This window comes from Ahaetulla prasina, chromosome 2, assembly GCF_028640845.1.
Source record: "Ahaetulla prasina isolate Xishuangbanna chromosome 2, ASM2864084v1, whole genome shotgun sequence".
Classification (NCBI taxonomy): Eukaryota; Metazoa; Chordata; class Lepidosauria; order Squamata; family Colubridae; genus Ahaetulla; species Ahaetulla prasina.
In genome coordinates, this window is record NC_080540.1 from 150144217 (window position 1) to 150432574 (window position 288358).

Here is a 288358-nt window from a genome sequence, read left to right on the forward strand (position 1 = left end):
AACAAACGTTAGAGTTCAAAATTATTTCGGGTGGGTGGGTAGGAGGAAGTTCAATACCGATAGCCTTGTTGATGTGAAGGTATAACCGTTATGGTCATAAATCACGATGGGTATAAAGTGAGTGACTGATCCAGTTTTACTTTTTTTTTTCTTTGCGTGGTCATTAAGCGAATCACGGGCACTAAGCAAACCTATTGTTCGCTATGGGGCGTTCTTGCTGAAAACCAGAGATAAACTTTGTTTTGAAGCAAAAATGTTAATCAGGGTCACGTAACCACAAGACACCGCAAACAGTTGTAAATGTGGTCACGTGACCAGTGAGGGGGAGAGGCCTTTGTAGGCCCCAAGTACTTTTTGGAGGGGCGCACATCATAATCTTGGTAATTAAGGGACCAGTTGCAGGTTAAGGACTACTGTATTAGATGGAGAATGCAGCATGGCCTGGGAGCAGGCAAGAATATAGTGGGAAACTGCCATTAGGCCTCAATTGGAGAGATGGTCAATTGGTCGGCAGCCTCCCTTTCTTACAGGCCTGACCTCCCCAGGGGAGTCAGGAAAGTCAAGATGGGAGTTGCAGCGTAACTGAAATTCCCAGACCTCCAGAAAGCAAATCAAAATACAAACCAAGCGCGATTAAAACAATTCAAAGCTCCTTTTAACGTTTGTTTTTTTAAATTGTATTCTTTTATTTGAAGTCAAAATGAAAAATAAAGGTTTGTTAAGGAAAAGCGACATTTTACGTGGGAAAGGACAACACATCTGAATAAGAAAACAGGAAAAAAAAAAGCAAACCGTTGCTGCTATCTGAAGAGCAAGTCACAAACATGCTGTTAAGAAGCTGGTCCGTTGCACAGCTGCTTTTTTCTTCTTCTCCTCTGCTTGGTTTTAAAACATTTTGGTGTACAACACGAGAGGCAGTTATAAAAACGACACACAGTCCTTCCTTTACAACGAGGCGTGACTCTTTGGAGCGCGTTTTACAGAAACTGTAAATGCTCACCTTGATTCTGTCTGGTGCAAAGAGGAACTCTGGTAAGCATAAACAACCAACCAAGCGAATCCCAGAGAATACATTGTGGTCCATGCAGAAATGCCCCAATTCCACAAAAGACACATGCACACATACTAGGTTTTCTTTTAGTGGCACGGCTTTGGAGGGGACGGTGTCATGTATGTCACTTCGATTGTGACAACTGAGAGCGTTTTCATGGTTTATTTACTTATTTACTTAGGCTGGTGCATGCAACAAAACTGTCATCTTTGGAAACCCGAAAAAGGAAGGACACATGATAGTAGAAGACATTTGGCTTTTGTGCGAACCTCCTCGGCTGCTCTTTTTTTGTACAACCCTGTCTGCGGATATTGAATCAGACCAATGAATTTGAAATGTTCTCAATGATAGTTTGAAGCCTACAGAGTACATTTCTTTCGTCCTAAGAGTGTGCAAAGTGACTTCAGTAAAAAAATCTGTTACCATATATACCAACGTGCAAAGACTCATTTTGGAAAGGACAAGGAAGCAGCATTATGTAGATGCGCCAATTTCATTTCATGGCTCACTGTTCTTCCATATGGGTTCTATTATATTCTGTGGGTTCCGTAATAATTGAGGCTCCACAGATGTTCACACATAGCGTTTATTTTTAACTCACAGAGACCCGCAACAACACAAGAACAGCGCGCCTGCTTTGACAGCCCTTTTATACTCGGCTGTCAAAGCGGGAGCCAATCAGAACAGAACAAGAAACCGTCTCCACCGCTAGGGGCCGCCACTGCCGGTGCAGGACATAACAGGTTCCCTGAATCTCCCAGTCTGTGACCGAGGAGTGTTGATGGGGCTCGATCAGTACTCGGCTGATCACGAGCATACAACTATTATCACAGTTCTCTGCAGAGACACTATTACGCATCCTACTATTTACTTCCAGGGTTGACAACATGTTGTGAAACTCATGGAAAAGGAGTGAGAACTAGTAAACAAACAACTTCAAGGCAGACAATAAGAAAGCAAACTGCCACAACTTTATGCCAAGTCTCTCCAGATTTTTCTGCCTTTGCCTTTCACCACTTCATATCCTACTTTTTTCTTCTTTGAAATTTTTCAACTCTCAAAGTGAGGTTATTATCACCTCTATCCAACTATGATTTTTTTTTTAGTCTTTTCTATTCTCTAAACCTTATTGCTCTTTTTTTCAAGCAATATCCTGGAGAATCCTTTTTTCTCCTGATCAACTCAGTGGGATACGTGGGTGCTTTATTTTTACATTACATGTTTGAACCAGATGAGGTTGAGATACAGAAAAAAACCCCTTCCCTTTTTATGACCCTGTAGTCCCTATTTAGGGTAGAGTCCGGATGACTAGATGGAGATGAGCGTTTATTGGCCGGATGCCCTTCCTGATGCCTATGTGAAGTTCACAGCAGATATTTTCTCTGCCCCTACCTAGGATTGAACTCTCAACTTCCAAGTGGGAGGCAAGCATCTTCACCACTAGGCTGCCACACTGCTTGAGGTTGGCATACAAAGATTAGTCTAAAATCATCTACAGTAGTAACCTCATAATGGTGTGGGATTTTGCTCAGCCCAACAATCTAACAGCTGCACAACACTCCTGCTTGGAGAAGTATGAAGGCATCCAGAAATGTATAATCAGTGATGGGTGGAGTAAACTGCTAATTTATGCCACTGTGTCATGTAGGATAGTGCTGAGTGTATTTTCTGAGCAGCTGCAATGACACACATCCATGATGACAGTACGGCATGTTGTCACCACTCATCAAACAACTTGTAAAATGAGCATGCAGCTGAAACGCAGGGTAAACCAGCTGAAATCCATACAGGTAGTCCTCGACTTACGATCACAACAGGGACCAAAATTTCTGTCGCTAAGCAAGGCTGTTGTCAAATAAGTCAATCATACAACCCTTTTTGCCATGGTTGTTAAGCGAATCGTGCAGTTGTTAAGCAAATACCCTATTTACTCTGCTTGTCGGAAGCCAGCAAATGGCGACCCTGGGATGCTGCAGCCATCGTAAGGTACATGCTAGTTGCCAAGCACTCAAAATTTGATCACATGACTGTGGGAATCCTGCAACAGTCATAAGGATAAAGACTGGCTGTAGGTCCCTTGATTGGTTGTAAGTTGAAGACTACCTGTAGTCTTTCCAGTGCTAAAGTTTTGCAGGCCCCAAATCCCAGATTCAATCATGTGGACTACTCTATCAGGGAAATAAGGCTATGTGATTACGAGAACGAGAGATCACTACTCTAGGACAGCTTCCTACAATGATATTGTAAGCCGCTCAGAGTCACCTCATGGTGAGGTTGAAGGCAAACAAATTTAATAAATAAATAAAAATAGAACTGGAACAACAGAGGCCTTTAAGGGCATTTTGTAGGATAAATGGGGGTAGACCATAACATTCTATATAATAATCTGCTTCCTGAAACCTTTAGTTCTCCTGCAAATGGGGAGACCCCATACTCACTGACAGAGCAAAAACAATTAATAAATGCTCAACTTCTTTTGAGACCATACCAATTACTACCTTTTCTTGGCTTGGCATAAAAATGTTTTGGAATCGGTCGATTTTCAAAGAATGCTGGAATCAGTTGTAATGGGGAAAGGCAGCACATGTATATATGGTAACATCTAGCTCAATTCCAAAAGCATGGACCCAAAGCAAATTGTATGGAACCGAACAAGTGATCTGAATCTAATTTTGGAGAGTAAAATCAACTGAAAACGCAATTAAAAAAAAATACTTTTTATGTTTTTAAAATTTCAAAAGGAAATCTTACCCACGATATCTTACTATACACAAAATCATACTCTTAATTAAAAACAAAAATAACTTATGGCTATGAATACCATTCACTCAAATAGATTTAGTATTTTTTAGGCTGATCAAATTTTCCATTAAAAGAGCATTTCGTACATTTCAAGTTATCAAAAATATATGTCGAAAATTAGATTCCTTTAATATTCTGTGTAAGAGCCAGTCCTCTTTTCAAAACACATGTGGAGAGGCACGCAAAATACAGCAGTATTTTAAACATTTTTTAAAGAGACATATACATGAAAATACTATTTGGGAGGCAAAATTCCCCGAGGACAATTAACACACAGTATTTATAGTATGTGCATCCATGTATGTACAGAAATTTAAAGCACACAAAATTGTGCATTTAATGTACAATTTAAAGTTTTAACATACACTCGGTTCCATGATCAGCAACAAATTACAATAAGAATCAGAACAAGGACAAGCATTCAATGGCCAAATTGCTTTATATAGACAAGGCCAGATGATATTCAACAAGATTGGTTGAAAACACGTTGCCTGCCTCCCAAGTTGCTGCACGCACACACACACACACACACACACACACACACACAAAACCAAAGGTTGTGCCCTAGCATTCCCTGCTTGAGACATTGCAAAGGATTGGGGAGGGGGGTGCATTTTTGGATCTCATGCTGGTTTAGTGGCAATCTTCAAAATATTGCCATTGCAGGTAGCCATTCCAGCTGTTTTTGTGATCAAGCTAATCCTGATGTTAATATCTTACAAATCTCATTTACATTTTTTTCCTTTCCTAAGATTTTTCTTTTCCTAAGGGAGATGAATAGGCACTATTCTGTCTAGTGGCCAAACTTTCAGACAAGAGAGTAAAAATTGGGAAATATTACCTGGTTTCCTTCCTTTAGATAGCTTTCTTTGTTACCCAAATATACCATCTTTCATAACATTCATATTGTTTCCCTGTCCAACTGAGCAAAGCAAAAAAGCAATGGTTGGTCCAGCTCACCAACCACTTGACTTAGAAGATGCCTGATGGCTTCAGAGGAATTATTCTGGAATAGCTGATTTAGGAATTTATCCCAGTTATCTTCCAGATTTTTTTAAAAAATAGGAAAACTCCCCCCACCCCAAAAAAGTGGCTTGGTAACCAAGCCTCCCATCTCTCTTTGTAAGTGTGAGATAGGTTGTTCTTTTTCACCCTCAATTATCTCTTCTTCTTGGATTTGGGGAAATGTAAGGAAAAATGGAGAATAAAGTGAAAGTGGGCCAGAACTGGGACAAATTTCCACTCTATGCATACTGTGGAGCAGAGGTCTCCAACCTTGGCAACTTTAAGACTTGTGGACTTCAACTCTCAGCTGGCTGAGGAACTCTGGGAGTTGAAGTCCACAAGTCTTAAAGTTGCCAAGGTTGGAGACCCCTGCTGTGGAGCATTTTACTTTTGTCATCAACTGTACTGAAGAAAATATGGAGATCGTAAACTGCGACACTAAGCTTCTGGCTGTTTTACTAACTCAAGGGATTAAAACAAAACATTTGTAGGACAGTAACATCAGGATCGATGTTACTGCTACATGGGGTGAGATTGCAATGGGTGAAAGAAGAGGAAACCAGATCATTTGCCACAGGAACCACATACAAATTAAAAAAAATGTGTGTGGTCTGGGTGTGTTATGTTTGTGTGTGTGTGGGGGGGGGTTGTTCCTGTTGATGGGAAAAACACACTCCTCCTGAAGAAACTCTGAATTGTGCAACATCTTTTTTCAAATATACCAGAAACCTTTCCATAAGGCAGCATATCTATATAATCTATATCTTTATATCTACATGTATATAAACCCCGGTATCTACAAAATCATCTACATATCTATGCCGTCTATCTACATCCCATAACAGTCATGAGCCAAGCATTTAAAGAGTTGACCAGCAACTGCATACATCATTTTGGTGAGCATGTATGTAAGACTTAGAATAGAAAGATGCATATATCTTTTCAAAGCATTAATATTTAAAGACTCTTGGTATTCATTTTGGGAATAAAACATTCCCTTCCCTGTATGTATGCATGTGTGTATTTATGTACACCCATACATATGGAACTCCCTTTTCTCTTCACAGCATTTCAAATTTTCATTGGCTCCACTGGAAAACAAATATTTATACTTCAACAAAGAAGTAGACATGACTTTCTGCATGCTCCCTGTAGTTTCTAAGTATTAATGAAGATGTGGGTAACTAATCCAGCAGAAAACTGAGTGCTGTTGTGTGTGTGTGTGTGTGTGTGTGTGTGTGTGTGTGTGTGCAGATTTCCTGCAAGTGAGCAGACACTAATGAATGCTAACTGCAAGTCTTGATAGTAACATGGAAAACCTGGCATTTTTCCTTTAAATTGGTAATTTGCTGCAAGTATTCACCTCTGCGCATGCAAGAGATGACCAGTTCTTCTGTTCACATCAGTGCAGTCAACAAATTCTGTAGAGGTGATTTAGTGCATTCAAATGGCTCCAGGATTTGAGTGTCTCCTGATAAGGTTGGGGTCCTGATTATTCAAAGACTTGTAAGCATGCTTGGTTCCTTCTGCTTTCCCTAGAGATCAGTAGGCAGAGAACGACAGAGGTACCCATGCTCTTGTGAATAGTGCAAGTAGATACTTTATATTCTGTGCAAAAACTTTTTGATGATGGCCACATTGACATGATGATGGCCACATTGACTTGATGATGGCCTCATTGACTTGAGTAAAATTTTCATTTTATTATCAATTAAACTTACCAGAATGGTCTATACCCTTAACAGCAAAATCATTTAATAGTACCGTCTCCTTCCCAGGTCCCGTAACGTACATTGATGATTCCCATGATACATTTCCATCTAAGAAGTGGTCCAAGGCAGTATTCACAAGGCTAACCTCCCATCAGGGGCCATCTGGAGAGGAGATCCTACATGAATATCCGTCTGCATACTGAGGAGTTGTATAAATTAAAGAGGATTCAAGTCCCAATGGTATACTTACATTCAAAATATTGAGATCAGTAGATTTCACAAGAAACAAAGATAAACTGTAATTGGGGGAATCATCTCTTCAAAATAACGAATCAGGAAACTATGATGAACCCATGTCATTACTCCTGAGCCTGCCCACAAATTTATGTGCTCATTCTGCATTTTTGGTAGGATGAACTGTCAAATCCCATTGACTGAACAACTGAAATGTAAAAGAAGGGATAAGGTGAAAGACTTCTTTCCAAATAAGATCTCCAACTGAAGTTGTCTCTAAAACCATACCTGTTTATATCACTTAGCTGGGTTTCCACCTGAAAAACATTGGGAATTACCAAACCAATAATGTTCAAAAATGATCTTGAAGTGGTCTGATTTAATGATTTAGGGTAGTTATATCCTGAAAGACATCTATTCAAATGGTATAGCTGAAAAATGCTGTAGGAGCAAAACTGCTTATACTCTTGTAGATATAAAAACCACAAAATAAAAAACAAAAATAAAACAGTTGGTGGGATTATTATTTTTTTTTGCCTCCCAGTAAAACTTTGGGATCCTTTTCAGTGATCTTTCCCACAGAAGGTTACAATGGAGAGGAAAGGGTAAAGTCAGATAATCTTCAAATTTGTTTGCAGAGACCTTTTTGGCTGTACCACTGGCATCTTGTTATTCTTCAAAATCAGCATTATTTTCTGAACAATTTTCCTTACTGATGTTGCATTGCCCAGTCTGGTGAAACACAATAAAGTCACTGATGCTCAATATATATATATATATATATATTTAAAAAATCAGCTTCTGGGGCCATGAACACTATCAATAAGCGAGGGACAAAGCTGATTATCTAGGATGGGAAAATTCCGTAGTGAAACATTTTAAGTTTCCTGAAAATTTCTTTTTCACATGAAAAAAGATAGCATTTCTTTCTGCCTTGTTAAGTATCAAATAAAGAGTCAAGAATCCTCCATCTAACTTTAGAAGTTGTAGTGCAAGTAAGCAGATATGCAAAAGTTAATTCTCCCCCCCCCCCCATGTCTTTTCTTAGAAAACTATGCAGAAAATCTGCTCTCCATTTGGTAGAGACATGAATTGGGACTTCTGAATGCAAAGTTTGTTTTGAAGAACTAGTCTTCCGTTTGCGGTGAGTGTGATTGTATTTTGAAGGCAGGGCAGAGGAGCAGCGCAACTGAGCAACGTGAACTTTTAAAGGTCACTGCTAAACACTTCGGTGATGTTAGAACAAGACTGATCTTCTGCAATCCTGCCTTGACCCAAAGGGCTGTGCAAATCTGTATGATCTCCAGACTGGTTGCTACCTTCGCTGGATAATGTGGTCTTGTAAGGCTCAACATATATTCTGCGGATGTTTGGCCTCAGTTCCTGGTATTTGTCTTTCCCTTCTTCTGGGAGACTTGAAGCGTGAGGTAAGAAAGTACTGCGGGGACAATCAATAGAAATGCTGATCTGCTCACCAGGAGTGGGCTCTTGAGAGTAGTCCATGGCTTGTGTGAGATGGGGAGTGTAGAGGCCTTCAGAAAGAGAGATAGACTGGGTTTCGCTGTGTACACGGAGCCAGCGATGGTGTCGGCTGAAATAATTGTAGTGCTGATGTTTCCCGTGTTTTTTCTTCCCTAGGAAACTCAAAGACTGCTTTGAGACGGAATTCTTTTCTGGGTTTTTGGGTGAAAGCCTTCCAATGGACAGACTCTGCATGTTGTCTGTAAACTGATCAACTTCTGTCTCTAAGACACTGCTCCCTCTTGGGTTTTGTTTTGGAGTCAAGCAAGGCTTGATGTCATGGACTTGGAGGACATCTGGGGCGCTACCACTCAAACAACTCACGGCCTGATGGGAGATATCCTGGGAGGAGGAATAAACCAAATCCAGTTCTCGTGGACTCAAAGCATCGCTAGAATCATAGTCACTGTCGGTTGGGAGGAACACCTCTGAGCAACCTTCTTCATCAGAATATGGCTGGGAATCTGCAAAGAGAATAGAAAGGGCTAACCCGGAACAGTCCGCATGTCTTAACTACCCTCTACCTAACTACCCTCTACAGAAAAATGAACCGGAAATAGATTTCTTTGTTACCGAATAAGGGAGTCCCTGAGGATTTTACTCAGATAGTTGTTGCCAACTATAGGGGGGCAGTGCGCATCTCCATTTCAAGGGCATTGAGCCAGTGCTATCCGAAGACATTTCCGCAGTCATGTGGCAGCATGACATCACAAAGTGCTGTTACCTTCCCACCTATTTATCTATTCATATCTGCATGCTTTTGAACTGCTAGTGTTGTGCCTCGCCCGCCCTCCTCTCCGCAGCCGGGCCCCTCCCATCTCCTGCTATCTCAGCCAGAGACTGATAGTGAAGAATGGCCTGGCATGCCTCCAGCCCCCAGCCCTGGCACCATGCCCGGGCAGACTGAGCAAACAAACCTTCCTCCTATAGCATGTGAGCAGGAAGCCAGCCACGAGCTAGAATTGCCGGCAGCTGAGGGGGAAGATGAAAAGTGGAAAGATCCTGGCTTCCGGAGAATGGAGAGGCGACGTCAGCAAAAGGAAGGGAGGGGCAGACCTGGGTAAGTGCTGAGTCATGGAGCCACACCCCATGGCCTATATAAAGGATCTGCTTTTTGGCATTCCTTGAGTCAGGCAAAGTCTTATCTGGTTGCTGAAGTCACACCTTGGATTCCTGCCTGCCCTGAGAACTCTGACAGGAATATGGCAAAGCTGCAGAGGCTTCATGGCCACGCTTGATACAGACTTCCCAGACCCGGCTGTCAGAGGAGGAGTGGGACACGACAGCTAGGTGGGCAGGAGCTGAAGTGAGGATGGGAGCTCACTCTGTCACATGGCGCTCGGGTCTCAAATCTGGGCTGCCGTCTTTCCAGCCAGCAAGCCCGGTTTAGTGTGATACATGAATTCAGCTGAGGTCTTACTTCTTAACCGCCGAGCCACTGCACTGCCGTTGTTACTGAATACATTTCTACAAATATGAAGAGGAGAACTTAAGGACCATTTCTGATGTTCCACTTTAGTAGAGGACATGGAGGAATGTATTACTAAAAATAGTGATGTTGATCAGGATGGGGTTGGTGAGATCATGGTCCTTTGAGGAGATAACTATAACACTGCTTGCTCAGGTATAGCAGGACCCTCTTTTGTTCTGAGAAGGAAGCTAAGCATGCTGGTCTCAAGACTGTGTGGAATTACTTGCCCATTAAGGCTCCATTGAAGAAATAACAAGAGGGGGCTTCTTCTGAAAAAAAAATCTACTCAGGAATAATCTCTACCTCTGAGTAAAAGTCTTATTCAGCCTCCTCCCCCCCCCAGTTTTTTGGGGTAAAGCCCTTTCTAAGGCTCTGCAACCCAGCCTGTTATGGAGCTCTGACAGCTCAGCTTTCTCTTCTAAATTACTATTTGCTATAAACATTGAAATTCATTCACATATTGTCCTAAATCAGAATATAGTTTCTTTAGTTTTGGCTTAATAGGACGACTAAATCCAACTGCTTTGCATTATAATTTATGGTCTGTTGCTTAGTTTTATGGGCGAATTTAGTCAATGTAGCTTATTCAACAAGCCATGATTAAAAGTATGGCTTCATGTGATACATGAATTCAGCCGACGTCTTATTTCTGATAGGGCTACCATTTCTGGATTGTGAACATTCAGATGGCTACTCAGAATTATTCTGATACTTTTCAGCCCAGAAATGCTAGTCCTATAATTTTTGAGTTACCTGTTTAGTGAAATCTTGGTTTTTGATTCTTGGACCATGTCCTGCATCTGTTTTTGATCTCTTGATTTTGTTTGATGCTTCATCTCTTGTTTGGTATGGATTTCAGATAGGTTGATGACCTCACCATGAATTATTGGCTTTATGTATCATTGACTTCTCTATCAGTCTTTATATCCAATTGTCCAGTCCCAGGACAATAAGAGCTATTATACATTTAGGCTTGCTTAAAAATATATTTATTTATTTATTTATTTATTTATTTATTTTATTTTATTTATTTATTTATTTATTTATTTTTTGTCGAATACATATTAAATAATATATATATAAGCATGAATTGAATACATAAAATGAATACAATTAAAGGGAACATTAGGATAGGGACGATAAGCACGCTGGTGCTCTTATGCACGCCCCTTACAGATCTCTTAGGAATGGGGGGAGGTCAACAGAAGACAGTCTTAGGTTAAAATTTTGGGGGTTTTGGGAAGAGACCACGGAGTCAGGTAGTGCATTCCAGGCACTAACAACTCTGTTACTGAAGTCATATTTTCTAGAATCAAGATTGGAGTGGTTCACTTTAAGTTTGAATCTATTGTGAGCTCGTGTATTGTTGTGGTTGAAGCTGAAGTAGTCATTGACAAGAAGGACCTCTTATATACCTCTTATTTGTATGCTTTAAAACTGATAACATATGAGGAAACAAGGAATCCGTTAGAAGAATGCCAAATGAATGGCTCTTGTGCTAGATGTATTTTCAGAGCAAAAATAGGTCATAAACAGTGCCTACTTCTGCAGTGCTTTTAGTCTGAATGGAATTCTATATAAGCTGTATTCTGAAATTTGTTTATGATAACAAACAAAAGCTATGTTTAATCACTATGATTACTCATTTATACCCTGGATGCTAAATTCCACTAATATTAAGACAGCCTCTGTGGCTGTTGCTATCATGGGACTCTAACCTGCTCAACCGGTCTCCAACTTTCGCTTCGCGGCGAAGGTTGTAGAGAGTATGGTGGCATATCAGTTTCCCCTGCACCTGGATGAAACTGTCTATCTAGACCCGTTCCAGTCCGGTTTCCGGCCCGGTTACAGCACTGAGACGGCTTTGGTCGCGTTGGTGGATGATCTCTGGAGGGCCAGGGATAGGGGTTGTTCCTCTGCCCTGGTCCTATTAGACCTCTCAGCGGCTTTTGATACCATCGACCATGGTATCCTGCTGCACCGGTTGGAGGGATTGGGAGTGGGAGGCACCGTTTATCGGTGGTTCTCCTCCTATCTCTCCGACCGGTCGCAGACGGTGTTGACAGGGGGGCAGAGGTCGACCCCGAGGCGCCTCACTTGTGGGGTGCCGCCGGGGGCGGTTCTCGCCCTTCTGTTCAACATCTATATGAGGCCGCTGGGTGAGATCATCAGTGGCTTCGGTGTGAGGTACCAGCTGTACGCTGATGACACCCAGCTGTACTTTTCGGGCCTGTACGGGCCCACCCCAACGAAGCTATCGAAGTGCTGTCCCGGTGTTTGGAAGCCGTACGGGTCTGGATGGGGAGAAACAGGCTCAAGCTCAATCCCTCCAAGACAGAGTGGCTGTGGATGCCGGCATCCCGGTACAGTCAGCTGAGTCCACGGCTGACTGTTGGGGGCGAGTCATTGGCCCCGATGGAGAGGGTGCGCAACTTAGGCGTCCTCCTGGATGAACGGCTGTCTTTTGAAGATCATTTGGCGGCCGTCTCCAGGAGAGCTTTCCACCAGGTTCGCCTGGTGCGCCAGTTGCGCCCCTTTCTAGACCGGGATGCCTTATGCACGGTCACTCACGCCCTCGTGACGTCTCGTCTGGATTACTGCAATGCTCTCTACATGGGGCTCCCCTTGAGGGGCATCCGGAGGCTTCAGTTAGTTCAGAATGCGGCTGCGCGGGTGATAGAGGGAGCCCCTCGTGGCTCCCGTGTGACACCTATCCTGCGCAGACTGCACTGGCTACCTGTGGCCTTCCGGGTGCGCTTCAAGGTTCTGGTGACCATCTTTAAAGCGCTCCATGGCATAGGGCCGGGCTACTTACGGGACCGCCTACTGCTACCGAATACCTCTCACCGACCCGTGCGCTCTCACAGAGAGGGACTCCTCAGGGTGCCGTCAGCTAGGCAGTGCCGTCTGGCGACACCCAGGGGAAGGGCCTTCTCTGTGGGGGCTCCCACCCTCTGGAACGAACTCCCCCCAGGACTCCGTCAACTTCCGGACCTCCGAACCTTCCGTCGCGAGCTTAAAACACACTTATTCATCTGCGCAGGACTGGATTAGTTTTTAAATTTATATTGGTTTTAAATGGTTTTTATTATTTATATTGCTTTTTAATTCGGCTTGGTAGAATAAGTTTTTTAACTGTGGTTTTAGCCTGTATTTATATGTCTTTTACTTGCCTGTGAACCGCCCTGAGTCCGTCGGGAGATAGGGCGGTATATAAATGTGATTAATAAATAAATAAATAAATAAAAGACTTGATTATATTACTGCTGATAACAGCAGTTGCCTGCAATTACTGCAGGTTCTAGTCCCACCAGGCCCAAGGTTGACTCAGCCTTCCATCCTTTATAAGGTAGGTAAAATGAGGACCCAGATTGTTGGGGGCAATAAGTTGACTTTGTATATAATATACAAATGGATGAAGACTATTGCTTGACATAGTGTAAGCCGCCCTGAGTCTTCGGAGAAGGGCGGGATATAAATGCAAATAAAAAAAAAATAGGTTAACCGATTTTTTCCCCCTCTTCCATTCAAACAGAATTGCATTAGAAAAATGCAATGATGTTGCTTGAAATCTGAATGATTTGCATAACATCCTGTGCACAGTTTTAACTCCACTAAATGAGACTATAACTGTGATGGCTAACCTTTTTTTCCTCGGGTGCCAAAAGTGCGCACGTGCCCACACCCCTAATGCAATGCCCCCATGCCCACCCCACCCCCCACGCATGCATGTGCAATCCTCCTGCACTGCCCCCCCGCGCAGGCACATGTGACCCCTTGCGCTCCCCCACGACCTCCCCATGCCCCATTTTGGGCCTAGCAGGCCTCCCTGAAGCTTCCGGAGGCCGGAAATAGCCCATTCCAGACTTCCAGTAGGCCTGTTTTTCACCCTCCCAGAGCCTCCGCCCGAGCCCTGTACTTACCTGGCATCCAAAATGGGCCGCCTGGAGACTCCTGGGAGGGGAGGGCCAGCATGGGCATACGCGCGCATCTCCTGCATGCGCGGCAGAGACCCCAAAATCAGCTGGTGGGTGGGAGGCACGTGCGCATGCGTGGTAGAGCTGACCTAGGGCGAGGGTTTGCGTGCCCACAGAAATGGCTCCACGTGCCACTTGTGGCACGCGTGCCGTAGGTTTGCTATCATGGGACTCTAACCTGCTCAAAGACTTGATTATATTACTGCTGGTGGGTGGTGGGTGGGACAAGTGTGTTAGACTGGACAGAATTGAAAGTGTACTCTTTCTGATCTGTACTCTGCCAGATCTGGGTTCCACTGTACAATGGACCTGCTTGCGCAGTGCCAAAAGGGAGTTGTTTATATCAGAGTTCCCCAACCTTTCCATCTTGGCGGATTGGCCGAGGTGGCGGTGGGGGGCAGGAGAGAGGGGATGGTTTTGCATGCTTGTGCTGCTTCCATGAACACAGCTTTGTGCACATGTGCCAGCTTGTTTGCCACTTCCACAGCTCGGTTTTGAACAGGCTGTGGCCCAGTGCTGGGTTGCGGATTGGGGGTTGGGGACCCCCTGGTTTACATGGAATAAGGGATCCAAGCACTAACCCTGCTTCTGGAGCCATTCTAGTGATGTGAGCTGTGGGTGCCACTAAAAGAGAACAGAGAAAGGGATAGATGGGTGGAGGCACATAGGTAAGACTCAGACCCTGATGGGAAAAATCGGCCATTGGAATGATTTTTCCAATACTGGCTCTCCAAGAAAATTGAGGCTGGAACTTACCACACTTGGAAGCTAAAAGGGATTATGACAAGGTTTGGGAGAGGCTTCCTTAGAGCCTCAGTGGTGCAGTGCTTAGAGTGCAGTACTGCAGGCTACTTCTGCTGACTGCCGGCTGCCTGCAATTTGGCAGTTCAAATCCCAGCAGGCTCAAGGTTGATTCAGCCTTCCATCCTTCCGAGGTGGTTAAAATGAGGACCTAGATTGTTGGGGGCAATAGGCTGATTCTGTAAACCACTTACACAGGGCTGTAAAGCACTGTGAAGTGCTATATAAGTCTAAGTGCTATTGCTATTCCTCTCCCCCATTCCCATGTTTTGGATGCATCATAAAATGTAGCTCAATCTTTGGACCAATCAAATAAAACCCATGTTGTTACTCAGAAGGCAATTAACTTTTTCTTACTAAAGGGGGAAAGCACAGAAAAGTTTGCTGCTTGTTTTTTTCCTGCATTTTCTGGACTGCCTGACTCTAGACAGCCGGTCTAACCTTTGGGGACTTTTGCCAGCCGCGAGAGCTTGGATTCTTTGGAAAGTCTCAGGCTGGTACGTGATGCCACTCATCTGTTCCCAACACAAAACAGAGAGACCAGACAAGCGCCGAAAAAAAAGGCTCCCAAACCAAACCAAAATAAAAACAAGCCTTCAATCTCAGAATGCAAACATCAGCTGCATGGGCTTCCTACAGTAGATTTATTCTGATGCTAGGCTGAGCTTTTGTGCTCATGTTAATGGGCTTATTGAGCAGAGGATCAGCTCTAAAAACCACATAAACAAACACACAGGGAAAGTGACTGAGGAAAAAAAAAGGCCAATAATTGGATGATTATGTACCACTTGTCAGCAAAAGTAGCACCGGTTAGCTCATGCGGGGCAATGCAGAGATTTGTGGTGCAGCATAAAAAAGTTTTCGAGGGTTGAATATGATGTGACATATCCAGAGATGCTCAAGCAGAACAGTTTTAATACTGATTAGAATATAGCATGTGAGTTGTGCTTATGCTACATTAATCAAATTGAATTTAGGGGAATTTAGGAGCCAAGGTTGTGAATGATGCCAAATTAGAGAAGGGAACTCTTCAGAATAGCAACAGCACTTAGACTTATATGCTTCTTCACAGTACTCTAAGCGGTTTACAACAATTTAGGTCCTCATTTTACCGACTGCGGAAGGATAGAAGGCTGTGTCAACCTTGAGCCAGTGAGGTATAGATATATCCATGTTTTCTGGAAAATAAGACCCTGTCTTATATTTTTTTGCTATCAAAAAAGACACCAGATTTTTTTTCCCGGGGGTGGGGGATGTTATCCACTGACTCATCTCACTAGTGCATGTCAGAGGCCTTCAGGGACTTCTTCGGCAGGCAAGGCCAACAAGTCTTTCTTGAAGGCCTCTGCAGCTGATAACAGAGCTCCAGATCAATCCGGAGCTCTGTAATTGGCTGTAGAGGCCTTCAGGAAAGTCCTTTAGGAAAGGCCTCTGCAGCCGGTAACAGAGCTCTGGATCGATCCGGAGCTCTATTATCAGCTACAGAGGCCTTTAGGAAAGCCTTGCCGGCTGCAGAAGAAATGAGCCGAGGTGTGCAAGTCCTTGCTGCAACTGTGTGAAGGAAGTAGTAGGACAGCTCCACTCCCCATTCCCACCCTAGCTTAACTTTTACTCGTGCACCCTGGAATGGGAGGAGTCTTAATTAGGGCTTATTTTTGGGGGAGGTAGGGCTTATATTGGGCACATATGTAAAAAGCAAGCGAGGACTTACTTTTGGAGTAGGTCATATTTTTGTGGAAACACGGTAGCAATAGCAATAGCAAGTAGACTTATATATCGCTTCACGGTGCTTTACAGCGCTCTCTAAGCGGTTTACAGAGTCAGCATATTGCCCCCAACAATCTGGGTCCTCATTTTACCAACCTCAGAAGGATGGAAGTCTGAGTCAACCTTGAGCCGGTGAGACCTGAACTGTCAAACTGCTGGCAGCCGGTGATGAGCAGAAGTAGCCTGCAGTACTGCATTCTAACCACTGCACCACCACGGCTCTTAGATGGATAGAAGGATAATGCTTCCCTGGTTAATTTGACTGAATAATATGTCTGGAATGGAGACCTACCATAGAGATGCCAAATCCAGTGGGAAATGTAACACAGCCATTTTGAGTTCTTTAGGCAGCTCTACCTTACAATGGTGACTAAGTAATACTGAATCAGAAACAGTGGAAAACCTTGTGCCTTGATGAAAGAGACAATATTTCCCACTTACCAGCTTTTCTTCTGGGCTTCTCCATCTCGGGGGAAGGAGGTGGGGATGGAAGACAGTCAAGATGAGAGGAGGTGGAGCTTATTTTTTTCTGCAGGGGTTCCTCTGAGAGATCCAGAATTTTCACGAGAGGCAAGCCAGAGGTTGTCGGTCTGTACCGTGCATACTGCAATGCTTCATTGATCCACCTCATTTCACGCCAGATCTCATCAATTTGCTGCGTGAGAAAGTAATACAGACATATACTCACAAGCAACTCGTTTTGTTTTGACAACTTTAATCGATTTCTGTTAACTGCGAGAGAAAGATAATCCTAGTAGAATTTGATAATGATCTTCAAGATGAACTGCCTTCTCAATGCACGCAAGATTTTTTACACTATACCTTCTCCTTCCAATTTCCCAGAACATTTGCATTTTATTTGCATGATTAATTCTGGCCTAGTTAGGAAACCAGAGCAACCCCCAAAATTTCTATGCGTTCTGACTTTCTGAGGTTTTTTTTGGAGAGACAATAGGTTTTTTTAAATATCTGTTGAAAAAAATGTCAGAAGTAATTATGTTTCATAACTTTTTCTTCTTCTCTTGTTTATTTTCTGGCACATCTTTTTCTTTTTTCTTTTTTTTTCCTTTAGATTTGTTTTTTACTCTATGCAAAATCTTCAAAATAACTAATTAATTAAAATTGATTCTCAGACCCTGGATATAATTTAAGGTATTAATTATATTCTTTGCCTACATTTGCCTATCATATCCTACATTTCTTGACAACTACCATAAAGGTCTAGTGCAATTCCTTAAAAACAAGGAACATGTGCACATTGTCACCTGTGATCTAGTGTCCATGGGTATATACTAACTAAGCTGTGCCTTGATAGATGGAGACACAACTCTTTCATGTGGGCATTTCCCAGATGTGTTGGGTAGGGGGGATGTTAAAACATATGTGAGAAGATATCACCACACGTGGCGATGTTCCAGTTTGTTACAAGTTCAGCTATATTCATAACTCTTTATTATCTCCTTTTTACAGGTAAATTAATATTGCCTATAAATGAAATAGGGAAATAAATTAAAATCTTCTAAACCAAAACTTACGAGAGGAAACATGGAAAGCAAAACTCAAAATTTGTAAATAAACAATGGAACATTGCCTTATTTTTAAAAACCTTTGAACAACTATTAATTGGAATAGTATTCACAATAACTTCCACGTTTGTTATACGGTGCCATGCTTTTCTGTTTGCATTTTGTAAAATTTTGCTGGTTTTAATACTGATTAGAATATAGCATGTGAGTTGTGCTTATGCTACATTAATCACATTGAATTTAGGGGAATTTAGGAGCCAAGGTTGTGAATGATGCCAAATTAGAGAAGGGAACTCTTCAGAATAGCAACAGCACTTAGATTTATATGCTTCTTCACAGTACTCTAAGCGGTTTACAGAGTCAGCATATTGACAACAATTTAGGTCCTCATTTTACTGACTGCAGAAGGATAGAAGGCTGTGTCAACCTTGAGCCAGTGAGGTATAGATATATCCATGTTTTCTGAAAAATAAGACCCTGTCTTATATTTTTTTGCTACCAAAAAAGACACCAGATTTTTTTTTCCGGGGGTGGGGGATGTTATCCATTGACTCATCTCACTAGTGCATGTCAGAGGCCTTCAGGGACTTCTTCGGCAGGCAAGGCCAACAAGTCTTTCTTGAAGGCCTCTGCAGCTGATAACAGAGCTCCAGATCAGTCTGGAGCTCTGTAATTGGCTGTAGAGGCCTTCAGGAAAGTCCTTTAGGAAAGGCCTCTGCAGCCGGTAACAGAGCTCTGGATCGATCCGGAGCTCTATTATCAGCTACAGAGGCCTTTAGGAAAGCCTTGCCGGCTGCAGAAGAAATGAGCCGAGGTGTGCAAGTCCTTGCTGCAACTGTGTGAAGGAAGTAGTAGGACAGCTCCACTCCCCATTCCCACCCTAGCTTAACTTTTACTCGTGCACCCTGGAATGGGAGGAGTCTTAATTAGGGCTTATTTTTGGGGGAGGTAGGGCTTATATTGGGCAAAAAGGGCTTATATTGTGTAAAAAGCAAGCGAGGACTTACTTTTGGAGTAGGTCATATTTTTGTGGAAACACGGTAGCAATAGCAATAGCAAGTAGACTTATATATCGCTTCACGGTGCTTTACAGCGCTCTCTAAGCGGTTTACAGAGTTAGCATATTGCCCCCAACAATCTGGGTCCTCATTTTACCAACCTCAGAAGGATGGAAGTCTGAGTCAACCTTGAGCCGGTGAGACCTGAACTGTCAAACTGCTGGCAGCCGGTGATGAGCAGAAGTAGCCTGCAGTACTGCATTCTAACCACTGCACCACCACGGCTCTTAGATGGATAGAAGGATAACGCTTCCCTAGTTAATTTGACTGAATAATATGTCTGGAATGGAGACCTACCATAGAGATGCCAAATCCAGTGGGAAATGTAACACAGCCATTTTGAGTTCTTTAGGCAGCTCTACCTTACAATGGTGACTAAGTAATACTGAATCAGAAACAGTGGAAAACCTTGTGCCTTGATGAAAGAGACAATATTTCCCACTTACCAGCTTTTCTTCTGGGCTTCTCCATCTCGGGGGAAGGAGGTGGGGATGGAAGACAGTCAAGATGAGAGGAGGTGGAGCTTATTTTTTTCTGCAGGGGTTCCTCTGAGAGATCCAGAATTTTCACGAGAGGCAAGCCAGAGGTTGTCGGTCTGTACCGTGCATACTGCAATGCTTCATTGATCCACCTCATTTCACGCCAGATCTCATCAATTTGCTGCGTGAGAAAGTAATACAGACATATATTCACAAGCAACTCGTTTTGTTTTGACAACTTTAATCGATTTCTGTTAACTGCGAGAGAAAGATAATCCTAGTAGAATTTGATAATGATCTTCAAGATGAACTGCCTTCTCAATGCACACAAGATTTTTTACACTATACCTTCTCCTTCCAATTTCCCAGAACATTTGCATTTTATTTGCATGATTAATTCTGGCCTAGTTAGGAAACCAGAGCAACCCCCAAAATTTCTATGCGTTCTGACTTTCTGAGTTTTTTTTTGGAGAGACAATAGGTTTTTTTAAATATCTGTTGAAAAAAATGTCAGAAGTAATTATGTTTCATAACTTTTTCTTCTTCTCTTGTTTATTTTCTGGCACATCTTTTTCTTTTTTCTTTTTTTTTCTTTAGATTTGTTTTTTACTCTATGCAAAATCTTCAAAATAACTAATTAATTAAAATTGATTCTCAGACCCTGGATATAATTTAAGGTATTAATTATATTCTTTGCCTACATTTGCCTATCATATCCTACATTTCTTGACAACTACCATAAAGGTCTAGTGCAATTCCTTAAAAACAAGGAACATGTGCACATTGTCACCTGTGATCTAGTGTCCATGGGTATATACTAACTAAGCTGTGCCTTGATAGATGGAGACACAACTCTTTCATGTGGGCATTTCCCAGATGTGTTGGGGAGGGGGGATGTTAAAACATATGTGAGAAGATATCACCACACGTGGCGATGTTCCAGTTTGTTACAAGTTCAGCTATATTCATAACTCTTTATTATCTCCTTTTTACAGGTAAATTAATATTGCCTATAAATGAAATAGGGAAATAAATTAAAATCTTCTAAACCAAAACTTACGAGAGGAAACATGGAAAGCAAAACTCAAATTTGTAAATAAACAATGGAACATTGCCTTATTTTTAAAAAACCTTTGAACAACTATTAATTGGAATAGTATTCACAATAATTTCCACGTTTGTTATACGGTGCCATGCTTTTCTGTTTGCATTTTGTAAAATTTTGCTGGTTTTTTAATACTTGTTTTTTCTTTTGCAAACTAGCTATTTGCCATCCAGAGTCATGGGCAGTCATATGGATTTTCTAAATGAACAAACAACCAAATAAATCGTTATCTCTTGTGTGATGTTATCCAATTTATTTTGATGCATTTAATAGAACAAAAGTACGGCTGCTTGATTCTGACTATGTCTTTAAGATGCCTGATATATAATACCTCACAGTTAAATGAAGATTTATTTTTAAATTCAGCTTCAGATATTTGTTTTATCTTAGTCAATCCTGAAAACAAGTTCTTTTCTCACAATTCCATAGCTTAGTTTGCTACAACGTACTCATTGCCTATATATAATTTTTACTATCTAGTTTCTCACCAGTTCCCATTTCTGAATACTGTTTATGGGCTCCTTGATTCTTTACAGTGTTTGGATTGTATAGTGACTGACTTTAGATCTAGAATCATACAAATGTTCTTGTGGTTTTGCGGTTGCGGCTGAAGATTGTGGTATGTGGTAGAGTGAATTAGTGTTTCTTTCCCCCCCTTTTCTGTTGCCAGTAGGAGGAATACAGCTGGTTTTCATTTGAGAAGGAACCTGACAGGTCCAATATGCTGTCACAGTAATTTGGTACAAACATGGTGGTTTTAAAAATGGCCACATTTTCATCAATCATAAACAATCATGCAACCCAGGACGTAAATTTCTGTCTTCTCTATGAAATGTTTGTCAGGAGCAGAACAGACCTCCTCACTTGTTAGAATCTTTAGCATTCGGTATGTTATTTTTTTAAAAAAAGTCTTAAAACAATTAACAGTGTGTTAATGTATATAATAATTTATGTCTTCTACTTTTTTTTAGCATATACTGTATACAAGGTTTCATTGTCTTCATTTATCAAGTTTTTGACTGCAGTTTGTTTTTAAAAATATAGAAATGAAAAGATTGCCAACAATTATTTACATCTCTCTCTTAAACCACACTGTACTCACTACAGCACCAAGAAGGAACAAATCATCGGTGCAACGATTGACATAAAATAAAATATTTTTGTGAGGTGATGGGAATGTAGAGTTATTAGTTGGGGTGGTTGGGGGAATAGATAACCTATAAAGTGACCTATCTGGATGGAGAGAATTAGTGAACAGGTGGATGTGGGTAAAATTAGATTAATACAACTAAATTTAAATATGGTTAAAAGCTTTCTTTATATTAAGTGGTGTGGAAAAGAAAGCATTTGTTTCAGAGTTTTAAACCAAGGCCTATTTAATAAAGCTAATAATTTATTTACAGAATGTAAATAACGTGACAGTAATATCACAGAAGAGAAATGGATTGCATCCTGGATTCAAATTTAAGATTACTTGAAACTATCAGAAGTGGCTAGAGAAATCGGCCAATATAAACTATTTTTTTAAAAAATGGATTGAATTGCTATCATCAAACTGGGGTTGACTCATAGCAACCACATTAATAGATTTTTCTCTAGGATGATCTATTTCCAACATGGTCCTTCAGATCTTCCAATGGTGGAGTCATTGCTGAGGTAATTAAGGCTATCTACCTTGCTCTTTTTTCCCAACCTTCCAGTTCTTGTAGCCTTTTGACTGGGTAACTCCCCGACTTCCGGGCCTTCAAACGTGAACTGAAGACTTTATTATTTTACCGAGCGGGCCTAGCCTAAGACATATTTTAGCGAAATTTTAATGGGTTTTAATCGGTCTCTGACCGTTTTAGTGATTCGGCCAATAAATATTTGTTTTTAATTGTTTTTAAATATTGTTATTTATTATATTTATATTGTATTGGTGTGTGTATTTTAATATTGGCTGTAAACTGCCCTGAGTCCTCCAGGAGATGGTGCGGTATAGAAATGTAATTATAAATAAATAAATTATAAAAATAATGACTGGAATGCTGATTTATCTTCATCTTCTAATATTAGAGGTTCTTGTAAGTAGAGAATATCTTCCAAATTATTATGGTTCATTGCACAGTCAATCAGATGTTCTGACTGGATTTTCTATTTTTGTCCACGTATTGAGTCCTTTCCAAGGACTTGGAATAGGCAGATGCTTTTTGGTGTTACAGATATCGTCACAGGATGTAAGCTATTCCAAGTAAAGCTGCCTTCTGTAACTGACTGATGTTGAATTTATCAATGCCAATGGTATTCAAGTGAAACTCCAATTGTTTTGGGATTATACCCAAGGCACCTATTACTATTGGTAAGTGAGCTGCTCAGAATCATTAAAAGTCAGGCATTATAAAAGTTTAATTGATACCAATACTGTAGCATCCATAAAAATCAATAACACTTCAAAGATAAAGATAAAAGATGGCAAGCATGATGACAAGAGGGGTCTCACTTTCTTTCTCCAAAAACTGGGGTGAAGAGCCAGGTGTTTACAACTCTTCTAAGGAACAGCAGAGTCGTGGGTGGTGTCAACCAGATCTTGGAGGGGAGCTTGTTCCAGATGACAGGGGTTGCTACAGAGAAGGTGCACTTCTGGGTTTGTGATAGATGACACCTTAATGGTGATACCTCTATTGTACTGAATCTGAGTATATTCTTTCTACCTTTGTCCCAAAGGTGCTTTTTCAAGAGGCAACTGGACTTTCTGATTTTTCTTTGAAGATGTTTCATTTCTAATCTAAAGAATGAGAATTTGCTTCTCATCCAAGATGAGAAGAAAAATCGTCTTCGTCTTCAGAGAAAAATCAGAAAGTCGAATTGCCTCTTGAAAAAGCACCTTTGGGACGACCATGACCTGGATCAGGGGTCTCCAACCTTGGCAACTTTAAGACTTGTTGGCAACTTTAAGCAAAGCTTGCTGAGGAATTCTGGGAGTTGAAGTCCACAACTCTTAAAGTTGCCAAGGTTGGAGACCCCTGACCTGGATGACTAAGACTCTCCATAGACACCCATCCACCTTTGCTTGATTTCTTGGACTCATTTACTGTCAGTTACTCTCGCAATGTGCAGCTTTTGCTCACACGGGAAGAGGCATGGGTTTCAGGTAGGGTAGACCTCAATTTACACCTGTAAGGAAGCCTTTCCATTATGATCGTAAGTTGTGAAAGCTGTAAGGCAGGTTATCATGTCACTGGTGTGACTTTATGCTTTGTTTATGGTGGTTATTAAGCAAATCACCATGTTGTTAAGTGAACCCATTGTTTGCTATGGGGTGTTTTTTTGCAAAAAAACTGGAAATAAAAGCTGTTGTTCAGCAAAATTGTTGTAAATCGTGGACATGTGACTGCAGGACAGTGCAAAGGGCCATAAATGCAGAATTGTTGTATGCCCGAAATACAGTAATGTGACCACAGGTTAGAGCTTGTTGTTGTTAGTTGCGAAGTCATGTCCGACCCATCGTGACCCTGTAGAAAACATTCCTCCAGGCCTTCCTGTCCTCTACCATCCTCTGGAGCAGGGGTCCCCAACCTTGGCAACTTTAAGCCTGGTGGATTTCAACTCCCAGAATTCCCCAGCCAGCTTTGTTGGCTGGGGTATTCTGGGAGTTGAAGTCCTCCAGGCTTAAAGTTGCCAAGGTTGGGGACCCCTGCTCTGGAGTCCATTTAAGCTCACGCCTACTGCTTCAGTGACTCCATCCAGCCACCTCATTCTCTGTCGTCCCCTTCTTCTTTTGCCCTCCATCTTTCCCAGCATTAGGCTCTTCTCCAGTGAGTCTGGAGGTTAGACTGGAGTCTGGTTAGGGCTGCAGCCACCCAAACTTTGGAAGCAGGTTGTAAGTATCTTGGAGGGAGGGCTCTTGTAACTTTGAATGGTTTCTAAGCAACCAGTCATAACTCAAAGACTACCTGTATAACCCCAACTGACAGATTTTTCTATAACACTTCAGTCATATAATTTCATCCCTGAGATTCACTCATAAAATAAGCAATTTGAACAAGAAGGGAGGGAAAAGTGAAACAAAATCTTCATAAAACTTAAACTATATTTTAACAGTCACCTCTTTATGCCTTGCCTCACCCAACAATTCTCTGCTTAGGTTCCCAAATGCCACTCCAGCCAGAAATTCAGCCCCGACTAGTGAGAAAACAAATCGTTACCTGTATGTAATCTAGGACTTGTTGGTGTCTTAGTTTAGCAGCAGCAACTTCACTGTCTGAAATGGCTTCCCTTAGGGACTGCTGGGTGCTCAGAAAATCTAGCTCTATGACAGCGGAAAGGCGGCAATAGAGACTAATAAATTTTTCCTTGTAACTGCAGAAATGAACTGCGGAGACAACAAAGCACAGAAGTAAGTGTATTAAAGGGGGGGACCTGCAAAGACTTACCTTTTGAAGGAGCTTAATCAAGATCAGTTGCCATAGCTTACATTATTCCCTGAAAAACAAGGGATTATGCGAAGAGCTAAAACTGCAGAAGGGTTTTACTGTTACAGTGAAGACACAAAACCATTGTGCAGGGCCTTACCATCAAACAGAATTATGTGGCTTAAGCTTTTGTGGATCAGAGACTAACACAGGTATTACAACAGATTAGCAGACTAGAAAGACAGCGGTCATATATCTCACTTACATATCTGGCTGTATTTATTGTTATGTTTTGGATGTACTGAAGATCTGCCTTGACATTTTACAAAGTGATTCCTCATCATTGTCCTTTAATTTATTCTGCTTGGTCTCAACTGCATCCTTCTGCATTGCCAATGGCCCCCGAAGCATCTCTGCATCTTACCACATTTAAAAGCTTTTGCCACACATGCTCTATCAATCAGGCCTGTCAAACTGGCGGACCGTGGGCCGGATATGTCATGTGCAGGCCATGCCCACCAGCTCCGCAAAGGCAAAAAATGTCATGGTACGTTGCGATCCGGCCTGTGACGTGATTGAGTTTGACACCCGTGCTCTTATCTATTAAATCCTTAGGGAAGGTCAAAGTGATTTTTTTTCTCTATTGGATAGTTTCCTGTTGATGTAAAGGGTATGAAAGCTTCAAATGTGCACAGAAATCTCAATCAGGCAGAATGAAAACACAAGCAAGAGTATGCTTGGACATATGGGCCTCTGTGGCTCAGACTGGTAAGACATTCTGTTATTAACAGCAGCTGCCTGCAATTACTGCAGGTTCAAGTCCCACCAGGCCCAAGGTTGACTCAGCCTTCCATCCTTTATAAGGTAGGTAAAATGAGGACCCAGATTGTTGGGGGCAATAAGTTGACTTTGTATATAAATATACAAATAGGATTAAGACTATTGCTAACATAGTGTAAGCCGCCCTGAGTCTTCAGAGAAGGGCGGGATATAAATGCAAACTAAAACAAAAAAATAGGAGTTCATCAGGCATGGAAAGCCAGATAAAGCTTTCTGCTTCAAACACTATGCTTCATAGATGGAAAAACGACCAGGGGTTATTCATGCCTCATTTGAGTAAAATCTACAAAGTTGTGTTGATGTTATCATAAGCTCATCATTGATGAGTTTATGCCAATGAATAACTGCTTAGTCTCAGTTGTGTATCAAATGAGCAGTAAAATCAGTTCTAAATTGTTCCTGACTCCTTGGGCTATGCTCCATAACTAATTCAAGGACAATATTGCTAAACAGGCCTTCCATGCTTTATTATGCTTAAAATAGTCAGCATCCATGGATAATGGAAGTCCTAGTTCATTTGAAGGGCCACAGCTTCCTATACCCATTATATTTACATCCCTTTTGTTCCTGCAGTGAAGTAGAGGTTCACATCTATCTATAAGAATTTCCTACAGATGAAGATGCTGGGCCATAATATTTTTCTGTCTCAATAAGACACACACGAGGTAGCGATAATTAAGATCTCAGTCCACCCAGAATAGCAATTATCTCATTACAAATTCATCAAGTCCTTGTACATAAGAAAAGACCGAGATATATATAAATATGTTATGAAAGAATCAGTGTTCAGCTGCATAATGGATCAAGGAAAAAACTCTAGATATTGCCATAGACCATATCAGACTCTTTGTCCACTTCTCCATGTTTTCAGTCTTGCCTAGAGCAGGAAATAAATAGAAGGTCTGTTCAATGATCAGATACCTAAATCCATGTTGTTGTTATTGTTAAGTGTGGACTGCAAGAAATTGAACCCAAGACCTTCTGCACTAAAAATATGTGGTCTACCTGTGAACTATGAACCTTCCAAACCATGCTCAAGTGTTTTAAAACAAATAAGTTAAAGTAGATTAATACTAATCTACTCACCAAATGTTTCCTATTTCTGAAACAGATGCAGTGGCAAACCCTGATCTTTGCAGTTTACAAGCTGAAACTTTGGTGGTACTGTATTTCTTTTGAATTTGAAAGTAGTAGTTTCCTTCCCCCACCCTTCAACGACATACATCCTGATGTGCCATTCCAAACCTCTGTCTGTTCTACTGGCTTTCATTTAACAGAGCATCATAGATTGAGTTTAGGAATATACCCCATTTTTCAAGAGAGAGATATTTTGAAAAATTTTGACACACCCCCCTCCCCAATTTTTTGAACATTATTGCTTTAGATCATGAATGTTCTTCCCTCTTTGGTGTCACCCAGGTGTATTAGAATAAACTCTCATAATTCCCAGATAGTACATTTGGAGAATACCAGGTTAATGGTATTAAGACTACTTCAGCTTCAATTGCAACAATACACGAGCACACAATAGATTTAAGCTTAATGTTAACTGCTCCAATCTTGATTGCAGAAAATATGACTTCAGTAACAGAGTTGTTAATGCTTGGAATGAACTACCTGACTCTGTGGTCTCTTCCCAAAATCCCCAAAGCTTCAACCAAAAACTGTCTACTATTGACCTCACCCCATTTCTAAGAGGTCTGTAAGGGGCGTGCAAAAGAGCACAAACATGCCTACTGTTCCTGTCCTACTGTTTCCTTTCGTTATATCCAATTAATATAGCTATTACATACTCATATATATGCTTATATATTGTATAATTATTTCATGCTTATGGTTATATATACTCTGTGACAAAATAAATAAATAAATAAATAAATACAATAAATATAGATTGAGATGAGACTCAGATTTGTGAAGGGTTATTGAACAATACTACCTTTGTGCTCTGCCTGATAAAGAGCTCCATGCAATTTGAAAATGCAAACTTTCATTACATCTACAGATACTGACCCAATTAAAAAAAAATCACCTTACCTAATTGTGTATATGTTTCTGTGCATGGATTTTCAATACTGGTCAATCATGGTGCTTCTCCTCCCAACCCCCTCCCCCCATAAAGCTGAAAAAGAAAATACAACAGCAATAATAAAAAATGAAGGGGTGCAAGTTTGCGTTTCTGTTCATGACTTATAAAAAAGCATATTGCCAGATTTATGTCTTAGGTGTGATAATACATTGATCGGAGAAGCTCCATCAAACATGATTTCTGTCTCCATGATAGAAAGAACCACTGCAGAGCTAAACCTGGACCACCCCCTCACTCTTTGATCATTTTCTGTTCTGAACAATTACTACAGGCAACCATGAAGCACATCCTACAGGCAATTATGTGTGTTTTATTAAAGCTTTCTCAGATAGTATCAGCTCTATACCCACTGGCTTCTTCTTACACAAACTATAACCACTGTGGGTTAATACTGAATATTTATTCACGTGCAACCAAAACCAATAATATAAGGAAAAGGCTTTCGCCACACATTGAATTCAATCTCCAAAAAGGTACTTGGTGCACACAAGAGTGCAAAGTCAGCAGCATCTCTGAGCATCTTATTAAAACAGCTTTCCCAGAAACATGTTATTCATTGTCTTTTACAGGGGCTGCAGGATCCAAGGAAAGGATTAGACTGCTTTAAGAAGTTTCAGACAGGTGTTGCCATCATGCTCTCTGGACAGCTAGGGAAGTTTCTACAAAAAGCTCCTCAGTGTCATGACAGCAGTTTATGTAAGCTGATCTAAATGTGCATTATGTGTTTTTAACAGAGCCATCTTCTCAATAAAGCTCCCCATTGACACAAAGCCTCTGATGGACTTTTCTTTTTGTATTCTCTGGATCACCGTCGTACCCTACTTACAAACTTCCATGGTCAATGCTGCTTGTTTAGGCTCAGCCCATATTTTGCCTCAAAACATCCCACATCTCCAGAAACAACTATTAAAGAACCTGTTGTGTCTGCGCCCCCCGAGCCGGGCCTCCTGCCAGAAAGTGACTTGGAAAGTGAGGGGGAAGGGCCGTCAGGACTTACCTCGGGAGCACCAGCTTCCCTGGCTCAGCTCCAGGAGCCAGAGGCAGGCCAGGTGGAAGAGATAACGAGGCCTCCATCCCCTGACTCTTCCCCCCCCAGGCCACGTCTCCAGACCCAGCTGATGGCAATCAGACCTGGCTGGACCCTAGGTTTCGTAGGCAGGAGAGGCGGGAACAACAGAAGCAGGAGTGGGGTAGGCCTAGGAAGTGCTGAGTCATGGAGCCATACCCCACAGGATATAAAGGCAGCAAGAGCTGCTGTGCCTCTTTATAGCAGGCAAATTAACTGCTTAACTAAGAGCTGAAGTACTGTTTGTTCCTGGGTGACTCATCGGCGTCGGGGGAGATAACAGAGACACTTGGCAGACGCTCGCTATTTTGCTGCCAGAGCTGATAGTGCCAGCTAATTAAGCCATCGCTCGGACGGAGGCGAGGGGGAACAGAACAGAACCCTACTTAAAATCTTGACAATCCACTTCCAATCAGCTGTGTCAAAAAGACAAGGATAATAGTAATACTATTAATACAATACAATAGTAATACAAGGATTGCAGTAATAGGAAAACTGCAATAGAGTCTTATAGTCCTGCCTCTAACCATTCTAGGTCCGGAGGCCGGATCAGGCCCTTGGGGTGCTTAGATCTGGTCTGTGGGGCCACCCTGAAAAATAGAGAAGGACCGACCCGCGGTGCCTCTGCCAGTGAAAACGGAACTGGGGAGGGTCATGGGTGGCCCTTGCTAGCTCTGTTTTCGCTGACAGAGTTGCAAGAGGCCATCACAGCCGAAAACAGAGCTTGCAAGAGCCCTGGGTGGACCTCCAAGAGCTCTGTTTTCGCTGGCAGAGGGCTGCAGGAAGCCGTCGCAGCCGAGAAGAGATCTCAGGAGTCCATTTTCACTGGCAGAATGCTCAGGCCACCACAGGCGCCCCCGACATGAGTGATGTCAAGCTGGCCATGCGCACTCTGGCCACGCCCCACTGTTCCCCACCCGGAAGTCAAACACAAGCCTGATACGGCCCTCAATGAAATTGAGCTGGACACCCCTGCTCTAACCTAACATGGGTAGTAGCCTAGTGCTAGCAACTAGTCACCTTGCAAATTCAGTGGGTGATTTGTTCAGCAGTGAATATTTGAAACATTTCAGTAATCTCCTTAATAGAATTTTAACTTCCCTCAATTGTTTTATAGGTTCAGGATGTTTTCTATTGTTTTAAAGCTATACCTGCAGTTGAATGTCACAATCTCCTTTTAACTGCTTGAATTGTTTGTTTTAACCTAGATATATATATTTTAAGATCTTCCCAAGCCCTTTACATCCCTCTCTGATCACGCCAACGTATTTTTCAGCCGTGTCTGAAAAAATGAAAAAAAGAAAAGAAAGCAGTACTGACTTTTCCTCCCCCCATCATCTTCCAACAGGGCTAATTTCTAAAGGACTCTCTGAGCATCTTGGAGGACTCACTGCTTACCCGACACAGGTGGCACTTTAGCAAAATGACAACTGTTGTTTTAGCTTCAGAACTGCATCTCCTGTACTGTGGTGTGGTTTGAAAACCGGGCCTATAATGTTGGTGTAACAAATGTTAACTTTAGCAGAGTCATCTGTGGTTTCACAGTTAAAGATCCAGTAGCCACCAACTAATAGGGAGTGGAAGTTTCCAATATTTGGGAGGTGAATCACAGCTATTTTATAGGCACTAGGGAAAAATGTGCAATAAATCAGAAAATGGCCTCTGCTTGAGGGCATGAGATCAGTTACTTTTTGTTTGGAAAGTAAAATTGAGCTGTTAGTAGAATTCTCCCCGGAGTGCTTCCTACTCCCGCATTATAAATTCACTGCATTGAGACAAATGAGAAGAGCAGCCGCAATTCTTATTGTTTACGTCAAACTGCTTTACTACCTCTGTTGTCTGCGCAGAGCTATAGCGGATATCAAATGTGCTTCTAATCCTACTGGAAACATCACGATTTCTGGATTTACTTTTTTGTACAGTAGCTTGGAGTGCACTTAAACGGCTACGGAGGATGAGGGTGGCGCCTCTGGAGGGGTGAGTTGAGCTTGACGTGCCTAACTTTCCTTCTTTTCCCCCCATGAAAAATATAAAAAAAGGAATCTCTGCATTTTGCTGCCAAACTTTAGCAGCACCTCTAGGGACTCCCTGGGTTTTACAAAAAGGAATAAGAGAAGTACAAAGTCTAACCCTAAGCCTCAATGGCCAAAGCCAATCCTTTTATACCAAGCTAAATACCGGATGCTTGGCCCTGTTGGTAGTGGAACCTGTGAATTGTCATCCCAAGGCATCTGGAGATAACCAGCTGGGAACCATTTGCTTTGAATCCTACAATATTTTATTGTGGGAATGGGCAGCATGGAGCCATGAGCAACAGGGCTATTTCTCGGCAGTCTACCAAACTCCAAGCCTTTACCGAAACATCGTTTAATTTAAGAATTAAACAGAATACTGCAATACAATGTAGGGAAATCTAGCACCATAGTGTTGACAATCACGCCTTGCAATAATGGTAAGAACATCCCTTGGGCTAGTTTGCCTTCTGGTTAATGAGCATTTTGTAGCTGGCCATGTGTACAAGCAATAGCAATAGTACTTAGACTTATATACCGCTTCACAGTGCTTTACAGCCCTCTCTAAGTGGTTTAAGAGTCACCGTATTGCCCCCAACAAACTGGGTCCTCATTTTACCGACCTTGGAAGGCTGAGTCAACCTTGAGCCAGTGAGGATCGAACTCCTGGCAGTTGGCAGAATCAGCCTGAAATACTGTGCCACCACAGCTCTTGCCAGCAGATTGTGAATCAGCAAATCACTTTGTGGAGCGTGCTAATCAGATGCTCTCAAAATTACGAATGTGTCCCTGACCCGATGGAATAAAAGTTGATCTAGTTCAGCATCTTATCTTTTCTGGTTGTATCTGGGACTCTAGACATGGAGGAAGCACCTCCCTTCCACAGTTGTTCCCCAGCCCTGGTAATCAGGGCAGCTATTCTTCCAAACAAATGAAATGGAATTATTCAAAACAACAACAACAACAGCAACAACCACTGCTCTCCTCCAGAATGACTCCTAATTATCAACATTTGTCACAGAAATGCTTTCTCTCCTATATAAAATGACCAATGCATACATAATGGATGTATTTGTCTGAGCTCCAACTATTCTGCGTAGGCAAATAGCGGCAATTATGAAGAACATCAAAATCACCGCTAAGCCAGACCGACCCACTTTGCTTTGCTGATGAGCTCATTTCAGAATGACCTGATTCTGCATGCTTTTACTACACTCAAGGGTTGTGTGTTGCGTGATATCTGGCTGGTTTCTTCAGGCCGGGAATGATGACTAGCCCTCATAACCCGGTTAGCAGGTCTCTCTCTCTCTCTGTCTCCCCCTCCCTCCCTCTTATCTGGAGTCAGAGAGAAAAAGTGAAGTTGCCAAGAAATCACATGATTTATTGACTCTCCGCTGAGGAGGGGGAGGCAGAGACTGGATGGGGGAAACAGATCCAACCTTGTGATTTTATTGTAAGGCAAGTGGGTTAATATTTCTAGGAGAACCAAGGTAGTATACCGAGTTCAAACATCTGAAGAGGGAGGTTAAGGAATCCTGTGTGCGGGGTGTAAGGGTTGTTCTGTCCTGGGGCAGTGCAGACGTCGTCTGAGGCAGGGAGCAGGAGAAGAAAGGAAACATTGTGACCCAGTTCCAACACCTCCTGTGTATACAGACGGAACAGCTTAGCCTACAGAGGGACACGCACAGAAAAGAAATGAGGGGAGGGGGGCAGAGGAGAGGAGAAAGTTATAACATGGCACTTATAGCAATACCCCTCCCTCACAATGATATAAAACATTAAACTCTCACAACATCTACCAGATAGGCATGTCTATAAAACATAGGCATTTGGATGTGGGTGAAGGCATGCAAACATGCGCACATAACACACACACACACACACACACACACCACACAACACACACCCAAACATACACTGAGGTATGGTTTTTCTTAATCCTGCTTCAGAAAAGGTAGGAACATGCTCTAATGTTCCACGTTCAAACATACATATACATAGACAACCCCAGCCTCACCCCCAAAATAACATCCATGGTACTTATTAACCAGAAAACCCACTCCATGATCTTTCCAAGATTTTCATTTGGAAATCGTTCATTTGGATTTTCATGGAAACATGAAAATCAATTTGGTTCAAATATTCAGAACTTTATTTTTTAAAAAACAAAACAAAACAAAACCCTAGAATTCTGGAGGGTGTTTTGTCTGCTCCTTTGCTCTTGTATCAGTCTGCCACAAATTGGGATAATGCACAATAGAATAAAATAAATAAAAATATGTTTTTTAAACAAACTGCACTAGAGGAAAACATGAAAGTCAAATGACTGCATTTTTTAATTAAGGATTCTTTTTACTCCAAACTGAATTATGGATTATATCTACCCTGGTCTACTCTTCCCTAAAGCATTGCTCCTGTTACAGGCTGGGATCCTTTTAGGAAAAGAGAAGAAATGCCACTAATTTCAAAATGGGATGAATGCTGTATAAATATTTCAGAAGCAGATGTCCAATACTGGCTGGTAAGAAATTCTAACTCTTGAAGTTGAGATATGCTGCCTACAATGATTCAACACAAGTCTCCATTTATCACTTTATCTTTAACTTTTTTAAAGGTTAGGCCAGATTCCACTTCCTTTCAATACAATATGCCCCATGGATAAATTGTTCCAATCAAAATGGTTATGTGTTGGGGGAGTAGTGTTCAGATTTGTTACTTAAAAGAGAGGCTAACCACAGAGAAGGTAGTGAATTTGATTATAGCTTGGAGTTCTCTATATCCTTGGTAACCTTTGTGTAGCCATAATAAAATAAGTTTATACAAAATAGCTTTATGCTAAGGGGAAAAAAAAAGACTTTGGGACTGTTTATGCAGCAGCTTTTAAGATGTATGAACTTCAGCTCCCACAATTCCCTATCCAGTGTGTGCTGTCCAAGTTTCTCCAGATTATCCAACCACCGATCCAGAATAACAAGTTCATTCTGAAACTCACAGACCTTGTAAGCAAGATGTGCATGTTGTTGTTGGACTGGAGTGCCAAAATTGGAAATATTAAGGAGCAAAAAAACCCAAAAACAAACAAACAAACAAACAAACAAACAAAAAAGTGGATTCTACCGCCTAGAAAACTAAAATGAAGCAGGAGAACAACTTGATTAATTTATGTCAATCCAATGTCAGTGATTTCTTCATGGTTTACAGTCTTCCAACAATCAAAACAAGTCCCATATATCGGATTGTTGATTGAAATAAAATCGATTATAATATTGGTATAAGCAGATGGAATACCTTGTGCTATGCTGATAACACTACATTGAAGGCTGAAAACGCAAATGATCTGCAATCTCTAATAAGGAAAGCCAAGAAGCACAGTGAAAAAAAAATGGGGCTGATGAAATATAAAGAACACTAACCAAAGGAACCATCTTCATCATAATCATTTCAAGAAACTGTGTAGAGTAGAGTGTAACAACAGATCAGAACTGAAGACAATTGTATTTGGATGCCTCACTTGGCACTTGTGAGCTGAATCTGATAGCATGGCAAAGGCATTGGTGACAGCTAGGTTGTATAACCACAAATTATTCTGTTTTAACACAGCATTGTGAGATGCACCCTGGGGCAAAGGCTTGGTATCTGGACATACAAGAAGCATTCATCCACTTGCTTCACTATATATTGGTGTTCATTCAACATCTCACCCAACTTTTGAAGGTGAAAAACCAATGGTAATGACCCTTTACTACTTCATGACTTGCTGGCCACAAGATCATCAGGGTGCAGACAGAGAGTTAAAGATTTACCCTAGGTTCCCACTCTATTTCTCAGTTCACACACTTCTTGTTTAAGAGGTTGCTAGTCTAAGGTCACTTCCTTTCCCTCTCTCTTCCCACGGACACCCATCCAGTACACATGTTCTTGGACACTCTTCCCAGGAGATGTGATTGGCTAAGTGTTAGGCATTGCCTATCCATATCATTTATTCCCTCTAAATAAATCACTTTTCCGCTACACTCATAAAACCTGCCTCACTAATCTTGCCTCGGTTAAATTCCTGCTCTCAGGAACGCTCTTTCATATATTTATACATATAGATCATTTCAATCTCCAACTCAAATCATATTTCACACACTTTCAGAGACATATAAGAGCAAGCTCTATTGCCACTTACAGCTGGCCATTTGTTTTATGGCACTGATTACTATCTTGACTTAAATTAAGTTTTATACAGGGTTTCACCATGAGCTCATTGTAGTTTAAAGCATCATTTTTGAAAGCTTGCAAAGGAAACAAGGCTATGAATTATACAGCTTTCATTAATCTGTCCTGAGGCAAGCAAAATACAACTCCATCTTTCCCTAGTGGGAGCAAAATGTACACAAATCAAATTTGATATCAAATCAACTCAGGTTCAGCGTTGTTAATCGGGATGCATGCACACAAATGCATGCACATCGGCACAAATACATACAATATGCAAATATTACCGATATTTTCCCCACCAGTAAGTTTATGAGATGGCTGAGAAGCTGCATAGCCCCATGGTGAGATAGGCAGCAAATACATTTAAGAAATAAATAATACCTGTTGTAGAGGTAGATTGATCTGTTTAAGAAGAGCTCTCATTGCCATTTGGAGCTCAAAAAACAGTCGAGTTGGACACTCTGCAGAATGATCCATATTTTCCATAGATTCTGAGCCAGAAAGTCTTTGGATCCATTCCCATTCCTCTCTGTATAGGGAGTGAAGTTAAAATTAGAAATATAACAAAAGCTCATTACACAAGGAAGAATTTACTGAATGTACGTTTGGGCTTTGTTGGGGTTTTTGCTCTCAAATAGTAAAACCTTCTAAACTTGTAACAGGCCCAATTGTTTGTGGTTAAAAAAAGGGCCAACTTTCTGATTTCATTCTGTGTCTGCATATCAAGCTGAAGACTTTCTTTGACATGCAGGCTGTTCCATATTTCTATAATTTTTAATGCGGATTCCTAGCGATCTCAGGCAGGCGGGCTCAATTTTCTCATTAACTCATTTAGTTTCTTCATTGGGTGTAGCCAGCCTGGGTTTTTATTTCTCCTCTCTTCTTAAGATGGAAGACATGAAGCTGAAACAAGGGGATTGTTGGGAGTATGTATACTTTAGTGTAGTGCTGGACGGAAGCCTCTCCAGCAGGAGGACTTCATTTTCTACATTTATCGTGATGTTGCCTAGCACCTGAAAGGGGCGGAGATTAAGGGACCTTGGTCAAGCTGTAGGTGCCACTGGAAGACCTACCTGGGCTTTAGGTAAACCCAGTAAACCCAGCATCTCTGCAACTGTGGCCTGTGTTTGATAAGTACCCATTCAACTGGATTACAGTGAAAGGGCTAATTAGTCTCTGGGTGAAGGCAAGTAAGAACTGTTTCCCTGGATCTTACTGTTGGGAGAGAGAGTTGTCTATTTCTTTCCTTACTTATCAGGTTGCATTAGCCTGGCTGATTGCTGCAAACTGTGTAGATAAATGACAGAAGAGGATAAGAAAATCTTGACATATGCCCTGATATTCGTAATAATGAAAAATGTTCTCAGAGATCACCATTCCAGTGGGGAAGCAAATTCACAGAGGGAGTGAGTGAGTAAGGGAATCCAGACCACGTCAACTCAGAAGCAAATTCTAATCGGGCGGTGTCTCTCCCCTTACCTGGACACATTGCAATTGTCTCGGATTTTAACGTGACACAGAATGTTGGGCAGCTTTTGTAGCACGAGCACTTTGATCTGATCAACGGAACTGCAGAGTTTTAAGTAGCCCAAATAAAGGCCCGGAGCCAGACGTTGTTGGCTCCTTCTGTGATAGGAAAGTGTGTCCTGTTGGAGGAAAGGAGGGGAAAAAAAAAACCAGGTTCAAACATTTCCTTGACTTTTCTTCCATATAAAAAAGTAAAGGAAGGGCTCACCAAGCAGTGGGCAATACTGTATTTTATTTATTATTATGGTTTGTTGCTCAGTCAGCCATTTGCCATTTTTAAGGTAAAGGTAAAGGTTCCCCTCGCACATATGTGCTAGTCGTTCCCGACTCTAGGGGGCGGTGCTCATCTCCCTTTCAAAGCCAAAGAGCCAGCGTTGTCCGAAGACATCTTCGTGGTCATGTGGCCGGCATGAGTCAATGCCAAAGGCGCACGGAACGCTGTTACCTTCCCACCAAAGGTGGTCCCTATTTTGTCTACTTGCATTTTTAACATGCTTTCGAACTGCTAGGTTGGCAGAAGCTGGGACAAGTAACGGGAGCTCACCCCATTACGTGGCACTAGGGATTTGAACCGCTGAACTGCCAACCTTTTGATCAACAAGCTCAGCGTCTTAGCCACTAAGCCATCGCGTCCCTTTTTTATCCATTTTTATCCACCTATCAAATCCTTCCCAGTACCCCAAAATGTTGTTTGATGGATGTTAAAGGCATTGTCACATTTATTATTATTATTATTGTGGTTCATCACACTATTACTGTTATTAGTGGTAGTTGTGGTAATAGTAGCAGCAGAAGCAGAAGAAGTATTGCTACTTTGTTTTCCAAATCCCATGCTTTCTTCTTTTATCTATACATTTTATTAAAAGTTTTAAAGAGAAAAATATAAACTAACACAAACTAATACAGAATAAAGAGGACAAAAAAAAAAAAGCAGAGAAAAGTGCAGAAAGAAACAATAAAAAATAGTACAAATATTCTGGTTTCCTTTGCAGTAACTACAAGAATAATTACAAAGTTATCTCTTATTCCATGATTCCAAAAAAAAAAAAAAAGTGGGGGGGGGGAGGAAGCTACAGGAAGTATGCATTTAATGGCCTTACTGTCCTTGGAATTCATGGAAGTAATCCTTCCAATTTATAATTGGAAGATTTTTCTTCTTCCATTTAATCATGTTCAGTTGTTGGAGACTGCCTAGATAAACCCCTATAGGTTTTTTTTGTCAAAGTTTTTCTGAAAAGATTTGCCTTTTGCCTGCTTCCAAGAGCTGAGCAAGAGTGACTGGTCCAAAGTCACCCAGTCTGCTTTCATGCCTAAGACAGGACTAGAACTCACAGTGTCCTAGTTTCTAGCCTGATGCCTTAACCGCTATTCCAAAGAGTTGGAGCCTAGGGAGGGAGCTACGGGCAGAAGCTAGTGTGCAGAAAGTGGCTTCAGTAGGTGGGTATCAGATACATGACCCCAATTCCCTATTTGTATGTTCATTTGTAGACTAAATAAATTCAGTGACAGTTTTCCAACAGTGGTTCAACTGCAACAGCAGAAGGAAAATTGGCCAAGGTATTCGGAAAGAACTCCTTACCTCCTTTTAGCCTTGCATTTGGAACTGGAAACATTCCTAATCCTAACGTGTTCTAAATGGGCGATGAAAGCATTTTAAATAATACTTGGAAGATCTAGAACCAATTAATCTCCCTTCTACATCAGGAGGCTATTACTGACAATCTCACAGTCGAATTCATTTAGCTCATTTACCAGAGTCTGAAAGTCATGATTATGAGGTCCTATTTTTTGTTCCTTTGCTAGTATTCTCTATTATCCATCATTGAGAGATGGGTTCAAACATTTAAAATGGTTAAAAAAAACAAAACAGAGGAGAAAACAGAATTAGAATTAAACCAGTGGTGAAATCCAATTTTTTTTTACTACCGGTTCTGTGGGTGTGACTAGGTGGGTGTGGCTTGGTGGTAGGGGCAGGATACTGCAAAATCTCCATTCCCACCAGATTCCAGGGGGAAGGATATTGTGAAATCTCCATTCCCACCCAACTCTGGGGCCAGCCAGAGGAGGTATTTGCCGGTTCTCCGAACTGCTCAAAATTTCCGCTTTCGGTTCTCCAGAACCTATCAGAACCTGCTGGATTTCACCCCTGAATTAAACCATATTAAAAAAAAAATCTGGGATGACTATGGAGAGGTTTCTTGAGACCAAGGAGCTGCAGGAAAGAGATATAGAGTCATTGCAGGTCAGATGGGGAGCTATATACATTTATTAAACAAACGAATAAACAAACCACAAACAAACATACAAATGTTATTAACAGATAAACGTGTGTGATCTGGAGAAAAGAGAGTTCACATGATTTTTCTAACTGTGCCTCTTTTTTTTTCTCCCGTAAGAAAAAGATTATAACATTTTTGTTGCTTCAGAATGTAACCTGAAAGTGAATTTGGCAGATTTTGCCAAGGGATTTCAAAAGACAGAGTAGGGAGCGGAGGGAGAAAATTAAAGGTGTCAGTGGCTGTCAGAACAAGCTTCCGGTGCTAAACATGGTATGCGACAGGAGTGGCTGTACTTCCCAAAGCTGACATTTGTCTCTTCTCAGAAAAAAGGGATACAGAGCAATGGTAAAATCCATTTTTTTTTTACTACCGGTCCTATGGGCATGACTTGGTGGGTGTGGCGTGGCTTGGTGGGCGTGGCAGGGGAAGGGTACTGCAAAATCTCCATCCCCACCCCACTCCTGGGGGAAGGATATTGCAAAATCCCCATTCCCATCCCACTCCTGGGGAAGGATACTGCAAAATCCCCATTCCCACCTCATTCTTGGGGAAAGGATATTGCAAAATCCCCATTCCCACCCCACTCTGGGACCAGCCACAGGTGTTATTTGCCGGTTCTCGAACTGCTCAAAATTTCCGCTTTCGGTTCTCCAGAACCTGTCAGAACCTGCTGGATTTCACCCCTGAATTAAACCATATTAAAAAAAAATCTGGGATGACTATGGAGAGGTTTCTTGAGACCAAGGAGCTGCAGGAAAGACATATAGAGTCATTGCAGGTCAGATGGGGAGCTATATACATTTATTAAACAAACGAATAAACAAACCACAAACAAACATACAAATGTTATTAACAGATAAACGTGTGTGATCTGGAGAAAAGAGAGTTCACATGATTTTTCTAACTGTGCCTCTTTTTTTTTTCTCCCGTAAGAAAAAGATTATAACATTTTTGTTGCTTCAGAATGTAACCTGAAAGTGAATTTGGCAGATTTTGCCAAGGGATTTCAAAAGACAGAGTAGGGAGCGGAGGGAGAAAATTAAAGGTGTCAGTGGCTGTCAGAACAAGCTTCCGGTGCTAAACATGGTATGCGACAGGAGTGGCTGTACTTCCCAAAGCTGACATTTGTCTCTTCTCAGAAAAAAGGGATACAGAGCAATGGTAAAATCCATTTTTTTTTTACTACCGGTCCTATGGGCATGACTTGGTGGGTGTGGCGTGGCTTGGTGGGCGTGGCAGGGGAAGGGTACTGCAAAATCTCCATCCCCACCCCACTCCTGGGGGAAGGATATTGCAAAATCCCCATTCCCATCCCACTCCTGGGGAAGGATACTGCAAAATCCCCATTCCCACCTCATTCTTGGGGAAAGGATATTGCAAAATCCCCATTCCAACCCCACTCTGGGACCAGCCACAGGTGTTATTTGCCGGTTCTCTGAACTGCTCAAAATTTCCTCTACTTGTTCTCCAGAACCTGTCAGAACCTGCTGGATTTTACCCCGATACAGAGGCTACCCTAATCAGGTTCTAAAATCCAAAGATTATTAGTAATTTTTTTCTCAGGTGGAGGAGAAAATTTGCAGCATCCCTTAACTGTTGGTCAGTGTATCAAAGGTGTAATTCTAGGGACACCTTGTGACTGACTGACCACAAGGAGGAAGTGGGAGTGTGGATGGCAAATTAAAAAAGAAAAACCAGTTTCTCTCTGTCTATTACTGCTTATTTCTTGTTTAACATACTGTTAATTTAAGGTCACTTCCTTCTGCTTTTCTTCTTTGGGCACACATCCTCAGACCCAGCTCTGGCCCTAATAGGTTGTAGTCACCCAAGTGCTAGGCTTTGTCTATCTTATCATGGGTTTAGTAGTTCTAAAACAGGAGTGTCAAGCTCGCGTGTCACAGGGTCGTCACGTGAAGTATCATGACTTCCCCCCGTTTGCTAAACTGGACGTGGCTGTGGCTAGCGTGTGACGCATCTGGCCCGTGAGCCGCTAGTTTGACAGCCCTGTTCTAAAACCTGCTGCACTGATCCTTGCTCAGGTCAGATGCCACATCTCAGCAATGGGGATTATATAAAGAACCTCAAATCAACTTCAAATCGTTTCTGAAAATACTTTTCAATTTTGAGGATCTTCCTGACTTTGAGATGGAGCATTTATAAACAGATTATGCTGAGTCTGACAAAATTTGTCAATTTTGTTGTGGGTAACATGTCCTACACATTTTGGTACCCCAGGTGAAAAGCAAATACTATCTATTTCCCCAGTTGCTGGTGCCCTCAAAAACCAGTGGATGGGGCAATTTACAAAGCAGGACTAGTTTTATTTAATTTCCTGACAGTCATTGTCTTTTGAGTGACCTTAACCGTATTGTCTTAATTACTGTTTTGCTGTATTTTTAAATCATTTTTTAAAATTTCAAGTAAGATATCATAAATATTTTAAACAAATTTCTGAGACATTTAATTGGTTTATTAGATGTAGATCTAAAAAGGGACGTGGTGGCTCGGTGGCTAAGATGCTGAGCTTGTCAACCGAAAGGTCGGCAGTTCAGCAGTTCGAATCTCTAGTGCGCGTAATGGGGTGAGCTCCCATTACTTGTCCCAGCTTCTGCCAATCTAGCAGTTTGAAAGCACGTAAAAAATGCAAGTAGAAAAATAGGGACCATCTTTGGTGGGAAGGTAACAGCATTCTGTGCGCCTTTGGCGTTTAGACATGCCGGCCACATGACCACGGAGACGTCTTCAGACAGCGCTGGCTCTTCGGCTTTGAAACGCAGATGAGCACCGCCCCCTAGAGTCGGCAACGACTAGCACATATGTGCAAGGGGAACTTTTACCTTTACCTTTAGATGTAGATCCTTCTTCCTCAAAGCAACATATATTAGGTTTCCACTTCTTATTTTCCCCAATAAGACCCTGTGAAATAGGCTGGGCTCAGATAGAGAGTATCTGGCCCCATTGAACTTCTATGGGTGAGGATGGACTTGGACTGGTATTTCCTACTTCAACTCAATAACTAATCATGATACCAGCTGGCTCTCAGAAGGATTTCATTTCATGCTTTCAAATTTAGGGACAACTATGCATGATTAACTTGGTTTGGATGCAGGATGGAGACAGTCTTTTGGGCTGGGAAGCCATAATCAATCAGTCAAATAAATAAATAAAGATTAGCTAATCACGCATTTTTAACTGAACCGATTTCCAGTATTCACACCTCCTGACTAAGGGACAGATTGGAACAAACCAACAAATATATCCTTCGAATATGTAGCATATTCAAAGGTGCATGACAAGCTGCAACTGAATCCCCAAAATCCTTATCAGAAGGAATGTTTGCTTATTTGTTGAAATTTGGAGAAAAAGAGGGTTACCTGGATTGTGATAAGCAAGATGTCTAACGCTGTTGGCTCCTCAGGTGTCGAAAGGGATTTCCTCTGGCTTTGTAGCTTAGATATCTGCATCCACTTGCCATTAAAAAAGGAATAGAGGCTCTCCACTTCTCTGATTGTCACTATGATAACATTGCCATGACGGTCTTTGATTGGTTCATAGTAGACTTGGCCCAGGTTGTGTGTACCTAACAGGTTCTGTGGTTGAAGAGGGAACAGTTGAAGACCACAAAGCACATAATTATTGACTCATTTTCACAGGTCATAATGGACATTTTTTGAGTAGCAGAATAGCTTTCAACAGCTGTTCACAGTAATAAAACAAGTGTAGCACTAGCACTAGCACTTAGACTTATATACCGCTTTACAGTGCGTTACAGCCCTCTCTAAGTGATTTACAAAGTCAGCACATTGCCCCCAACAATCTAGGTCCTCATTTTACTGACCTCGGAAGGATGGAAGGCTGAGTCAACCTTGAGCCTGGTGAGATTCGAACTGCCAAATTGCAGGCAGCAGGTAGTCAGCAGAAGTAGCCTGCAGTACTGCACTCTAACCACTGCGCCACCGAGGCTCATAATCAGCTAAGCCCTTCAAATGATCCTTAGTTTAATGTTGAGCCCTTCTTGTTTCAGTAGGGTGGTAAATCACAAGTCAGAATCACAATTATAACAACAAGGGAGACCCAACAGTTCTGTTCATTTCAAATTGATACCTATACTATCTTTATATCAACAGAATTAAGCATGTATTAACAAAATACAATATGGTGGATGGAGCACTGAGATGCACTTGTAAAAAACATAATTTTACTGTACCACCTTGCAGCAAATCTAGCCACTGATCCATTTAGCTCAGCATTACCTGGTCTGATAAGTAGCAGCAGTGCCCAGGGCAAATGCCTAATGTTTCTCCTATCTGAGATGTTTTTAACTGGAGCCTGGGAGCTTCTGTTTCTACCATTCTTTTCTATGCCATCAAATAGAAAATGATGGAAAAATTCTGTATAGCTGTATTGCTGCTAAACAATTGACAAAAAGAAGGAATTTCACAAAATGGTCTGCATAAGACTATAAAATCTTATAATGACAATGTTCCCAGGGACTTTTAATGGAATTGGACCACATCCATAGGTTTCAATCTCTTCTAACAGATGGAAACTTGAGCATTTTCTTCACAGCAAAGAGAATTAATCCAACATGGTGATCATTTGAAATTTGAAATGCCTTCTGTGCCCCTCAGTAGGATGTAGGAACATTTCTGTTGGGACAGCTGGGTAGAATATGGATGTATGGTTTATACCAATATATCTCTCTCTCAATCCAATCTTCATTTTAAAGGACATAAGCATTATGGTTGACTTTGAAAGCTACAAAGCTGATTGATGCCAAGTGTAATATGAAATGTATACAAGATATGGGAATGGGATTTCGTCGAAACATCGCCAAGACACTTCCAATTTTACGCGGGAGAAAACCCGAATAACCAAAGACCTCCATATATATATATATATATATATATATATATATATATATATATATATATATATATATATATATATATATATATATATATATACACATACACACACACACACACACATTTATACATACAGACATACATACGTACATACACATCTGTATTTCAGAAAACAACAAGACTATGTATAATTTCTAGGTCAAAACGCATTCCGGCAGAGCTCAGCAGCTTTACAACAGAATGATGAAAACTTAATAAAAAGCAATGAGACAGAATCACCTCAAAAGGAAAATTGATGCAGTTTCTGTCTGTTCTTTGAGATACCCATTGCAGTCCATCTGGGGCATATATAATTTATGCTTGCTTTTTTTGACATAAACATTGGATACAGATTTTTTTTTTTTTTTGCAGCAACAATGACCATATTTAGGATTATCTCAGCATCTTTATACAAGACGATCGTTGCATCTCATGGAGGTTTGCGCAGGACAATTTCACGACAGAACATTCAGGCCAACTCTGGAAAGAACGTGACAGCTCCCAGCACTGGGATCCAGACTTTCTAGATGATTAGATCTAGTTTAGCTTTTTTCATACTCTTTGGTAACTCACCTAGGGCTGAGGACCAGTGTTTGTCTCCTGAAGAGATGCCCAGATGTCTCAAAGAAAAATCCCTAACATTTTATATATGTCCATGATTCTGGAAGCTTTCAAAAGGTCTATAGTATGCAAGTAATGGGGGGCAGGAGGCGTGATTTAAAAGGAAAACTGAATTGACAATGTGGCACATTGTTCATTATGAAAGCAGAGGGGCTGTACATTAACCTTAATGACATTCTCATTTGATAGATAAAGCCACCCTGAGCTGACTCTATCTGCACTTAGACACTATTTACCTCTGAGCAGCATTATTAAGATTGTTTATAACCAAAGCACTCAGAACAGCCAGGCACACTGGCTGCCATTTAGAAGTGGCTTTAAGTAGCTATTTTAGCTTTAGGCATCCCCGTCCAAGGCACACAGTAGGCGTTCTGTATCCTTATGGGCCCTCTACTCTTTTGCTGCCTGTATACAGATTTGCTTAGAGTTAGATAGACTTAATTTTATTTTTATTTATTTATTTTAATCATTCGGAGATTGCAAGAACTTGATTAGCGCTCTCTCTCTCTCCCTCCCTCCCTCTCTCTCTCTCTCCCGCCCCAGGAGGGCAGGAATGCAAAGAACACAAGGCTTGTAAGTCAGACCTGTTATTGCGACTAGACATGTTCATTTATGTTACCAAGAAGCACATGAAATTTAGAACCAGGTTTCTAGGGAGTTTATTTTTCACGCACACAAAATGGAGAGCATATTTGGGATGCGGCATTTAGCTTTCGAATCTGCCTGGCAGGTTAGCAGGCACATATAGGTATGAATCTGCAAACACACCTTAGCGTTAAGGATTAAGCACTAGGAGAAAAATTGAATCATTTCAAAAATGATATACCGCCTGCTGTTACCTCATGCCTCCCACCGACCCGTACGCTCACACAGAGAGGGTCTTCTCAGGGTGCCGTCCGCCAAACAATGTCGGCTGGCGGCCCCCAGGGGCAAGGCCTTCTCTGTGGGAGCTCCTACGCTCTGGAACGAACTTCCCCCTGGATTACGCCAAGTGCCTGATCTTCGGACCTTATTTATTCAAGCGGGACTGGCTTAATAGTTTTATTAAATTTTAATTGGGGTTTTAGTACTTTGGGGTTTTGAATTTTAAATTTTAAATTTTTTAAGGTGGGCCATTTTTCTAATATGCTCTGTTTTTAGTTTGGTGTTTTAATTGTATATTTATCATGCTTTTTATCTTCTGGCTGTACACCGCCCTGAGTCCTTTGGGAGAAGGGCGGTATAAAAATTTAATAAAATAAAATAAATAAATAAATAAATAAATATACACGTAGTTCTCATATACACAGTTACGATCACAACTGTGCCCAAAATTTCCGTTGCTGAGCAAGACTTAACTGAGTTTTGCCCCATTTTAAGACCTTTCTTGCCTCAGTTATTAAGTGAGTCACTGCAGTTGTTACGTTAGTAATATTTGTTAGTGAATCTGGCCTCCCCATTGACTTTGCTTGGTGATCTCATGACCTCGGGACACTGCAGCCGTCATAAATACATGTCAGTTGCCAAGTGTCCAAATTTTGATCATGTGACCATGGGGGTGGTGCAAATGGCTGCATGAAAAATGTCCATAAGTCACTTTTTTCAGTGCTGTTGTAACTTTGAGCAGTCACTAAACGAATGATTGTAAATGGAGGATTACCTTTACTACTACATTAATTTGCTTCTAGACAACATGATCAAACCCAGTGTATACTTCCTGCCACCAACTGCCCCACGTCTTTGTCAGCTACTAGAGGAGGCAAGAAAAATGAACAGATCCACGGAGGAATAAGTAATCAAAGTATCACCAGTGTAGCTCCTCTATGGTTGGAGTAGACAGATCAGGAAGTAATGAGCGAAACTAATGAGGAAATGTTGCCAACTACATATTAATAAAGCATGCTCGCTGTTTATTTATTTATTTATTTATTTATTTATTTATTTATTTATTTATTTATTTGTTTATTTATTTATTTATTTATTTATTTATTTATTTTATTTTTTATTTATTTTATCACAACAATATATGTAGGTATCATACAAAAGATTATATAGTATATAAACACATATATGAGTAAATATAAGGAGGTATAAGCATATATATAGGAAGAAGAAAAGAAAAAACAACAACAATAGGACAGGAACGGTAGGCACGTTTGTGCGCTTATGCACGCCCCTTATGGTCCTCTTAGGAATGGGGTGAGGTCAATAGTAGAAAGTTTTTGGATAAAACTTTTAGGATTATGGGAAGAGACCACAGAGTCAGGTAAAGTATTCCAAGCACTGATGATTCCGTTACAGAAGTCATATTTTCTGCAATCTAGATTAAAGTGGTTGACATTAAGTTTAAATCTATTAGTTGCTCTAGTTTTATTGCAATTAAAGCTGAAGTAGTCTTTAACAGAAAGGACATTACAATAGATGATTCTGTGAGTTAAGCTTAGGTCATGTCGAAGACGACGGAGTTCCAAGTTTTCTAAGCCTAGGATTTCAAGTCTGGTGGGATAGGGTATTTTACTGTTTTCAGAGGAATGGAGAACTCTTCTTGTAAAATATTTCTGGACATGTTCAATTGTATTGATGTCAGAGATGTGGTGAGGGTTCCAAACAGGCGAGCTGTATTCTAGAATTGGTCTAGCAAATGCTCTGGTTAGTAGTGTGGTATTTTTGGAAAAGAAGCTACGCAAAATTAGGTTTACAACTCTTAGAGCTTTTTTTTGCTATGTAGTTGCAGTGGGCTTTGGCACTTAGATCATTTGACATGAAAACTCCAAGGTCTTTAACGGGATGGGGGTCATCTGTAAGGTAATGTCCATCTAGTATGTATTTAGTTTTTGGGTTCTTTTTTCCTATATGTAAGACTCATTTATACCAATGAGCAAGTCTGATCTGGAAGTGGGCTTGTTTGTGTTATAGGAAAAAAGAAATGGCATTTTTTGACTTACTGTTGCTCATTTCAGGTTTAACTGATTTCATAATACAGCCCTTCTTTTATTTGGTCAGCCAGTTATGAACCCTTGCCTGATCTGTCTCAGATTGAAATTAGGGGGGCAACTACTCTGTTTCCTGTGTATTACTTGTAAATGACCACTATCAAATAGAAGAAGCATTTTTACTCCCACTTACCTATCCTCAAAATACTTAGGATGTACCAGAGTATGGTTTTCTGAGTTTGGTGAAATACAGCCTCTCCCAATGGTGGCCCTCAAGTAAGCTGAAATTCAAGCTGCAATTTCTAAATTTCCTTTTAACTGATGAGTAACTTCACGTGTTGCAATTTCAAAAAAAATATACGGAGAACCACAAGTTGGAGAAGGCTGTTGCAGTTACTAATGGTGGATTTCCACAAAGATCCTTAAGGCTCAACCCTCTGAGTTTTGTCAAAGTAGGTAGAGAAGATATTTCGGCATATCGGGATAGAGACGATATTTTGTGTGACATTCCACCAGAAGCGGCCCTTCAAGGGGGAAAACAAATGAGCAGATGCCCCACGGGATCGCTATCTTGTCATCTAATTAATTATCTAGGATGCTTTTTTGTTTGATGCTGGCCTGGATTTGCTGCCTTGAATGCTGCCAACATAATAATCAAGCGTCTCCACCAGCTATGTGACCGAGCAGGCTATTTGTTTTTTCAGATTATCCTCCTGGGCAGGCGACTATTTATTTACCGTGTCACATTTAATTCTGCTCTCTCTGACTTCTTCCTATTTTAAAAGTTTATTGATGGCCTGTTAGCCCTGGCTGGGTTCTCAGACTGTGCTGCTGTTTTCCTGCCTCACAGCGTATAATTCTCCCCTTGAGACCATTCCAGAAGGAAGTGCTAAAGCAGGGGACAGCTGGCAGCTGATTCCCTTGGAGACCCTACCCTTGCCGAGATATGCCACGGGAAGCGGGCGCTACCACTCACCTGTAACTGGGCTGCTGCAGACAGCATTTTCTGCCTGGCTTGGAGCGCTGTGGAGGAGGACATAGAGACAGACATGTTCTGCCTCAGCCATCTGATCTCATCCCACATACAAGACAGCTGCAAAATACAGAGCGCAATTGGCAGGGGGGCAGGAGGTTTGGTGGGACGGGGTGGTGGGGGAGAGAAAAAGGCAAGAAGGATGAATGAATGAACAAACAAACGTTATCTTCCCCCAAAAGTAGTTGCTGTTCATGCCCTGATTCTGTGGGTGGCAGTGTGCTGACAAGAAGTTATTAGATGAGCAGAATCGGCATACACACCATTTATCTCTCTTAATGCCCCTGGGTGCCGTTCTATGAAAATGATCAGTCTGGGCTCAAAGGCAATAAGGGGAGAGAGGAGGATGTACGTTTGCATCAGCTCCTCTGACTTGTATTAAACATCCTGAGCATTCTTAAGGATCTTCCCTTCCAATTTGACTTCAGTTAATTCCAGTGCCAATACTTATCAGCATTAGTAGTTTAAGAAATCCAAGATCCAGTTTGTATCCTTACAAATTAACGGGAAGAAAGGGACTTTATTTAAATTCTGGATCAATTAAAACAGGTTTGTGGGGGCAAGAAATAAACAAGTTTGGGTATGATTTGGAATGGGTTTGAGCCAGAAATCCCAAATTCTCTTTTACACGGTAGCTTCCCCCTCCATCCCTTCCCCTCCCTTAGGACTAAATGAGATGCAACATCACTACTAAATTCACCAGTTTAAAGACAGAATTCCTTTGATTGCATGGAAAGAAAAAAAGGAATTTAAGACTATGCTGGGCTGAACACAACCTCACAATCTACTACCTGAAATGTGGAAATAAATCTTCAGTGAGAGGAAAGTGGCTGGAATGCAGGACTGCAAAGAGATATGTTCTGGATAGGGGGCAAGATTCAATCCCTCCACTTTGTCTGCATGTTTTCTTTGCTCTATAAAGTGGATGTTATCGCATAGCACTAGCACTAGCACTAGCACTAGCACTTGGACTTATATACCACTTCACAATGCTTTACAACCCTCTCTAAGCGGTTTACAGAGTCAGCATATGTCCCCCAACAATCTGGGTCCTTATTTTACCAACCTCGGAAGGATGGAAGGCTGAGTCAACCTTTTGCATGCTTTCTATACAATTGTAACACATTCAGATTTTATGAATGTGATATTTACTGTGTTCTGTAGCCATATACCATATAAGCCTTCTGATCCTTCATCAATCTTTGGCCTCTAGATTTACAAACTGTTCGATTTAGTTGGCTACCCAACTTCATCTTAATATGCAACCATGGAAAATTGACTTTGGCCATCCAGTTCAAAGTGATTGTTCAACATCTGGTCCCCCTACATGACTATTGGTCATGATTGTTGGGGCTGATTGGATCTGGAGTCCAGCCCCTGGAGGGGTCGCAGATTCTGCCCTACATCCAGCAGGGCTCACAGCGGGGTCTCCTCACACAACCCAGGCATGCATGTGGCTAAGAAGGGCTGTTTGTGTATAAAGAAAAACAGAGGGCGAGGATCAGCTCTGAAATACTCTACTACCCAGAGGAGTTCAACGAAGGGAGAAAATGGCTTACCTTTGTGAACCAGAGGAAATCTTGCATAATAGAACTGGCGTGAGAATCATCAATTTCCACTATTGGTATGTGATCTTCATTGGTTACTAACATGTTGTCTTTGTAATAAAATATCACAGCTAAATAAAGCCCTCTGGATTAAAATAAATGAGAAGAATGAAAAAGGAGAACGATTAGGTGTCTATTCCAAAAAAGAGTGATTTGCATTCTGCAAAGCAAGAAATCTTTATGATCCTCTAAACTGGCCTAGCACTTACTTACTTACTTACTTATTTATTTATATATTTATTGGTCAAGCACATATATATTTAAGTATAAACATGATTTGAATACATGAAATGAATACAAATAAAGGGAACATTAGGACAGGGACGGTAGGCATGCTGGTGCGCTTATACATACCCCTTATAGACCACTTAGGAATGGGGTGAAGCCAACAGTAGGCAGTCTTAGGTTAAAGTTTGAGGATTTGGGGATGAAACCACAGAGTCAGGTAGGGCATTCCAGGCACTGACCACTCTGTTGCTGAAGTTGTATTTTCTGCAATCGAGTTTGGACCGGTTCACTTTAAGTTTGCATCTATTGTATGCTTGTGTACTGTTGTGGTTGAAGCTGAAGTAGTCATTGACAGGTTGGACATTGTAGCAGATAATTTTATGAACTACGTTTAGGTCATACCGAAGGTGGCATAGTTCTAAATAGTCTAGGCCCAGAATTTCAAGTCTGGTGGCATAATGTTGCTGCTCGCATCTATGTTGCGAGCAGAGGAGTGGAGAACTCTTCTTGTAAAATATCTCTGGACACGCTCAATTGTATTAATGTCCGATATGCAGTGTAGGTTCCAGACAGAGCAGCTGTATTTGAGAATTGGTCTGGAAAATGTTTTGTATGCTCTGGTTAGTAGTGTAATATTACTGGAGAAGAAGCTACACAAGATTAGTCTTACAACTCTTCATGCCTTTTTGGCGATGTTGAAACAATAGAATTCAACTCATTGCTCCCAAGAAGGAGAATTTCCCAGAAATGTGATAATGTTAAACGCTAGCAAATCTGCAGAATAATTCCACAAATGCATGTGCAACGCAACTCACCCTCTCATTTTCATCTGAAATATGTTTAGACAAGTAGTAGCAAAATATTTGGATTTGGAAATGACATTAGACTCTGAGAGCTAACTAACCTTGTTTGGACTCGAAAGAGTAAAGTCTGGGTAGTATTTGGATGGGAGACTTTTAAGAATCCCAAATCTGTAGACCAATGTTTCTCAACCTTAGCAACTTGAAGAGGTATGGACTTTGATTCCTGAGCTGACTGAGGAATTTTGAGAGTTGAAGTCCACACCTCTTCAAGTTGCCAAGTTTAAGAGACTGTTGTAGATTAACTTTGAAAGCTGAAAAAAAACACACCTTATAGTATATGGATGTATTTGTAAAGTTACCAGAAGTTACATTCAGCTTGGAGAGTTTACTTTTTATTAGTCCCATGTGAAAAAAAACAAGTTATCTTCTTATGGTAGTCATTTTCTTAAGTAAAATATTCCTGAAAATTTAAAATTATTGTTATTGTTTTAAAATATTTTCAATTAAATATGAGTCAATTGTTGCATTAATTATCATTACTTGCATTAATATGAATACCTGTCTTTTTCTACTTTTAACTTTATTTTTATCACAATGGTAACAGCAATATTTTTCCAGTTGCTTTCTAGCACCCATAATTTTGTTTTTCCAGAAAATCTTGCATGTTGCTCCAGATTGTCTTAGAAAACCTGACCGCTGTCAAAAATGCAGAACTCAGAAGGATGTCAAAACAAGTTGTTACGAGAGAAGAATACAGTAATTATAGGAACTGGCAACTTAAAATCAAGTCCAGCGCTCTCAGGAAAAAAAAAATTACAGGGTTGCAAATAATTGGAAAGTAATGGAAAAATAGAACTGATAAAAGCCATTCATTTGTTGCATCTCTTGCGTCGAAATAAATGAAAGCTGAGCTAAACAGACCTGCTGGGTTCAATTTTCTTTTATTATAACTCTCTCTTTTGAATCCTTATTTTTTAAACTCCTGCTTCCAGGTGGCACTTTTTATAAATGTATTTATCTAATGGAAATGGAGGCGGGGTGTGTGTGTCTAATATAGAAACTTCTGCATTGCAGAAGGTTCTAGGATATACAGTAGTTTGGAATATACAATCTCAATTCCTCCTAGGTGCTGTCCAGTCTGTAGGGCCTTATTGTTGAACTAGTTTGATTCAGTGTGTCCAATACCACATTTAAGACATCTTTTGGTGATTTTGAGGAATACTTATCTCACATTTCTGATTTTTCCATTGTGGAATTTAGTATTTAAGACTCCTATTGATGCCCTTCTGTGGTTTACCTGGAACACCAATATAAAAACTCTAAATGGTACTACAGTATTGCTATTTATAGCAAGATGATCCATGAATCAATAGGGTTAGTCTGGATTTTATCTTGTGTAATAGCCCACCATTTGGTTCAGCACTGTTGTATTCATTGCTTACACAAAATCCAGTCCTTTAAAATATTTATATTTATAACCAGTTATATTGATTAATCAGCAGATTTGCTTAACTGGATGATTACCAGAGCCTCTCTTTGGAAAGAAATACAAAATACAAAGACGACGAAAAGAACACTGCCAGTGATGAAAGAAGATATTGTCCAGGATCAAACTTTTGAGATTCAGAAGATTAAGTAAATTACCTTGGGACAGGGGACAATTCAAAATCTCACCTTCAGTTCTGCTAACTCAGAGTTATTTAAAAAGGTTTACTAATGTATGTTTAAAGTAAATTTGGATCTGACTTCATAAAACCAGTAATCTGCATGCACACATTGTGTGCCGGTGGTTACGTTTATGTAACAGATCTAATTCGGTCTTTTTCAACCTTGGTAACTTTAAGATGCATGGACTTCAATTCCTGAGAATTGAAGTCCACCCATCTTAAAGGTGCCAAGGTTGAGAAACACTGACCTAATTGATTGGAGGAAGGGGAGAAATAACAGAATAACAGAGTTGGAAGGGACCTTGGAGGTCTTCTAGTCCAACCCTCTGCTTAGGCAGGAAACCCTACACCACTTAGGACAAATGGTTATCCAATCTCTTCTTAAAAACTTCCAGTGTTGGAGCATTCACAACTTCTGGAGGCAAGCTTTTCCACTGATGTTCTTCTGAAAGTCAGATATATTATGAACACTCCCTAATTCATACAAGTGATCCATTTAACAAACTTTGCTTTCATGCCATGAACTTGTTTACTGGACAGAGAATTAACTCTCCTCACTTCAAAGACTAGGACAATATTCTTGAGAGAACACACAAAAAGAGGCTTCACTAGAAACTCCCTTCTCTGCTTCTTCTGTAGTTTTCAATCCATCCCATGTCCACACAGGAGGGTGGGAAAAGGGGCAGAAAGGAGTGGGGAGATGGCTCCAATGTTTCCACTCCCCTGACATACAATTCATGCCTTATTAGAGGGTAAAGGGTTAAGTCAGCCTTGCCTAATCCGGGGCTCTCCAAATACTAGGACAATTCATATAAGCCTCCCAGCCAGCATGGGAGCTTACACCCAACCTCTCTGGAAGACATCAGTTGCGGAAGATTACTGTAATTGTCTACCATCTAAATAACTACTGGCCCAAATGGAATAAAATAGGGACAAATTGGCTTCACAGTGAGAAATTAGATAGCAGAGATAGCCTGCGTTTTCCTTTCTTTCTTTCTAGATGGTACAATCCTATACAGATGGTATTCAAAGGTACTTATTCCTGGTAAGCATGCCTTTGATTGGTCTTAGCGGGTGGCTGGGCTTTGTCGGAGCTCAGCAGCTCAGCAGGGTGAGCCTAGTTAGTACTTGGATGGGAGATTATCAGGGCAGTTGCTTGGACTGGGAAGTTTAAAAAAAGCACCCTGGAACGAGGCCGTGGAGAAACACTCTCACACTGGTTACTGAGAAAACAGCATGGATGTGTCCTGGTAGCCACCAAGTGTTAAGCTGGACCCAAGGTTATCTTTACCTTTTCATGCGTGTGGTTTTAGCCTGACTCAAAAGCTCCCTGAATTTATCAAGGAGACAAATTATTACCTGTGAAATTAGAGGGTCTTATGTTGCTCGTAAGGATAAAGAAGCTGTGGAAACAAAGGATCGGGCAAGTGAACTGGGTCACCAGAAAGCTTTTGAAGATTGCTCTGAAGATCGGCTGCTGTTTAGAAGGGGCTGCTTGGCTGCTAAATTTAATCCTTTTTGTCACACCCAGACAGTCCTTTCCTTTCCTTTCCTTTCCTTTCCTTTCCTTTCCTTTCCTTTCCTTTCCTTTCCTTTCCTTTCCTTTCCTTTCCTTTCCTTTCCTTTCCTTTCCTCTCCCCTCCCCTCCCTTCCCCCTTCCCTTCCCTCTTCCCCCTTCCGCCTTCCCTTTTCCTTCTTCCTTTCCATCTCCTTTCCATCTCTACCCTATTTTACCCTATTCTACGCCATTCCTCTTCCCTGCATCCAGTTCACTTTTTCATTTCTTTCCCTTTAGAGGGACTCATTAAGGTTGTGCAGAAATCTAGATCCAAGAGCAAAAAAATGTGGGGATGTACATATATCACTTTTGGGGAACATTGTAAAGCATCACAAACTTCTTCTGGCCCGGCCATATTTTGGAATCTGTTTTTTTGCAGATATACATATCCAACCATCCATAACACATGCATATTTACAAGTGTTGAATATTAATTGAATGGGAGAGGAACCTCCAAGAGTATTTTTAGCTAGAATTTTTACTTTACATTGGTAAAACCTTACATTGATAAGGTCAGAAGCTGGGTATTAGCCAGGATTTAGGTCTGTGTGCATGGGGTTTTCTCTTCTTTACCCTTTGTTTTGGGGGAGAATTGTACTGTATTGAATTAATGACCATCTTTCCAGCTAAGAGGTTTTATACTGAAGAGACATGCACTGCAATAGAAACGAAAGCTGAAATTTGAGTAAAGCTCCTTATATATCTTTGCACATTTTTCCAAATCCTGCTGTGGTTGCCGTCTCAGCTTGTAGTGTTTTCCAAAATACTAAACAATTTGAGAGTACAGAACGCAGATTATGTAAGAGAGAGATTTCTGGCAGTTTCAGATGTAAAACTGTGATTCTATTAAATCAAACAAACCTTTTCAAAGTCTTCACAAACTTGTTTGAAGAATGGAAGAGATGTTTTAGGCTTCTGGAGACAGACTGCTTGCGACCGGCATTCTGCAATTTAACATTATCTGGAATGTTTAAGGAAAGAAAACAAGAGAAAGTAAAGGAAATTGGCACAGCTCTGCAGCATTGGGTGTATTTTTCTTAAGGTGATAGTAGTAACGATAAAGCTATACATTTATGTAGAGGTAGTCCTCATGTTATGACCACAACTGAGCCCCAAATTTCTGTTGCTAAGCAAGACTTTTAAGTGAATTTTGCCCCATTTTACGAACTTTCTTGCCACAGTTGTTAAGTGAACCACAGTTGTTAAGTTCATGACATGGTTGTTAAGTGAATCTGGCTCTCCCACTGATTTTGCTTGTCAGAAGGTGATCACATGACCCTGAGACACTGCAATCATATGAGTCAGTTGCCAAGCATCTGAATTTTGATCACGTGACCGTGGGGATGCTGCAATGGTCGTAAGTGTGAAAAATGCTCTTAACTCACTTTTTTCAGCGGCGTTGTAATTTTGAATGGTCACTAAATGAACTGTTGTAATTCTACATGGGACACACATCACATCAATTAAAAACCATGATCCACAAACACCGGCTGGGAGTCAAACATTATGATCCCAACTTTTTAATCTCTACGCATACCGACACCAAACAGCACCAGTTCGATTGGAGCAACACAAAAGTCATCGGCTGTGCTACCACCCACCACGCTCGTGAGTTCATCGAAGCCTGGCACTCCGCAAGCAATTCCATCAACAGACACATTGACCTACAACCAGCCTACAAACCAGAGGTGGGTTTCAGCAGGTTCTGACCAGTTCTGGAGAACCGGTAGCAGAAATTTTGAGTAGTTCCGAGAACTGGTAGTAAAAATTCTGACTGGCCCCGTCCCCGTCTATTCTCTGCCTCCCGAGTCTCAGCTGATCCGGAGGAAATGGGGATTTTGCAGCAACCTCCCCATGGATTGGAGAAGGAATGGAGATTTTACAGTATCCTTCCCCTGCCACACCCACCACACCACACCCACAGAACCGGTAGTAAAAAGTTTTGAAACCCACCACTGCTACAAACCCCTCAGAATCCAAATCAACCACACAGCCAACCAGAAACAGCACAGAGAGACCTCAATCAACCCATCCAAGCTTCCCCCCCAACCAGCACTTCACCTCCCAATGACCCTCATCTGATGTAACCTCTCCACCACAAGACTCTCACTGATGACTCACACCTGATGATGACCTTCTACCGCTGCACCATAGAGAATATTTTAACTTACTGCACCTGTGTATGGTTTGCCAATTGCACAGTGGCAGATAGGGCAGCGCTCCAGAGGGTCAACGTCATTGCCCAGAGGATCATTGGTTGCCCTCTCCCCTCTTTGGAAGAGCTTTAAAGCTCCCGCTGCCTTAAGAAAGTTCAAAACATTCTTAAAGATCCATCTCATCCTGGGCACCCTTTTTTTGAACTCTTACCATCTGGCAGATGGTACAGGATAATAAAAACAAGGACAAATAGACTGAAAAACAGCTTCTATCGCAGGGCAATAACCATATCGAATTCTACAGTATAGTGCAATATTAATGCAATATCGGTTTTCAGTTCAATTGTATAGAATGTGAAGGATGTGTGTTTGTGTTTTATTTTTATAATTATAATGTACACTGAAGATGGCATTTAATTTTGTTGTACGAGGTACAATGACAATAAAGTAAACTAAACAATAAACTAAACCTGATCCTTCATAAGACCCATCACAAGACCTTCAGTTGACACACCTACACTTGACCCATCACAAGGACCATTACTAGACCCTCACCTGACACACCCACTTGATCCATCACAAGAGTCTCACTTGACGCACCTGTACCTGACCCATCACAAGACCTACCGACCACACGAAGCCCTTATAAACAGAAGAACACTGGCATCCTGTAAATTCTGCTGAAGATGTTACCTAGCCTGGTAATGAAATGTTTGGAAACCAACTTTTTTAAAAAATTTACATTTATATCCCGCCCTTCTCCGAAGACTCAGGGCGGCTTACAGTGTGTAAGGCAATAGTCTCATTCTATTTGTATATTTACAAAGTCAACTTATTGCCCCCCCTCAACAATCTGGGTCCTCATTTTACCTACCTTATAAAGGATGGAAGGCTGAGTCAACCTTGGGCCTGGTGGGACTAGAACCTGCAGTAATTGCAGGCAGCTGTGTTTTAATAACTCACAAGTTCATTCACTCAGAGAATGAACCTTCACCCTCATCCTACACCTGAGCTATAGATATTTGCCACTATTGCAAATGAACTGTTGTAAGTTGAGGACTACCTGAATATTCCTAATGTTTGGGGTTTTTTTAATGCTAAAGTATGGCTTTATACGATAGTGAGGAAAAGAAGGAAACTGACAGCAAGCACAAAGGGGAATCCAGAAAGAGGACAATTTCCCTCAACATCGCTTTTGGTGGAAGAAGATAATGGGAATAAATCCCACCATAATTTATGTTTCTTACTTCAAACATCTACACTACAGCTTTAACAAAAGCGAGCCTGCCATTGTTTAACTGTTGCTGAGTAGAAATAAAAATATAAAGATATTCAGGCCACACTTTAGGATTCCCAGAAAACACGTTCTGTAAAAAGTTTGCATACTGAAAAGGGAGTCTGAAATATAGTGCAATATCTGCATTTATGGCTGACTAGAAACCCCTTATAGACTTTTTGCATGAAGCAGAAAAAATACGTTTAGAATTTGTGGGTTTTGATGATTATAAAAAAAAAAAGGATAATAGAAAAAAAGGAAGGTTTTTTTGTAACGATAGAATAAGATAATATTCTAATCATATTTGCTGCAAAGGCAATTGGAAGCTTCCCCCCCTTTTATCTATTCCTTTTTATCCTTTCTTTCTGCTTTTTAGTTTTCCCTCCAATTCTTTTTCTTTGTTTTCTTTGTTTTGTATTAGTTTGTGCTAATGTTATGTTCCGTTTTAAACTTTTAATAACAGTTATAGAAAAGAAACATGCAATGTGGTGCAGGAATCTTTTAAACTCATGGAAGATAGAGAACATGGATGCGCTTGGGCAGATCAGAGCACTTTTTCCTCTAAAGCCATTCTTGCCAAATTCCAAAACATTGGGAATTTATAGCCGTCTCACTCTAGCAGAAATCATTCACGATTCACCACGGTTTAAAAGACTAGAATCCCCTGTATCCCTGCAGTTCTGGCTTGTTTGTTTGTTTGTTTGTTTATTTATTTATTTATTTATTTTGTCACAACGTCATATAAAAAGATTATATAGTATATAAACATATATATGAGTAAATATTAGGAGGTATAAGCATATATATATATATAGGAAGAAGAAAAGAAAAGCAATAGGGCAGGAACGGTAGGCACGTTTGTGCGCTTATGCACGCCCCTTAAGGTCCTCTTAGGAATGGGATGAGGTCAATAGTAGACAGTTTTTGGTTAAAGCTTTTGGGATTATGGGAAGAGACCACAGAGTCAAGTAAAGTATTCCAAGCACTGAAGATTCTGTTACAGAAGTCATATTTTCTGCAATCTAGATTAAAGCGGTTAACATTAAGTTTAAATCTGTTGGTTGCTCTTGTATTATTGCATAATAATAATAATAATAATAATAATAATAATAATAATAATAATAATAATAATAATAATAATAATAATAATAATAATTGTTTATATAATAATAATAATTATTATTATTGTTCCCACTCTCCTTTGTTAAGAAAAAATAACTAGAGACAATTAGTTCTTTTTTTTTAATTTACTCCAGCAGCTGTTTCAACTGACAAAATGACATCTGCACAAATATTCTGCTTAAATTTGAGATGACTGCTAGGCTTACTCTAGTCACTACAATCTGGCTCCCTATTTCCCTTCTGACTCTAGGCGACAAGAGAAAGATGGAGCTGAACAAGGTTCTGTAGCATTCTGGATCTGGAATATATAAAGATCTAAAGTGGTGCCGAAGAATACAGGAGGAGCCACTCCTTGGTTTAAATGCAGATGTATTTGCTCAACATCGGAACAACCAAAACACCTATTATTATTTTGTATTTTGAGGAAGGAGTTTAGAATAAAAATTGGTATCCTGGCAGGTTTTTTCATGCTTAATTTCACCTGGGAGACAAGTGACAGTTGAGTCTATTAACTTCAGGACATTGAGGAAAGACTTATGAGGAAGCTTACAATCAGAATCTCCTTCCTTGGACTTCCAGGGGAGCCATGGTGAATTGAAGACATCTCTGTGAAAGCAGAACTAATGACTTGGGCAAAGACGAAGAAACCGGGTAATAGACTAGTTCCTTGGAACCTCTCCAGATAAGGAGAAAATGGGAGATTGTCCACATGTTCTCTGGACAGTAGGTTCTCCAGAGGAAAATGCAAGGCAGGGGTTTTCTATGGGTTTTAGCACTGGGAAGTGATGGGATCAGTCATTTTGCTTGCAACCATGGAAGAGAATTTTAACAGACAGTAAGTTTCAAAAGTCCCTTTTTAATTTTTTTCAGAAATTGCTTATTAACTATATGTAAGATCTTTGGACTGTCAAGTCTGAAAATGCCAGGTGAGTCTGCCTTCAATCCTGAATGGAAAAAATAATAATCATAAGCTAAAAAAAAATTAAAGAGTCTGAAATAAGGAACAAAAAGCTAAATAAGATTTTAACAGATTCTGTTTTGGTATTTATAAGAAAAAAACAAAGATAAGAAATTTTATATTTCAAAAACTGGACACTAGAGGGGACTAAAGTTTTTAGATAAAGGGTTACCTAAACCTGCAAAATGTTGTAAAACATTCTAAGAAGGAAACTACTGAATGAGACTTTTGAAGAATGGAATCAGAAAATAGTAGCAACAGTATCAACAATGTTCGTAGTGGTGTCTGCATCTCTGAATAGACTATGTCCAGAGGAAGTCATTGAAGAAATGTCACATGTAGAAAAAAAATTAGCTGACAAGATAGAGATGGCATCGAAAGTGAATTTACAACTGAAGACCAAGAGAATTAATTAGAAAAGCGTGTTTTATGGATCTACCAAAGAAACTGGCGGAGGCCTTAAACTTTAGAAAGGAAATACAAATGACAAACCAAGAGAGTGACGCTGATAACTTTTTCTTACAGGATACCAAAGAGCTGTTCAAGTCTTAAAGAACTTTGTGTAATGGGATAGAGAAAAACAAAGAAAAATCAGATCGTACAATAATATTTGAATGAACTAAAATGATGATTGTTAGAAATAAAATGAAAGTTTTGCTTTATTTGATCAAGGTTAAAAAAAGATAAACTCTTACATCTGGCAACCTAGCTGCACCAGGACTGAGAAGATGATGCTTTAGGGATTTATTTATACACAAGAGATACACAAGGGATATGGGAGGAAGAGATAAATGTTTGTAACATTGGAGGGAATGAAGAGTCCCTCAATTTCTTTATACCTATTGTGATGCAGGTTGGAAGTAATTTCTTTCTATATTTCTTTTATCTTTATTGTCCCTACAAATGTAGTATTCCTACTTTTCTCTTTCTTGACTTTTTTTCTTTCATTTTTCTTCTACTTTGTAGTCTTCTTTTTTAAAATCTATTTTGTATTCCATCCTTCCAAGATCAGTAAAATGAGGAACCAGATCATTGGGGGGCAATATGCTGACTTTGTAAACCACTTAGAGAGGGCTGTAAAGCACTGTGAAACGGTATATAAGTCTAAGTGCTATTGCTATTAGATTTTACTATTATAATAAAAATTCATATGTATAGTATATATATTTATACCTCCCTCTCTCCTTCCCTCCCTCTTTATCATGTATTATGGAAAAAACTATGATGCAATTATATCAATATTTATTCTATTGATATAATTGCAGAGTGGAATTTTTTTTGCTGTAACGCAGGGTGCATTTACAAAGGGAAAGTACACCACTTGGTTAATCAAATGATTTGGCTTCACCCCATGAGGACCTTAATGACCATTACTAAAGAACCAAAACACTAGCACTGTCACAGCTATTCCCATACTGATGATAGGCTTTGTTTTTACAATCGTGAATAAACAGGGGCCAGAAATACTCAAGTGGGATTAAAAAATAATTTGAGATCCACAGGAAGAAACATTGAAAAGCCTACCATTTAATTAGCTAATAAATAACATAGTGTGATACTAATTGTATGACAGCAAAGCTGTATCCAAAAGCAAAGCAGCATCAATAAATGATAAGGCGAGTGAGCTATAAAGCCATAAAATGGGGGGGAAAAACCCTTCTGCAAATACTTAACATAAGAAAATAAAAAGAGCCTTGCTAGATCAAACAAAATAAATTTAAATTCTTAAATCTCATTAGATTTCAGCAATCACCTCTTCCCAATAATCATGTGTGAGATTTTCTCATATGAGATTTCATTTGAGAATGCTACAATCCTATTAATCTCAATCCATGTTTAAACGAAGGTCTAGGAGTTTTGTGGACATTCTGTAACTTCTGGGTAACATGGCTCTGTCTGTTGATCAGTGCAAAGCCTACTAATAAAACATTGGCTACCATTGACCTCACCCCATTGCTAAGAGGACTATAAGGGGCGTGCATAAGTGCACAAAAGTGCCTACCGTTCCTGTCCTATTGTTTCCTTTCAATATATGTTCCTGTATATAATGTTGTGACAAAATAAAAAAAAAACCAACCAAACAAACAACAACATGACTCCAACAGCATGTTTGGGCACATGAACCTTTGTATAGATATGAGACCTTTCCTTTCCCCACTGCTGCTGTGAAACACTCCCTCACCACCTTAGAGTTGGCAGGAAACTATACTAACATGCAGTTTGCCATTCCCATTGCCTATCTTGCCTTGATTGCTTCTGTTCCTAGCTATCTGATTTCAGAATAACGGAGTTGAAAGGGACCTCCTGCTCAAGGAGGAAACCCTATACAATTTGTCCAGCCTCTTCTTAAAAGCCTTCAGTGATGGAGCACTTACAACTTCTGAAGGCAAGCCATTTAACTGGTTAATTGTTCTCACTGTTAGGAAATTTCTCTTTAGTTCTAGGTTGCTTCTCTCTTTAATTAGTTTCCATCCATTGTTTCTTGTCTGGCTTTCTGGTGTTTTGGAAAATAGGTTTTCTCCAACGTGATGGGTGATGAGTGAGTGAAGAAATGTATCCATCTCATGCAACTGCCTGGTACATTGACTATCACTCAAAGGCAGGCAATGAGATGAAAGCAAATCTGTAAGGACATAGCGGAAAAAAGATGTTGCCAAGACATGTTTATACAGCATTGTGATTAGGTGTAAATGCGAAAACGTTAATTGAGAAGCATAGTCTTTCTGATGCTGATGATTATGTATAGTCATTCAACAGCATTATCTAAAACGGTTCTCCTCCAACAGTAAAAAATGATGATGGGATACCAGCCAGCATTTAAATTTTTATGGGAAGACACAAGGCATAAATCTGTTCTATACCGAGTAGTTAAATGGTTTGACAGATGACATTAAAACAAATCTTCATTATGTCACTAAATAAAAGCTAATATAACTGACATAGTGGATGAGGAGAGAAGAAATTAGGAAGAACTTCTAGTGGATAAAGAGGAAGTTATTATTTGCCTGCACTGTGGCTTTGATGTATCTTTCATTCAATCTACAGAAGGATGGGTCAAACACAATTGCAGCACACCTAGTAGATGGCATGCACTTTACTTTATTAGTGTTTAGGATAAACACTAAAAGAATAAAATTGTTATAGGATTATATTACAGGCCACCCAACCAAGCAGAAGAAATAAACTAACCTTTTGCTAATGTATGTAGGAAACACACCACGGTAATAATGGGAGACTTTAACTATGCTAATATCAACTGGGAGACAAACTCTGCAGCAAGTGGGAGATCGAACAGATTCCTAACCAAACTAGCTGACAACTTTGCCATCCAAAAGGTAGAGGACAGAACTAGAGGAAAAGCTATACTGGACCTAATTCTTACTAATAAAGAAAAAACGACAGAGAGAGTTGAAGAGTTGCAGAGAGTGAAGTTGAAGCTGAAATTGAAGGTGGCTCAGACTGCTAAGACAGTCTGTTATTAACACAGCTGCTTGCAATTACTGCAGGTTCAAGTCCCACCAGGCCCAAGGTTGACTCAGCCTTCCATCCTTTATAAGGTAGGTAAAATGAGGACCCAGATTGTTGGGGGGGCAATAAGTTGACTTTGTATATAATATACAAATGGATGAAGACTATTGCTTAACATAGTGTAAGCCCCCCTGAGTCTTCGGAGAAGGGCGGGATATAAATGCAAATAAATAAATAAATAAATAAATAAATAAATAAATAAATAAATAAATAAATAAATAAATAAATAAATAAATAAATAGTTGCTGTAACCTTGGGGGAGAGTGACTACATCATACTGGAATTCAATATAAAGCAAACACAAGCAGTAGAACATAATCCAACCAGTGTCTTTAACTTTAAAAGAGCTGATTGTAACAAACTCAGAGAAAGCCTAGGAAAGATTTCATGGATGAAAACCCTAAAGGGGAAAACACCTCAAGAAGCATGGGAAATTCTGAAAAATATGATCATAAAAGTGGTCCACTGGTCCAGCATAAAACCATTGAAAAAGAAAAAAAATCATGTGGTCCTTATTTACAAATCCTGGTCTAGTGTGGGGCCATCTGAAGACATTTCCAAGTATTCGTGCTTCTTTGCATTATTTGGAAAACGCAAATCACAACAAATAGATTTTCTATTAATATGCAATTAATTTCTTTACTATTTTTAAAAATATTTTTAATAATCAGTAGAAATCAAAACAGCCAGCCAACTGGTACGCTAGTTAATGCACCAGCCTAAAAACAGATATTTCAATGCATTGTCTATGCACTGTATCTTTAAGTCAGCCAGTTTGTGCAGTGGTTGAGGCTACAAGCCAGAAGACCTAGTTTCACCTTAGGCATGAAGCCAGCTGGGTGATCTTGGACCCATCAGTCTGTCTCAGCCTGAAGAAGCAGACAATAGCAAAGCATTTTTGAAATCTTTCCAAGAAAACTGCAGTGATTTGAATGTCTAAGCAGTTGCCAGGAGGCAACCATGACTCAAAGCCACAAGAACTAACAAATACTTTTTAAAAGTTATAGGTAAGTAGAGATACATTAATGAATGTTTTCATAGCTGGAAAATAAGTCGATTTCTTGCACTTAGAACAATTTAAAGCAACCCAGGTATTTCTCTTGTTCTTATCCTGGAAAGATAAAAACATTCAGTTGGAGAAGACACTAAAATGACATTACATTGTTAGATATCTGTATACAGAGGTGGGTTTCAGCAGGTTATGACCACTTCTGGAGAACCAGCAGTGGAAATTTTGAGTAGTTCGGAGAACCGGTAGTAAAAATTCTAACTGGCCCCACCCCCATCTATTCTCTGCCTCCCGAGTCCCAGCTGATTGGGAGGAAATGGGGATTTTGCAGTATCTTTACCCCGGAGTGGTATAGGAATCGAGATTTTACAGTATCCTTCCCCTGCCATGCCCACCAAGCCACGCCCACCAAGCCACGCAATGTCCACCAAGCCACACCCACAGAACCGGTAGTAAAAAATTCTGAAACCCACCACTGTCTGTATAACATAATCAACATACAAAAATTGAGGTTTCTAGAAAAACTGTTAGATTGCTTTAGGCTTAAAGATAATGGGAAAATGTGTAACTTATAGTCAAGAGCAAAAATCCCTAACCATTGGCTACTTTTAAGCAAACAGAGAAAAGATTCAGAGTTACTTTCAAATGTATAAGAGAACGTGACTGCCATGGAAGCTGGCTCTTGGCATTTCTTGAATTTCTCAATTAGACATAGCATCAGAATAATTTATATCTAGAGGGCCACATTTTAAGGTAAACATCTACATCAAGGCATTTAAAGAATGAACTTTATAGTTGAAAGTGCAAACAAGTTTGGATAGTCCAGGTATTGGAAAGCTGCAACTGGTCACAATTCCTTGTACTTGGTAGAAAATTTGGGACTGATTATAAAATTAACCACCAACATGACTGAGGAATAAAAGTTAATTGGGAATAAAAGTGCTCATGCCTTCTATTTACAGGTTCACTGAAATTCCTAACTTTTCTGAACTGGCACAGAAGTGAGAAATCTTTGTGCGATCAAAAATCTGCATTCCCACATGAGAAAGTGACTGGGCTTGCATGCTGCCCATGGAACAAGATCAAAAATCCAGAATGGGCGTACCCAAAGAAAGAACTGAATGGCAATGCCCGTTTCTTTTTTTTTCTTTTTTCCCCTTCTTTTTATTTATTCCTTGAGTTCTCGTCCATTCGTTGTCTCTGGCACATACAGCCACACGCATTCATTCCCACACAGCCTGTCTCCAAAGAGCAGCAGGGAAGAAACCATTCTGAGCAGATTCCCCTCGCTGGAAAAATTAAAGCATACGCAGCAATACCAGCTTGTTTTCCTTCTGCCATTAGTATGGCAGAAAGAGTGAACTTAGTTGCAGGGGAGGTGCGGGGAAGAGAAAACTTCCTCTAGGAATCCCAATGCAAAATATTGCCCCCATATAACAATAGCTGTGAGAGATCATAATGTTTCCTCTAATGCCCAGCTAATGATGGATCAGTGGGGAAGCAGGAAAAAATGGGCAAAGTTTCGGCAAGCCACATGCAGTCTGCAGGTTATGCTCAGTTTAAATCCTCTACGGTGGATACTGAGGGAACGGGAATCGACGAGTTGGATTTAAAGTATAGTGACCAGACGTCCCACTTTTGGCGGGACAGTCCCGCTTTTTAATAATTTGTCCCGCGTCATTTCAAAAAAGTCCTGATTTTTAAAAAAAATTGTTTTTTTAAAAAAGTCCCACCTTCAGACACAGACTCCATTAAGTCCCATTCTGAAAATGGGAGGGGGCAACGCAAGAGGAGGAGGCGGAGAAGGGGGAGTGGCGGAGAAGGCGTGAGATTGCCCGCTCTTGCGAGAGCGGGCGAAGGAGAGACGCTGCTTGACTTGGCCTGCTGGAGGCTGCCTGGAAGAGCCGAGAGGAGAGCCAAGCCTGCCTGGAAGAGCCAAGAAGCAGCAGCCACTCCTCCTCCTTCAGCCAGGTGGCGAGACTCAGCGCGCATGCGCAGCCCCCCTCCCCCCATCAATGGTGTTCTGCTTTGCCATCGCTGAAATCTGGTCACTTTAATTTAAAGGCTATTGAAAACCAAACCTGCTTCTAGGTTTGAATACAGCACTCTGCTTTACAATGAATGCTGTTCCAATATACAGTGGTACCTTGGTACTCATCGTTAATTGGTTCCGGGAGGTGTGATGAGTATCAAACATCACGTTTTGTACCCGATGAGTCCCAAACAAAATTTCCTCATAAGGAATAATATAGTGCGTTACAAGGCAGCCGATACTGACAAGTTCTAGTTGTGTGTTGAGTACCAAACAAACAATGAGTACACGTCAAAATGAGTTCACTACCAAATTCAATGAGTTTCAAAACAGTTGAGTACCAAGATACAATTGTACTTTATAGGTAAGAAACTTATTGATGTTCTACACATTATTGGTAAGTCAGCATTCAAAAGGACAATTAAAAGTGATGATGCATACTGAATAGGATCTGGGGCTATCCTCTCAGGGAAGGTCAAGGGAATAGGCCCATTTGTGCCAATTAGATGTGTCAATTATTCAGCCTTTAGCTGAATATATAAGAAGAGCTGGTTCCACTGCTCACATTGTAATTCAAATATTTTTATGTACTGACTTTGGAATTAGTGGTCCAGCATTTCACTGGATAAGGAAAACATTTCCCACTTTCTGGTTTCCTTAGCTTCTCACATTGATCCATTTAACTATAAAAAATAATTTGAAATTAATCATAAAAGTAGACGAAGGGAAATAAAAAAAACCCCCAAGGTTTTATATCCCCAAGAAATGCCAAGCAACCTGCAGTTTATCTTCGTTCTGAAGACAAATGGATGACTTTGCTGCTTGCAATCATCTATAGGTTGTTTTCTGTGTGTGTATATGTACCAAATTAAACTTAGGGGGAAAGAAAAACTGTCTAAGGCAGCGATTCTCAACCTGTGGGTCGCGACCCCGTTGGGGGTCGAATGACGATTTGCCAGGGGTCGCCTAAAACCATCCGAAATATGGGAAGTATACTTGCGAGTCGAAGAATCGCACTCCAATGGTTGACTCCACAAGCCAGCCGCAGGCTTTTCAAATCGCTAGCCGAATTCAGGCGCAATGAATTAAAAAAGAGAGAAATCTTTGCTCTGATGTCTCCCTCTCAAGCCAGCTGCAATCACTCCCAATCGCTAGCCTAATCTGGCTTTAGGCGTGATAAACTTAATAGGGGAGGAGTCTCCGCTTTAATGCCTCCGTCCTCAAGGCAATCGCAAGCAGTTCAGATCGCTAGCCAATACGGCTTCAGGCGCGATAAATTCAAAAAAACAGTTTGCCGCTTTCCCCCCCCTTCTGCGGCTGCTGAGGCGCGCTGAGATTGCTGCCTATTATCGCGATTTAGAACATTAGCAAAAGTACAGTTACTTAGGCCTATGAATGAAAATAATTTTACGGTTGGGGTCGCCACATCGTGGGGAATTGTATTAAAGGGGTCGCAGCACTATAAAGGTTGAGAACCACTGGTCTAAGGATACTAATAAATGCAGAGCAAATACAAAAGTCACACCTGAACTACAGGTAGTCCTTGACTTACAACAGTTTGTTTAGTGACTGTTAGAAGTTACAGCAGTACTGAAAAAAGTGACATGACCATTTTTCACATTTGCAATCATTGCAGCATCCCCATGGTCATTTGATCAAAATTCAGGCAACTGACTCACATTTATGACGGTTGCAGAATTCCAGGGTCACGTGATCCCTTTTTTTGCGACCTTCTGGACAAAGTCAATGGGGGAAACCAGATTCACTTAACAACCAGGTTACTAATTTAATAACCACAGTGATTCACTTAACAACTGGTGGCAAGAAAGGCCATAAAACGGGTCAAAACAACAAATGTCTCATTTAGCAACAGAAATTTTGGGCCCAATTATGACTGTAAGTCGAGGACTACCTGTATTTACAAGCACTTCTGAAAATGTGGATGTCCCAATATAGTTGTCAAGAGGTTTCTTCCCCAAAAAATTAATTTTTTAAATCAATATCTCACCAGGTCATCTTTATATCCGATTTATTCTTTTGACTTTCTGTCTGTATCTAGAAGTTATAGGTTGGCGAAGAGGCTTCTTTCTCTATTAGTGATTTCTGATTCCTCCTTGTCTGTAGTGTAGATTGCAAAAACTACAATTCCTATATACAGCACTTTTTTCCCCAGAGGACAAACAATGCTTAGAAACCTATAGTGAAAGGTCTACCATCACTAGCTGCAGAACTATATAAGAAAAAAATATATTTTTCAGCTCTATCTGTCCGTCCTTTCACCTCCCCATCTATTTATTTATTTTAAATACATTTACATTTTATTTACTAACTTTTACTAAAATTAAATAAGCCTGCTCCTAAGAACTGACAAAGAACTACACAGTTTGTATCTAAGTTATTTTAAGGCAGGAGATGAAAGGCTGTTTGCTAAAGAAAAGAGACCGGAGAGAGAGGTGTTTAAGCCTTCTGTCATCAACCAATTCTCCTGCAAATATGCTGAGATTATTTTAAAATGTTTTTTTTTTCTTCTACAGCTTGGTTTGGAGATCACTATAGAGTCTGACAGGAAGAGGGAGGGATGCGTAAGAAATTGGAAGCCTCTAAATGAAGCACCTCTTTTTTGTTTGACAATTTTCTCCTACATATCTTCTCCAGCTACGAATCAGTATTATTAGAGCAGAGATGTATCTTTGAATTGTGTATAGAAGATTTTTCTCTCTCTCTCTCACTCTGTCTCTGTGTGTATGTGTCTCTATGTCTGTCTGTCTCTCTTCTCTCTCTTTCTCTCTCTCTCTCTCTCTCTCTGCCAACTCAGTAAGCTCAAACTGCCCAAGGAGCTGCTGATTCAGTTCTACAGAGGAATTATTGAGTCTGTCATTTGTACCTCCATAACTGTCTGGTTCGGTTCTGCAACCCAACAAGAAAAACACAGACTTCAGAGGATAATTAGAACTGCAGAAAAAATAATTGCTACCAACCTGCCTTCCATTGAGGACCTGTACACGAATCAAGAAGAGGGCCGTGAAAATATTTACAGACCCCTCGCATCCTGGATATAAACTGTTTCAACTCCTACCCTCAAAACGACGCTATAGAGCACTGCACACTACAACAACTAGACACAAGAACAGTTTTTTTCCGAAGGCCATCACTCTGCTAAACAAATAATTCCATCAACATTGTCAAACTATTTACTGAATCTGCACTACTATTAATCTTCTCATAGTTCCCATCACCAATCTCTTTCCACTTATGACTGTATGACTGTAACTTGTTGCTGGCAATCCTTATGATTTATATTGATATACTGACCATCAATTGTGTTGTAAATGTTGTACCTTGATGAACGTATCTTTTCTTTTATGTACACTGAGAGCATATGCACCAAGACAAATTCCTTGTGTGTCCAATCACACTTGGGCAATAAAATTCTATTCTATTCTATTCTATTCTGTCTCTCTCTCTGTGTATGTGTCTCTATGTCTGTCTGTCTCTCTGTCTCTCTCTTTCTTTCTCTCTCTCACTCTGCCTCTCTCTCTGTCTCTCTCTTTCTTTCTCTCTCTCACTCTGCCTCTCTCTGTCTCTCTCTCTCTCTCACACACACACTGTTTCTCTCTCTCTCTCTCACTCTCTCGCTCTCTCTGTCTCTCTTTCTCTCTGTGTGTGTCTCTCTTCTCTCTCTCTCTCTCACTCTGTCTCTCTCTTTCTCTCTCTATGTCTGTCTCTCTCTCTTCCCTCTCTTTCTCTCACTGTCTCTCCCGCTCTCTCTGTCTCTCTCTTTCTTTGTCTCTCTTTATATATTTCTCTCTCTCTGTCTGTCTCTCTCTCTTCTCTCTCTTTCTCTCACTGTCTCTCCCGCTCTCTCTGTCTCTCTCTTTCTTTGTCTCTCTTTATATATTTCTCTCTCTCTTTCTCTCTCTGTTTGTCTCTGTCTCTGTCTCTCTTCTCTCTCTCTCTCTCTGTCTCTCTCTGTTTCTTACTCTATGTCTGTCTCTGTCTGTCTTCTCTCTCTCTCTCTGTGACTCTCTCTGTCTCTCTGTCTCTGTCTGTCTGTCTGTCTGTCTGTCTCTGTCTCTCTCTCTCTCACACACACACACACAACTTTGGTCATCCTGCAGATATTAAGGCACACAGGGGACCTCACTCTCTGCTTGTAAAGAATCTGGTGTAGGATTTCCATTTCTGTGTGGAACACTTATTCTACTCTGAGAAGAAAAGGATTAAGTGGGTTTTAAAAATAGTTTGCCATATACTACAAGAACTTTGAAGCTTCCTTTAGGTGACTCATGCATTACCCTTTTCAAGTGGCATCTCATGGTTACAACACCTCTGCTTCTGGAAGATAAAACTGCACGTAGTAGATCTCAGGTTTCACTTGCAATTGGGGCCGGGCCTGCCATCCTTAAGCAATATGATTGTAAAGTGCAAGGACATATCACCGCATCAGTTAATGATGACAATTCCGGTAGTCCCAGTTGCCATCGTTAACCCCAAGTTACATGGTTCATTAATTGGGAAGTGGTAGGAGTCCCAGGTAAGGAGCATGGGGGGCACCACGGAGGTGCTGCAGGGGGCTGGGAAAAACTGAAGAAGGCACTGGGAGGGCTGGCAGAGACTGAGCGTGAGTGGAGGGAGGGTTTGGGAGGCTCCGTGCAAGGCTGTGTGCGAGCACAGGAAATCCAGGTGCATGTGTACAGTGTGGTACAATGGCAGGAAGAAGAGGGGATGGATGGTGTGGCACAGTGCAAGTACAGGAAGGCCGAAGGGACACATCAAAGCAACTTGAAACCTTCCCTGCTGGCTTCCCCACTGACTTCCTGGGAAACCAGCAGGGAAAGTTATAAATGGTGTCATGGAAGGACGCTGCAACCATGCAACTGTAAGTGTGAGCACCTGAATTATGAAAATGTGACCTTTGAGGACTGATTGTTGCAACTTTGAATGGTCAATGAACAGATGGCCAGTAAACAAGGACCCTTATACTGGGTATTACTCCCTCAAGCACTGCTGCTGTTTGCTTAATGTTGTGTATGTGTTGCGTGTTTGAGAGAGATCACTACTTCCAGATGTTATATTTTGTTCCAGAAATCAGACTCTGTCTCTATATTATCCCACATATATCCACCTGTAGGAGCTACAGGTAACCTTCACTTTAACCCTGGAATTACAGTTGTAAATCAAAGCACCCACAAGACCGGAAGTAAATTTCTGGCTTTTTTTTTTTGACTGTCATTAAACAAACAATGTGACCATTAAGTGAAGGCAACAATGTGACCATTAAGCAAAACCATTCATTTAACTGGGTGTTTTTTGCAGGATCCAATATGGGTTGGTCACTGAAACCAAAGGTTTAGTCTTCCAAGCTTTTGGACTCATGCTGGAGCCCATCCTCAGGAACTTCTGTCTACCAGAATGTGCTTTTTACTGGAAATTGGCAGAGAATGCTGGAAATCAGCAAAAAACCCACCATGACCACAGAAATCAGTGATAAGGTGTAAAGCTAACCTGCCCAACATATGGTCACCTGCCCGCAGGGGGAAACACAACCATTTACGACAGCCCATGCTTTATGGCTCTAAAGCACCCATTCTGTGGCCATTGTAACTTCGAATAGTCATAACACAACCGGTGTTGTGCCTCGCCCGTCCTCCTCTCCTCAGCTGGGCCCCTCCCATCTCCTGCTATCTGAGCCAGAGACTGATAGTGAAGAAGAATGGCCTGGCATGCCTCCAGCCCCCAGCCCTGGCACCATGCCCGGACAGAATGAGCAAACAAACCTCCCTCCTACAGCGTGTGAGCAAGAAGCCAGCCACGAGCTAGAATTGCCGGCAGCTGAGCAGGAGGACAAAATGTGGACAGATCCCCGCTTCCGGAGAATGGAGAGGCAATGTCAGCAAAAGGAAGGGAGGGGCAGGCCTGGATAAGTGCTGAGTCATGGAGCCACACCCCATGGCCTATATAAAGGATCAGCTTTTTGGCATTCCTTGAGTCAGGCAAAGTCTCATCTGGTTGCTGAAGTCACACTTTGGATTTCTGCCTGCCCTGAGAACTCTGACAGGAATTTGGCAAAGCTGCAGAGGCTTCGTGGCCACGCTTGACCCGGCCGTCAGAGGAGGAGTGGGACACGACAACCGGTCAATAAGCAAGGATTACTTGTATTGTTCCACATTCCAAATGCATTATCCTGACCAGTGGTGAAATCTGAACCGGTTTACTACCGGTTCGGTGGCTGCACGCCAAACAATGTCGGCTGGCGGCCCCAGGAAGGGCCTTCTCTGTGGGGCTCCCACACTCTGGAGCAGGCTTCCCGGGTTTACGTCAAATACCTGACCTTCGGACATTCCGTCGCGAACTGAAGACACATCTTTTTATTCGCGCGGGGCTGGCTTAAATTGGATTTTCAAAGTGAAATTTTAGCAATTTTAAATGGGGTTTTAATTGACGGTAATTTTTTAACTTCAGGCTAATTTTAAATAAGTTTTTTAAATGGTATTTTAACTTGTATATTTGTATTGTTGGTTTTATCTTGCCTGTACACCGCCCTGAGTCCTTCGGGAGAAGGGCAGTATAAAAATAAAATAAAATAAATAAATAAATAAAATAAAATAAATCCCGCTTCCGGAGAATGGAGGCGACGTCAGCAAAAGGAAGGGAGGGGCGGGCCTGGATAAGTGCTGAGTCATGGAGCCACACCCCATGGCCTATATAAAGGATCTGCGTTTTGGCATTCCTTGAGTCAGGCAAAGTCTTATCTGGTTGGTGAAGTCACACTTTGGATTCCTGCCTGCCTGAGAACTCTGACAGGAATTTGGCAAAGCTGCAGAGGCTTCGTGGCCACGCTTGATACGGACTTCCCAGACCCGGCCGTCAGAGGAGGAGTGGGACACGACAACCGGTCAATAAGCAAGGATTACTTGTATTGTTCCACATTCCAAATGCATTATCCTGACCAGTGGTGAAATCTGAACGGTTTACTACTGGTTCGGTGGCTCTACCGCCAAACAATGTCGGCTGGCGGCCCCAGGAAGGGCCTTCTCTGTGGGGCTCCCACTCTGGAGCAGGCTTCCCGGGTTTACGTCAAATACCTGACCTTCGGACATTCCGTCGCGAACTGAAGACACATCTTTTTATTCGCGCGGGGCTGGCTTAAATTGGATTTTTAAAAGTGAAATTTTAGCAATTTTAAATGGGGTTTTAATTGACGGTAATTTTTAACTTCAGGCTAATTTTAAATAAGTTTTTTAAATGGTATTTTAACTTGTATATTTGTATTGTTGGTTTTATCTTGCCTGTACACCGCCCTGAGTCCTTCGGGAGAAGGGCGGTATAAAAATTAAATAAAATAAAATAATAAATAAAATAAATAAATCCCCGCTTCCGGAGAATGGAGAGGCGACGTCAGCAAAAGGAAGGGAGGGGCGGGCCTGGATAAGTGCTGAGTCATGGAGCCACACCCCATGGCCTATATAAAGGATCTGCTTTTTGGCATTCCTTGAGTCAGGCAAAGTCTTATCTGGTTGCTGAAGTCACACTTTGGATTCCTGCCTGCCCTGAGAACTCTGACAGGAATTTGGCAAAGCTGCAGAGGCTTCGTGGCCACGCTTGATACGGACTTCCCAGACCCGGCCGTCAGAGGAGGAGTGGGACACGACAACCGGTCAATAAGCAAGGATTACTTGTATTGTTCCACATTCCAAATGCATTATCCTGACCAGTGGTGAAATCTGAACCGGTTTACTACTGGTTCGGTGGCTGCACGCCAAACAAGCGCTGCACACGTGCATGCAGAGTGTGCTACATGCACCAAATGTGAAGTGCGTGCACACACAGTGCATGCTAAAAGGAGGCATGGGAAGGAAGGTAAGTAGAACAGTGTGCGCGGGGTGTGTGTGTGATCAGCTGTGGTGCGCAATCATTGGAGCCTTTTTTAAAAACTTTTTTAAAAGCAATTTTTTACTACCTATTTGGGTGAACAGGTTGTAAGAAGATGCTTTTAAAAATTAAAAAAAAAAGGCTCTGACGATCGCGCGCCGTAGCTGTGATCGTCGGAGCCTTTTTTTAACCTTTTAACAGCATTTTTCTACTACCTATTTGGGCGAATAGGTTGTAAAAAAATGCTTTAAAAGTTTTTTAAAAAAGGCTCTGACGATCGTGCGCCACAGCTGTGATCGTTGGAGCCTTTTTTTTTAACCTTTTAAAAGCATTTTTTTTACAACCTATTCCTACCATTTGGGCGGGAAAAGCGAGCGAGTTGGAAAGAAGCGGCAAGCGGGCAAACGGGTGACTGGGCAATTGGGTGAGCATGGGCGGGGGGGCCAGGGATTTTTGCTACCAGTTCTCCGAACCATCCGCCACCATCACTACCAGATCGGCTGATCTGATCCAAACCGGGAGCAGTTCACCCCGATCCAGACTATTTTCTCATTATTTAACGTTAGTCGATTTATATTGCATTTTTCTCCTAAGGCAGCAAAAATAGTTTTGTTAATTGATGACGGGATGATGATGGTAAAAACCCACTTATTCAGGCAATGTCGCCAGTCCTTTTTAAAAGGCATGTTCTTCTCGCATGGATGTTACCATAGTTACAAAAATGGGAACGTCAGATTTTTGATAGTTAGAACTGTTGCATAGCAGCCTACAAATGAATCAAGTTTTTACCCTGTGACCTTAATCTAGGAATTTATTTTATCCTTATAGTGCGTCGATAAACTGCAAGAATTTCGATTCACCTGCGGATTGTGATGGTGCAGAGGGACAATTCATGCTGAGATTGCTCAGTTTCCAATCAGCAATAATCCAAATAAGCTCTAGGAGGCAGCACCTACAAAACGGTTTCATTGAACAGACCATCGATTACGTAGAGAAAAAGGTGACGCCTATTTGAATACAACAGATGGAACAGAAAAATAGCACAGTGGGAAACAAGATAGTATTTTGAAGAGGCTCTAGCAAGCTCCTTTTTTTCTGATTTTATTGGGATTTAAAAGTGAGGGGGAAAAGCACAAGGAGGCTTGCTAAATTCTGCTCCTCCATCCTTTTCTACTAATTCAATTCTTCCACTGTTTCTTGATCTGGTCTACCTTGAAGGGCTGACATCATTTTGACAAGCTGCATTGTGCTAATTCTCTAGAGCAGAGGTGTCAAGCTCACATTGTCATGGCGACATCACATGACATATCGGGATCTTTTCTCCTTTGCTAAACTGGGTTTGGGTGCGTCCAGTGTGTAACGCATCCGTTACACACTGGACACACATTCCGGTCCATGGGCTGGGAATTTAGCAGTCTTGCTCTAGAGGTAAGCCTCAGTTAGCAATTGTGCTATTTAGACAGCACAGAATAACAATGTTGGAAGAGACCTTGGAGGTTTTCTAGTCCAACCCACTGCTCAAGCAAAATATCAGGGGTCCCCAACCTTTCAGGTTGTCCCCAATATATCAGGGGTCCCCAACCTTTCAGACCTCAGGGACCACTAATCCATAATTTTAAATCCTGTAGACCACTAATATGATCTGCCTAATGGCTGGGTGGGTGTGGCCAGGTGGTCATGTGACTGGGTGGGTGTGGCCAACTAAATGTCACTCACATCGAGGGGTACCTCGCCAGCCTCCACTTACTCCTCCCCTGCCAACCACTCCTTGCCACCCCACCCGGCCTCCTTAGGGCCCCAACAGGAAGCAGTTGCTGAAGCTAAGCAGCCACCATGAGAAAAAGTTGGCAGCTCAGTTCAGATTGGAACTGACCGAGAAGGAGGCTCAGCAGAAGCATCTCACTGAGGACGATGAGCATAGGCTTTCCAAGCAGAGGGAAGACCTGCAGGTGTGCAAGGCCAGGTACCTGGAGACTCAGCAGGCTGAGATGGTCAGCCAGTTCCAGGCCATGATGCTGTCCCACTGGAACAAGACCCTCCGGCTCTTTGCCACCAGCAGCACTTCCCTCCAGCCTTTGCCCAAAGCCCCAGCACCAAAAGGCCAAAGCAGATCCCAAGTCAGAATTTCTGCCCCCTCCGATCCACACAAAAAGACCCCAAAGGGGGAGACTTTCTTCAGCAACGCAACCATTCATTGTATGTATCTGGCCCATGGACTGTACTTTGAGGACTCCTGATTTAGTTCAATATAAAAAAATGCAAATAATTTTTCTGTGGACCACCAAAATTTTCTCGTGGACCACCAGTGGTCCACGGACCACCTGTTGGTGACCGCTGCTCTATATCATTCTAACATATGGATGTCCAACTCCAATCCCTTCTTAGAAACCTCCAGAGCACTCACAACTTTTGAAAGCAAGTTGTTCCACTGATTAATTGTTCCCACCATCAGGAAATTTTTCCTTAGTTCTAGGCTGGTTCTCTGTTTGATAATTTTCCATGTGTTACTTCTTGTCTTGTATTTGTTGTGACCTAGGTCCAAGTAGTTAGTACCAGACACAATCAGTCCTAAACAAGCATATTTTATTAGAACAGCTGAGAATTACTTCATTCTCAGCTTAGTCCAAATTAAGTCCACAACAAAGTCCTTCAGAAAAAGTCCTTTCGCCTTATCACAAACCTTTGTGTCTTCTTTGGCACCCTGCCAAAGGCTTTTCTTGGCAAGAACCCCATGAAGTTCAGAAACAAGGGACAAGAAACAATTGTAGTAACGTTGCTTTCCTACAAAGAGTCCAAGAGCCATTGCAGCACTTTTAAGCCTTTCATCTCCTGGCCTTACTCCCGAGTCATCGTTTTTTCTTCAGCTGCTCTTGCCTTCTGGCAGTTCTTCGCATGCGTGCACTAGGAACAGGCTCCTCCTGTTCCTCTGCCTCTCTGCTGTCTGCCTCTGGAGGCTCCAAAGTCCGCGCATCGCTCCCAGATGGCCCTGGCCCCATCTCTGCCTCCAACGCAGAGCCCTCGTCTGGGCCTTCCCCTGACTCCAGGACTGACCCATTGTCCTCCCCAGCCTCCTCATTGTCCGACTCAGCTGCCAGCTCCGCAGGCTGGCGGACCACAAGAGTATTGAAACTGACGACAGTGCTGAAAAAGTTTATGACCTTACATTTACGACCGCCATAGCATCTCCATAGTCACGTGACTGAGATTTCCCTCACCAAAAACTGTGAAGGGACTGCAAGAGGGGTGAAGCTTTATTTAAGCTTTTGAAGCCCATGACATAACAGTAGCAATTCTATGTGGTCACGTGGTCAGATCAAGGAACTGCTGCAGAAGTGAAGAAAACTTTTTTTGCAAAAGGCCTACTGATGCAATAAACAGGTTAAACTTTGAAAAGTTTCAACCAATGTGGAAGGCGTTCCTTTCCCATCTCATACACTTTTGTGAAAGTTAGCATGGCGCCCTTTCTATTCCTTTCCTGAAAATTGACCTAGCAATGCAGGTGTTTGAATCACCAGGATTTTTGAGGATCCGCACAACCCTATCATAGAAGTCCCATGAAATATTTGTATCCCACTAATTCCTGCTAGGTTGTGTGTGTAGATCAGTGTTTCAAACCCTGGCAGCTCTAAGATGTGTGGATCGAACTCCCAAGCAGCCTGCAGAATTCTCGGAATTGAAGTCCACACATTTTAATCTACATCAGGGTTGAGAAATCCTAGTGTAGATTATGAAGTTTGGTTCTTACTGATTCCCAAGAATCAGTTAGCATGAATGTTACACACTCATCAGAAGGGCTGATTGAAATTAAAGTCATGACTTTGGAAGGTTCTTCCCATTATTGAGAGGAGGAGGCTTGTAACAAGCAATAATGTAACAAGCGACAAGAAAAAGCTATTTTTATGTGAACCAGTTGGGCTGCCTTTTTCTTAGATTGTAGGAATTTGGTAAAAACCACTGATTTTACTCAATTGCCGAATGCAGCGATTTTGTCATTTGTTCAGGAGATGGCTAAAGCAAAGCATCATTTCCAACATTTTCTGTTATCCACTCTTGCAAACAAGCAAGCAAGGCTTTGAACACTTTAAATGGTTTTCATTTATGAGGTGGGGAGAGAGAGAGAGGAGGAGGAGAGAGGAGGAGAGGAGGAGAGAGAGAGAGGAGGGAGGAGAGAGGAGAGAGGAGGAGAGAGGAGGGAGAGAGAGGAGGGAGAGAGAGAGAGGAAGGAGGGACAGAGGAGGGAGGGAGGAGGAGAGAGAGGGGGGGAGGGACAGAGGGAGGGACAGAGGGAGGGAGAGAGAGAGAGGGATGGAGAGAGGGAGGGAGAGAGAGAGGGAGGGAGGGAGAGAGAGAAAGGGATGGAGAGAGAGAGGGAGAGAGAGAGGGAGGGAGAGAGAGAGAGGAAGGGAGGGACAGAGGGAGGGAGGGAGAGGGAGGGAGGGAGGGAGGGAGAGGGAGGGAGGGAGGGAGAGAGAGAGAGAGAGAGAGTGGAGGTGGGCAGGTTAGAAAAGGAGGAAGGAGAATACTTGGTTGGAAGCTTTTTTTTCAAATGTTTGCTATGTTGCCAATTTGGAGAAGCCAGAGCGAGATAGTCTGCTAAAGTGATTCCAGATGGGCCAATATTAATATCTCTCCTTTCCCGATGAATGGGAAGGTATAACCCAGACAGGAAACTGCTAAAATTACAAGCACCACGGAGGCCTCGCCTGGTGCCCTGCCCGATGGATATTTTACTCTTACCTCGGCAATTGTAGATCGGACGAGACGCTCTAACCTGCTGCAACAAACGTTCCAGGGCTTCAATCTGTCCCCGGTGCTTAGGCTCTCTGCCATCGAAGTCTTTCCAGTCTGGTGAACAAAAAAAACAAAGAGAATGAAAGTCGAGCAAAGGGAAGAGCGGTGGCCCTGATCCAGTGTCCGCCGAGAGAACATGAGCTCAGGGCTCAGTGTGCCTGATTTTAATGTCTGCCCTTGATCAGAACCTGGGTGTAAAATGCAAAATAGCTACCGGTCCAGCTTGCTTTGTTATCCCTTGCTAAGTTGAAATAAATTTCCTTCTCTCTCTAAAGAAGAGGGTTTGTTTTTTTTAAAATTATATTTGGGGGGGGCATCCCTTTAGCATGAACTGAGAACAGGGAAATTCCCCAGTTGTGAAGGAAGGGAGTCCCTTTAGATAAACCTCTCTTTCTCTGCCACGGTCAGAAAGCAAAAATAATCCGTCAAGGATAAAGCTCATCTGATGTATGCTACTTTGGACCAACCTCTGTGTTAAGTTCGGGAAGTAACGAGGCTGGAGACCAGAGTAGTGACAACAGCTCTTTAATATAGGGTGAACCCAGCAACAGGCTGGGGAAAAAACCTCTCCTTTTATACAGTTCTGCTGGAGGCTTCGTCCAATCAGCAACGTGCTGATTTCCCGCTCAAATATTTAAAGGCACAACTGTTAATACATAACACTCCTCCCCTCCCAGAAAACACTTGGTCTTATTTACATATTTATTTACATGTTATTTTTCGACGTAGTCACGCAAATAACCTGGGCGTCTCCTAGTTCTTTCTGACCTGCGCGGTTCAGTTCTGGGTGGTGTTTTGAGCTGGTCGGAGGGGCTGTTTTCTCCTCCCAGCTCTTTCTCTGGGCCATCGGGCTCTGGATTATTGGCCGACTCTTTTCTTGGCCATCCGCCTTGGATTAATTTTGAATTTTCCTTGCTGTTTCCCTCGGGACCTGATGGCGTCGCTGGAACTCTGGGACCTCAGCTAAGTCTTGCGCCTCCCGGTCATTGTCAGCTGTGGATTCAAAGTGGTATTGGTCATTACCTGTCTCTGTTGGTTTGGTTTGGTCAGTTATTCGTTTCCTTAACTGATCTATGTGGCGCCGCCACATTCGGTTGTCTGGTAGCTCTACCACATACGATTTTGGCCCTGTTACTTTTGTTACTTGTCCTGCGAGCCAACTAGGGCCGTCCCCATAGTTTCGGCCCACACCCGTCGCCTATGCTCATTTCCCTTGTTTTTTCTAGCTCCCCCTTGTAACCCTCGGGTGTGTAATGGGGGTTCAAACGGTCAAGTGGGCACCGGAGTTTCGTCCCATTAGCAATTCGGCTGGGCTTTTCCCAGTGGCTGTGCTTGGGGTTCTGTGCTGGACGGCTAGGAAAGTCTATTTTGTTTGCCAGTCACCTGGCTTGAGCCTGGACAATGCCTCCTTAGCGCCCGGACGGAACGCCTGCAAGGCCATTCGACGCAGGGTGGAAAGGTGCAGAGAGGGCATGTCGGATGCCTTCCTCTGCCAGGTACTCTTCAAACTGGGCTGCCGTGAATTGGGGCCCATTGTCGGACACCAGAGTGTCCGGCAACCCGTGAGTTGCGAATAGGTGGCGCAGGGTTGCGATTACTGCTTCGGCTGTGGTGGACTTCATAAGTATGATCTCTAACCATTTGGAAAATGCATCCACCACCACTAGGAACGTTTGGCCGTGAAAGGGGCCAGCAAAGTCAATGTGGATTCTTGACCAAGGCCCTTGGGGCTTTTCCCATTCTCTGACTGGGGCTGTTGGGGTAGCGGTCTGGACTCTTGGCAAGCTTGGCATTTCCCTACCCTCTCAGCAATCTCTGCGTCCATGAGTGGCCACCATACATAGCTTCTAGCTAACCCCTTCATCCTTACGATGCCTGGGTGACCTCGTGGAGGAGGTCCAATACCTTGCCCCTTAACTTAACAGGAATTATTACACGATCACCCCATAACAGGCACCCCTTGAGCCGAGAGCTCATCACGCTTTAACAAATTCTTTGAACCGTTCGCGGCGCGTGACACCTCTCTGTACCCAACCGGTACAGTCCTTAACACAATGTCGGTATGATGCCCGAGCCACTTCCTTTGATGTGACTGGGCCAGAGTCCAACGAGTCAATAAGGAGGATGGGTGTCCCGGGTGGGGTCTTGATCGCCCTGGCAGTGGGCATCGGCTCAACGCGCCTGCATGCCCCACTTCTTTTCCCGGTCGATGCTGCAGCTTGTATAGCGGCTAAAATATAGTCCATCGAGTCAAGCGTGGCGAAAGTGCCACAGGCGTTGGCGGTCGCCAGCCAGTAATCCCAGTAACGGTCTGTGGTCAGTCACGATTTCAAAATTCCGCCCAAAGACATACTCATGGAATTTTTGACCCTGATACAATGGCTAATGCTTCTTTGTCTAATTGGCTGTAGTTCCTCTCTGGGGAGGACATCGTTCTAGAGTAGAACGCTATAGGGGCTTCTGTGCCGTTTGGAAGTCTATGGCTGAGTACAGCCCCACCCCATAAGGGAGGCATCGCAAACCAGCACTAGGGGTAGTGAGTCGTGATATTGGATGAGCAGGCTATCACTTGAGAGCAGGTTCTTTACTGCTTCAAAAGCCCTATTTTCTGACTTTCCCAAGACCAAACAGTATTTTTCCCTAAGAGCCTATGCAGCGGTTCCATAGCAGTTGCTTTGTTCTTTAAAAGACCGCGTAAAATTAACCAATCCAGGAATGCCTGCAGCTCTGCTTTGTTTTTGGGCGCTGGAGCCTTCCTAATTGCCTTAACCTTGCTCTCAGTAGGGTGAATTCCTTTCTTGTCTATCCGGTAGCCCAAGAAATCGACGATTCGACCCCTATCTGACATTTATTTGTCTTGACTTTTAATCCGCTGTCCGGAAAATGCTCAAGACCTTTCTTAACCGCTCCCCAATTCCTCCATGTTTTCCCTGAAATTAGGACATCATCAAGTAGGGAACTACCCTGGGAGCCCTTGCAGTAGTCGTTCCATCAGGTTTTGGAACAGCCCTGGTGCCACACTAACCCCAAATTGCAATCGGTGCACTTGAATGCCCCCTGTGCGTCACAATCGCTTGGGCTTCGCCAGCTGTGCGGCGTCTGTTGTTGGTAGGCTTGGGCCAAGTCTAACTTTGCAAAGACTTGCCCTTGCCCCAAAGAGTGCAATAAGTGTTGCACCACGGGAACCGGTAAGCGCTTTTCTGTAAGGCTTTGTTAAGCGTCGCCTTGTAGTCAGCGCAAATTCTAATTGACCCGTCCGGTTTGATGGGGTGACGATTGGCGTCTCCCACTGCGTGATCGACTGGCACCAAAATCCCTGATTTATGAGCTTGTCCAGCTCCTTATCAATTTTGGTTTTAGGGCAAAGGACTCTCCTCGCCTTAAGCCTAATGGGGGCTACCTGGGGTCTAAGTTGAAGGAAATAGGGTCCCCTTGTACTTGCCCAGGCAGTCCTTGAAGACATCTTCGAACTCGTTAAAGAGAATGTCTTTCAAATTGCAGTCACTTCTGTAGATGCCAGTCACTCCCATGCCCAGGGCACGAAACCAGTCTAGTCCCAACAGACTGGGCAGAGTTCCTTCGACGATCGTGATGGGCAGGGTCTTTTGTGAGGGCCGACTCGACTCGGACGGAGGTGGTCCCTCGAACAGGATGCGATTCCTTGGTAGTGCAAGTAGTGGCGCTGTGCTTGCAGATGGCGCTTTGCGACGGACGGCAGCGACTTCGCAGGGTGTCCCAGGACATGATGGTGATCGCTGATCCCGTGTCTACTTCAAGCCTGCACCGTACTCCCTCGATCTTGGGCTTTGTGAAAATCTTCTTTTCCACTTTGGTTGAGGCGCGGCCTATAATGACAGTCGTTTGGTTAGACTTCGCGCCTTTCTTGTTTGAACCAATCGCGGGCCTTTCCGGTTCCAGCGTTTTGATTCGATTTGAATTTTCGGCGGAAGGTTGGGCCGCCTGCAAACCTGACCTAACTGTCCTTTCTTCCCACACCGCATGTTGCATCTTTAAACCTGCAGCGTTGGCGCTGATGCCCTCCGCAGCTACCGCTCACGATCCTCATTGTCGCTTTCTCGGTCCGGCAGACCCTTCCTCATCCTCGCCTCACCTTCGGATTCGGACTGAATCTCCTCCTGGTGTACTGGCGTTGGCTTTGCGCCGCCTTTGGATTGAAGAGGCTTTGCAGAGTCTCTGCTGCTTTAGTAGACATTTCGTGTGCTCTGGCTCGCCCAGAGCGGTGGCTAGTGTCAGGTTGCTCCTGGCTAGCAGTCGCCGCCGTAGAGGCGGATGTCCTTGACCTCGGATGAGTTGCTCGAGTAGCACTTCGCCTAAGTCTCGGTATCCGCAGTCCTTGGACGCCTTCAAAGCGGCCATGTAGTCACCGGCGGACTCGCCTCCATCTGTCTCGTTCTCCAATTCAAACCGCTGCACGATTTGGACGGCGCCGGTGCGAAATGGTTCTTCAGCAAAGTCTGCAGAGTCGGCCACGATACCGATTGTATCGGCGTTGGCTCTGCCAGGGCTTCCGCAATCTCGATTACCTCCGGCCCGCAATGGCTTAGGAAGTAAGCCCGTTATGCGGTTATCAGGGATCCCCTGTAGTTCGTTGGCTTCTAGAAAGCTTTCGAAACGGGTCATATATGTTCCCCATTTCTCCTTGCCCGGGTTGTACGGTGCGGGTGGCGTGTTTGCCATTTCCGCGTTTCTGCCCTGAGTTTGCTGGGTTCGGGACTAGCGTGCTTCAGCTCGGTTCTGGTTCTCCTTAGCCTCGAGATCCCATCCTCGTCGCCAATGTTAAGTTCGGGAAGTAACGAGGCTGGAGACCAGAGTAGTGACAACAGCTCTTTAATATAGGGTGAACCCAGCAACAGGCTGGGGAAAAAACCTCTCCTTTTATACAGTTCTGCTGGAGGCTTCGTCCAATCAGCAACGTGCTGATTTCCCGCTCAAATATTTAAAGGCACAACTGTTAATACATAACACTCTGTGTCAAGAGGGGAGCAATCCATTGCCTGTGAGTTACATGCCATCCCATCGTGGGTGGCCTCTGAATCACCCTGAGATCACACTGTTGGAAATGCAGTGAGAAAATGAACAGTTTTAGTAGTGCAATTTCTACTTCATTTTGATGTTTGAAGGAGTTTGTAGGAGTGGGAGAAAGAGCGGAAGTCTGTGCAAGAAACACTTCCATTCTCATACTCTTGCCCTACTAGCCCATCCCCAAATAGGTAATATAGACCCATTTTTTTTCACCCTTTCCTTTTTGATGACATCACTATGTTGCTGCTGGGCCTTCTCTGGCCAATCGGCATTTCAGGAGGCCAAGTGGCAGCTCCTAATTTAGAAGAATTTATCCCAATCTTTGCCAGAATGATTTCTCAAGGTGGTTTTAAAGACGAATTGACCGAAGGGAATGTTAAGTATCGAACTCCCAGTGAAAAAAGTGACATAGTTAATTTAAATAAGAAACATACAAAATACTAAAAAGGACAATCTTTTATATGCTTGTCACCAGTGGACAGCCAGTTGTCGGGAGAACGGTTGTTAACTTTCTAACTTTCTAAGCGGTTCGGAGAACTGATTGTTGGAAGAAATCTTATTTTGTTTTTTTTCCACTTTACAGGCTAATCCTGTAAGGAAGGCAGGAAGGAAACATTCTGGTATTGTTTCTAGCCTAATCCTTTTTTCCCTGCTTACAGAAACTGTCTCTCTAGTTAACCCTTATTACATTGTAACAGCTAAGGCAAATTGTCTTAGCTGGTACAAGCTTACCTTGACCACTGACGCAAGTGATGTTGAGTTTGCCACGCCCACATGGTCACATGATCACCGAGCCACGCCTACACAGCTGGTCATTAGGTCAGAGAACCGGTTGTTAAATTATTTGAATCCCACCACTGCTTGTCACTCAGATAATATTTATGGAGAAATTGGGAAACGACCTATAAATACCATGTGGGGGGGCGGGGCTGCAATCTGCTGTTGAAATTATAAGTGGTCCAGTCATCTGGATTCCCTCAAAATGCTCCTCTTCAGAACAAGGTATGTACAGGCGTATGCTTTGCTTTATTGCATTTGGTTTTGTTTTGCTTTGCAGATACTGCAATTTTTACAAGATTCTCCACAGGCAAAAAAATTACAACTCGCTGCAGGCCCAGATGATAATTAACATTTTTTTTTAAAGCAATAGAGTATTTTTTTTAATTAAGATATGTACATTGTTTTTAGTTATAATGCTATTGCACATTTAATAGAGCACCATGTTGTAAACATAATTTTTATATGCCCTGGGAAACCGAACCATTCGCGTGACTCATATTATATGATATTTGCTGTAGGATTGCTTTGCAGCAAGATGGGAGACAAACAAATTTAATCGTAATAATAGATAAACAAATAAATTGTGGTGGTCTGGAATCATACCTGCAATATCTCTGAGGTATGCCTATACTTGAACTCTGAGCGGCCTCATGGGCATCATCAGCTTGACTCAGCCTTCCATCCTTCCGAGGTGGGTAAAATGAGGACCCAGATTGTTGGGGGCAATAGGCTGACTCTGTCAAACCACTTAGAGAGGGCTGTAAAGCACACTAGTCTAGACCAAAGCAGTCAACATTAACCTCCAAGGTTATTGGGACTATCCAAAGCGTTAATGTTGTTATTATTAATAGTACAATTAGTTAAAGTAGTATTAATTTAATTATTTATCACATAATAAATGTTTGGGGGTCGATGAACAATCTGAAACTTCATGAAAGGATTGATGAGCTGAAAAGTTTGGGGATCTCTGAAGTAGACCAAACTAAAAATGATTTCATTAAATCTAAAATGAATTTGACTTGGTATATTTATTCTCCACTCCTTTAATATTTCAGTCCTTTCGCCACATTAAAAATTAAATAGCGTTGTCAACTTTTCCAAGGGCTGGGAAGGTTGCAAGTGATCCTTGGCCTTAAATTGAACATCCTTGTTCAATTCGGCTCTGTAAATTGAGCCAATCCAACACCAATTCCCCATTGCTAGTGTCCATTGAAATGCCTGGGGAATTTTGGAATTTGCAGTACTAGTAGATCTGGAAAGCAGCAAGTTGTGAAGCATGTATTAGGCAACAGATCATCCAATATAAATGAGGCTATATCCATTGTTCCAGAATCACATTATTGATTCCACAGATTAATCTTGCTTTCTCTTCTTCAGATCCAGTTCTACAGAGGAATTATTGAGTCTGTCATCTGCACCTCTATAACTGTCTGGTTTGGTTCTGCAACCCAAAAAGACAGACACAGACTTCAATGGATAATTAGAACTGCAGAAAAAACCATAGCTACCAACCTGCCTTCCATTGAGGACCTGTATACTGCACGAGCCAAAAAGAGGGCTGTGGAAATATTTACAGACCCCTCACATCCTGGACATAAACTGTTTCAACTCCTACCCTCAAAACAACGCTATAGAGCACTGCACACCAGAACAAGAAGACACACTAGACACAAGAGCAGTTTTTCCCCGAAGGCCATCACTCTGCTAAACAAATAATTCCCTCAACACTGTCAAACTTAAGACTATCATTAAGTGTTGTACCTTATGATTCTTGATGAACGTATCTTTTCTTTTATGTACACTGAGAGCATATGCACCAAGACAAATTCCTTGTGAGTTCAATCACACTTGGCCAATAAAAAATTCTATTCTATTCTATTCTATTCTATTCTATTCTATTCTATTCTATTCTATTCTATTCTATTCTATTCTGTTCTGTTCTGTTCTGTTCTGTTCTTTTCTTTTCTATTCTTCTCCATTGCTACATATGAAGCTCTTCCTAAGTTTGCCAGTTCCCAAATACTAAATACTGTAGCAGAGGTCCTGTTAGCTTGATGTGTAAACTCAGTCAGGACTTTTGAATTACCATCAAAACTACTAATCAAGATGACATAAATTTCAACTGGGCATTCACTGTAAAACATATCTGGCTTCAAATCGCATCTTTGTTGTAAACATGCAGTAATGAATTTGGCCATTTTGAACTCGAAGGTAGGAATCCAAAAACTTGCCTGAGTCACATCACCAATTTTCAATTTATTTTATTCATTTATTCAATTTATATGGCCACCCTTCTCATATTGGTGATGCTGGGCACGTAACAGCAACCAAGAGAAAAGCAAATTTGCCACAGGTCAGTAGTCTCACGGAGTCCCACTAACATTCCAACTGTTCTGTTTCCCTTCCCCCAATACTCCCAGCAAAGAGTCCGTCAGAGGCCTTCCTTTTTTCCTTTTATTTACATAGATACATGTCCTGGCCACGTCTACCCACGGGCCTGCCAAGTTTCTGGAGATAACGAGGAAATTATAGATAAGGCCAGAATTACTCACGAATATATTCTTCCCTCCATTGAAACAGTTAGCTCGCGCCAATTCATTAGCAACAATTCATTACTTTGTCCAAGACAAAAACCAGGAAGTCCGCCTCCTATTTATAGTCTCTGCAGATGTCACTGCATGACAATTATGACTTGGCTTTGTCCCAACTCTTCCGCTGCTGCGCGGCGATCACGTCGTAACCTTGCATCACTCCAAAACTGTTCTTGGGCGTTGCCAAATCAGAAGGAGGCTCCATGGAATCAGGCTTTGCCAGCCCCCTCCTCCTCCCTTTGAGAGGGTGCCAGGGAGGGAAAGGGCTCAAGAGAAGCAGGGCTGGCCAGGTCTTCTCCCTCACTTTCTGAATCATCCAAGTCCAGGGGTCCGGGTCCAGGAACCTGGGTCACAACACTATCCCTCACCGCAGGGCCCTACCCCCGGGGCTGACGATCGGGATGCGGTCGGGCTGGGTTCTGCTCATGGAAGGCCTGCACCAGGTCAGGGCATGAGCGTCGGAGGCATCTACCCAGGAGAAATCAGTCCCGTATCCCTTCCACGCGATCAAATATTGGAAACGACCCTTCAGCCAGCGGGAGTCTCGTGCGCTGTGGACTTCAGTATTCCTCCGATCCGTCCTCGGCGACAGTGGGGTGCTGTTGGGCACGAAGGACTGGTGTGGCCTCAGGAACCAGAAGGGACCGGTGAAAACGGGTGGATCCGCATGGATCGTGGCAGGGTCAGTCGGTAGGCTACCGGGTTGATGACTGCCTCGACAGGGAATGGGCCGATGAATCGGTGGTCCAACTTCTTTACCGGTCGGTCGGACGGGAGGTGTTTGGTGGAGAGCCACACCCGGTCTCCAACTGCCAGCGGGGGCGTTGCCCGTCGGGAGCGGTCGGCGTACCGTTTGTAGTCCTCCTTTGCCCGATTCAGCTGCTGACGTACCAATTGTTGGACCGCATGCAATTCCATCAGGAAGGTCTGCGTTTTGGGAACAGGAGAGTCCGGTGGTGCCAGAGGGAAGAGCCGCGGATGGTACCCCACATTGGCAAAGAATGGGGTCATCTGAGTAGAGGTGTGCTGAGAGTTGTTAAAAGCAAACTCCGCCAGGGACAGGTAGTCGGCCCAGTTGTCCTGTTGCTGGTTGATGAAGCAACGGAGATACTGTTCCAGTATACCGATGACCTTCTCTGTACCCCCGTCGGTCTCCGGATGGTGCGATGACGACAGACACACCTGCACCTCCAACGCGGCCATCAGGCTCTTCCAGAAGCGGGCTGTGAACTGAACTCCGCGGTCCGAAACCACCCTGTCCGGTAGACCATGGAGGCGGAAGATGTGCTGCAGAAAGAGAGGCGCTTTTGCGGCTGTGGGCAGTCCGCTGCATGGGATGAAGTGTGCCATCTTGGTGAGCATGTCCACCACCACCAGCACCGTGGTGAACCCAGAGGACGGCGGCAGGTCTGTCAGGAAATCCATAGAGATCGCCCCAGGGTCTGTCGGGTGTCGGCAAGGGCTGGAGGAGCCGGGAGGGCCCCGTGGCGGTCTTGGCTTGCCGGCACGGCACGCAGGATGTCACGTAGGCATGTATATCATGCCGCACTGGGCCACCAAAAGGTCCGTGTCACCAGGTGGAGGGTCTTGAAGAACCCAAAATGTCCTGCTGCAGGGTTGTCGTGGCACTGGGTCATGACGAGGGCTCGGAGTGGTCCTGTGGGCACATATAATCGCCCGAAACTTGAGTAAGTCTCCTCCAAGGTCCAAGGAGACGTGGGGCCCACCTCCGCTCTCCTTTGCTGCGACCAGGCGTCCTGGCGCTGCCCCTCTCGCACCTGGGCCTGCAAGTCCACTGGCTCCCGTCCTGCGGCCAACGCTTCTGCCGGCAGCACTGTCCGTGGAGGAAGGGGTCCTTGGCAGAGGTACTCTGGCTTGCGGGACAGGGCATCCGCCCTCCGGTTGTGACCGCTGGGAATGTAGGTCACGCGGAAGTTGAACCGGGCAAAAAACAACGACCACCGGATCTGCCGCTGGTTCAACTTCCGAGCTGTGGTGAGGTGCTCGAGATTCCGATGGTCCGTTCGGACCTCCACCTGATGTCGGGCCCCCTCCAGATGGTGTCGCCAAGCCTCGAATGCAGCCTTGATAGCCAGCAACTCTTTTTCCCAGATAGTGTAGTTGTGCTCGGAAGGATTGAGTTTCCGGGAGTAGTAAGCACAGGGAAAAAGTGTGCCACCATTCGCCATTCGTGTGCCGCCTGTAGCAGCACCGCTCCCAGAGCCACATTGGACGCGTCCGTTTCCACCACAAAAGGCCGGAGCGGGTCGGGATGCCTCAGGACGGGTTCCGTGACGAAGGCTTTCTTGAGGGCTGTGAATGCTTCTTGCTGCGGGGGACCCCACCGGAACGCAACCTTCTTCCTGAGGAGCGGGGTAAGTGGAGCTGTCAGTGTGGCGAAGCCCGGGATGAAGGTCCGGCAGTAGTTGGCGAAGCCCAGCAGGCGCTGAACATCCTTCACCCGACGAGGGGCTTCCCAGCTACACAAAGCTTCTACTTTACATGGGTCCATGGCTATGCCCTCGGGCGAGATGATATGCCCGAGGAATTCTATGGAAGTCCTGAAGAAGATGCATTTCTCCAGCTTCGCATTGAGTTGTTGCTCCATAGCGTTGCAGAACCAGACCGGCGTGTCGAAGGTGGCTTTCCTGGACCGGGAGTAAATCAGGATGTCGTCAGGTAGATAACCACGAACCGATCCAACATGTCTCGGAACACGTCGTTCATGAAGTGCTGAAAACGGCGGGAGCATTGGTCAACCCAAATGGCATGACAGTGTATTCGTAGTGTCCGTATCGGGTGCGAATGCCGTCTTCCATTCGCCTCCTTCTCGCATCCGCACCAGGTTGTAGGCCCCGGAGATCGAGCTTGGTGAAGATCGTGGCCTCCGCAACCTTTCCAGTAGCTCCGGGATGAGCGGCAGGGGTAGCGATTCCGCACCGTAATGGCGTTTAGCGGCGGTAATCACAGCATAGGCGCAAGTCCCTGTCTTCTTCTTCACAAGAGGACCGGGGCCGAGAGAGGGACTTTGAAGGCGGATGAACCCTCGGGCCAGGTTTTTGTCCAGGAAGTCCCTGAGGCGGCCAACTCGGGCTCCGACATGGAATACAGGCGTCCCACAGGCAGTGGTGCGTTGGGCAGAAGGTCCACGGGCAATCGAGGGCCGGCGCGGGTAGTCGGTCCGCCTCCTTCTCGCTGAACACGTCGGCGAAGTCCGTCAGCTCAGGAGGCAAGGTGATGGCAGCGGTGGGGACGTTCTGGCCGGCACAGGTGTGGCGGATGTGATCGACGCACTGCAGACTCGGGAAAGAGATGGCGCCGCGACCAGGCCACCTGAGGATCGTCCAAGCCAGGCCAACCCAAGGACCAAGGAAAATGAAGGTCCGCCGTGACATAAAACTGGATCGCCTCCTCATGGTCCCCAATAGCCAGGCGCAAAGGCTGGGTGGCGAATTTAATGGGGCCGGACACCAGTTCTCGCCCATCAATTGTCTCTACCGCATCGGAGGGTCCACGGAACCACGGGACCGCAAACTGGGTCACAAAGGCCTGGTCCATAAAGTTTGTTGTGGCCCTGAGTCCACCAGCGCATGCGCCTGGAGCCCGTCCGACTGGTTCCCCAACCATATCCGTGTGTCCAGAATCAGATGCCGAGGGGCCCAGAGTCTACTTCCGCAACGCCCAGTGGGGCTTAATGCGTGCCCGACCTAGGGTTTCCCGAGGTCGGGCCTGCCCGCTTCCCGATTGGTCACGCTGTGATTCGGGGACCGGCGTGCCACGCTTTCTGGGGCAAGAAGCGGGCGGCGGGCTCACAGTACAGGCACAATCCCCTTGGCGCCTCGGTTCCGCTCCTGGGCTGTCAGGCGAGGTCTGGCCGCCCCAACTCCATGGGCTCTTCCGCAGCGGTTACAAAACGTGGGCGACCCTGGGTGCTGGTGGTGCAGGAAGTGGGGTGCAGATGTCGACGGAGGGTCCCGGGGTGCGACGGACGGTCGCCGCTGCAGACGGGCATCGAGGCGGAGACAAAGGGCACCAAGTTGTCGAGGGTCCGCGGCGCCCACGCGGGCCAGCTCGTCTTGCAATTCCTCTGAGAGTCCCTCCTGAACGTCCACCAGCGCTGCATCATTCCAGTCAGAGTCCTGGCACAAAAGACGAAATTGCGATGTACTCCTGCAGGGGCGTTTCTTGACGGAGTTCCTTAAGGCGCCTGGTTGCCGTCAGCATTCGAACGGGTCCTCATACATGGTGCGAGGTGCTGCCAAAACGCTGTTGGTCCGCCAGCAGGGGCTGTCCTGGAGCAAGAGGCGTGGCCCATCGAGCAGCCGAGCCGGAAAGAAGGTTAATCACGAAGGCCACCTTAGCCCGGTCGTCTGGGAAATCCTCTGGCCTCATAGCCATGTAGAGCTGGCACTGTCCCAAGAAGGTCGGGAACATCTCAGGCTGCCCAGAAAACTTATCCGCACGGTTATCGGGCACTTGCGGCGAGGAGGAGGAGGAGGATGGGGGGCTGCAGGCACATTCCTGGCAGCAAGTTGGCCTGCCAAGTGAGCCACTTGCTGCTGGAGCTGTTGATTAGCCGCTTGTAGCTGCTCTAACTGCTGCTGTACCTGCTGCTGATCCATCTTTGGTGGAAGATGTTTTAGTCAGGTCTTGGACAAAATGTTCTGTTTCCTTCCCCAATACTCCCAGCAAAGAGTCCGTCAGAGGCCTTCCTTTTTCCTTTTATTTACATAGATACATGTCCTGGCCACGCCTACCCACGGGCCTGCCAAGTTTCTGGAGATAACGAGGAAATTATAGATAAGGCCAGAATTACTCACGAATATATTCTTCCTCCATTGAAACAGTTAGCTCCAATTCATTACTTTGTCCAAGACAAAAAACCAGGAAGTCCCGCCTCCTATTTATAGTCTCTGCAGATGTCACTGCATGACAATTATGACTTGGCTTTGTCCCAACTCTTCCGCTGCTGCGCACGGCGATCACGTCTACGTAACCTTGCATCACTCCAAAACTGTTCTTGGGGCGTTGCCAAATCAGAAGGAGGCTCCATGGAATCAGGCTGTGCTGGCCCCTCCTCTTCCCTTTGAGTGGGTGCCAGGGAGGGAAAGGGCTCAAGAGAAGCAGGGCTGGCCAGGTCTTCTCCCTCACTTTCTGAATCATCCGAGTCCAGGAGTCCGGGTCCAGGAACCTGGGTCACAACACCAACCCCTATGCTTGGCAACGCATCTAGGGCTTCAAAGCTTTGAAAAAAGCTGCCAGCTTTGGGGCCAATCCGATCTTGGGGGAATAAGGAATGGGCAGGAACTCAAGGGACATTTTTTAGATCCAGAAAACGACAGTCCTTAAACTGATGGGAGCCACAGTAGACAGACTGAACAGAGCAGGATAAAGACAATTGTGGAGAGGTTGTCCTACAAATAACCCAGCCCCATGCCTGCAAGGACTTTATAATTCAACTTTCCTCTTCTTTCTGAATGCTTGACAAGCAAATGCAAGATCTAGTGCAGCATACATAGGTGAAATGTACTCCTAACTGCCTGCATTTTATTTATTTATTTTATTTATTTATTATTCGAATTTATATACCGCCCTATCTCCCAAAGGACTCAGGGCGGTTCACAGGCATATAAAACATCAATATCAATATACAAATTAAAATAATCCTTAAAAAACTTATTCGCAAATTATTAAAATAGAAATATAAAATATAAAATATAAATATTTAAAATCAATTTAAAACCCTCTAAATTTAAAATCTAAGCCAGTCCTGCACAGATGAATAAATGTGTCTTGAGCTCATGACGGAAGGTTCAAGGTCAGGAAGTTGACGGAGTCCTGGGGAGTTCGTTCCAGAGGTGGGAGCCCCACAGAGAAGGCCCTTCCTGGGCGCCGCCAAACGACACTGCCTAGCTGACGGCACCCTGAGGAGTCCCTCTCTGTGAGAGCGCACGGTCGGTGAGAGGTATCTGGTCGCAGTAGGCGGTCCCGTGATAACCCGGCCCTATGCCATGGAGCGCTTTAAAGGTGGTCACCAAAACCTTGAAGCGCACCCAGAACCACAGGTAGCCAGTGCAGCCCGCGAGGATGGGTGTTATGGGAGCCACGAGGGCTCCCTCTATCACCCGCGCAGCCGCATTCTGAACTAACTGCAGCCTCCGGATGCCCTTCAAGGAAGCCCCATGTAGAGAGCGTTGCAGTAATCCAGGCGAGACGTCACAGGCGTGAGTGACCGTGCATAGGGCCTCCCGGTCCAGAAAGGCGCAACTGGCGCACCAGGCGAACCTGGTGAGAACGCTCTCCTGGAGACGGCCGTCAAATGATCTTCTAGAGACAGCCGTTCATCCAGGAGGACGCTTAAGTTGCGCACTCTCCATCGGGCCAATGACTCGCCACCGATGGTCAGCCATGATTTAGCTGACTGTACCGGGATGCCGGCATCCACAGCCACTCTGTCTTGGAGGGATTGAGCTTGAGCCTGTTTCTCCCCATCCAGACCCGTCGGCCTCCAGGCACCGGGACAGCACTTCGATAGCTTGTTGGGGTGGTCCGTGGAAAAGTACAGCTGGGTGTCATCCGCGACAGCTGGTACCTCACACCAACCCACTGATGATCTCACCCAGCGGTTTCATGTAGATGTTGAACAGAAGGCGAGAGGATCGATCCTGGCACCCCACAAGTGAGGCGCCTCGGGCCGACCTCTGCCCCTGTCAACACCGACTGCGACGGTCGGAGAGATAGGAGGAGAACCACCGATAAACGGTGCCTCCCACTCCCAATCCCTCCAACCGGCGCAGCAGGATACCATGGTCGATGGTATCGAAAGCCGCTGAGAGGTCTAATAGGACCAGGGCAGAGGAACAACCCCTATCCCTGGCCCTCCAGAGATCATCCACCAACGCGACCAAAGCCGTCTCCGTGCTGTAACCGGGCCGGAAACCGGACTGGAACGGGTCTAGATAGACAGTTTCATCCAGGTGTAAGGGAAACTGATATGCCACCATACTCTCAACAACCTTCGCCGCGAAGCATTGCCACATTCTGAACCAGATATAGCTTCAGGTGTTATTCAAGGGAACCTCTACATATAATGCACTGTAGTAATCCATTGCAGAGGTAATCAAGGCATGAGTTGTGATGAGCAGTGCCCCCCGGTCCAGAAAAGGGCACAATTGATGAACTAAACAAAGTTACGCCAAACCCCACCAGTCCACAATTGCCAAATGCTACTAGAACGTGAATTTAGGAGGATCCCCAAATTATTTACTGGTTCTTTTGGGGGAGTGAAACTTCATCCAGAACAAGAGATGGAAAATCCCTAGACACAAGTGACAAGTTTACAGAACCCTGTCTACTGTATCAGGACTTGACAGGATCAAATGTATCCTAGATAACGAAATTATACTAAAATGTTAGTCATCACTGTGTGACTTGTCTCAAGGCTGCCTTGGAGGTAATCAGAGTGACTTTATCTGACAGATGTTTAGAATATTCATCACAGTGACTCTACAGTGAACCTCTAGCTTCATCTTCTTCAGAAGGGCCTGGATCATCCCAAACAGGGCTGCTGGATGGGTGTCTGTGGACATATTAACGACAGAAAACAAACATTGCTGTTTTGCTGCCCTTACCTTAGGCCTTAATAGAGAGTCTAGAGATCATACTTGATCAAGACCTCTCTGTCCTACAGTGTTTTTTCGTTCTGTTTCATCTCCCTCAGCTCCTCTATGAACTAGGGAGAGCCTCAAGATCTATGAGGAGGGAAATGCTGCATAAATTTGAACTGATCCAAAGCTCTATGTAACAGACCTTCAGGAAGAAATCCAAGCTCTCTCTCCCTGGAACCCACACAGTGGTTCTCAACCTTTATAGTGCTGCGACCCCTTTAATACAATTCCCCATGATGTGGCGATCCCCAACCGTAAAATTATTTCCTTTTAATTTAGCTACTCCTACCTGTTGGTGGATCTGCATGCTTTGCCTTGGTTGGAGGCATTAAAGCGGAGACTCCTCCCCTATTAAGTTTATGGCGCCTGAAGCCAGATTAGGCTAGCGATTGGGAGTGATTGCAGCTGGCTTGAGAGGAAGACATCAGAGCAAAGATTTCTCTCTTTTTTAATTCATCGCGCCTGAAGCCGAATTCGGCTAGCGATTTGAAGAGCCTGCAGCTGGTTTGTGGAGTCAACCATTGGAGTGCGATTTTTCGACTCGCAAGTATACTTCCCATATTTCTGATGGTCTTAGGCGACTCCTGGAAAATCGTCATTCGACCCCCAATGGGGTCGCGACTGTTCTATTTGCGAACAATTCGAGGGTCCGAGGCTTGGCTTAAAAACTGCTTTATTAACGACTCTTAACAACTTCTCACTGGAGGCAATAAAAGGAACACCGCGCTTGGCTCGGCAGCTGCTTAAGTATAGCTCGCTATCAAGCTGCGGAACCAATCAAACAACCCCCTTTCCCGCTCTTTACACTAGCCGTGCTTTAACCAATCAGCGACGGCTAGCAACAGGCATTCTCTCCTCGGGTCGTATTCCCGAGGACATAACAGCGACCCACAGGTTGAGAACCGCTACATTAGGTCCTTCAAGTCTTGGGTAGACAGAACTTCAGGCAACCAGAAACTGATCAAATCATGATAGTGATTTGATAGTGACAGTGATGCTCAAACTCCAGGACTTTCCTGCCATTGTCCCAGATTTTAAACATGCTGGCAGCTCCAGGCTGTGGGTAGAGTTTGCCTGCAATACTGAAATAACCACTGCACCAGGCCCAGGTGGACATGGTGGACTTAGTTCAAAGCAAACATGGGCAAGATTGCTAGACCTGCCGGCATGTTTAAAATCTGCATAAGCTCTTGAATATTACCAACACAGAAACAGTACCTTGAAACTATTTTGGGAATCTGATGAAATAAACATAATAATTTATTATGTTATTTTTCCCCTGTAGCATTGGGAAACCAATACTTTTCTCATTTCTTCAGGAAGCTACAGCTACAGAGGAATGAAATTGTAAATTTTGGCTTTTCTTACTTTTCCAAACTTAGGTGTGTTTTTGTTTATATGTTTGGTGAAAGTTTGGTTTAAGGAATGCATGGAAATGGGTCTATTTTGTTTCTTTTTATGCATAGCTGTCTAACCTATGTACACTTGTTCATGTTCCTTTAATTAATGAATATTATTTTCACTGCTATATGCAGTTTCACATTTCCCCTCCCCCATAATATGTAGATTCTTATATTTATGATAGGAAAATACTAAATTGTAAAGAACTATAACTGTTGAAGGAAGGGATGGACCACTCAGCTTGCTGAAATTGACTCAGAAGGTTGACTCAGCCTTCCATCCTTCCGAGGTCAGCAAAATGAGGACCCAGATTGTTGGGGGCAATATGCTGAGACTGTAAACTGCTTAGGGAGGACTGTAAAGCACTGTAAAGTGGTATATAAATCTAAGTGCTATTGCTATTATGTTAGGCTATGTCACTAGCTCCATTCTGTTAACTTCAGCACTGGCCTGAGAATTTTTAAATTACACTACATTTTGGTTCATATTTATGTTAGTTTATACATTGTCCTCAAGTATTTATATTTGTATGAAATAAAGAGGCATTCAATTCTGCTTCACATGATGAAAGGTAAATCAGGGAAAGTGCAGGGGCCATCACAGATTGGGGGAACTCAAAGGGAGTCTGGTGGCTTAAGCTGAGAAGAGTATGTGGGCCTGCCCGCCTTCCTTCCTTCCTTCCTTCCTTCCTTCCTTCCTTCCTTCCTTCCTTCCTTCCTTCCTTCCTTCCTTCCTTCCTTCCTTCCTTCCTTCCTTCCTTCCTTCCTTCCCAGTACGCAGGTAAATGGTTGTTTTGGGATTAGGGAGGGAGTGAGGGATTGTGAGACTCGTTGGGAAACTGGAACTTTGAAAATGAAGATCATGTGACCACAGCAAAAGCTCAACAGCAGCCAATAGCATTGAAGTAGCCACAACTTTCCCAAATTTAATTCTCTTGGGAGTCAAGGCTCCTAGATTTTGGAAGCATTCTGTAAATTAGCCCATTTGAGGCACTTGGTTGAAAAACCATTGCCCTGCGATGCACCATTTCAACCAATTAAAGGTACAACAAGAGTTTTAATAGTATATAGATACAACTGACAAAGTTCCCAGCCAGTTTGCAGTGGAGTTATGGCCCCAAAAATCTGGAGAGTACCAGGCTGTGGGAATGTTATGGAGTTCTCATAGTAAATTAATGATTTCACACAGCTCAGTTACTTTCCCTCACATATTTGGGCCTTTTGAGATGGGCTTGGAGGCCAATATTAGAGTTTGGTGTGAATGCTCTACATTTAATTCTACAGAAATTCCTGAAACCAAGATTATTATGGAAGTTTTACATGTATGGAGATTTCTAAATTTAGATTATAGCTTTAAGCCAAAATCAGCTCTGTTATAAAAAGGATTCCTCAACATTAGTGCATGAATTTGAGAGCAGAATCCATCACCCTTTGATAAACACAACTATTTCCAAGCTCCAGTTCCAAAACGGTTCATCTAACAGGCCAGATACATTCAGTGTAATCACCTTTCTGTAATATAATAGCCACACACACACCAACAACTAAGGCCAAATAAAACCTTTCACATCAATGGAAAAATTGAATCACATCTCTTTCAAGCAATAATTTACAAACCAAGTAGACCCATTTTCTTTGGCCTGAGTTAATAAGTTTTATTTGACTGATTTGTGCATCTGTATCAGAACATTCATTCAGAACATTTATCAGAAGATATAAAATCATTAGAGAATTTGTATATATTAGCAGATCAAGTGAAGTGTAATAAGGTTAAGTATTTGTGACACATTAATTAAAATAGCAGTGTCAGGATATTTGTTTTCTCATCAACACTGCTCTGTGAATACTTGCGGTTTTCATATATTATATTTCATGCTTAAAATCCTTATTACAAAAAAAAAAATCACTGCCTTGATCTCAATATTACCATTTTTTTCTACACCCACTTGAATGGTATGTACCCTGCCAACTATGGTTAACACATCATGCACTTTATTCCAATAATGTAATTTTTCCAGCCTAGAAAAGCTTATACAGTTATTAACAGCAGTACATTTCTGATTCCTCTGAAGCCTGAGCTTGCTTGTTTATTTAACCGAGCAATTCCGTCAAGCCAGGAAGTAGAGGGTTAAAAACCTAAATGAGCAGCATAATATTAAAGATAATACCCCAAACCAAGTAACATAACATACGTATGAGGTCTACAAATAATTCTACTTCTAATTCTGAGATCAAAACTAAACTAATTAACCAATAGGGCTCATTCAATCTAGCTGTTTTTCCCAATCTTTGGGGTCAGGAGGTTGACCCCCAAAACCTGGGGGACTAGCCAGAATGCTTTGTATAAAGTCAACAGCATTAGGGCCATCTGGATTTCTGGGAGGATGCCATAGGGCACAGCTCTTGGGTTATAGAAAATGACCCTGAGTGATGTAATGGACCTGAAGAGGACAACCTTGCCATTGTTGGTGGCATAAGCGGAGGCAATCAACACACTGGCTCCTCAAATTAACTGGCTCTCTGCGTTATTTATTGGTGATGGCCCATCAGATTTATTGATAATAACAAACACTCTGTATTGCATCTAGATGCTTACAGCAAGCCATTGCAACACACACAGCATAGGTTTTATGCCAAAGTATTGTGAAATGCCACAAACTGCCCATGCCACGCATTCTGGATCAGTTGTAACTTCCAGAGACTGTTCAAGGTCTGTATGTATGGCACATTAGAGTAAACCAATTGTGAGGGAAGTAAGGCATAAATGACCATGAGTAAGGCGTCTCAATCCAAACATGGGAGCTATCGGAGCATAAGGCAAACTTGTGCAAAGGCCCTTATAGCCATGGTCTTCCATCAGAAATCATGAACCCAAACTACATACTAATTCTGGGTGAACCTGGCTCAAAGCCAGAGAGAGAAAGTCCCCAAATCTGTGTGGGGAAGGATTCAAAACTCACAGTTGCTCTATTTTGACAGGATTGAGCTAAATTTTGTTCTTCTCCATTCAGACCTCTACAGCCTCCAGGCACTGGAGAAGAACGTCAACAGCATCTCCTGGGTGGCAGAGGTAATGTTGGATATCATTACATTGATATCTTTCTGTCTTTTAGAAACCCTGAAAAGCAGGAGCCCTGGGCTCAATCTTTCTCCATTCTATCAACACCAATGTCAGCAGATCATGTTCAAAAAAACAAATCCTCTGTTTGTTTTCCAGAAAAAGAAAAGTTGAAGGTGGAACTGTTTTTGTGCATTACCTGTATGAAAAATGTTTGTTTAGGTTGCTGATATCAAACTGTTAATAGGCAAAGGCCTATCTTGGAAACAGCAATAGACAACAAACTAAGGCGAAGTCCTTGAATTGTTAACTTGGCTCAAGCCAAGAGTTAAAAAGCTAAAACGCGAACTTTGGGTTGATCCCCTGTATATTGTGGCAAATGCTTCCCAGATGGTTTTAAGTTTTCTCTGCATGCTGATACAGGTAATCCTCATTTAACAACACTAACTAGAACCGAAAACATATGGGATTATAAGTAAAAAAGAACACCACACCATGTGACTTCAGTGTCTAGTAACAGCAGCTTAAACAAGGACTGTATGGGTCTTTATGTGAGGACCTCACATGACTGTGACTTCCAACTTCTTGCTGGCTTCCCTTGCTTGACTTTGCTTGTGGAAAGCCAGCAGGGAAAGTTACAAACTGCGATCACATGACCACGGATATGCTGTAATGGTCATATGTACAAGGTCTGGTTGTAACTATCATTCATTCAGTACCATTATAATGGTCACTGTGCAAATGGTCAATAAACGAGAACCATCTGTATAACAAGAGCTTTTACAGTAATCAACTCCCTTAAGTCTAAATGCTATGGGTTTACATGCGGTACAATACTGTTATATTCGGGCAATAAAGAGGCGGAGACCAGTGAGTGACAACAGCTCTTTAGTTTATAGTGAACCCAGCAAAACACATCCGGCAAAATTCCTCCTTTTATACAGTTTTGGCTTATGCTTGAACCAATCAGCAATGTGCTTGTTCCCGCCCAAAATTCCCTCCAAAAGTTTAAAGATACATTACACTCCTCCCCTCCCAGAACGCATTGTACCTATATTTACATTTATTTAGCATATCATTTCTCAACGTAGTCACGCAGGTAGGAAGGGCGTTTCCTAACCCTTTCGGACCTGCGCAATTCATTCTCGGGGAGTGAGTCGAGCTGTTCGGAGGGACTTTTAGTTCCTCCTAGCTCCTCCTCTTGGCCGTCCGGCCCTGGATTATTAGCAGAGTCGTCCCTGCTGTCTTCCGGAGGAACCGGTTGGCGTCGCTAGACTTCATCGGACTCAGATAAGTCCCCCGTTTGCCTCGGGCTTGAGTCAGCTGTGAATTCAAACATTTGGTAGTCAGGGCCTGGCTGATTTGTTTCTGATTTGCTTGGTATTTGCTTTCTTATTTGGTCTATGTGTCGCCGCCAAACTCGGCCATCCTCCATGTCTACTACATAGGATTTTGGCCCGGTTATTCCAAGAATGGTTCCTTTTAACCATGTTGGACCCTCGCTATAGTTGTGTGCCCACACTGGGTCACCAACTGCCATTTCCCTAGTTTTTCCTTGTGTCCCCCTGTACCCGTCTGGGGTGTAGGTTGGGTTTAAACGGTCTAACGGGCACCTGAGCTTTCTGCCCATCAATAGTTCTGCCGGGCTGCGGCCAGTCGCTACACAGGGGGTTCTATGCTGGACTGCTAGGAACGTATCGATTTTTGTTTGCCAATCGCCTGGACTTATCCTAGATAGCGCTTCCTTTGCGCTCCTAACGAAACGTTCTGCAAGTCCGTTCGACGCCGGGTGGAAAGGCGCCGAGAGGGCATGTCTGATGCCCTCCTCTGCCAAGTACCCCTCAAACTGAGTTGCCGTGAATTGCGGGCCGTTGTCGGAAACCAGGGTGTCGGGTAACCCATGGGTTACAAACAGGTGCCTTAGGACTGAGATGACTGCCTCAGCCGTCATGGATCTCATGAGGATAATTTCTAACCATTTTGAGTAGGCATCTACTACAATTAAAAAGGTTTGCCCGTGGAACGGGCCGGCAAAATCAATGTGAATTCTGGACCATGGCCCCTGGGGTTTCTCCCACTCTCTAATTGGGGCTGTAGGGGGTAGTGGCCGTGACTCTTGGCAGGGTTGGCATTTCCCTACCCTGTCGCTGATTTCCTGATCCATCAAGGGCCACCAAACATAACTCCTCGCTAAACTCTTCATCCTCACGATTCCCGGGTGGCCCACATGCAATAGTTCCAATACATTTTTCCGTAGTTTTTCTGGAATGACCACTCTATCCCCCCATAACAGACACCCCCCTTGAACCGACAGTTCCCCTTGTTTTTTCGCAAAGTCTTTGAACCGCTCGCCCGGCGCAGCGGGCCATCCCCTTTGTACCCAACCGATTACAGTCCTTATTGTAATGTCCTTGTAAGATGCCCTAGCCACTTCTTTGGATGTGACTGGGCCAGAGTCCCAAGAGTCAATTAATAAGACTGGAATCCCCGGGGTTGGGTCTTCAATGGTTTCGGGTAAAGGGCATCTGCTTAGAGCGTCCGCATGCCCTAAGTCTTTTCCGGGGCGGTGGATCAATTTATAAGAGTATGCCGCTAGGAAGATAGTCCAACGGGTCAGCCTGGGTGAAAGTGCAACGGGTGTTGGGCGGTCGCCTGCCAATAGGCCTAGTAGGGGTCTATGGTCCGTGACTATCTCGAAGTCTCGTCCGAAAACGTATTCGTGGAATTTCTTCACTCCGGGGACTATTGCCAATGCCTCCCTATCTAGCTGGCTATAGTTCCTTTCGGCCTGGGACATTGTTCGTGAGTAATATGCTATAGGGGCTTCCGTTCCATTCGGCAATCTGTGGCTGAGCACAGCCCCTACCCCATAGGGAGATGCATCACAAACTAGTACTAATGGCCACGTGCCATTGTATTGAATGAGAAGGCTATCGCTTGACAACAAGTTTTTTACCCCTTCGAATGCCCTAGCTTCCGCCTTCCCCCAGGACCAAACAGCTTTCTTTGCTAGTAACTTGTGCAGCGGTTCGGCTATTGTTGCCTTATGTTTTAAGAATACCACATAGAAGTTGACAAGACCTAAGAATGCTTGTAACTCCATTTTATTTTTGGAGCTGGGGCCTTCCTGATGGCCCGTACCTTGCTTTCAGTGGGGTGAATTCCTTCCCTGTCTATGCGGTAGCCCAGGAATTCCACGGATGCTACCCCAATTTGGCATTTGTTAAGCTTAACTTTAAGCCCGGCAGACCGGAAAATGTCCAAGACCTTCCTTAGTCTTACTCCCAGTTCCCCTAAGTTCTCAGCTGATACCAATACATCATCGAAATACGGTACCACCCCAGGTAAACCCTGTAATAGTCGCTCCATTAGGTTTTGAAATAGCCCTGGGGCCACACTAACTCCGAACTGGAGTCGAGTGCATTTGAAAGCCCCCCGGTGCGTGACAATTGTCTGCGCCTCGGCTGTGCTGCTATCTACGGGTAACTGCTGGTAGGCTTGAGCCAAATCGAGTTTGGCGAAAACTTGCCCTTGTCCCAACGAGTGCAGCAAGTGTTGCACCACTGGAACGGGGTATGCACTCTTTTGCAACGCTTTGTTTAGCGTTGCCTTGTAGTCAGCACAAATCCGGACCGATCCGTCCGGTTTGACTGGGGTCACTATGGGTGTCTCCCATTTCGCATGGTCAACGGGCACTAGTATTCCCTGGCTAACTAGCTTGTCCAATTCCCTGTCAATCTTTGGCTTAAGGGCAAATGGGACCCTCCTAGCCTTTAACCTGATAGGGGCAACTTGCGGGTCTAGATTGAAAGAGATAGGGGTCCCCTCGTACTTGCCCAGGCAGTCTTTGAAAACGTCCTCGAACTCCTTCAGTAGTTCAGCCTTGAGGTCGACTTCGTTTCTGAAGACCCCGGTCACTCCCATGCCCAAAGCTCGGAACCAGTCCAGTCCTAGCAAACTCGGTAAGGTTCCATCCACTATGGTGATTGGCAGGGTCTTCTTGAACTGTCCATATTTGACTTGGACGGACGTCACCCCTCGAACAGGGATTCGATTTCCTTGGTAGTCCTGCACTCTCAGCTTCTGGGTTTGTAGTTGGCGCTTTGACGGCTGGCAAGTCTTTCACGAGGTGCCCCAAGACATAATTGTGATTGATGAGCCGGTGTCCACTTCCATCTGGCACGGCATTCCTTCAATGTATGTCTTGGTAAAAATCTTTTTTTCTAGTCGCGTCGATGCGAGGCCCACTCTCACAGTGGTCTGGTTTAACCAGCGCCCTTTTGAATTGGCCAATCCCGGGCCGCTTGCTGCTCAGCGCTCTGATTGGTCGGTTTGAATTTTTGGCGGGAAGGTTGGGGGGCTCGACAGGCCTGCGCTATGTGACCTTTCTTTTCGCACCGCCGACAAATAGCGTCCTTAAACTTGCAGTTTTGTCGTTGATGTTGGCCCCCAACTCACGCATTCGCCCCGATCCCCTCTCTCCGGCCTCGGTGTGGAAAACCTCTTCCTCTTCCTCACCTTCTGACTCAGCCTGGACTTCCTCGTTGTGGACCGGTGTTGTTTTTACCCACCCTGTGCGTTCGGCTTTTGCAATGTTTCGGCCACTTTGATAGACATCTCGTGAGCCCTGGCTTCGTCCAGGGCTATTGCCAAAGTCAGGTTGCTCTTAGACAGCAGCCGCCTTTGCAATCGGATGTCTCTGACCCCACAAATGAGCTGTTCGAGTAAGGAGTCCTCCAGATCTCTGTACTCACAGTGGTTCGCGGCTTTCCTCAACGCGCCATGTACACGCTTATCGATTCGCCTTCTCGCTGTACCCGCTGCCTCAACTCGAACCGTTGGGCCGAACTTTGAGGGTACCGGTGCGTAGTGCTCAAGTGTTGTTTGTAGTGTTTGCCACGGTACCGATTGTACCGGCGTTGGCTCTGAAAGTGACTCCGCGGTATCGAAAACCTCTGGACCGCAGTGGCTCAGGAAGTACGCTCGCTTCCTATTATCCGAAACTCCTTGTAGTTCGTTTGCTTCGAGGAAACACTCGAAGCGAGCCATGTATGACCCCCATTTCTCTTTTGCTGGGTCAAATGGCGCTGGCGGCGTGTAGCTGGACATCGCTAACTATCCGCCCTTGAACTGGCTGGGTTCGCGTCTTCTTTTGCTCCTTCAGCTCTTTTTCCTGATCTCACTGCCTCAGAATCCCACCTTCGTCGCCAATGTTATATTCGGGCAATAAAGAGGCGGAGACCAGTGAGTGACAACAGCTCTTTAGTTTATAGTGAACCCAGCAAAAAACATCCGGCAAAATTCCTCCTTTTATACAGTTTTGGCTTATGCTTGAACCAATCAGCAACGTGCTTGTTCCCGCCCAAAATTCCCTCCAAAAGTTTAAAGATACATTACAAATACCATACAGGAAGAGGTGAGTACAGAAGGAATGTAGCATCTTCATCAACCTCTTCTTTCTCCAGCTGCACTCTGACGTCTGTATTGGCATGCAGTTAGACTGACTCTTAAGTCTTAGAATTTAGAACCTGGTTATGTGTATCAAAGCTTGCTACCTGCTGTCTAGTACATTATTTCCTTATTTTACTTTTTTAAAAGTATTTCTTTGTTAAGGTCTCAGTAAAAAGAGAACATCTGCATTTTAATGAACTTTGTCTCTGAAGTCCATCCGATCCCGCAGTAGCCATCTACTCTGATTGTTTGTTATGTGATTTATCCATGGAATATCCTGGTTTTCAGTAATCATTTCAAATGGGAACTGAGAAGAGGTGTATTGTTAGATCTTAACCTGATATCATTTGGAACTAGCTACGAACAAAGGAACTGAAACCATTGCAACATCACACCTCTCATTCCCAGTCCCCTGAGTTGGGATTCAGAAAGACACTATGACTAATGATGTTAAAAGCCAATGGGCGGTCAAGAAGCCCCATTCTGAGCCAGGTGAAATTAGAAACAAGTAAAGCTATAATCAGTCTGGAACCTGACTGGAAAGAGTCTAGATATCCAGGGCCCTTTGGATGTGCAAGCAGATCACATTCTCAACGACTTCCTTAAGATTCAGAAACTGAATCTTTCTTAAGGTTTGTTAGTATTTTTTTTCCAGATTTATAGAGATATCAGTGTTACAATATTTCTATAAAAGGTGTCAGATGTTAATTGTCAGCTTTGTGATTACAGTACATCCCAGATTATCCTACTCCTTTTGAGATTAACTTTTGATTTTAAGTAGTGAATACCACTGTTGAAACACAATATGTCATTGCTTTATATTACATGAGGTGGTTTATGCTCATTTTAGACAATGCTTAGTTGTTTCAGGGCTAATCAAGGGGTTATTTATTTTTGGTCAATGAACCCTGAGTGGTACATTGATTCTCTGCAAAGATAAGTAAAGATGTCCATTCCTATTGTTTCCTCAAATCTTCACAAATGAAAATAGTCTCAAAATAGTCATTTTACTGTAGATATTTTATATCTACATATATTTTACTATAGAGCACTGCACACCAGAACAACTAGACACAAGAACAGTTTTTTTCCGAAGGCCATCACCCTGCTAAACAAATAATTCCCTCAACACTGTCAAACTATTTACTAAATCTACACTACTATTAATCTTCTCATCATTTCCATCACCAATCTCTTTCCACTTATGACTGTATGACTGTAACTTTTTGTTGCTATCATTAAGGGTTAAATTGTACCCTATGACCATCATTTGTGTTGTAAATGTTGTACCTTGATGAAGGTATTTTTTCTTTTATGTACACTGAGAGCATATGCACCAAGACAAATTCCTTGTGTGTCCAATCACACTTGGCCAATAAATTCTATAAATAAAATATATTAAGATCAGAAATCTGGATTTTCAGAAAGGCTGGTAATCTAGAAATAGTTATATTTTAGGCTGACTTTCCCATCACAAAGCTTTGGGATGAGAGTTGCTGAATGATGATCTATACTAGAGTTTAGCAGATTTTGTTGACTTTCTATTTTGCTGGCATCTCTAAAAACTGGACAGTTACTGAATGTTTGTTTTTAAAAGACAAGAAAATGTTCAGGTCCTTTCATCTTAGCTACCAGATTCTCTGTATTCCCATTTTTGCATAATTCTGGTGCCAGTTAAACAATAACAATAAACCTTCAACTCTCTCTCTCTCTCTCTCTCTCTCTCTCTCTCTGTGTGTGTGTCTATGTCAGTGTGTGTGTAGTTCTTTAGCCACCGCATCTGTCTTTCTGCAATTTTGTATGGGCATTGTATTTTATGCAAAGTGATAAAAAAGAATCCAAGAAACTAAGAAAGAGATGAAGGGAAAATAAATCATCCTTTCCGAAGTCTAAGAATCATGTTTGCTATCCTTCTGAAAATTTGCCAAGATGTTTACATCTTTTACTCAGCAATAAGATGTATCGCACCCATAATTTCCCTCCTTCTATTGCTCTTCTTTGTGCAATGTGACTTTCTTGTCAACTGAGCAAAAACCAAAAATAACGAAAAAACAAAACAGTCTTGAACTGCAGGGAAGAGTTGGTGGCTGCGGACCGTGGAATTATTGGATGCCACACGGGACACTGAGAAATAAACTAAAGCAGGACTTTCTTTGAGAAAAGATACATGTGAAGAATACACTATCAACCATGTGAAACCAGAAAAACAATATGCTAAGTGGAGAGAAACCACTTCAGGATTCTTACTCTAGGGAGTCCTGAACTAAAGTAGTTGCAGACGAACCGGAACTGTGAACAGCAATGCCGGAGAGAATATTTATGACAAAAATAAACTGTGATCATGTAGCAACCGTTCCCAACTACGATTTATTAGACTTTCAAGCATAAGAAATTATTCTAATGCCTGATTAAAAGATGATGGGAACAAAGAAAGTAGCATGGGCACAATCAGAATCATGATTTATAAACAGCAGCATGTCAGGAAGGAAAGGCGGACTGCACAAAAATACATCTCCGGGCATTTTTGTAATCCGATTTTTTTTTCTTCAAATGACAATTGGAACCTAATTACTGTTTAAAGCAGCGGTTCTCAACCTGTGGGTCGGGACCCTGTTGGGGGTTGAATGACGATTTGCCAGGGGTCACCTAAGACCATCGGAAGTATGGGAAGTATACTTGCGAGTCAAAGAATCACGCTCCAATCGTTGACTCCACAAGCCAGCTGCAGGCTCTTCAAATCGCTAGCCGAATTCGGCTTCAGGCGCAATGAATTAAAAAAGAGAGAAATCTTTGCTCTGATGTCTCCCTCTCAAGCCAGCTGCAATCACTCCCAATCGCTAGCCTAATCTGGCTTCAGGCGCGATAAATTCAAAACAAAAATAATTTTACGGTTGGGGTCGCCACATCGTGGGGGTTGCAGCACTATAAAGGGGTTGCAGCACTATAAAGATTGAGAACCACTGGTTTAAAGAATGGATTGGTAATACATAAGAGTCACCAGAGCACGTATTTTTCTGTGTATTGTAGGATTAGATTAAAACTCTACCTCTTCAGCTGACTTTGTCACGATATCAGGTTTGCTGCCCAAACTGTCCCAAATTAATCAACAGAGTGAAAACAGTCCTTCTCATCTGTCATGCAATCCCTTTGCATCACCTTTTGCATCGGCCATAACAGAATGAGAAAAATCTTCTAATACCAATACAGTATTAAGTTTGTTTCTCTCAACTACCAAATACGATCACCAGTTTCTGAAGAACTGAGGATATTAATTGAAAGTTCTGAATTGGTTTATAAATGGCATACATTTGTCGATGAAAGTTCTCGGTCATCTAGATAAGAGTTGGCTGGAAGTTGAGTCATGGCAACCGATTACTTGAATAAGCAGTGAAATGTTTCAAACCAAAGAAGAAAAGAAGTCCAGTTGCCATGAGTCAACTGCCAGACATGTATATTCCTTCATTTCTCTTTCCTCTTGCTTCTCTGTCTAACTTCTTCCCTTAATTTGGGAGAAAGGGAAGGTGGGGGGAGAGATGGAAGGAGGGAGGGAGGAGAGAGAATTAACTAAAAGCATTTAATCAGACATTTAACCCTGTAGAGATGTAGCCACTTTTAAACATTTTTTTTCTTGCTAATAGCATCATTTTACTAATTTTTTACAAGGTTGATTTTTCTTTACGAGCTACAGAATGAGTGAGTGAGTGAATGAGTGAAAAAGGGAGCGAATGGGAGAAAGAAACACACACACACATACACACGCATGCAGACACAGAACAAACACTGGTCATATAAGTGTAACATCAACACCGAAAGCTCTTAACCTACTAGAAGGAGAAGCACAGCAAGGCGAGGAAATCTGAGGCTGTCCCCAGCCTTTCATGTTATGGGCGTACACTTGGACATAATACCTTTGGCCCTGTAAATGAAAAATAAAAGACAAAATTTCAAGTTTATACACATGGCCAAGGTACATTTTCCGAAGTCACGTCATTATGCAGTAGCCAAGGTGAATGTAGTGACGAAAACACATTTTTCTCCTGAAGCTATTTATATTGGGATGTGCGTGCTTGCCAATTTGGTCAGAGCTGCAGCTCATGTTATCCAACAGAGCAAATAGCATTTGAAGCATCTTATTGTTGTTATTTAGGACAAATTCGTGTCAGACGTTAGTGCCTTGACATCAACTACTCGAGCAGATTTCCACTCCAATGGGGATTATCTAGCATGGTGGCAAATGAGGCCAAGGACAATGTGAGGAAAAGAAGAAAGAGAAGGAAAAAAAGGAGGAGGAGGATCACGCAAGAATAAAAACCCAAGAAAAGGCAGAGCAAATGCTTCCTTTTTTCCTTCTGCTCTTAATGGCCTCAGCCTCCTTTGCCTCTTACCAGAGCAATTAAAAAATATGTGACTTCTAAGTAGCTGTGGAGAAGACATTTAACCTTTTCGTCCTCTACTCTGTTACTGAGGAAAATGAGGAAAATAGTACAGTACTGGCTTTGGGGGGAAATAATCTGTGAGCATCTTCTAAGGCAAATACAACTTTGAAACAGAGTTTAGTCTGTATACCACAGGAGCAAAAGAAAAGATTAAAATCTCACTTCTGTCTGCTCTGATTCTGTTATGTATTTGGCTTCTCATCTTTTGGGACACATTAGATACAAAATGCATTTTGTATAATGTACTTTGGGCCAGAACATCTAACTATCCCTAAAAATTACCCACCTCAATTTTAATGTTGTTCAATTTTGCACCTTCCCTTTCACAAGTTTATTTCTATATATATTTCCATTAGCTTACAAACTCAGCAAAAAAAGTTCATACTTTCACAGATTGTTGAATATATTTTTTTTCCTTATATAAGCACACACATTTTCAAGTGTTAATGTACTATATATAATTTTCCCTTAAGCATATTTATTGTTGGGTCCCCTTGTTCTCACTGTTCGCATTTTGGGACATGCTACATAACACATAATTTTAAAAAAGTTTTTCAGTATGTAGGGAGTAATAATTTTGGCGAAGTGCAAATTGAAAAACCTCATATTAAAAAAAACACAAAGCAATTATTAGCATTTACTTCCATTCTAATTCCATGTATACGTTTGGTAGTGATTTGTAGTATATCCTCCCCAATCACAAATCTCTTTTTTTTCTAGTCAGTCTAGAAAAAAATTGAAATTTACTCACCCTGACCTTTATCCCTGTCAAAATTTCTTTCATCCCCAAAACAACCTCTCTCATCAACTGTTCTTTCTTTGTTTAAATACTTAACTGCTGGGCATTGGGAACATCAGTAGATCAGCTGAAGAGGGAAAATATTTTGGAAATTGAGAAATGTAGAAGTAAATCTTGAAATTTCTCCTGATTGATATTTTAAAATCTAAGCCAAAAAGACAATTAGGGAATGCCATTTTCTTTCTTATTTAGAGAGTAATGTCATAAATCCCCAAGGCTCATCTCCAAACCAGGGATATTTAATTTTGAATAAATCCAATCTTGTTTATGCAAGACTGATGTCATATTCCAGCTGCTTTAAATGAATGAATGAACGAACGAATGAATCAACCCATCCAAGGTCCATTTACAGACAGGGAAATTATTGGACTTACTTTTGAAAATGTACAGAATGGCTGGGGCTTTGTGCTTTCTCTTTCTTTTAACAACAACAAAAAAAGTCAGTCCAGGAAGTCCTACAAAGGATAAGCAGCCTCTGTGAACTCCAGACTGCTATGACACGATAGGGTGTTTCTGCTGCTAAAAGAAAAATAAAGGCCTAGATCCCTAACCACCTTGTAGATTTTCAAAAGAAAAATAGACATTTCTTGGAGGGAACAATGAACACCTGCCACACTTCATTTTAACTAGATTTTCCTATTTGGCACCAGGATATGATGAGATTCTCTGGGATCTCTGCCTGCCAGAAGGAGGCTCATCAGAGATCTGGAACCAAGGGGAGTGTTTTGAAAGCTCAGCTGCCAATGCACCTCACTCTGGCGATATAAATGACTGAACCCTCAAAGATTTAACACTCATCTTGGATACTTCACCACAGTTCTCTCACAAAAGTTCATGTTATCTCTAAGGTCTAAGGAAAAAGCTCAATGATTTGATTGGGTTACTAAATAATTTGAAGAGGACTACTTGAGGAGGACAGTACTGCAGCTGCCCAACTGTTGATTTGAAGCTGAAAACTTTTCTCTCAGAATGTCAGAACAACTAGACACAAGAACAGTTTTCCCCCCGATTACTCTGCTAAACAAATAATTCCCTCAACATTGTCAAACTAGTTACTAAGTCTGCATTATTATTAATCTTCTCATCGTCCCTATCACCCATCTCCTCCCTTTTATGACCGTATGACTGTAAACCTGTTGCTGGTATCCTTATGATTTATATTGACTGTTTTCCTATGACTATCATTAAGTGTTGTACCTTATGATTCTTGACGAATTTATCTTTTCTTTTATGTATACCGAGAGCATATGCATCAAGACAAATTCCTTGTGTGTCCAATCACACTTGGCCAATAAAGAATTCTATTCTATTCTATTCTATTCTATTCTATTCTATTCTATTCTATTCTATTCTATTCTATTCTATTCTATTCAGATTCTCAGCCATTCCACTTCACGGTTGTCTCAAAGATGCTTTTTTCAAAAGATAACTGGACTATGATTTTTTCTTGAGGAAGAAGACGTTTCGCTTCTCATTCAAGAGGCTTCATCAGTTCTGACTGGATGGTGGTGGGTAATGGAAGGATCATATTTCTTTCTGGTCATCTGGTCATTAACACTCTCTCTCTCTGAGAGCCACTGAGGCTATTTGGGGGTTTATCTGTGCTCTCAGGTTCACCTGAATCTCTTAGAAATGGTCCTAATGAATTACTCTATTACTCTAAATATTGGCCACAAAGCATAAATGGAAGCCGAACCTGGCACAAATTCAGTGTTTGAGAGCATCTTATTCAAACTTGGAATGCTAACATCAAAATAAAATTCAGTGCGGGCAGCAGCAATATAATCTAAATTCTTAGTTTGTAAGCAGTTTTAAAATCAGTAAGGCTCCTTTCCTGATTCTGGCTTCCTGGGTTTTACCATAGTTTAAAGTTTAAACCCGTTATAAATTAAATGTAATGCTGATTGGAAGTATTGTAAACATTATAGGCTTGGAGGTGATATAAACATGTGTTTATTTAGCCATTTTGTAAACAGAGAGTGTACTTTATTTATTTATTTATTGATTGATAAATTCATTTCTGTTGCTGATATTGATGCTGTTCTATTTGCTTTCTTCTATTACCAACCAAATCCACATTCAGCTGCTTAGGAAGGACCAACGTGGAGGTAAATGTGTTCACTCTCACCAGATTGTCTGTCAGGAGCTCATCGGATCGCCCATCTTCCACCCACTTTTAATCTTTATAAAAACACACCTCTCCCCTTTCAAGTTAGTGCATCCAGTGACTTTTGTTTCCCCAGTGAAGCAGTGAAGACAGAATTGTTATTTTAGCCATCAGACATGGAGTCAGGATTGAATCTCTCAAAGCCTTTGATCTGCCCTAAGATTAGCCCCTGATCCATGGCATGGCCGGCTTTCAATCCAGTCTTTTCTGATCTCTCCTCACTAATACAGCAACTCGCACAAAAAAGCGATGTGGCTTTCCTACTCTTTGGCGATTTGGGGATGCTGGATGCCAAACAGAATGTGTTTAATGACTTGCCAGAGAAATGGCACTTGGCTGCTTCTCTCCAGCAGAGATTTCTCCTAGCATTTGAGAGAGAGAGAGAGAGAGAGAGAGAGAGAGAGAAAGGGCAATCTGAATTAACAACTTTTCATTTACCATTGTGAGGCCGGTAATAGTGCATCTCAAAGACTGAAGGTTTTCCATTATGATTTCTCCGGCCAAAGGAGAAAAGTCTTCCGAACAGCTCCATTCCACTAGAAAACAAACCAAAAAAGAGGGAAGGTCAGATTGGCTTGGGTTGCTTCAGGAGGAAGTCTGTAAATGCTAAAGCACTTCAAGGCAATTTTTGCCTTCCATTTTTTTCTTAAATCATTTTACTATTTTTAATTTTAAAAATTAGACAATCTTATGCAATCTCCGATGGCCTGGGCACAGGCCTAGTTGCAGTCAGTGGGATTTATGTTTAAGATACGTATGAGATTATACTATAAGCCTAGCAAGTAAAAACAGGAATACAAATTGCAGCTGACAGATAAAATTATTAAACCAATACTTAACAGATAAAATATAAGAGAATAGGTTATATTTGTTGAACTTCCATTCTTATAATTATAGTTACTGTTTCAGCTAGCAACACTGGAAGGTGGGAAAACACGAAAATAGAATCCAAAACATTTAAAGACTGGAAAATGTTTGCTTGATACCTAATGTAGGGTTATCAGATTTGGGCTGTAAAAATTCAGATAACCACGAGATATCAGCAAAGTATTAAAGTTTTCTCTGCCATCATCTAGTAACCTCCAAATTTCTACTGCCGAAATTTGGTACCTCGTCTAAAGAAAAAAACACAAGTTAAATGTAAACACGAAGGGGAAAGGAATTCCATAAGGCATTACCACTGAGAAGGCCTCTTCTCTGAGAGATCCTTCATGTAAAGTAAGTTCTACCTTCTCTTGTATCTTGGCCAAGAGCAGTGATACATTTCTTCTAACTGAATAATGGAGTTGGAAGGGACGTCTTCTTCTCCAACCTCCTGTTCAAGCAGGAAACTCTATACCATTTCAGACAAATTATTGTCTAATCTCCTCTTTAAAATCTCCAGTGTTGGAGCACCCACAACTTCAGGAGGCAAGTCGTTCCACTGATTAATTGTTCTACATTATGCTTCATACGGGTCTTTAGCGCTAAGTCCCTCTTCAAACCTACTATGAGAAGTAATACATCCAAGTTCAATAAATCTTAGCTTTTCTCTCTTAATTTTGCATTCCCCAAAGCGTTAACAACATGAGTATCAGTGACTTTACTATCTCCAGCCAGCACTATGAAAGGCTGTTAATCAAACATCTTTTAGGGCTTCTCTCTTTCCTATGCATAGCTGCCATTCATTATAATGTGCCAGTAAGTGTCATTATATTTGATGGCCTTTCACATTTTCCATGGTAAACCACCATTTTTCTGGGCTTTATAATGTTTGCTGCATTAAATCACCTAAAAGCAAAGCTGGATATACAAACTGCCAAAACAGACAAGTTCCATTACAGTGCCAGCATAAATTGGAGAAGACCATCCTAGTTGTTTAATGTCAAACAAAAGGAATGTGCCGTCTTGTCAGAAGACCTGTACTGGGGGGAGGAGGAGGGGGGGGAGCCTACAATTTGAGGCTGTTCTTTGTATTTCATTGCACATGATAGAAATGTGCAGTGTAGGTAACGGATAGAAAGGAAAGGAAGCAATACATCAAGAATAATCAACAACCAGGATTAGATATATTTTAGTAAATTTGGGTCAGGTGATTAGAGGGGAGATAAAAGGGAAGTAAAAGAACATAAAATGTTATAATTTTTAAAATGTTTGCTATTATAATCTTAAAGGACGGCTGTGGTATCCCCTTTGCCAGGGGTCAGCAACCTGCGACTCTGGAGCCTCATGTGGCTCTTTCACCCCTCTGCTGCGGCTCCCTGTCACTCAAAATATTTGTCATAACCGCCAATGTGCGACACCCACCGGCACACGATTTATTGAGCTTTTCAACCCCCGGTAGGCCAACCATGGATAAATCCAAGAAAAGAAAAGTTTCAGAAGAAAATATCCATTACAGGTTAAGTCTATCAAAAGAAGCCTTTTTCAAGCATGATTTTTAAAGAAATGGGCTGATGAATTAAGAAAAGGAAAGATAAAGCCAAAGATAATGCATTTAAAATAAAGAAAATATTTTGCCTATCTGTAGCGGGCTCAATATTTTTGTTCTTTTTTCACAAAACTTTCTTAGGATTAGAGATGCCAGTAAGATTGTCTGTCAGATATACTATATTTCTTTTTCAGCTATATTAATTATCTCTTATGAAAACTATATCCTCTTTTATGATTGATAGGTGGCCCTCTTCAAAGGTATGACCTCACTATGTCGGCTTCTCTTGCTTATCAGAAGCAGAAAAGAAAATCACTATGGTTTATTTAGAGCTTGATTTTGCTCATACTAAAGCTGCAACATTCTTCTCCCAACCACCTCCAGCTGTCTTGAAAAACAGTTCTTCGTTGCTACTGAACATTTCATTAGTTGGATAAAGAACAGGGCTCCTGGACAGTGACTTTTATCACACAAAGAGCTTCAGAACAGAGATAAATTCACCATTCATAAATTCACACACATTCAACGACTAAGATTGTTGGATGAGCAGGGACAAAAAACAGCCAGGGAAGTGATTAAAGCCTGGGAAAAATGCCCCTCATCAATCAATAGGAGTGCTGATTTATCACCAGCCTATCAAGTATTTAGAAGGTACGGGCTGCCCAGCGCAAACAAATTACAGTTAACAACTTAAAAACCAACCATCAACACATCCTGATCAACATCTAAAAAGCCACATACAATAGGCACCATATAAATTCCACACACAGAACAGCACACACTCCGCTAGGAAGAAGTTCCCTGAGGATGGGCTCCAGCATGAGTCCAAAAGACAAAACCTGTGGTCCCAGTGACCAACTCAGATTGGATCCTGCAACATTATCCTGGGACATGTATGTATATTCAACTTCATTCGTGATAAATTCATGAGGTTTTTTTCATAATAACAACTGAATGACAATTTGGTGCTAAAATCAAAAGTCAGAGGAAACCCTCTACATGGCATTTTGTCCTGCCTATCTGATGGGATAATTCACACAAATACTGTCATTAAGGAGCAAAGCAAAAGTCAAAGAACGCAAAGAATAACTGGGATGATCAGAACTGATTATTGCACATTGTAGCTTATTCTTAAATATTAGTTTGTGAATTTTTTCATCCTGCCATGACTTTTTAAAATTACATTATCTCATGGGGGGAATTTAAATGTTGTAAGCAGACCTCGGAAAGCATTATTAAAATGTAGCTGTCATTATAGAAGCTCTTCAAAAATGCTCTGTGAATTAGTTCTAATTTTTAATTTTGCCCTTAAGAATAGCTGTCTTATATCCAAATAAAAATCAATTTGATACCTCTGGAAGCCCAGATATAGAAAGACGGGTAACAAAGACAGGTAGCTAGGCAAAGAATAAAAAAATCTGTCAGTTCTGCTTTCTTACATTGCACTTTTAAAATATTGTTTATGATGAAATGTGTGAATTGTCTTGTATGTGGGCATGTGGGCATTTCTTGCCTAATTGTATAGCCACATTGAGTAAGTACAGATACGCCTGGAAAGAGTCAAGTTATAACTTTTTGAAACTATACAGTAACTTAGTATAACATTTATTATATGAATACACATGAATTGAAACTCAGAACATTCCAAACTCTTGGTCTAGAACAGGGGTCTGCAAACTTGGCTCCTTTAAGACTAGTGGACTTCAACTCCCAGAGTTTTGCTGGCTGAGGAACTCTGGGACGTTGAAGTTGACAAGTCTTAAAGGAGCCAAGTTTGCAGACCCCTGGTCTAGAAGATGAATGTCTGCTTTGCTTTCTTCTTCATGGTATTCCATTCCACCCCACCCCACCCCACCCCCAGCAAATTTCATAAAACATGTTATGATATAAACATTATCATAAAATAGCTTATGACAATATACAAAATGTGATAAAACACATCCTGTGCTGATGGTTGAATGTGCTACACAGTTCAACATGGGCTATTTTCAACGGAATGGGACAACTCGCCATGGCTATCTCACCTCAGCTATTCACAGCAAGTCAGTCACGAAAAGTTGTCCTAGACCCATTTTCAAGGCAGATACATCTCTGAATGTATCCTGAATTTTTAAGAACTTTTCAAGGATCTTAGAAGCTCTGCTATTATTGAAGGCACTGAGGAATTTGATGTCTGAAATGATGGCCCTGATGGGTCACCGTTTGTCTAATTCTAGTCTATTTTTTGATTTCACATGTTGCTCATTACATGTTAAGAAGAAATTGGTTTAATTAAGACTTCCAGTCTCCTACAAAAGAAATAGGGATGGTCTCTGATTAAAGGCCGGTGTGGTGCATTATTAAAGTATTAGCTTAGGTGCAGGGAGACTGAAGAGTTAGTCCTCTCTCAATCATAGACACTTACTGAGTGACTTTGGACTAGCCATGCTCACTTAGCTCAGCCTATTTCACAGGGTGGCTTCACAGAAAAATCAGTGGGAATGCTATGTATTAAAGTATACTTTGAATTTCAGACATTCAAGATGCACATCTCCCCAAACTCCATATCCCATGTTCAAAGATATTAGTTTCCCAATTGGGGACTTATCTATCTGTCACTGTAAGCACTAGAGAAAAGCCGAAATTTTCTCCACATCTGAAAACAAACGCATTTGTCAGGAGCAGTGACTGATTTTTTTTTTTAAGAGTGTTTCATATGGCACACTCTTCAGTTCTCTAGCTAAAATAGGACTCAGGTTTATTGTTCATACACAGAGCCACTTATTAATAATCCAAAAAAGTCAGTGGCTGCCCTCATGTCCCCCCTGTCATTAAGCTTTAGAGATCTTGTTGTTTTGATGTGTGTGTTTAGATTAGCCATTTATTACGCTTTATTTCAGCGTTGAGCTTCTGTGTTGAGTCTATCTATGCCAATGATCTTGATTGAGAGGTAGAGGACAGTGCAGGAGTTTTGATGAAGAGATATCTTAAAGAGGCCTTCTCCACTCTGATGCTCACCAAATATATTAATACTATGTCTCCTTTTACCCCTAGCCATGATAGCGAAGCCAGATTGATGGGAGAGGGGGAGATGTAAGGTTTTAAGGCCATTTGTTCTTGTTGTGTCCTTTCCCTGTTTCACTTTCTGAGAACGAACACAACAGGGAATAAGTGGCATTAAACTGTACATGAAAGCCAAGACTTATCTAGCTCTATCAAGGTTTGAGTTGTTTACATTGACTGATGGTGACATTTTCTGTGTACAAATGCAGTGGGCTCTAAATATAATTGACAATAAGGTAGATAGACAGACAGGCAGGCAGACAGACGGACAGACGGACGGATGGACGGATGATAGGTAGATAGCTGACAGATACCTGTGTTTCCCTGAGTCTTATTTTCTTATTTTTTCACTTAGTGAAGTGGTCATTCAGTGGAATATTATGTGATGACTCCAGACTTACAGCATCTGTTCCACTGTGGTCATTAAGCAAATCACTTGTGGTCATTAAGTGTAATATCATACACTTACAATTAACTTAATACCACAACTTACAATTTACTGCCTAGTATCTCTACTGACTTTGCTTGTTGGTAGCTGCCTGTGAAGCTCACAAATGGTGAGCGTTCAACTGCAGACCCATGACTATTGTGAATGCACAAACAGAGAAATCACTAATCAGGAACTACCTCTAAATGTGAATAGCAGCAAAACTGAAAATAAGGGCACTCTTCTATATATGAGTGGCCATCTGCCAAGGGCCCAGACAGGTGGAAGCAAAGTCAATATATACACACTGATCAAAGATTTAAGTTAATTTCAAATAACCAATACAACTGCTGAGAATACATTGAAAATTCCCTCGTTCTCACACATTAAAAACAGAGATGGGATTCAGTCTATTCGGGCTGGTTTGGGTGAACCTGTTGCTCCGATGATCAGCTGAGAGCGAACCAGTTCGCTCCGATCATCAGCTGGGTCTGCTTGCCCACCCCAGTGCTATACCTACCTTTATTTTATTCATTTGAAGCCCAGCTGATAGGTGCGGCAGAGGAGATTGCTGTGCCTCAGTTGTTTTTAGTGCTTTTAACACTGCTTTTTATTGTGTTTTCTAATAGATTGGCATGCATGCAAGCGAAGTGAGCATGCATGTTCGAAGCACGTGCTCAGCAAACCGGTTGTTATACCGGTTGAATCGCACCACTGATTAAAAATTATAAAGGATGATTCAAAGAAAGATGGATGGGTAGGAAACCATTCTCAGGCCATATATTTGTAAAAACTTGAAATCCTGGGTTTAGAAAATTTAGAACTACTCGGCCTTTGACATGACCTGAGTTTAACTCATAGAATCATCTGTTACAATGTCCTTCCTGTTGAAGACTACTTCAGCTTCAATCACAACAATACACAAGCACACAATAGATTTAAGCTTAATGTGAACCGCTCCAATCTTGTTTGCAGAAAATATGACTTCAGTAACAGAGTTGTTAATGCTTGGAATACACTACCTGACTCTGTGGTCTCTTCCCAAAATCCCCAAAGCTTTAACCAAAGACTATCTACTATTGACCTCACCCCATTCCTAAGAGGTCTGTAAGGGGCATGCATAAGAGCACCAGCGTGCCTACTGTTCCTGTCCTAATGTTCCCTTTGATTGTATTCAATTCATATGGTTATTTCATGCTTATGCTTATATATATATATGCTTATATATCGTATAGTTATTTCTTGCTTATGCTTATATATACTGTTGCGACAAATAAATAAATAAATAAAAATAAATAAAAAATAAATAAAAAAGATATCATCAAAATATACAAGAAGCAAAATATATATTGCTAACTAATTGGAAAGCCACTGTCTTGCATGTCAGTTGAACAACTTCTGGAGTAATAATAAAGCATGGCTTAGTAGACTCTCGAGGAAGACAATGAACTATAATGCTAAGTCCAGAAAGAAAATAACAAGGTCTTAATATATATGTTTTTTTTTCTTTAGCACTCCTGATAAAACATACCTCTCTGGCACATTCTGGTTAGTCTCTGGTTTGTTCTGCCATGTTGATCTGTGCGGTATGAATCTTGTTATCAGTATAAAAATCCTATGCTTTGCCAACTCATTGAACATTTTCTGGAGAAAAGCTTTTGGGAGGAATTCCATTCTGTTAGCTAACTCCAGCTTATTTGCCAACAGCAAATAAGCACCAAGTGTGGGTATTGACTTGACTTATCACCTCACTATGTCACAGTGCAAGAAACACAGGCTGAAGTTTAAAAAAATGACGTGGCCCATGCAGCCAGTGAGGTTTAATAGGTTAAGACAAACAGTTCTGTACAATTTCACCCACCATACCATTTGGGCAGTTCATAAGTTTATATCTTCTCCAGGCTTCAAATCTAATTTTAAGAATTAGATTGGGGAGAACTGCATCATTTAAAGAAATTTTTTGAATAAGAGCTATTTTAATTGAAGAGTTGGTCTCCCAGAATGTTTGTATGCCAAAATTGTATGTTCCATTTGCATTTCCCAACTACAACATACATACACATCCAGAACAACTCTGTCTCTCTTCCTCCCTCCCTCCCTCCCTCTCTGCAATGCCCAGATCATGACAAATTTGCTGATACTGTGAGTAATTTCTTAAGGCACTGTGCATTATGATGATGAGATACTAACCAAGCAAAGATTCCAGAATCATTTCAATTGTAAATCTGGATAAGCTTAATTCTCCAAGTATTGGAGAATTTGGAACTATTGAGATTAAACTGGGTTTGCTTTATTTTTCTTTAAAGAATCTATGCAAAAACTGATGGCTGTGTAAAGCAGGTGTGTCCAACCCATGACAGCATGCATGTATAGCCCTGTACAGCTAGTAATGCAGCCCCAGAAGAGTTGTCTGAAGACATTTTCCGGGGTCTTGTGGACAGCATGGCTTTATGCCAAAGGGTGCATGGAACACTGTTACCTTTCTTTCTTCCCACCAAAGTGGCACCTATTAATCTACTTGCATTTGCATGCTTTTGAATTGCTAGGTGGGCAAGAGCTGGGGCATGAACGGGAGCTCAACCTGTTGCGTGGCGCTCAGGTCTCAAACCCAAGCTGTCAGCTCCAGCTGACAAGCTCAGCATCTTTAATCACTGAGCCATCACGCCCTCCTGTTATTTATATACATTAACTGTATTATATATTTTATATGTGTCCAGCACAATTCCTCTTTAACAGATGTAGCTCAGGATGCCCAAGGGTTGGACAACAATGATGTAAAGCATTTAATCTTTTTCCTCTTATGAGTGACATATTTTCTGGGCAAAGAAAAAATTGCCCTATTTCTTTTGGAAACGCAGCATCTTTTTCCATTTCAAGATGAAGGAGGCATATATCAAACTGACAATGTATCTGAAGCACTTACAACTTACTGCGTAATACTAACGTTAGTTCACACATAGCTGGATGAACAGGCCCACAAAAACCAACTTAGCAACTACAGTATTTTGCCTAAGATTTCCATGGTTATAGGTTTTAGAAAACTGTCTGCACGTTTACACCTAAATGTCTTCTGTCTATCCTTGTCTGCAAAACGAGAATATTTTCTTAACCAAATCCCCTTCTCCGCCAAATAACAATGCAGGTATAAACTTCCCATGCAATGAAACATGCTGTTACCCTTTGCCTCCCACCGACCCGTACGCTCTCACAGAGAGGGTCTTCTCAGGGTGCCGTCCGCCAAACAATGTCAGCTGGCGACCCCCAGGAGTAGGGCCTTCTCTGTGGGAGCTCCGACGCTCTGGAATGAACTTCCCCCTGGCATACGTCAGGTGCCTGATCTTCAGACCTTCCGTCGTGAACTAAAAACATATCTATTTACTCAAGCGGGACTGGCATGAATTGGTTGATTTTATTGGGGGTTTTAATCTATATTTGAAATTTTAAATTTTAAATTTAAATTTTATTTTAATTTGTCAGCCGTCTACTAATTTGGTCCATTTTAAATATGTTTTAATGGTATATATTTTGTATTTTACTTTGGCTGTACACCGCCCTGAGTCCTTCGGGAGAAGGGCGGTATAAAAATTCAATAAATAAAATAAATAAAATAAATAAAATAAAATCTTTTTCAGAGGTACTTCAAACAACATGCCCCAAAATGGAGGCCTTTCACTGAATATTCTTGTTATTTTTTTTTCTGCCTAACAAAATCCTTATATACTTGTTAAAGCACAGCTACTGAAGATGGTGCTTGGGGATCAAAGAAATTCTCTCCTCAGCATGGGGTCTTTTAAGCTGTGAAATCTTACTTTCCCTGACAAAGCTCTGACTTTGAGGTGAAGAATGAAAACCAGAAGCCTCCGAGACTAGAGAAAGAGGTCAGGGTGGGAAAAGCAAGCATAAACACCAATATAAGCCTTTTAATATCGATGGTTATTATGTAATGGCACAAGGGAGCAATTTTACTCAGAATCAGGCTACTCTTCCAAGACATTATCTCCCTGAATGAATAGGATAATACAAGGAATGGGCAAATCACTTTAAATCCATTAGTATTAGAATGCTACATTCTATCAAATGTTCGGTACAAATCTCAGTAATTATTATAATGTATATATTTTATATGAATATTTGTCTATTATAAAGTGACCAGATTTCAGCGTTGGCAAAGTGGGACACCATTGACGGGGGGGGGGGGCGGGGGGGGCGCGCTGCGCATGCCTGGAAGAGCGGCTGCTGCTTCTCGGCTCTTCCAGGCAGGCTCGGCTCTCCTCTTGGCTCTTCTCTTCCTCTCGGGTGAAGTCAAGCGGCGTCTCTCCTCCCTCTTGCGCCCCCTTCTCTACCACTCCCCCTTCTCCGCCTCCTCCTCTTGCGTTGCCACCTCCCATTTTTAGAATGGGAGTGAAACAAAAAAAAATCGGTACTTTTTGGAATTGCCGCGGGACGCGGGACAAATTATTAAAAAGAGGGACTGTCCTGCCAAAAGCGGGATGTTTGGTCACTATAGTCTATTACACTCTGGCTTGTATGTACGGTTGCTTCATAGATGCATATTTTATTTTTAGTTATCCAAAATATATATATGTCTACACTTAATGGGACTTGTGGAGATGCATATATGACAATAAATAATCTTTTATAAATGAACATACAGTACAGGTAATCCTCGATTTATGACCACAATTGAGCCCAAAATTTCTGTTGCTAAGCAAAACAGTTATTAAGTGAGTTTTGCTCCATTTTATGACTTTTCTTGCCACAGTTGTATGAATCACTGAAGGTGTTCACTTAATAACACAGTTATTAAGTGAATCTGGTTTCCCCACTGATTTTGCTTGACAGACAGTTGCAAAAGGTGATCGCATGACTGTGGGACACCATAGCCATTATAAATATGAGCCAGTTGCCAGGCATCCAAATTCTGAACACATGAACATGAGAATGCTGCAACATTGTGAAAAACGGTCATAAGTCACTTTTTTTCCCGTTGTCACTTTGCATGGTCACTAAACAAATAGTTTTAGGTCAAGGACTACCTGAACACCACTTTGGAACGAAACATTATTGCAAAGGGATTGCTAGCAGATTTCACAAAACGCATAGCCATGCATGTGGTGAAAGCTTCTGCGTTGGAGGTGGATCAGAGGGCGTCATCTGAAAACAAAGGCATGACAGATTAATTCTGCAATCCAAACCCTTATGGTAGCTCTTCTCTAGCAGTTCACCTCCAGCCTATAAAAATCACAGAATCATGCCAGTCAGCAGGATTGCATGAACGGGAGGAGGTGAAGAAGAGCCATGGTCGGGTTGTTTTGGCTTTAAAGGTAGTAACCAGACACCCTACACTGTGGCCTTTGCGTATCTTTCTTTTGGGCAGCTTAGAAGAGCCTTCCCTAAACTGCCACCCTCTGAATGAGTTTAAATCTCAGAATTCCTTCATCAGCATGGCCTAGAGGCCAGACCTGGGGGAAAAAATAGATACCACCATTCTCAGTGAATTTAAATAAGATGCATGGTTTTATTTAGGTTTTAAGTTATATTGTGCAAACACAATCTAGATGCCTTAGAGTAGTTGTTCTCAGCTGGTATGCCATGACACATAGCCATGACTTGGCTTATTTACTAGTATGGCACAAGATTTTGTGTGCATGTTATTTTTAAAAGTTTTTTTCGTATTATAGCAATAGCGCTTAGGCTTATGTACCACTTCATAGTGCTTTACAGTCCTCTCTAAGCAGTTTATATCGTCAGCATATGGCCGCCAATAATCTGGGTCCTCATTTGACTAACCTCGGAAGGATGAATTATTGAGTCTGTCATTTGCACCTCTATAACTGTCTGGTTCGGTTCTGCAACCCAACAAGAAAGACACAGACTTCAGAGGATAATTAGAAGTGCAGAAAAAAATAATTGCTACCAACTTGCCTTCCATTGAGGACCTGTATACTGCACGAATCAAGAAGAGGGCCGTGAAAATATTTACAGATCCCTCACATCCAGGACATAAACTGTTTCAATTCCTACCCTCAAAACGACGCTATAGAGCACTGCATACCAGAACAACTAGACACAAGAACAGTTTTTTCCCGAAGGCCATCACTCTGCTAAACAAATAATTCCTTCAAGACTGTCAAACTATTTACTAAATCTGCACTACTATTAATCTTCTCATCGTTCCCATCACCAATCTCCTTCCACTTATGACTGTATGACTGTAACTTTGTTGCTGGCAATCCTTATGATTTATATTGATATATTGACCATCAATTGTGTTGTAAATGTTGTACCTTGATGAACGTATCTTTTCTTTTATGCACATTGAGAGCATATGCACCAAGACAAATTCCTTGTGTGTCCAATCACACTTGGCCAATAAAAATTCTATTCTATTCTATTCTATTCTTCTATTCTATGGAAGGCTGAGTCAACCTTGAGCCGGTCAAGATTGAACACCCTGCTGTGAGCCGAATTAGCCTGCAATTCTGCATTCTAACCACTGTGCCACCATGGCTACTGTTTATGTTTATTCTATATAGTCTGTATATTAAGTTGTGTTCATTTTTTTAAAAAAAATAATAACTTCCCTTTAAACTATTCCCAACATTTTTAAAAATTCTTATATATGATTAATTTTCTGGTGTGCTTCAAAGCAATGCTATATTCAATATTGTGCCATGGATTCAAAAAGATTGAGAACCAGTGGCTAGAGAATGACCAAAACATTGTTATCCTATTTTCTAAATATACACAAATGACTGAAAAGGGCCATCCTGTGTATGTTTGCAAAGACAAGTCTAAAATTTCAGAAAAACCATTTTCATACCTAATAAGAAGACAAGGACATTCCGGAGAAATTGGTTTAAAAATTGAAGTGTAATAGCAATTCCATGTGGTTTAAAATTCATGTATATTTAAACTAGGGCGCATTAATATAATTGCATTGTTTTAGACTTTCTAAATGTCTAAATGTCACATTTCCTTGCCGTAAAACATTATAACCAAGCCTTGATGGTTGTTCCCCATTCTGCTAAAACAGAATGCTTTGAAGCATTCGGATAGAGGAGAATTTCAAAACTTTTTTCCTATTAAACCATTTATGTACTTATTTATTTTAAGTCACACCAGAGCTATATGTTCAATACCGTGAATAAAGTGCGTGAAGTAGATTCCTGAAACAGATAAAACTATAAAAAATAAATGTTCTAAAAGTCAATTTCTCTCAATTTCCCACATGCTGTTATAAGCCTTTAAGTTTTCTTGACTTGTATTTGTAAAGAAAATTCATGTTCTCAACATTGGTTTGTGTAAAATCAGCTGGGAAAGGAAATTAGGGGTATGCACACAATTTTTCAAGTAGAAAATGATGTTTTGTTTCAAGTTTTGAGTTGACTGTACTCTGATGGAACAAAACATGAATCGATTTGATGGCTACAGGGAACACTAGAACGCCGAACAAACATCTTGCTAATTTTTTTTTCACTCCATGGCTAAGCAAATAGGTGGAATGAAAAAACTCTACAGTATGTGGGAGATCAAACAAATTCTTGATGTGCCTAGATGACAATTTTGTCTTATAAAAAGCAGAGGAGGGAACTAGAGGAACAGCTATATTGGACTTAATTCTCACTAATAGGGTTGAAATGGTTGAGGGAATATATAGGAACTTTGGCAGAGATTAACCATGTCATACTTGAATTCACCATAATGCAACCACAGGTAAATGAACCAAGTCAGAATATTGTTTTAGACTTTAAGAGAGCTGATTTCAGCAAACTAAGAGAGAGAGCTTAAGCAGGATTCCTGCTTGTAAAACCCTCAAAAATGAGATAATGAAGGCCCCAGCAAAAACAATACCACAAATAAAGGGAAAAAAAGACACCTGATGAGGCTATTAGGGTTCCACACAGAGTTCTCTGATAAACTGAGGGATAAAAAGGTCAAATGTGGGGGGGGAAACCTGGAAAGAGGGGTACATAACTAAAAGAATACAAGTAGTCTGAATCTGCAAGGAGGAAGTCAGGAAAGCTAAGGCCCAGAATGATTTAAGACTGGCAACTAATGCTAAAAATTATTTAAAAAGAGTTTTCTTTCAATATGTAAGGAACAAGTAAGTGAAGGAAATGATAAGTCCACTAGTGGGAGAATATGACAAGAAGGAGACAGGGAGAAAGAATTGCTTAATTCTTTCTTTGGATCTCTTTTTACGCAAAACGGAAGAAATAGCCCAACTTATCAAAAAAACAGGAGATAAACAGGTATATGAGTCAAAATAGGCAAGGAATTAGTAAGAGAATACCTATCCACCCTCAAATCGCATACAAATCATGTGGACTGGATAATTTACATCCCAGGGTTCTGAAGGAACTGGCAGATGTAATCTTAGAGCTACTGAATGTAAAGTTCCTGTAGCGCAGGAAAGGCTGGAAAAGGGATGAAGTGGTTCTAATCTATAAAAAAAAAAGGGGGGGGGGAATTGATCCAGAAAATTATAAGCCAATCAGCTTGACCTCAATACCTGGGAAAATTCTGGATAAGATAATCAAGCAGTAGATTCGAGAGCACCTTGAAATGAACAAGCTTTTTACTAGATGTCAGCAAGGGTTCGTTAAAAACATATCATGGCAGACAAATTGTATTACCTACTTTGACAAAGGAACTAAATTAATAGATCAAAGAAATGTTGTGGACATACCGTAGGAACCCCGACGTGTGGACTTCAGTAAGGTGTTTGACAAAGTAAAATCATAGCCTACTTCTTGATAAGAAAGAACGATGAGGAATAGACGGTAGCATCACCAGATAGATTTGCAGTTGGCTGACCAACCACCCAGCGTGTAGTCCTCAATAGAACTAGATCTGCATGAGGGAAGTATGCAGTGCGGTATCTCAAAGCTCTATCTTGGGCCCAGTATTCTTCAACATTAGAATTAGAATTCTTTATTGGCCAAGTGTGATTAGACACACAAGGAATTTGTCTCCGGTGCATAAGCTTTCGGTGTACCTTCAACAATAGTGATAGATCAGGGGTGAAATGCTCCTAGTTCGGATTGGATCGCCCGATCCAGTAGCAATGGTGGCGGATGGTTCGTAGAACCAGTAGCAAAAATCCCTGCCCGCCCCCATGCCCAGCTGAGCCACACGATCATCAGAGGTTTTTTTTTTTACTTTTAAAAGCATTTTTTCTTTGGCTGAAAAAATGCTTTTAAAAGTAAAAAAAAAAAGCCTCTGATGATCGTGCGGCTTAGCTGGGATCATCAGAACCTTTTAAAAGCATTTTTCTATAACCTCTTTGGCCAAAGAGGTTGTAAAAAATGCTTTTAAAGGGTTCTGGCGATCAGGCAACTCAGCTGGGATCTTCAGAACTCTTTAAAAGGGTTCTTTCTACAACCTCTTCAACCGAAGAGGCTGTAAAAAATGCTTTTAAAAGGCTCCTCTGGCGATCCCAGCTGTTAAGTTCGGGGAGTAACGAGGCTGGAGACCAGGGTAGTGACAACAGCTCTTTAATATAGGGTGAACCCAGCAACAGGCTGGGGGAAAAACCTCTCCTTTTATACAGTTCTGCTGGAGGCTTCGTCCAATCAGCAACGTGCTGATTTCCCGCTCAAATATTTAAAGGCACAACTGTTAATACATAACACTCCTCCCCTCCCAGAAAACACTTGGTCTTATTTACATATTTATTTACATGTTATTTTTCGACGTAGTCACGCAAATAACCTGGGCGTCTCCTAGTTCTTTCTGACCTGCGCGGTTCAGTTCTGGGTGGTGTTTTGAGCTGGTCGGAGGGCTGTTTCTCCTCCCAGCTCTTTCTCTGGGCCATCGGGCTCTGGATTATTGGCCGACTCTTTTTCTTGGCCATCCGGCCTTGGATTAATTTTGGAATTTTCCTGCTGTTTCCCTCGGGACCTGATGGCGTCGCTGGAACTCTGGGACCTCAGCTAAGTCTTGCGCCTCCCGGGTCATTGTCAGCTGTGGATTCAAAGTGGTATTGGTCATTACCTGTCTCTGTTGGTTTGGTTTGGTCAGTTATTCGTTTCCTTAACTGATCTATGTGGCGCCGCCACACTCGGTTGTCTGGTAGCTCTACCACGTCGATTTTGGCCCTGTTACTTTTGTTACTTGTCCTGCGACCCAACTAGGGCCGTCCCCATAGTTTCGGGCCCACACCCGGTCGCCTATGCTCATTTCCCTTGTTTTCTAGCTCCCCTTGTAACCCTCGGGTGTGTAATGGGGTTCAAGCGATCAAGTGGGCACGGAGTTTCCGTCCCATTAGCAATTCGGCTGGGCTTTTCCAGTGGCTGTGCTTGGGGTTCTGTGCTGGACGGCTAGGAAAAAGTCTATTTTGTTTGCCAGTCACCTGGCTTGAGCCTGGACAATGCCTCCTTAGCGCTCCGGACGGAGCGCTCTGCAAGGCCATTCGGCGCAGGGTGGAAAGGTGCAGAGAGGGCATGTCGGATGCCTTCCTCTGCCAGGTACTCTTCAAACTGGGCTGCCGTGGTGGGGCCCATTGTCGGACACCAGAGTGTCCGGCAACCCGTGAGTTGCGAATAGGTGGCGCGGGGTTGCGATTACTGCTTGGCTGTGGTGGACTTCATAAGTATGATCTCTAACCATTTGGAAAATGCGTCCACCACCACTAGGAGCGTTTGGCCGTGAAAGGGCCAGCAAAGTCAATGTGGATTCTTGACCAAGGCCCTTGGGGCTTTTCCCATTCTCTGACTGGGGCTGTTGGGGTAGCGGTCTGGACTCTTGGCAAGCTTGGCATTTCCCTACCCTCTCAGCAATCTCTGCGTCCATGAGTGGCCACCATACATAGCTTCTAGCTAACCCCTTCATCCTTACGATGCCTGGGTGACCCTCGTGGAGGAGGTCCAATACCTTGCCCTTAACTTAACAGGAATTATTACACGATCACCCCATAACAGGCACCCCTTGAGCCGAGAGCTCATCACGTTTCTTAACAAATTCTTTGAACCGTTAAGCCGGGCGCGGCCACCCTCTCTGTACCCAACCGAGTACAGTCCTTAACACAATGTCGGTATGATGCCGAGCCACTTCCTTTGATGTGACTGGGCCAGAGTCAACGAGTCAATAAGGAGGATGGGTGTCCCGGAGTGGGGTCTTGATCGCCCCTGGCAGTGGGCATCGGCTCAATCGTCTGCATGCCCCACTTCTTTTCCCGGTCGATGCTGCAGCTTGTATGAGTAAGCGGCTAAAATATAGTCCATCGAGTCAAGCGTGGCGAAAGTGCCACAGGCGTTGGCGGTCGCCAGCCAGTAATCCCAGTAACGGTCTGTGGTCAGTCACGATTTCAAAATTCCGCCCAAAGACATACTCATGGAATTTTTGACCCCTGATACAATGGCTAATGCTTCTTTGTCTAATTGGCTGTAGTTCCTCTCTGGGAGGACATCGTTCTAGAGTAGAAACGCTATAGGGGCTTCTGTGCCGTTTGGAAGTCTATGGCTGAGTACAGCCCCACCCCATAAGGGGACGCAAACCAGCACTAGGGGTAGTGAGTCGTGATATTGGATGAGCAGGCTATCACTTGAGAGCAGGTTCTTTACTGCTTCAAAAGCCCTATTTTCTGACTTTCCCCAAGACCAAACAGTATTTTTCCTAAGAGCCTATGCAGCGGTTCCATAGCAGTTGCTTTGTTCTTTAAAAGACCGCGTAAAATTAACCAATCCCAGGAATGCCTGCAGCTCTGCTTTGTTTTTGGGCGCTGGAGCCTTCCTAATTGCCTTAACCTTGCTCTCAGTAGGGTGAATTCCTTTCTTGTCTATCCGGTAGCCCAAGAAATCGACCGATTCGACCCCTATCTGACATTTATTTGTCTTGACTTTTAATCCGGCTGTCCGGAAAATGCTCAAGACCTTTCTTAACCGCTCCCCCAATTCCTCCATGTTTTCCCCTGAAATTAGGACATCATCGAAGTAGGGAACTACCCCTGGGAGCCCTTGCAGTAGTCGTTCCATCAGGTTTTGGAACAGCCCTGGTGCCACACTAACCCCAAATTGCAATCGGGTGCACTTGAATGCCCCCTGTGCGTCTGTCGTTTGGGCTTGGCTGTGCGGGCGTCTACTGGCAGTTGTTGGTAGGCTTGGGCCAAGTCTAACTTTGCAAAGACTTGCCCTTGCCCCAAGAGTGCAATAAATGTTGCACTACGGGGCCGTGCGCTTTTCTGTAAGGCTTTGTTAAGCGTCGCCTTGTAGTCAGCGCAAATTCTAATTGACCCGTCCGATTTGATGGGGTGACGATTGGCGTCTCCCACTTTGCGTGATCGACTGGCACCAAAACCCCTGATTTATGAGCTTGTCCAGCTCCTTATCAATTTTGGTTTTAGGGCAAAGGACTCTCCTCGCCTTAAGCCTAATGGGGGCTACCTGGGGTCTAAGTTGAAGGAAATAGGGGTCCCCTTGTACTTGCCCAGGCAGTCCTTGAAGACATCTTGAACTCGTTAAAGAGAATGTCTTTCAAATTGCAGTCACTTCTGTAGATGCCAGTCACTCCCATGCCCAGGGCACGAAACCAGTCTAGTCCCAACAGACTGGGCAGAGTTCCTTCGACGATCGTGATGGGCAGGGTCTTTTGTGAGGGCCGTGCTCGACTCGGACGGAGGTGGTCCCTCGAACAGGGATGCGATTCCCTGGTAGTCGTGCACTCGTAGCCGCTGTGCTTGCAGATGGCGCTTGACGGACGGCAGCGACTTCGCCAGTGTCCCAGGACATGATGGTGATCGCTGATCCGTGTCTACTTCAAGCCTGCACCGTACTCCCTCGATCTTGGGCTTTGTGAAAATCTTCTTTTCCACTTTGGTTGGGCCTATAATGACAGTCGTTTGGTTAGACTTCGCCTTTCTTGTTTGAACCAATCGCGGGCCGCCTTTCCGGTTCAGCGTTTTGATTCGATTTGAATTTTCGGCGGGAAGGTTGGGCGCTCTGCAAACCTGAGCTAAGTGTCCTTTCTTCCCACACCGCCGGCATGTTGCGTCTTTATAGAACAAAAAGCAACTGGGCAGAAGCTTGTCAGAGATTCAACTTAGAATTAAGGAGAAATTTCCTGACAGTGAGAACAATTAATCAGTGGAACAGCTAGACTCTCTAAATTACGGATGCACCATCACTGGAGATTTTAAAGAATAGATTGGACAACCATTTGACTATGATGATATAAAATCTGCTGCCTTGAGCAGGGAGTAGGACTAGGAGATCTCCGAGGTCCCTTCCAGCCCTATGAATCTACATTCCATGTTTTATGATATATGCTGCCAGCTGCCAGTCAACTTGTAGAATATAGTAATTGGGGAAAACACTTTTTAAAAAAATGAAAACAAATCCTCACGGGTGCAGCTCTACCCCTAGAAAATCTCTGACTTTAATTTAAAATCTATTATCAGATACTTCTCCCTTCTCTCCCCGCAGATCCTGAGACTCTGAGCCAACACCTTGACAAGATAAAACAGATAATTGTTTTAACTTTCCGATGCAGTGGTACCATTACTGCCTGAAGATAAACAAAACACAGCCAGAAAGGCAGAAATTGTACATCATGCTATTCCAATGAAATTTTCTTAATGTTTTCTTTTCTTTTTGAAATCCTCTTAGCCAATTCTTCTGGAGGCACTGCCACTCCACCTATTTAACAAGATTAAGCTACAGTTTAGCACGCTCCCTTTTTGCCATCCATCTGCCAGGCACAACCTCAGTAAAAGCAACCGATGGCGATGGCATTTCTGAATTACACGAATGACGTTAATACTGAAACTAGAAGACCCAAGAACGTGCATGCAGGGCACGCGCCGTACGTGAACAAGGTGTCAACCCTGAAGCTGACCTGACTGAAGGCATTTTGTCCACTTCAGCGTTGCCACACTGGAGCTGAGGGATAGGGAGGGGGGATTTGGTATAGAGGGGTCTGTAGCCAAAACAACATATTTTCTCTTGGGAACCAAGGACATTCTCACACCTGGTCGGAGGAAGGCGGAGTGATGCCATCCGGCTGCCAGCCTGCACTGTGATTGGAGCATGTGACTGATTGTTTTGAGGAAGTAGAAAAACTTTTAATTAGGTGAAAACCGCGGGAGAATTCAGAGTCGGTTTTCACCAGATATGTGCCAATATGATAATTCCAATAAAAGAATTCTTTGAGGAATCAACCTGCCTCAGAGTCTTGCTTGCTATGGATTTATTACTTGGAACCCTGACAGAAGGCAGCTTCTTTGGATTTTTAAATTCACCTGGAAGCCCAACCTCAATAGGACACAAAAATATGCACAGCATGTGCACACATATATTCACCAGTGCCAACCGAACCAACCCTATATTGGTAGTCTTTGCATTTGGGCAATCTCAGTAGCATTACCAAAACTAAGAAAACAGTTCGTTCCATAGACACCTGAATCCCTTTCACTACCTGCATTCCAGATAGTGTTTCCCAGGTAAGCCTTAAGTTGCCCCCCTCCTCTTTTTTTTTTTTTAAAAAGCAGCAATGACTTGCTGTTGGATGCAGCCTTCTCTTTCTGCTTCACCATCAGCTTCATTGTTGCCTTTCTCTCAAGATTTCACATGGTACCTCATCCAATTTAAACCAACAGCACTAAAGATTGGGTTAGTCCTCGCTGCTGCTGAAAATTCATAAAGCCGAACCCCGAGCTTGAAGCAAAATAGCTTATTTCAGCCTGACCTCAAAACAAAGCGTATATATTGGAGCGTATATATTTTGTTTCAGGCTTAGAACACTTCGAACAGCTATTCTGAGGCTGGATTACTTCAAGGTCTACTAGTTTTCTGTAAGAAAAATTCCTACAGAAAGCAACAGTTGAGAGATGGATTCTTTCTCTGTCCGATTATTTCCTGAGCACGTCTTCCCAAGGAAGGAGAGGTTTTCAATCTGTACACTTGCTGTGAATAAGGGTATAGTTTATTCCTAAACTATAGCAAAAAAGCATAAAATAAAATAACAGCTTGAGAAAGATTTGTGACAGCTACATCCAAGCTAGTGTCTCAAATACTGCCTAGAGAGATTCCGGATTCCATCATTCTCAATCACTATGGCCAATAGAAACTGAGAGATAATGGCGCGGGAGACATCCAACACATTTAAAAGGCACTAGATTGGGGGAAGTTAATTTGTACATGCCATCACACCATGTAACAAATTCCAGTTTTAGCTTGTGGTTTACAACTGTATGTGGCTCTAGAAACTGAAAAAATCTAAATTTTAGTGAAATGGTGAAACACCACCAGAAAGTAGCAGATAAGTAACTATGGGGCTCTTGTGATAATCCTTAGTTACTACTGAAACAAATATTCCTGCTCTTTTTTATTAATTTATCTCCTGCCTTTCATACAGGAATTCAGAGCAATGTATAGACAGCAATCCCTCCTCCTGCTTTTCCACATAATAACACCTTGCACCTTTCATTAAGGAATGGGCCCCACTTTTAGATTTCTGTCATGTTTTCTCATTTGGGATAGTATCAACTGATAGGTGAATTAACGGAAGCCAATCTTTAAGGACTTGTGAAGAATAAAGGGAATGATGGCAGGACCAAAATGAAGACAAACTATACTTAGTCAAAACACTATTTTCCCCAAATAATGATGGGAAGTAAAACATTGTGAGCTATACATGCTGTACATGCTGATAGAAAGGAGGACTAGCATTCAGGGTTACAAATGTTCAGTGGTGAATCCCGAAAAACAACAACCGAGGAGTGAGTGTCTCAGTTCTGCATTTCAATATCATATTAAGATATTGGGGTCTATGTGACGGATAATACATTTAAGTTTTGCTGAGAAACTGAGAGCTATGACCTCTCCGCCCAGTGGTGGGATTCAATTTTTTTTTACTACCGGTTCTGTGGGCGTGGCTTGGTGGGCGTGGCATGGCTTGGTGGGCATGGCTTGGTGGGCATGGCAGGTGAAGGATACTGTAAAATCTCCATTCCCACTCCACAGGAATGTTACTGCAAAATCCCCATTTCCTCCAGATCAGCTGGGTCTCGGGAGGTAGAGAATAGATGGGGGCAGGGACAGTCAGAGGTCATATTTACCGGTTCTCCAAACTACTCAAAATTTCCACTACCGGTTCTCCAGAACTGGTCAGAACCTGTTGAATACCAACTCTGCCTCCTCCCCTCCGCTCCTCTCTCTCCTCCCCTCCCCTCTTTCCTTTCCTAGGTTTGGGTAGGGAAGGTTCTGTGTCTTTTCTAGCTTTTCTTAATTACTATCAAGACCATGTTAGGGCTTAAACATGCTGTCGCTGAAGAGAGATACAGAAGAGAGAGGGAGGGAAGGAAGGAAGGAAGGAAGGAAGGAAGGAAGGAAGGAAGGAAGGAAGGAAGGAAGGAAGGAAGAAAGTTTAAGACACATGTGGCTTAAAGGTGTCAGATTGTCCTCCCATTATTAAAATAAATCACATATCTAATCCAAGTCATGTTGAGGAACTACTTTCAACTACAACAAAGATACAAAGCCCCTGTATTGTTTAACACACATTCATGAAAGCTCATGAAATTGATACAAATCTATTACCTTTGTATTTTGTCACCACTGCTGAATTGATGCTATGAGGCTCTTGGAAAGTGACAGTGAGTGATGTGCTGCTTGTTACCATAAGGCAGATGTTGGTTGGTGCCTCAGGGGCTCCTGCGAACAGAGGAAAAACACTGTACTTCATGCGGAACAAATATTTTTCAAACACTGCCCTGGGTCATTGAAGAAATGAGTCGAAGCCATGCAACGAGGGCTGGAGAGCTTTCTACTGAAGTCTCTTGTGTTTGTAATGAAAACAAGGCATCTATGCTAATGAGACTGTTCGACACCATTGGTTTCTCTTGTTCTCTTCGTCTATTTGGGAGAATACAGCGTAAGTATTTCTAATGGCATGTACTTATATGTAAGCATAGTACAAGATTTAGAATATCATCATTTAGAACATCACATTTCCTCAGTAAAACAGGCTTTGCCAAAGGGACAGAATAACGGAAGCACTGATGAATTTTTATTCGTATTTAGAATTTATTTAGACACTGATTGTACTGTATGTTTAGATATCATGTATTTTATAAAAGCAAATATAAGCAGCTGTTTCTAATGCAGGTTTAAGGATGTGTCAGACTGGCTTAGCAGTTAAAACTTTCCTGCATGTAAAACACAGACTATTTGTTAAAAGACTTCATATTTTCTGACATCGGCATCGCAAGTCATGAACCTCACCGCACTGGGGATGAAATATATTTTATTACGTCGCAATGCAAGATGCTTTTCCACTGTTTCAAGCAGCTTCTTTAAGAAGGTCTAATAGTTGCCAACCTTCTTTATGCTAAATGTCCATCTCCATGAACAGACAACTGAATAATTCTTTTCTAACCCTGCACTTGTCTTATTTTAGGAACAGGTGGGTTGCTATTCTACCTGTAACCCATTTGTCAAGCAGGTTAGTTGCGCAGCTGAAACACGGAGAGAGGAATCCCTGGAGACCCAATCTGTTTTATGAATTATTTCTGTTCCACCCATTTCACTCATCCAGGCATTTCTCCCTTGGCTCTTACTGGAATGTTCAAAGCTGGACTTCATGCGTTTGTAAAGCCGGTATCTCCACTCCCAGGCTTTCAGCTGCTTCTCCTTCTCAGAGCTGTCTGTGCCGAGACTTTCACTCATGACTTGTGCAGACAGGTCATTCACCCGTTGCTGAGCTTCCTGGACTAAGTTGTTCAGATGGACGGATCTGCCTTCCACGCTGACAACTGCTAGGAAGAGAAATTGGGTTAAGTTCTGGGACTTTTCAAAGGGGAATGTAGAAGTTAGTCAGCTTTGACGGGAGAGGAGTATGTATATGAAATCATATATGAGAGTATATAGGACAGGGGTGTCAAAACTCAAGGCCCGTGGGCTGAATCCGGCCAGCGGGCTGTTTAGATCTGGCCCACGGGGCCACCCTGGAAATAATGAAGGACTAGCCCATGTTGCCTCTGCCAGTGAAAACACAGCTTGGGAGGATGGTATGCAGCCCTTCCAGGCTCCATTTTCAGTCATTTTCACTGGCAGAGGGTTGCAGGAGGCCGTCGCAGCCAAAAACAGGGCTCAGGAGCCCGTTTTCACTGGCAGAACACTTGAACCACCACAAGCACTCCCAACACGCGTGACATCAAGCTGGCCACACCCATCCTGGCCACACCCAGCCCAGTCTTCCAAGGTCAAACGCAACCCTGATATGGCCCTCAATGAAATCGAGCTTGACACATCTGATATAGGATATGAGAAATATGAGTACTTTAAAGAGTATTAGCCTGTATACTTGTGGATAAGCCCAGGGATGGAAACCAGTCTGTTTACATTAACCTATAAAGATATCATTACTGTTCCAGAGAGAACCAGGTGGCTGTCAGTCAATTAAAATATGGATAGTTCTCGTTTCATGACTACATACAATGCAGTTGTTAAGTGAAATATCATGGGACCGTAACTTGCGATTTTAAGTGCCAGATTCTCCATTGATTCTGCTTGTTGGCAGCTGATGGTAATAATAATAATAATAATAATAATAATAATAATAATAATAATAATAATAATAATAATAATAATAATAATAATAATAATAATAATAATAATAATATAATTTCTATACCGCCCTTCTCCTGAAGGACTCAGGGCGGTTTACAGCCAGATAAAACCAACAATAAATAAATACAATACAATTAAAAACCAATATTAAAAAAACCTATTAAATTTGGCCTACAATTAAAATACATTGACCATAAAACCCCATTAAAATTAATAATTAATAATAATTCTATGCCAATCCTGCGCGGAAGAATGACAATCCTGAGACCATAGGATGCTGTAACAGTGGTAAACACCTGCCAGTTGTATGGTATCTGAATCTCACTTTTGTGACTATGGGGATGCTGTATCGGTCGTCATTGCAAGAACAAGCTGTGAAGTTACTTTTTCAAGACTGTTGTAACTGCAAACAGTCATTAAACAGGGCAGTTGTGAAGCGAGGACCATCTGCATATGGATGAAAGTAAGACACGTAAGAGTGGGATTTGTGTCTTCTAGATATATGATTGACGCGTAACACTTTGTAGCTACTAATAGCTGGTTTTCTATCTCATTAAGGATTCATTTAGCATCTACAATAAGAGCATCTTCTTAGAGATGTGTCTCTGAATCTTCAGCTGCAGTTTTTCTTCGGTTCTGGTATTTATCAATTATGCTCAAAGATATAGTTCTATAGTAAATTTGAGTAGAGGAATTCTGAGATGATGTTGGGAAAAGTATGAAAGAGCCATTAAGAAGGGACTTGAAGTGATGATTGTACAGTCCAGGAGCAAGTGTGAGAAGGAAACTCAAAATAACTATGCCTGATTTGTGGGTTTTTTTTTAAGCCTAGATGGGACAGAGAGAAATTTGGACAGACTTTCAAGATTCTGTTATTATACTTACATCAATAATGTCCCTGGAATCCCTGTGGTTTCAAAGGAGACCAAATTTCTTGATTTGGTCTCCTTTGAAGGATTGATCATTTGTTATGTTGTGCAGTTGTGACCTATAGGAAACTGCAGCGTTGTTGCTACACCCCTAAACAGCTTACTTGCCATTCCATGGACTTGGCTGCTTTTAATATTGCACCAAAAAAAGCAACCATGTGATCATTTTAGCACAAGCCATATCTATTTCGCCTACATTTCAACTTTCTAGAGAGAATGATTTTTTAAAAAAACAACCCATAATGTTTTAAAGAAGATATTAAAATATAATTGAGTTCATGTGCAAGAGTATTATAGCACATAAATGTCATTTGGAGATTGTTCCAAGTATATATTAAGCCATTTTTTTCTTTATTTGAGTTGATACATTTCATTTGTAAGATTTTGACCTCACACATTATATACACTCAAAGCACCTTTATAAAGATAATTCCTTTCCCTAACCTTCTTTGTTCAAATTACTGATTTGCAGAGACTACTGCAAATCCACCAAATGCTGGTTATTGAGTGATTAAGCAAACTTTTAAACAGATATATGCAGAATCACTTGGCAGTTAATTAAGCTGTAATTGCACCCCACTGTCACCAGCAATTCATGGTAACTGCAAATACCTTTTCATTTCTTATAGAAATGTATCTTTAAATACTCTGACAACTTCTTAAACATTTAATTGTATAACGATAGGATTTACAGAGCATGTTAAACCACGGTCTATTTTAACTGTAGTTTGTTGAATAAGCCAATAAGCTCACATTACATGTGAACTCACAAAACATTGTAAATTAACCATACAGGTACAACCATTCATTTAGTGACTGTTTGAAGTTACAACAGCACCAAAAAAAGTGACTTATGAGCCATTTTCATACTTACACCTGTGGCAACATCCCCATGGTCATGTGATCAAAATTTGGGTGCTTGGCAACTGGCATGTACTTATGACAGTTGCAGTGTCCTGAGGTCATGTGATCACTGTTTGTAACTTTCCCAGCCAGCTTCAGACACGCAAAGTCAATGGGAGAAGCCAGAGTCACTTAAGGACTGCATGGTTCACTTAAGAACTGCAGTGATTCAGTTAAGAACTGTGGCAAAAAGACGTAAAGTGAGGCACAACTCACTTTGCAACTGCCATGCTTAGCAACAGAAATTTTGGATTCAATTGTGATTGTTTGTTGAGCACTGCTTGCACTGGCTGAAAATCAAGTCAAGTCAAGTCGTCACATAATGGATTAGTTCACAGCATCTGGTTCAGAGTTCCCCAAGTTTTCCGACTTTGTGGACCAGTGTGGGTGAGGGGGAGAGGGAATGGTTCTGGCGAGTGGCTGGCAAGCATGTGCATGCAGACGCAGCTCCATTTGAATGTGTGCACCTGCCTCTCATGCAAATGGAGCTTACAAAAGTGAGGATGCACATGCGCGCGTGCTTACTGGTCTTTTCTGCAGCTCGGTTGCAAACCCCTCATGGCCCATTAGTGGGCCAAGGCTCACAGGTTGGGGACCCTTGATCTAGTTCAGTGGTTCTCAACCTTTATAGTGCTGCGACCCCTTTAATACAATTCCCCACGATGTGGCGACCCCTTTAATACAATCCCCCACGATGTGGCGACCCCAACCGTAAAATTATTTTCGTTTTGAATTTATCGCGCCTGAAGCCGTATTGGCTAGCGATCTGAACTGCTTGCGATTGCCTTGAGGACGGAGGCATTAAAGCAGAGACTCCTCCCCTATTAAGTTTATCGCGCCTGAAGCCAGATTAGGCTAGCGATTGGGAGTGATTGCAGCTGGCTTGAGGGGGAGACATCAGAGCAAAGATTTCTCTCTTTTTTAATTCATCGCGCCTGAAGCCGAATTTGGCTAGCGATTTGAAGAGCCTGCAGCTGGCTTGTGGAGTCAACCATTGGAGCGCGATTCTTCGACTCGCAAGTATACTTTCCATAATTTCCGATGGTCTTAAGTGACCCCTGGCAAATCGTCATCCGACCCCCCAACGGGGTCCCGACCCACAGGTTGAGAACCACTGATCTAGCTGATGCTAATTTGAAGAGTTTATGTGGGGCTATTTGCATCCCATCTTAGCTATCAGCTGTGGAAGAAGAACTCCACCGGCAGCAGTGATCTGTATATAAAATTCTCCTCTTTAAACTTCCAATGGATGGAGATAGCAAATGCACATGGTGATCAGCACAGTGTATTATTTAGCCACAGAAATGGCTCTAGGTGCCTAGCCTGCGTTCCCAGGCATGTTTGCATTAAAAGCAGGAAATGAAGACTCATTTACGATTGCCCCTCCGTGCCATCAGTCTGCATTTATTTACAGACGGTCAGTGAAAAATCAGCTCAGTCTTTTTTACTTTTTTTTAACTGCTGCTTAGAACACTCAAGGCTGTGTGTTTCCTGCAGATTTGTCATGCCTCATGAATGTTACTTTAGCCGTCAATCACGTGCTTTAATTCCTGTCACCCCTGATTCTTTTTTTTCTCCTCCAGTCACGAACCATGACAGAAAAATAAACAAATAAATATTAAATGACACAACTCTTTTCACTGAACAGCTACAGTAACCCAGGAGAGGGAGAGAGAGAGAGAAAATCACCCTGGAAAGTTAAAGGAGGCCAGTTTAGATGATAATATAAGTGTTTGGACACGACACATCCATAAAAGTGCACCAATTCTACAGACTTTGGTGAAAACAGAGAGCGGGCTAGAATATACAGGGATAACTCAGTAGGCAAAAAAAAATAAAAAAATTCCAGGAAATCGTAGCCTCAGGATACGATTTCCTGGAGCATGGAGACTGGTAGATCCATACGAAATGTTATTAATTTAACTAACTTTAAATTAACAGCAGAGTTTGCTTAAATTCGAGCTCCTGAGGACACAGTTTCATTATGTGACTTCTTTTTATTATTATTATTTGCATTTATATCCCACCCTTCTCCGAAGACTCAGGGCGGCTTACACTATGTCAAGCAATAGTCTTCATCCATTTGTATATTATATACAAAGTCAACTTATTGCCCCCCAACAATCTGGGTCCTCATTTTACCTACCTTATAAAGGATGGAAGGCTGAGTCAACCTTGGGCCTGGTGGGATTTGAACCTGCAGTAATTGCAAGCAGCTGCTGTTAATAACAGACTGTCTTAGCAGTCTGAGCCACTCAAGGACCCCTTGAGTGCTGAGATGCGAGCAAAATCCATTGGTATCATAGTATTCTTAGCCACAAGTTTCCTAACGGCGAATGCAATCCACTAATGGAAGAGCTTGCCTTCAGAAGTTGTGGATGCTCCATCGCTGAATGGAGCATCAACTGAATGGAGCATCAAAAAAGAGGCTGGGCCACCATTTATCTGAAATGGTATAGGGTCTCCTGCTTGAGCAGCGGGTCGGACTAGAAGACCTCCAAGGTCCCTTCCAACTCTATTATTCTATGTTCTACACGGGATGTCAGAATTTGAGTCACAGTTTAAATGAGGGTTGACTGACTCAATTGCTCTCCCCTTGCAAGCACACAGACAAGGGGTAAAAAATGGAGTGGGACAGTTCCCTGAATGGAGACAGTGGACGGTATCATCAAGCAGGTGAGGTGTTCCTCAGGTATTTTTTTGAACAAGGGTCAACCAAGAGCAGTCTGTGCAGCACCACAGGCAAGTTCAAAGGGTGGCCGTCTGGTTCTTATCTTCCAGCCAGAGCTCAGGTATCTTCTCTAGGGTCCCGTGAGCCTCAAACCTTCTCTTGGCTCTAGGTTATCTGCTTATTTACAATTGTCATTGCTTGTTTTTTTGGTGGGGGGGGGGGGGCGGGAGTGGCTTGTTGCTATTGGAAATAAATGCATTCCACGTGGACAGTTGAACTGACTGGAGACTGTTTTCTGTTCTAGAGACCAATGAATTCTCATCTCAGAATCTGCTGGTGGGGAATCAATGGAGAGCTCCTTCTGAAATGACTGAACCCCACAGGTCTGAGCCAGCAGGGCCAATTGGAAGCAAGGTGGGGGAGTTCCAGTTTGGTCACATTTAGAGGGGCCTCAGATTCCCTGTCTCTGAACTGATAGGAGATGGGGTGTTGTAAAAATTTGATAAATAAAATAAATAAAATAAAACAACCCTTTTATTTGTATAAAAGTGTATATTCTGAGATATACATACACCTACACCTACTATCTATCTATCTATCTATCTATCTATCTATCTATTTGTTTTCTGAGGTTTTCACGTGTGTTTGTATGTAGGTCTTTGGTTGTTCGGATTTTCTCCCATGTAAAATTGGAAGTGTCTTGGCGACGTATCGACGAAGTCTCATTCGTCATCTTCAGGTTTCAGCTTCGTGCTTCTTTGCTCCCAGAAGCACGAAGCTGAAGCCTGAAGATGACGAATGAGACTTGCATTCTGAAGCCTGAAGATGACGAATGAGACCTGCAAACAGGGCACACCCCCAGCCAATCAGAGCACAAAAACCCCCCCATCTAATCAGAGCACAGCCAAGCTCCCACCCAATCAGTTCAAACCCCCACTAGCAGTTAAAAAGGAAGAAACATCTGCAATCACACATTGCTCCCAGAAGCACGAAGCTGAAGCCTGAAGATGACGAATGAGACTTCGTCGAAACGTCGCCAAGACACTTCCAATTTTACACGGGAGAAAACCCGAACAACCAAAGACCTATATACAAACACCCGTGAAAACCTCAGAAAACATATATATATATATATATATAGGTCTTGGCATATTCGGGTCTTTTCCCATGCAAAGCTCACACAAGCACAAAGCAGAAATCACCAGCCGGAAGATGATGAGTGAGACCTCGTTGAAACATTGCCAAGATACTCTCAATCTTACACGGGAAAAGACCCGAATATGCCAAGACCTGCACACACACACACACACACACACACACACACACACACACACACATATACACATATATACATACATACACACACACATCTACACACGCACCCATATAAACACATACCATAGACAGAGACATATACAGTAGGTAGGTAGGTAGATAGAGATTCACCTACAGAGAGCCCTCAGCTTACAACCAGTTGTTTAGGGACTATTCCAAGTTACAACAACTCTGAAAAAAAGTGACTAAAAAGTGACACTTAACAACTGTTGCAGCATTTCCATGGTCATGTGATCAGAATTTGGACACTTGGCAACTGGTGTGTATTTCTGATAGCTGCACTGTCTCAAGATCATGTGATCCCCATTTGTGACTTTCCCAGCTGGCTTCTGACAAGCCAAGCCAATGGGGGAAGCCAGATTCGTTTAACAACCGCATGATTAAACTGCGACACATCTCACTTAATAACTGCCTCGCTTAGTTAGTGTCTAATCTCACCCAAGCAAAATTCTGCGGGAAAGGATTTTTGCCTAATCTTTGAATTCTTATGTATTACCATTTTTTTCCAACGCAGTATTTCAAAACCCATCTTTGCGATGTTTCTATATCTCTATGATTTATTCATCGTTAGTATGATGGTGAAACTTACACATTAATATAAGAGCTTGTGTATCCATCAAAATTTTGCCAGCAGCACATTTTGGTACAATCTCATGCGACATGAAAGTCTGGCCTGCGATACAAACTACTATTCAACAATGCTGATTTGCAACTGTTTTTTTTCCTTTTTACTGCAGTTTTGGGTTCAAATAACTTAGTTCATTAAACCCTTTCCCCAATCAGGTATGTACAAGAAGATACTTTGTCTGAAGAGGTGTGACAAAAAAGAACAGTGAGAATTAAAATGTTTACAGGTTAAGCATTTTAACTAGCTGACCTATGTTGGGAAACGCAGCTTCACAGCATCTCACAGCATCCTTCAAATCATTAATCCCAGATTCAAATTTTGATTTGAACGAATCTCCTTAAGATGTCCAGTGGGACCAAAAAACAAAACAAAACAGTATTAAGCTTGATATCCAAATGACATCAGTGCTTTCAAGGCATATCCACAGGGGCCTTTGTTTACTAGCCACATTGGAATGAATGAATGAATGATTTCAATGTTTGTTATTGCCTTGTTCCATTCTGGCCTCCTGTCAGCCCAACAGCTGGCTGCAAACCACAACAGCAGGGCCTGTATACTTGCTTCTTACAGAACTGGGGAAAAGGTGTTTTATGACTAGCGCTATATTCCATTCATGTCTGCTCAAAACAAAATTCCGCTGGCCGGCTCTATAAATTGTATTAGGCTACAGTCAGTGGTGGGATTCAGCCAGTTCGCACCACTTCGGGAGAACCGGTTGTTAACTTTCTGAGCAGTTTGGTGAACTGGTTGTTGGAAGAAATCATTAGGGCAGTGAACCAGTTGTTAAATTATTTGAATCCCACCACTGGCTACAGTTGCTTTTAACTCTGGTTTGCCGTGATTTACATACCACTATGGCATGTAAGCATTATGCTCAATTATTATACAGCTTGTGAAGTTATACAAGGCTTTAAGCATGTTAGAATACAATGATGGGACATACAAGTAGTCCTTGACTTATAGCCATTCATTTAGCAACCATTTAAAGTGACAATAACTGTAAACACAGTTCAATTTTTTAAAAAAAATCAATAATAGAATCATGATTGAAAATGGTTCCAAAATTACAGAATTAAAGAGGAGAATCTTGACCCCTTCAAAATAGGGGGACTGGAGGCTAAAACATATGAAGAACAAGTGCAGGAACTCGGTATGTCTAGTTTAATGAAAAGAAGGACTAGGGGAGACATGATAGTGTTCCAATATCTCAGGGGTTGCCACAAAGAAGAGGGAGTCAGGCTATTCTCCAAAGCAACTGAAGGCAGGACAAGAAGCAACAGGTGGAAATTAATCAAGGAGAGAAGCAACTTAGAACTAAGGAGAAATTTCCTGACAGCTAAAACAATCAATAAGTGGAACAACTTGCCTGCAGAAGTTGTAAATGCTCCAACACTGGAAATTTTTAAGAAAATGTTGGATAATCATTTGTCTGAAATGGTGTAGAGTTTCCTGCCTGGGCAGGGGGTTGGACTAGAAGACCTCCAAGGTCCCTTCCAACTCTGTTATTATGTTATGTTATGTTATGTTACGTTATGTTAAAATAGAATGAATGGGATGGGCACATAGAAATCCCAGGGAAGTACATTTAATAATAATTGTTTGGGTTGAACACTTTAGCCTTTGAGTAGGCGACTATGGAATATCTAGCAGTTCTCCATGATCCAAATAGGAATATGAGTCTTCTTTTTGCTGATTGATAGCATACAGGCGAAAATACAACTGGCTTTAAAGAACTGTGTGTGCCAGTTCTCCTTTGATTTATTTGACCTTTTTAGTATGGTTCTGCTTTGTTTGTACAGTATTCTGCAATACTTACAGTGTGGGCTCTCCTTTGCACCAACTTTCATGAGGATCTTGGCAATGGGCACATTATTCGTCAGGATGGCGATGTCCAGAGCTGTCAATCCCTCACTATTAGGTGTGTTGAGATCCAGCTCCTCTGGTGTGTATTGGTAGAGAAGAACCTGGACAGCATCCAGGTCCTGTTGCTCCACAGCCTCGAACATGGCTTCGCAGCACTGGAAATTCTGTTGGTGAAATAGTTGGATGTGCCTTATGGGTTTTGACATCAATTTTGTAAAAAACATTACACTAAAAACATTGTGCAAAACCTGATCATGCACATTTCAGTAACTATTGTAGAAAGTTAGCACCTACACCCCTCCTAGAAGAATGAAATATTTTGGGAAATATTTAAAAAGGCAGAATATTATGGAATATTTTCCTAAAAGAGAAATGGAGAAACATGCTCTTGGAGACAGAAAGCAGCCTCCAAGACTTTCTTAATAGCCCCAGCAGATGCTGAGGCCAGCTTTTAGAAATGCAGATTTGATAATCCATTTGAGACAGGATATTTTGAAACAAAGGCAGAATGGTAGGATTAGAAGCAGCCATCACCCAAGATCCAACACATTAAGCTACAATAGGAATTATTGCATCACCCTCAGAGCAGTCCAAACTTCAACTAAACTTAGCTCAGACAAACACCTAGGATTTGTACAACAAATCTATCTAATCGGCAAAACCGAAGTCAATGTTTCATCTTTTTTCATCACAAGCACAAAACCCAGAAATGATATCCAAATAAAAAGCATAAATATATTCTTCTCTTTGAATAGAACAATTGATTTAACCATTACTGATTTATCTTCCTTGCTGTGGAAATAATATGCATTTCTGTTTGTGCTTCATAATCTTTACAAACGATCACCATTTACATTAATGAAATTCACTGTATTCTTTCAGATTCTTAATCTTAATTTTCAAGGATTGAAAAACTCAAGAGGCATCTGCAAGATCCAGCGCTTATTGGCAAAAACCGGGTTGCACCTTAAGCTCCATCTCTAGATGTGCATGATTTACAAATATACAAAAGGGGGTTCAATTAGTGTTGTGTTGGTGTGATACTAATTTAATAATTTATTCCATCTTGAACAGCGCCCTCTCCCTTTTTTCAGCCTGGCATCTTTCAGCTGTGGTGGGTCTCCAGTTCTGAATTTCAAATCAAATTGCCCTTGGGATACTGTGGTCCCCACACTTCTGAAAGACCATCCCATATGTTGCCCTGATAGACCGGTCTCACCAGAAAAAAACACTTAATCTCTCCCCTGGTATAGCCGACAAAGCAAGGAGAGCCTGTGGCTTAGAGGTTAATACATTTACCCAATATGCAAATAGCCTGGGTTTGAATCCCAGAAGGTTAGGACTAGCTGATGAAAGCTAAATAATTTGAAATAGATCTATACTAGTCTCCCTTTATTTCTTTGTCAATAAAACATAAATTCAACACAAACATAGTTTGCTGGGAAAGCGACTGCCTGCAAAGACTCCTGGATTGGGGCTGAAAGGCGAAAGCAGAAGCAGTATGCTCTGTCTCATAGTTGCCCTCATAGACCGGTCTCACCAGAAAAAATACTTTATCTGGAAGACTACTTTAATGGGAAAGATGGTGCAGAATAATTCTGGAATAGATTTCAGTGGAAGAAAATTTAGTACCGAGATTCAGATTGTGGCAGCCTTTCTGTTAAAAAACAATGATGATGAGGCTTTATTTTTAATTAAGATATCTTGTTGTCTAACGGATTTGATGGAGAAAGTAATTTAAAATCCAACTCCAAAGGATTCTACCTGCTACTTTGCATTGAAGATGTAGAGTTGTTTGTTTTTGCTTTTGAAATGCAAATTGCCTGAGTTCAGGGATTTACCCTAAAGCAAATACTAGTTTCAGAAGAGAAGTTGCTCTCTGGAATTCTATCTCTGAGCTAATCCCAGGAAATTGGTAGCATAAATTAATAGAATAGAATAGAATAGAATAGAATAGAATAGAATAGAATAGAATAGAATAGAATAGAATAGAATAGGAATTTTTTCTTGGCCAAGTGTGATTGGACACACAAGGAATTTGTCTTGGTGCATATGCTCTCAGTGTACATAAAAGAAAAGGTACCTTCATCAAGGTACAACACTTACAACACTTAATGATTGTTAAGTGCAGGGGTGTCCAAACTTGGTCCCTTTAAGACTTGTGGACTTCAACTCCCAGAGTCCCTCAGCCAGCAAAGCTGGCTGAGGAACTCTGGGAGTTGAAGTCCACAAGTCTTAAAGGGACCAAGTTTGGACACCCCTGGTTAAGTGTATTAAGTGTATATTAAAGAATATAATTCACACTGGAGGGGGGAAAATCCAAAGAAATGAAATTACATGTAGCACTCATTAAGACATTAGATCTCAGAAAGTTTGGGCTTATAATCAACAATGGTAGATAACCAGGAGTGAAATCCAGCAGGTTCTGACAGGTTCTGGAGAACCGGTAGTGGAAATTTTGAGTGGTTCAGAGAACCGGCAAATACCATCTCTGACTGGCCCCAGAGTGGGGTGGGAGTGGAGATTTTGCAATATCGTTCCCCCAGGAGTGGGGAGGGAATGGGAATTTTGCAATATCCTTCCCCTGGAGTGGGGAGGGAATGGAGATTTCGCAGTATTCTTCCCCTGCCACGGCCACCAAGCCACATCACAGCCACCAAGCCATGCCCACAGAACTGGTAGTAAAAAAAATTGGATTTCACCACTGTAGATAACAAATACACAGTAATAGGTTTCTCCTAATATCCTATGGTATAGTTGGCAAAAATAAAGATAAACAAAAAAATGACATTAGCCATCATAGCTAAAAATAAATCAGGATTGTGATGATCTCGAGAAAGGAAATCAGGTCCAGAAATGTCCCATCATTATCTGATACTTCTTTATAAAAATTAAATCCACATCTCCTTGGACAGATCCACTGCAATAGGATTTCACGCTCCCACAATGAATAAAGACATACCGAAATGATATGCCATTTCCAGAAAATCTCACTACGTGGAAGTAAGGGCCATATCAGTGATCCAAAGATGTCATCACCCATCACATCCTTTATGTCACATCGATCGTCCCTGTGATCTGATATCTGCAGATCATCCAGAACATGACTATATGTGAAGAAGAAAGGATTGACATAGTCCAATGTCACATAGCTGCACCACATAGCTTGGTATTTAAGCCCAGGAAAAAAAAGAAATCATTAGACCTCCCTTTAAAAGGCAGTTTGCTCAGATGGAAAAGAACAACCACAGGAAGCAAACCAATGTACCTTCTTGCAATTGCTCTTGAAAGAAGCATGTATAGAACCATATTATCACCCATAAGATTTTTGCTTACAAAGATGTCTATCTCAGTAACACTGCTCAGCAATGGTGACTTGGCGGGTCCTATAAAATTCTCTTTTCGGTATCCCTTTGGGATAATTAGCCTGTAGCATTTTTCTCATTGGGGACTCGGTGGCTCAAGGGGCTAGGATGTTGAGCTTGTGGATCGAAAGGTCGGCAGCTCAGCGGTTCGAATCCCTGGTGCTGCCGTGTAACGGGGTGAGCTCCCGTTACTTGTCCCAGCTTCTGCCACCCTAGCAGTTTCGAAAGCACGTAAAAAAATGCAAGTAGAAAAAATAGGGACCACCTTTGGTGGGAAGGTAACAGCGTTCCGTGCGCCTTTGGCGTAGAGTCATGCCGGCCACATGACCATGGAGACGTCTTCGGACAGCGCTGGCTCTTCGGCTTTGAAACGGAGATGAGCACCGCCCCCTAGAGTCAGGAACGACTAGCACGTATGTGCGAGGGGAATCTTTTACCTTTTATCCCCTCAGCAACTTTTCCCTTTGGGAACTGAGGTTGGCTCATTAAAGGAGGGGGGAACACAAAGACTTTGCTCCCTGCAGGCGCTTTTCCTTATTTTTCGCCTTATGTGGGTTAGCCTGGGAGTGGCCAAAAGCCATTACTTATATCGAATGGGTTTTCCTGGATGGAAAGGAAATGTGGTGTCTTTATTCTGTGGTGAGAACTGTACCGCATGAGATGTTCTTGTGGCAGAAAGAAATGATTCTGCAAATTTATATGCTTTCCCACAAAGCTTTGAAGAGCTGCCTGGAGAACTGTGACGAAGAGCCACGTTTGAGCCTTCCTGTTGGATGTGTTTGTGAAGTTCACAGAAGGTGCATCTCTGGAGAAATTAACCGACACAAAAGCAACTATTTAAGGGGAGGGGGGACAGCCCTCCACTTGAAACAAGGCAGATGAAAGCAGAACTGACCTAGTTAGCTGCTGCAGATGAGCAGTTCAATAAATCCTCTTCCTCCCTCTTACTTCAAAGCCAGCACGAACGCCACACCACAGAGGATTCTAATCTAGCCTCCTCCTTCGTGTGAGTCCCTCACCTGCTGTCTTACGTGGGACAAAACAATTTTATCACTATCTACAATGTGTGTGAATGGGTCCAAAGAAGTTACCGTATATACTCGAGTATAAGCCGAGTTTTTCAGCATGTTTTTTGTGCTGAAAAACGTCCCCTCGGCTTATACTCGAGTATATCAACTTATCTCAGTTTTTTTCTTCTTTTTTTCACATTATACCGGATGGTGCAAACTTGGCGGGCTTTTGCATTAGCGCGGGGAAGCCCTGCTGGTGCAGTGAGAGGGCGGGGCGGGGGAGCCGCCAGCCTTCTCGGCTGAGGGAGGGAGGCTTTCCCTGACCGGTAGCTGCCTCATTTCCCTCCCTCGGCTTATACTCGAGTCCCCAGTTTACCCCAGTTTTTTGGGGTAAAATTGGGGACCTCGGCTTATACTCGGATCGGCTTATATTCGAGTATATATGGTAATTTTCCAAAAAGAGAGCCAGTTCGGTCTAGTGATTAAGGTACTAAGCTAGAAAGTGGGAGACTCAAAGAGTTCAACTCCTGCCTCAGATACGAAAGTCAGCTGGGTGACTTGGGGCCACTCACTCTCCCTCAGCCCAACCTACCTCACAGGGTTGTTGTTGTTGGGAAAATAGGAGGAATAAGGTGTTTGCTGCCCTGAGTTATTTGTAAAAACAATGGAGGCAGGATATTAAACAAACATATAAACAAATAAGGCAATCATATGCTTTCTCCCTGAATCCCTTTTATGATAAGTTTTAGGATTAATTTTATTGTCAGGATTCAGAACAGAATACAAAATATCGCCAAAGCCTATAAATCCATAGGAAAAAAAGAAATGGGCACTTAGCCAGCAAACATTTGCCTGCACTATTATGCTGAAATTAGACAGCACCATGCTCTCTTTTAATTAATGTTGGCTGCCTTCAAATTAATGTGAACATTGACTGGTTGTCTTATAAAGCACTATAAGCCATATATGTATATTGTTTTTTTTTATTATTTATTTATTTATTTATTTATTTATTTATTTTTGTCATAACAGTATATATAAGCATTAACATGAAATAACTATATAATATATAAGCACATATATGAGCATAAGTATGTAATAACTATATTAATTGGATATAATGAAGAGGAACAATAGGACAGGGAACGGTAGGCACATTTGTGCTCTTATGCACGCCCCCCCTTTTTTTTTTTTTATTGAAAGAGTTTTAAAAAAACAAAAACATTTTCCCCTTTTTCCCCTCCCAAAAAAACAAAACACCCCTCCCCCACCCCCCGGCTTCCCGGGTCAATCACAAGGTAAAGTTATACATAAACCAAGCATAGAATAAAATTTTCCCTTCCAATCCAAATAACCACATCCAAAGCTTTTCATCTCCCAACCCCCTCCCCATTACATAAAATAACTTTCTAATTATTCAAAGGCAATCTGATATTTCTTAATCTGATATCTGTTTTGTAGATAATCAATCCATTTTTTCCATTCAATTAAATATCTTTCCTGCGTATTGTCTTTTAAAAACGCTGAGATTTTAGCCATCTCAGCCAAATTAATAACTTTCAATATCCATTCTTCTATTGTAGGTATCTCTTCTTTCTTCCAGTATTGTCCAATCAACAGTCTTGCTGCTGTTATTAAATTCAGAATCAATTTAGTCTCAATCCCTGTACAATCTGTTATAATTCCCAAAAGGATTATGCACGCCCCTTATAGACCTCTTAGGAATGGGGTGAGGTCAATGGTAGATAGTTTTTGGTTAAAGATTTTGGGATTTTGAGAAGAGACCACAGAGTCAGGTAAAGTGTTCCAAGCACTGATGATTCTGTTACAGAAGTCATATTTTCTGCAATCAAGATTGAAGTGGTTAACATTAAGTTTAAATCTATTGTTTGCTCTTGTATTGTTGTGATTGAAGCTGAAGAAGTTTTCAACAGGAAGAACATTGCAATAGATGATTCTATGAGTTAAACACAGGTCCTGTCGAAGGTGGCGGAGTTCTATGTTTTCTAAACCCAGGATTTCAAGTCTGGTGGCATAAGGTATTTTTGTTGTATTTGGAGGAGTGGAGAATTCTTCTTGTAAAATATTTCTAGACACGTTCAATTGTGTTGATATCAGAAATGTGGTATCGGTTCCAAACAGGCGAGCTGTATTCAAGAATTGGTCTAGCAAATGTTTTATATGCTCTGGTTAGTAGTGTAGTTTTTTTGGAAAAGAAGCTACGTAAGATTAGGTTTACAACTCTTAGAGCCTTTTTTGTGATGTAGTTGCAGTGGGCTTTGGCACTTAGATCATTTGATATTAAAACTCCAAAGTCTTTAACAGGGTGGGGGTCATCATTGTGTATGCCACTCTGTTTTTTTTTTTTTTATTGAAAGAGTTTTAAAAAAAACAAAAACATTTTTCCCCCTTTTTTCCCCCTCCCTCCCAAAAAAAAACAAAACATTTTCCCCTTTTTCCCCTCCTCCCACCCCCCGGCTTCCCGGGTCAATCACAAGGTAAAGTTATACATAAACCAAACATAGAATAAAATTTTCCCTTCCAATCCAAATAACCACATCCAAAGCTTTTCGTCTCCCAACCCCCTCTATGCCACTCTGTTTTTAAAAGTGAAGTTCTTACCAAAAGTTGTTGTTGTTGTTGTTAGTTGCAAACTTGTGTCCGACCCATCGCGACCCCATGGACAACGTTCCTCCAAGCCTTCCTGTCCTCTACCATTCTCTGGAGTCCATTTAAACTCATGCCTACTGCTTCAGTGACTCCATCCAGCCACCTCGTTCTCTGTCGTCCCTTTCTTCTTTTGCCCTCAATCTTTCCCAGCATTAGGCTCTTCTCCAGTGAGTCCTTCTTTCTCATTAGGTGGCCAAAGTATTTCAGTTTCATCTTCAGGATCTGGCCTTCTAAAGAGCAGTCAGGGTTGATCTCCTCTAGGACTGACCAATTTGATTGCCTTGCAGTCCAAGGGACTCGCAGGAGTCTTCTCCAGCACCAGAGTTCAAAGGCCTCAATTCTTTGGCACTCAGCCTTTCTTATGATCCAACCTTCACAGCCATACATTGCAACTGGGAAAACCATAGCCTTGACTATACACACTTTTGTCGGCAGGGTGATGTCTCTGCTTTTTAGTACACTGTCTAGATTTGCCATAGTTTTCCACCCCAGGAGCAAGCGTCTTTTAATTTCTTGGCTGCAGTCCCCATCTGTGGTGATCTTGGAGCTCAGGAAAATAAAATCTGTCACTACCTCCATTTCTTCACCATCTATCTGCCAGGAATGGAGAGGGCCGGATGCCATGATTTTAGTTTTCTTAATGTTGAGTTTCAAGCCAACTTTTGCACTCTCCTCCTTCACCCGCATCAAGAGACTCTTTAGTTCCTCTTCGCTTTCTGCCATTAGAGTGGTATCATCTGCATATCTGAGGTTGTTGATATTTCTTCCGGCAATCTTAATTCCAATTTTTGATTCATCTAGCCCTGCCTTTCTCATGATGTGTTCTGCATATAAGTTAAATAGGCAGGGTGATAGTATACAGCCTTGCCGGACTCCTTTCCCAATTTTGAACCAATCAGTGGTTCCGTGTCCAGTTCTCACTGTGGCTTCTTGACCCGCATACAGGTTTCTCAAGAGACAAATAAGATGGTCTGGTACTCCCATCTCTTTAAGAACTTGCCACAATTTGTTGTGATCCACACAATCAAAGGCTTTAGCATAGTCAATGAAGCAGAAGTAGATGTTTTTCTGGAACTCCCTAGCTTTCTCCATGATCCAGCATATGTTGGCAATTTGATCTCTAGTTCCTCTGCCTCTATGAAATCCTGCCTGTACTTCTCGATCCACATACTGCTGGAGCCTAGCTTGTAGGATTTTAAGCATAACCTTATTAGCATGTGAAATGAGTGCAATGGTGCGATAGTTTGAACATTTTTTGGCATTGCCTTTCTTTGGAATTGGAATGTAAACTGACCTTATCCAATCCTGTGGCCATTGTTGAGTTTTCCAAATTTGCTGGCAAATTGGGTGTAGCACTTTTACTGCGTCGTCTTTTAAGAATTTGAATAGCTCAGCTGGAATACTGTCTCCTCCACTAGCTTTGTTGTTGCTCAGATTTCCTAAGGCCTATTTGACTTCACATTCTAGGATGTCTGGCTCAAGGTTAGTGACCACCCCATCGTGGTTATCAGGGATGTTAAGCTCATTCTTGTATAGTTCTTCTGTGTAATTTTGCCACCTCTTCTTAATCTCTTCTGCCTCTGTTAGGTCCCTGCCATTTTGGTCCTTTATCATGCCTTTATCATGCTTTCATCATGCCTACTTACCAAAAGTAGGTGGCGTTAATTGGAAATGATAGAAATGTGGTCTCGGAGTACAGTTTTCAATATAATTTGGAATTCTCCTACCACAAGGGAATTTTGATAAAAATGTGGAAGAATTAAATAGAATCATTTCCTTTGCGGTAATAGAGCAGGAGAAAAACACTTTGCATTACTACCACATGTTAATTTAAACTTTAAACTATAAATACTGCTGCATGGTAGGTGTTGAATGTCTCATGGAATAGTGTCCATAATGGCACTGATCAATGTTAGACAATATAATTTGGATGCATCCTTTGTCTTATGATAAGGCTGCTTGAGTAGCTACAACAATGTGAGGAAGAGTTACATCCAATCTATCCTGCTTCCTGGGCCACTCAGACTCTGGGGTTCAGGAGTATCAGATGCTACTGTCAAGTCTGTTGAAAGATCTTCTGGAACAGACCCTGGTGCCATTTCTGTGTCCATCTACTACACAACGGATTCCATCTGGGTTCCTGGTTGCATCAGAATCTCCCGGGAACATTGAACCAAGGGATTTTTCAGAACTTTGCCAAGATATTCAGGTTGGAACAGATGGCATGGAGGTCACGGAATGTTGGATATAGATCACTCTTGATGTGGTCCCACACCCCATCCCATTTCTCATCTTCATTTAAGGATTCTTTCATTGTCCCACAGCTTTACTATCACTTTTAATAAGGACACAGTTTTATCCATGTAATTTGATTAACAGAAGCTGCTAAGATAATATTTTGTGGATTTGACTAAAATTCAGGGCAATCAGTGGGTTTACATCCTTCAGATTCTTAGTAAACTGATATATGAGTAATGTTCTGTAAGCAAACAGTGTATAAAAATCAAATCTGTGTATGTCTACATATATCTTTTAATATGTCTGTGGTTGAGATGGAATTTTTGACTACAAAATGAACAATATATACTATACCATTGATTGATTGATTGATTGATTATTTTCCCCCCCAGGATAATCTATCCCTAATGTGGTCTTCAGGTTAAGGTTAAAATGACATAATCATCCTTCTATGCATGGCAGAATAGGATGAAATATCTTTACCACGACTGAGACAGTTTTTTCCTCACCTTCCAAGATAGTGTCTCATCTAAAATGTATTAGAACAGGGGTCTCCAACCTTGGTCCCTTTAAGACTTGTGGACTTCAACTCCCAGGAATTGAAGTTCACAAGTCTTAAAGGGACCAAGGTTGGAGACCCCTGTATCAGAATATAATACTGCCTTGAAAAAGTGACTCTTCGTGCAGTTATTCCAATAGTTTATAAGGAAACATTCCAGTAAAAGACCACTGAATACCTATTTAATAACCAATCATCCTGAATTTTCAGAAGACTCTTAGACCTGTTTTGCCTGAATAGCATTTTGCAAAGGTCAGTCTGTGAAAACCACAGATCTTGTTCCATTTGCAACCCAACTGTGATCAGGCTAGCAGAATCTATTTCTTTATTTATGATCCCAGGCCAGTAAAGACAGAGACTATTAGACTATGCCAAAGAAATTCAGTGGTATATATTTTGATGGGTTGCTTGCTTTTAACAAAATAGGAAAAGAAGTGCATATGGTAAACTTCTGCCAGCCTTAATGCATCTATCTTAATTAAAACATTGTCATCCATATTTTGTTTAAAAAATCACCCAGTAATACCATTGCCATGTCCCTTTCTGCCCTTGGTGGATATTTTTTTTAAAAGTAAAAATGCACCATTCCCACTATGGAAAACTTGGCTATACATTCCTGATGCATACTATATACTGTATGAAGGAGAGTTAGTTTGTAGTAGCTAAAGGCATCAGCTACAAACCATTAGATTATGAGTCCCACTTTAGGCTTGAAGCCAGCTGGGTGACTTCGAGCCAGCCGAACTACTGAACTAACTACTACCAAAGAAAACTTCAAGGCCTTCTCTAGACAATCACCAGAAGACAATACTGACTCCTACTCCAGAGGTTATGGGTGCTCCAACACTGAAGGTTTTTAAGAAGAGTTTCTAAATCATTTGTCTGCCTTGGTATAGGATCGTAATGGAGAACCTATGGCACCTGTGCCCAAAGTGGCACACAAAGCCATATCACCCGGCATACACAGCCTTGCCTGTTTGTCTTCCAGGTTTCTGGCATGCATGCTCACGCAATCACCTGTCCTTTGCATGTCTGGTAGTGCCGAGAACCGGTGTGCGCATGCGCACCAGCCAGCTGATTGTTGGGTGTGCATGCACGCCATAACCCGGAAGTTTGGCTTTTCTGGAGCACGATCCCTTCGCGCGCATGGCAGTGCCAAAAACTGGCCTGCACATTTGCGCCAGCCAGCTGATCATCAGGCGCACATGCACGGTAGAACCCGGAAGTTCAGCTTTTCCGGAATGCAGCAGTGACAAGGGCATGTGTGCATGCACAACATTTCCGTGCAAACTTTTTGGCGCTCGGTGCCGAAAAGGTTCGTCATCATTGGTATAGGGTCTCCTGCTTGAGCAGGGGATTGGACTAGAAGACCTCCAAGGTCCTTTTCAACTGTGTTATTCTGTTATTCCAAGGCACAAACACACACACATACACACACACACACACACACTCGTACACAGAGTTATATTGGCTATTTTACCAATCTGAGCAGATATGACATTAAATTGTATGAATCCAGGAGATACCAAAGACTTACCACTGAAGACTTCCGGAGACTGAGACGATCTGTTCGGGCTCTGAAATACACTTCATCAAAGGATGAGTGGCTTCCCTTCAGCTTCTCGGAGAGGTTCCGGTAGAGACGCTTGGCAGCATTGGGAGAAGATGGGGGGTTATTCTTTTTGGTCTGGGAAAGTTGTAAGCTCTGCATTTGCTGGGTCATTTTTCACAAGGCAGTTCCTACAAAAGAGGCAGGACAGCTTTGCCGTTAGAACAAGGACACACTTGAACCTGGCAAGTGAGTTCATTGGAAATAACCTATATTAGAATCTTAGAAATCTAAGTTTCTGCATGAAAACAGCAGTTTTTGCAAACAAAAGAAGAAATTATGTCAGTGGTAAATATTTGGTCTGTTTTCAGCCTGCCTTCCTAGTCCCAAATCAAATTACTTTTGTTCAATTTCTCTGGAATGGAAATAATTTTGGGATTCCTCATCTTGATTGATGCACTCGTTCTTTTTTAATGCTGATTGGGGGCCTTTTTAAAACCCTGGAGTATAGTGTTTATCTGAGCACCATCCTATTCCATATTCATATTTTTGCTTTCTCTGTCACTGTAATTTCATTCTCTGTTATTTTTTTTTTCTTTATTAGAGCCAATAGCCCAATCTTGAGAGTGGGCAGAGAAATCTGGTTTACAATGGGGGCCTTGACCAAACCACACTCATCCCATCATTTCATATGCTGAATTATATTTCAGATGGGATCCTTTCCTCCATGGGTGGGGCCCAAGCAACTGCTGCCACCTTAAATAAATAAGTAAAATCCAGTGGTGGGATTCAAGTAATTTAACAACCGGTTCTCTGCCCTAATGATTTCTTCCAACAACCAGTTTGCCAAACTGCTCAGAAAGTTAACAACCGGTTCTCCCGAAGTGGTGCGAACTGGCTGAATCCCACCACTGGTAAAATCGCTGGTTCTGTTGTTTCAGGAAATTTGGCAAAAAGGGAAAAGGAACAATATGCCAGTGACCAAGTAAACTATGATTTCTCAGAACATCTCAGGAATTCTGTAGCTCAGAGCGATGGGATGTTTATTTGTCGGATCTAAGAAACTTGGTACTTCCATTTGAAAGAATCAAGCAACTGAGAGGGAAAACTCTGGCCAAATACCCAAGTGGAACTGCTGCCCATCACAAGTAAAGTAATATCAGGCTAGAGGGAGCAACTGGCCAGCCTTGCATTAGGACTTTTGTGACCCTGTCAAAGGGTGCCCTGCTTCTTTCTATTCTCGACACTGCCTGTCCTCCCTGGTTTTCCTTTGGCTTTGATCTGATTGTGCTTCTTTGAAAAGGCAGGAGCAATCCACCATAAATGATTCTTGCAGAAAAAGAAAAACAAGTTTTCAACATTTAAAAAAAAACACACACATATTTTCTCATTGCTTGCACATAAGGAACAAATTTGTTTTGCACTCTAGAGACAGGCAACATTTGGGGGCAAAAGGGACATTTTTGTAAAATTGTGAGTTTGGGGGCGGTCTAATAAAATGATGCCAGGAGAGATAAGGGTGGGAGTGGGACTCACAAAATAAGGAGTTGATATTTAGGAGACAACCATAAAAACTCTAGCTCCCCTGTGTAACAACACTCTGGTTGTTTGTTACCTGTGCACACTTCTGGCCAGTTCTTCACAGGGCACCAGGTCAAGAAAGAAACTCCATAAATACTACTACACCTATGCTATATTAATATAGATTAGGGGTCAGCAACTTGTGGCTCTGGAGCTGCATGTGGCTCTTTCATCCCTCTGTTGTGGCTCCCTGACTGGTCGGCTCCAAAATTGATAGGGCTTTCAGTTAGGACAGATAGAGGAAAAAGGATGCTGCACTAGGAGGAGACTCTATGGTGGGGGAACTGGACTTCCAGTCAGCTCCAGAATTGAACAGGGGCTTCCGGTTAGGACCTTTGTGGCTCTTTCAGTGCTTAAGGTTGCCAATCCCTGATATAGACTATATATAGCAGTGGTGGGATTCAAATAGTTTAACACCCGGTTCTCTGCCCTAATGACCGGCTGGGTAGGTGTGGCTCGGTGGTCATGTGACTGGGTGGGCGTGGCTAACTCAATGTCACTCATGTCAATGGGTCCTTTGCCTTAGCTGGTACAATGTAATAAGGGTTAAGCAGAGAGGCAGTTTCTGTAAGCAGGGTAATAAGGATTAGGCTAGAAACACCACCAGAATGTTTCCTTCCTGCCTTCCTTACAGGATTAGCCCTATAAAGTGGGAAAAAACAAGATTTCTTCCAACAACTGGTTCGCTAAACTACTTAGAAAGTTAAAAACCAGTTCTTCCGAATAGGTGCGAACTGGCTGAATCCCACCACTGGACTATGGTAATAAAATCTTGAAAGCCTTTTTTTCCTTCTTTCCCTCTTACATTCCAGAGTGCTAAGGCAGAGCTAATTTGAATTTCATCCCGTATTCTTCCTGACCTGGATTTAAATCATATAAAACTACCGTTGCAGTTTTTCCAAACCCGTCTCTGCCGCTCTGAAGAAAGTACTGTACTGTACTATCCACCCATTTGATGTTTAATCGGCGTGTTAAGAATCACCCAGATTTCAATGCTCACTTTATAGTTGGAAAGTGAACTGTTTTTGTGTAAGTTAATTCAGAAATTCAGCAGTGGGATGTGCGGGATGAACTGCTTGCTTAGAGTAATGTCATTCCTTCCTTTGATCCAGTCCATAATGAAGTCCCAGCCTTGCTTTGATAACCAGGCATCAGAAGTATTTCTATTTTTCTTCCCACTGAACCCTTCTCACTAATTGGTCATAAAATTCAACAGAGGCACAAGGTCTGGTACCACTCTCAACTTTCTACCTGTTAAAAGTGATGGTGGCGGATGTCTGAAACCTAAATTGGCTTAAATCACAAATAGCCTTGCACGCTTCCAAGGCTGGTGAACTATTGTAAACAGATGAATTCTCTAAATGGCTAACATATGCCAGGAGACAAGCTAATAATTGGTATGTTCACTGAAGAACGTGCTTCATTAAACTCAAGTGACAGTTTCTATAAATGGAAAAAGAAACCTGAGAAGTGCTTCCCCATACATGAAAAAGATAGGAGGAGTGAGAACAAAAAGGTAGGTGGAAGTTTGTCGACTTTTTAAAATGTAGCAACTTAAAACATAGAAGAAGCAGAGGCTTCTTTTGGTTATGTCCCTGAATACCCCAATTATCTCTTGGCTTTAAAAGAGCTGTCCAATCTTTTCTTTGTGAGATAGGGAGAGATGTATGCTGCCCAGAGTCACTTCGTGTGAAATTTATTTATTTAACTTATTAAATAACTAATTTATTCTATCTATCTAGATAGATAGAAAGATGGAAAGACAGATGATAGATAGGCAAAGGGATAGATAGATAGATAGATAGATAGATAGATAGATAGATAGATAGATAGATAGATAGACAGACAGACAGACAGACAGACAGACAGACAGACAGACAGACAGACAGAGGGATAAATAGATAAATATTGATAATAGATAGACAGACAGATGAATAGAATAGAATAGAATAGAATTTTTATTGGCCAAGCGTGATTGGACACACAAAGAATTTGTCTTGGTGCATATGCTCTCAGTGTACATAAAATAAAAGATACGTTCATCAAGGTACAACATTTACAACACAAATGATGGTCAATATATCAATATAAATCATAACGATTGCCAGCAACAAAGTTACAGTCATACAGTCATAAGTGGAAAGAGATTGGTGATGGGAACGATGAGAAGATTAATATTAGTGCAGATTTAATAAATAGTTTGATTTATTTAATAAATAAACTGTTGAGGGAATTATTTGTTTAGCAGAGTGATGGCCTTCGGGAAGAAACTGTCCTTGTGTCTAGTCGTTTTGAGGGTAGGAGTTGAAACAGTTTATGTCCTGGATGTGAGGGATCTGTCTGGGATGTGACAGATAGGAAGATAGATGGATAGATGGATAGATAGATAGATAGATAGATAGATAGGTAGGTAGGTAGATAGGCGGACAGACAGACAGAGGGATAAATAGATAAATAGAGATAATAGAGATAGATAGGAAGATAGATAGATAGATAGATAGATAGATAGATAGATAGATAGATAGATAGATAGATAGATAGATAGATAGATAGATAGATAGATAGATAGATAGATAGATAGATAGATAGATAATTGATAGATGGACAGATAGATAGATAGATAGACAGAGTATAGAAATCCTTGTTTGAAATTCCATGTTTCAAATCCATGTTTGAAAATAGACATTAATTTTCATAATATTGATTTCTATCTTGAAGTTTAGAATGGAACCTTGTTGAATTCAGCCCTCAATAACTTCAGGCAGTAGATAAGACCACCCCTTTAAAAAAAATTCTCAGGCTTTCTCCTGCTATACTATATAGTTCTAAAGCAGGGTTCCTTTTGGAGATGGCATGTTATTATGAACACTCCCATAAAGTAGCCCTATCTAGTTAAAACAACTCATCCTTTACTAAAAGGCAAGGCTGCTTCTCACTAACCCCTCTAGCTTCTTATTATGCTGTCTGTCATCTCATCTTGTATTTGGAAAAAAAAAATTCCTAGGCAAATGAATGTACGTCAGAAGAAGCCTGGCTTGCTGCCATTCCCTATTTTTATTTTTAAGGTGACCTTCGGGATCTCTGTGCGAGTGTCTGTTTCAAGTGAGAGAAAGCTGGCTGAGCACCTTCGATGGAAGGAAAATGGAGGGAAAGGGAGCTTTAGAATGAGAACTGAAAGAGTGGAAATGTTTCGTCAGGCTTACTGAAATGAAAACAGGGCACCAGGACGTGTACAGATTCCAGAACTAGAGTGATTTTGAAACTAGCCAGGATGTTGGATTCGAGATTATGATATTGGCAGTTTATGAGGCAGAGTGGGAACCAATCAGAACGGAAAGCCTTCTTGATGTTATATACCTGGAAGTAGGTTCCAGATGGTAACAGATTAACAGAGTTGGAAGGGACGTTGTAGGTCATCTAGTCCAACCCCCCGCCCAAGCAGGAGACCCTACACCATTTCTGACAAATGGCAGTCCAATCTCTTTTTGAAATTCTCAAGTGATGAAGCTCCCACAGCTTCCGAAGGCAACTTCTGTTCCATTGGTTTGATTGTTCTCACTGTCAGAAAATTTTCTCCTTATTTCCAGGTTAAATCTCTCCTTGTTCAATTTCCATCCATTGTTCCTTGTCTTGCCTACAGGTCCTTTAGAAAATAGCTTGGCAGCCTCCTCTCTGTGGCAGCCCCTCGAATATTGGAACACTGCTATCATGTCACCCTGTTCCTTCTCTTCACTAGACGAGCCATGCCCAGTTCCTGTAATTGTTCTCCATATGTTTTAGTCTCCAGTCCCCTAATCATCCTGATTGAAGAACCCATCTGCATTATTGCTCTAGGCTAGATTATGAAGACTTCGGTTCTCTATTTATTTATTATTATTTATTTATTATTTATATTTTTATACCGCCCTTCTTCAAAGACTCAGGGTGGTGTACAGCCAGAATAAAACAGTATATCAATAAAAATCTAATTCAATTTGGCTAAAAGTTAAAAATAATAAGATAAAAATTATAAAAGACCCTATAAAACCCTATAATCCCATTAAAGGGGAGTGAGCATGCTCCTGGCAGGTCTACCAGTCTGACTGGGTTGGCCTCCAGTTTTAGCAATAGCTTTGGGATAGGCAAATAATTAATTTCCTCTTTGTTTTTAATTAGCAACCAAGGTAAATTGCAAAACAGACGTTTAACTTAAAAATTGATCCTTTTCTATGGAACCCATGCTGTCTTGTCCTGGGTAGGGGATGGCCTAGATCAGGGGTCACCAACCTTACAGACCTCAGGCACAACTAAATTCATAATTTTAAAGCCCGTGGATTTAATATATTAAATTAATATGATTTTTTAAAATAAAGATAAATAGTATTTAGTGCAATATAAAAAATGCAAATAATTTTTCTGCGGACCATCAGAATTTTCTCACAGACCACCAGTGATTGGTGGCCGCTGGCTTAGATCAGTGGTTCTCAACCTTTTCTTCATAACAGACTCCCTTTAAATACCTTTTGTGACCACGGGGCCCCCAAGACTTAATATTTAAATCACAACATTTCCTCAAGCCTTCATGGGACCCCCTGTGATGGCATTATGCCCCCCACCCAGGGTCCATGGATCCCAGGTTGAGAACCACTAGCCTTGATGGTCCCCAAAATACCTTCTATTCAGTGGTGGGATTCAAATAATTTAACAACCGGTTCTCTGCCCTAATTATTTCTTCCAACAACCAGTTCACCAAATTGCTCAGAAAGTTAACAACCAGTTCTCCCAAAGTGGTGCAAACTGGCTGAATCCCACCACTGCTTCTATTCCTTACATTTAACAATTCTATGAACTTAAAGGTAATAGATTCAGTTCCTTTTCTTTTTCTACCTTTCAGATTTTTTGTGGGCAGGTCTCCCCACACACTTTCTTTCTTAGAGTCATCTGCTACCAATACTCTAGAGCAGGGGTCTCCAACCTTGGTCCCTTTAAGACTTGTGGACTTCAACTCCCAGAGTCCCTCAGCCAGCTTTGCTGGGAGTTGAAGTCCACAAGTCTTAAAGGGACCAAGGTTGGAGACCCCTGCTCTAGACCATGGGTGTCAAACTTGTGGCCTGCAGGCCAGATGCATTATGCGCTAGCTATGCTCATGCCCAGTTTAGCAAAGGGGAGGGGAGTTGTGATACGTCACGTGACAATGCCATGATGATGTGAGTTTGACACCCCTGCTCTAGACCAGGGGTAGTCAACCTTTTTATACTACCGCCCACTTTTGTATCTCTGTTAGTAGTAAAATTTTCTAACCGCCCACCGGTTCCACACTAATGTGCCGTGTATCGTCATCTGCACATGCTTCTTGCGCATCGTGGATTGGGTTGGGGGGGCACCGGCTACAGCTCTGCTTGTCTGTTACAGCTGGGTGGGGTGGGGGAGATGCGCGAGCTATTCTGGGATGAGGCTTTTTTGTTTGCGTTCGCACTATAGCGCCATTTAGTTTCACTTACGTAACGTGAACTAAACTTATGCATGGGCGATACAAATAGTATATTTTCAGAAATTTATATTGTCACGGGGAATTTTATGAAAACCAAATGATTCTATGAAATTTTTTTAAAAAGTCAATTAAATTAAAAAAAAAGGAAAGTGCTTCAGTATCGGACAAAACCCCTACTGCCCACCATTAAAGCTGGAACGCCCACTAGTGGGTGGTAAGGACCAGGTTGACTATCACTGCTCTAGATGGTCACTGATTTCTGTAAAGCGATTTGGCATTCTCTTAACATTCACATATGTTCTATTGTATGCTTAGGGCAGGGGTCTGAAAACTTGGCTCTTTTAAGACTTGTGGACTTCAACTCCCAGAGTTGAAGTCCACAAGTCTTAAAAGAGCCAAGTTTGCAAACCCCTGGCTTAGGGTATTTCCTGAATATGAGGAATCGTTATCTTATTTTAGATAGCTCAGTCTGCATTCAAGTCATAAGCAGTCACCTAAGTTCATTTACTTCACTAATACAATATGATGAGGAGAAATAAATTATCATTTATCTCACCTCTAATTACAGCTACCCAATTACAACTAACTGGGGAGCTGAAGTTTTTTAAAAATAGGATATGTAAGACATGCATCCTTGGAGAGATCTGCTATGAAGAAAAATGTAGCATCCAGCGCACCAAGTTTGATGGATGCTCTCCCTGTGGTTGCATTATGTAAAAATACTTTATTAGGAAAGCTAATTTATGCAACTTGCCTGTAGATTGCCAAAGAAATTGTATTTTTCTAGTTAGTTGCCTCAGATCATGGAATCGGACTCTTAACCCACAACTTAATTTACTGAATCACATAAAAACATACGGAAATCACATATGGAAGGTACAATAAGATCTGAAGAAAACTTCCAATGCTACTTAAAAGGTGAGTTGTGTGTGGATAGGGAACTTATTTTTTTGTTTGTTTGGTTAATTTTAGCTCATGCTTGATAAGACCCAGAAGTGTTCAACAGGCCCACACAGGTAAGTGGGAAATAGAGTAACTAAAAAAAAAGAAAACAGATGCATTTTCTTCGGTGTTTACATTCTTGCAGAAACACAGAAAGCCTGTTTTATGGTTCTGAGCATCTGGAGCCAGTCACCCTGCAAAGGAAACTTAGAATGCATACGTTATGTGGAATTAACAACTGTGTAAATGAATTCCTAAGGGGAATGCTTTCAGAGGTTTGAAAGTTGTAAAGTTATTTCCATTTAATGTTATTCTTTCACCTCTATTTAATTTAATTACCACATATGTAGAGTACGGCAACTTATAGGCATTCCTCACCCAGAACTGACTAGAAGAGGGGCTGTTGCCCAATGGCAGAGCTCCCATTTTCTGGGATGGGTTTCAGCTGGTGACTCCTGAGGAAGTGGGCAGGACTCATTTTGCTGTCAGCTTGACCCCCTATTTACTGGATCTGGGTCTTTTCTGGGACATGAAGTGGCCAAGGAGGTCATCACTTATAATTGGGTCCATGCTGAGGTACAAACCCCTCTGACAGAGGGGATTGAAAGTGGCAATGGTGTCCCCCCCAGTCCTCAAGAGGCCATCCTTGGGCCTAATGGTCTTCAGTAACTATCGACAGTCTCCAATCTTCTCTTTTGGGGGAAATATTGCTGAGAAGGTTGGTTGGTGTGTTGTTGATAACCCCGGAAGCAGATTATCCTCATTTCAAGCAGGTTTCAGGTTGGACTTTAGTACCGAGAGAGCTTCATTCATGCTTGCCAATCACCTCTTGGCAGAACTGAGATGGCAGTGGTGCATCCATCTTGTGCTCCTTTATCTCTCAGTGGGTTTTGAGAGCGTCAACCATGGCAGTTTTTGAGCTGACTCTGTGGGTTAGGAATTGGGGGCACTGTTTTACGAAGGTTCTCCTCCTTTCTCAAGGGCTGGTTTCAGTAAGTGTTAATGTGTATGGGGGCGGGGGGGTGGGCAGGAGAGGTTGCTTCCTCACCATTCCTACCTGGGTGCTGCAGGATTCTATTCTGTCTCCCATCCTTTTCAACATCTACATGAAACTGCTGGGTGAGGTCATCTACCAATTTGGGCTTTGGTATTGTCAACATGCTAATCATACCCAAATCTATCTTCTGACTCCAGTACAGCCAAGTACAGCTGTTGAGGGTCTGTCCCAGTGCCTAGAGGCTATGTGGGTTTATATGATGGAATCTGGTGCAGAGTTGCAAAAAGGAGAGAGTCTTTCCCAAGGACCTAAGAGGCAAATCAGGCTGGAAACCTTGGCATGCAGGAACTGTATCTAATAGTTATGCAAATTGTGCTTTAGTCTGGCAAGATTCCTGTCTATAGGCGAGTAGTGATGAAGAAACTATCCTGAGTAAATCATCATATCATTCTTGGTTCCTTGCTCTTGACAGTTTAGATAGGGAGGAACTTTTTCTAAACAATCCTATCAAAAGTCGGGGTGTTTGGACCGGCCAGGTTGGGGAATAGTCCAAATCCTGATCTTGAATAGGGTGGCACTTCCCCATTCAAGGATTGTGCATAAGTTGGAGGTCTTCCAGGGCCCACAGTTCCTGCTTACCTTAGCAACTGTTCAAAGTTACAACAATGCTGAAAATGTGACTTACGATTGGTCCTTGCAAACATCTCAGCGCCCCTGTGATCACATGATCATAATTTGAGCGCTTGGCAACCGCTGCACATTTATGTTGGTTGCAGCATCCCGCGATCACATGATTGTCATTTGCAAACTTCTTAGCAAATGAAGCAGAATCAATGGGGAAGCCAGCAGGGAAGATTGTATATATTATTGTACTTATGTGATGTTATACTTGCTTAATGACCACAGTGATTTGCTTAACGAGTGCAGCCAAACATTCATAAAATTGGGAACAGTCATGCGATACCTCACTCAACAATTGCACTGCTGAATGATAAATTTTCTGGTCCCTATTGGGATCATAAGTTGCTGCCACCGAATGCCTCTCACCGACCCGTGCGCTCTCACAGAGAGGGACTCCTCAGGGTACCATTGGCCAGGCAGTGCCGACTGGCGACCCCCAGGGGAAGGGCCTTCTCTGTGGGGGCTCCCACCCTCTGGAACGAACTTCCCCCGGGACTCCGTCAACTTCCTGACCTTCGAACCTTTTGCCGCGAGCTTAAGACACATCTATTTATCTGCGCAGGACTGGACTAGAATTTTAAATTTTGAATTTGGTTTTAATGGGGTTTTATTATTTGTATTGCTATTTTTAAATATTCGGCCTTATTTAATAAGTTTTTTAATTGATGTTTTATTTTGTATTTATATGTATGTTTTATCTGGCTGTAAACCGCCCTGAGTCCCTAGGGAGATAGGGCGGTATAAAAAATGCGAAAAATAAATAAATAAATAAATAAATAAATAAATAAATAAATAAATAAATAAATAAATAAATAAATAAATAAATAAATAAATAAATAAATAAATAAGTTGAGGACTACCTGTATTCTGCATTTCAGGCAGAAACCTTTTTCAGCCTCGGCTGGAGCCACAGCTGAACCTACAACCTAGATCCTTTTGAATGTGTGTGTATACACATTTTTATACCCAATTTTGTCTAAACATGGGCATTTCTATCAAAGTGTACTTCGGTGCTTTATCTTGCATAATACATGCTCTCTCTCTCTTACTTTGAGCATGCTTTTTAAAATTAGTGCCGAACTGCAAAATACAAAGATAAAGGATTCTGCATTTTGATTTGCATTTTGAAACTGTGAATGAGGTAAACATTCAATTTGCAGTGAATCAACCCAATCTCTACTGTTTCTTGTGAGTTGACAGATGGCGGCACTTAAATGTTTCTCAAGGTGTCCAAGTCTTCTTTAGAACCACAATAAGGCAGGATTCTGAATCACACCAGAAGCTGGGAATTCAGGTGAGATATGCTTAAAAACATTCTTCAGATCTTTGTGTTCCATCTAGAACAGGAGCCTGCTTACCAAGAGACACGAGGCATAAGGGTGCTGTGTGCATACACATTTTATACCAATTTTGTCTAAACATGGGCATTTCTATCAAAGTGTACTTCTGTGCTTTATCTTGCATAATACATGCTCTCTCTCTCTTACTTTGAGCATGCTTTTTAAAATTAGTGCCGAACTGCAAAATACAAAGATAAAGGATTCTGCATTTTGATTTGCATTTTGAAACTGTGAATGAGGTAAACATTCAATTTGCGGTGAATCAACCCAATCTCTACTGTTTCTTGTGAGTTGACAGATGGCGGCACTTAAATGTTTCTCAAGGTGTCCAAGTCTTCTTTAGAACCACAATAAGGCAGGATTCTGAATCACACCAGAAGCTGGGAATTCAGGTGAGATATGCTTAAAAACATTCTTCAGATCTTTGTGCTCCATCTAGAACAGGAGCCTGCTTACCAAGAGACACGAGGCATAAGGGTGCTGTGTGCATACACTTAACTTTCATACAATCAATCAGACTGAACAGGATTGTTATAGTGTCTTGAATTATATCTTAATCTACAGGATGCAGAAAGTACATAAGATCATGTTGAGAACATGCATGCTCGAGCAGCTAATTTGGTAGCCTCACTCTGCTGGAACTGGGTATGTCTAGTTTGATGAAAAGAAGGACTAGGGGGTAACATGATAGCAGTGTTCCAATATCTCAGGGGCTGCCACAAAGAAGAGGGAGTCAAGCTATTCTCCAAAGCACCTGAGGGCAGGACGAGAAGCAATGGGTAGAAACTAATTAAGGAGAGAAGCAACCTAGAATTAAGGAGAAATTTCCCCTAGAAATTGTTCTTATAGTTAGAACAATTAATTAGTGGAACAACTTGCCTCCAGAAGTTGTGAATGCTCCAACACTGGAAGTTTTTAAGAAGAGATTGGATAACCATTTGTCTGAAGTGGTGTAGGGTTTCCTGCCTAAGCAGGGGGTTGGACTAGAAGACCTCCACGGTCCCTTCCAACTCTGTTATTCTATTCTATTCTATTCTGTTCTGTTCTGTTCTGTTCTGTTCTGTTCTATTCTATTCTATTCTATTCTATTCTATTCTATTCTGTTCTGTTCTGTTCTGTTCTGTTCTGTTCTGTTCTATTCTAGGCTAGGCTAGGCTAGGCTAGGCTATTCTCTGTAAAACAGGAATTTTTGCCAAGGTCTCAAAGGATGTGCGACCCTTTTTATTTTTAAAGAATAAAAGAAAGGTATGAATATGACAATCAGAGGTGGGGTAAAAATCAGAGAAAGCCAAAGGAAAGTAGAAGAAAAGAACAAAAAGAAAGAAGTTTTAGGATATTATGGAGGACTATGAATCCATCTGGTTACCCCTCTCTCTTTGTGTCTCAATATCTTATCACATTCTTTGTATATTGGATGAGGTTTGTTATATAGGTTGCCCTTATTGCCGGTATATACAGAGAGCTGAGTTCACTAGATATTTGCTACTGTTGTCCCAAAAAAAGATATTTTCTAAAGCATGAGAGTCATTCAGAGTTAGATGAACCTCCTGGATAGAAGCTGTTCCAAACATGGACATTCACCTAGAGCAAAAGGGCAACGATTTTCCTTGCCTTTGTGGTGTAGTTATGTAGGGTTTGCCCAGAAAGAATAACATCTGATTTGTAAGAATCGTCCCCTTCCCGATATTTTGCTTCTTGGAAAATCAGCATCCACAAGCCTATACTGGGAAGCTGCAAGGTTATTAGGAGGCTCACTGGATCTTAACACTTGAAATAAAAATGGCATATATATTTCTATAGATAAATAATATTTAGCACATCAACATATTCTGCAACTCTTTAGAACTGGTAGGACTTTTTTTTTTAATGATACTTTACCAGTTAAATAGATACAGGGTTTGGACCCTAGTGTAAGTTAGCTTAAAGTCGTGGTGGTGCAGTGGTTAGAATGCAGTATTGCAGGTTAACTCTGCCCACTGCTAGGAGTTTGGTTCTGCCTAGCTCAAGGTTGACTCAGCCCTCCCGCCTTCCGAGGTCGGTAAAATGAGAACCCAGATTGTTGGGGGCAATAGGCTGACTCTGTAAACCACTTAAAAGGGGCTGCAAAGCACTATGAAGAGGTGTATAAATCTGCTATTGTTATTGTTATTGCTAAAGAACTTCAAAGAAGGAAAGTTTCTCATCCTCTCTATCTCCATGCCCTCGGCTGTGCCTATCTAGCTCTTCCAAGTTTTATGGTAACCTATTTTAGTAACAGATGATCCATTACATAGTGAACAACATGGTATGCATGAGGATATGAATCAGTGGTGAAATTCATTTTTTTTTACTACCGGTTCTGTGGGCGTGGCTTGGTGGGCGTGGTGTGGCTTGGTGGGTATGGCTTGGTGGGCGAGGCAAGGGAAGGATACTGCAAAATCCCCATTCCCACCCCACTCCAGGGGAAGGATACTGCAAAATTCCCATTCCCTCCCCACTCCTGGAGGAAGGATATTGCAAAATCTCCATTTCCACCCCACTCTGGGGCCAGGCTTAGGTGGCATTCGCCAGTTCTCCGACCTACTCAAAATTTCCGCTACCAGTTCTCCAGAACCTGTCAGAACCTGCTGGATTTCACCCCTGATATGAATGTATTTAATTGATTGGCACTTAACATACAATTGTATAACGGTAGTCCTTGTAAAACCTAATTCCAAAGTGCTTTTCCAAAAGGCAACTGAACTTCCTTGGGTTTTTCCCCCCCTTGAAAACCTTTCATTTCTCATCCAAGAAGCTTCTTCAGTTCTGACTGAATGGTGGGGAAGGAAAGGATTTATATTCTTTGCAGTCATCTGGATGAGAAGCGCAACGTTTTCAAGGGGGTGGGAAAACGCCAAGAAAGTCCAAAAGTTTACAAAAGCACCTTTGGGACAACTATGACCTGGATGATTGAGAATTTCCAAAGACGTGCAAAACTTAATGTAGTTCTAAAAATCTAATGATTCCATAGTGGTTTTGACTATGTGCCACATTCATCAATTGAGGAAGCCAATCATGCTTTCTAATCACTGCTATAAAATCCAACCAACTGCCTGGGGGTGAAGGAACTCACATGTCTAGTATGGAATCCGTGCTTCCTTTTTCAGCAGGGTGTAGCTATGGTAGTCAACGCTCTTAAACCCTAGAATGAAATGTGTCTCAACCCAATATTGAGATACATTTTGTAGAGGATTACTTGTTCCCCTACCTCCTTTCCATCAGTTGCTTCCCAACCTTCTCTCACATTCCCCTCACTCGCCTTCCTAAGAACATCTTAATCCCTTTTTTCCCCCCTCACGATTTCAACAAGCAAGAATGAGGCTGCTTAATTTTTTTTCTCCCATTTCTCAGGCTTGCTAGCTGCATGAGCACATGCACGGTTTCTTCTCTTCGTCCTACTTTTTTTGTAGGACGGGGAACCTCGAGGAGATTCGTACCAGGGGGCACAGCAGATACAGTTGGGTCCTGGGCACCTCGTTCTGCAACATACCTTCTTCACTGATCTCACTGCTTGGTGGAAAGAAAAACTGGTACGACTTCATTGCACAAGCTAGCCACAGTCAACGCTAGATGGAGCAATGAATCAATGCACCGGAGGACTTTCATCTCGGGAGACATCAGCTCTATCAGGAATGGGTCCCAGGTGAGATCTGGCAATCTGGATGGTAGGCACCATCCCAAACGATTCCTCGTGCTTGTGATCCAAGCTATTCAATGCTGTAATCAGAGCTGTGGGGAACTGTCAGATAGCCGGGACATCTGTGGAACGCAGCAGGGGGAACATGCCTCTCAGTTGCTGACATGCTAATTGCATTTTTTTGCCACCCCTCTTTTGGTGCCTGTCCCTTCCGTGGGAAAAACTAAACATTATGGCAATCAAGGCATGATAACGGTAGCAAATATTTCAGTAGCATAACTATTGCAGGAACCTTACGCTGCTGAAGTGGGGGCAGGAGGAGGCATGCTGCATTGCTAATCATCACTACAAATTAAGCGCAAATCAACTCTCATGATCCACAGCACAAAATATAGACTGGGAACATCATGCTGATCAGACATCCTTTGGAAGAAGTAAGGATAGGTTTCTTATAATGCATCATATGCCAGTATATTCAGACAGGTATAACCTGAACGCTAATGTAAGTCGGCAAAGTAAGTCTGTCTCCCTTGTGCCAAGTAATTTCTACACAGTTTTCTAACTCAGCCTGGAGAGGGAATTTCCTAAATTTGGTGCGTGCATCCATCCACAGGGGTATGTGTGCCAAGCCTATGCAACTCAGGAAAGCACTGAGTATCAGTGGTGGTTTAACAAGGTGCTCTGAAAATGCACAACAGGTAGAAGGACATTATATAATACTACTATAAGGTCCATCAATTTGCCAGGTTTCTCTCTCTCCCCCCCCCCCACATGCTTCCCCAGCTTTGCTTGCTGTAAACGAGAAGAAATGCATGAGAAGGAATAAAAGATCACTCACCAGTGTTTTATATTATGAAGCTGAAAAGAAGTCAATTAACGGTCCACGGTGTTCATTCAGTAGGATCACATTGATTTCTCTAGTGTGGTTAAGCTTCTGGACAGAGAGACTCCGGATCTCTTCCCCACAATGAGTGACTAATTAAAAACAAACATACATACATATTGGCTATGAGCAATTGCTGGAGTTGAAGCCTGCTAGCGTGAAAGCTTTTCCAAAACACAAAGCAAGGAAAAAGGAAAGAAAAAAAAAATCCTTTGCAGCAACACAAGACAATATCCAAATAAACACTACTGGATGCTTGAACAGTTGGTGCCCCCCTAGCACTGTAGCCGAGACCTGCTATCAAAGGGTCTTATTTGTGTTGTCAAGGAAGCCCCGGCTATATGATGCTATATGCTATTATCCTCTTGCTTCTCTCTCACTCTCTGTCTTTCACAACCGATCAGCCCAGCAAGCAAGTAGGAAAGAAAAAAAAAAGTAATCATTGTCCAGAGTAAAGGAAAGGGAATAAAAAAAAAAAAGGAGAGAAAACAGGATTGTAAGCGACTGCCACCCAGACAGATCAAATAGGCATTAGCATTGCCATTTAAAAACACTTAGTTTTATGTAAAATCCATAAGAGCAAAACCAGTCCAGGTCCTGGATGTTGGTCGAGCAGTTCACAATCCCAGCTCTCATTTGCCAAGGTTCTGATAAAGCTGGCTGCGATCCAGCCACAAAAACAAGGCACTGGATCCATCATACCGGGACATCTGCAAAATCATCCGACAGTCGGATCCTCCAGTCAGCATTAATTAGATTAGCTTTGGAAAGGTTATGAAATCAGTGTCGGTACCCTCACGCGTGAAGCTGTAGCGCAAGCCCCAAACTGTTCCTGCCACACTGCCTTAAAACTATACGATTAAGAAAGAAGAGCTTGAATAAAATGAGAGATTTTTGGGGAAAACAATAATTCGAGGGGAAATAGGGTTGCAAAGAGTGCAGAATGTGCAAAATGCAGCAACCCCTTTTTGTTTTAAAATCTAAAATAAACGTGAGGAAATAAGGTATGCTATATGTTCTTGGTTCGTTGCAACCAAGCACAAGAGTCATTTTAAGCACCTAGCAACAGAATAAAATTTAGAGCCTTTAGGACATTTGTTTCCAATACTGCCATTTTCAATTGTCTGCCACTTTAATTTATATGGTTCACGTGTTTTTTTTTTTTTTTTGTAGCTCAATTATGCAAGACATGATACACAATGTCAATTGTGGGAAATCATTGGGGACGGATCAGGACCCTGTGAAACAGGGAACAATCCTATCTCAACAATTGTCAGTATTTTCTGAAACATTTGCTGACACATGTTTAGCGTTTCCTAAAATGGATTTTTTCTATAAAGTAAGAGTGTTGTATCAGATTCTCAAATCAGGATGCTTGAAGGGATAAGATTTCAATTACTCTTTAGGGGTGCATATATATATAGGCCACTGACACACAGAAGCTCTATTTTGTCTTATGGAAGATAACAAAGGTTCAGCACTTTAGTAAAAAGTGGTATTTTGAGACAAAATTAAAAGACAGGCATGGGATCTCACAAATATCTATGGAGATTCTCAGTCATCAAGCTCATGGTTGTCCAAAAGGTGCTTTTTTAAAAGGCAACTGGACTTTGTTTTTCCTTGAAGACTTTTTGCTTTCATCCAAGAAGCTTCTTCAGTTCTAACTGAATGGTGGAGCATGGAAGGATTTATATTCCGTCCGGTCATTAACACTCTCTGAACATGGTCCTTTCAGCAATTCCAAGAAGGTTCCACACCCATTTTCACTACTCAGGTAACCCTAAGGACACAAATAAATCTCCAAGTGGTTTTAACAACTCTCCGGGGGGAAAAATGCTAACGACCTGGTGACTGCAAGGAATACAAACTCTTCTATCCTCCACCATTCAGTCAGAACTGAAGAAACATCTTGGGTGAGAAGCAAAACATCTTCAAGGAGAAACAAAGTCCAGTTGCCTGTTGAAAAAGCACCTTTTCCATCTCCTAAATAAAGAGATGAGAAAGTCCTTGATGAAAAAAAGGCTTGCAAAGCTAAACACTACAAGATTCCTCTCAGTTTCAGAGGTAAAAAAATGGCCCAGTTAGGCAACAGAAAGAAAAACTGAGGGGAAGAGGCTAAGGAGAAAAAGACAAGAAGGAAAATTTCCAAGTGTGTGCATGGTTCTGCTTGATTTAAGACTCTGCAGTAGTGACATATCCCCATCTGTAGCCCTTGAATATCTTTGACTGCAATTCCCATCATTCCATACCCATTTCCTGAGCCAAGGAAGTCTTCCTTATCATAATGCCCTAGGATAGGGTTGCAAAATATCCCCCATCTGGGTTTCTTCAGAATTGGAGGTTTTAAAAGGTAGAACAGGGCCCTTAAGTAACTGAAAAGCTTTGATAATATGTGCTTAAAACCATCGTTTTGTAACTTTGGTATCATTTTTGCCTCCCACACTACAAGTTGCTGGTCCAAAGTTTAGATACTTTCTCAAGTATGGAATCTCTTAGGCATCCCAGGTAGACCTTTTTGTGACTCCCAAAAAACTATCTAACAAAACAAAGCTCAGTGCACAACGCTCAGGCAATGTAGCAGCTTAGCAGTTGTGAAATAAATGAAGGGGAGAAAAGGAGTAGGAGATTTTTTATCAATGGGATACCAGTCACTGAAACTCCAGCAGCTGCAATTAGAGTTACATTACAGGTGGAGCCGAAGGAAAAGCACCTGAGCTGCTCAATATTGATAGCATGGGATCAAAGGAACAAGGTACCAATCTGGGAGCATCACTGAAGCTCCACGTGAAAGGGCCTCGAGTTGAAAGGAAGACTGAAATGAAGCTGTCTAACATACTACAATGGGTGGGACTCAGGGGGGCTGCAGCGTGTAAGGCAGCAGGTTTATTCAAGCATACAAAACTGTGAGGAGAAAACTTTGATCACAGAATCATAGAACTGGAAAAAGCCATTTAGGGTCACTGGTTATAACCCCTTGCTCAGTGCAAAAATCTACCTTAAATCATCCCCCCCCCCCAAAAAAAAAGATGGCTGTCTAGCCTCCATTTGAATATATCCAATGAAGGAGAAGGATCACCATCTCACTGGGTAATTGGTTCTTCTGTTGAACTACACTTATTGTCGGGATGTTTTTTCCCCCCTATATGCAATGAGAATCTGCATTTGTAATTTTAAAATCATCCTTTATCCCGAGCTTTGGAAACACAAGGAGCAGGTCAGGCTATTCTTCTGTGTGATATTATTTCAACCATTTGAAAAGGGCTACAACATCTGTCCTTGGTCCTTTTTTCTCAAGGTTTCCCCCCCCCTCTTCAAAGCTAAGGCTTTCCCAGTTCCTTTAATGTCTCATAATAGTTTTTAGTTTCTTGAGCCTCTTCACTGCTCTTATCTGAATGTATTCCACATCTTCTAAATCTTCTAAAATCTTCTAAAGCACAAGTATTTTGGTCTGCCTAGGCTGCATTGAGTGAAGAGGAATTGCCTTTGACTGGATATAAGGTATACCGTGTTTCCCCGAAAATAAGACCCTGTCTTATATTTTTTTGAACCCCGAAATAAGCGCTTGGCTTTATTTTCGTGGAGGTCTTATTATTTTGGGGCACATGGAGCCAGATGGGGTTTCTCTTGCCGTCTTACCTGATTTCCAGCTCTGCGTTTAAATATTTTTGTGGAGGGCTTATTTTCAGGGGGAGGCTTATTTTAGCGCATGCGCTCAAAAGCCCAATTGGCCTTATTATCAGGGGATGCCTTATTTTCGGGGAAACAGGGTAGTTAATGTGTTAATGTGTATATTGGCTGTTTCCTAATATGATTTGATTGCTTATTTGTACCCTATGACTATCATTAAGTATTGTACCTTATGATTCTTGATGAACGTATCTTTAATTTTATGTGCACTGAGAGCATATGCACCAAGACAAATTCCTTGTGTGTCCAATCACACTTGCCAATAAAATTCTATTCTATTCTATTCTATTCTATTCTATTCTATTCTATTCTATTCTATTCTATTCTATTCTATTCATCACATAGTAATGTTCAAAGCTTACAATCTCGTGGGGCCACATTATGAGTTGTGCAGGGCCATATGTGGCCCAATGGCCGTGGATTGGACACGCTTGTTCTAAATAAAGGGTGCTGCCCAAAACTATAGTAGATACAATATTTAAGGTGAGTTCTGAGCAGCACAACATAAAGCTGCTATGTCTTGCATTTTAGTCTAATGCTGCATTTGTAGTTTTTACACCGCTGGCCCATATGCAGATTGTTCCAGATGCATTCCCAACCCAAATATCTGCCATTCCATACCTGTGTATTAGATTTAGATTTCCCCAATAATTTTGCATTTGTCTCATTTAAATTGCATCCTGATATTTTCAACTCTTTTTGTTTAATGGATTTATTTCTGTTCTCGGTTAACCCTGTTTTCATGCCACTTGTATATTTGATAAGCATATCTCTCTACCTCGCCATCCACCTCAATAAAAATATTGAATCTTACAAGGTCAGGAAGAATCCTATAGCATCTCACCCTGTATCTGATCAGAAGCCTTTGATGGATACGATATCCAGGCTAAGCTGTGAATCCATTTAAATGTCAGGTCAATACCATCAGAAGTGGAGAAGAGACTGCTATGCTAAAAAGGATTATATACAAAAAAAAAAAAAAAGGAAATATGGACAGACCTCAATGAAAGAGTTCTCTGGCCGCCATAATTCAGAAGAAAGTAGGAAATGCATGCAAATTATGGTTTCAGGAATCCTTTCCAACTCTTTATAGGTCAAGTGTGGGCCAGATGACAAGGAAGGATAGGGATGGCCTAGATAGGAGGACCTACAACATTCTGATCCACTGCCCAACTGCATTCTTCATTGGATACATTAGAGTAGAGGTGTCAAACTCAAGGCCTGCGGGGTGGTTAGATCTGGCCCACGGGGCCGTCCTGGAAACAGTGAAGGGCCAGCCTGCAATGCCTTTGCCAGTGAAAACAGAGCTCGAGAGGGCCATGTGCATGCCCTCCCGAGCACCATTTTTGCTGGCAGAGGGTTGTAGGAGGCTGTCACAGCTGAAAATGGAGCTCGGGAGTCCATTTTCACTGGCAGAACACTCAGGTCACCACAGGCGTCCCCCTGACACAAGTGATGTCAAGTTGGTCATGCCTATCTTGGCCACACTCACTCTGTCCCCCCCCCAAGGTCAACACAACCCTGATCCGGTGCTCAATGAAATCAAGTTTGACACCCCTGCATTAGAGAATTTATTTGGAGGGGTGGGGGGAGGAAATCTGGAGAGTTTTCTTTTTTTCTCTATACTTCTGGCCCATTATTTGAACTTCATCTTCCTTTTGTCTCTCCACATGAAATTTGGTCCAGTTGTGCTTTGCTTTTAGTGACAGACAGAGAGATGGACAGACTTTAGAGTCCCGTTATATAACTTCTTTCCTACATTCTATTAGGTTGGAAAGAATTAAAAAGCTGTGAAGATGGTCTCAAGGGTAGAAACCCACTTCAGGTAGGAGTGCAAGCAAAATGGCTTTCGGTGAATTTAGGAGAGACTTATAGAAAATCCGACTGCTTTAAATTCCTTGCTGTTTTATTGAATTGTCTAAGTATTACAAATAACATGCTTTGAATGTCACTTAGGCTGCAGGATTTCTAATAACGGTGTCATGAGGGGTGCCCAAGTGGTGGTTTATCTATGGAAGTGAGAGCGCTCTAGGATTAGACCACAATTTTAGCCAAGTCTATTAAATATCCAATTAAAAGTAGATTCACAGTTTGCCTGATTAGACTGGCAATCTGATAGTCAGGAAAGCATTCCATTCCTTTTAACCTAATTTAAATGGAGTTAGCTTGTCAAGCAAAAACAGAAATTATTAGATTAGTGTCCGCAGAACTAAGGATCATCGAAGCATTCAAGAATAATTTATATGAGATTTAAGTCAATGAAGTCATTTATGGTTGGTTTTATTAATATAAATTTTGCTAAAGGGTTTAAAGAAAGGATAAAAACTAACAGAAAATAAAGAAAGAAAATAAAGAATAATGAAAAAAACAGAAAAAGAGAAAAAATACAGAAAGAAAAGATAAAAAGAGGTAGAAGCACTTCCAATTTCCTTTCAGCAAATGCAGGTATGATTATAAAGTTATCTCTTACTCTGTGATTATAAAAAAACCTCACTTTTTTATTATTTAGTTTTTTCCCTAATCATAAAAACCACAAGTCATTGGTGTATTTTTTTTCCTGTTTCATGTAAAATGTCTATAAGGAGTTTCCAGTCAGTCATAAATGTAGATACTGTCTTTTCTCTAATCATGGAAGTCAATTTAGCCACCTCAGTTAAGTTCCATCATCTTCACTAATCATTCCTCTATTGTGGATTGGATTGAACTTTTCCACTTTTGAGCATATAGTAATCTTGTTGCAGTTATCATATATAAAATCAACCTTTTCCTCCCTAGTTGATTATCCATTAATCTCCACAGAAAAGTCTCTGGTTCCACTGGTATATTAATCTTTAAAAAAATTTGGAATTCGTATTTATATCTATATCCAAACATATTTTGGGGTGTATGGGCTTTTTTACACATGCACCATACATAATAAAATGCCCTCTCATGTTGTTCCCATTTCCAGCATAAATTCAAAGTACCTTTATACATTCTAGACAATCTCTTTGTTGACAAATACCAACAGTACACATCATTTTATAAAAAATCACTTTAAGACTACAAGGTAAATTTCAATCCTTTCACTCGTAGTTAGCAATGATCTAACCAGTGGTGGGATTCAAATAATTTAACAACCAGTTCTCTGCCCTAATGACTGGCTGGATGGGCGTGGCCATGGTGGGCGTGGCCAGGGGGTGTGACAGGCAGCACTCGGCTTCTTGCAACCCCCGGGAGCAAAAATGGGTTGTTAGGGTGGCAGCACGGCGCTTCCCCCTGTGCCCCATTTTGGGCCTACTAGGCCTCCCTGCACTTACCTGGGAGCCAAAATGGTGGGCATGGGGACTCCTGGAAGGGGCGGGGAGGGGAGGCAATTTAACAACCGGTTTGCTCAAACTGGCCCGAACCGGCTGAAACCCACCACTGGATCTAACCCAAGGATGTCAAACTGGCGGTCCGTGGGCCGGATATTTCACACCCACCTCAGTTTCACAAAGGGGTAAAATGTCACGAAACGTCACATGATGGCAATGTGACGCCCCAAGTTCGACACCCATGATCTAGCCAATCCTTATGAAATCTGATTGGAATGGATGAGAGTACCATACGTGAACTCTCTGAATTTTGAACACCCTGAAACCTCTTCTGGTGAGAATGAAAGCTAGCTCAATTATTTACCACTGAGATGTTTTCAATTTATCTTCTGTCAGCCCTTGAGGGAGACAGAATTCTATACAGATATTTCTTGGTTAACAATCATTCATTCAGTGACTGTAGGAAGTTATGATGGCACCAAATAAAACTTACAACCTTTTTCAAAGTTGCACTGTTGCACCTTATGGTGACATGATCACAATTTGAATGCTCGGCAACTGGCAATTTATAATTACAAGGATCGCAGCTTCCTGTAGTCATGAATTCTATTTGTGTCCTTTATTGCTGACTTCAGACGAGCAAAGTCAATGGGAAGCCAGCAGAGGTCACAAATGGTGATCACATAACATTGTGCTTAACAACTTGCATATGCCTCATTTAACTATCACAACTGAAACTACTGGAACTACCACAACTGTAGACGTCACAAATGGCCATCATAAGTCAGTACAGGCTTTGATACTGCGGTTTATGGCCACTTTGTTTAGCAATGGAGTTGCTGGTCCCACTTACTGTTGTTACTTACTGCACTGATTGGAACATTTTTGAAGATACCTCTGCAGACCTGGATGAACTCACAGATACTGTAACATCATATGTCAGCTTCTGTGAAGACCTATGTGTACCAACAAAGAACTTGCGAATATACAGTAACAACAAATCTTGGTTCACACCTAAACTTAAGCAGCTACGTCATTCCAAAGAGGAAAGGTGATAAAATGCTGTACAATCAGGCCAGAAATGTACTAACAAGGGAGATCAGAGCAGCAAAAAGAAGCTACTCTGAAAAGCTAAAGAATCAGTTTTCAGCAAATGAACCAGCAAACATGTGGAAAAATTTTTAAAATATCACCGGCTATGGCAAACCTCCCTCCCAGGCTGAAGGAAATCAACAACTGGCAGATGACCTGAACGTGTTTTACTGCAGGTTTGAAAGGAAACTACAGCCACCTATCTCCATAACCCCCATCTCAGACACACCAACAACAGCCAAGCCTCCTACAACTGACCCCATCCCATTGGGTTCACAACCCCTAGTAATCACAGAAAAGGCAGTGCAGGACCTATTTCACAGACAAAAGCAAGGAAAAGCTCCAGGCCCAGACAAGATAACTCCTTCTTGCTTAAAAGTCTGTGCTGACCAATTGGTCCCTATCTTCACCCATATCTTCAATAAATCACTAGAGATGTGCTATGTTCCTTCTTGCTTCAAACACTCTACCATCATCCCAGTGCCGAAGAAGCCCACCATCAAGGAACTGAATGACTACAGACCAGTTGCTTTAACATCTGTAGTCATGAAAACCTTTGAAAGGCTAGTGCTTTCCTACTTGAAAACCATCATGGATCTGCTGTTAGACCCCTTGCAATTTGCATACCAAGCAAATAGATCAACAGATGATGCTGTTAATATGGTTCTGCACAACATCTTACAACATCTTGAATCTCCAAAGACCTATGTAAGGGTCCTCTTTGTAGATTTTTAGTTCAGCATTCAATACCATCATTCCAGACACTCTTTTAACTAAGCTAAACCAGCTACAAGTACCTGAACAGACTTGTAAGTGGATCACAAGCTTCCTAACAAACAGGAAGCAGCAGGTAAAGCTAAGCAGGATCACTTCAGATACCTGGACAATTATCAGAGCCCTCCCCCAAGGCTGTGTGCTCTCCCCACTTCTCTTCTCTCTGTATACCAATGACTGCATCTCCAACGATCCATCTGTTAAACTACTGAAGTTCACAGATGACACAACAGTGATTGGTCTCATTCGAGACAATGACAAATCTGCATATAGACCTGAGGTCGAACGACTAGCCTTGTGGTGCGACCGTAACAATCTGGAACTGAACACACTCCAAACTGTAGAAATGGTGGTAGACTTTAGGAGAAATCCTTCCATACTTCCACCTCTCACAATACTTGACAACACGGTATCAACAGTAGAAACCTTCAAATTTCTAGGTTCTATCATATCGCAAGATTTAAAATGGACAGCTAACATCAAAAACATCATCAAAAAAGGACAACAAAGACTGTTCTTTCTGCGCCAACTCAGAAAGCTCAAACTGCCCAAGGAGCTGCTGATCCAGTTCTACAGAGGAATTATTGAGTCTGTCATTTGCACCTCTATAACTGTCTGGTTTGGTTCTGCAACCCAACAAGAAAGACACAGACTGCAGAGGATAATTAGAACTGCAGAAAAAACAATTACTACCAATCTGCCTTCCATTGAGGACCTGTATACTGCACGAATCAAGAAGAGGGCCATGAAAATATTTACAGATCCCTCACATCCTGGACATAAACTGTTTCAACTTCTACTATCAAAACGACGCTATAGAGCATTGCACACCAGAACAACTAGACACAAGAACAGTTTTTTCCCGAAGGCCATCACTCTGCTAAACAAATAATTCCCTCAACACTGTCAAACTATTTACTAAATCTACACTACTATTAATCTTCTCATCGTTTTCATCACCAATCTCTTTCCACTTATGACTGTATGATTGCAACTTTTTGTTGCTATCATTAAGGGTTAAATTACAACCTATGACCATCATTTGTGTTGTAAATGTTGTACCTTTGATGAAGGTATTTTTTTTCTTTTATGTACACTGAGAGCATATGCACCAAAACAAATTCCTTGTGTGTCCAATCACACTTGGCCAATAAATTCTATTCTATTCTATTCTATTAAGGGAGGACTACCTACAACCCTTAATGAAATAAGGGAATCTGGTTTGGGGATTTTAAGTACTTGTTTACGTCCTTGTTGCAATGCAAAATTCTGATTTTACAAGGACCTATGGGTTACACAAGCTCAGGAACATAAAGGAATTCAAGAGTGAACTAACTGGGTTGTTCTAATTATTTTCCTATCATTCTCTATTTCATGCCTACCTTTCCCTATCCTTACCCTAACTCTATTTGCTAATGACTTGACTTTTCTTCTGCAAAGAGTTCCTACACAACCTTCCCAACACCAACAAACCAGGATAAATGGCAGCAATAACCATATTTGCTTCTTCCTCCACAGCAAATGGTAGCACCTAGTTAACTTAGTCGCTTCTAAAAAATATATGGATATTCTAGAGCTGTAAACTAGGCTGTGAGAGCAAAAAACATCACAGAGGTATTACTAGCAAGTCACTTAAACACTACTAACAAGAAAACTGTATGGAGAGTCAATGAAGTCATCAGGATTTGAAGTCATCATGAGGGAATCATTGTGTTTACATTACTTGTATAGATGAATATAGAACATAGGAATGATAGAGTTGGAAGGTACCTTGGAGGTCTTTTAGTCCAGCCCCCTGCTAGAGTAGGAGACTCAACAAATGGTTGCTCAGTCTCTTTTTGAAAGCTTCCAGTGATGGAGCACCCACAACTTATGAAGGCAAACTATTCCATTGGTTGCTTGCGCTGGCCATAAGGAAATTTCTCCTTAGGTTGCTTCTCTCCTTGGTTAGTTTCCAACCATGGTTTCTTGCCTTGCCTTCTGGTGCTTTGAAAAGAGGTTGGCCCCCCTCGTCTTTGTATCGGACCTTTCAAATATCGGAACGCTGCTATCATGTCGCCTCTAGCCCAGAAGGCGCAAATCCTACTGGAGGCCAAGAAAGTGAGGAATGAAGGATATTTTTCTTTCTCAAAGTCAAGCAAAAAAATCATTGCCCTTGAGGCAGGAATTTCTTCCTGGTATTTGCAGATTATAGAAATACAACTCTTGGGTGAGGGTCTTCATTTGATACTTTCCTTTAGTCCCTTCCCCTTTGGGGGGGGGTTGGGTTAGCATGCAGGCTTGAGATGATTCTTTTATGTGGGACAATTTCTTTATAGGAATCTAATCTATTTACAGTGATGCACTTGAAACATCCTGAGCTAGAAAATCTAATATGACTCCTTTGAGCTCCAAACAACCGTACATAGAACTCCTGAATCTATCCCCACACAAAATAATTCACCCTTTTCATCATTCTGTTTCTTCTTTCTGCTCTCTCACTAATGCGGTGCTCCTGATTCTTATTTCTGCAATTTATTTAGACAGATATTGCTGCCATTTTATATATTAGATTACCAAATGTTAATATATTTATGCATGGAGAAAACAAATACCATCGACGGAGGTCAAGAAAAGGGGGGAATGAAGTTAATAATTGTGCCTTAATCTGGTTGGATTGATCTGCCAACATAGTCAAAACCAACTGAGGAGTAAGTAGAAGCAGCCAATTGATTCTCAAGCTAGTCTTCATCACTTCACCCTGAGAATTGAAACAGACAATTTGTGCCTTGGGCACTGCGATACTGGAACACTCTCTCTACTTCATTGGGCATAGGAATCACAGTACACTTTCCTTTGTTTTGGATGGGTCAGTGTACACAGAAGCTTAAACCTAGAGACAGTAGCTTGGTTACTGTTTCTTGGCAACCAAATTTATTAGAAAGCATTTAGGATAGAATTGGGGATTAGGACCTTGGTTCCTCTTCATTTAATAAAACTAGCTGCATTTTCCAAGTAGGGCCTGATGCCTTCATGGTATTTTGTATTTCAGTGGCCAGAATCCCAACTCTTTCACCTTGCTGATTAGTGCTGAAGAGAACTGTGATTCCAAAAATAAAACAAAATGAAAGTCCAGATGATTTGCCAACCACATAAAGTAAGGACACTTAGAAAGGTAGAAAAGAATTATTTCTACTAGGTGAACGTGAAGAATTTATATATTTTCGAAATGCTTTTTACACATATTCTGGGAGCAGCTAGGAAAGGAAAAAATTATTCACACACAAACAACAATCTCATGAAAGGTGGCTAATATAGTCACAAAAAATCTGCACAACTCCTTTGGGGAAAAAAACCCTAATAGTTGTGTGATTATTATTATTTTATTTACACAAAATGACAGTATACACAGCAAAGGAGATAACTATGCTGGATTTCGTATCACAGATCACTAGTCGAACACTTCCCAAGCGTTTAGGACTGTGTGATGTATCGGCGAATTATGCAAGCAGATTCCAGTAAGGTGGCCTTCTGCAGCTGACCAATGGTGATCTTGTCAGCGCCAATTGCTTTTAAGTGCTTGCCTGGGTCTCTAGGCACAGCTCCCAGTGTGCCGAGTACCACTGCACTGGTTTATGCCAGAGTCTCTGCAATTCAATTCTCAAATCTTGATATCTGGTGACTTTTTCAAGTTGCTTCTCATCAATTCTTCTGTCACCAGGTATAGCAATGTCGACTATCCACACTTTTTTCTTTTCCACAATCGTGATATCCGGGGTATTGTGTTCCAAAACTTTATCAGTCTGTATTTGGAAATCCCACAGTAGTTTTGCATGCTCATTTTCAATCACTTTTTCAGGCTTATGATCCCACCAGTTCTTTGCTACAGGCAGATGGTAGTTGTGACACAAGTTCCAGTGGACCATCTGAGCGACTGTGTTGTGACGTTGTTTGTAGTCGGTCTGAGCTATTGTCTTACAACAGCTCAGTATGTGATCAATGGTTTCATCTGCTTCTTTGCAGAGTCTGCATTTGGGATCATCAGCAGATTTTTCTATTCTGGCTTTGATTACATTTGTTCTAATGGCTTGTTCTTGGGCCGCAAGAATTAGGCCTTCTGTTTCTTTCTTCAATGTTCCGTTGGTCAGCCATAACCAGGTCTTTTCCTTATCTACTTTTCCTTGGATCTTTTCAAGGAACTGTCCATGCAGTGCTTTGTTATACCAGCTGTCAGCTCGAGCTTGCATCGCTGTTTTCCTATATTGATACTTGGTTTGCCGTACTTTTAGCAGCTTCCTCTTGTTGACCTCCATCAAAGCTGGTTCAACACTGTCTTTCACATAATCTGCCAGAGCATGTTTCTCTTCTTCAACTGTCTGCTTCACTTGCAAAAGTCCTCTGCCGCCTACCTTTCTGGGCAAATATAGCCTGTCAACGTCACTACGTGGGTGCAGCACATAGTGTATGGTCATCAGTTTTCTTGCATTGGGAAAAAAACCCCAATAGTTGTGTGATGGTGATGATGATGATGATGATGATGATGATGATGATGATGATGATGATGATGATTACTAGTACTACTATTATTATTTACACAAAATGACAGTATACACAGCAAACTAGATAACTATGCTGGATTTCATATCACAGATCACTAGTTGAACACTTCCCAAGCGTTTAGGACTGCATGATGTATTGGCGAATTATGCGAGCAGATCCCAGTAAGGTGGCCTTCAGCAGCTGACCACTGGTGATCTTGTCAGCGCCAATTGCTTTTAAGTGCTTGCCTAGGTCTTTTGGCACAGCTCCCAGTGTGACAAGTGCCACTGGAACCACCTGCACTGGTTTATGCCAGAGTCTCTGCAATTTGATTTTCAAATCTTGATATCTAGTGACTTTTTCAAGTTGTTTCTTGTCGATTCTGCTGTCACCAGGTATAGCAATGTCGACTATCCACACTTTTTTCTTTTCCACAATCGTGATAAATGGAAGTGGAGCTGTGGTCTGTTGAGTATGCATGAATGAGTCTGGGGCTCCCACTTAGTTTGGCAATAGAAGTAGACCACTTGTATAAACAGGTTTTCTCTTTCTCTGAAGTTGGCTGCATTACTGAAATCAACTCAGCAGATTTGGAACCAAAGTCTGAATTGGCTTCATTCTGGATATTCTTTTTTGGGGGTGGGTGGGTGGGGAATTGAATGGGAAGGAAATGGGAATAAAATGTAAAGCCTATGCCAGGTTTTAAAATCAACTTCCAATTGGTAAGGAGATAGCATATGAGCCTTATTGACATCACAAATTAGGCTGAACAATGCAAATACAGGTAATGACTTGACTTACAACAGTTTGTTTATGGCACTGAAAAAAATGACTTAGGACCGTTTCTCACACTTACGACCATTGCAACATCCCCATGGTCATGTGATCAAAATTCAGGTGCTTGTCAATTGACTCACATTTATGACGGTTTCAGTGTCCGGGGGTCATATGATCACCTTTTGCGACCTTCTGACAAGCCAATTCAATGGGGAAGATTCATTTCACGATCAAGCTACTAATTTAACAACTGCAGTGATTTACTTAACAACCATGGCAAGAAAAGTCATAAAATGGGGCAAAACTCACTTAACCATTGCCTCACTTTGGTTGTAAGTTGAGGACTACCTGTAGACAATGACAACAGTTCAAAATGTTATCAAGAGAGATTTTCCTCAAACTGAGATCAGTTTAATCTCCCAAGAGCTTAGCTATTTTCTAAACCCACAGGAAATCGGGACAACCTGCGTCATGCACATTCCTACTCTTGTTGTACTTTGTATTGAGTGTTTCCCCCCCCAATTTCCCATCATGTAAAGAGCACCTGACAAGCTGTCCTATTGGAAAGGCGTGATTCAGAATGACACATTAATTTCTGTGGCGAGGACTCTTTCTCATCTGCAACCATGGATGGCTTGTGTAGGATAAGTCAAAAGTTAATTTGCATGAATGAAACTATGAGACAAACGTAACCATCAGCCATTTGATGTAGCATCAAATGTAGCACAAGGGTGGAGAAAGATTTTCAAGGTACCCCCATTACTGGCATGGCTCCGTATATGTTTGTGTGGATATCATCATGTTACACACATCCCTCTCAACCCAAATCCCTTTGTTCTTTTTTCTGACCCGGCTCCCCAAACATGACAAACCCTCTGAAGTTAAATCAATGATTCCTTTATTAGGAGCTCCTGGCAAAAAGTTTCTCTCTCACTGCAGGCTAACGAGTCTGTCCGGCAGGGAGATGAATTAGTTGTCTGCCACATCTATTCATCTCCGCCTCCTGCCTTTAATCTCCAGAACTAGGGTCAGGCTTTGCTAGCAGCGGTGGTTCTTCCATCCCAAGCATCGGCCCACAGGTTTCCACTGCTCTCCTCTCCTTTGCCTTCTGTGCATCCATGCATTAGGCACTGGACCCAGCTGTTCCTCCTCTTCCTCATCAGCCACCTCCAGACCTGGGGGCTGTTGACTCTCCATCTGAGAGCTGATGGACGGCCCAGGCTCCGCCTCTCTCTCTCTCTCTCTCTGATAGCTCCATTCCCTCTTCCTCCTCGGAGCTGTCAGGTTGCCTTGATGTTGACCGTGACTCCCACACCTCCTTCTCCTCATCTGATTCAGCTGCTGGCAGCCAATAAGCTGCAACATCCTTTCTGATCAATGCAGATCTATCCAAGTGAAGGCGTTTTCTTTTCCCAGGGCTGTGACAGATTCCATTTTTTCCCAGAGGTGAATATTTTTTCCCGATCTGGAAGAAAGGAGAATCAAAACTCTTTTCCTGACTTGTCCTCGGGTGGAGTTTAAGACCCGTGAAAATGCTAAGCAGGCTAAATGAGGAAACTCCACAGGCCAGATGCTGTAATAAGGGAATCCGATTGGGATGGGGTAGGGTGGGTCCTCTAGATTAGCTTCCAAATATTTGGAATCTGTTATTTAGTTTATTTGACCCAGATGTGATTCTTGCTTCTGAAGTTCAAACCTGGTGAAAAATTCTCAAAGAATTATCTGATGTTCCTATGCCAGCAACCATTCTTATTGGGAATTTTTTTTTGGGGGGGGGAAAGCTGATGAAATTGATATGATTTATCTGACCTTGGAATAATGAGTTTAAATAGCCTGTCATGGTAAATCAATGGTGGGTTACATTTAACAACATCAAATCAATTTCTTATGATCTTAAGATGAGGTTAAAACAACAACCATTTTGTTTTAGGTATACTTAGAATCTTTAATAAAAGTTGGTTATGATCATTCCGCTGCTGAAGATATAAATCAGGAGCTGGAACATTAAACCACATGGTTCAGTCTTCTCTTATTATTGCTGAATTTGGGCTGATATCTATAGACTTGTTAACATGACTCTGGATCAACTGTTTCATTTTACCGATTCTTGGCTAAACTCTAAGGATTTGGAAAACAACTAAAAATACTGTGGAATTTGGGGGTATGGGAATTGCTAAGAAGAATTATTATGGCAGGCAAAGTTTATTCCTGATTTACGGCAATGGATCGTTGACAGCAGTAGTAACAGCAGTAGTACTGAGACTTATATACCGCTTCACAGTGCTTTACAGCCCTCTCTAAGTGGTTTACAGAGTGAGCATATTGCCCCCAGCAATCTGGGTCCTCATGATATGTGTACAATGTTCACATTTGACATGCTGTAAAGAAGAACTTGAACAATGTAGAATTTTTGAATTGTTCCCTTTATCATTTTTATTTCAATGTATATGTATGTTCATAATGCATATGCATATATATGTGAGTATGTGTGTGTTTGTATAATGTATATACTTATCATTTTGAAGTTATGTTAATCCCTTAATGCTGTTGTGGTATTTGTATTTTTGTTTGTTGATTGATTTAGCATAGTAACATAAAATATACCCTATTTTTAACATATTTTTTAATGAGTATAATGATGGCCACATGACCACAGAAGCATCTTTGGACAGCGCTGGCTTCCTTGGCTAAGAAACGGAGGTGAGGACCAGCCCCTAGGGTCAGGCGTAACTGGACAGGGGAAATCTTTACCTTTACCCTTACCCTTTTTTCAATACACTCAATGTGAGATCTGATTGTTCCACAAAGTATAGGTGGTCGTCGACTTACAACCACAATTGAGCCCAACATTTCTGTTGTTAAGTGAGAAATTTGTTAAGTGAATTATGCCCCATTTTAGAACCTTTCTTGCTACAGTTGTTGAGTGAATCGCTGCAATAATAATAATAATAATAATAATAATAATAATAATAATAATAATAATAATAATTTAATTTTTATACGCCCTTCTCCCGAAGGACTCAGGGCGGTGAACAGGCAAATAAAATAATACAATACATTACAATAAAACACTATTTAAAAAACTTATTCAATGTAGCCTAAATTTAAAATCCAATACAAAATATAAAATAAACCCCAATAAAATCCATATTTAAAAAAACCCTATTAAGCCAGTCCTGCTCGGAAGAATAGATATGTCTTAAGCTCACGGCGAAAGGTCCGGAGGTCAGGAAGTTGTCGAAGTCCTGGGGGAAGCTCATTCCAGAGGGTAGGTGCCCCCACCGAGAAGGCTCTCCCCCTGGGGGTCGCCAGCCTACACTGTTTGGCTGACGGCACCCTGAGAAGACCCTCTCTATGGGAGCGTACCGGCCGGTGGGAGGCATGTGGTAACAGAAGGCGGTCCCGAAGATATCCCGGTCCTATGCAGTTGATAAATTAGTAACCTGGTCGCTAAGTGAATCTGGCTTCCCCATTAACTTTGCTCAGAAGGTTGCAAAAAGTGATCACATGACCTCAGGATGCTGCAATGGCCCTAAGAATGAGTCAGTTGCCAAGCATCTGAATTTTGATCACATACCAAGGGGATGCTCCAAAGGTTGTAAAACAGCCGTAAGTCACTTTTTTCCAGTGCCGTTGTAACTTTGAATGGTCACTAAATGAACTGTTGTAAGTGGAGGACTCTCTTTATAGCTACTGCAAAACACTGGACCTAGGTTGCTGAATAAGGCAATCTATTGGGCACATAGAAATTCTGAAAGTTCCGTAGCAACCACCAGTTTCCTATCAAACAAAGTTGAAGATCTTGTCATGTCACAAAGTATCATGATATATAAAGACCTTTATAGTTTAGGACTTATAGCTGCTTTGTCAATTTATAATATAAGTGTACAATGAATTTGATTGATTGATCATGTGCCATCAAATGGGTGTTGATTTTAACAACCACATAGATAGATTTTTCTCCAGAGGGTCCATCCCCAACTGGTTCTTCAGGTCTTCCAACAGTGTACCCAGTGTACTCAGTCCTGTAATTGATTCCATCTACTTTGCTGCTGGTTAGGGTTAGGGGGTCTCCTCCTTTTCTTTCCTTCTACCTTTCACAGCGTCTTCTCCCAAGAGAGCTAGATCTTTACATAATGTGAAGCCTGATGATTTCGTTTCTTGCGTGAGAACTTTGGACTGATTTCTTATATGATCCTTTTGTTTGTTTTCTTGGCTACCCATTTTATTCTCAGGAGTCTTCTTGTGCTGCGGCTGCCCAAAAAAAGCAACACAGTTCTAGGCTGCATTAACAGAGAGATAGAATCAAGATCACGTGAAGTGTTAATACCACTTTATAACGCCTTGGTAAGGCCACACTTGGAATGTTGCATCCAGTTTTGGTCGCCACGATTTAAAAAAGATGTTGAGACTCTAGTAAGGCTGCAGAGAAGAGCAACAAAGATGATTAGGGGGCTGGAGGCTAAAACGTATAAAGGTTATTGGAATTGGGTATGTCTAGTTTAATGAAAAGAAGGATTAAGGGTGACATGATAGTAGTGTTCCAATATCTCAGGGACTGCCACAAAGAAGAGGGAGTCAAACTATTCTCCAAAGCACCTGAGGTAGAACAAGAAACAATGGATGGAAACTAATTAAGGAGAGAAGTAACCTAGAGCTAAGAAGAAATTTCTTGACAGTTGAACAACTTGTCTCCAGAAGTTGTAGATGCTCCAGCACTGGACATTTTAAAGAAGAGATAGGACAATCATTTGTCTAAAATGGTATAGGGTTTCCTGCCTAAGCAGGGGGTTGTCTATTCTGTTCTGTTCTGTTCTACTCTCCAACACTAAAATCCAAAAGCATCAATGCTGTTGCTAGCGGGCAGCCCCAATATCATTTTAAATTTTAATTTTATATCTTCAAACATTACTGTACATTAATAACCAATCCATGTATCATTTCCCCGCCCTTCCCCCCCCTCCTCCCCACTCCCCCCCCCCAGGACTTCCCAGAGCAAATACCAGGTATTATTACCAACAATCACAAGCTAAAGTATACAAAATATACATAAACTCCCACCCCTCAAAACTTTAAAACTTTAAATCCCCTCACAATAAAAATAAAGAGATAAGAAAGAATAATAAAAAAAGAAAAGAAAAGAAACAGTACCAACTTCACATATTACTTCTTCTTACAATCCATTTTTTAAAATTAATCCATCTTCTCAAATTCAGATTTTTTCCACTTGTATATTCCTTCAAATTTCATAAGTCCATTTCTTAAATTACAGTCCATCTTCTCAAGCTCAAATTTTCATCACTTATATATTTCTTCAATTGTCATAACATTTAATGTCCATTCTTCTTACAGTCCATTTTAAAAATTTGTCCATCTTCTCAAATTCAAATTTTTCCCCACTTGTATATTCCTTCAAATTTCATAAGTCCATTTCTTAAATTACAATCTATCTTCTTGAACTCAAATTCTCATCACTTATATATTTCTTCAATTGTCATAACATTTAATGTCCGATCTTCCAATACTACTCCATGAATCAAATATCATTACGAATAAAGTCTCTCAAATACAATATTTCCAACTTAACTTCATAACTTTTACTGTCTATAAACATGTCAATTAAAACAAATAATCATTTTTTAAAATTTGCATTTATATCCTGCCCTTCTCCGAAAACTCAGGGCAGCTTACATCCACAATATAAAATCATTACATCCACAACATTATCTAAATTCATAAATTTTACTTTCCATCCTTCACAATTAAATAATATCATCCCATAAGTTTATACCATATAAATAGCAAATAACAAAAATCCTATAATTTATATCCTAAACAAATCAATTCCAAAAATTAACCATAATCATTATATTCACTTCTTAAACATTCCTCCCCTCTCCTATTCTATTTTCCATCATTTCCAAACCAGTTAACTTAGCATCTAACAACAAAGGATTCCCACTCTTTAAAACATTAATATAGAAGTGTCTTGCTTTCTTAACTGAACTAAGAAAATACTTTCTGCCTCTAAAATTCACTGACAAACCTATTGGAACTTCCCATCTAAAATATATCTGATGTTTCTTAAACTCATCCACTAAAAAAGCAAATCCTCTTCTCTTTCTTAACATTTTAGGAGGAATTTCCTTCATCATTTTTATATCTTGTCCCAATATTTGAAATTTATTTTTATAAAAGGCTTGCAAGATTTCATACCTAATCTTTTTAGTTGTAAAATAAATAACTACATCCCTTGGTAATCTATTTTGTCTTGCCCACCAAGAATTAACACGATAAATTCTTTCAATATTAATCTCAAAGTCTTCTGGCTCCACACCCTTTATCTGAGCAAAGGCTTGCGTAAAAACCTCTTTTAAATTTTCTTTCCTACTTTCCCTCAACCCCCTCACCCTTATAGTATATTCCATTAATCTATATTGTAATATTACTCTTTCTTCATCTGCCCTATCTACCTTTGCCTGTATATCTTCCATCTTATTATCTAAGTTCCAATTGTTTTGATTCTTTTGAATTTCCTCTATTTTCCTTTGCAACTCTAAATTAGCTTCATTAATTTCTTCAAAATTATCTTCCATCTGAATAGAAGAGCTTAATATTTGCGAAATTGCATCCTTTACCATTTTCATTTCCCTCTTCTGCTCTTCCACCACTTCCTTAAAATCCAACATCTCTTTCTCTATTTCATCAAATTTTTGATCTATTTCTGAAAAACGAATCTCCAAAAACTCCTGTAAAAAATTTCTTAATTCCTCTTTAATTCCTCCTTTTAATTTTCGAATCTGAACTGAAGAAATTTCAAAGTTTTTAATGACTTTTGGTACTATTTGCTTAAAAGCCATTTTTTAAAAATATAACCTAACAACGGACAAAAAGAGGTTAAAAAAGAAAAATTCAAAAAACTTTTCTTCTAAATCACTATAATCCCAAAGAAGAAGAAAAAATATAAATCATAAAATTCTCATTTCGTCCATTTAGTCAGTGTTTTCTTGTATATCTCTTAGTTCCACACCATTTAGTTAATAAGCATTTCCCTAATTTTCATTTCCAATACACACATTCCACAAAACGCCATTTGCTTTCTTCTCTCCTATCTTCGCAACAAATTTATCTTCAGGGGCTTGCAGTCTTCTTACAAACAAATGCTAGAATTCCAGTTTCTGCTCTATCCGTGTTACAATCCATCACAAATCAATTTCTGCCATGGAGACTGGACGCTACGTTTTTTTTCTGCCAAAAGGCAGATGCTCTCCGAGTCTGGAGCTTTTCAGACTATGGAAGGAGCACTCCCCTCAAGCCTCCAGAAACTTTTTCTGTGGCTCTTTTGGGTGTCTCAACTTCAGCCTGAATGCTCATCTCTCCCTCTTTGCCCAAGGGGGAGATTTACAAGCACAACTTATTTTATTTATTTTTATTTTATTTTATTAAATTTTTATACCGCCCTTCTCCTGAAGGACTCAAGACTCAAGACTCAAGACTCAAGTACAGCCAAGATAAAACACGAAATATATACAAATTATTATATATACAATTATATACAAATATATACAAATTAACTTAAGGCACTCTTGTTCACTTAGGCTTTTTGTTAGGGAAGTGGTATCTACCGTCTCTTGATAGTGGTCTATTATAGTCAGCTCATAGAAAGTATACGTTTTTAGAGATTTCTAACGTTTTATTTTTTTTATGACGTTTTATTCTAGTTTGATTTTAACTGTAACCTTGTTGTTTGTTTTTATTGGAATATAGCCAAGTTTCTAAAGAAAAATAAAAGGCAAAAAAAAAGCATCCAAATGCTTCTGAGATGCTCAGACAATTCTCATTTCCCCAGCTGCTTCTTTATCGGTCCAATAGCAACATCTATTATTAACTTTTTTTTTTATCAACAGTATAATTTCTCAGAACAAAGCACAGTAGCAAATTCCTCACTGCTTTCTAATGAAGCCCATACTCCATATTGGCCCTAGTTTCTTTCCTCTTATGGGTGTCCTCCCTCAAGTGTCCAAAATTATGTGTATAAGATGACCAGGCTGAGCTCGAAGGAAGGGTCAAACATGTCATCAGTCATGAATCCCTGCATGCCCATAAGAGATCTAAGTCCAACCCATCTTGAATTCCTTCTTAACTACCGCTAATTTCCTTTGATTGTTAGTACATGTACTCCTTGACTTGCAACAGTTCATTTAGTGTCTGAAGTTACAACAGGATTCAAAAAAGTGACTTATGGCCGTTTTTCACACATATGCCTGCTGCAGCATCCCCCATGGTCATGTGATCAAAATTTGCATGCTTGGCAACTGGTTCATATTTATGGCAGTTGCAGTGTCCTGAGGTCATGTCATCACCTTCTGTGACCTTCTGACAAGCAAAGTCAATGGGGAAGCCAGATTCACTTAACAACCATGAAACTAGCTTAACAATTTCAGTGATTCACTTGACAACAGTGGCAAGAAAGGTCATAAAACAGGGAAAAATTCACTTAACAAATGTCTCACTTAACAACAGAAATGTTGGGCTCAATTGGGGTCGTAAGTCGAGGATTATGTGTAGTTCTCTAGAAACTATTCACATTAGGCTGCATTACTATTGCTATTGGTCTTCTCATCATTCCTGTCGCCCATCTCCTCCCACTTGTGACTGTATGACTAACTTTGTGGCTTGTATCCTTGTGATTTGTATTGATATTGATTGTAGGATTCGATCGCTTATTGTACTGTATGACTGTAACTGGGTTTGTGCCTTGTGATTCTTGATGAGTGTATCTTGTCTTTTTATGTACACTGAGAGCATATGCACCAAAGACAAATTCCTTGTGTGTCTAATCACGCTTGGCCAATAAAGAATTCTATTCTATTCAGATTCTTGTAGAAAAATTAAGCTTGCAATAAATCTTTATACACATTTGAACTGCCTGAATTTCCCAGCGCTTGACCCTGCATTTCACAAAACCAGTCAGATGCAAGATACTATACCTTGATTAAATTTCTCAGCTTTTATTTATGCAATTTCTGGGCTTTAAACATATTAGTTATTTCACTTGTGCTGAAAGACTGATTAACAACAACCACCATCACAAGAAACAGATCCACCTCTCCCATACCATTCTCTGTATTGTATTGTAGTTGAAAATTACTGAGGTTGTAGTTTCAAGACTTCTGGAGAACATTATATAAGGATGCCTGGTCTTAATGCTAAGCTACAAATATAAACTATTGTAAAATCTGGGCGAAGCGATATGAAACATGACATACTTGTTACCACCACTAACCTGGAATCAGCTCCTATTGACATTATTCCATGTGTGAACTCTCCTTAGATGTCCTCTGAAGTCCATGAGAAGAAGAATGAGGCAAGGTTTTATGTTCCTGTAAACCAGCATTATAAACGATTACCAATGTTATTAAATACTTGTTTAAAACAAAATGCACATGATGGGATAAGACTACTAAGGTATGAGGCCTTTGTAAAAGACATCATAAATATTTGCAAAAAAAAAAGGAGGGGAGGAGCAACTTCAATGGCTTAATTAAAGAAAGACTTATGTTCCTCTGTTAGGAATTAATTTTCTCCCGAGTCAAAATTTGGTAGGTTTTCAGCTCTTACTCAGTTCTCTGAACAATTTGCTGTACTTAAATAAAGTTTGAGAAAATGGATTAAATGCTACTGGAAAAAAAAACCCCAAAATGAAGTAAACCTATGAGTATAAAACCCCCACTTTTCCCTAAAACATTTATCTGCTTATCTTCTAGGTACAAAAATAGCATAATAAAACACAGAGAAAAGAACATATATTATTGAATATGACTGAGCATGTGTGCAAACATAAACATATTGTTTTACATCTCTTTTTACCCAAACTGCAGAAAAGGGGAGATCTGAACGGCTTCATTTTCCCTTCTCTGAAAAATGGTATATATTTTAACCAGCGGTGCTTTCATAATAACCGTATATTATTTGCACATGAACAGGTCTTATATAACTTTCAAAACCTCAAGAAATATGAGCAAAGATATTTCAAACATTTTTATGCCAACTGAGAACAGGCAAATTCAGGTAGTCCTTGACTTATGATTATAACTGAGCCCGGAATTACAGTCACAAGTTTTTATGGTTGTAAAGCATCAGGCACTGGGTACAACATTGCAACCATTTTTTTACAATAGTTATTAATAAGTGTGGCAGTCATTACGTGAACTGATTTTCCCCAATGGAGATTTTTTTTTGTTGAAGACCAGTTGTAAACACAAGAAACTGGCAAAAAATATTGCTAATCACTGAGCTAGTTGGCAAGAACCCAAAATGTGATCATTTAACTTGAATAAATCATCATGACTCTGAAATGGGTCATAAGTAGCTCAGGAGAGGTCTTTGAATGATCTTCAAAGGACCAGTTTTAAGTCCAGGACTACCTACAACTTTCAGTTATCCCAAAGGTGCTTTTTCAAGAGGCAAGGGGACTTTCTGGTTTTTCTCTGAAGGCATTTCGCTTCTCATCCAAGAAGCTTCTTCAGCTCTGACTGGATGATGGGGAATGGAAGGGTTTATACCCTTTGCTGGTCATTTGCATTCTTTTCTGTGCTGTCTGCATCTCAAACTGAAGCGCAAATGGTTCCTGTAGTCTGCAATTTTTCTGAAAATCCATCCATTCGAAGGGTGTTCAGCAGACAGCACAGAAAAAAATGCAAATGACCAGACAGAGCTGAAGAAGCTTCTTGGATGAGAAGTGAAACGTCGTCAAAGAAAAACCAAAAAGTCCCGTTGTCTCTTGAAAAAAGCACCTTTGAGATAACTATGACCTGGATGACTGAGAATCTCCATAGATATTTACATTTTCAGTCCAATTCTCAGGTTATGTTCACAAACATTGGTATCAAAGATGCAAAAACATAATTTTTGCTTGTTTGCCTCAATCGTATTCAATAAGTACAATTGTGTCTGGGGATGTATGAAATAATTTTTACGTCCATCCCACTTCGTTGTCTGAATTAGGCCAGCATTTCAACCTATTGGTGATCTTACCATTTAAGAAAAAAGAAAATAAAAATGGCACCTGCTTAAACTTGCATCTGCTCAGACCTCCCAGAATCCTTATGTGTCTTTCCTAATCTATTCGGGTATTAGTAAGATGGTTTAGGGCTTTTTCAGTTTTGCTGATTCAACAAGAAATGAAATGAACGTGTTAAAAGAAATTGCAATTGAATGAAAGTTACAGGTGATTATGGTGAGGGTTGAAAATTCCAGATAGGAGATAGATCTACCTGTTCTACATTTTTTTTTCCAATGTGGAGGCAGCTCTGCACACACATATGTTAGCTGTATTTCAATATCTCAGGGGCTGCCACAAAGAAGAGGGAGTCAAACTATTCTCCAAAGCACCTGAGGGTAGAACAAGAAGCAGTGGGTGGAAACTGATCAAGGAGAGAAGCAACCTAGAACTAAGGAGAAATTTCCTGACAGTCAGAACAATTAATGAATGGAACAACTTGCCTGCAGAAGTTGTGAATGCTCCAACACTGGAAGTTTTTAAGAAAATGTTGGTTAACCATTTCTCTTAAGTGGTGTAAGGTTTCCTGCCTGGGCAGGGGATTGGACTAGAAGACCTCCAAATTCCCTTCCAACTCTGTTTTGTTGTTGTTGTTGTTGTTGTTTAGTTTAGTTTAGTTTATTTTGATTTTTATACCGCCCTTCTCCCGAAGGACTCAGGGCGGTGTACAGGCAAGATAAAACCAACAATACAATATACAGGTTAAAATACCATTTAAAAAACTTATTTAAATTAGCCTGAAATTAAAATTACCGTAAACTAAAAACCCCGTTTAAAAATTAATAAAATTTCACATTAAAAAATCCAATTTAAGCCAGCCCGCGATAAAGAGATGTGTCTTCAGTTAGCGACGGAATGTCCGAAGGTCAGGTATTTGGCGTAAACCGGGGAAGCTCGTTCCAGAGTGTAGGAGCCCCACAGAAGGCCCTTCCTGGGGCCGCCAGCCGACATTGTTTGGCGGACGGCACCTGAGAAGTCCCTCTCTATGGGAGCGTGCGGGTCGGTGGGAGGCATGTGGTAACAGCAGGCGGTCCCGTAAGTACCCAGGTCCTAAGCCATGGGCGCTTTAAAGGTCATAACCAACACCTTAAAGTGCACTCGGAAGGCCACAGGCAGCCAGTGCAGTCTGCGCGGAGGCGGTGTTACATGGGAGCTACGCGTAGCTCCCTCTATCACCAGCAGCTGCATTCTGGACTAACTGAAGCCTCCGAGTGCACTTCAAGGGAGCCCCATGTGAGAGCATTACAGTAATCCAGCGAGAGGTAGCAGGCATGAGTGACTGTGCATAAGGCATCCCGATCAAGGAAGGCGCAACTGCGAACCAGGCGAACCTGGTGGAAGGCCCTCCTGGAGCGGCCGTCAAATGATCTTCAAGCGACAGCCGATCATCCAGGAGGACACCTAAGTTGCGCACCCTATCCTTTGGGGCCAATAACTGCCTCCAACAGCCAGCTGCGGCTGCAGCTGACTGAATCGGGATGCCGGCATCCACAGCCACTCCGTCTTGGAGGATTAAGCTTGAGCCTGTTTCTCCCCATCCAGACCCGTCGGCTTCCAAACACGGGACAGCACTTCAACAACTTCATTGGGGTGGCCGGGGTGGAAAAGTACAGCTGGGTGTCATCAGCGTACTGTTGGTATCTCACCCGAAACCACTGATGATCTCACCCAGCGGCTTCATATAGATGTTGAACAGCAGGCGAGAGAATCGACCCCTGCAGGACCCACAAGTGAGGCACCTCGCGGCCGACCTCTGCCCCCTGTCAACCCCGTCTGCGACCGGTCGGAGAGATAGGAGGAGAACCACGGTGCCTCCCACTCCCAATCCCCCCAACCGGCGCAGCAAGATACCATGGTCGATGGTATCAAAAGCCGCTGAGAGATCTAATAGGACCAGGGCAGAGGAATAACCCCTGTCCCTGGCCCTCAGAGATCATCCACCAATGCGACCAAAGCTGTCTCCGTGCTGTATCCGGGTCAAAAGCCGGACTGGAGCAGGTCTAGATAGACATCTTCATCCAGGTATTGGGGTAGCTGTCGCGCCACAGCACTCTCTACAACCTTACAAAGCGAAGGTTGGAGACTGGGCGATAATTACCCAAAATAGCTGGGTCAGGAGGGCTTCTTGAGGAGGGTCTCACCACCGCCTCTTTCAAGGCGGCAGGAAAACCCTTCCAACAAAGCGTTGATAATCCTCTGGAGCCAGCCTCGTGTCACCTCCTGAGTGGCCAGTACCAGCCAGGAAGGCACGGGTCCAGTAAACATGTCGTGGCGTGAAGCCTCCCCAACAACCTGTCCACGTCCTCGGGAGCCACAGGGTCAAACTCATCCCAAATGACTCAACAAGGCGTGCCTCCTCTCCCTCGCTTGGATCATCCCAATTTGGTCCAGACCATCCCGGAGCTGAGCAATTTTATCGTATAGATAACCACTAAACTCCTCGGCACGTCCTGCAAGGTCATCCGCACCTCCTGATGAAGGAGGCGGGTCACCAAACAGGCGGCCGGGCGGTTATCTGCCGGCGCAATGAGGGTGGGCGTGGGCGCCTCGCCTCCCTCATTGCCACCAGGTAGGTCCTAGAATAGGACCTAACTAGTATCCGATCAGCTTGACGACTGGATCTCCAGGTGCTCTCTAGGCGTCTTCTCCGGCGTTTCATCTCCCTCAGCCCCTCAGAGAACCAAGGGCCAGGACGAGATCTGCGCCGGGTCAGAGGCAAAGGCGCGACACGGTCCAGGGCCCCAGCCGCGCCTGTTCCCAGGCCGCGACTAGTTCCTCAGTCGTGCCGTGGGCCAGATCCTCAGGGAATGGCCCAAGCTCCGTCAGGAACCTCTCAGGGTCCATCAGGCACCTGGGGACGGAACCAGCGTATAGGCTCCGTCTCCCTGCGGTGGTGAGTGGCGGTCCGGAAGTCTAGGCGAAGGAAAATGATCAGACCATGACATTGGTTCTGTTACTAAATCACCCAACTCCAGATCATTTACCACTGTCCAGAGATATAAATCAGATCCAGCGTGCCTCCCCATGTGTGTAGGGCCATCATTTACTCGAATCAGGTCCAAGGCCGTCATGGAAGCCTGGAACTCCCGAGCTGCTGTCGATAACAAGCCAGCTGATGGCAGGTTGAAATCCCCCATGACTATAAGTCTGGGGGTCTCAACCGCCACCGCCAAATACCTCAACAGCTCGGGCAGGGCTGTGGTCACGCAGCAAGGAGCCAGGTCGATCAACAAGCCCAACTGATTCCTATGGCCCCACCTCACATAGAGGGATTCACAGCCGGCAATCTGAGGAACAGTGGCCTCCCACCAACAAACACAGTTGTTGTTGTTGTTGTTGTTGTTGTTATTATTATTATTGTTGTTGTTGTTGTTGTTGTTGTTGTTGTTGTTGTTATTATTATTATTATTATTATTATTATTATTATTATTATATCTCTGGTTTACCAAACTGCAACTACAGCCAGCAGCACTTTGGTCCTAATCACCTTTGGTCGATATGCCAACTGCCCTTTATTTCCAGAAGAGAATCAGTTTCACTGTGGGGTATATGAGAATGAGTTTCACTGGTAACTGGGAGAGCTGGTTCTCACATTAATAAGAAGTTTGAGGAGCCATTTCGAAAACAATCTAGAGTTGCAGAGTACCTTGCCTGCAATACAACCCCGTTACAACTTGCCTCCAGAAGCTGTGAATGCTCCAACACTGGAAATTTTTAAGAAGAGATTGGACAACCATTTGTCTGAAATGGTTTAGGGTTTCCTGCCTGAGTAGGGATTGGACTAGAAGACCTCTAAGATCCCTTCCAACTCGTCATTCTGTATTCTGTATCCTGTTTTCACAACGGACAAGTGTCTTCCACTTCACATTGAAAAAGTGAGAGGTGAACCAGAATCTTGCTACCTAAACTTAAGTGTGTGTGTGTGTGTGTGTGTGTGTGTGTGTGTAGGTCTTGGCGTATTCGGGTCTTTTCCTGTGTAAGGTTGAGAGTATCTTGGCGACGTTTCAATGAGGTCTAATAGGCACACAACAAGGACCACACTCACACAGAATGCTATGAAACAGCCAACTAATCTGCAAACATCCACTCCACCTACCAATCAAGATGCAACCACACAGCCAACCAACCCGCTTGCTGCAACAAAGCCAACACTCCCCATCTCCCCACCAATATTTATAGAGAGACGGCAGTCCTGACCACGCTTTGTTCGCACAAGCACGAAGCCGTAAGCACCAGCGTGAAGATGACGAATGAGACCTCATCGAAACGTCGCCAAGATACTCTCAACCTTACATGGGAAAAGACCCGAATACGCCAAGACCTACATACCTATACCCGTGAAAACCTACGACTATACAGTATATATATATATATATATATATATATATATATTGCTCCCAGAAGCACGAAGCTGAAGCCTGAAGATGACGACTGAGACTTCGTCGAAACGTCGCCAAGACACTTCCAATTTTACACGGGAGAAAACCCGAACAACCAAAGACCTACATATATATATATATATATATATATATATATGTAGAAACAGAAGTTAACAACCAACTTCCCTTCCTGGATGTCTTAGTCTACAGAAAACCCAATGGCTCCCTAGGACACACCATCTACCAGAAGAAAACACACACAAACCGCTATCTGCACGCACTCTCACACCACCACCCAGCACAGATCAACTCCGTAGCCAAGACACTCATCTCCAGAACAAAATGCTTAGCTGATGAACAACACCTAAAACCCGAACTAGACACTCTCACTAACGTACTAACATCCAATGGATTCCAAACAAATAAGATTACCAAGCTAATCCAAAAAGAACCCCCCACTAAAATCCAAGACAGAGAACAAGAAAATGGCACAGCCCTCCTCCCATATATAAAAGGCACCACAGACAGAATCAGCAAGATCCTCCACAAACACAACATCAAGACAGCATTCTGCACAAACAGAAAAATATCCACCATCCTAAGAAACCCCAAAGACAAAATTGAGTTAGAAAATCAAGGAGTATATGAAATCCCATGCACCGCCTGCCCCACCACATACATTGGACAAACCAACAGAAGAATAAGTGCATGCATTGAAGAACACAAGAACTCATTCAAAAAAGAGGAACCAACTTCTTCCCTGGTCCAACACTTTAAAGTCACAGGACATGATATTGACTTTAAAAAGACCAGAACTATCGCCAAAACTGAACACTTTAACAACAGAATAATCAGAGAAGCCATTGAGATAGAAAAACGCCCACACAGCATGAACAAACGAGATGATACCTCCGCCTACCAGCCATTTGAAACCCGCCTTATTGACAAACGAGTCCTTAACACGAGGAATGACACCAGACCCACACTCACGAGGTCCACACAGGATGTCACCACCGCACATCCACCCAGAAAGCAGACCCAAACCCACACTGATCATGAAGCACGACCAAGGACCACTGGGAAGTGGAGGTCCGCCGTCACGTGAAGCGAATCGCCTCCTCGTGGTCCCCGATGGCGGCGCAAGGGCTGCGTGGCGAAGTTAATGGGTCCGCCACCAGCTCCCTCCCGTCGATGGTCTCGGCGCTCATCGGAGGGTCTACGGAACCAAGGGACACCAAAATGGTCCACGAAGGCCCGGTCCATAAAGTTCGTGGTGGCCCCGAATCCACCAGCGCGTGTGCGGGATCCCTTCCGGCGGTCACCCACCCACACCGGGTGTCCAAAATCAGGTGCCGAGGGGCCCAGGGTCCACGTCGGCCATGTCTGGCGGGGCTTGGTCCGTGCCCGGCCTAGGGTTTCCCTGGGCGGGCCTGCCCATTCCCGACTGGCCAGGCCGGGATTCGGGGCAGGCGTCGTGCTCCGCGCTTCCTGGGGCATCTGGCGAAATGGCCGGGCTCCCCACAGTACAAGCACAGCCCCCTTGGCGCCTCGGCTCCGCTCCTGGGCCGTCAGGCGGGCCTGGCCGCTCCTAACTCCATGGGCTCCTCGGCGGCAGCCACAGGCAGGTGGCCGGGGGGTCGGCAGGTCGAGGAGGCGGCGGTCTTTGACGGTTGCGGGCGGCGACAGGGCAGGCGTTGCTGGAGGCAGGTGTCGGGCGCAGGCAGAGGGCACCAGGTCAGCGGTCGCGGCGCCTCCACCCGAGCCAGCTCGTCCTGCAGCTCTTCGAAGGCCCCTCTTGAGCGCGTCCGCTAGTGCCGTGTCGTTCCAGTCCGAATCATGGCACAGCAACGAATTCCGATGTACTCCCGGGCGGGGCCTTGTTGGATCTCTCCGAGCGCCAGGCAGCCGTCTGGGCCCGCACAGGGTCTTCATACATCAGGCGTGGTTGCCCCAGAACCCCTGGTAGTCCGCCAGCAAGGGGCTGTCCCTGAGCACCAAGGCGTGGCCCACTCGCAGCCTGGCCAGACAACAGGTTCATCACGAAGGCCACCCTGGCGGTCATCTGGAAAGTCCCCGGCCGCATTGCCATGTAGGTCTGGCACTGGGCCATGAAGGCCGGGAACATCTCCATCCGTCCTGAGAACTTCTCCGGCACGGTGCGGGCTGTGGCGCTGAGGAGGAGGAGGAGGAGGAGGTTGGACTGCTGGGGCATTCCCAGCAGCCAGTTGAGCAGTCAGCTGGGCGACTTGCTGTTGCAGTTGCTGGTTGTCTGTTTGTAGCTGCTGCACAATCAGCGCCAGCTGTTGCAGATCCATCTTGTAGATGTGTGAGTCAGGCAAGATGTCGTGTCCCACTCCTCCGCTGGCTGGGTCCGGGAAATCCGAATCAGGCTTGCCTCTGCAGCTCTGCCCAAAGTCCTAGCAAAGTCCTCAGAGCAGGCAGGAGACCAGTAAGTGACTTCAGCAAGATAAGTTTGACTTTTGCCTGACTCAGAGACTGCCAGAAAGTAGCTCCTTTATATAGGCCATGGGGTGGGGCTCCATGACTCAGCACTCATTAAGGCCTGCCCTCCTTCCCTCTGTTGCCTCCGCCTCTCCAATCTTCTGATGCGAGGTCACTCCAATCAGCTGTTCTTGGGAGTAAACCCTCCTCAGGCTCACCTGCTGTGGAGGAGGGAGGGTCTAGCTGCTCCGTTTGCCTGGGCATGGAGTCAGGGCTGGGGCAGGGAGATGCTCCTTCTTCTGCAGTTTGTGGGGGCATGGAGCCAGGACTTGGGCCGGAAGGCATACATTCCTCAGTGTTGGGGAGCAGGTAAGAAGACCCCGGCTGCTCTGAGGGCGGGCAAGACACAACAAGCTGACTGAATCGGGATGCCGGCATCCACAGCCACTCCGTCTTGGAGGGATTAAGCTTGAGCCTGTTTCTCCCCATCCAGACCCGTACGGCTTCCAAACACCGGGACAGCACTTCAACAACTTCATTGGGGTGGCCCGGGGTGGAAAAGTACAGCTGGGTGTCATCAGCGTACTGTTGGTATCTCACCCCGAAGCCACTGATGATCTCACCCAACGGCTTCATATAGATGTTGAACAGCAGGGGCGAGAGAATCGACCCCTGCGGGACCCCACAAGTGAGGCACCTCGCGGCCGACCTCTGCCCCCCTGTCAACACCGTCTGCGACCGGTCGGAGAGATAGGAGGAGAACCACCGATACACGGTGCCTCCCACTCCCAATCCCCCCAACCGGCGCAGCAAGATACCATGGTCGATGGTATCAAAAGCCGCTGAGAGATCTAATAGGACCAGGGCAGAGGAGTACCCCCTGTCCCTGGCCCGCCAGAGATCATCCACCAATGCGACCAAAGCTGTCTCTGTGCTGTATCCGGGTCAAAAGCCAGACTGGAACGGGTCTAGATAGATGGCTTCATCCAGGTATTGGGGTAGCTGTCGCGCCACAGCACTCTCTACAACCTTCGCAACGAAGCGAAGGTGGAGACTGGACGATAGTTACCCAAAGTAGCTGGGTCCAGGGAGGGCTTCTTGAGGAGGGGTCTCACCACCGCCTCTTTCAAGGCGGCAGGGAAAACCCCTTCCAACAAAGAAGCATTGATAATCCTCTGGAGCCAGCCTCGTGTCACCTCCTGAGTGGCCAGTACCAGCCAGGAAGGGCACGGGTCCAGTAAACATGTCGTGGCGTGAAGCCTCCCCAACAACCTGTCCACGTCCTCGGGAGCCACAGGGTCAAACTCATCCCAAACCGACTCAATAAGACGTGTCTCCTCTCCCTCGCTTGGATCATCCCAATTTCGGTCCAGACCGTCCCGGAGCTGAGCAATTTTATCGTATAGATAACCACTAAACTCCTCGGCACGTCCCTGCAAAGGGTCATCCCGCACCTCCTGATGAAGGAGGAGGCGGGTCACCAAACAGGCGGCCGGGCGGTTATCTGCTGGCGCAATGAGGGTGGGCGTGGGCGCCTCGCCTCCCTCATTGCCACCAGGTAGGTCCTAGAATAGGACCTAACTAGTGTCGATCAACTTGAACGACTGGATCTCCAGGTGCTCTCTAGGCGTCTTCTCCGGCGTTTCATCTCCCTCAGCCCCTCGGAGAACCAAGGGGCCGGACGAGATCTGCGCCGGGTCAGAGGCCGCAAAGGCACGACACGGTCCAAGGCCCCAGCCGCGGCCTGTTCCCAGGCCGTGACTAGTTCCTCAGTCGTGCCGTGGGCCAGCTCCTCAGGGGAATGGCCCAAGCTCCGTCAGGAACCTCTCAGGGTCCATCAGGCGCCTGGGACGGAACCAACGTATAGGCTCCGTCTCCCTGCGGTGGTGAGTGGCGGTCCGGAAGTCTAGGCGAAGGAGAAAATGATCAGACCATGACATAGGTTCTGTTACTAAATCACCCAACTCCAGATCATTTAGCCACTGTCCAGAGATATAAATCAAATCCAGCGTGCCTCCCCCCATGTGTGTAGGGCCATCATTTACTCGAATCAGGTCCAAGGCCGTCATGGAAGCCTGGAACTCCCGAGCTGCAGTCGATAACAAGCCAGCTGATGGTAGGTTGAAATCCCCCATGACTATAAGTCTGGGGGTCTCAACCGCCACCGCGGCAAGTACCTCCAACAGCTCGGGCAGGGCTGTGGTCACGCAGCAAGGAGCCAGGTACGCGATCAACAAGCCCAACTGATTCCTATGGCCCCACCTCACATAGAGGGATTCACAGCCGGCAATCTGAGGAACAGTGGCCTCCCACCAACAAACACAGTTGTTGTTGTTGTTGTTGTTGTTATTATTATTATTATTGTTGTTGTTGTTGTTGTTGTTGTTGTTGTTGTTATTATTATTATTATTATTATTATTATTATTATTATTATTATTATTATTATTATATCTCTGGTTTACCAAACTGCAACTACAGCCAGCAGCACTTTGGTCCTAATCACCTTTGGTCGATATGCCAACTGCCCTTTATTTCCAGAAGAGAATCAGTTTCACTGTGGGGTATATGAGAATGAGTTTCACTGGTAACTGGGAGAGCTGGTTCTCACATTAATAAGAAGTTTGAGGAGCCATTTCGAAAACAATCTAGAGTTGCAGAGTACCTTGCCTGCAATACAACCCCGTTACAACTTGCCTCCAGAAGCTGTGAATGCTCCAACACTGGAAATTTTTAAGAAGAGATTGGACAACCATTTGTCTGAAATGGTATAGGGTTTCCTGCCTGAGTAGGGATTGGACTAGAAGACCTCTAAGATCCCTTCCAACTCGTCATTCTGTATTCTGTATCCTGTTTTCACAACGGACAAGTGTCTTCCACTTCACATTGAAAAAGTGAGAGGTGAACCAGAATCTTGCTACCTAAACTTAAGTGTGTGTGTGTGTGTGTGTGTGTGTAGATCTTGGCGTATTCGGGTCTTTTCCTGTGTAAGGTTGAGAGTATCTTGGCGACGTTTCAATGAGGTCTAATAGGCACACAACAAGGACCACACTCACACAGAATGCTATGAAACAGCCAACTAATCTGCAAACATCCACTCCACTTATCAATCAAGATGCAACCACACAGCCAACCAACCCGCTTGCTGCAACAAAGCCAACACTCCCCATCTCCCCACCAATATTTATAGAGAGACGGCAGTCCTGACCACGCTTTGTTCGCACAAGCACGAAGCCGTAAGCACCAGCGTGAAGATGACGAATGAGACCTCATCGAAACGTCGCCAAGATACTCTCAACCTTACATGGGAAAAGACCCGAATACGCCAAGACCTACATACCTATACCCGTGAAAACCTACGACTATACAGTATATATATATATATATATTGCTCCCAGAAGCACGAAGCTGAAGCCTGAAGATGACGACTGAGACTTCGTCGAAACGTCGCCAAGACACTTCCAATTTTACACGGGAGAAAACTCGAACAACCAAAGACCTACATATATATATATATATATATATATGTAGAAACAGAAGTTAACAACCAACTTCCCTTCCTGGATGTCTTAGTCTACAGAAAACCCAATGGCTCCCTAGGACACACCATCTACCAGAAGAAAACACACACAAACAGCTATCTGCACGCACTCTCACACCACCACCCAGCACAGATCAACTCCGTAGCCAAGACACTCATCTCCAGAACAAAATGCTTAGCTGATGAATAACACCTAAAAACCGAACTAGACACTCTCACTAACGTACTAACATCCAATGGATTCCAAAGAAATAAGATTACCAAGCTAATCCAAAAAGAACCCCCCACTAAAATCCAAGACAGAGAACAAGAAAATGGCACAGCCCTTCTCCCATATATAAAAGGCACCACAGACTGAATCAGCAAGATCCTCCACAAACACAACATCAAGACAGCATTCTGCACAAACCGAAAAATATCCACCATCCTAAGAAACCCCAAAGACAAAATTGAGTTAGAAAATCAAGGAGTATATGAAATCCCATGCACCGCCTGCCCCACCACATACATTGGACAAACCAACAGAAGAATAAGTGCACGCATTGAAGAACACAAGAACTCAGTCAAAAAAGAGGAACCAACTTCTTCCCTGGTCCAACACTTTAAAGTCACAGGACATGATATTGACTTTAAAAAGACCAGAACTATCGCCAAAACTGAACACTTTAACAACAGAATAATCAGAGAAGCCATTGAGATAGAAAACGCCCACACAGCATGAACAAGCGAGATGATACCTCCTGCCTACCAGCCATTTGGAAACCCGCCCTTATTGACAAACGAGTCCTTAACACGAGGAATGACACCAGACCCACACTCACGAGGTCCACACAGGATGTCACCACCGCACATCCACCCAGAAAGCAGACCCAAACCCACACTGATCATGAAGCACGACCAAGGACCAGAAGCCAGACCGCAGCTGCAACATTAGCCATTTCAAACCCCTCCAATCCATACATGCAGCAGACTGACACCCACTATGAAGATGTAGCACGACCACAAAGCCAAACAACAGCTATGCAGCTCACCAGCTCAAATTCCCCTGCAACACAGACTAAATTGAGCACAACCAAGCCCCCACCCAAACAGGACACACCCCCAGCCAATCAGAGCACAAAAAAAACCCCAGCCAATCAGAGCACAGCCAAGCTCCCACCCAATCAGTTCAAACCCCCACTAGCAGTTAAAAGGAAGAAACAGCTGCGATCACACATTGCTCCCAGAAGCACGAAGCTGAAGCCTGAAGATGATGAATGAGACTTCGTCGAAACGTCGCCAAGACATATATATATATAGTTAGTGTTTTCATGGGTATAGATATGTAGGTCTGTAACCAGGTCGTTACAACACAAAAGCTAATGGGCACACAACTAGGATGCTGCGAAACAGCCAACTAATCTGCAAACACCCACTCCACCTACCAATCAAGATGCAACCACACAGTAACACTCACACACATACATACATACACACATACATACATACACATTTTTTTAATTTGAAAGTAGAATACTTGCGGGAATTCTTGGGTCCTAATCATAATCCTCTTTCTAATAAATATTACAAATCAAGTTCTTAAAAAATTGTTCTTGTATAAACTGCTTTTAGTCTGACAGGAAGCTTGGCAATAAATTACAAATATGACAATGAAGATGCACTTATGTGGGAACTGTCTTTGTAGTCTAGAAACTTCAGGAGGTTTGTTGTTAAAAAGCTATCCCAGAAGGTCTACCGTGCACTCCAAAAGAGGACATTGGGTCACCACCAAAAAATTGAATGTGTGTGTGTGTCTTTAAATTATTTAATGGCAGGTTATTTAAAGTGAATAATACAAATTATTTTTCAAATGAATGCATTAGTAAATATTCAATTTTCTCATAAGTACAACCTAGAAACAATGCTTAAATATAACTTTAAAAATAATTTTAAAGCACATGAATATTTATACAATAAGTAATCAGGAACAGTAATCAGTAAATGAACTCATTTGCAAAATCAGAAAGCAAATATTCTCAAATGTTGTGAGGCCCTATTGGTTTGCGAGGCCCTAAGATATAGCCCGTTTAGCTTATGCCTCAGTCCAACATCATCACTGCATGCCTTAAGTCAGGGATGTCAAACTCATGTTGTCACATGACGTATCGCGACTTTTTCCCCCTTCACTAAACCGGGCATGGGCATGGCCAGAGTGCGACGCATCTGACCTGCGGGCTGCAAGTTTGACACCCCTGCCTTAAATGCAGGCTATTTGAACACATGTTTCTTTCTACGTGAACTTCCCATTTACAGAGATCGTCTGAGGAGGCTTCCCAAGTGAGGATAGGCCATGCACTACTGCAAGAGGGCAAGAACATATATTGTCCTCAGCCCATTCTCAAGCTGCTAGGAAGATGACCTCAACCTGCGTTTTCCTTTTTTCTCTTAATAAGTAGCTTTTTTCCTCTTTTGCTGGTACATCCTTCATTCAGCTTTTAAAAGGGCCCTTAATTTGAAGAGGGTTTTATCTGGATCATTTGCTCATCTAAATTAGCTGTATTTGTTTCCATTTTTTATTTTAACAATTGTTATAATCTTTGTTTTAATGGTGTGTGTGTGGTTTTTTTTAAAATTCTCAGTGGAGAAACTTTAGTGGTTGGGGGCATATATTATGCTTGCTAAAAAGATAAATCCCCATTCCACCCTAAGGATTTGCACTGGGAAAGTACGGTCTTCAAAGAAATAAAAACATTTCCTGCTCCTGGTTTAAGCTATCAAAGAAAAACTATCTGGTTTTTAAAAGGCATTTTATCTTCTATTCTTTTAGGAGACATAGACTGCATCTGAACATCATTGCTGCAATTGAGCTTAGAGGTCTCCAGGAAAATTCCCACACTTTAAGCATGCAGTCTGGGACACAGTGGCTCAGTGGCTAAAATGCTGAGCTTGTCGATCGAAAGGTCGGCAGTTCAGCGGTTCGAATCCCTAGTGTGCATAGCGGGGTGAGCTCCCATTACTTGTTCCAGCTTCTGCCAACCTAGCAGTTTGAAAGCACATAAAAAATGCAAGTAGAAAAAATAGGGACCACCTTTGGTGGGAAGGTAACAGCGTTCCGTGCACCTTTGGCGTTTAGTCATGCCGGCCACATGACCACGGAGACGTCTTTGGACAGCGCTGGCTCTTCGGCTTTGAAACGGAAATGCGCAGCGCCCCCTAGAGTCAGGAACGACTAGCACGTACGTGCGAGGGGAACCTTTACCTTAACCTTTAAACATGCAGTCTAATACAATTTACCTCAAACATTGGGGACGTCCTCTCATGCTAACGCTATTGACAGCAGAAGGAAAGAGGATTCACCATTCAGTGAACCAAGGAGCTCAGAGAAATGCATACCTCATTCTGATTAACATCAACTTTGTAAGGGAATCTTGTACAATGGGAAATTTGCCACAGGTCTCAGAAACCCACCATGTGACCTTTTGCAAAAGGAAAAACCGCAACAGGCACACAGGGGATTAGGCCTGGTGAATTGCGGCTTGTGTGTGCTATCGTTTCCTTTCCGAAAGCAAACTGCCTTCAGCGCAAGGGAAGAACATGCTGATATTAACCTGAAGTTGCTGATTAATAGCATCTGTATCAGTTCATGCTCATGCTATCAACTGATTAGCTGAGGAACTATTAGAGGAACTACACCGTTTGTATTCTTAAAATTTTGGGCTTAGACAACTTAGAACTATGCCAACTTCAGTCTGACCTAAGCATAGTACATAAAATTATCTACCACAATGTCCTACCTGTCAATGACTACTTCAGCTTCAACCACAACAATACACAAGCAAATAATAGATACAAACTCAAGGTAAACCGCTCCAAACTTGATTGCAGAAAATATGACTTCAGTAACAGAGTGGTCAATGCGTGGAATGCACTACTACTACCCCCAAAACTTTAAGCTTAAACTGTCTATTGTTGACCTCACCCCATTCCTAAGAGGTCTGTAAGGGGCATCCATAAATGAAGCTGTGCCCCTACCGTCCCTGTCCTAATATTCCTTTTTACTTACTCTTTTCATGTATCCAAATTAATGTTTATACTTTTACCTGTTATCTTATATATGATTGACTAGATAAATAAATAAATAAATAAAAATATTTAAAGAAGAAAGTTCTACTCAGGAAAAAAAAAGTAACTGGGAAAGCATATTTTAAAAATCTCCGCCAACTACTATTTTTTTTTTATTAAAGATCCATGGAATAATTTGAAGGAAAGAAATGTGTAAAAATCTGGGATTTTTGCAGAAAACCTGGAACAACGTAGCACGTTTCAAACTATATGCATTTCATTCCCAAAGTGAAGATCTTTGTGCTTCATTTTCTCCAGAGTTTGAATAATCACCCAATGCTGATAATTAATGCAAAATAAAGCAAGCCCTTGAGACCAATCTGTACTACATTTTACATTTAAAATTGCAGTGTTGTACGGTAGTGCTTTGAACTTCACATTTCCAGCAGAATCAGAGATGAAAGCAACTACAGTGCTACAAATTTCTGTTACTCGATACTCGAACACACATTTTTACTTTCTCTGTGGCTCAGGTAAAGAGGGGAGGAGGGAGAAGAGCATGGCAATGCCCTGCAGTGCAATTGGCTATGTTTGAGACCGAAAAACCCAGTCTACTGTTGTTCTCCTTAGTCTGTTCCATCAATAGCAATTTGAATAAACAGGGCAAAATCGAATGCTGCTTTGTGCTGAGCTTACACACCATGGCAAAGTAATTTGTTCAAGTTTTGTTTTGAAAAGTAGATTTCTCTATCCTTTATTCTACCTGATGGTACCGAAGTATATGAAACAGCGCTCTCTTATTTTCTCTTTTAAGTCAAAGAAACCAGCAGTAGCAATTTACTACCGAATAACAATTTGCAGGTAAGAATAAGCAGTCTGGAATTCTTTCTAACTCCCTTACTGACAGCAGCCACAGGAGGCATCTGCAGACCACTTATGAGATAATGTGAGCTAAAGCCAAGTCGATTAATAGGACTCCTGGCTGTTTTGTTTATATTTTGTCTCTTCTTTCTACGGTATGGTCTTTGGTGCTGTGATTTTTGAGATTATTATTTTGAGACTATTCCGTATTTCAAGAGGATACGGCAGGGTTTAATTCCCGCATACTTGAGAACAATAGAAACTTGCTAAGCCTTATCTGAGAAATAATTTCCTATATTATTTCCTATAAATGATTGCTTTTAATTATTATGTAGCATTTTGCAGCACAGGACAAAGAGCACAATTCCACTGATATAATTGGAAAGGTGTGCACTGACTGAGGTGATATGAAAATTAAACCGATAAGTAATACAATACAAAAGGCACTAAGGTGTGAAAGCAATTATAATGAGATAGTTATTCAGTATCAGTTATGCATGAAATGATACTAACTTTTTGGAGAAACCATTGCTTTACTATTCTATGATAGCCTATCTATAATTTTAAAGACTCTTTCTTTTCCAAGAAGAATCCAGGAATTTTTTTAAAAAAAATAAAGAACAAAAGATATCTCAATAATCAGTGCTTTGTTTGTTTATTTTTTTTAAAAAATCCAATATTATTCATATGCCCTTATATTGTTCAGGATAACCTACTATACCAATCCAAGGCTTGGCAATGAATCACAGATCTCCTGACACTTAATACTTTGTCAGCTTTTCAGTTTGACTTGGCAGAAGATTGACAGATGTTTCCTTTTATTTTTTAAAAAAAATCCAATATTATTCGTATGCCCTTATATTGTTCAGGATAACCTACTATACCAATCCAAGGCTTGGCAATGAATCACAGATCTCCTGACACTTAATACTTTGTCAGCTTTTCAGTTTGACTTGGCAGAAGATTGACAGATGTTTCCTTTTATTTTTTTTAAGTAGACAAGGATGAAACCAAACAGAAGAGTTGATTGACTCCTGTCAGTGAGAAGATGCAAATAACTTTTATAGCCTTGAAATTTAAATTTGTGGCTTCTTCTTCCTATCTTTCTGCACACATGGTACGGTGCATGATGTGTCAGGGTTCTGAGTAAGGCATCCACCAAAAGCAGAACTCTGAGGCAGGTAGAAAGAACATGTCAAAGAACATGTTTATTGGACCCATCATATCAGCGCAGCTAGTGAAAACCAACTCTAAAAGTTCCTGCAGTTTTTCTCCTAATGAAAAGAGCAAATATTCCCTCCCCAGGTGTCACTGGTCACATTGTCCACTGAAGGTAGCTGGGAGGCTGCTTGGTTACTCCTTTGCTATTTGTTGGGATGACCTTGGTTCCCACAAGAAAACTTTTTGTTTTGACCAGTAGCCAGTCTATCTGCTTCCTCCCTCCCTTCTCCCTTTCAAAGTTCATGGCAACTATGAGGCAGGAAAAAAATGGCTTCATCCAAATCAGCTTCAGAATTGACATGATGGTCTTGAAGCCATCTCTGACTTAGTATTACCTGGTATTACAGGTTCAGTTTAACCCCCCCATTAAGTATCATGGCTATGAAATATTTTCATAGCCATGGTCCCCAACCCCGTGCTGCAGCCCACTACTGGGCCTTGAGCGTTTTGAAACTGGGCTGCGGAAGTGATGGGAGAACATGTGCACATTTGCGTGCATCCCCATTCACATGAGCAACAGGTGAGCTAGACTCCCACTTTATTCTAGTAAGACACAATTCATGTACTGCCCCAGAAGAAGGGTTAACATTGTTAACATCTTTGGTATTCTCATTCCGAGAATTTGCTGATTCACGTTTGAATTGCAAGGTTGGCTCTGAATATTTGACACTTATGAGTATAATGACTTAGAAGAAAAAGATAAGACCTTGATACGTGATTTGGGTAGCTGGCTAGTAAAGGATGAGTTGGCACACATACCAAAATCTCATAAATCTATCTTCCTGGTATATCTTTTTCATACAGGTTGAGATTCTGGGCACAATCTCAAGGGAGATCATCAAGGCCATTTGGCTTGCCACAAATTTAAATCTCTAATTATTTTTAAACATTTGATTTCTTTCTTCCTTACATCTAAAAATGACTGAAATCTATCTGTTTTATGCTTGGACATAGGCACCATGGGCCTTTGAGTCTGTGTAGATAATGAGGCTTTATAAGTTGGATATACCTTTGAATTTGGTTCTTGTGCTGAATCAAAGCTCCAACAAACTGGAATGATCAGTTAAAGTAAACAAAGGAAGTCTCACTCCAAGTCTCTAGTCCCATAAAATGACCATTGATGGGGCAATGATCCATTATCCCTCTTCCTCAGTTGAGAACACGAGAAGTAGCTATAGAACTGGGTTCCTGATGATGAAACACCAGTGTGAAGGAGGTAATAAATCATGGAGCTAAATAGAGAGACTGAGGATATAGAAAGACAATGGGACTAAGTTTGAGAAAAATCCCAGCAGCCTATGCAGAATTGAATAAGGACTCTTCAAGACTATTAATCAATCAATAAATTAATTGTTTAGTTATTTATCAAATTTTTATGCCATGATCTGCTAAAGTGGCTCTAGGTGGCTTTAAAGGTAAAGGTAAAGGTTCCCCTTGCACATGTATGCTAGTCGTTCCCAACTCTATGGGGCAATGCTCATCTCTGTTTCAAAGCCGAAGAGCCAGCGCTGTCCGAAGGTGACTCCGTGGTCATGTGGATGGCATGACTAATTGCCAAAGGCGCACGGAATGCTGTTACCTTCCCACCAAAGGTGGTCCCTATTTTTTCTACTTGCATTTTTACGTGCTTTCGAACTGCTAGGCTGGCAGAAGTTGGGACAAGTAACAGGAGCTCACCCCATTACGTGGCACTAGGGATTCGAACTGCTGAAGTGCCAATCTTTTGATTGACAACCTCAGCGTCTTAGTCACTGAGCCACCGCGTCTTTTATTATACTGTGTTTTATTATATTGTATATTTTATTATATTTTGGTGGCTTACAAGTAAAAAAAAAAAGACAGGTAAAATTAGGCGAGTTAAATAGAAAAGCTAAAAACCAAGATGAAGGGTGGCCTGAAGAAAGGCTATTCCCATCAGGGTGGGACGGCTCCTCAGATACCCTGGACCCATGCCATAAAGGGTTGAGACTAAAGACTAATGCTCGAGACTCTAACTTGCTCATAGTTTAATGGATGTTAATGGATGAGGACTGCAGTGTTTTTCACAAGAAGCAGACAAAGCCAGTGCTTCAGGGTAATAAAATAAACCTATTGTGTTTTACCTTCTATTAATAATATAGACCTATTGTCTTTTTATGGAAGAGCAGAAAATATTAAATCTAACCTGGGGAAATTGCAATAGTGCAAGCATTTTTTCCCCTGCAGGACTAAAATTGAATGCACATTTTTTTGGGAACAGTGTTACGACAATGCTGAGTAAGGAAATCTGGCCCATTCTCAAAGTTTTGGCCATTGCAGCGTCCCAGAGTCATGGGATCACCACCTGTAACCTCTAGAGCCAGCGTCCGACAAGCAAAGTGGATAGGGAAGCCAGCAAGAGATCGCAAGTTGCAGATACGACATTGTGTTTAGCGATCACGGGGGGTTTGCTTTGCGAACATAGCCAGAACTAGTAAGTTGAGTGTGATCACATATTTCATTTTACAACCAGAGTTCCCAGTCTCAATTGCAGTTGGTAAGTGAGAACTGCCTGCATAGAAATGATCCCTGTTGATACCATGCTTCGAAATCTCTTTTCATTTCCTCTATTTTTCCTACAAACACACATACACACAAACATACAAACACACACACACAAACCTTTCCTTTTTTTGTTCTTAATCTATGTGGTGGTTTTTTGTTTTTTTTTGGTTTCTTCTCTTCTACTCCATCCACTCTTTTTCTGTTCAGCTTGTTAATCATGCTACTATGTCTAGTTTATTCAGATGACTATCAGGTATACTACTGTGGGCAAGAATCCCTCAGAAGAAATTCAGTGGCCTTCATAATCAATAAAAAAGTAGGAAAAGCAATACTGGGATACAATCCCCAAAATGACAGAATGATCTTGGTCCGAATCCAAGGCAAACCATTCAATATCACAGTAGTTCAAGTCTATGCCCCAACCACTGGTGCTGAAGAAGATGAAATTGACCAGTTCTATGAAGCCCTACAGCACCTGATAGAATTAACACCAAAAAATGATGTCCTTATCATCATGGGAGATTGAAATGCTAAAGTAGGAAGCCAAAAGATAACCAGAATAACAGGCAAGTATGGCCTTGGAGTACAAAATGAAGCAGGGCACAGGCTGATAGAATTCTGTCAAGACAATACGATGGTCATAGCAAACACCCTTTTCCAACAACCTAAGAGACGACTCTACACATGGAGATCAACAGATGGTCAACACAGAAATCAGATTGACTATGTGCTCTGCAGCCAAAGATGGAGAAGCTCTATACAGTCAGTAAAAACAAGACCAGGAGCTGACTGTGGCTCAGATCATGAGCTTCTTCTTGCAAAATTTAGGCTTAAACTAAAGAAAGTAGGGAAAAGCACCAGGCCACTCAGGTATGAACTAAATCATATCCCTGATGAATATACACTAGAGATGACAAATAGATTTAAAGAATTAGATCTGATAGACAGAGTGCCTGATGAACTATGGACGGAGGTTCGCAACATTGTACAAGAGGTAGCAACTAAAATCATTCCAATGGTTTTGCAAATGCAAGAAAGCAAAATGGCTGTCTGAGGAAGCTCTGCAAATAGCTGAGGAAAGAAGGGAAGCGAAAGGTAAGGGAGAAAGAGAAAGATACACCCAGTTGAATGCAGAATTCCAGAGAATAGCTAGAAGAGATAAGAATGCATTCTTAAATGAACAGTGCAAAGAAATAGAAGAAATAATAGAATAGGGAGGACCAGAGATCTATTCAAGAAAATTGGAGATATGAAGAGAACATTTCATGCAAAGACAGGCATGATAAAGCACCAAAATGGCAGGGACCTAACAGAGGCAGGAGAGATTAAGAAGAGGTGGCAAAATTACACAGAAGAACTATACAAGAACGAGCTTAACATCCCTGATAACCACGATCGGGTGGTCACTAACCTTGAGCCAGACATCCTAGAATGTGAAGTCAAATAGGCCTTAGGAAATCTGAGCAACAACAAAGCTGGTGGAGGAGACAGTATTCCAGCTGAGCTATTCAAAATCTTAAAAGACAACGCAATAAAAGTGCTACACCCAATTTGCCAGCAAATTTGGAAAACTCAACAATGGTCACAGGATTAGAAAAGGTCAATTTACATTCCAATTCCAAAGAAAGGCAATGCCAAAGACTGTTCAAACTATCGCACCATTGCACTCTTTTCACACACGTAAGGTTATGCTTAAAATTCTACAAGCTAGGCTCCAGCAATATGTGGATCGAGAACTACCAGAAATACAGGCAGGATTTCGTAGAGGCAGAGGAACTAGAGATCAAATTGCCAACATACGCTGGATCATGGAGAAAGCTAGGGAGTTCCAGAAAAACATCTACTTCTGCTTCATTGACTATGCTAAAGCCTTTGATTGTGTGGATCACAACAAATTGTGGCAAGTTCTTAAAGAGATGGGAGTACCAGACCATCTTATTTGTCTCTTGAGAAACCTGTATGTGGGTCAAGAAGCCACAGTGAGAACTGGACACGGAACCACTGATTGGTTCAAAATTGGGAAAGGAGTCCGGCAAGGCTGTATACTATCACCCTGCCTATTTAACTTATATGCAGAACACATCATGAGAAAGGCGGGGCTAGATGAATCAAAAATTGGAATTAAGATTGCCAGAAGAAATATCAACAACCTCAGATATGCAGATGATACCACTCTAATGGCAGAAAGCGAAGAGGAACTAAAGAGTCTCTTGATGCGGGTGAAGGAGGAGAGTGCAAAAGTTGGCTTGAAACTCAACATTAAGAAAACTAAAATCATGGCATCCATCCCTTTCAATTCCTGGCAGATAGATGGTGAAGAAATGGAGGTAGTGACAGATTTTATTTTCCTGGGCTCCAAGATTACCGCAGATGGGGACTGCAGCCAAGAAATTAAAAGATGCTTGCTCCTGGGGAGGAAAACTATGGCAAATCTAGACAGCGTACTAAAAAGCAGAGACATCCCCCTGCCAACAAAACTGTGTATAGTCAAGGCTATGGTTTTCCCAGTTGCAATGTATGGCTGTGAAGGTTGGACCATAAGAAAGGCTGAGTGCCAAAGAATTGAGGCCTTTGAACTCTGGTGCTGGAGAAGACTCCTGCGAGTCCCTTGGACTGCAAGGCGAACAAACAAGTCAGTCCTAGAGGAGATCAACCCTGACTGCTCTTTAGAAGGCCAGATCCTGAAGATGAAACTGAAATACTTTGGCCACCTAATGTGAAGGAAGGACTCACTGGAGAAGAGCCTAATGCTGGGAAAGATTGAGGGCAAAAGAAGGGGATGACAGAGAAAGATATACCCAGTTGAATGCAGAATTCCAGAGAATAGCTAGAAGAGATAAGAATGCCTTCTTAAATGAACAGTTAAAGAAATAGAAGTAAACAATAGAATAGGGAGGACCAGAGATCTCTTCAAAAAAATTGGAGACATGAGGAAACGTTTCATCCAAAGATGGGCATGATAAAGGACCAAAATGGCAGGGACCTAACAGAGGCAGAAGAGATTAAGAAGAGGTGGCAAAATTACACAGAAGAACTATACAAGAATGAGCTTAACATCTCTGATAACCACGATAGGGTGGTCACTGACCTTGAGCCAGACATCCTAGAATGTGAAATCAAATGGGCCTTAGGAAGTCTGAGCAACAACAAAGCTAGTGGAAGAGACAGTATTCCAGCTGAGCTATTCAAAATCTTAAAAGACGACGCAATAAAAGTGCTACACCCAATTTGCCAGCAAATTTGGAAAACTCAACAATGGCCACAGGATTGGAAAAGGTCAGTTTACATTCCAATTCCAAAGAAAGGCAATGCCAAAGAATGTTCAAACTATCGCACCATTGCACTCATTTCACATGCTAGTAAGGTTATGCTTAAAATCCTACAAGCTAGGCTCCAGCAATATGTGGATCAAGAACTACCAGAAGTACAGGCAGGATTTCGTAGAGGCAGAGGAACTAGAGATCAAATTGCCAACATACGCTGGATCATGGAGAAAGCTAGGGAGTTCCAGAAAAACATCTACTTCTGCTTCATTGACTATGCTAAAGCCTTTGATTGTGTGGATCACAACAAATTGTGGCAAGTTCTTAAAGAGATGGGAGTACCAGACCATCTTATTTGTCTCTTGAGAAACCTGTCAAGAAGCCACAGTGAGAACTGGACACAGAATCACTGATTGGTTCAAAATTGGGAAAGGAATCCGGCAAGGCTGTATACTATCACCCTGCCTATTTAACTTATATGCAGAACACATCATGAGAAAGGCGGGGTTAGATGAATCAAAAATTGGAATTAAGATTGCCAGAAGAAATATCAACAATCTCAGATATGCAGATGATACCACTCTAATGGCAGAAAGCGAAGAGGAACTAAAGAGTCTCTTGATGCGGGTGAAGGAGGAGAGTGCAAAAGTTGGCTTGAAACTCAATATTGAGAAAACTAAAATCATGGCATCCATCCCTTTCAATTCCTGGCAGATAGATGGTGAAGAAATGGAGGTAGTGACAGATTTTATTTTCCTGGGCTCCAAGATCACCGCAGATGGGGACTGCAGCCAAGAAATTAAAAGACGCTTGCTCCTGGGGAGGAAAGCTATGGCAAATCTAGACAGCGTACTAAAAAGCAGAGACATCACCCTGCCAACAAAAGTGTGTATAGTCAAGGCTATGGTTTTCCCAGTTGCAATGTATGGCTGTGAAGGTTGGACCATAAGAAAGGCTGAGTGCCAAAGAATTGAGGCCTTTGAACTCTGGTGCTGGAGAAGACTCCTGCGAGTCCCTTGGACTGCAAGGCGAACAAACAAGTCAGTCCTAGAGGAGATCAACCCTGACTGCTCTTTAGAAGGCCAGATCCTGAAGATGAAACTGAAATACTTTGGCCACCTAATGAGAAGGAAGGACTCACTGGAGAAGAGCCTAATGCTGGGAAAGATTGAGGGCAAAAGAAGGGGATGACAGAGAACGAGGTGGCTGGATGGAATCACTGAAGCAGTAGGTGTTGTGTCTTGTCTGCTCTCACCGCAGCCGGAGTCTGCTTATCTGCTCCCGAACACGGAGGAATGTATGCCTCCCGGCCCCAGTCCTGGCTCCATGCCCAGATAAGCTGCAGAGGAGGGGGCACCTCCCGGTCCCAGCCCTGGCTCCATGCCCAAGCAGGCTGCAGAGGAGGGAGCATCCCCCGGCCCCAGCCCTGGCTCCATGCCCAGGCAAACGGAGCAGCTAGACCCCTCCCCCTCCTCCACAGCATGTGAGCCTGAGGAAAGTTTACTTCCAACAGCTGATTGGAGTGACCCTCGCATCAGAAGATTGGATAGGCGGAGGCAACAGAAGGAAGGGAGGGGCAGGCCTCAATGAGTGCTGAGTCATGGAGCCACACCCCATGGCCTATATAAAGGATCTGCTTTCTGGCAGTCTCTGAGTCAGGCAAAGTCGAACTTATCTTGCTGAAGTCACTTACTGGTCTCCTGCCTGCTCTGAGGACTTTGCTAGGACTTTGGGCAGAGCTGCAGAGGCAAGCCTGATTCGGATTTCCCTGACCCGGCTGTCAGCGGAGGAGTGGGACACGACAGTTGGCATGAGTTTAAATGGACTCCAGAGGATGGTAGAGGACAGGAAGGCCTGGAGGAATGTTGTCCATGGGGTCGTGATGGGTCGGACACGACTTCGCAACTAACAACAACGTCTAGTTTGAGAATTCAGGCTTTGGGGGAGGGGATATTTTTGATCTTTAGAAACAGTTTCATAAATTAGAAATAGGCTATATATTTTGGATGGAAAGCTTTAGTTACATGTTCCTTAGGATTCTGATTCTCTTAGAATCCCAAAGTTATTGTCAGGGTTTAATTTAAAATTAAAATGAGAGCATATGCACAAAGACAAATTCCTTGGGTGTCCAATCACACTTGGCCAATAAAAATTTCTATTCTATTCTATTCTAAAAAAAATAAGCAGAAATCTATAGCATTTATTTATTACATCATAAAGCTATGTTACACATCGGCACCAACAGATGCTTTCTAAATTTCAGTAGGTCTGAGTAGATAAAAAAGCAAATGTGGAAATCCAAATGATATATTTTAATGAATAAAATGTTTTATTCATACCAAATGAGCTACTGAAAACAACAGAAATCCAGTGTTGAGATGCAAATACTCAACAGGGTATTTATCTATGAGATGTAATACAAGATAAAACAAAGTAACATCACTGCCAAAGGGCATAAATTAAAAAAAAAGCATTAATAGAATCTGAAATTTCCTGGCAAACCTTACAACAACTGTCAACTAGAGTTAAGATAGCCCTCATCTTGCGTATGCTCTAGGTAAATAAACAACCTGCATTGTAATTACTCTACCTTGCCCATTGAGATAAAATCCATGGTGCTGAAAAAACGATTAGCGAGACACTCCAGCTAAAACTGGCAGCAGAATGTTTCTATAAGACCGAACCAAAGGAGCAGAATACCCTTGTCCTTCACCCATCCATTTTCACAAACAAGCATCTCCCATCTTGGCCACTTAAGAACGGCCCTCCAAGCACTGCATTTGTCATTGTCTAGTTGTTCCAATATACTTGCGCAGCTTAGTCTACAAATCTGTTTTAACTCACTGCGCAGTGAAGCCAAGCCCATTTCCTGGGAAAGGGATCGAGAAAGCCAGTCTGACTTGTCTTGGCTATGTTCGTACCTTCAGGGTAGATGCAGTCATATCTTCAGTATGCAATGATTGAGAAATAATTCAAAACTTTAGTGGGGGGGGGGGGAATCACTTGACGATTCCATTTCAGCATTTATCATTTCCAACCACAGAAGGGGCTTATTTGTTGTCTTTTTTTTTTTTAAATCAACACATATAGATTTACAAATTTATTCATTTGAAACATTAATATAACTGCCCTTCTTTCAGCCAACTCTGGGTTGCCCCAAAGAAAGATTTAAAAACCTATAAAATCATTTTTAAAACTACAAAACACAACCAGCTGAAACATAAAACATTAGAAACAATGAAAAACCTGGGGCCAATCTATGCTAATGTACCATAAGTGTTGTGGAGGTGCATTAGTTAGAATGCAGTATTGCAGGATGACTCTGCCAACTGCCAGCAGTTCAAGTCTTACTGGCTCAAAGTTGACTCAGCCTTCCATCCTTCCGAGGTGGGTAAAATGAGGACCCAGATAGTTGGGGGCAATAGACTGACTCTGTAAACCGCTTAGAGAGGTCCGTAAAGCACTATGAAGGAGTATAAGTGCTATTGCTATTATCTAATCCCTCAGTGCTTGGGGGAAACCCAAGATGTTCAAGACCTTATGGTACGCTAAAAGGGTGCAGGCTTGACAAACTTCAAGGAGTAGAGGGCTCCATAGAAATGGTGGGATTCAATTTTTTTTTACTACAGGTTCTGTGGACGTGGCTTGGCGAGCGTGGCATGGCTTGGTGGGCATGGCAGGGGAAGGATACTTTAAAATCTCCATTCCCACCCCACTCCAGGGGAAGGTTACTGCAAAATCCCCATTTCCTCCTGAACAGCTGGGACTCGGGAGGCAGAGAATAGATGGGGACGGGGCCAGTCAGAGGTGGTATTTACCGGTTTCCCGAACTACTCAAAATTTCCGCTTCCAGTTCTCCAGAACTGGTCAGAACCTGTTGAATACGACCTCTGTTCCATAGGGTAGAGATTGCCCTGGAAAAAGCACACTTTTTGCTCCCATCAGATGACAATATTTGGAGGAAGGACACAGGAGCTTGCCTACCCTATGTGACCTTGGAGGATGGATAGATCTCCTTAGGGAAATTCTAAGTGCATACAGTACACACATACATGTCTAATAGGGGCAGGCAGCAGGCCTATTTCCTCACAGCATAGCAGGAGAGATGATCTCCCTGGGGGAGCAGGATCAAAATTATTGTTTTATTGTTCAGAACTGAGAGAAATTCATTCACAATCCTGGAGACCCAAAGCCCTGTTTGAGGGTTAAGACACACATATCCACATTTGCGCATACATGGATCTACACCAAATATTCTGTCAAATTTTGGCTACCTGCCACCAAGCTATGGCACCACCATGTTGGGAGGATTATCAATATCGATATCAAGATATCAATCTGTGTCCTATCAACCTCATCTGATCCTGGGAAAATCCTTGTTCTCTAAAGAATGTAATTCTATGACTCCATGTGACTTCAAAGGTTGAAGATACAAACCCAAAGGTCCTGGTTTACATAGCAAGAGCCTTCCCAGAATCGTAGTTGGATTTATTAGCCTCTTAAATGGTGAAATTCATTATTCTAACATACCCATTCGATTGCATTTAATTTAATGGGTGTTAAGTGTATTTCAGAAAGAAAAATGTTTTGAGGGGGGAGGATTCATGAGGCTAATAACTGTGAATAATGAAGCCTGCCACATTTTTTAATATGAAGTAATTTGTGAGAAAAATTACAGGCAGCTTTTGAGAAAGTGGGCATTTAGATAAGAGAATCAATGGTTGCATTTTCCAGCGGTGCAAATAAGAAGCCTTTCTGCCTGGGCTAAGTGTGCAGGTACATATATATCTAAATCAATTTCACCTTTAGCATCTATTCAAAAGAGAAGTTGCCTTGGGGCTTTGTTGCAAAACACCCTTCTGAATTTTATTTCTATTTTCAATGTTCAGCTAGCTATATTTTACCACTCAGAAATGCTCAGAGCTTAACGTAGCATAACATAAAGCAGAACATTACACGATTATAAAGATTTCAGGCCTCTGTTTTTCTCCATTACCTGCTCCTACGCCTGCCACAACTTCACTGGCACGCTTGTCACTGTCACTTCTCTTCCTGCAGTCGCTTCTCCAAATTTCTATTTTTGGTCAAGAAGGAATGAGGGACTGAAGATGAAGAGACCTTCATTTTGTTTGGGAGCCGCTCAGCAGCAGTTATAAGATGGATGGCTCTATCAATGTTTTAAATAAATAGAGAAAAGAAATGAAGAGAACAGCTCGGGAGGTAAACAGGAATGTCTTGAGGCAAGCATTACTAACAAGGCAAAGACCTATTCAAGTAGAAATAGTCTGCCTAATGAACACAAATATGTATGAGAAGCCATGAACTCCGCATCATTAGCTGGAAGTGTGCATCGGAAGGAAGAATAGGCCTTTTCTGGTCAACCAGTTTGGCCACTTCCATAAAACCTTTCCAAATCTATCCATGAATAAATTTAATGTCAAAATGGATTGAAGCAAATACAAAGCAGGGCTGAGGGAAACTTTGTAATGCAGCAATCTTTGGAGAAGGAAGGTAGAAAAACTTATTTTCCTCACCTTGGCAAAGGAACAGCTCCCTTTTTTTTTGGTCTTGCGGCCTGTAAGCCAGTTTGATCTAGTGGTTAAGGCGCCAGGCTAGAAAATGGGAGACAAGTGAATTCTAGTGCCACCTTAGGCATGAAAGCCAGCTGGGTGACTTTGTTGTGGGGAAAATAGGAGGAGGAAGGAGTATTAAGTATATTTGCTGCCTTGAATTACAGGTAGTCCTTGACTTACAACATTTCATTTATGGACCAAAGTTACAACGGCACTGAGAAAAGCGACTTACGACTATTTTTCACACTTACGACCATTGCAGCATCCCCATGGACACATGATTAGAAATCAAGATGCTTGGCAATTGACTCATATTTGTGATGTTTGCACAGTTCCAGGGTCATGTGATCACCTTTTGTGACCGTCTGACAAGCAAAGTTAATGAGGAGGTCATATTCACTTAACAAAGTGTTACTAAATTCACAACTGCAGTGATTCACTTAACAACTGTGGCAAGAAAAGTCAAAAAATGGGTCAAAATTCACTTAACAAATGTCTTACTTGGCAATATAAATTTTGGGCTCAATTGTGATCGTACGTCAAAGACTACCTGTACTTAAAAAGTACCATAATAAAGGCAGGATAAAAATAAATAAAATAGAGGCATTGCCCAAATGCATCTTCTACTTCTGGGCCTTAACCAATTTTGTACCCGCTTCCAGATGTCCTCCCTTTGGAACTGTTCAAAGAGCTGATGCTACCACAACCTCACATTCACTACATTTATCTGCAATCGACTTGAGCATGGTAGTATTTGCAATGTGAAAACAGAAGTCCATTTGTAATTATGATACAGAAAATGGATATGAGGACAGGATTATTTATGAGTTTGAAGTTGCTGTGGATAATCCATTGTATCCATTGAAAAGGGAAGAGAGTTCCCAGGATTCCTGAATTTTTTTAAAAAAAAACTTCATTAAAAATGAAGTGTTGGGTTAACTGTTCTAAGCCCGTGTTTCTGAAACTTGGCAATTTTAAGATGGGTGGACTTCTTTGCTGGCTAGGGAATTCTGAGAGTTGTAATCTACCCATCTTAAAGTTGCCAAGGTTGAGAAACACTTTTCGAATGTGAAGTGATAATAGACCAGTTATTTGACAATTGGATAGGACTAAGAAATTATCCTTTTCAAAATACGACACTGGATAGTAGTTTTAAAGCTAACGCTTCTTACTAGCAAAAAGAACTAGGCGGAAAAAGTAAGAGAGAGATTCTTTTTAATGCAAAATCAAAAATAAAATTAGAAAGTAGAAATGGGAATATTAGCAACTGTTTTGGTGCTTTTTTTTAATCTGTGCCAATGACACAACATTCAGTTCAATTAAATTCTAGGATGGGAAGCAATATCAACAAAGGAGTTCAGAATTTTAATAGGTGTTGCTCCTTTCAAATGGCTTTGTGCAATCCATATGGAAAACAGGGTTATTTTCATTGTGATATTTCCAAAATAATCTTTCCATATGGTTGACTCTTCACAGGTCCAGTCTCTAAGGATCATTTTTCATTTATGCCAAAAGGTCTATTATTCTTTGTTCTTCTCCTAGTATACCATACTGTACCGTTTTAATTTGGGAGTTTTGGTTTTGCTCACATAGTCTCCATATTTGGGGTGAGGAATAATTCTGCCATTTTCCTCTGACTCACCTCTGCTTCCTTTACCCCTAAAGAAAATATATGTCTGATCAGGGCATCAGGGTGTTCAACAACATTGAAATGCGGGCACAACCTGGCAATGGAAACCCTGTCTGTTGTAATCTACATGGGGCTCCTCTTGAAGGACATCCGGAGGCTGCAGTTAGTCCAGAATGCGGCTGCGCGGGTGATAGAGGGAGCCCCTCGTGGCTCCCGTATGACACCTATCCTGCGCAGACTACACTGGCTACCTGTGGCCTTCCGGGTGCGCTTCAAGGTCTTGGTAACCACCTTTAAAGCGCTCCATGGCATAGGGCCGGGTTATTTACAGGACCGCCTACTGCTACCGAATACCTCTCACCGACCCGTGCGCTCTCACAGAGAGGGACTCCTCAGGGTGCCGTCAGCGAGGCAGTGTCGTCTGGCGACGCCCAGGGGAAGGGCCTTCTCTGTGGGGGCTCCCACCCTCTGGAATGAACTACCCCCAGGACTTCGTCAACTTCCGGACCTCCGAACCTTCCGTCGCGAGCTTAAAACACACTTATTCATTTGCGCAGGACTGGATTAGATTTTAAATTTATTGGTTTTAAATGGGTTTTATTTTTTATATTGTTTTTAAACATTCGGCCTTTTAGAATAAGTTTTTTAATTGTTATTTTACTCTGTATTTATGTGTTTCTATTTGCCTGTGAACCGCCCTGAGTCCTTCGGGAGATAGGGCGGTATATAAATACGATTAATAAATAAATAAATAAATAAATAATCAGTGGTGAAATCCAAATTTTTTTACTACCGGTTCTGTGGACGTAGCTTGGTGGTCGTGGTGTGGCTTGGTGGGCATGGCAGGGAAAGGATACTGCAAAATCCCCATTCCCTCCCCACTCCTGAGGGAAGGATATTGCAAAATCCCCATTATTATTATTATTATTATTATTATTATTATTATTATTATTATTATTATTATTATTATCATCATCATCATCATCATTATTATTATTATTTATTAGTTTTTTATACCGCCCTTCTCCCGAAGGACTCAGGGCGGTTTACAGCCAATATAAAAAACAATAACAATGTACAACTAAAACAAAAATTAAAAAACTTATTATATAATCGGCAGAGATTTAAAACATTTAAACCTAAAAACCCTTAAAATTCATATAAATTAAATTCAACCCCAATTAAAATTTAAAATTTAAAATTTAAAATTTAAAATTTAAGCCAGCCCCGCGCGAATAAATAGATACGTCTTCAGCTTGCGACGAAAGGTCCGAAGGTCAGGCAATTGGCGCAAACTAGGGGGAAGTTCGTTCCAGAGGGTAGGAGCCCCCACAGAGAAGGATCTTCCCCTGGGGGCCGCCAGCCGACATTGCTTGGCGGACGGCACCCTGAGAAGTCCCTCTCTGTGTGAGCGTACGGGTCAGTGGGAGGCGTGAGGTAACAGTAGGCGGTCCCATTCCCACCCCACTCTGGGTCTAGCCAGAGGTGGCATTTGCTGGTTCTCTGAACTACTCAAAATTTCCGCTACCGGTTCTCCAGAACCTGTCAGAACCTGCTAAATAGCACCCCTGGTCTATCTATCTATCTATCTATCTATCTATCTATCTATCTATCTATCTATCTATCTATCTATCTATCTACCTACCTACCTACCTACCTACCTACCTACCTACCCATCCCTCTCCCTCCCTCCCTATTTATCTCTCATTTATAGGTTAGTTGGTTGGTTGGTTTAGATAATTATTTTCCACTGACATCACTGACATGAAATGAAATATTATTTACATTCTACCAATGGTAGGAAAGGGTTAACCTGATATTTCCTTATTAGAAAACTAAGAAGCATTGGCTAGAGTCGTATAAGGAGAGGAGACAGGCAAATGACTGAGTAGAAAAGGCGGTGGCTGGGGGTGGGGGGTGGGGGAGAGGAGAGAAGACTATTATGAGAAGGAGAAAAAAAAAATTTCTGGATTCCATATGAAAGATCATAGGTCACCTTAAAATGCATGGCCAGGGTTAGAATCGGATACATCTTGTACCAAGGGAGAGTGCAGCCATGGCACCTTTGTGATTCGATCACCCTCCTCCACAACTTCAGCTGCATCCATCCGAGCCTCCTTGTGAGCCACGTCAAAGCTCAGAAGCAGGTATCCGAGCACTGTGACGAATGAGTTTGTGTGTTATGCGAGACTGTTTAAACAAACACATGAATGCTTTCAAATACAGCCGGAACAGCTAAGATCTTTCCGCCACCCTCCTCCTGCCCCCTCCTGCTTTAAAACAGAAGATTAAGCTTGCCATAAACATGAACCGATGAAAAGAATTCACGTTGGGCTTTGAGTGGTGCCACAAGGAAGGGCCGCTAGAGAATTACAAATTACCTTTGGAGACACTCGTCTCCCTTTACAGCACATTAACATAAAAGTACACATATCTTCTTTCTATAGGTTACTAACCCGTAAGTTAACCTTTAATGGAGTAGAAATGGTGTCTTGAAAGAACTGCTTATGCAGCAGTATTTATGATCTAGAAAATTGCAAATATTTACAAGATCATAGGTGTGAATAGTCTGTCAAAAATGTTTGTGCATTGCACATACATTAGACCAAACTCAAAGGCCACACTTGGGGGAGGGGGGGAGAATAAAGACCACCCTTTTTCAAAACTAATATTGGATTTCACCCAGATGCCTTATATGCTGCACTGTATAATTAGGCACTACAGACCCCTAAATTAATTGCAAAATAGGCTTTCTTTCTAAAGTTAATTTATTTTTACAGTTCAGTGCATTTGTCCTGTGTGAACTGTCTGTGACATGATACTGTCTGGTGGGAAATTAACCTTCTGTAAAAGAGCTAAGGATTGTTCAGAATTGTCTCATGGTCAGAGAGTGATTTCAATGAAAAAGAAAGGATGAAAGTTCAGTCAGATGCAGGCCACCAGACGTAATCAGTGATTTAATCTAGAATAGGGATTAAGAAACCCACAGCCCTGGAAATGCTGGTGAACCATGACTGTAGCATCCTTTATGGAAGCCAACGTTAGAAACTGATATTACATAATCAGCTTTCTCTGATGAAGGAATGCCTGAACAGTTGTAGATTTTTTTCTAACAGTTTGTTCTGTTCAGGTTGGTATATATGTATGTATGTATGTATGCATTCATTAATTCATTCATTTAAATTTTATGCTGTCCATCACACCTTTAACCGTGGGGTGGTGGGTCTGCAATTAAGACACTTAATTGTCAGCTGGAAAGCTGGAACCCAAGTTCGAGACTGAGTTCCCGTCCTAGCCCTAGCTGCTACCAACCTAGCAGCTTGAAAGCATGCAGTTTTGAGTAGATAAATAGGTACCATTTTGGTGGGAAGGTAACAGCCCTTCATGATATCATGCTGGGCACATGACTGTGGAAATATCTTCAGAAAGCATTGGGTCAATGTGTTGTGCCTCGTCCGTTTTCCCCGCAGCCGGGGCCTTCTTATCTGCTTCTGAACGCTGAGGAATGTCCTAGCATGCCTCCCAGCCCCAGCCCTGGCTCCATGCCCAGGCAAACGGAGCAACTAGACCCCTCCCCCTCCCCCACAGCATGTGAGCCTGAGGAAGGTCAATTACCAACAGCTGCAGACTGGAGTGACCCTCGCTTCAGGAGAATTGATAAGCGGCGTCAACAGAAGGAAGGGAGGGGCAGGCCGGGATAAGTGCTGAGTCATGGAGCCACACCCCATGGCCTATATAAAGGATCTGCTTTCTGGCATTCTCTGAGTCAGGCAAAATCTACCTTATCTTGCTGAAATCACTTTCTGGTCTCCTGCCTGCCTTGAGAACTTTGCTAGGACTTTGGCAGAGCTGCAGAGGCATGCCTGATTCGGATTTCCCTGACCCGGCCGTCAGCGGAGGAGTGGGACATGACACAATGGCTTTGAAACGGAGATAAGCATCACCTCCTATAGTTGACTAGTGGAGTAAAATCCACAGGGATTCTTTTTTTGTTTTTTAAACTATCTCCCCTATAATTTTATTTTTAACAATATGGGCAGCTTTCAAGATATAAGTATAAATGATTAAAATATTAGAACAATACAGATTATAAAAACTATACTAAAATGTACTAGTTCTGTGAACAAAATCCATACCCTTAAAAAAAATAAAGTTTTTAAAGAATCCAATAGGATCATTGGGTTCTGGGGTCTTCAATGACATACCACATGGGTTTTCAAATGCTTTTGGAGGAATCTTAAATTTCTCGGTAAGGCTGCTAACTGTGGATGAATTCTCCTGAAGGCATCTGACTTTCCCTGCTACACAGGACTTTATTGCAGAAGTCTTGTGAGTGTATACTTAGAGAAACTCTTTATGTTGTAGAAATTTAGTAAGTCAATCTTGGAATTTCAAGCATGGATCCTCAGGGAGATGTACAATACATATGTACATAGATCTATCACCCATTAAAATTTACAAGTAGGAGAAGGAGCAGACAAAAATTCTCCTTCCAAACTGAGAGGCAATTTCTAAAAGGTCTAATGAATCAATTTCATACTTTTACCACAGGAAACATTTTATGAAAGGTTGAAAAAAAAACCCATTACACTCAGATGAAATTTTGGTCCAGCCATCCTGAATTTTATTCTCTTTCTTTTCCCATTTAGTTGTGTAGCTTTGTGAAAACTGAAGCATAAATATTTTTTTACTGAAGGCCTGTTCTGTCACTTAACAGAGACAAGTAGCCATCTTGTGCCGCTCTTCTGGCAGTTCAGAAGAGGGAAGCAAATGGTTAGTTGTTTTAGCTGTTATTGTGGTATTTTATCAATTTAAAAAGGTACTATGGATCTTGCCTTGAGGGAGGCACATTTTGTTCTTTCTCAAGCAAAACCAGTGTATTAACTTCCGTGGACTTGGACAACCATTTGTCTGAAATGATATAGGGTTTCCTGCCTGAGCAGGGGGTTGGACTAGAAAACCTCCAAGGTCCCTTCCAACTATTCTATTCTATTCTATTCTATTCTATTCTATTCTATTCTATTCTATTCTATTCTATTCTATTCTATTCTATTCTACTCCACCACTCCACTCCATTCTAACCCAGCCCAGCCCAGCCTATTCTCCTGTGAAGCAGGCAAGATCAAGAATCAGGAATAGTAGGAATTTTGGGCTGTTCTTTTTATTGTTGTAGAACAGAATAACAAAGTAAATATAAGGAGGTATAAGCATATATATAGAAAGAAGAAAAGAAAAACAATAGGACAGGAACGGTAGGCACGTTTGTGCGCTTATGCACGCCCCTTATGGTCCTCTTAGGAATGGGGTGAGGTCAATAGTAGAAAGTTTTTGGATAAAACTTTTAGGATTATGGGAAGAGACCACAGAGTCAGGTAAAGTGTTCCAAGCACTGATGATTCTGTCCGTCAGAGCTGAAGGCCAGATTGTTTTGATTTTCATTCTTCTGCTTTCCTATGATTTGGACTGAGTCAACTTTCCTGAAACACCTCTTCAACTATTCCTTTCCCTTCCCAAGGTCACATCAACCTTCTTCCACAACATCTCATCCATCATCAAAATCACTCCTAGGCACAAGGAAGGGCCAGGAAATGCATCAAAGGCCTGGACACCTAAGCAACCTCCCCTCTCCTGAGAAGAAGATGGACCTGGCAGCTGATCAATGTCAATCCTTAAGTCTAAGTGTTTTCCATCTTGATGGAGCTGGAAAGTGCCCCTTCATCTTTTCCTTATTTCCAGGACTAGGTCTACACTCCCGAAGGAAGCAGCAATGGGGAGGAAGCTTGGAATTTGGAGGCTTCCCACTGAAGATTCATTTTTATAATCTATCATTGAAAAGAAGCTATATCAAATGGCATTATACGAGTATCTTGGTGCAGCTGGCTACTTGGCTAAGGGGAGAAGGCCACCAATCTGCTCACCCTAATTTTTTCTTTTATTTACTGATAAAGAAGGAAGAGCAGGTGCCTTGGGCTACTGCTTGATAATGCCACTGCTTCAGCTATATCAAGAGCCCAGGATAGACCACTATTTCTCTGATTCTACTGCCTGAAGCAACTTGTTCCTTCTGAGTAATGATAAGTTCAGCTTAACCTCACAACCATAGAAAAAGTCCTCTGCCAAGATTCTCAGTGCATCCCAGCATTTCTTAAAAATAACTTCAGGACAGTTTTTTAAAATTATTATTATTATCAACAAATACACCAGGGGGTTTTATCAGAGACTTGGTGGAAATAAAAATTGCGATTTGAAAGCTGTTTTATTCACACTGGACTGTTTTGATTCTTTTCTCAGCAAAACAAAATATTGTTAGAAAACCCCCAAATATGATTTATTTTAAAAGTTTAACATTTTAATTTCTGCACCCACTTTCAGTTTATTAAAAAAAATGTTCCCATACTTGGTTGGATAGGTGAGATATGTGCAAAGCTCATTTGCTAAATTATTAATGGAAGAAATAACCGAATAATATTTAAAGGCAAACAGGCTATTTAAATCCTTTTGTTCAAACTACAGAGTCAGCTTCGTATTTGTCACTCTTTGTAAGCACACTAAGCCTGCTTCGTAAACCAGGGTTTAGGGCTGCTTTAAACAAATGGTAGATCTATACCTAACAAGTCCTATGTCGTGCAGATGGTGGATTTTAAATAGGAAATAATCTGGTTTTGTCAGCAGTGTTTTATGCCGGTTTGATCACAAATATTACACTGGTTTTGCTAGAAGGGGTTTTAGGTCATTTTAGTTTTGTAATGGGAAGAAGGAATAACCTTGAGGAACCGAAGGAAGAGTCAAAACCAAGACAATTTGTCAAACAAATGAAGTCTAAATCCTGGACTGAAATGTAATTTGAGAAAGCGTCTCACACTTGAACCTCCATGATTTTCACCAAGATATACGGAGGATGGAATATATTCAGACTTGGAAGATTTTGTTACCATAACTTTAAATTTATTCATTCCCCCCCCCCCCCATGAGACCCTGTTTGGTCTAGCAGTGAAGGCTCCAGTCAAGAAAGTGGGAGACTGTGAGTTCTAGTCCTGCCTTAGGCATGAAAGCCAGCTGGGTGACTTTGGGCCAGTCACTCTTTCTCAGCCCATCTCACCTCACAGGATTACTGTCAGGAAAATAGGAGGAGGAAGGAGTATTAGATATGTTCATTGTCTTTTGTTATTTATAAATAAATAAATATAATAAAAGTAGTGTTAGCATGCATAACTTTGATCTACCTTGAAGGGCTGAGACATTTTCACTGCTTTTAGTCAGGACGTCATTTTTCTATTTCTTTGCCATTTTCCGACTCCACAAGGTAGGCATCTATGACCCCATGCTGCCAGATGAAAGAGACTGGTTGGTGGCTGTTCTTCCCACTAGTACTCAACACTTAGTGTGAGGGGAAACAAAACCTAGGGAGGCCATCAGAGACTTCCTTGACCTTGTCCGCATTAAAATTGTTATGACAGCACCACCCGACAGAACAGGGTTAGGTAATCAAAGCAAAGATTTTAGACTGACATATTTTCCTACCAGTTCAAAGACCAGTGGGCTGCACACAGTCTGGTCACATGGCTGTTTCCAGAGTAGCAATGATTTATATCAGCAAAGCATCTGAGCCTTTTTTTTTTAAAATTATAGTATCAATAAATCAACTCATTTCCTAACTTTACCAACACAGCCACTGAGAGACACATTATTATGTGAACCCCAGTGGCTTAAGCATCAGAACGCACTCTGCTTTTCTTAAGCCAAACCATTGTGGTTTTGGTTTTTTTTTAAAAAACCACAACTAATCGTATCTCACTCTTTCACCCATCCACTCCTCCCAGCAAGTACACAACACAGACAAAGCATTCCAGAAGAACGATAAAGGTTTCAGTTTCTTTCCAATCACAAAACACTCCGCAGTGTCTTTGAAATACAAGACGTATGTGTAGTTATGTCTCAGATTTGAGGTTTTGCTACTATCCTTAAATGGCATGAAGCACCTTGATGGAGGCTCCTAAGAAACAGCGAAAATGCCTGTGACTGCAACCATTCTGGGGCCCCCTTTCTCTTGAGTTAGGTAAATGGGAAGAACCAGCACCTCTAGCAGAAGGATCCATTTAGCCATAAACGGGCTCAATCTCAAAGCAAAGCATTAGCTGAAGCTACATGTTTGAGTGTGTACACTAAATGAACCTGAACTGTTTCCCTGTACTTTAGCCCTGATTTGGTCAAGTGTACCTCACCCCATTGTCCAGTCAATAGAGTATCCCCAACCGGGCCGGATAGCTCAGGCTGGTAAGGCCTGTTATTAAGAACACAGAAGCCTGCAATTACTGCAGGTTCAAGCCCGGCCCAAGGTTGACTCAGCCTTCCATCCTTTATAAGGTAGGTAAAATGAGGACCCAGATTGTTGGGGGGGCAATAAGTTGACTTTGTAAAAAAAAAATACAAATAGAATGAGACTATTGCCTTATACACTGTAAGCCGCCCTGAGTCTTCGGAGAAGGGCGGGGTATAAATGTAAACAAAAAACAAAAACAAAAACCCAGTAGTGGGCTTCAATTTTTTTTACTACTGGTTCTGTGGGGGTGGCTTGGTGGGGGTGGCAGGGGAAGGATACCGTAAAATCTCCATTCCTATCCCACTCCAGGGGAAGGATTCTGTAAAATCTCCATTCTTCCTGATCAGCTGGGAGACAGAGAATAGACCAGTCAGGATTTTTACTACCGGTTCTCCGACAACTCAAAATTTCTGCTACCGGTTCTCCAGAACTGGTCAGAACTTGCTGAAACTCACCTCTGCCCCAATCCCTCCAAGCTAAGTTGAAGGAAACTTCAACAAAGGGAAACCAGGCAACAGCACTAAAATGCTGGAGAAAAAGCCCACCCAGATGAAAATGATAAATTCAAAGCGATCTTTAACTGATGCAACGGAAGAAGGTATAATCCACTGTGATACAGACAAAGGCAGGCTTGCTCATGAAATATGCCAGGACAACCACCATTTGGGTTCTCACAGCATGCATGTGATACACAAATCCAGCAATGAAGGTTAAGAAGAGAAAGGCCAACCATGGTTACGTTTGAATCTCATGGTGGTTTCTCAGCCTGCCTCACACACTTCGATAATTTCAAGGTGGAGGTGAAAGAACCTTATGTTTTACACACTGATCTTTTTGGAGGAAGAATGTTGGGATGATTAAGCAATGATTGCCGAATACACAAAACCCACAAAGCTATGGTCAGTTCAGATGGCATGTCTTTATTTATATAAATTTCATCCTGCAAATAAAACATGCATGAGACATGCCACTCCTGGCTCTTCGGTAGCAGGAAGTTTAAGAGCTCATTCTTTTAAATTCAGTCATCTTCCAATCCTGCCATTCTCAAAACTTCTGCTGCATTTCTATGTGGTCTTGTTGCGTCCATCTGTGGGTGAACTTGAGCAGATTGGCTCAAGTTCATGCACAAGCCATGTTAGCGTGTTCTAACAAATCAGTTTTGAAGAGTTCTTGTTTTCCCAACGTGAGCTGACTCAGGCCCACCTGCTAGCAAGACAAACTAAAGCACAGCAGCTCTTCCTTGGATTTGCCTTGGTTTACCGTGACATGTGAATCATGATGCTTGACTTTCTTGGTCAGTTATGAAATCAAGTCTCAATAAACTATGGTTTCTTGCTCTGATTCCTCAGACAGAGAACAAACTACAATTCTTGGCTCATGTGCCAATGATCAACAAAGGAGCAGTTTCCTTTTGTGGGTGGGGATATTCCTTAGGACAGTTCCAATGGAGAAAAACAGCCAATAAGAGTAATTAAATATTTGGTCTTGTGGATCACAAATACAGCCATAAAGAAAAAGAAAAAACTCTTAGGAAAACATTGCGAGGAAAACAGTTTTATAATACCTATACAATACCTATGTTTGGATTCCATGCTACCTCCAAATATACCCACATGCACGTAATTTGGGTTATGACCATGAGACTTAACAGGTCCTAGAATTTGCCGCCATTGCATCTAAGGAAATACAGGCAGTCCTCGACTTACAGCCAATTGTTTAGTGACCATTCAAAGTTAAAATGGCACTAAAAATGTGACTTATGACCATTTTTCACAATTATGACCGTTGCCGTGTCCCCATGGTCACGTGATCAAAATTCAGATGCTTGTCGTTTGACTCATATTTATGACGGTTGCAGTGTCCCGGGGTCATGGGATCACCTTTTGTGACCATCTGACGAGCAAAGTCAAGGGGGAAGCCAGATTCACTTAGCTTAACAATGGCAGTGATTCACTTAACAACTGTGGCAAGAAAGGTCGTAAAATGGGGCAAAACTCACTTAACTATTTAACTTAGCATCAACATTTTTGGCTCAGTTGTGGTCGTAAGTCGAGGACTTCCTGTATCCTACATTAAAGAGGATTCCTTCACCTTAGAACTCTATTGAACGATCAGTGCTATTCTTTCCAGGATACTAAAATCTTTTATCCATTATAGAATAGCCAGTCACAATTTCAGATTATCCCCTGCCTGGGTGAAATGAAGGATATCTTCATGTGCTGAACCTACCATGTGCTTTATGCGTAATGTGATAATATAACTCAAGAATGGATGTTACTCTCTACATTTAAAAACTCTTCCTCTTTGGCATTAAATAAATCTGATTGGCCTGCAGACTATCAAAGTTCTCAAAATTTCTTGTGTCTGGTGCCACCATCTGAACCAAATTAGCATCATGAAACTAAGATTTCAAGGCAAATAAAAATACTATATCATCTTAATAAAAGCATCATGTGGCATGGGAAAACGAAGGCAAGAAAGATATAATTTTATAGGCCTTGCTCCAGCTCCTCTTACTGCAAACTGAAATTTAAAACGACTAAGAGAAGGCACACGTCAGCAGTCACATAATCAATCTGCTACAAATATTGGTGCTGGGTTTTTTTTGTTTTTTTTAACTCACTTTAGACAAAAGCCTTTGGAAACAATAAGGACACAAGTAACTCGCCTGGCTTTGAATGGCGTGTGGCAAGCAATTTCTCTCTCCTGCTCTTTCCCTCTCTGATTGTGTATTCTGTGTGTTTGCTTGTGTGTGTGTGCGCACACATATACTTTGTTTCTCTTTCTTTGTATATGAGGAATCCCAGCCACCCTGCTTTCTTTCATAGCTGTTTGTCTATCTGTCTGTTTTCTGGGCTGGGAAGTGGCTCACCAGGCTAATGTAGCCTGTTATTAACACACAGCTGCCTGCAATTACAATTACTGCAGGCTCGAGTCCCACCAAGCCCGAGGTTGACTCAGCCTTCCATCGTTTATAAGGTAGGTAAAATGAGGGCCCAGATTGTTGGGGGAGCAAGAAGTTGACTTTGTATATAAATATAGAAATAGGATGAGACTATTGCCTTACACAATATAAGCCGCCCTGAGTCTTCGGAGAAGGGCGGGATATAAATTCAAATAATAATAATAAAAAAAAGTCAGGCAGTCAGGCAGACACAAGGGCAGGGTGTGTGGGATTCCTCATATACAATTATTTCATGACAGATGCCAGAAGATGAAAATGGGGTCATAAATGTAACCTTTGCTTTTATAACATCCTTATAAAATGGTCACAGGAAGCTGCTCTTTGGACGCTATTATGGGGTGCTGTTTGAGAAAAAGGATAAAAAGAGGGGGCGGGGAAAGGTAAGACCCCAGAAATACATTTAAAGAGGACAAAAATATAGTCCTAGATTACAGAGTAGTAAGAAAATGCATACCATATACCAAATAAGACAATAACCCCCCCTCCCACCCACCCATGCCTTTTAAAGCCAAGAGCCAAGATAGACACTTTATAAGGAACGATATGACTGTTGCAAGATCGTTGCATCTCCCTAGTAATGGCTATTAAAAGATGCATGATGGGAAAACGTTACAGGGACAAGTTACCCATGAATGCTTGCAAGCAATGAAGTGCAAAAAAGGAGATCATGAGCCTGATAGGACCATAACATACATCTTTTACTTGCCATTAGAAGGGACGGGAGGAAAGAAACAACCATAGCCGTATCTGTTTCTGTAAAAACCGGTTATGCCCTGAATAGTAATGCTGGAAATGAGCAGGGATGTTGCCAACACTCAGATAAATCTGAATTTCAGCAATGGGTTAGAGGACATCCCAGGCAGGAAGCAGAAAGAGCTTTATTGCCTATGTTAAACAAGAATGAATTAGTAGCAGGAAGCTCATAAGTGGTCCAGGACCTCTGGGTAACAAGATAATGATGCTAACTAATAAAGCCACAGTGGGCCTTGGCAAAAGTCAATAATGTCAGTAACCGAAATGCTATATGAGATGGAAAAATACCCGGATACTGAGTAGGAAATAACTCACTTATGGTATATATTGTATTCCCTGTTTCATACAAGACCAAGATCTCCCTTGCTTTTTTGGACAGCAAAGATGCGTTGCAGATGAAGTTACAAGAACTCCTGTAGTCCTGCTATTAGCAATAGCACTTAGACTTCTATACAACTTCACATGCTTTACAGCCCTCTCTAAGCGGTTTACAAAGTCAGCATCAACCATCTGGGTCCTCATTTTACCGACCTCGGAAGGATGGAAGGCTGAGTCAACCTTGAGCCGGTCAGAATCTAACTGTTGGCAGTCGGCAGAGTTTGCCTGCAATACTGCATTCTAACCCCTGTGCCACCATGGTAAGCAGGACTTAGATTCTCTATACCCAACTTTCTCCTCCTGAAAGGCTGGAAAAGCTAAAACTCAGGAGCTTCTGCTTCCAGGAACACGAAGCATTGGACAATTTCAGTTCTCGGTGAGCCAGTTTTGCTCTGCGTTCAAAAAGGCAGAGCAATAGATTCATAGTCCTGATCAAGCAGAACTGGGCCATTTCCCACTGTAACAAAACCTGCATGTTTGATATGACTGGATGGGCAGGTTAACAACTGAAATGCAAGTTACACTAACCAATATGATGCCATGTCCTCCCTCTCACAGTCTCTGGAGGCTGTTAGGGGCTGGATGGGGAGCAATGGGTTGAAACTAAACCCTTGCAAGACCAAGTTGCTCTGGGTTTGGGGTTTGTTGGCTCAGTGAGAATTGCCACCTTTGGTCTTAGATGAGGTGGTACTACCCCAAACAGACCCTATGTGTAATCTAGAGGTTTTCCTGTACTCACGACTCCTGCTCAAAGAGCAGGTGGCAGTCCTGCCCAGGAGGGCCTTTGCACAACTGCGGGTTGTGTGCCAGTTACTCCCTTTCCTGGACCAACAGTCCCTGCTCACAGTCACTCATGCCCTAGTCACTTCCTGTCTTGACTATTGCAATGCACTCTACATGGGGCTGTCCTTGAAGAGCACCCAGAAGCTCCAGTCAGTGTAAAATGCAGCAGCCCACATGGTTTTGTGCAGACCCTGGTGTGCACATGTATCACCTCTCTTGCGGGAGCTGCATTGGTTGCAATTTGCTTCCAGGTGCAATTCAAGGTGCTGGTTGTCACCTTTAAAACCCTTCATGGCTTGGGACCAGGTTATCTGAGGGACCGTCTCTTGCCAGTCACATCTACCTGACCCATCAGAGCAGGGAGGCAGGGAACGTTGTGGGTCCCATTCCCGAGGGAGATCCACCTGGTGGGATCCAGAAGAAGGGCCTTCTTTGTGGTGGCTCCCTCTCTCTGGAACATCATTTCCTCAAAGATTAGAATGGCCTCCACTCTAATACTCTTCCAGAAGACACTGAAGACCTGATTCTGCCAGCAGGCCTGGGGATCCCAGAGTGGGATTGAGCCCATTAAATGGCTCATGTGATCTGCTGTCGCCAGGGCGGGGGGTGGGAGGTGGGGGGTGATTATGTTATATTGTACTATATTAATTTAATTGCTTCTTTTTGTTAGTTTTTATTCTTTTAAATGTGATTTTTATTCTGTAAGCTGCCTTGAGTCGCCATGGGCGAATAGGCGGCAATATAATTTCAATAAATAAAATAAATAAATAAATAAACCAGACAATTTGGGGTGAAATCCAGCAGGTTCTGAGAGGTTCTGCAGAACCGGTAGCGGAACTTTTGAGTAGTTCGGAGAACTGGCAAATGCCACCTCTGGCTGGCCCAGGAGTGGGGAGGGAATGGGGATTTTGCAATATCTTTCCCCCTGGAGTGGGGTGGAAATGGAGATTTTGCAGTATCCTTCCCCTGCCATGCCCAACAAGCCATACCCACAGAACTGGTAGTACAAAAGTTTGGATTTCACCACTGAGACAATCCCTTGACGGTTGTGTAAACAGGGGAACTTGAAACAATATACTCTACCTGGCATGATTATAGAGACTTAAAGGAAAGAAGCCAGATACCATAGGTAGTTTTTATCTATTTGGTGATGATCGCCACTGCTGTAACAATGATCAGCCTTGACACATGTAATGAATAAATGCAATGCAAATGGCAGAAGCTCCAAACACCCAGTCTTTTCAACACCCAAATGTTGGAGTTTGACCAGAAGATTTTAAGGGTGGGCTTGGAGGAAAGGGAGAAAGACAACGTGTTGCCCACCTGGCAGGAAAAGATCAACAGAACAGCGGAGTTAAAACATTCCTTTATACATTCCCTGAGACTGTAGAGTGGTTTGTATATCCCATGAAATTGTGATTTGCTTAACCATGGTCTATTAAACAAAGACAATTCCCTGAATTCACACATTACACTATTCCACAAGCATTGTTTACAAATCATAATTTCTGAACTCACCTATCACTCTAACTCAAAACGAAACAAACTGTATTCTAACTGAGGGCAGTGGGCAAAGTCACAAGCACACCATAAAGTTTTCATTACTTTCTTTCAGTGTTTTCTCAACTTTCATGGTGGAAGCTCTTTAAAAACAGAAACTCCGACTTCCTGTGGCTCCGCTGGTCGTTGAGGACGGTCTTTTTAGAGTGCCAGCCCTGGATCGCGTAGAGCCACTAAGACAGCGAAAATCAGCTGTCTAGCGGCTTGGAAACCTTTCCCTCGGGTGAAGAGGGAAAGGTGAGCGATCGGGTGGAGGTAGAAATCCCTCAAAAGCACCAGGAATGATCCTAGAGGCTTGAAGGGGAGAGCTCCCTTGGGAACCCGAAGAGCTCCGGATCCAGGACGCCTCTGTCTTTTTTGGCAGAGCAAAACGCCGCGACCACATCTGCAATCAATATTGAGTTTAAATGGATTTTTGACTTAACCAGACAGAGCAATGTCAGGAGGCAAGGCAGATGTAAGTATCAGACCTCAACCCCGTGTGTGGATTCCGTTTGAGAAGAAAGGAAATGGCATCTGAGTATAATGGGCGTGAAAGTCAAAGAGGTGTTTATTAACACTGTTACAGTTTATAACTTTGCTTAAACTTGCTGGATTTTCCGTTTATATGAAAAAACTATAAAGTGAAAGCTGGAAGGATTATACAACTGACTTATTTAATTTAAATACTGTGTTTACGAAAAGACCTTGACTTTGTTTCAAATTATAAAATTAAAGTAAGATGGCTTCTGTACAAATACAGCCTGCTGTTTTCAAGGAAGTTGGAGCACCATTAGTTCAACTACATAAATTACAAGAGGAGCTGAAGGAATTTCTGAAGGCTCAAATTTCTGTTTGGGATAAAAGAATTAAGGAAATTGAGGAGAAAATATTGAAAATTAAAGACTTTGTTGCAGCTGAGGATGAAGAGATAAGAGAAGAAGTGGTGGCAGCATTTAAGACTCTGGTTGAATACACAAAACAATTGGATGAAAAAGTGGAAGAGATGGATCAAGTTAATTCGAACTTAAAAAGCAAAATAGAGGCGCTTCAGACCAAGGCAGAGAATATAAAGCAGTTGGATGATAGAGTTGAAGAAATTAATCAAGTTAATTTGGACTTAAAAAATAAAATAGAGGTGCTCCAGATCAAGGCGGAGACAGCAGAAGAAGAGCGGGTTGAGAGTAAGAGGTTTGAAAGAAAATAAACGAGAGGACTTAAAAAAGATTTTTGCAGAGACTTTTGCACAGCTGATTGGACAGAACCCAGTGGACTTTGAAATCCAAATTGAAAAAATCTACCATGTTAATTCATAGGTTGCAAAGCAGAGACATTTGCCAAGAGATGTAGTAATTTATTTTACATCTAGGAAGATTAGAAATGAAATTTCACAAGTTTCTTATAAAAATAAAATTCAAATATTGGGACAAGAGGTATTGGTATTGAAAGAAATTCCTCCTAAAATGTTAAGAAATAGAAAAGAATATGCTTTTTTGGTAGATCAGCTTAGAAATCTTCAGATACAGTACAGATGGAATGTGGCAGCTGGATTAACAGTAAACTATAAGGGAGGGAAATATTGTATTAATACAGTTTTTAAAGCAAGAGATTTTTATACTAAAGTATTGAAGGTTGGAAGTTTGCCATTGTTAGAATTTAAGATGAAAGGAGAATAGGAATAGGAATAAGGATGAAAGGGGAAAAAGAAGCAAAGCAAATACAACCTAAAATTGGGGCTGTAAATTTGGGAGAAGAAACACAGAAAGCCGTAGGGAAGGATCAAAGTATGATTGTAACTATTAAACCTAAAGAGCAAGGAGTAAAGAAGTAATATTTTAAAATGAAAGGACTTTTCTTTCATGGGATAGGGTAAATTATAAGCGATATTTCTGAATATAAAAAGTAGAAATAAATTATGGATTGTATGATAAATGGGGTGTAAATTGTTTAGAAATTTATGGTATGGGGAATATGGGGAAGAATATGAGGTAAATCTTAAATTTATATAAGGAAAGATGATGTTTATTATTATGTATGATGGATATACAAATATGATGGATTATAAGGTATACTGAGGAATAATTTTTGATATCACAACATTGGAAGATGGGATACTGTTTGTTACAGAAGATTGGACTTTAAACTTAATGGATTTAGATGAGAAGGTAGAATTATCAGCATATTTGAAAGATTATTTTTGAAAGATATATATAATGGAGATTGAAATAACAAAATACTAAATAGCTTTTAAATGAATAGAAGGTAATTGTATTAGTATTAATATTTTCCTTTTTCTTCTTTTTTTATGGAAAAGGGGAGTTGAGGTTCGAGAAGAGGGATGGGAGTTTATGTTAATTAGCATATTTTAGTTTATGATTGTTAGATACAATACCCTGTATTTGCTCTGGGAAGTCAGGGGGAGAGGGGCTGGGGGAAGGAGGGAGGAGGGAGGGGAAGGGTTAGGGTTGGGGGGAGGGGGGATGTATAGGGGAAAAATCTTGTAAAACTTTTTCAATAAAAAAAACCAACCAGAAACTCCATAGTTTAACCATATGGCCTTAACTGATACGTTAATATAATATGTGAAGCCCAAACCAAACAAACCACATTATCTGAAGTCTACCTCTTATTAAAACTATTTGAATTAGATCAATCTGTCTTCTTGGAGCATGGTTAAATAATATTTTATTTATTTATTTATTTATTTTATTTATTTGTCAAACACAACAGTATATAGTATAAGCATGAAATAACCATACGGATTGGATACAATCAAAGGGAACATTAGGACAGGAACAGTAGGCACGCTGGTGCTCTTATGCACGCCCCTTACAGACCTCTTAGGAATGGGGTGAGGTCAATAGTAGATAGTCTTTGGTTAAAGCTTTGGGGATTTTGGGAGAAGACCACAGAGTCAGGTAGTGCATTCCTGGCTGACAAGGTCTGTAGGAATTGTCGAGGAGGTGAGGTTGATTCATAGTGAGAAATTTGGTGTCCTAATCTTGTTATTGCTTTCACGTAAAGCAGGATTTCCCAACCTTAGCAACGTGAAGACATGTGAATTTCAAATGCCTGGGGAACCATTCCCCATGGTGCCTAGGGAATTCTGGAAGTTGAAGACCATGAGTTTTAAAACTGCCAAGACTGGGAAACCCTGATATAAAGGATCATAAGTAAAGAGTACAAACTCTTCAAATCATGCCCCTCTCTGGGGTATGGTCTAATCACAACTATATAATGACCAATTAAGTTAAAACAAAACCAGAAGTCACACAACCACGAGGAACTCAACATCACGATATATTTACAGTCGACATAAAAATAACACTTAAAGAAGCATAACACCCCACATCTGTAAACTGACACTTTGACATATGACCTAACTAATAAGATTTTCTACAGCATAGCTCTCTTACCTACTTTTACTAACTACCATTCTCAACATCCACTCACAACCACTTCCAATAACTAACCAGGATTATTAAATGTCATTAGGGATGATATGATAGCAGGGTTCCAATATTTGAGGGGTTGCCACAAAGCAGGGGGGAGGTCAATCTATTTTCCAAAACACCAGAAGGCAAGACAAGAAACAATAGGTAGGAACAAATCAAGGAGAGAAGCAATCTAGAACTAAGGAGAAACTTCCTAACAGTGAGAACAATTAACCAGTGGAACAGCTGGCTTTCAGAAGTTGTTGATGCTCCCTCACTGGAGGCTTTAAGAAGAAACTGGACAGCCACTTGTCGGGAATAGTATAGAATCTTCTGCTTGAGCAGAGGGTTGGATGGTAAGGCCTCCAAGGTCACTCCTAACTATGTTATTCTGTTATTAAATAAATAAGTTTTCAATATGTCTTAAATGCACTAAAAAAGTGGAGTAGAGCAGGAAGAAAATTTCATTATCATGGATTCAGGTCTTGAAATGTTGCCAAACTGGATCGAGCAACATGGAAAAAGAAGGGGAAGATATTCCTGTCCTGCCAATCATATAGTATAAACAGGATAATACATAGGTAGGAGAGGGAACAGAGAACAGTGAATGACTAACTCAAGATCTCCATGTAAAAGTTTCATTTGTGCTCCAATCCTAATAGAAAACTGGCGGATGGAAATATGGCAAGAAACCAGGAAGCTCCATAACAAGCATGAATTTGTAATGTTTTCCACTTTGGTTTAGGATGGGGATTCCATAGCTGACTGGTACAAACAATCCATTATTAATACAAAAGACTGAACTCTAGAGAAAGATCAATATTGCTGTAGCCAATTGGGCTCAGTTAGCTTTGTTCAGAGGAAAGGCTGAAAACCAAATGCTCATGAATACATTTTTGACAAACGTGTTAAGGCACCAAATTCCAGCCTCCTGGTATGAAAAATTATGGAGTGGGGAAAAAAGAAAGAAAACAACCCTTTTTTTTGATGAATTACCACTGCCTCATTTTCATTGAGCTCCACCTCTTCCAATTCACCCCAGACTGTTTTAACAATTAGTTTTCTAGGCTGGGCAACAGCAAAGCCATCTAGCACGGGGGCTGTGCCATTATTTGGGCATATTTCAACTGACAGTTTAAAGCAGTAATTATTATCTGCCAACCGTTTGTCGACATGAAATTGTGATTTGTAATGCAAATGAATTTCCGAGATGAGCTACTGAAACAATGGGCAAAAAATAGCGCCAGAACTGAAAAAATTCTAATTCCAACGTTTAGGAAAAGATAAAAGTCATTCATGCCATCCTTTATGATTTATATTGATATATTGATCATCAATTGTGTTGTAAATGTTGTACCTTGATGAACGTATCTTTTCTTTTATGTACACTGAGAGCATATGCACCAAGACAAATTCCTTGTGTGTCCAATCACGCTTGGCCAATAAAAATTCTATTCTATTCTATTCTATTCTTTGAAACAGAGAAGGAAAGCCTGAAACATCCAGGGACGACCCCCCCCCACTCCTTCCTCCCCACAACCCACCCAAGCTATTCAATTTGATTTTTTTTTTTAAAGTCAGAAGACAACAGAAGGTTTATTTCTGAGTAACAAAGTATAGGGGTGCACTGAAAAGAGGCTTAAGGATGTGTTGGGAGGGACCGTAAATATATTGAACTGATTATATATTTTTTATAGATTCAAGAAACATAGTGAAAAAAGAATTGTCTTCTGACTTGCCACCAGTGGGAAGAAAGGATGCTGAAATGCTCGTAACAGTCTACATTTTTAAAAAGTGCCACTCTCTTCCCATCAGCATCAGACCAGGTCACAGATGAAATTTTTGGATGGTCTCATGGTCTCTATTTTAACAATGGATTTAGTGGATACATCTGTCAATTTGTTATTTGGTACTTCAGCCATACTGGTCAGGCACAAGGAACGGGAAGCGACACGAGGAGCTGCTCAGAGTGATATGTTTATTGTTGTTTGCCTACAGGCAGGAATCTTGCCTGTCTAAAGCACTCAATACATAACTACTAAATAAATACTGCAAAGTTTTATGGAAGATCTCCCTTCAGCTCCTCCGTCCCCACAAGTGACTCAAGGCGAATCAGCCATATCACTCCTTCCCTCAACTCACCACCCGATTCCACCACAATACTCCAATATTTCTCCATTAGCTAGATCCGCAGAAAATCTCTCCAGTTCCCTGGATATTTGAACACATTCCGACCACGATTGGTGCTCCCTACTGTATTTCTCTTAAGCTGGAATCCTGCTCCTTCAATCACGAATAGAATAGAATATCAGACTTGGAAGGGACCTTGGAGGTCTTCTAGTCCAACCCCCTACTCAGGCAGGAAACCCAATACCATTTCAGACAAATGGTTGTCTTCTTAAAAAATTCCAGTGTTGGAGAATTCACAACATCTGAAGGCAAGTTGTTCCACTGATTAATTGTTCTAACTGTCAGGAAATTTATTTTTAGTTCTAGGTTGCTTCTCTCCTTGATTAGTTTCCATCCATTGCTTCTTGTCCTGCCCTCAGGTGCTTTGGAGAATAGCTTGACTCCCTCTTTTTTGTAGCAACCCCTGAGATACTGGAACACAGCTATCATATCTCCCCTAGTCCTTCTTTTCATTAAACGAGACATACCCATAACCGTTCTTTATACGTTTTAGCCTCCAGTCCCTTAATCATCTTTATTGCTCTTCTCTGCACTCTTTCTAGTCTCAACATACTTTTTACATTGTGGTGATCAAAACTGGATGCAGTATTCCAAGTAAATTCTTACCATGGTATTATAAAGTGGTATTCAATCAGCTCTTTATCTGCTGGGATGCATATTTTCTTTCCAGAAAAGAAAGAGTCAAAATTGAAGCTGCCTTTTATTATTTATTTATTATTTAATCATATTTATATACCGCCCTATCTCCCAAGGGACTTTTCTTTATTATCTACAATTTTTTGTTATGTATAGTTCTTTTGCCGTCTTCACTCTGAAGCCAACACCATGTTTTGTTATTTAAACAAATCTGAGTTGTTATTCTTACCATCTCTTGTTAAACTTAAGAACATTAGTTTTCCTCTCTGAAGATGATGATAATATCCATTCAATCACATCTGACTCTTGGCGATTCTATGGACCAGGTCTCTCCACATCTTCTGATCTGGTGTTGTTTCTTTGAGTTTTTCTAAGCTTTGGGTAGTGTCAGTTTTGATGGTGTCCAGCCACTGTGTTCGTTGATGGCCTAGTTTCCTTTTGCTAACTCTTCCAAAAACATAGTTGCTTTCATCAGTGAATTGTACGTACCAGGCTAAATTGTATGTGGTTCGCTTTAGTTACCTATTCCTTTTTGGACCTCCTAATATCCTTTTTAATTTTCAGATTTAAGTTCTTTGTGTAGCGACATAACCTTTATATTCATTCTTTGTTCAGTTATGTTTTAGTATCTTTTTTCTTTTTTTTTAGAAAATCTAACTAGCTTGTCCTACAAAGGAAATCTATTGATCATTGCTCAAAATCTATTTATATCCACTTCCACGAAGACCAAGGTACATATTTGACTATGCTCAGTTTCAGTTTCCTGTAACATCAAGAACTCCACCTTACATCATTATTTCCTGCTTTTCCCATTTCATGATGAAGTCTTCCCTACTAGTTAAGAAAAATATGGCTGACCTTTTTATGCCTTGTTCACCCTCTGAAGGAGAAATATGTCAGTAACATACTGAAATTCCAGGAAAGGCCAAAGTCGCAGGGATTGTATTCCAAGAGATATTGGGAGTAATTAAAGTCCTCCATTATTTCTATTTCAGACTTCCTTGAATGATCTGGATTTTGCTTTCGAAAAGCATCATCTCCATGGCTGCAGGCAGGTTTTAATTTAACTTGGGTTTCTTCCTTGGACTTCTATACAAAGTTGCTTTTTAAATAAATATGCATATATTAAATATATATTCACACGCTGCAGTTCCTCCCTTTCTTTTCCTTCTAATCAAGTTGTATTCCTCAATTGCTGTAATGCAGTCATGAGAACTTCCCCTCCAACTATCCAGCTACCTAAGACAAGCAAAGTGAATGAATTTCTAATTGGTAGCTTAGCTCAGCTGTTGATGAGATCGTTCACATAAATCCATAGAACAGGGATGTCAAACTCACATTGTCACGGCTGTGTCACGTGACGTATCGTGACTTTTCTCCCCTTCGCTAAACCAGACATGGGCGTGGCCAGCTCTTGACGCATCTGGCCCAGGAGTTTGACAGCCCTGCCATAGAATAAAGCTGATTCTGAATAGTGAATTCACACTTCTTATACTAGTATTCGTATCCATAGGTATATTGTTACTCCTGAATCGTTCACACAGAACATAGGAATGCTGATCACGACAGAGTACATTTCATTATAGAATGGTAGCCATTGGAAATGACTAACTTCAAGGAGAAAAGAAATATATCTCTGTTTTTCTTTGCTTTTCATATAGAACTTCTAGTACTGTCACCTGGAATTCCCTTTCTGCCTTGACATTAACTAGTGAATCAGGAAAGCATAGCCATAGCTTCCCACTCCTTGACACTGAGTATCTTTAGTATCTAATTTAAGGATAGTGTCAACAGCAACCAGTCCTGGTTTAGCAGCCCTGAGTTCCAGCTGTTGCAATTTTCATCAGAATTGAATCACTGATGCTTCGTATCAGAATATTGGAAAAGAGAAGAGGAAAAGGGAGCTTGATTTGAGAGGCTGTCAGAATTGCAAGGGCTCTTGGAGGCGGGGATGGTCCAAGAGATTTTGCTGCTCCACATCAAAGACAGTTCTTCTCTCTTTCGCATTGGACTGCCCTAAGCCAGGTGCCTTCAACTGACTTCATTTAGAGCTTTGTGTCCCTCTAGGGCAGGGGTTTCCAACCTTGGTCCCTTTAAGACTTGTGGACTTCAACTCCCAGAGTTCACAAGTCTTCAACTCCCAGAACTTTGGGAGTTGAAGTCCACAAGTCTTAAAGGGACCAAGGTTGGAGGCCCCTGCTATAGGGGCTCTTCTGAGCATCCAATTTATCCTCTCCCCACACAGCTCAATAACTGAGCCTCGGACAGATAACATCCTCAAGCTGCCCCTGCCTTTTCTTGCCCCACACCTGTATTGGTGGTTTTTGTGCTGGCACATGTTGTTTGATCTGCCTGCTCTATGTTTTACTGAAGGTAAATGCCTCCAAGCCATTTGGCTGTGGTTCACCATGGCAGGTGCATGCTTGAATGATCTTGATGCACCACTCCCCTACCATCAATGTTCATTATCCTCTATGATCATGTATTTATGTATGTTTAATCAATTAAAGTTCATCCTAGACCTGCTGAATTGACTGCCTCTTACTGCTGGGACCTTCTCACAGTGGACTAATGGAATGGTGGACTCACCGCCTCCCCCTGTAAAGTTTCCCCACTTTCCTCTTCTAGTTCAAGTGATGGGGTAAAAAAACACAAAATGGTGTGAGGGTCCTTGGTGCTCTCTGAACTTGGTTGTTTTCTTGCAGACCTTTCATTACCCAAACTAGGTAACATCATCAGAGCTACCAGGATGATGTGCTGCAACAACCAAGCTCAGAGACCACCAAGGAGCCCTCATTTCAACCCTGAGCTACAAACATTCTCCTTTATTGATAAAATAATGTGCTTTCTGTCCCTTTCTGGTCAGTGGGAAACGCCACACAGAAAGTGCTTAGTGTGAGCACTCATAGAAAAAAGGTCCATTGGTGAAAAATGTGTGCCTTCAAACACCAGGCCACAGAATGGAAACCAATAGCTGCTTGCATGGGTGGGAGGAGTAAAGAAGTAGAAGAATGCCCCAATAAAGGCCAAACCACCTGGCTAGCAAAAAGTTGAAGAAAAGATGGAAATCCAAGCACCAAATTCTTAAATTTTCAGTCAGTTTCAGCACAAGAAAGTAGCAGCTTAAGGCTGCCATGCAAAAAGTATCTTCTGACAGGAATGAGTAACATATGATCCTCCAGATCTTTCTGGATCAGTCTATGGCTGATGAAAGTTGGAAGTTAACAAGTTACATATTTCCTATTTCTGATCCAAGACTCCCTAGTGACTTAAAACTACAATAGTCAAATGGCATGACACACGATGCCATTTAATTCTTCATAAGTAGTATAGTAGAGGGACTATTAATATAGAGTAATATGTATGTAAACCAAATCTGAGAGAAAAATAAGTGTGATTATAAAGCACAATCACAATCACTAACTTTAGTGAGACTCACTGCCTTGTGAATATACATGTTGAGATAAAATTCATGTATGCATTATTAAACCTTTAGAAAATGTAAATTGGCTGATATGAATGTGTGAAAGCATAGCTCCCATGAAACTGGTATTTAACTCCCTTAAAGAGATTTGTGAATGTAAATTGGGATTACAAAAACCAATATGGTAATGCTTATTTATCAACAAAGGAGAAGAGGCATTGTTTTCTATGTAGATCAGTGTCAAGACCACGACAGAATTATCATGTACTAGCCGGTACTAGTGAAGAAGATTTAAAACAAAATACCAACATATCTTTGTTCTCCTTTATGATGGATGTTTATAAACATTCTTTCAAAAGAAGAGTCACACAGCCTTAAATTATATGAGAAATCAATACAAATAATGCTTTACAAATTGTCCGGCCCATGGAATTCCTCCTAACTTCACAAGAGAACAAAGGTATTTTTGTTGTTGTTGTTATTGAAATAGAAGAACCTAGTCTTGGTGGAACCGTCCAACTTCTCTCACAATGGATTCCAGGATCAGGTTATAAAATGTGGAACTCTGACAAAGGATAACATTGGTTGGGAGAACCAACAGTAAAGCTTGATAGTTTTTAGTTGCAAGATTCCTTTTGTTCAACTGCCTTGCTTTGGCTTGCGTGTTTTCAGTTTACATGACAAAACATGTGGGCTTTTTCACAATACATTGCTTTGATCGATCATTGAATCCTCTCCCAGCTTGCAGTACAACTGCATTGGGCAAGACAAACTTATAGCTCATTGTGAAGATGCTTCAAACTACCAGCAGGCTCCTCTCTGCCATCCGTTAGTGCATTTTAGGTGAAACCTGGCTCAGAACAGTAACTGTGAAGGAACCTTGGCGTCCTAATGGACTATCACTTAAATATGAGCCAGCAGTGTGCAGCCAACGCCAAAATATATAATATAATCCTTGGTTTCATGAAAAGAAGCATAGAATCAAAATCAAGTGAAGTATTAGTTTCGCTTTATAAAAACTTAGCAAGAGCACACCTGGAATAATGCATCCAGTTTTGATCAACACATTACAAAAAAAGATGTTGAGACTTTGAAAAAAAAATGCAGAGAAGAGCAACTAAGATGATTAAGGTTCTGGAGCAGAGGTGGCTTTCAGCAGGTTCTGACCAGTTTTGGAGAACCGGTAGTGGAAATTTTGAGTCGTTCGGAGAACTGCTAAATACCACCTCTGACTGGCCCCGCCCGGTGGTGGGATTCAGCCAGTTTGCACCACTTCGGGAGAATCGATTGTTAACTTTCTGAGCAGTTTGGCAAACTGGTTGTTGGAGAAATCATTAGGGCAGAGAACCGGTTGTTCAATTACTTGAATCCCACCACTGGCCCCACCCCCATCTATTCTCTGCCTCCTGAGTCCCAGCTGATCGGGAGGAAATGGGGATTTTGCAGTAACCTTCCTCTGGAGTGGGGTGCGAATGGAGATTTTACAGTATCCTTCCCCTGCCACACCCACCAAGCAACACCCAAAGAACAGGTAGTAAAAATTTTTGAAACCCATCACTTTTCTTGGAGATTAAAACATACAAAGAACGGTTGTAGGAAATGGCAACTCTAGAAAAAAGGACTGGGGTGACATGGTAGTAGCATTTGAGGGGCTGCCAAAAAGACGAGGGGGTCAACTTATTTTCCAAAGCACCAGAGGGCAAGACAAGAAACAATGGATGGAAACTAATAAATGAATGAATTAAGCTGAAATGAATGGAATTAAGGAGAAACTTTCTAACAGTGAGAATAATGAACCAGTGGAACAGCTTGCCATCAGAAGTTGTGGATGCTTCATCACTGGAGATCTTTAAGAACAGACTGGACAGCCACTTGTCTGAAATAGTATAGGGTCTCCTGCTTGAACAGGGGGTTAGACTAGAAGATCTCCAAGAACCCTTCCAGCTCTATTCTGATTGATTGACTTCATATTAATTGGTACTACTGGTTTGTTTTCTTATTGTCTGATGCCAACTACCACTCACCTTGAAAAGAGAATAGGCGTTTCAAAAAGCACGTGGCAGATCACAAAGGGAAAGTTACAAGTGGCAATGAAAACTCCCCCCACACACACACACGCACACATTTTAAAAAGTAGGAAGTTATGCAAATACGAGAAAGTGAGAAATACAGAAATAGACCAAGAATCTGCAATGCAGTCCCCTCAGATGTAGGGTAGAGGTGTCCTAATTCCAAATAAAATAAAAGAATGTTTAGACAAACATTTAGACAAATTCCAGATGGTTACATAAAACCGCTACTCAGAGGCCTTTGAAATCTCATTAGCAATATACAAATATAGCTACACCCACGTGAGACTCTTGTTAGCACCTTGGTGTCAGTGCCCGGAGGATTATTCAGGTCTTTACAGCCCTCACTCAACAGGGAGGCCGTTCCACAAGACAGAGGAGGCATACAGGTAGTTTTCAAATTATGATTAATCACTTAGTGACCATTTGAAGTTATGACTGACCCCAAAAAGGGTTCTTATGACCTGAATATGATGTTTCAAAGGACAGGTCCTGTCGTGTCCCCCTCCCCCTCCGACGGCCGGGTCTGGGAAGTCTGTATCAAGCGTGGCCATGAAGCCTCTGCAGCTTTGCCAAATTTCTGTCTCAGAGTTCTCAGGGCAGGCAGGAATCCAAGGTGTGACTTCAGCAACCCAGATGAGACTTTGCTTGACTCAAATTGCTTGACTCAAGCTGGTCTTTTATATAGGCCATGGGGTGTGGCTCCATGACTCAGCACTTATCCAGGCCTGCCCCTCCCTTCCTTTTACTGACATCGCCTCTCCATTCTCCGGAAGCGGGGATCGTCCACTGTGACTTTCCGTCCTCCTGATCTGCTGCCGGCAATTCTAGCACGTGACTGGCTTCGTGCTCACATGCTGTAGAAGGGAGGTTTGTTTGCTCATTCCTGACATTCTGTCCGGGCATGGAGATCGACCGCGAGGCCCCTCACATGTGGGGTGCCGCAGGGGTTGATTCTCTCGCCTCTCCTGTTCAACATCTATATGAAGCCGCTGGGTGAGATCATCAATGGCTTTGGGGTGAGGTACCAACTGTACGCTGACGATATGCAGCTGTACTTTTCCACCCCAGGCCATCCCAACGAAGCCATCGAAATGCTGTCCCGGTGTCTGGAAGCTATACGGGTCTGGATGGGGAGAAACAGGCTCAAACTCAATCCCTCCAAGATGGAGTGGCTGTGGATGCCGGCACCCCGGTACAGTCAGCTGCAGCGAATCCTGGATGGGCGGTTATCTTTCAAAGATCATTTGACGACCATCACCAGGAGGGCTTTTTACCAGGTTCGCCTGGTTCGCCAGCTGCGCCCCTTCCTTGACCGGGATGCCTTATGCACGGTCACTCATGCTCTGGTTACCTTTCGCTTGGACTACTGCAATGCTCTCTACATGGGGCTCCCTTTGAAGAGTACCCGGAGGCTCCAGTTGGTTCAGAATGCAGCTGCGCGGGTGATAGTGGGAGCCACACATTGCTCCCATGTAACACCACTCCTGCGCAGTCTGCACTGGCTACCTGTGGTCTTTCAGGTGCACTTCAAGGTTTTGGTGACTACCTTTAAAGCGCTCCATGGCTTAGGGCCAGGGTACTTACGGGACTGCCTGCTGTTACTGAATGCCTCCCACCGACCTGTACGCTCGCACAGAGAGGGACTCCTTAGGGTGCCGTCCGCCAAGCAATGTCGGCTGGCGGCCCCCAGGGGGAGGGCCTTCTCTGTGGGGGCTCCCACCCTTTGGAACGAACTTCCCCCTGGACTTCGGCAACTGCCGGACCTTCGGACTTTCCGCCGCAAGCTGAAGACCTATTTGTTTGTTCGCACAGGACTGGCATAGGATTTTAATTAGTTTTAATGTTTTAATATTTTATAATTTATGGGGTTTTATTCTAAATGTTTTAATTTGGCCATTTGTGTAATAAGTTTTTTAATTATGTTTTTATGTGTATATTGCTGTTGTTTTTACTATGGCTGTAAACCGCCCTGAATCCTTCGGGAGAAGGGCAGTATAAAAATTTAATAAATAAATAAATAAATAAATAAATAAATAAATAAATAAATAAATAGTGCCAGGGCTGGGGGCTGGAGGCATGCCAGGCCATTCCTCTTCATTATCAGACTCTGACTCAGATAGCAGGGGATGGGAGGGGCCCGGCTGTGGAGGGGAGGGCGGGCGAGGCACAACAGATCCCTTCTGCAGTTATGTGACCAAACTTTGGGTGTTCACCAACATGGCAGCATTGACGGTGACTTGCAGCATCCCATAGTCAGGTGATCATGTTTTACAACGCTTTTCGCAGAAAAAATCTTGGCGGCTGGTTTGGCGATCCGGTAGCGATGGCGGAGCAAAGCTCCGCCCACCCACCTGGGTGTTGTTACTTCCTGGTTTTAACCGCTTCCGAACCGGTAAGGAAGGTAAGTAGATTTCACCCCTGAATTACATCATATGCGCCAGTTGTTCTTGAACCTAGAAAAGAAAGATCTGCTCACAGTCACTCATGCCTTAGTCACCTCCTGTTTGGACTCTTGCAATGCATTCTGTACAGATCTGCCTTTGAAGAAGATTTTAAATTTGGGTTTTAGATAAAAGCGAAATTTTTTCCTTGCTCCCTCCCTCCCTCCTTCTTTCTTACACTGCCTTCCAATACAAGGTTTACCTTCAGTTATCTAATTCTATTAAAAACTTCCTATCTGAAAGAAGCTGCCAGAATTTGCTTAGAATTTGGTAGGAGTAAAGTACCCAACTTTTTTCTCACTAGGATCCCAAACAAATTTTGTTTTAATTCCCACTTTTGTCTGAGCAATACAGTTTTCTCTGCCAAAATGCCAGTATTTGATGAGTGTTAAGTTGTTTTCATTTCTCACACAGCTGAGGTCTACTTCTAGAGACATCCACTCCTAGCTTTACCAATAAAAAAGGTTTTTTTTTTTCATCTTTTCTTTTGTAATAGTTCTCATGTTTTTTAAAAAATGTATGGAAATAGGTTTAGAAAACATAGGAAGGTGGCAAATGGAAGATGATGGCTTTTGCACAGTCCATAAAATAACATGAGCAAAGTAGAGCAATTGCTCAATAGAATTAAACAAAAAATCTTCTTCTTAAGATACCTGATGTTCAACCTTTGTGGTAGATCATCCAAAGACAGTTAATCTTTCATATAACTTTAAACACATTCCTGAAGAATAGGTTGCAAGTTGATTCAAAGATGGGGACCTCATATGCCTAAAATTATATGGGAAGTAGTTAAAATTATTGTACACTGAATGAAAACATCAGAAAGCACATAAGAAGAGCTAGAAAGAAATAAAGGGCAGGGTGGTTATAAAAGACATCACAGAAATTGAAACTATACAAATCATTAAGGAAAGAAGACTGGTGAAAATGAGAGAAAACGATGGCAAACTGGAGAACTTAATGCGAACCTCCAGCTCAGAGCTGGAAGAGTTAAAGAGATCAGATATCTGAACTTGAACAGATGAAACAAAATAGCAAAACTGGGATCTACTTAGGAAAATTAGAGAAATCACAGGAATATTCCAAGGTCAACATCGTGAAGAACAAGCATGGAAAAGCCGTGATAATGGAACACAATCTTTTGAAAAAGATGGAAAGAAAAGATGGAAAGTCTGTAATAGGAGCCCAACTCAGATTAGACTGTGTTCAAGAGAGCAGAGTCTGAAGATGGACTGGTGGTGCTTGAAGAGGAAAGCAGATGAGCTATTATACAACTGCCAAATAAGAAAGTCCCAAGGGTGAATGAAACCCTAGGTAATTCTTGGAGGGGAGCTTGGAAATAATAAAGATTATGACAATTCTTTGCCAAAAAAAAGAAAAAAAAAGTATGGAAAAAAGTACAATGGCCAAACTACAAAAGGTCTACCTCTATTCCAATCCCGAAAAAGGAAGATTTAAAGGAATTAGAAAATTATAGGAGAATTGCCCTAATGCCAAATGCTAGCAAGATGCAGCTGAAAATCTTTCAGAAAAGATTAGAGCCTCTTAGCCCAGTAGGCAGACCAGACTGGAAAATCATCTCCACAGGAAGACTAGATAGATTATAATAATAGAATCTTACCAGTTTGATTGTACTCTTCTTTCCCCCTCTTTTACTCTAGTGATTTAAGGAAGTGTGTGCTTGAGTCACATCCAAGTATTATTTTGTTTTCCAGAACTTAAAAGAATTCTTCATTCCCCTTTGCCTTCTGTCAAGGTCTAACCCCTCATTCTCTACTGAACCTTTATCAAAAAACAAGTGACAGTTGGACAGGTAGTCTTCAGAAGGAAGTAGGGGAACACAAGTTGATAATAACAGGTGAGGAGTGGGGGGGAAACAAGATAATATTTTGAAAAACAGTTCTGCTTTTGTTTCATGACTACTCTAAAAGTTTTGACTGTGTCAATCATTCAAGACTTTGGATGTCATTCATTGGATATTCCAAACATTGGATACTTTTCTTAGGGAAGCTCTACCACTAGTGTTGGGATTCAAAACTTTTTACTACCGGTTCTGTGGGTGTTGCTTGGTGGGCGTGGCATGGCTTGGTGGGCGTGGCTTGGTGGGCATGGCAGGGGAAAGATACTGTAAACTCTCCATTCCCTCCCCACTCCAGGGGATTACTACTGCAAAATCCCCATTTCCTCCCGATCAGCTGGGACTCGGGAGGCAGAGAATAGATGGGGGCGGGGCCAGTCAGAGGTGGTATTTACCGGTTCTCCGAACCACTCAAAATTTCCACTACTGGTTTTCCAGAACTGGTCAGAACCTGCTGAAACCCACCTCTGAGTTACTTCCATCCTCCAAGAATAATAAACAGAGCACTACAGGAGTAGCTGTGCGACAGCCTACTGTAATTCAGTGTATTAATATGTGCATAAATGGTATTGGTGGGGGCCTGAACAGCAGGTTGGGCCCCTTCAAAAGGGGGAAATCTCTTTACCGACATAAATAATTTCATTCATACGAAAGATATCAAAGGAATGATTTCAAAGAAATGTAATCCTCAACTGTTAACATTTAATTTACATCACCACAGACTCCTATTTTTAAGAGTACCTTAGAAAATACTCCTGAAATGAGTTCAGATAAAGAGCTGCCTGGCTTTGATAAATTTCTGAAGAGAGTGTGTGTGAAGACAAAATAATGAACTATTCTGATTCCTGACCTAACCAATATAATTTTATAAAGCATTCCATCCTCCCCTGTTAATTTACTATTACTTCTTTTAATCCCCATATTGTGAAATTTTAGCTAGGAAGATTTTTTTAAATTTATCTTTAACCACGTTTTTGTTATTTTTATAAACAACTCAAGGCAGTGAACATACCTAATACTCTTTCCTTCTCCTATTTTCTACACAACAACCACCCTGTGAGGTGAGTAGGGGTGAGACAGAGTGACTGGTCCAAAGTTACCCAGCTGGCTTTCATGCACAAATGGGCTATTGATGTGATGAGAGGGATTAAGTCATATTAATTAGAGTGAGGGTCCCACAGAATATTTATTTATAAAGTTTAGGTGTTCTGAATGCAAGACCATAGCACAGGGGTCTCCAACCTTGTCCCTTTAAGACTTGTGGACTTCAACTCCCAGAGTCCTCAGCCAGCAAAGCTCAGCAAAGCTGGCTGAGGAACTCTGGGAGTTGAAGTCCACAAGTCTTAAAGGGACCAAGGTTGGAGACCCCTGCCATAGCACATTGTGTGAACAACTAAACCCACAAAGATAAATATAGAATTAAGCTCTGGATAATTCTCAGACCTGGCTCTGCCTATCTGTACACTCAGTTTAATTTTGGGAGTGCTTTTAAAGTAACTTCCAGCATCTTCCAACATCATCCAATAATTGTTGGATCAAAGGACAATTCACTTCCATAATGGTGCTATGTGAATTGCTAGTGGGGAAATTGCTTTAGTGCTCTTTGCTGTTCAGCTTTAACCATTGCATGTTTCTACCCCTCCCCCCAAAAGAGGATAAACAAAGCATCAAGCAGCTGGCATTACATACAGGAAATGCCTTTGGCACCTTTGCTTAGTTTCTCATTTGCCCGTATTTTCCCAAAGGGAGCTGCTCATATCAAATTTTACATGGGGAACATTAATCATACAAAACCTTAATAAAGCAATCCACTGAACTTATGGGAGTTATTCAAGCCCACCGGATCTTAATTTGATTTCAACACCTCAGAAATTGTCCAAATCAGCTCAGTTCAGCCTGGAAATCAATCAGATCTGATACCTCTTACAGAAATTGTGAGATTAAACCTGACTACTTTAATGTTTACACTGCTTATTTAATAACAGATGAACTATAATTATTATCACAAGGAGCCTAAAAAAGCCAGTAAGTAGTGCTTGTTCAGTCCTGAAAATTATGACATTATATCTGAAATTGTATTATATATGTTGTATTTTGAACAACACCACGGCATGTTTGTTCCAGCTATTCATTCACTGATTCGAGTAAAACAAGTAGTTTTTTTGACTAAGCCAAGAACAATTCAGGTCTTCCTGACAGAACCAAAAACTTATCATACCTTTAACTGTTCAGGATCACAAATATAAGAAATTAGATAGATGGATGGATTTATTAAGAGTACTTCATTCTAAAGTAGAGAATTTTACACCTCATCAAGGCTACTGTTTCCTGCTGTTGTTGATTATGGTCTTTCTTTCAAATAATGAAAGTGAGGCTTGCTGGATTCACATCTTTGTACTTTTAAATGTGGGTAAAAAGGGGAGGAGGGAATCTGCATTAATTCATATTCATGAAGACCTATAAGTGAATTGTGTGACTGCAGGGAGGAAGGTGTTCCAGCTCTCCTCATGGGTGAATCTGCTTGTTTTAGGGGGAAGGGGGGTGTCTGTTTGAGTGAGTGTAAGTGGGAAGTTTTGTTAGCTGTGTGCATGGGAAAAAAATGATTAGATGCTGTCCATTAGCCTTGGAAGGCAACTCATGTAGGAAAAGAAAAACTCCGATCTCAAACCTCCACTGCTTTGTGGCTACACCCACCTATGGGAAAGTCTTCAGGAGTCAACCTCGAGGCAAAACCTGGAGCAGGAGTCCTGGAGTGAGGAAGAGTACTAGAGGAGTAATACCTCTTTTAAAAACCTTGGTCCAGCTGACCCGGCTGGTAGCACCTCGTAAGGGCCCCTTTCCAGGGTTACAGGAGAAGATGGTCAACTGTTTTAAAGGTAGAAGAGGGCTTTATGCCCCAAAGGCAGATAAAACGGCAGAACCATCTTCTAGGAGAAGGGAAACTCTGATTACAAACCTCCACTGCCTTGTGGCTATATCTACTATTGGAAAAGGCTTCCGGAGTCAACCTCGAGGCAAAATCCAGAGCCAGAGTCCTGGAAGCAATTCGTGGCTGTGTACAATCACGTTCTGGTAACTCCTGCGATGTAGCTGGAACTAATCATATTGGCTTTGCCGTTCCATTGGACTATTTCAGCAATGTGGAGAGGGGGGATCTGCTGCTTGGGTAACAGTCTATCCTCCATATTAATCTACCCAGGCCTCATGCTCTGGAGAGGATACTCCAGCTTTGCATACAGCATTGAGACAACACGGGAAGTGGCAGTTACTGGTTATAAGTCTTTGCTTGATTGGCGTAGAGCGTGATGCCAGGGGCCACTTTCGTTGGTGGGAGAGGTCATTGTACCTCATTGGGCAGCTACTGCCTGCCTTAAGCTCCAGCCAGTAAGGTACTGCCCCGCCACGGTCTGTTAACCTCACAGGGTTGTGGGGTTTAGGGTCAAAGCCGACAAGCAGATCAATAACTTTGCACCATGCAACAAACATAAGAAAACTTTAGCCCTAAAGTTGGGCACCTGGAATGTTCCGACAATGCCGCCCGGCCTCTCTGATGATTTACAAGAGATAGATGATGTATGTAAGACAGCTGCCATTGACATGGAGTTGAGCAGACTGCAGATGGACATCATTGCCCTTCAAGAGACAAGACTGTTAGACTTGGGATCTGTTAAAGAGAGAAACTTCTCATTCTTCTGGCAGGGAAAACCATCAAACGGGTCTAGGGAATATGGGGTTGGCTTCGCGTTCAGAAACACCCTACTAGGATCCATTACTCCACCTACTGCAGGAAGTGAAAGAATTCTGTCCTTGCAGCTCCACTCATCAGCAGGGCTGGTTACTCTTATTAGCGCATATGCACCGACATTATCATCTTCAGTAGAATCCAGAGACAAGTTCTACATCGATCTGGCTGCTACTATCAAGAAAATCCCTGAGAAAGAAGCTTTATCCTTGTTGATTTTAATGCCAGAGTTGGAGCTGATTATAGTTCTTGGCCCACTTGTTTAGGTCAGTTCGGTGTTGGAAGATGAACAAAAATGGCCAATGCCTGCTGGAGTTTTGCTGCTACTATGGTCTTTGCATTAGCAATACATACTTTAAAACAAAGCCTCACCACAGAGTCTCTTGGAGACATCCAAGATGGAAGCATTGGCACCAGCTTGACTTGATTCTTACCAGGCGCAACCTCCCCAATATTACAATCACACGCAGCTATCAGGGTGCTGACCACTCCTTGGTGTGCAGCAGAATTAAACTGCAAACAAAGAGATTGCATCACTCAAAAAAGGAAGGAAGACCATGAATTGACATCCACAAGACCCACAATCAGGGCAAAGTGGAGGAATTTGCACAAGCACTCAAGGAAACTCTCCCAGGCCCGGCTGAAGTAAATGCATCTGAATGATGGGAATATTTCAAGAATGCTGTTTATAATACCACCTTGTCAGTATTTGGTAAGGAGAGCAAAAAGACAGCAGATTAGTTTGAAGCCCATTCGAAGGAGCTGATGCCAGCCATAGAGGAAAAAAGGAGAGCTCTAATTGCATATAAAGCCTGTTCCAGTAAGCACAACCTACAGGTTCTGCGAGTTGCTCATAGCAAAGTCCAACAGACCACCAAGAGATGTGCTAACAATTATTGGCTACAGCTTTGCTCTTGGATTCAGATAGCAGCTGACATAGGCAACATCAAGGGGATGTTTGATGGCATCAAGAAATTTGCCCCTCTGAAGTCTGCTACAGGTGAAATTTGCCCCTCTGGAGTCTGCTACAGGTGAGGTTATCCAGGACCGAGCACAGCAGATGGCACACTGGGTGCAGCACTACTCTGAGTTATATTCCAGAGAAAGTGTGGTAATTGAAGATGCATTAAATAACATCAAATGCCTGCCTGTCTTGGAGGAGCTTGACAGTGAACCAACTTTAGAAGAACTAAATGCGGCCCTGGACTCCCTTGCCTCTGGCAAGACACCCGGGAAAGATAACATCCCTGCTGAAGTTCTGAAGTGCTGCAAAGAGAACATCCTCACTGAACTGCATGAAATCTTCTGTCTTTGTTGGAGGGAAGGTGGAATACCACAAGACATGAAGGATGCAAATATTGTCACACTGTACAAGAACAAAGGTGACGGGGTGACTGTAACAACTACTGAGGCATCTCTCTTCTTAGTGTTGTAGGGAAGCTGCTTGCCCGTGCCATACCGAAGAGGCTCCAAATGCTTGCAGAGAGAGTCTAACCAGAATCACAGTGTGGCTTTTGAGCCAACAGGTTCACTACTGACATGATATTTTCCCTTAGACAATTGCAAGAGAAATGCAGGAAATAAAGACAGCCACTTTTCGTAGCCTTCATAGATCTTACAAAGACTTTCAACTTGGTTGGCAGGGATGGCCTTTATAAAATTCTTCCCAAGATTGGATGTCCACCTCAACTCCTCAACATCATCAGGTCCTTTCATGAGGAAATGAAGGGCACTGTAGTTTTTGATGGCTTAACATCAGATTCCTTTGATATTCGAAGTGGAGTGAGGCAGGGCTGTGTCCTTGCACCAACTTTATTCAGGATCTTTTTTGCTGTCATGCTGAAACATGCTTTTGGAACTGCAACAGAGGGTATTTACCTCTGGACCAGATCAGATGGAAAACTCTTTAAACTCTCTAGATTGAGAGCAAAGTCTAAAGTCCAGCCGAAATGCTTACAAGATTTCCTCTTCTCTGACGATGCTGCCGTCACTGCTCACTCTGCTGAAGATCTTCAAAAACTTATGGACAGTTTTAGCAAGGCCTGCCAAGACTTTGGACTAACAATCAGCCTGAAAAAAACACATCATGTGTCAGGACATGGATTCACCTCCCCATATTACAATCTCTGCACAAGAACTGGCGGTCGCCCATGACTTTGTGTACCTCGGCTCAACTATCGCTGACACTCTCTCTTTAGATACTGAGCTGAATAAATGTATTGGTAAAGCGGCCACCACATTTTCCAGACTTACAAAGAGAGTATGGCTTAATAAGAAGCTGATGGAACATACAAAGATCCAGGTCTATAGAGTCTCTTGTACTGCAGTGAGTCTTAGACCCTTTAGGCACAGCAGGAGAGAAAACTGAACACGTTTCATATGCGCTGTCTCCGACGTATTTTTTGGCATCACCTGGCAGGACAAAGTTCCAAATAGCACAGTCTTGGAATGTGCTGGAATTTCTAGCATGTATACACTACTGAAACATTGACATCTACACTGGCTTGGGTATGTCGTGAAAATGGCTGATGGTTGGATTCCGAAAGATCTCCTGTATGAAGAATTAGTGCAGGGAAAGCACCTCAGAGGGAGACCATAGCTGCGATATAAGGATATCTGCAAGAGGGATCTAAAGGCTTTGGGAATGGACATTAACAACTGGGAAACCTTGATCTCCGATTGTTCAGCTTGGAGGCTAAAGACGCGGCATGGCCTTCTCCAATTCGAAGAGACATTTGTTCAGCAGGCTGAGGCAAAGAGGCAGTCCCAGAACCAGCGAAATCTGGGGGCTGGGCAGGGGACATAATGTATCTGCCCTCAGTGTGGAAGGGATTGCCACTCTCGAATTGGCCTTTTTAGTCACACTAAATGCTGTTTTAGGATCTCTTTCCAGAGATACCATAGTCTTTTGAAACTGAAGGATGCCAATAGAATAATAGAAGACCTATGTGTTGATTCAACCTCTGGAAAGTTGCAACTTATGAATTGGCATTTATGATGAAGATCTTTTCTCTGACTTCTCTCTACCTTAATCTTTGTTGATTGAGAGAAGGGGATCATAGAGTAGAACTGTTGTGGGCTTGAGCCTTAGACACAAATATTATCCCCTCCTCCCTACACACACACACACACACACACACACACACACACACACACACACACAGACCCCACACACACAAAAAGAGATTGCTCTCCTTTCGAGCAATTTTGAATATATGACCCCAAGTTCAGTTTGCTGGAATTATATATTTCAGTGTTTCTCAACCGTGGTGGCTTGAAAATGTGTGGATTTCAACTCTCAGAATTCTCTAGCCAGGATATATGGCTGGGGAATTCTGGGAGTTGCAGTCCACACATCTTCAAGTTATCAAGGTTTTAGAAACATTGATACATTTAACATTTGTCCTCTTAGCAAAACTTTTTGTTTAGGAAACACTTATTTCAAAATATCTCTATGACATAAAATATGTTAAATATATTAAAAAGGCAAAAGAATACACATGGAATCGACAGTGGATGATATTCTGTAAATGACTAGATGTTGAGTATCATAAACAGTTGCTGTTAAAGGACCTATAAAAACTAATGGTGCAGTTACATGCACCATTAACAATACTGAGATGATCAGACAGGTGTAAGGATGAAACTGATAAATGATTGACATGCTTCTTAATCTTATGTTCACTATTAAGCTTGTGTTATGCTATCAGTAGTTAGCACTAATCCAGCAGTTACTAATATATATACTGTATTAGTAAAATGTATTTTATTTGTAAAATTTATTAGATGCCCATCTTACCATGCAGGAACTCTGAGTAGCTAATACAGAAACAGAAGTGTTTCCACAGGCAAACAAAATATCTGTAATTAAATATGGATGATAATTAATTAAATATGGGAGGGCAAGAAAAAGAATGAGACTTTTTTTGAGAGGGAGCGGCAGGGACTGTCTTGAAAATCGATTCTAGAGCAGGAGAAAGGCATTAGAGCTTTTGGACATCGCATTAGAACAAGATAATATGAATGCTTTTAACATATCGTAGAGATGCCCCAGCAAGGGTTTCGCTTTAATCAGTCTTTGAAGTGTTGCATTCAAATTCAATATCGTTAATGAACTGAAATGTTCAGATCTTTCAATATAATTCAGTGAGTGCATTTATCTGACACGGGCACCAGTCTCATGCTGAGTTCGGATCCTGCCTTATTCATGAAGCTGTATCATCAGTGCAGAGCACATATTATTCTCATCTTCCAAGCTGAAAAGAGGCTGTGTGTGCAATTTTCAGTGGGTTTATGTGGGTTTTACACTTTCTATTACACTTTCATTTGTTGTTGTTGTGAAGTTGTGAAGTCGTGTCTGACCCATCCCAACCCCATGGGCTATGTTCCTCCAGGCCTTCCTGTTCTCTACCATCCTCTGGAGTCCATTTAAGCTCACGCCTACTGCTTCAGTGACTCCATCCAGCCACCTCGTTCTCTGTCGTCCCTTTCTTCTTTTGCCCTTAGTCTTTCCAGCATTAGGCTCTTCTCCAGTGAGTCCTTCCTTCTCATTAGGTGGGCAAAGTATTTCAGTTTCATCTTCAGGATCTGGCCTTCTAAAGAGCAGTCAGGCTTGATCTCCTCTAGGACTGATTTGTTTGTTCGCCTTGCAGTCCAAGGAATTCGCAGGAGTTTGTTCCAGCACCATAGTTCAAAGGCCTCAATTCTTTGGCGGTCAGCCTTTCTTATAGCCATACATTGTAACTGGGAAAACCATACCATATAACCATATACTCAACACCCTTGACTATACGCACTTACACTTTCATAAGCACCCCAATTTTTCCCCGCAATGTAATCCCCTTATTATATACTGGAACAACAGCTCCTCTGACTTCCAACCACTACCCATTACACAATTGCTATTGGCATTCCTTCTTCCCTCATCCCTATCCATTCCTTTATTTCTGCCTTCTCCACAGTTTCAAATACTATTTTGTATGATTCATAAACAGTTGTGCCGTTTTTGGTTGGGGTTTGCTTTTGTTTTGTGTATGTTCTTTTAAAAGTAGAAACAAATGGAGGTGAAGAAGCATGACCCTTTCAGCTGCTATTGAACCACGTCAATCGGCAGATCAGTCAGCATGGCAAATGCTGGGGAATAGGGTGAAATTCTTATTCAGCAACGATTGCCCAAGTTTCCAATCCTAGATCCAGATCAGGGGTCTCCAACCTTGGTCCCTTTAAGACTTGTGGACTTCAACTCCCAGAGTTCCTTGGCCAGCTTTGCTTTGCTGGCTGAGGGACTGGGAGTTGAAGTCCACAAGTCCTAAAGGGACCAAGGTTGGAGACCCCTGATCTAGATGATGAACCACTACTTAACTCTGAAAGCATGTTTGCCGCCATTCGAATTTGACCAGTTGACCTTTGAGCTTTTGTAAGACATATGCAATTATTTTTCAGAAAAATATTAAAGACAGAGAGGAGTCTGATCTCCATTGCTACAGTGATCTTACTCTTGGCTTTTGATGTCTTTTGAAGGAAGTGCAAGATTCCCTGTGCGGACCATACTGTAATGTATCTTTAAATGTTTTGGCGGGAACAAAGCACGTTGCTGATTGGTTGAAGCCTCCGGCTAAACTGTATTTAAGGAGAGGTTTTTCCCAGCCCGGGCTGCTGGGTTCACCATATAGTAAAGAGCTGTTGTCACTATCCTGGTCTCCTGCCTCGTTATTGCCCGAATTTAACACTGGCGACGAAGGTGGGATCTCGAGGCTAAGAGCGCCAGGAAAAGAGCTGAACTCACCAGGAAGACGCGAACCCAGCAAAACAAGGGCGGAAAGCAGCGATGTCCGGCTACACACCGCCAGCGCCATTCGACCCAGCTAAGGAGAAATGGGGGTCATACATGGCTCGCTTCGAGTGTTTCCTCGAAGCAAACGAACTTCAAGGAGTTTCCGACAACAGGAAACGAGCCTATTTCCTGAGCCACTGCGGTCCAGAGGTTTTCGACACCGCAGAATCCCTGGCTGAGCCAACGCCGGTACAATCGGTACCGTGGCAAACTCTGCAGACTCTGCTGAAAGCACATTTTGCACCGATGCCATCCAAGTATGTGCAACGGTTTGAATTCGGGGAGCGCAGACAGCAAGAAGGCGAGTCCATCAGTGCATACATGGCCGCCCTAAGAAAAGCCTCAAAACATTGCGAGTATCGAGACTTGGACGAGGCATTGCTGGAGCAACTCATCCGCGGGGTCAGGGACATCCATTTGCGGAGGCGGCTGCTGGCCAAAAGCAACCTAACGCTGGCAAACGCCCTGGACGAAGCCAGGGCTCACGAGATGTCCATCCAAGCAGCGGAAACCTTACAAAAGCAGGTCACACCAACGGCTGGTGCGAAATCAACCCCGGTCCACAATGAAGAGGTCCAGGCCGAATCGGACGGTGAGGAGGAAGAAGGAGTTTTCCACACCGGGAGGCCGGAAAAAGACGACCGGGGCGACTGCGCAAGTTGCGGAGGGCAACACCAACGACAACAATGCAGATTTAAAGATGCAACTTGTCGGCGATGCGAAAGGAAGGGGCACCTAGCACAGGTCTGTCGAGCTCCCCAACCTTCCCGCCAAAAATTCAAACCGGCCAATCAGAGCGCGGGAACGACGAAGCGGCCCGCGAGTGGTCAGTTTAAAAAAGGCGCGAAATTGAATCAAACTGTCGTGAGAGTGGGTCACGCATCAACACGCCTAGAAAAGAAAATCTTCACAAAAGCAAAGATTGAGGGGGTGCCGTGCCGATTGGAGGTGGACACCGGCTCATCGATCACGATTATGTCCTGGGACAACCTCGTGAGAGCCTTACCCGCCATCGCAAAGCGCAAGCTGCAACCACAAAGACTAAAAGTACAGGACTACCAGGGGAATCGCATCCCTGTTCGAGGGGTAACGTCCGTCCACGTCGAGTATGGACACTACAAGAAAACTCTGCCCATCACCATCGTCGATGGGACCCTGCCAAGCTTGTTGGGACTGGACTGGTTCCGAGCATTGGGCATGGGAGTGACCGGAATCTTCAGAAACGAAGTCGACCTCAAAGACGCACTCACGAAGGAGTTTGGGGACGTTTTCAAAGACTGCCTGGGCAAGTACAAGGGGACCCCTATATCCTTTAACTTAGACCCCCAAGTTGCCCCTATCCGCCTAAAGGCTAGAAGGGTCCCGTTCGCCCTAAAGCCCAGGATTGACCGGGAACTGGACAAACTAGTAAACCAGGGAATTCTAGTGCCAGTTGACCATGCTAAGTGGGAGACCCCCATAGTCACCCCAGTCAAACCGGACGGATCGGTCCGGATTTGCGCTGACTACAAGGCAACGCTGAACAAAGCGTTGCAAAAGAGTGCTTACCCCGTTCCGGTGGTACAGCACTTACTGCACTCAATGGGGCAAGGGCAAGTTTTTGCCAAGCTAGACCTGGCACAAGCCTATCAACAGCTGCCCGTAGACAGCAACACAGCCGAAGCGCAGACAATTGTGACTCACAGAGGGGCGTTTAAGTGTACCCGATTACAGTTTGGGGTCAGTGTAGCTCCAGGGTTATTTCAGAACCTGATGGAGCGGCTATTGCAGGGCCTACCAGGGGTGGTACCATACTTTGACGATGTACTGGTATCCGCTGAAAACCTAGAGGAATTAGGGGCGAGGCTGCGAAAAGTTTTGGGCATTTTCCGGTCTGCCGGTCTCACGGTCAAACTAAACAAATGCCAGGCCTGCCAGGAGTCCAGACCGCTACCCCCAACGGCCCCGGTTCGGGAATGGGAGAGACCCCAAGGGCCCTGGTCTAGGATCCACATCGATTTTGCCGGCCCCTTCCACGGCCAAACCTTTCTGGTGGTAGTCGATGCCTACTCCAAATGGCTGGAAATCATTCTCATGAGATCCATGACAGCCGAGGCAGTGATCTCAGTCCTACGGCACCTATTTGTAACCCATGGGTTGCCCGACACGTTAGTATCCGATAACGGCCCGCAATTCACGGCAACCCAGTTTGAGGGGTACTTGGCAGAAGAGGGCATCCGGCATGTCCTCTCGGCGCCTTTCCACCCTGCGACGAATGGCCTTGCAGAACGTTCCGTCCGGAGCGCAAAAGAGGCATTGTCCAGAATCAAGCCAGGCGACTGGCAAACAAAAATCGATACCTTCCTGGCCGTCCAACACAGAACCCCCTGTGTCACAACTGGCAGAAGCCCAGCAGAGTTATTAATGGGTCGGAAACTCAGGTGCCCACTAGACCGTTTAAACCCGAACTACACACCAGACGGTTACAAGGGGGCACTCGATAAAACAAGAGGGATGGCAATAGGCGACCGAGTGTGGGCACACAACTATAGCGAAGGCCCGACCTGGTTAGCAGGAAAAATCCTAGAAATAACAGGTCCCAAATCATATTTAGTGGAGATAAAGGATGGCCGGGTATGGAAGCGCCACATAGACCAAATAAGAAAACGCATAACCGAACAATCCGAATTAGACGAAACAGGCCCTGACTATACAATGTTTGAATCCACAGCTGACTCAAACCCGGGGCAAACGCGGGACTTATCTGACTTCCAGGAGGTCCAGCGACGCCAACAGGTTCCGTCAGAAAACAGCAGGGACGACTCTGCAAATAATCCAGGGCCGGATGGCCTAGAGGAGGAGCTGAGAGGAACAGACAGTCCCTCCGGTCAGCTCGACTCACTCCCAGAGAATGAATTGCGCAGGTCCGAAAGAGTCAGGAGACGCCCAGTCTACTTGCGTGATTACGTTGAAAAATAATATGTAAATCTCATGTAAATAATGGTAAAGTGTTTTCTGGGAGGGAAGGAGTGTAATGTATCTTTAAATGTTTTGGCGGGAACAAAGCACGTTGCTGATTGGTTGAAGCCTCCGGCTAAACTGTATTTAAGGAGAGGTTTTTCCCAGCCCGGGCTGCTGGGTTCACCATATAGTAAAGAGCTGTTGTCACTATCCTGGTCTCCTGCCTCGTTATTGCCCGAAATTAAAACATACCTTGTTTAAACCGCAGGCAGCTGCTTCCCTGCAATGTGAAACACAAGCCTAAATTTTTTGCAGTCTGCAAATGTGCCTAGACCAACTAGCTTCCCCATCCATTGTTTTGGTTTAAAGCAGGGGTCTCCAACCTGGGCAACTTTTAGTCTGGAGGAATTCAACTCGCAGCAAAGCTGGCTGGGGAATTCTGGGAGTTGAAATCCTCCAGACTAAAAGTTGCCCAAGTTGGAGACCTCTGATTTAAAGGAAAGTGGGGAAGATTTCCTTAAAGTCTAACAACTGATACTCTGTTGCTAGGGGCTAGTGGGGAAAAAGATTCCTGTAATTATAGCAAAGTATATGTCGGTGCTATTCTGCAGTGGAAGAAAACTACAAAGTAGGGTTTTTTAAAATTATTATTAAATGCGCTCCTTGCATTCAGAATGGAAAGAATTGCTTACAGAAACCTCCCAGTGTCTTTTATGTGACTTTTGCGGGTGTGACCAATTAAGTATATAATCATATGGAAGGATCTGAGAAAGAATGCAGAATAAAACGTATTTCCATAAAGAAAGTCATAGGCTCCTGCAATGTAGGAGATCCATCCCTGTGGAGTAGCATTTTATTTCACGCTTCAAGAGCTTAAATGGTTCTTTTTTTCCATCCAGAAACCTATAATGAATGTATGTATGACAAGGCAATGTTTCTAGGGTACATTTTTGTATTCTGTGGGAGTTTTTCACAATGCCAAACTGTTGTTGCTTATGAAAAACATGATTTCTCTTGGCATCTATTCAAATTTGTTTCCTGTCAATTAACATCCTAAACCTACACCTTATCTCTCGGGGTGCCATTACAGAGTGTCCCACTGGGTACACTTCAATCCCTAGCCTTTGAATATTAGGAATATCCATGCAAGGTACAAAGCAAGGCCTCAGATTTGAAGCGGCTTGAATGTACTTCAGGATAATGAAAACTTTAATGCCTCCAGCCTAGCATACTGTATCTTTCTGCCTTAGAGTAGCAGCCAACATTTGTCAGAACAAAAGGCTGAGATGTGCATTATAGCCAGACAGAGTGATATTAAAAGAAATAACTCTGAAACCAACCCTTCTTCTTCTTGTAACCTAGGTTCTGATTTTCAAACAGCAGTGTAAGGTTAGCAGCCAATCCTTAGGGTTACACATATTATGCGCAGCAACCAGGCTGGAAGCAAAGGGTTAGATGGATCCATCCTTTTTCCTACTGCTGGACCAATCCATCTTACAGGTTGAATCTACTGTAGGTGAGACTGGGCCACACCTAAAAGCATCAGGCTAATTTAGGAGCTTTTAAGCAGGCCTTCTGAAACAATCAACTAGGAGGTAAGTTACCTTTCCACCTCACATCTATGACCTGAATCAACCACTTTATTTTTTCCTTAGGGTGTAGCAATAAAGACAAAGCTGCTTACGTGATTTCTTTGATAAACGATGATCTCGTGCTAGACATCAATTCTGGCTTTAAAGCCCCTGCTAAAGAATACGACAAATCCAAAATGACACATCTGAATTAAATTTCCAGAGTAATGTGAGATAGGAAGTTGTTGCCGGATGGCAACATAAAACCTACATGTCATGAACAGACCACAGCTTTTGCTTTTAATTCTTCAGAGTTACCGTAAAAGCTTTATACAATAGTCTCTGAGGACAGAAAATCTGATTTTAGTGCATGCCACCATAGGTGGTATTTGGTAAGGGCTGGTGGAGCCTGCAACTCATTTAATCCAGCCTAGGAATGCTGGCAAATCATGCATTTTGTTCTATGTCTTCTATGCCTGTACTCTGTCAGACTGCTGGCTGCACTGCTCATGCTCCCAAGCAGATAAGCCAATGTCTTATCATAAATATTCAGTTAATTAAGAAGGTATATAATTTTTTATTGAATCTGAAAATAGGAAATGAACAAATAAAAGACACAATGGTACAATGGGAAAAAACTTTGGCTATAACATAGAACTAGATAAATGCAAAATTCAGGGAAAGGAACTATAAATTAACAATGGCAACCTCTTATAAAGAAACCTTATATAAAATGTTTTATAGATGGCATTAACCACCTGTTAGGTTGGCTAAAATTTTAAAAATCTTTCTAGCAAATGTTGGAAATGTAACCCCAAAATGGGCACATTTTATTCTATGTGGTGGACTTGTGATAAAGCAAAAAAAAAAAAAAAATTGGGGCAAAGATGCAGGTGGCTAGAAAAGATGTTAGGGAAACATGTAGATTTTAAACCTGAACTGTTTTTATTAGGTATAATATCAGAAAAATTAGATAAGGAAAGTGTGTATTTAATGTTACATGTCGTAACAGCAGCAAGGATTATATTCACACAACATTGGAAAAATGAAGAAACACTGCGAGATAAAGAGATAATTAAGAAGATACTATCAAACATGGAATCTATTTTACCAGTGGTTGGAAGAAGGGGTGGAGAGAAAGAATATAATCAGTATTGTTAAGCAAATTAAATACCCAAACACGATGTTTATTAAGCAGTAAGAAATGTAATTAATAAAAAAATCAATATTTTTTAAAAAAATCAGATTCATATCTGAATGTTGATAACTAGAGACAAACATTTCAAAGCTATGATTTATTTCATAGATTTAGATAGATGAGAGAGAGGGAGGGAGGGAGGGGGAGAGAAAGAGAGGGGGGAGCCTACAAAACAGTTTCCTTTCATTTAGAATCCTACAGTTCAAAGAATGTAGTGGTGAAGACAACAGGTTAGAAGGTAGGAGATGGTGAACCACTTTCATGGCTTAGTCATGAAAGCCAGCTGGGTGACTTTGGGCCAGTCACTCTCTGTCAGGCCATGATGTCAGCTTGAGCAACAAGCCATTTGATCAATTCTTGTTGCAACCAATGGTTCAACATGGTTGATCCCCCCACCCCAAAAAAGAAGATTTGACCAGAACAACTAGACACAAGAACAGTTTTTTCCCAAAGGCCATCACTCTGCTAAACAAATAATTCCCTCAACACTGTCAAACTATTTACTAAATCTGCACTACTATTAATCTTCTCATGGTTCCCATCACCAATCTCTTTCCACTTATGACTGTATGACTGTAACTTTTTGTTCCTATCATGAAGGGTTAAATTGCAACTTATGACCATCATTTGTGTTGTAAATGTTGTACCTTTGATGAAGGGGTTTTTTTTCTTTTTCTTTTATGTACACTGAGAGCGTATGCACCAAAACAAATTCCTTGTGTGTCCAATCACACTTGGCCAATAAAATTCTATTCTATTCTATTCTATTCTATTCTATTCTATTCTATTCTATTCTATTCTATTCTATTCTATTCTATTCTTGCAGGAAAATCTTAGGAAGAAAAAAAAACTTTAAAGAGTGTTCTTAATCAGTTTATGAGTTCTAAGAAAATCACCACTGGAAAGGGGAAATTATGCAGAGCTATGAGTAATAGATGGATTTAGATTTCTTTCCATTTTCACTATTACCTACCTGAATTCTCAAGCAAAACTTTACTTAAGGTTATTAATATTCATAAGTTAAAAATACCCACGTTTGCCATAAACTGTTGATATCTAGCATCATATGTCTACTTTGACACATTTCTCGAAACTGTTAGAAACAAAAACCTATTTCTGAAACTCCAATATCCCACAAGTTCATTTTTAACCCAATGACTCTGTCTGCAGCATATAAACAGATCACACATTAAGAAAAAAAAAGAGAAAGAAAACGAAGTAAAATGCTTTCTTGATAATAAGTCCTTAATTCCAAACGATCAGAAGATAGGCATGTAAATTGTGGCATCATCAATCAGTGTTATGCTGGGTTATTTCAGGCCTTCCTTGTTCAAGGAAAGAAAGGCCAGACTGTCCACCTAGCCCAAGTATGACTGAAACACCTTTTCACTGTTCTGGATTTATCCTAATAAAAATACATATTCAGACAGAGTAGGACACTGGACACTGCAATGGCATGGGGCGAGGAGAGGTGGTCCATAGGCCACAACAGGAAATTCCTTCTCCGAGGTATTCCAGCTATCTGACAAGTTGGAATTTTCAGTCCTGCAAATTAGGCCACACACATATCATAAAAACAGGCGCAGTGTCAATTAGACTGGCTTAGCATCAGCCTCCTTGATGACTTCTTGGGATCTACCACTCAGACAGCAGATCCCATTCTTCTCATTCAATCTCAATTCCTCCTGCTTGTCCTGCCCTCACGATAACTAACATTTTAAGTAATTGTGCCAGCTAAAAAATAGCCCTCTAGACTAGAACGATCATCTTTCATCACTTATTCCATTGCATTATTCCTTGTGTAGTTTTGCACAAATATATCGAACTGAAAAGCAGAATGGAAAAAAACAAACTTGACTGCCTGATATCTTCCAGTTCTATCCATATAAAGCAGGAGTGCGGAAATATAGTCCTTTTTATGGCTTGTGGACTCCATGCTGGCTCAGGAATTCTGGGAGTTGGAAGCCCACAAGTCATAAAGGGGCCATGGTTCCCCACCTCTGATTAAGAGGAATACACTTGTGCTATTTCCTACTTTTATTTCCTCATTTATTTCCTCCAAATAGCAAGGGTAGGAGATAAAGTTTTCATAGCTTGCCATAGAAATAGATAGCCTAATGTCAGGAACCTGTCAGTGATAGGCATCAACCAGCAAGATCGAGAAAGGACAGGAGGATTTTGAGTTGTTACAAGCATCATGGTTCAAAAGATATGACTTTTGTGTTTATTTCAAGCATTGTTATGCCCATACTGAGTTGTGTACGGTGTTCAGTGCGCTCTGGATGCACGGATCATCATTTTGCAGCTTACTTTAAATGCCACCTCTTTTAAAACTTTTAAAGGAAAACAAATTTCATCACCATGGCATGCCATATTCAAGGAACTGAAGGATGTGAAAAATTGCCCTTATCAAAATTGTGTTAACTTCAAAAACAATTCAAATAGCCCTGCTGTTGAAAGTCTTATGATAGCAAGGCAAAACTAAAAATAAACTCAAACCCAAAATAAGCGTGGAACAGACACGAACCAAACACTTAGCAATTATGCAAAATTCAGATCTGGAAAAATAGATCGCTTCAAATACGGTGGCAGCATAATTGCTTACAGCACTGTTTCTAAACCTTGGCAACTGGAAGATAAATGAACTTCAGCTCCCAGAATTCCCCAGCCAGCAATTCTGGGAGTTGAAGTCCACCAATTTTCAGGTTGCCAAAGCTGAGAAACACTGTCTTAGAGTGTTTATATTCTGGGTTTTTTTACCTAAGCACACAGTAGCTGGCTCATATACTACACAAAGCCACAATATGATTGTGTGACACTTGAACCCAACTACTGTGGGATAGAAATATTATTTACGACCTAAAATTCAGAGTAAAGTAGGCCATTGAGTTTGTTCTCAAGCTAGGACTAAAAAACCTCAAAATCCACACGTTGGTGCACTCTGCAGCTCAAGTGCCTATCAGGCCTCATGATACTAGAATCAAAGCTTAATGTTAAGGATGAAATATTCTGTTCTATTATTTACACCTCATATATTTTAGTGATAACAGATTTTGTTCAAATTTAGATCTATAACACTTAACATTTTTTGTCTTCAAAAATATTTATATAAATTGCCATTTAAACTTCCCACAATGTATGGGTGTTTATTCGTTTCTATTTAAGATACTGAGGTTAATCTTTTCTGACAATTCCTAATGCCCCTCTCTGTGCAATATTTAAAGATTGCTTTATATTAGCAAAGCTCCAGCCTGACTTTTATTTCCAAGCAACTCTTCGAATGAAAAAAAAACCATTTTTCTAATTTTAGTTCAAATATTGTTTTACAAACCAGTCAAAAGTCTGAAAGCAAAATTAATGATTTGAATGGTTGACATCTAACAGATGGTCCAAGGAATAAGATTTCATTCAATTTTATTTTGGATTTTGGCTGCTAACTCTGACAGCCAACAATTTGCCCTTCCCAAATTTCTCCCATCCATTTATAGACAGGAACCCCTGTTTTGGAATGGCTTATGAAAATAAAAGCAGTTATAACAACTTTCACTAAGTGTGGCTTGTTCTCTGGTTTCATCAGAATGGTTTTCAGCCATTTCCAAGAAGGGGAATCTTCCCAGACTCCCCTCACCCCAAAAGAGAGAGTCTAGTTAGCATTAGTAAGAAAAATTGTGAAGGTTAAATGCAGTAAGTTCAAGCTCAAAAAGTCAGTTCTACAAATTGTGAAGATGAGTGCTGAAGCATATGATTTATCATGGGAAAACAACCCCCAATTTCTGGTCAACACATTTAAAGTCTTCAAGATGGTTAATTTGAATGGCTAAAGAAATAATTATATCTCCTCACTAGCAGCTCAAATTCAATTAAGATCCAAGCAAAAACAATGAAAGACAATGCCTCTCAACCCTGAAGTCCAGAGAATGAACATCCATGAACAAGAAGATACAACTTTGACATCTGGAAGTCAAATATTTTTTTGACAGATCTATAAGAATTTTGCAACAAAATAAAGTTAATTAGATCAGTTTTAATCTCACAGGAATCAGAGAATAATTAAAAATACAAAAGCTAGAGTGGGTGTGTTTTTATAAGAAAATGTTCTAATCTGTTGATTTAAACCAATGTCTTAATGAAGTAAACTCCTTGTCCCAACCGTATAACATCTTTTTCACTTCTAACTAATGGAGCTTGAACTGATCTCTGAAGAGATAATATTAGCTACTAATGGAATATTTATGCAATCCTATTATTCATGTAACATAATTAAGTGAGCTGAGTTTAAAATCTTACTGATAGATCTTCTGTACTGTCTATAATATTAGATAACCTCATCTAAATTGCAGAGGCTTTTTTTTTAAAAAAATAAAGAACTGTGTACATGATTAAAGTAGAGGCTAATTTATATATTCTGCCTGCATCTAATCATTTAGGAAGGGAGCATAATGTGTAAAGGATACTGACCCAAAATAATTCATCAAGGATTCATTAGCTTTTAAACTGTCTTTAAATATTATGCTATAATTATATTGAAAGCCAGCTTGGTGTAGTGGTTGAGGCATCAGTCTAGAAACGAGGGAAACATCAGTCATAGTCCCACCTTAGGGGCGAAGCCAGTTTGGTGATCTTGAGCCAGTCACTTTCTCTCAGCCCTAAGAAAGAGCCAATGGCAAACTACTTTTGAAAACCTTGCCAAGAAAAAAGTCTGTAGAAATTCTCAGTTGTCCACATCATGGTTGTCCCAAAGGTGTTTTTTCAGGAGGCAACTGGACTTTCTGTCTTTTCTCTTTGAAGATGTTTCGCTTGTCATCCAAGAAGCTTCTTCAGCTCTAACAGGATAGTGGGGAATGGAAAGATTTATATGCCTTGAAGACAGCTGGTCGTTTGCATCCTTTTAGAAGGTCATTGAAGCACTTTGGAGGTTTATCTGTGTCCTCAGGGTCACCTGAGTAGTGTTCCTGGTTCCTGTTGTCTGCAATTTTTTTTTCTGGAAATCCGTTCCTACTCCCACACCATTCCAACAGATAAACCTCCAAGTGTTTCAATGACCCTCTAAAAGGATGCAAATGACCAGCTGTCTTCAAGGCATATAAATCCTTCCATTCCTCACGATCCTGTCAGAGCTGAAGAAGCTTCTTGGATGACAAGCGAAACATCTTCAAAGAAAAAAGACAGAAAGTCCAGTCGCCTCCTGAAAAAACACCTTTGGGACTTGCCAAGAAAACTGCAGGGACTTGTCCAAGCGATCTTTGATAATCAAATACAATTAATTTGAAGGGGAAAAAATCAAATTGACCGATGCATTGATATAATGGAAGAGATATTCTGTCATGTGTAGTGCCAATTAGCCCTTTTCTTAGAAGCCAATAATTTACAGACATACGATACAAGCTATAAGGTCACATGCATTTTCAGAGCAAAGAGCCAAGACAGCTATAAAATGTTGTCTGAGTCTGAAGAATAAACTTCCTTTTATGTTGTCCTTATTCTACGTTTTTCATTCATGATTCATGATCATTCCAAGAGCAACAATGACTTCATCAGCCCGGTGAATGGCAATAAGAAAGAAAGTAGACCACTCATATTTATGAACTTCTCTCTGGTTCCTCCTCTCCTACTAATCATTATTTTAAAACTACCAATTTTTAAACATAGATCCCCAAGCTTAAAATCCTCTCTCGTTCTTATCTCTTTTCTTTTTTTTGATTATAGGTCTCAAGTTATAAATCCACAGAGAAGCATTCCTTCCCTTTTTTCATTCCATTCTATATAAGCCAATATAAGCTTCTTTTTTTACAGAAGAAAAGGATAACAATTCATGAAACAAACAGAAATTATCCAGTGATTAAACAGTCACAGTTCATTGTTACCATAGATGTTAATCTGCAACAGATATCGCAGATAAATTAACGAAGGCTAAAGAATATTCCACATACAACAAAATTATGATACCGTATGTGTTATAGCTGCCACTAATTCCTTAGCATCATTTTCATTATAATTCAGATATCCACTTTCCGTAGAGAAAGATAGGATCTGAATTTCTAGAAAATTATCTTTCTAGCAAGCTGATGACAATATAAGCAGTGGTAAGATTCAGCCAGTTCGCACCACTTCGGGAGAACCGGTTGTTAACTTTCTGAGCAGTCTGGCAAACTGGTTGTTGGAAGAAATCATTAAGGCAGAGAACCGGTTGTTAAATGACTTGAATCCCACCACTGAATATAAGTATCTGACATTGGTATACACTAAAATATTTATGTTTTGCAGCAATTTGGGGAGAAATCTCTTTTCTCCTCTTGGTGAAATTTAAAAGTTAAAGAATGTGCAGAAACAACATATACTGTATTTAATTAATACCGAAAATTAATGAGCTTTCCTTGCAGTCACAGCAAAGAAAAGATGTTATATCCATTTCTCACCCCTATTGTGTAGCTGAAGTTCAAGCAGAGGCAACTTGTGAGGCAACATGGAACTGATTCACAGACAGGTAGTCCTCGCTTAATGACTGGTCAGTTAGCAACCCAATCTCCGTAGAACTGCCTAGGACCTGATTTCTAAGTTCTGATAGCCACACACACAGACTCATAATCGTGTGATCAAATTTGGGGCATTTGGCAACTCCCACTCCATCAGAGGCGCCATCTAAGGCCCTTTTGGGTTGAAAGGATTAGCTGGTGACATCACTGTTGCCCTGGGGCCACCTGTGGGGGCTCCTTTTATGTTGCTGTCAACAAATATGCTGAAGTGAGTGACAGGGAGCTCACCCCTGCCATGCAGCAGCACTCAGGTCTCAAACACAGGCTTGCTAACCTCCAACCCAGTGTCCTAACCACATGAGCTACCACACTCGTTTGACAGCTGGCTCGCATTTACAGCTGTTTGCAGCACCCCAAGGTCACGCGAACAAAATTTTCAGTGTTTTTTGCCGGTTTCTAGCACTTAATTCCAGTTTTTGGCAAAACATCCATTGGGTAAAAGGGTTTACTTAATAACCAAAAAAGATGATAAGCTCAGGCATGGTATATGGTGATCTACTTAAAATTTGCCAGAATTTATTATCGTAATTCGGGGGTCAATTATACTCATAAGTTGAGAACTAGTTATATGCTGGTTCATCTCTTAATGACTGCATCTTCACAGGATGACTTGAACACATGAATTTTTATACATGTTGCAAGGGAATGAAGCTGGTGCTGCTGTCTGCAATTGGGAAAAGCAGCTGGCAGTCATACTTCCCACCACCACATCCTCAAGGACAGACTCAGCTCATCCCTTCCCCCAAAGGGTAGTAAAAGTTTACAGCCTCAGAAACTTGAGAGGAGATGGGCTCATTCACTAATTTCCCCACTCACATTTACTTTCACTGGTGTTCCTAGTGTTTGGCTAATTGAATCACACCTTGGCATTTTTAGGAACCTTCCTGACGTTAGAGACAGCCTTGCTTCACTCAAGTCCTTAGCCTACAAAAGTGTGGGTCATGTAGGAGGAGGAAAAAAAACACAACAACAACCAACCGATTGTGATGTGATTCCTATCTGGAGCTTGGCGATAGAAATCAGAAGAAGAGCAACTACACGAAGGTCGATCCTAATCCCATCAAGTGCAAGAGCTTTTGGAGGGAGGCAAAGGTTATGTGCCACTTTACAAAAATGAAGACATATGTTTCTTACAAAAACATCAAAGATTTATTTATGTAGCTACATCAACTTGCAAAGCCTAGGAAGGTGGAGTTGACCCAAGGCAACAGGATATGTGTGCGCTACTATAAAACATTATGTACAACCATATTCAATGCTGAGATGCGTCCAGGTTTTGGAAAGCAAAGCTCCTTCAGACACCTGTTTAGGTATTTGAATGGAGACAATGCAAGCAGTGAACAGGAAATAGCTGAATGGCAAAATGTCAGCAGAGATTCTCAGTCATCCAGGACATCGTTGTCTCAAAGGTGCTTTTCCAAAAGTCAACTTGATTGGGTTTTTTTTTTCCCTTGAGAAGGAAGAAGAAGAAGATGCTTCACTTCTCATCCAAGAAGCTTCATTGGTTCTGGCAGGATGATGGAGGCGATGGAAGGATTAGTTACATTGAAAAACCACCTTTGAGATAGTTTGAATGGCATTTGTCCATTCAACTATTTCCTGTTCACTGTTCTTAATTCCCACAATCATCTGCCATCCCAAAGATGAAGAGAAATCAAGAGATGGAACACACACACACACAACCACAATCACCATCATTCTTAGGTATCAGATTTTTTTCACCAAGCAATTAGTTATAGCATATGCAATAACTCATTAGTACACAACTAATGTTTAAGATTGGTACCAAGTGCCCTCTTCCTCTGTATATTTATTTTACAGAAAAAAAACATGTACCTGAAACCTGTTTTCTTTTTTTCAAAATAACCCAAGCCAGTTATATTAAAAAAAAATGAGACTATGAAGCTATTTGTGGGCTACCATTTATTGCAGATGTATTCTTTCCTAAACAGAAGGGAATAAATTGTAAAACGAGCCTAGATATTCAGAGGTGCCAACTCCTATGCTACATATTTGTTTTCCTTTATGCAAGAACAAACGTTTATATGGGCATGATTATATTTGATATGTTGAAAATCACAGCTTTAGGATTTTTCTTTTAAAGGTCTCCAAACCCGACAAAACCTATTTTGTTCATTTTTTTAAAAATGTGGTTAAAGATAGAAAGTACTGGCTATTGAATGGTCTGTTAAAAGCCATTTCCAATTCAGTCTGTTCTAAATGATGAGTGTTATTCCAATAAAAATCAAAATGAGAAGACTGTTAGATCCAAACACGAAGGGGGAAAAAACATTCTTAAAAACTTTTAACTCTGAATAAAGTTTCTGAGCACAACAGTTGAGACCTATTAGAGCAGGGGTCTCCAACCTTGGCAACTTTAAGCCTGGCGGACTTCAACTCCCAGAATTCCCCAGCCAGCTTTGGTGGTTGAGGGAGATGCTGATTTTGGTTTTTAAATCAAACAAAAGGTTTTTAAATCAAACAAATTTTAAATCAAACAAATGCTGGCTGGGGAATTCTGGGATTGAAGTCCTCCAGGCTTAAAGTTGCCAAGGTTGGAGACCCCTGTGCTTCACCTGTCACATTCTTTTTGTCTTTATTCCATTAAAGCCCAACTTTCTTACTAGCTAACCATCCATCATCTCTTTTATTTAACAGTATAAACCTTGCAAGTTTCTATCAGAAATCTAATTCAGAGCTCCTTTGGTTTGCAAACGAGACTCATCATTTTTATTTCCAAACAAATCATGTCAGAGAAAATTACAAATGATGTTAAAACCTAACATCGCAAGCTTCTTATTTTTTTTTTCATCTAGAATGCTAGAAAACAGACCATGCAGGTCTTCTAGTCCAGGGGTCTCCAACCTTGGCAACTTTAAGACTGGTGGACTTCAACTCCCAGAATTTCTCAGACAACTTTGGTGGCTGAGGAATTCTGGGAGTTGAAGTCCACAAGTCTGACAGTTGCCAAGGTTGGAGACCCCTGTTCTAATCAACCCCCTGCCTAGCTTGTCCATCTTCATCCGTTTGCTCTCCAGAGGCCTGCCACTTCCGGTGCCATCCTAATGCTTGGAAAACCAAGGCAAACTAAACAAAATCATGCAAGTAAACTTGGTCATTGTTCTGCAAAATTTTGGCAGCAGAATCTGAGAGTTCCAGGAACCACAAATAAGGTACGAGGAAAAATACACGGCCTATTAGCCTCTGGGTATCTTTTCCTTCTCTAGATATTACATTTCTTGGTCCTGTTAACTATTTGATCCTGAGTGTGTATATAACTGATGAGTCCCAATAAGGATTTATCTAAATGCAAAGATATATCGGCCATCAGGAGACAATCTATTTTATCCTTATTGGGACTCATCAGTTAGAAAGAGCTAGAAATTATTCTTTGTGGTGCAAATCCTCTACCAGGAACTGAATAACTTCAATTTAGCAATGGTGGTGATTTTTGTCTTCTTCCTCTGAGTCTGAGGTTTTTCTGAAGAGTGTCCCCCTTCAGAAATTCAGGATAAATTGGAGGGTAGGAGTAAACAAGGATTGTGTGTGTAGCTGCTTAGTCAATAGCATGTGGTTCTTGGGCCCTACCAATTGCTCAATTAAAGAAAAAAAACCCACCAAGTGATATACACTGCTGAGGGAGATGCTGATTTTGGTTTTTAAATCAAAAAAATGGAACCGAAATGGAACTTGCTTTTTTTCTGATTCATGCTCCTAAATTGGGAACTATGCCCAGACTGTCCTCTGAAATGGTTCAGGAATCCTAAGAGGACTATAAGGGGCGTGCATAAGAGCACAAAAGTGCCTACCCTTCCTGTCCTATTGTTCTATTCATTATATCAAATTAATATAGTTGATGCATATTTTTTTACATATATATATATATATATATATATATATATATATATATATATATATATATATATATATATATATATATATATTCTTCAAGATATGTTGTTTTATTTATGACAATTGTTTATGTATACTGTTGTGACAAAAAGAAATAAATAAATAAAAATTTCTCTGATAGGACAAAACAAAACAAAAAAAAAACAAAAAACCCACCGCCCTCTTACATCGATTTTAGCTTCCCATAGTAGCCAAGGTGAGGCACTGTATGTTAGGTTTTGAAATATTGTTCTGGATTCAAGCTCAAGATGAATCTGCTGAGTTGAACTAAATTGTTTTCCAAATTGCCAAATCTAGATGTGCATATGAACTTGCGGTCCATATGCACATCTAGTACAAACCATTATTTATTTTATTTATTTATTTATTTATTTTGATTTTTATACCGCCCTTCTCCCGAAGGACTCAGGGCGGTGTACAGGCATAAATAGAAAACAAACAATACAATATACAAATTTAAAATGCGTATTAAAAAACTTATTATAATTGGCCTAGAAAACATTAAAATAAATAGAGAACTAAAACCCCATTTAAAATTAATATTAATATTAAAAAATTTAAAAACCGATAAAAAATTTAAGCCAGCCCCACGCGAATAAAAAGATGTGTCTTCAGTTCGCGGCGAAAGGTCCGAAGGTCAGGTATTTGGCGTAAACCCGGGGGAAGCTCGTTCCAGAGTGTGGGAGCCCCCACAGAGAAGGACCTTCCCCTGGGGGCCGCCAGCTGACATTGCTTGGCGGACGGCACCCTGAGAAGTCCCTCTCTGTGAGAGCGTACGGGTCGGTGGGAGGCGTGAGGCAGCAGTAGGCGGTCCCGTAAGTACCCAGGTCCTAAGCCATGGAGCGCTTTAAAGGTCGTAACCAAAACCTTAAAGTGCACTCAAAAGGCCACAGGTAGCCAGTGCAGTCTGCGCAGGAGCGGTGTTACGTGGGAGCTACGTGCAGCTCCCTCTATTACCCGCGCAGCTGCATTCTGGACTAACTGAAGCCTCCGAGTGCACCTCAAGGGGAGCCCCATGTAGAGAGCATTACAATAATCCATGCGAGAGGTAACGAGCGCGTGAGTTACTGTGCACAGGGCATCCTGATCAAGGGATTATGCTCTAAGGTTTGTGGGAATGACCTCGGGGAACAGGAGAAAAAGGCCAGGTCTCAGAAAGGACCACCCCCCTAGTTTTGGGGAAACTAAAAGTGAAGGGAAATCTACTTTCAGACTTCTGTTAATATAACTTGTCTTCAATCTTACAGTAAAGATAGAACAAGTACTTCTTATTATGAGTTTTGTCTGGACTATCTGATAAGACTAACAGCAGTTTTGCAAGTCTGAAAGTAGTCCTCCTTCCTTTCAGTTTTACTTTTCTGAAAACCAGGGTGGGTCCCTTCTGAGACTCTTTGACTACCCCTCCTCCATCAGGTTCAAATTTCATTCATCAGATTATTGTCTAGATTGCAGCTCTTCCTCGTGTCTTTCAAAGTCAGCCCCACATACCATTATATGTGCCCTAGGATAATATCAGGAAATTTGTTCCTTTATCCCAAATTCATACAAGAATTGCTACAAGAAGTAGCAAATTTACCAGAACAGCCTTCTCTTCAGTGAAATAATGGAACTCCCAGAACATGTAGCCAGTCATATTTTGAAGCCATCAGGCCGCAAAGGTTACATTTAAAGGAACTTTTGCACAACTAATCAGGCAGGATTAGAACTCAGGATTTACAGAACTGGCCAGAATAAATCCCTCTCCAGTGTACCAACACTGCCCTCTTGTGGGCACTGTAATCTATTTTAATATATATTAACTCACAGTGCAAATCATAAGGTAAAGGTAAAGGTTCCCCTCGCACATACGTGCTAGTCATTGCCGACTCTAGGAGGCGGTGCTCATCTCCGTTTCAAAGCCGAATAGCCAGCGCTGTCCGAAGATCATATCAAATCATATGCAAATCATATCTGTATCTAAATCTCACTGTATTCAGTGATTTATTCCTAAACAGTGTTGCACATTAGGATTTTTTTTTTTTAAATCAAAATTTTTATTTTCCATAATAATTCCCACAATTTGACCAGTGTACAATACAATCACTTATCCAACAATCAATCCTATACTCAAATTATACTCAATCAGGGCTGCTCGACCGCCACCCCCTCCCTTAATCCTTTCTTCCCTTCTCATCCTTCTTCAACTTTCCCCACCATCTTCTCCTCGCTTTCCTACTTCCCCACCTCTTTCCCACTTCTCACTACCATCCTTTCTAACCCTCTATCTTCTCCTTCTTCTTCTCCTCCTATCCTTTCTTCTCCCTCCCTTCTTTCCTACCTACCCACCTACCTACCTACTTTCTTCCTTCTTTACTCCTCTTTCCTTACCCTTTCCCTTCGGGAGTGGTTACCGAGCAGTCCCGACTTTACACCATTCCAACTTGTTTATTTCTACCATTATTCCTGTACAATGGCAACCAATCAATTTATAGTCTTCCCCCCCCCATTTCCCCCCCCCCCCGAGACTTCCCAGAACAGAATACAGGGTATTGTAACTAACAAACATAATCTAAAATATAACATAAAACATATTCCATTTCACACCATCACACTATCAATTCCCTTCTTTCTTAAACTAATACATAGCAATTCCTAACTTCACTCAAAAACTAATTGATATTTTTTAATCTGATACTTATTTTGAATATAGTCAATCCACTTCCTCCATTCCAAAATATATTTTTCTTGTGTACAGTCTTTCAAATAGGCAGAAATTTTTGCCATTTCTGCTAAATTTGATACTTTACTAATCCATTCTCCAATTGTAGGTAAGTCTTCTTTCTTCCAATATTGTGCAATCATAATGCAAGATGTTAGGGAAAGAGGGGGTTTAAAAATGCCTAACTTGAAATTGTACTATGATGCAGTTGTTTTAGCTTTAATTTCTGATTGGATTAATTTAACAGAGGAAAGGATTTTGAATATAGAAGGTTATGGTTTGTTATATGGATGGCATGCATATGTAATATATGACAAGAAAATTGATAAGACATTTAAGAATAATATGGTCAGAAGTGCTTTGTTGAGGATTTGGAAAAAATATCAATATAAGTTAGATGGAAAGATACCAATATGGACCATCCCCAGACATATGATAGAGAATATAAATATATTACAAAAAATGGAGATTATCACTTACAAAGAGCTTTTGACTATGGAAAAAGGGGAATTACAGTTAAAATCTAGAGAGAAATTGAGGGATGAAGGGAGAAATTATACATGGTTCCAGTATGGACAATTGCAATCTAGATGGAAAATAGATCAGAAAATTGGTATAAGGCAAAGTGATGATAATTTGGTAAAACAAATAAAAGATCAAGGTCAACAGCATATAAAGAGATTATATAATGTATTGGTTGAAATTGATTCAGAAATGGAGTTGGTTAAAGATTGTATGGTAAAATGGGCACAAAATTTTCAACAACCTATAATGTTAGAAACATGGGAAAAAATTTGGGTGAGGAATGTTAAATTCACGCAAGCACAAAATTTAAGAGAAAATTTTTATAAAATGTTTTATAGATGGCATTTAGATCCTAAAAAACTTTCATGTATGTATCCAAATGTGAAAGCAAAATGTTGGAGATGTGATTGTGAGGATGCTACCTATTATCATATATGGTGGACTTGCAAAAAAGTTAAAGCCTTTTGGATTAAAATATGGTGGATTATGCAGAACATTTTGAAAAAGAAGATCAAGTTTGTTCCACAGTTCTTTTTATTAGGAATAATTCCAGATTGCACTGTTATAGAGACAAAACTGATTTTGAACTTAATAACTGCTGCAAGACTATTGATTGCACATTAGGATTTTCAATTCCTGTAATTTCAGCAGTGTATCCCCATTTCTTTAGTCATAGCAAAGTGTAATAATCTGATTCCATAGCTGTAGAGTTTGAGCAAAATACTGAACAAGTAGTCCTTGACTTACAACCATTCATTTAGTGACCATTTGACATTACAACAGCACTGAAAAAAGTGACTTATGGTTATTTTTGACATTTGCACATTGGCCACTTGATTAAAATTTGGATGCTTGGCAACTGATATGTATTTATGGGAATTGTCTTGTTCCAGAGTTATGTGGTCCCATTTTGTGACCTTCTGACAAGCAAAGTCAATGACAAAGTCACATTTGCTTAATAAGTTATTATTAACTTAACAACTGCAATGATTCACTTAACAACTGTGGCAAGAAAGGTCATAAAATGGAGTAAAACTCACTTAACAGCTGTCTTGCTTAGAAATAAAAATTTTGGTCATAAGTCAAGGACTATTTCTATTGAATATATTCCTGACTTTTTAATATTAAAAAATGGGATCAGCTAAAAGAAGAAGAAACATTCTTAGTGAATTAAACTGTTCTAAGAAAAATCTAAACCAAAAGAAACATTTTAAACCTTACTTTGAAGGCAAGTCAAACCAGATTATCGTGAGACTTCTGGTATGGCTCCGCTTCGTTGAGAAGCAGCCTTGATTAGGCTGCTAACTCCCTAGTCTGGAGAGCTGTCAGGACATCGTAAATCTGGTCCGACAGCTTGGAATTCTCTTCCCTCGGGCAAAGAGGGAGAGATGAGCATTCAGGCTGAAGTTGAGACACCCAAATAAAGCCACAGAAAAAGCTTCTGAGGCTTGCAGGGAGCTCTCCTTCCATAGCCTGAAAAGCTCCAGACTGGGGCAGGGCATCTGCCTTTTATGGCAGACAAAATGTAACGTCCAATTTCCATGGCAGGAATTGATTTATGATGGATTGTAACGTGGACGGAGCAGAAACTGGAGTTCTAGCATTTGTTTGTAAGAAGACTGCAAGCCCCTGAGGATATATTTGTTGCGAAGATAGGAGAGAAGAAAGCAAATGGCGGTTCTGTGGAATGTGTGTACTGGAAACGAAAGTTAAAGAAATGCTTACTAACAGCTAGTGTCGAATTAGAAGATATATAAGAAGATACTGACTAAATGGAAGAAACGAGAATTTTATGATTTATATTTTTTCTTCTTCTTTGGATTATAGTGAT

At 41.9% G+C, this 288358-nt stretch overlaps 1 protein-coding gene across 1 annotated transcript; it reads right to left on the reverse strand.

Moving 5' to 3' along the window:
- Positions 1 to 7910: 7910 nt before the first annotated feature.
- Positions 7911 to 222366, reverse strand: ANKFN1 (ankyrin repeat and fibronectin type III domain containing 1). The gene is made up of 20 exons (XM_058172899.1): positions 222170 to 222366; positions 195536 to 195632; positions 172061 to 172197; positions 156545 to 156747; positions 145119 to 145329; positions 135825 to 136019; positions 134806 to 134919; positions 112827 to 112924; positions 108812 to 108902; positions 78943 to 79050; positions 55114 to 55213; positions 49949 to 50081; positions 48333 to 48449; positions 42291 to 42506; positions 36590 to 36756; positions 35492 to 35639; positions 32407 to 32575; positions 24694 to 24860; positions 19372 to 19585; positions 7911 to 8789 (listed from the first exon to the last, which is right to left on the reverse strand). The coding sequence occupies exons 4-20, from the start codon at positions 156728 to 156730 to the stop codon at positions 8011 to 8013; spliced, it is 3213 nt and encodes a 1070-aa protein (XP_058028882.1). The 5' UTR covers positions 156731 to 156747; positions 172061 to 172197; positions 195536 to 195632; positions 222170 to 222366; the 3' UTR covers positions 7911 to 8010.
- Between the last annotated feature and the right edge of the window lie 65992 nt (positions 222367 to 288358).

Bases quoted from the DNA above. Each gene is read 5' to 3' on its own strand.
- ANKFN1 (XM_058172899.1), bottom strand. From the start codon at position 156,730: ATGACCCAGCAAATGCAGAGCTTACAACTTTCCCAGACCAAAAAGAAT. The intron at 134,920-135,824 runs GTAAGAGCCAAG...CTCTGTTCGCAG, and splicing joins GTCCAGCTTTGAACATTCCA to GAGCCCCTGAGGCACCAACC. The intron at 36,757-42,290 runs GTAACCCTCTTT...TTCCTCCAACAG, and splicing joins TCTTGCTTATCACAATCCAG to GACACACTTTCCTATCACAG.